Raw genomic sequence first — 288,358 nt, 5'->3', positions numbered from 1 at the left:
TCCCCTGTGCTCCTACTATCTACACAGTTTTCAATTCAAGTCAGAACTTGGCATTTATTACAAAAAATGAACACATAAAAAGTTACATGTATTATATGTGGAATCTAAAGAAAAGAATAAGTGAATGAACTAATCAGAAACAGTTTTGGAAAAATGGAGGAAAAACTGAGGGTTGCTAGATGGGCAGGGGGGTGGGGATAAGGGGAAGGTGAGAGGTTTTGGGAACGTACAGAGGGATAGTGGATGGGGTGAGGGGGGTTCACACAGTGTGAGGGATATAAATGATAAATGTCTAAGTTTTGCTTTGTCTTGTGCACCTGAAACTAATTAATAAAAAAAAAAAAAAAAAAAAAAAAAAAAAAGTTACATGTAACAAAGAACTAATGCCTTTGATGCAGCATTTGGGTCTCTTTTTCCCTTTCTCTTTGGGAGGTTGGGTAGCCCTATGTGGTTGCAGATATGAAGGGTAATGCTCCTGCCTTGTGATAGCATTATTTGCTGAGTGAGTAGGTTTCATGTCACCTTTGCTAAGAAGTCCACGATTTTGTGGCTTTCTGCAGAGCCCCAGGAAAACAGCTGAAAAGTGAAAATAAGTTAGTCAAGTATTTTATGTAACTGGGAATCCAGTATCTTTCACTGAATAAAGAATTTGTTTTTGTATCAGCGTAGTTCAGCATGAATGGAGTAAAAATCCACCCAAACATCAGTGATGATTTTTCATTGATTTTTATGTGGTTATACCGTGTTTCCCTGAAAATAAAACCTAGCTGGACAGTCAGCTCTAATGCGTCTTTTGGAGCAAAAATTAATATAAGACTCGATATTATATTATATTATATTATATTATATTATATTATATTATATTATATTATATTACAGATCCGGTCTTATTTTATTATAATTTTTGCTCCAAAAGATGCATTCGAGCTGATTGTCTGGGTGGGTCTTGTTTTCGGGGAAACACAGTACCTACCCCATCTGTCGTGTGTGTCATTGGTGTATTATATATGCAACAGAATCGACCTAATGACATTATCTCTTACAAATGCCCTTGAAATCTAAACTAGAAAGAATGATTGAACACCTGATCAACAAAGATTGTGATGATTTAAAGAGACTTGGGCAAAACTGAGTTTGCCCCCATCTATTTTTTTTTTTTTTTTTTTTTTGAATGGCTTCCTAGAAGAAGCTTGTCTAGGGTATGTGAGCGAAACTACGCTAAATTGCAGAAAGCTAATTTCATTTCTATGATGGATACGCTTGGGACTATGTTGGGGAAAGAGCAATTTTTTGAACATCCTGATTCATAACTGCCAAACATTGATGTGTGTGCACAATAAACAAGAAGACCCTTTTCTTCTCTCAGCTGAAAGTGCCAACTGAGCAAAGGTTTCCTGGGACATTTTAATGACTAGGTTATAGGCGTGAAAACAAAAATATATGAACAACTCAGTGGCTTCCCTTCTTGCAAGAGACTTCCATGGAGAGTCAAAAGTAGTCATTTATGTGATATTTTGCTAAGTTGTCTGCTAAGCCTTTTTGGAACTTTTCTACTAGTATCCCCTGCTTTCTGTGCTTTTCATAGTCTTTTCAGAAGAAGAATTTAAAATGTTTCTTTTATGGCCCTTGCATCAGTCTGGTTTATACATCCAGATTCTTTATTCAAATGTATCTTCTCAAATGTGGATTGAGAGAGCTGCAAATCTCAGGTCCTATAGCAGCTCCCCAGATATCAGGAATTCAGGTCAGTTGTGCTTTCTCAAATGCATTCTGAACTAAAAGAAACAAAAACAGAAACAAAAAACAGGGAGGGGGTCAATGCGTGGTGGGAAGGTACACATACAACAATGAAAATGTGAGTTATTTCCACATAACCATAATGTGTGTTTTTCGGAGACAGTACATCTACTCTGGTTGGTTATGAGCACAGTCTCAGAGAAGAGATTCCCTGGATTCAAATTCAAATCCAGGCTGGCTGCCCACTAACTGTGCAGCCTTGGGCAAGTTATCTACCCATTCTGAGTCTCATCTGTCAAACGGAGATAGTAATAGTAGTCAAGAGAATTAAATGAATTAAAATGACTGCAAAGCACCTAGAACAATCTTGGGACCTAGGGTATATGCAATCAGGGGGTTCATAGTTTGCAGAGAATTTAAAAACTACAATAATCTGAAATTATTATCACTATGCATTGGCAATTCTAAACATTGTTTGGGATAAAATACTCTTCCCTGAGAAAACAATTGCGGTCTAAAAACAGTTCTAAACAAATGCTGTGGTTACTGTTGAATTTTAACAGTACCATACAGATGTAAGCTTCAAATTAGTACATTTTATTACCAATTCTTTCTTAAACAGCTTATTTTACATGGTAATTATACAGTCAGCCAATTATATGTGTTGATTCTGGACATACGCAGTACTCATCTCTAGAAGAAGATCATTAAGGTACAGAACTGGTGAAGCTTACTGAGGTCACAGTATTGCATTTATACAGTGGATTGGTGGGGGGTGTTAATTGTAAAGCTAAAAATGCAGAACTAGAATTTAATTTATGTATAAATCATTCTCTGAAACTCACAGAATTTATTCTTTTGTATTTCCCCCATACTTTAATGTAATTAAAAAGTATTAATCTGCTTCTTGTTTCCTTTTTGGAATTTTACTGTTGTTTTTGTTATTATTGTTATTGATAGCATGATTATACACACACAGTTCAATAAAAAGTGTTTAATGTCTATGTTTCTTTTCTGACCATCAGTATTACTTGTTTTATGTCAAGACTATACTGAAAATAATTGTATCATATGGTGAGTTGTTAAAAAATGAGTCGCTTATAGTGTCAAAATCCACCAGGTAGTCAGTCCACTGCCTGGAACACACTAAGCTTTCAATAAATGCTAGTTACTATTATGATTAATGGTAATAGTGTACAGCACTGCATGGCGATATCCAGGAGAGACTTGTTCACAAGAGCCCAGGGTAGGTATCAGAAATATGTCACTATCCCTCTTCTTATCAATGCCTCACCTTTGGTTCAAACTCCCCACCAGATACCATTCAGCACGCCATGTTTGTGAAGTTCTTTATCATAAGCCATGAGCTCCACCAAGAAGCAGCCCTGCGAAGGAAGGTCAACTTGGTGGTTCCCATTGTAGAGATAAGGAAACAGAATTCTACAAGGAGAAGGTCAGCAGCCTGCCAGGTATCAGTTGAGTGACCCAGAAACAGACTTCAGCTTCCTGGTACAAATTATTTCTGCACATTTGGCATCTATTACCTTCAGAACACATCACCAACCCAAATTTACAATTGAGGAAACAGAGGCACAACATGATTAATAAATTTAAGCTGAAGTAAAAGAAACAGTAGAGCAACAAAGAACAGTATTAATTATTGGGCTGAAACTTCCTTGACGATATTAACAATAATAATTTAGTGCAGACTTGCACTAATTGCCTCTCGGCTGTTACCTCATTTTTGTCCTCATAACAAGTCTACAGGATGAGTTGTAATAGTAGTAACTCCGTTTTACATAAGAGGAAAGACAGCCTACTAAGAAGTGTAGGAACTAAGATTTAAACCCTAGTTTGTTCAGTTGCAATCACTGCCTTTTAAGTACCACACCCTAATATGAGAGAGCTACTTAGGCTATGAAAGCTAATTTGTTTAGCGTGGATTCCCATATTTTTAATAGGCTAGCACATTGTGCCTCTAAGCCATGTATCTTCACGAAATGCAGAGAAATAAACCAGCATTTGATACACACCCACTCTGTTCTGGGGACTGTGCTGCCTATCTCATTCACTTTTGAGGATGTGTGTCTGTAGACTTCTTTTGTCCTGTCCATTCTCCAGTTGTGAGGCAACTTCTGTCATAACCATCCCATAAACTCTAAATCCCATAAAGTCCAAATATTTGTATTTAATGTTGTTTTAATTCAAACTCATTTTTGCATTATCTTTTCTTCTTGATGACACTTTCCTGCCTTCTGGTTACCTGCTCAAATCCAGGACATATCAATTATGGCTCTTATAATACACAAAAAACATTGTTATAGGCATGAAGATTACAAAAGGGGACAGTAAAAACAATCACTATTTACAAACCTAGTGTTTTATTCATGTTGGAATATGCAACACACAGCAATGTTATTTATCACATCTCAAAATATGTAAGTTACTTTTTTAATTATCTGTTCTTTTAAGTTTTTTAAAGAATGAACACATGCTCACTTTAAATTTTCCAAATTTTTAAACTTCAGTGCAGCACAGAGAATATGAGAAATCCGCCAAAATTTTACAAACTCAAACAACCAGTGCCATAGATTGGTAAATACCATCCAAGATGTCCATCTCTGCATATAGAGACAGAAAGATACATAGTCAGGAAGATAGGTAGACAAATAGGCATAGAGACAGACAAATAGGGATAAAGACAGAAAGATAGCTAGCCAGACAGAGAGAAGTAGATGATTTTAGAAAAATTATGTCATATTATTTTTGACATTTTAATTGGCTTAATTATTTTTACTTTAACCAAAGAAAAAGATGGTGAAGTAAAATTTGAGAAATTGCTAAAATTTAGATAATATTTTTCCACTGCAAGAAGTGATAATATCTAAACAACTCTTCTAAAAGTTAAAATAAAATTAATATTAGAATATTTTTGAGACTATAAATATTAGTTTTGTAATAATTTTGACTTTGGACACTAACTCCTTGTCGTGCAGGTGACCCTGCTCCCTGCGCCATTTGTCCTGCAGGGGGGCCTGCAGGGTCTCTGGTCAGGCTCCCCACATAAGAACGCAGGATATGGTGAGGCCAAAAAGGAACACCCACGGAGCCATAGATAGGGGAGTCATACCACTATGGTCTCACTGGAGGCTGGGCCCACCGGATGTGCGACCTGCCGACAGCCTTTCCGCCAACCGACCGACGACTCTCCTCCACTCTCCTCTACTCTCTTCGGCTCTCCTTGGCAATCCTCCGCAATCCTCCGTAGCCGCAGCAGTTATACTAGCGGCCAATCGGCTAACCGGCCACAGCCAACGGCCAATCAGCCACAGCTGACCACCATCTACTACCCGAGCCAGCACCTTTCCACGTGAGGCTGAGAGTCTATAAATTACTCTCTGGGGCTCTGTCCCCACACTCCACCCCTACAGGGTCTCGCCTCACAATCTACGCGACAAGCGTCTTCTGCGAAGGTCCCTGTGCCGTATTAGCCTACTGACACCTATGGACAAAAAGAAACGGTTGTCTTAGGAACCAACAATGGCAAATCCCTTCCATCTGGGAGGATACATGCTAGCTTTTTGTCCTGGGAAAGGAGGGTCACTGCCACTGGCACCTTTCCCGGTTTGTGGTACCAGACCTTTATGGCAGTACTTGGGGTCCCTTGCATAGTTTCAACATGTAACAGAACAGGGGACCCCATAATAGGCCATAGTGAGAGCACATAGTTTCCTCGCAAAATCATCCCGGTATCGGGACCTCTGTATACTACAGTCACTTGCGGTGGCCACTCAGCCACCACCCCTGGCGTCACTTGCAAATCATGAGTCAAACCTGCCCCCCATGGGGCTATCAGGCCCAACCATCGACAGTGGGGGCTTTTGACCTGCCAGGGCCAAGTCCACTACATAGTAATATGTCCCCAGGCGGACAGTCAGACGACCCATTAAATCATGAATTGAAGGCACTGCAGTGTGCAAGGGTGACGTCACTTTGTTTAACTCCCTATAGTCCACAGTCATTCGCCAGGTCCCATCTGGCTTCTTGACAGGCCATACTGGGGAGTTAAAGGGACTGTGCATTGGCCTCACAATATGTGCCTTGTCCAATTCCAATATTGTACGACCAATCTCCTCCTGTCCTCCTGGCAGGCGGTACTGTTGCACTGTAACCACGCGCCAGGGCTGTGGCAAAACTTGAGGAGGGTGGTGAGCATGCCCGCGTGTCACCGCTTTCACCACCCGGATCCGGAGACGGAACTCTCCTACCGACGTCTGTAAGCTGAGGCCATGTAGCATGTCCACCCCTAGAATATACTCCAGAACGGGGGAGACATAAACCTTGTAGGTACGAGGAGGAAGCCTTCCTATACCTAGTGGTAAGGAAATGGCTTTCACAGTCACAGTTTTTCCCCCGTAGCCATCAATGCAGATTGCTGGTCCAGGGAACAGTTCTGGGTTCCCATAAACGAGACTGCAGTCTGCGCCAGTGTCAACTAGAGCCAAAACCCTCTGTACATTCGAAGGGGACCAATGTATGGACAGTTTCATGTGGGGCCTCCGGTCCCTACTCGTCCCCTCTGACCGGGTACCTTGGCCCCACCCCTAATCAAGCTGAAAGGATTGGCCTCAAGCAGCTGCATGAAGTCCTGGAGGGACACGGGTCGCGCTTTCCCAGACTCCTCCTTTATGCTTCTCCGGAATTGTTGTTCCGGACGCAACTGTTTCCAAAGTTCCAGCAGGAGTGCATTGGGTTGTCAGTCTATTTTCTTCCTATCGACCCCTGCTGCCACGAGATCACGCCACATCTGTGCGCGTGTTACTCTCTGAGGCCCGCGACCTCGCCCCTTTACCTTTGGTGTGGGCTTCCAGGTCTCAACTGTGCAGACCTCCTGTCTTAACTTCCTTTGCCTCCGGCTTTCAACATCCCCTAGGGTGGCCATGGCAGTTGTAACTTCAAGGATCTGTCACCCTACATAGGGTGTAAGAATAGCAACCAAGAATCCAAAAGCACTCGCAGGTGCAGTATCCAAAACCAGATCTCTCATGCTGGCAGTAAAAAGTTCGTCATCTGGGCCCTGCATGTTGAGGTTAAAAATAGCATGTCTCATACCCATTTCACGGATTATTTGCGTAAGTTCTGTATATGACTGCCAGTGACTCACAGTGTCTGGCAGCTCGCCAGCCTGTTCCCATACGGTGCGTACCGCAGCTGTGAGCCACGCCATTAGAGAATGGTTGCCCTGGTTGTTGACCAACCTATGGCAGTTTTGTAACCTTTGTCAAAGGGACGGATGCGCTGTCACGAAGGCTAGCTTTTCCATTTCGCCTGGGGAGCAGAGAATGCTGTCTGCTCCCTCATCCCATAAACGTAATAGCCAAGCCGAGACTGGCTCTCCAGGGCGCTGTCTGTACCGCCTCCCTAGCTCCTGCAACTCATTGGGAGTGCATGGGGTGTAGGTCATGAACTCAGTCACAGCTGGGTTGCCGGCAGCAATGTCCCCGGGGCCCAAAGGTTGCTCACGTATTACCCTTTGCTTCAAGATTGGCCGGGCCTGGGGGTTGGGAGCTACATTGTCTCTACTCGCTTCCTCCGCCTCTGCCTCAGAGTTTCCACCTTGGGGCCCCTGTTCTAACAGGCGGACCCGGGCTTCCAGCACCTCCATCTGGGATACGTGGTCCGGCACCTGGGCCATTTCATCAAGCGCACTTTCAATGTTGAGACTCAAGGCCGTGAGGAACATCCAGCCCACGCGGCCGGCTGTAGCCTTCTCCTCCTCCGGCAACCGCTCAGCCAGAGCCTGCAGGGCCCTCTCCACACTGGCCGGAGAGACATTCATGTCCTCCCACCCCTCCTTGGGGGTCCAACTCCTGAGAACAGTGGCCACTGGACACCATACACTGTGTGGGGGCCACATATCCTCCTGCCCAGAGTCAGACGCCATTCCTACCTGGTCGGAATCCTGCTCACCGTGCCAGGTGTCTGAGTGGGTGGAGGCCTCCTTGTAAGATGTCCACCACCCTCGGATCCTAAGGCCGCCGCAGATCAACAAAAGGAGGACAACGCTTTCTATGCCCAAGAAGGTGGTGTGCCAGCTGGAGGCTTGAGTCTCCCAGGCAGACCACGCCTCCCGTTCCTGGTGTCACTCCTCATGGGCCTCCCGAAGCTGGGCTCTCACACGCACAAACCGCACCACCATTCTTCGGTAGGTTTTGGCCAGCACCGTACCCTGCTCGCTGCGCCATTTGTCGTGTGGGGCGGCCTGTGGGATCTCTTGTCCCGCTCCCCACATAAGAACGCAGGATATGGAGAGGCCAAAAAGGAACACCCACGGAGCCATAGGTAGGGGAGTCATACCACTATGGTCTCACTAGAGGCTGGGCCCACCGGACACGCGACCTGCCGTCAGCCTTTCCGCAAACCGACTGACGACTCTCCTCCACTCTCCTTCACTCTCCTCGACTCTCCTCTGCTCCTCAGCAATCCTCGGCTCTCCTCGGCTCTCCTCGGCTCTCCTCCGTAGCCACAGCAGTTATACTAGTGGCCAATCGGCTCGGCTAACAGGCCACAGCCGACGGCCAATCAGCCACAGCTGACGACTATCCACCACCCGAGCCAACACCCCTCCACGTAAGGCCGAGAGCCTGTAAACTACTTTCGGGGGCTCTGTCCCCACACATAGTTATTACCACATTTTTTATTATATTCCCTATGCTTTACATTTCCATGACTATTTTATAACTACCAATTTGTATTTCTTAATCCTTTCACCTTTTTCATTCTGCCCCCAACCCTCTTTGCATTTACCACCTCAATAGGTATAGTACTCATCTGATACCATACACAGTTATTATAATATTATTGACTATATTCCTTAGCTATACCCTACATCCCCATGACTACTGTGTAACAATCAATTTGTACTTCTTATTCTCTTTTCATGTATCCCCAAACCCCTCCCATCTGGCAACCATAAAAATATTCTCTGAGGACGTCATCAAAATGGCAGCATGAGGTGAGCCTCTGTAAAGCTCCCCCTGGAATTTACAACGAATCGAACAACAATAACTCCACAAAGGACTCCCTGCACAGCAGACAGGCAAGACGAAGAGGTCCACTACTGAAGTCACCTACAGGTGGGCGAATCGCGCAAGCAGGGGAGGAGGGAAGGGAGATGTGCGGAGACAGAGCCGCGCGGGCAAAGGATGCAGACATAACTCAGTGCTCCGAGCTCACTGCATCCCGGAACTACCACAGCTGCAGAAGAAGGAAGAACTCGGACTGCTAGGGCTCCGCTTATGGCCCACAGGACTGAGGGGGCAGCATATAACACGGCTGAACCCAACGCTCACGGCAGAGACCTCGGAGAAAAGACTGAGGGAAGAAGGCTGAAAACGGCGGTTTAAGCCCTCACTGTCAAGCACAGAACGGAAACCTTAGTCACTGAAACTGGCCGCCCTCCCTACCCTCCAAGAGCTCGCCCTGCCCCCACTTGCCCGGTGCTAGAAACAGAATAGTAGCAGTGTCAGATCAAAAGAATAGAATATTTGCTGTTCTGAGCTCTTTGGGCCACAGGCACAAATTCGCAGCCCAACTAGTTCCGGCAAAGGGGAGGGAGCTGTGGAAGCAGGAACGGTTGTGGTGGTGGTCGCTGCCATTGCTCTGGGCCGCCTCTCACAACTCACCCCGCCCCTGACCCCACCTATCTGGGCGGATCCCTGCAGGAGTAAACAGAACTGCTGAAACACATGGGCTCTGAATCTGGAGCTGGAAGAGCTTTGGAACATCAAAAGCTCTCCGCATCCCCACTGGGACACTGCGCCCTGTGACCTAGATGAACTATTAACAGAGGAGAAGCCCGTCTCCCAGGGAATCCCGCCCATTGTGTGAGAAGCTGGAATAGTGCAGAGAAAACATAGCACTAGCCTGTGGGAGAAGAAAAATAGGCTGCAGTTGGAGAAAAAATGAAACATTCTACCAACAAGTACTGGCAAATAAAAGAAAGACCGCTTTCTATCAATCTGTTGCAGAAGCCACTCATGTAGATGTCTAGGAAGAGAAATGGTAAATCAGTACTTGCCATGAATAACCAAGGCAACAAGATAACTCAGAAAGAAAGTGAAAAGTCTCCAGAAAAGGCACTTGAAGATACAGAAACATGTGACTTAAATGACAGAGAATTCAAGATTGCAGTTCTGAAAAAAATCAACGAGATGCAAGAAAACACAAATAGGCAGTTAAATGAACTCAGAAACACAATCAAAGAACAGCATGAGCATTTTATGAAAGAGATTGAAATTTTAAAAAGGAACCAAATAGAATTTCTGGAGATTAAGAACTCAATAGAACAAACTAAGAACGAAATAACCAGCTTAGGTAGTAGAGTTGACCAGATGGAGGAAAGAATCAGTGACATCGAAGATAGAAACCTGGAAATGACACAGATGGAAGAAGAAAGAGACTTGAGACTTAAAAGAAATGAAAGAACTCTACAAGAACTTTCTGACTCCATCAAAAAGAGCAATATAACAATAATGGGCATACCAGAAGGAGAAGAAAGAGAGAAGGGAATGGAGAATATACTCAAACGAATTGTTGATGAGAACTTCCCAAACTTGTGGACAGAACTGGACCCTCGAATCCAAGAAGCAAATAGAACACCTAAATACCTCAATCCCAACAGGCCTTCTCCAAGGCACATTGTATTGAAGCTGTCTAAAATCAATGACAAAGAAAGACTCCTCAAGGCAGCCAGGGAAAAGAAGACGGTAACTTACAAAGGAAAGCCCATTAGATTATCATCAGATTTTTCAGCAGAAACTCTACAAGCCAGAAGGGAGTGGAACCAAATATTCAAACTATTGAAAGAGAGAAATTATGAGCCAAGAATAATATATACAACAAAGATATCCTTTAGATATGAAGGAGGAATAAAGACCTTTCCAGACATACAGAAGCTGAGGGAATTTTCTAATACACGACCTGCACTACAAGAAATGCTAAAGGAGGTTATTCGACCACCATCAACACGGAAAATCTGTGGCAACCAAAACATAAAAAGGGGGAAAGTAAAGCACTGAACCAGAATATGGGAACGGAGAAAGTAAGCGTGCTGCACAAAATGGAATACTCTAAATATCAAACTTTCTTTTACGTAAACTTAAGGGTAACCACTCAAAAACAATCCAGAACTGAAATATATACTGTAATAAAAGAAGAAACAGAAGGAAACATCATAGAACACCACCACACAGAAATAATAGACAACAACAAAAAGGCAGAGAAACAATGGAGACACAGCCTTACCAGAAAACTAAAGATAGAATGACAGGAAATCCTCACATATCAATAATCACTCTAACTGTAAATAGACTGAACTCACCAATAAAAAGGCACATAGTAGCAGATTGGATCAAAAAACTAAACCCAGCCATATGCTGTCTCCAAGAGACACATCTCAGCTACAAGGACAAGCATAGACTCAAAGTGAAAGGGTGGAAATTGACACTCCAAGCAAATGGTACCCAGAGAAAATCAAGTGTAGCCATAATGATACCAGATGAAACAGACTTCAAGGTGAAAAAGAAAACAAGAGACAAAGATGGACATTTCATAATGGTGAAGGGGACTAAAGAACAAGAAGACATAAGAGTCATCAATATTTATGCCCCCAATCATGGAGCACCGAAATATACCAAGCAACTACTAACAAAACTAAAGGGAGAAATTGACCAAAACACAATTGTACTAGGGGACTTAAATACATCATTGACAGCTATGGATAGATCATCCAAACAGAAAATAAATAACGAAATAGCAATCCTAAATGACACATTAGATGAAATGGACATCATTGACATTTACAGAGCACTTCATCCTAAAACATCAGATTGTACATTCTTTTCTAGTGTACATGGAACGTTCTCAAGTATAGACCATATATTGGGACGTAAAATCAGCCTCAGCCAATTTTAGAAGTTTGAAATCATACCAAGCATATTCTCTGATCACAAGGCCTTGAAATTAGATATCAGCTGCAAAAAGAAAGCAGGAAAAAACACAAATACATGAAGATTAAACAACATACTTTTAAAGAATGACTGGGTCAAAGAAGAAGTTAGAGGAGAGATCAAAAGATACATAGAAACAAATGACAATGAAAATACATCCTACCAAAATTTTTGGGATGCAGCGAAAGCAGTTTTAAGAGGGAAATTTATCTCATTGCAGGCCTATCTCCAGAAACAAGAAAACTCCCAAATAAATAACCTCATGTTACACCTTAAAGAACTAGAAAAAGAAGAACAAGTAAAATCCAAGGTCAGCAGAAGAAAGGAAATAACAAAAATTAGAGCAGAACTAAATGAAATAGAGAACAAAAAGATAATAGAAAAAATTAATGTAACAAAGAGCTGGTTCTTTGAAAAGATTAACAAAATTGACAAACCCTTGGCTAGACTTACTAAGATAAAAAGAGAGAAGACACTAATTAACAAAATCAGAAACGAAAAAGGGAAAGTTATCACGGATGCCACAGAAATACAAGGGATCATCCAAGAATACTATGAAGGACTATATGCCACCAAATTCAACAACCTAGAAGAAATGGACAAGTTCTTAGAAACATATAGCCTTCCAAGGCTGAACCATGAAGAACTGGAAAATCTAAACAGACCGATCACCAGTAACGAAATTGAATCAGTCATCCAAAACCTTCCCAAAAGCAAAAGTACAAGACCAGATGGCTTCACTAGTGAATTCTACCAAACCTTCAAAGAGGATCTAATACCAATCCTGCTCAAACTCTTCCAAAAAATTGAAGAAGAGACAGTACTCCCTAACTCCTTTTATGAGGCCAACATTACCCTGCTACCAAAACCTGGTAAGGACAGCACAAAAAAAGAAAACTACAGACCAATATCTCTGATGAATACCGATGCAAAAATCCTAAATAAAATTCTAGCAAATCGAATACAGCAATGCCTTAAAAAGGTTATTCGTCACGACCAAGTGGGGTTCATCCCCTGGGCACAAGGATGGTTCAACATCCGCAAATCCATCAATGTGCTACATCACATAAACTAAACAAAGGACAAAAATCATATGATTATATCAATTGATGCAGAAAAAGCATTTGACAAGATACAACATCCATTTATTATTAAAACACTTAATAAAATAGGTATAGAAGGAAAATACCTTAACATATATGACAAGCCATCTGCTAATCTCATAATTAATGGAGAAAAACTGAAGCCCTTTGCTCTATGTTCAGGAACACGACAGGCTGTCCCCTATCACCTCTGCTTTTCAACATAGTGTTGGAAGTCCTTGCCAGAGCAATCAGGCAAGAGAAAAAAACAAAAGGCATCCAAATTGGGAATGAAGAAGTTAAATTATCACTCTTTGCAGATGACATGATGCTATATATAGAAAACCCTAAAGACTCCAACAAAAAGCTATTAGAAACAATCAACGAATACCGTAAAGTTGCTGGCTACAAAATCAACGTACAAAAGTCCATTGCTTTCCTATATACTAACAATGAAATCTCAGAAAAAGAAATACAAAAAACAATTCCTTTTGCAATTGCAGCAAAAAGAATAAAACACTTAGGAATAAACTTAACCAAGGATGTGAAAGGCCTATATGCTGAAAACTATATGACATTTTTTAAAGAAATTGAAGAAGAAACAAAGAAATGGAAAGACATTCTGTGCTCATGAATTGGAAGAATCAACATAGTTAAAATGGCCATATTACCCAAAGCAATATACAGATTTAATGCAATCCACATCAAAATCCCAAGGGCATTTTTTAAAGAAATAGAACAAAAACTCATCAGATTTGTATGGAACCACAAAAGACCCCGAAGAGCCAAAGCAATCTTTTTTTTTTTTTTTTAATTAAATTTATTGGGGTGACAATTGTTAGTAAAATTACATAGATTTCAGGTGTACAATTCTGTATTACATCATCTATAAATCCACAAAGCAATCTTAAGAAAAACGAACAAAAATTGAGGTATCACACTTCCTGACTTTAGCTTGTACTACAGGGCTACAATAATCAAAACAGCATGGTATTGGCAGAAAAACAGACACATAGACCAATGGAATAGAATTGAGAACCCAGAAATAAAACCACTTAAATATGGACAGATAATTTTTGACAAAGAAGCTAAAAACATACAATGGAGGAAAGACAGCCTCTTCAATAAACGGTGCTGGGAGAATTGGATAGCCACGTGCAAAAGAATGAAACTGGACTGCTATTTGTCACCATGTACCAAAATCAATTCAAAATGAGTCAAAGACTTAAGCATAAGACCTGACACAATATACTGCATAGAAGAAAACATAGGTACTAAACTTATGGACGTTGGGTTCAAAGAGCATTTTATGAATTTGACTCCAAAGGCAATGGAAGTAAAAGCTAAAATAAACGAATGGGACTATATGAAACTTAAAAGCTTCTGCACAGCAAAAGAAACCACCGTCAAAATAAAGAGGCCACCAACTGAATGGGAGAAGATTTTTGCAAACAGTGCCTCTGATAAGGGGCTAATATCCAAAATATACAAGGAACTCATGCAACTCAACAACAAAAAAACAAATAACCCGATTGAAAAATGGGCAGAGGACCTGGAGAGACATTTCTCCAAAGAGGACATACAAATGGCAAATAGACATTTGAAAAAATGCTCAACATCTCTAATCATCAGAGAAATGCAAATCAAAACCACAATGAGATATCACCTCACCCCAGTCAGAATGGCTATCATCAACAAGACAAATAGTAACAAGTGTTGGAGAGGCTGTGGAGAAAAAGGAACCCTCATACACTGTTGGTGGGAATGCAGACTGGTGCAACCATTATGGAAGGCAGTGTGGAGGTTCCTCAAAAAATTACAAATAGAATTACCATATGACCCAGCAATCTCTCTCCTGGGTATCTACCCAAAAAATCTGAAAACATTTATCCATAAAGACACGTGTGCTCCAATGTTCATTGCAGCTTTGTTTACGTTGGCCAAGACATGGAAACAACCAAAATGTTCTTCGATAGATGAATGGATAAAGAAGTTGTGGTGTATATACACAATGGAATACTATTCGGTGGTAAGAAAAGATGATATAGGAATATTTGTGACAACATGGATGGATCTTGAGAGTGTAATGCTGAGCGAAATAAGTCAGACAGAAAAAGCAGAGAACCATGTGATTTCACTGATATGTGGTATATAAACCAAAAACAACAAAAGAACAAGACAAACAAATGAGAAAGAGAAACTCATAGACACAGACAATAGTTTAGTGGTTACCAAAGGGTAAGGGGGGGGAGATGAGAGTAAGGGGGATCAACTATATGGTGTTGGAAGGAGAACTGACTCTGGATGGTGAACACACAATGGGATTTATAGATGATGTAATACAGAATTGTACACCTGAAATCTATGTAATTTTACTAACAATTGTCACCCCAATAAATTTAAAAAAAAGAAAAAAAATGTTCCTTGTATCTATGAGTTTGTTCTGTTTTGTCTGTTTGTTTATTTTGTTCTTTAGAGTCCACTTATAAGTGAAATTATATGCCATTTGTCTTTCGCTGTCTCATTTATTATACTCAGCACAACACCCTCTGGATCCATCTATGTTATTACATATGGCAAGATTTCGTTCTTTTTTATGGCTGAGTAATATTCCATTGTGTATATATTGTGTATGTATATATTCCATACATTGTATGTGTATATATTCCATTGTATATATTTTATCTTCTTTATCCACTCATCCATTCAGGGACACACAGGTTGCCTTCATATCTTGGCTATTGTAAATAATGCTGCAATGAACATATGAACAAGCAAGTTCCCTCAAAGTAGCATTTTGTTTTTCTTTGAATAAATACCCAGAAGAGGGATTACTACGTGCTTCTTTGTCTCTTTTTATAGTCTTTGTTCTAAAGTCTATTTTGTCTGGAATACGTATTGCGACCACAGCTTTTTGTGTCCACTTTCATGAAATATATTTTTCCATCCCTTTACTTTTACTCTGTATGTTTATTTGATCTGAAGTGAGTCTCCTATAGGCAGCATATGTAAGGGTCTTGCTTTCTTATCCATTCAGCCACCCTACATTTTTATTGGAGTGTTTAATCTATTTAAATTAAAAGCAATTGTTGATAGGTATGTAGTTATTGCCATTTTATTTTTCATATTTTTTTTTCATACTAAAGAATTCCCTCTAAGATTCCTTTTAATGCTGGTTTGGTGATGATGAACTCCTTTAGCTTTTTCTTGTCTGGGATGCTCTTTATCTGTCCTTCGATTTTAAATGATAGCCTTGCTGGGTAGAGTAGTCTTGGTTGTAGGTCCTCACTTTTCATTACTTTGAATATTTCCTGCTATCCCTTCTGGTCTGCAAAGTTTCTGTTGAGAAATCAGCTGACAGTCTTATAGGAGCTCCCTTGTAGGTAACTAACCGCTTTTCTCTTGCTGCTTTTAAGATTCTCTCTTTGTCTTTAACCTTTGACATTTTAATTATGATGTGTCTTGGTGGGGGCCTCTTTGGAACTCTGCACTTCCTGGGCTTGCATATCTATTTCCTTCATGAGGTTAGGAAAGTTTTCCATCATTATTTCTTCAAATAGGTTTTCAGTTCCTTGCTCTCTCTCTTCTCATTCTGGTTACCCCTATAATGTTAATGTTGTTATGCTTGATGTTGTCCTAGAGAGGTCCTTTAAAGTCTCATTAATTTTTAGGATTCTTTCTTCTCTTTGCTGTTCTGATTTGTTGTTGTCTGCTACCTTATCTTCTAAGGACTGATTCAGTCCTCTGTTTCATCTAATTTACTTTTGATTCCCTGTAATGTATTCTTCATTTCTGTTATTGTATTTTTTATTTCTGACTGGTTCTTCTTTATGTTTTCTATTTCTATTTTTATGTTTCCTATCTCTTTGTTGAAGGTTTCCCTGAGATCATTGAGCATCCTTATAACCAGTGTTTGGACCCTTTTTCTGGTAGATTGCTTGTCTCCATTTTGTTTACTTATTTTTCTGGAGCTTTGTTTTTTATTTGTCTTTTATTTGAGAAATGTTTCTTTGTCTCCTCATTTTGGCTGCCTCTCTGAGTTTGTTTCTATGTATTAGGTAGGGCTGCTATGTCTCCTGGTCCTAGTACAATGGCCTTACACAGTAGGTGTGCTGTGGGGCTCAGTCATGGCTCCTAGTCACCTAAACCATGCACTTCGGGTGTGCTCTTTGTGTGGGTGGTGCCCTCCTCTTGTCATTGAGCCTTGGTTGCTGTTTGCATGTCAATGAGAGGGACTGACCCTCCAGCTCATTGGTTGTGAGGGCTGGCTGTGACTACATTGGAGGAGCCGTGGTACAGGGGCTGACCCTAGAGCAAGATCTGCCTCAGCAGGACTCTGATGCCTGCCCAATCCATTCTGTGGGTGTGTTGTTGTTGGAGGTGGCTGGGTTATGCTCTAGCTTATTTCAAAGCTGGCTTCTGGGTGTGCCAGCCCCAGGGCTACCTAGGAGAGGACCCACTGTAGTTCAAGTTCAGCCATAGCCTGTACCCCACCCAGGGCCATCCGGCAGGAGCCACAAAGCAATCCACAGATGGCTGCTGCTTCTGCTATGCTTGGAAGTGCCTTGAGAAGCTAAGGCATGAACCATGGCTGGCTGCCACTAGTGCCAGGCTTAGGGCTACTCAACCAAATGTATGGGACGTGCTCAAGCCAGACACCTCCTCTCTGGGTCCCACAAACATTTGAGAGACCCTAAGAAAGTCTGCAGTGGTTTGTATGAAAAAGCCACCAGAAGTGGTCTGGGTGTGCCTGAAAGTTGGGTGAGGCAGGATTTCAGAATCACCAGGGTGTGTCAAACAAGTGGTATCAGCCAGCTTGATAAAGATTCCGATATGGCAGTTGCCAGCGTTTGCATGTTGGGAAGGGGGAGGGCTTAACAAAGAAACAATGGCTTCTGCCAGCTCCTCTCTCTGGGAGAGCTTCCCCTCCAGCCCTCATCCTGAAGCCAGGCAACTCAGTTCCTCTCCCTCCCCACTCCCAATGACCCTGTCACCTCTCTAGCTGCTGCCTCTGCTCTGGTGCTCAAAGCCAATGATTCCGTAGATAAGTAAGTCAGTGCACAGGCCTTATAAGGGGAGCACCTGGGACTGCAGCAGCCCTTTCTCTCACTCAGATTCAATCTCGGCTGGTTTTCACAACCAGAAATTATGGGGACTTCTCTCCCTGGCACTGGAACCTTGGGCTGGAGAGCCTGGTGTGGCACTTGCTCCCTTCAAGGGGTGGGGACTTTCACAGCTGAGACAGCCCTCCTGATTTTTAATGGTCACACGTGGGATAGGTCCAGCTCATTCCGCATCTTTATCCCTCCTACCAGTCTTGAGGTGGATTCTCCTGTATGTCTTTAGTTGTAAGCCTTCAGTTCAGCAAGATTTCAGGCAATTCTCAATGATGGTTGTTTTGTAGTTTAGTTGTAATTTTGATGTGGTCATGAGAAAAAGTAAGCACAGTGTTTACCTACTCCTCCATCTTGACCAGAACCCTCGAGTGTTTTTCTTAGCCCTTAATTGCTGTTTTTAATAAGTCCTTCTATAACATGAATTCACTTGTGGGAAATGTTCTACTCTATGGATTATGCCTTCTTGCAAACTGGACTCTCCATCCCTCTTTTTGGCCTGTTCTGCAGACATGTTGGTTGCCCACCCATTTGGAATTATTCTCCATTATGAGAGGATAGTAAGCAAGGAGAAGAGCACTGCCCTGCATTGTCTTCCATTTCCTGCCTCTGAATCTCCTGCAAGGACATGATGCTTTGAGCTCCTACACTCTTTCTGCAATCATGAGGGAAAGGCTGAGAGAATTTCAGGGATGTTTACCCAGAGCCCTGATGTCAATGAGCCCTAAACCAAGCCAAGAGTCTACCTACCTCCAGACTTGTTATGTGAGGGGAGAAAAATCCCTGTTTGTTTAAGGCATCCCCACACAAATGTTCTGATAGTTGCAGCTGGAAATAGCCTAGTAGACAGAGTGTGTGATAGCTCTTATTTTGTTGTTGTTCAAGTTTATTTGCATAATTGTTTTGCCACTGTCCATTTTGCTCATGCTTGAAGTGAATGGTTCTAGCCAGACATTTTGCTTCCTCTTACCTAATATAGTTAAATTGTCACTGACAATTCCCCACTTTTATTTCAATCCTGGGCATCCTCCCCATTGAATTACAATTTAAAAGCTGAGGATAACAGGCATTCTACATTTCTGCAGAGATTTTATTCTAAATTAAATGGGAAGTCATAGGAGAGCTTCAGGATGGAAGAGATATGCTAAAATTTGCACATTTCAAGAATTCCTCTGTTTGTTGTGCATTGGGAGCAAGCACAGAAAGAGAAAACCCACTAAGCAGCTCCTGAAGTAGTTCCGAGTACTAAAAAAGATATCAGTGGTTTGGATCGGGGGGAAACAGTGTAAGTGATAGGAGGTGTGGATTGGACATTGAGTGTTTGGGAAACTAAGAAAGCAAAGACAAGACTTAGGTTTGGAGTCTGAGCACATACATGAGTGGAGATTACACTTAGTAAAAATGAACCTTGAGGAAGAAGGAAGATTGGACATGAGATGGGTGGAGTGGGAAAGCAAGAGTTCTCTTAAGCACAAGTGAGAGAGAGGTATGACATGAAGAACTCACTATGGAGAAATCTCTTCTTTTCTTTGAATTAGGCTTTGTTCCAATCTGGATTCTTCATCTTTCTCGTGCTTTTGCATGTTGAAGAGACACTGTTGTTGCCAACACATTGGGCATCTTCCTTTCTCTTTTTCCTTACTAGCAGAACTCAAACTTTATTCTAGTCATAAGAGGCACTGACTGGTCTATGTAAGAAATAGGAGGGAGGTCATGAAGGCATGACAGGAAGGACCACACTTCATTTCTTACTTTGTGCCAAGGAGTGGTCTTATGTAGAAATTTGTTCATTCAATATTAAGCCTGCAAAAACCTAGTGAAGTTGTCATCTCACTTTACCCTCAATTCATAGACAAGGAAATCAGTGTTCAAAGAAGTTAAGAAAGCAACCCTTTGTTACATGGACCCAAAATGCAAGTTAGTCTCATCTCACTCTAGAGTCTGTATTGTTCTAGCACACATCACTCACTCCCCTAGGACCCTACCAAGCCCCTGGGAATGCTTCTGTTAAGTTATCTGAACCAGTGTCTAATTTACCCATATGCATGACCCTCAACGATGTCCCAGCCCTGTAGCAAAAATATCCCTGCTGTGTACTTGCTGTATTTTTCTCTGGGACAAGTCTCTTTAGGAATGGTATTGGGCAATGACATTCTCCCCTTCATTATAAAGACTTGTAAGACTCACCCCCACTTTCTCTTCTCTCAGCTCTGCCCACAATAGTCCAGAGCAGGGACACAAATATTAAAAGAAAGCATCGGTTTTCAGAGATAGACTCTGGAGAAGAGACCAATGAAAAGATACAATAGAAAAACAGGTCTTGAAATTTGATGTAAAATGTTCATTACTATGAATGGGAAAGAAGCTGCCCTCAACCAAGGGCAAAAAGCACCAACCAGCTCAAAGAAAGCCTATAGGTATAGACTTTTAGCAAACCCTAAGCACTCTGAAATGCCTTTGTTTGAACGAGTCTTCTTGTTACAGTAATGAGAAATATGTTGCCTTAATGACTCAATGCAAAATTTTATGGTAAAATTAAATTTTGAATGAATGCTATGATAAATCAGATATTAGAAATCCATTTCCTAAAAGTTTACAATAGTGACTTGTCAGTGTACTACGTGAGTTTAATAAGATCATTTCAGATTTTGTGTGTAGTGCTGAACTATTTCAATCTAATTATGGTAAAATTGTGTATGCATTAAGGTTTCTTACTAATGCAAAATACTATTAAAATTATTTTCATTGACATTCTCCTAACAAACTGGTTTAGAAACCGCATTTACATTTGAGCTGAGAGTTGCTTTTAGAAGTGATAATGTGTCAGTGGGAATGAATGCCACCTCCCAATCTTTTTCTTTTTTTTTTTCTTCAGTTTTGTTACATGTTAATAGGTTTTTTGAGGTATCATTTTTTTAGGTCTTGTCAGCAACATCACACAAAAGGTACTGAGTATTCCACAAGGTACAGACTGCTGCTAAGCACCTTAGAAAATTTACAGCACCTGGAGAAAATGTGGTTCTTATGCCTTTAGTAGCTTACAGTCTGAGGAGCTGACAACTCAGTCTAAGAGTGAATGAACAATAAAGTAATTTAAGACAAATTCCTCATCCCCTAGAGCTAATGTGGATTGAGTTGTTTTGGAATTAATCTAATCAAGATGAGAGATAAGACCAAATTTGGTTGAGAACTCTTTCAGGCTTAGGTTGTTTTTAACATCCATCTTAGTAAACAGAATTGACCTAATAGACAACTGTAAACAAAGAATAGATATCTTGAAGTACAAGCGCTAAAACAACTTAATCGTGGCTACTTATTTGAATATGCAAACATATTGAAAGGTATGACTAGGGTTATTACACAAGTTTAAAAATAGGCCAAGTAGTGGCACTACATTCCCCTCATGCTAGTATTGGTCATTTAAAATAGTGAATATTAAATATGTAGGCTCTACATCTAACCCACAGAAAGCCCACCCCAGACCTTAATGGTCTGTGAATCAAACACCCACTTTGTATGTACTATGGAAGTTTTATTTATGCCCAATTAAGTCAAAAGTAATGTAAATAGTCAAATTATAATAAGCTACTGACCTGCATATTTCCATATGGGTGAATGTTGATATTTCTAAATAGGAAATACATGGCAATCTTATCTACCTATGTTAAAAAAATAGAATATCTTCAGATTTTGCATACTCATCGCTATAAAAAGTATGCAGGTTTTCAGGTTTCACAATCTGTTGTCTGCAGTATCTCATTAGCTTCTGACTCAAAATTATTTTTAGATTACATGATTTAGAAGACATTATAAACCCATCTAGAAATTTGTAATTATTCTGAGATGGTTCCATGTTAATCCTAGAATCACTATTGGAAAGAATAACAATGTGATGTAGAAGAGCAAATCAGCATGACAAAAAGTATGCTCACTTTCAGAAAAACAATCTGGTCACCTGGAAAAATCATAGCTACAACCTGGGAACACTCCCGTGTGGACACTGATCTGGCCAAGGCATACTAAGGAAAATTATGAGATCAGGGTGAATTTAGGCCATCTCTGAGGAGCAGCCTATAAATTTCCGGATGGACCTTCTTGGACAATGTAAAAATCCAACCCATCTCAAAGCAGTTTCATGCTATCCTACTTACGTCGGCCCCAAGTTTGACATTAACTCAGAAAAACAAAAGAGCATATTGGAGCAGAAGTGAACAAATGTGTAAACTCTGGCACATTCTTATTGCTATATTAAGTTTAAAGATGAGCACATCCTACCCACAACAGTGTTGTTCCAGGAAGCAGGCACAGTGGTAAACTAGAAAAGAGACTATTAATTGCACAATCAATAGAAAAGTAAAAACATGTTTCAAAACCTACAATAAGCCTGTATCCAAAGGAGTCTTACATGTCAATGATGTGCTGGACTTTGAATTCTGTGCTACAGCTTTGCAATGGACTCACTCTGGCCTGCCGGCCTGGGCACAGCTTACTTCCTGCCTGTTGAAGGGTGATGTGCTACACAGCTATGATGGCTTCTCGTGAGTGGTAACATTCACAGAAGGTCCAGGTTATTCATGGAAGGGTTGTTCCTTGTGCAAAGTTTGATTCAGATGAAGATAAAGTAGTTTCTTGGTCAATAATTGCAATTTCTTTCTTTTAAAGTCAGTGGCTTTCTTGTATAGTTCTATTTCAATTAGCCCATGTTTAAATTTATCCACCTCCATGAAAGCAAAACACTTGGTACTGGTAAACCTTTTATTAGGCTTGTAGTGTTTGAATTCAAGTACGATAGCTGCAGCTTTGATTAATTTCTCAACATGCTTCTGGAGCTCAATATCCACATGAAAATGAACATGTATTCTTATTTTCTTGAAGCCATAGGAGTATCTTGCAAAGGAGTTAAATCTATGCCATTCAGATCCTTTATATTAACTATGATATAGAGATCAGCGCATTACCCAGCACCTTTCAAGCTGTTTTTTCTCAATTCTGATAGTGAGTAACGTTGTTCCTGGTTCTGATGGCAACCTTGGTTATAAAGTACCGGGAACTGTAGCAGGAAAGGAATCAAGAGACCTTGCTCCAGTATCACCCTCTTCTTCATCTTCTTCAAATTCCAAATTCTCTGCTTCACCAGGTGCTAAAATTCTTCTTAAGGGGACAGACTGAATATTAAATGGGAATTCTTTATAATATGTAAGAATATTCTTTAGGATTGGTTCCAGCTTCTTCAGGTCTTCTAGCTTAAATTCTGCTTGGGACTGTGGGGACTGTAAAGCTGCACTTTGTAATTCCAAGCATGTTGCAATTTTGCCCATGGTTTTCTTTTGTTCTTCTATGAATTCAGAATTATTGTGTTGAGCTCGGGCCTCTTTTTATAGATCGTTTGCTAACATTCGATACTTGTCTATCATCTCCACCAGCTGGACTCCACCAAGAGTTGAAGTCATCACCTCTCTTAAAACTGGTGCCTCAGCAATGCAGCAGACTCTGAGTCACCTCCAACATGGCCGGTCCTCACTTAGTCTCCTCCCACCTCTAACCCAGTGAGGCCAAGCTCTAGGGTGCCATCCTCCCTGGGCCTGCCCCCAACATTAACAGGACCAGGAGGAACCACTAAGGCCACCACTGCCACCAACCAAGGAGGCCACCTCCCATTCTTGATGGGGCTGCTATGAGGACTGAAGGAAACACTACAACAGATAAAGGACACAACTGAGAGCCTGACACATATCAAGCACTTTAAAAAGGTTAACTCTTACTATTTTTGCCATTATCAACCTCCATTTATAATTATATCATCTGTGGCAACAATAATACAGGTAAAGAGGAGCATTTTTTGGGATTCAAATTTTGCAGCTATTTCTTGATCACAGGTCAACATCTGGCAGCCAATGACAAACGAAAATACTGGAAGTGACTTCCAGATGCTGCCCTTCCTCTGGGCTGAGTTACTGGAGTATGTCTTAGTCTAGCCATTGTAAAGCTCAATGATTGGTGAGGACAGAGTTAGAGGTGAGGAATGCTTAGATACTACCAAGGTAAAACTCAGTAACACCACGATGATGAAATTTAGGTTCACAGCCACTGGACACCTAGGAAATCCATAAGAAATGACCATTAGGGTCAGGGCAGCAGTGGTGATTCTTCCACAAAGAGGATTCACAGGGCACACTGATTATTCACTGACTAACCCAGTTATTAATTATACACATATTTGTTAAATGTTTCCTTTGTGCTAAGAGCCATCCCAGGTCCTAGAGATACTGCAGTGAATAAGAAAAAACAAGACCTCTCTACCCTGGCATCTTATCCTCTTGGGGGAAAGCAGATAATCAAGAAAACAAGCAATCAAACCAGAAAGCTTCAGATGGTGATTACTCTTATGAAGAAAACAAATGAGAAAAATGTGATATGTAGTGAGTAACAGAGCAGGTGCACAGTAGGCTAACTGCCGATGGGTGGTGAGAAGATGGCACTTGAGCTGGGAGCCAGAGCCTACAGAATCAGGATTACTTACTAATTGTTATACAGTCCCATTCCCATGGCTCCTAAGTCACTTCCCTCCAATCATCAGGACTAGAAGTGAGGGACACAAATGAGGAAAGAATGGAATTAATTTTTAAATATAAGTTGACATCATCAGACAAAATCCAGATGGAAAGGAGATACAGGAATGAGCACAGGATGAGTGGAAAGTCCCCAGGGAAGTTTAAGTACTGGAAAAATAAGAAGACTGTTAGAGAAAATCATCTGTAATTATAAGAACTTTTTGATGGAGTTCCTTTTAGGCTACCCAAATGTCAGTTATACAAGTTCATGACTATGCTGGCTCTAAGGTGGTCCCCAATGACCCTACCTCCTGGTATTCATCTCCCCTTGGGCAGGACCTGTGACTTGTTTCTGATCAATAGATGAGTGATAAGCTGTCACTGCCATTAACTACATTGCAAGAATGGTAGACACTCTCCTCACTGGCTTTGGTGAAGCAAGGGACCTGCAAAATCCTCCAGCCAACAACCAGCTAGAAACGGAGGCCCTCAGCTCAATAGGTTGCAAGGAACCAAATTCTGCCAACAACATCATGAGTTTAGAAGGGATCGTTCCCTGGCTGAGCCTTGAGATAAGACCACAACCCCAACCAGTACCTTGAATTCAGCCTTGTGAAATATCCTAAACAATCAGATCAAGCTGTACCTGGACCCACAATGACCACAGACATTGTGAGATAATAAATGCATGTGATGTTAAGCCACCAAGTTTGTGATAATTTATTATGCAGCAATAGAAAACTAATACAATGACATTAATGAAGGTTGGCAGGACTACTAAATTGTTTGGAGAACAAAGGAGAACACTGCTTGGGAATGAAGAAGTCAGGTATACAATCAGCCCCTCAGTGTTCCACAAAACAGTTAACACATTTTATGTGACAGGTAAGACCTAAGCACAAGAAAACTGAGTTAAGACTTGTCCTCTGTGCTAAAGGAACTTGGCCAAAAAGAGGGCAGAGAAACCGAGATGAAAGGGAGGAACACTAATGGTTATAAACAGGAAGTGGTCTGGATTAATTTAGGAGATGTAGAGTCATGGCTGCAGCTGGATTTTATTTTACTTATTAAAAAATTAAACAAGCTTGATTATAATAAAAGAATACATACAGTATGACTTAAAAAAAAACAAAGTAATACAAAAGAGTATAAAATAAAAGGTAAATTCTCCCTCTTCTCCTCTCAAATCCCCAGTTCCATACCTAAAAATGTACCAGTCATTATAATTTCTTATCTGTCCTTTAAGAAATTGTCTGCAAGTGTAAAATGCACATGTATACTTTTTTATACAAATTGGATTAAATTATACATACTGTTCTGTCCATTGCTTTTTTTCAAGCCTATATCTTGGTGATCTCTCAATGTCTGCACATTCCAATTACCTTGTCCTTTTACATGGTTACATAATATTCCTTTGTATAAATATACCTTAGTTTATGTAAGGATTCCCCTGTTGATTAGCCTAGAAGTTGTTTCCATGTTTCTGGTGTCACAATAAGTGCAATATATAAATATTTGTTCGCTTCTATAACAGTAAAATAAATAACTAGAAGTGAAATTGTGGGATAGAATGTGCTGCCAATCTATTCTTTTATTCTCACACTCAATCTAAATAGCTGTACTTTATCCACCCTTTGATCAATGCTACATATTAAGAAATTTTAAAATCTTTGTCAATTTAATAGGTAAAAATGGTATCTAATTTTCTTTGGATTGCATACACCTGAATTTTTAACACTCCTTGCAGGTTGAATCTGCTTAAAGGATAAAGGGTCATGGATAGAGGTTAGACATTAGGAATGACACCCTTAGGGTTGGGGAGGAAAAAGAGTCATTGTCATGTAAAAACATTTACTATGGGGCATCATACCCAAAAACCCACAGGTGGTCATTATCTTGGCAGCCACTTATCAAAGTTTAGAACCTTCTATTTTCCCCCTCTAAATTGCCACATAGTTTGCCTAGGGTAAAATTAGGGCATTATAAGAGAAGTAATACCTTGCCTCAGGCACAATTAAAATATATATTGAGTACTTAATGGATATCAGAAATGACTTGTGACATGACTGTCCTTCTACAGAAATCTTCAGGAAAGTAGAGTTTAAGTTTCTGGGGTAATTGTTACCTTATGTATGGTCCATGCTTGGCGGTTAAAAGAGTCCAAACGCTTTCTCTCTATTTTGTAGTTCTTTAAAGCTAGAGAAAAGTACTTAACAGGACCCTTCCTGTAAACCAAGAGATGTCATCAAGAGAATACACTTCACAGATTTATACAAGAAGAAGAAGAAAACAATGAAATTCTTAGTTAGCATGTATTAATATTCTGTTTCAACTGTGTTCAACAGCTTTGCAGTACCTATGAGCTCCCCAGGCTGAGGGCTCCCTGCAACAGCAAACACAGCAAAAGTAAAGGGGTTACTCAGGTTGCTCCATCTTGGAAGAGACTTTGCCAAAGACTGGATTCTTTTTTAAGTCTATTTTTGCAGTGAAAGGAAGCCACAGGCATCTGAACACTGGTTCCCAAACCCAACACCTAATTTCTGCCAGGACATGAAGAGCACCTTCTGAAACTGCACCTCAGGAATTTGGGTGGGTTCAAATTGAGATTGGAGCGTTTGGGTCACTTTGTGTTTGTTTCCTACCAAGTTCTCCTTCATCCTGGTATTTCTTTCCTCTCAGGGACGCTGTGAACTCACCACACTTACTCCCGATCATCCCAAAACACAAATCCAGATTCATTTTTTAAAGACTAATGACTGAGGGCCTGTCCCGTATTTTTGTTTTTCCCCAGCTATAGTCTACCTATGCCAACAAAAATGAGTGTATTCATTTATTTTTAAAAACCTCCTACGAATCTTCAGTGACTCTTTGAGCATAAAATATTCATACATTGACTCTAAATTACAGCTGGGAGCATAACTACTCAACAAGTACTTTTAGTTCAGATTCATTTTAGGTTCAGACAAGCAGGGGAAGGGAACACAGGAAACACAAAGTATCCTTTGAAGACCAAAATCCTGAATGAAGAAATGGATGGGAAAATCCTGCCATTTCAAACCAACCCCAACGCCTATGCCACAGGTTCAGTTATTTAGGGTAGAGGAGCCACCTTTGGCAACTATAGAAGGTGGCCACAGGCCCAGAACAACTGAGTTGAGGAGCTTCTCGGGCAATAAATTGATTTAGAGAAGTAAGGTAAGTCAGTTAAATATGATTGTGTCCCAGCTGCATCTAATTTTATCACAATCATTCAGCACTTGAAGGAGAGCTACTCTAAGCATCTATTCCAGACAGCTAGAAAGTTGATTTTACTATGAATTTGGATGCTGGGGACGGAGGGGCTGGGGTGGGGGCGGGGGGTAGGAAGGACCTAGACACTCAAAACCCACTTCTTGATTTCCATGAAGTGCTAACTGGCAGGTCTGGTTTCAAATTATTTTGCAAATGCAAATCCCAATCCCAAAAGTTTAAGGATTTTTTCTTTTCAGTATTCCTTATAGGTGTTGTAATCCTGGTGTAGATATTTTTAGAAGAAAAATGTTTCTTTGCTCTAAGCCACCCAGACTTTTCAAATGGAGACATTTTGCAAATTGGAAATGAGCATTTTTCATTTGATGATGGTTTGAGGGAAATTTACCAGCATTTGTGAGGTCTGCTGAGCTGTGAGGTCTTTGAAGGGTGCAAACATAAAATTACTGAAAGTGATTCTTTTTGCTAATGAGGTTCTACTTTTCTAACATTTCAGCAACTAAGCCCTTGCTGGGAAAGGCCACCCCCAAGCTCACACCAAAATGAGCTTCAGTGATCACATCCCTGGAGGTCCCAAGGGAGGGAAACTTTCGAGTTAGTTGGATTCAAAGGTATAGTATGGTCGTCAAGGCCCTGAGTTCATTCTGTTTTTTTCTCATCTTTCTCTGTGTGGTCAGCTTCATATAAGGCTGCAAATAGCTCCCAGCATCTCTCACGACCGCAAGCTTCTTCCACCACATCCAGGAGGGAGAGTAGACATCTCTTCTCAGAAGAGCAAAGCACGTTTTTACCCAGATATCTGTCGTGCGGGGAGGCCTGCGGGGTCTCTGGTCCCACTCCCCACATAAGAACGCAGGACATGGTGAGGCCAAAAAGGAACACCCATGGAGCCATAGGTGGGGGAGTCATACCACTATATTCTCTCTGGCAGCACTATACTCTCACTGGAGGCTGGATCCACACTGTCCGCAAACCACCATCCACGCTTGCCAGCCCAGCCGCCATCTTCTTGCTAACCCCCATTCTTCTCTCTGCTAGCGTAGCCACAGCAGCCACACCAGTGGCCAATGGCTCACCGGCCACAGCCGACAGCCAACCAGCCACAGCCATGGCCATGCAACCACAGTCGATGGCCATTCACTACACGAGCCAGCACCCGTCCACGTGAGGCTGAGAGCCTGGAAACTACTATCCGGGGCTCTGTCCCCACAATATCCCCAGCACATGTTCACTGAGTCTCATATGGAGTGCAGAGCCCATCCCTGAACTGGTGCCTGTGTCCAGGGAGTGAAGTTGAGCCAACTAGCTCAAGCCTGAGCCCCAAGACACTTGCCACAGCCAGAGGAAAGCATTAGCACCCCCCAAATACAAGGACCACATAGAAGGTATGGATACCTAAGATACAGAGTTACCAAGAACTGACTAGGAAAAGAGGAAATAGATGTTGTAAGCCAGCTTATGTAGAAAAGAGAGGCCTGAGTAGTCACAGAGTGGCCAGGACTCCTAATAGTCCTGGGGTCCTCCCAAAGCTGAGCAGGTCCCTGAGTGGCCAGCTGACTTCTGGAGCTGCTGGCAAGGTTTTGACCATATTAGAAAGAGACCTTCCTGAAGTCTCCCCATTTCCCCTTTGAACCAACTGTAGAACTGTCTCTGCTACCCTATCTCTAGCTTACACCAAAGATATCTCCAGGAGCCAGGGATGGGTTGATGCTGGAAGGTCGTGGTTCATGGGTCCCTGCCACATGGCCCTCTCCATAGACCAGCTAACTACATGGCATCTTACTTCTTCAATCCAGCCAGGGAGAGACTCTAATCTCAGTGAGGGCCCAGGCCATCTTTAAGAGCTCACCGGATGAAGTCAGGCTCAGCTGGGATCATCTCCCTTTGATTAAGGTCACATCAACTAATTTGGGACCTTAATGACAACTACATAATCCTATCCCCTCGCTATATTCTTTTGACTGAAGCAAGTCACAGGTCCCATTCTGGAGGGGATGCTGTAGGGCATGAATACCAGCAGGTGGGAGTAATAGAGAAGATCTTAGAATTCGGCCTCCCTCAGGCTGCACTTTTCTCTCTCCATCTATCCCTTCCCCAAATAATGTGAACCTGCTGAAGTTTCCACATGCACTACCGGCATCATATACCAAATTGGAGATGCGCTGCCTTACATCCATGAAAATGAGAATCTAGATCTATAATTTTCGAGTATTTGCATTCCACCCTGTGGACTCTTACAGTGTGCTTGCATACCTATGTTGTAAGGACAGCAGTACCAATTGGAAATTTTGGCCATGTTCCTCTTCTTAAAACACATGCCTGAACCAGTGGAAGTAAAGTTATGAAGTTACCCAATGACATCCCTTCTTCGTGTTTCTAACTGTTCACCAGAAGTCACTCTTACAGAGTTGGATCAATTGGCATTGTGATAGGAGCTAAATATAGCCCAATAGGCAACTTTTGAGTGGCTCAAGTCGAATTCACTGTATGACATTAAGGAATGGGGTGTTATGTGGGATGGTTGGAAAAATGAAATAGGGTGAACAAAGCTTTTGAAATATTTATACCCCAAGTACAGTACTATTAGCAATCAACATAGTCCGTAGGCCTATGCATTTCTGATTATGTGACCCACAGCTGAAAAACAGAAATAATCTTGAAATTCCCAGAGAGTTCTGGTGGTCTAAACACCACGGAGAGATAGAATAACTAAATAGGGCCCTCATTGCTGCTCTTTCTCCCCCAAAGCTCTGTACTGTTGGCCTGGACGGCCCCAGGAGAAAGCAGGCACTGCCACAGTGGGTGCCTCTTTCCCACAGTGGTTCTGGAGTGAAGGTCAGGGCAGAGCCTTCTTTGAATGGACACCAGAGGCAGAGTTGAGCTGGAAAATTTGAACAGGTATACCCGTCCAAGTGCATAAAGGAAAATCAGCAATTTTTAAATTTAGGCAACAAAAACTTAGAAAAGTTTCAGAGAAATTGAAGACAGCTAAGAGATGAATGAATGCCTGGAGGTCTTGTGTTAAGGGGCCAATATGACATATATGTAAGAGGCTACCATGGGAGGACACCATGTCAAAGGTTTTACCCCAGCCAGTCCTTGATATCTCAGTTTTTGTTCCTCATAAAGGACATTCACTTCTCAGGCACCAGAAGACCCAAAACATAATCTCTGTATAGTGGAACTTTAGCCAGTAGGATGATGAACTATTTCAGTGCATATTCCTTTAGCCCATCACTACACACGACCATGCCGATGCTGATAACAATCAGCAGGATGGTTGTCACTCACGTTTTTACTTCCTCCACTGACCCACAAATTTCCTATGAACAATGACACTCTCTATCTTGGTTTTTAAGTGCTGCTATCTGAACCTGGTTTCTATTATAAATATGCTAATGACTTGCACTCAGCAGAACCAATAAGGTTCATCCCAGCTTCAGAAAAGGCAGAGATCTCCCGCTTTTCAAACTTCCAAATTTGGCACATTGCAGGATGCCAAGCCATGTAAAATTATTTTATTTACCTCTAGAAAAAAAAAAAAAAAAGCAAGTTGCCGAATCCTGAGCATCTTCTCTTCTCAGGCTCCGTCTTGCCCTCTTCTCAGTGTCTTTGTGCCTGGAATCTTGCAATGTCCATTTATTTTCCTGTTTCTAGTGCATCACTCTGAAGCCTGGATGTTTCTATCGGGTTAAACTACCACTTTAAACATGTAACTTCTCACCTTAAAAATCTTCAATTACTCCTCATTCCCCATTGAATAAAATCTAGGATTTGGGGGCCTGGCATTTAGGCCCAGCACACTCTAACCAGAGTCTGACCTTCCTGTCCCATTTCCCTATGCCCTGCTCATATTTCCACCCTACAGTCTAATCACTATTTCCAGACCATGTCTTGACCTCTTTGCCTCCACATTATTGCTCACACCATTCCTCTCTAATGCGATATTCTCCCATCTCTCCCATCAAATACCAGCTTAAATGCCACCTCCTGTTCTTACCCCTCTGAACCACTACAGCAATTTTATGCTTCTCACCTGGCTTCCAAAATTGTCATGTAATGGGGGAATTTACATGCGTGCACAGCCCTTATGACAAGGACTGGGTCACCCATCATAACCACCACAGCATCTGTCATGCCCCATACACAGAAGGCACTCAGTAAGTATCTCTTGGATAGATGAGCAAGAACAATTTATAGTTCTAAGTCATCTCTAACTTATTCATCATTTACTATAAAAGGAAGATTTGCATATACATCTAATATATATATATATATATATATATATATATATATATATATATATATTCATATGCTGCATAACAATGTTTTGGCCAAAGATGGACCACATATATTATGTGTTCCCATAAGATTATAACGGAGCTGAAAATTTCCTATTGCCTTAGCCATCTTAACATTGTCATAGTGCAAGGCATTACTTACATGTTTGTGGTGATGATGGTGCAAACAAACCTACTATGCTGCCAATCACATAAAAGTATAGCACATACAATTATATACAGTACATAATACTTGATAATGATAATAAATGACTTTGTTACTGGTTTATGTATTCACTATACTATTTTTTTTATCATTACTTTTAAGTGTACTCTTTCTATTTATTAAAAATAAAGTTTGCTGTAAAATGGTATGCCATGTTATGCAAGCAGCCTTATACTTGTGTTTACCAAGTCTCTAGATTGTATCATTTTCTCTTGTGCTTGATTTAATCTTGTGTTTTGTATAGTAACATGCTGTACAGGTCTGTAGCCTAAGAACAATAGGCCATACCATATATCCTAGGTGTGTGCTATATCACCTAGGCTATATCATCTAGGTTTCTATAAGTGCACTGTATGATGTTCACACAATGATGAAACACCTAATGGTGCATTTCTCAGAATGCATCGCCATGGTTAATCAGCACATGACTATATTTGTATATATAGGCATATTTCGGAGATATTTAGGGTTTGGTTCCAGACCACTGCAATAGAGTGTGTCATAATCTTTTTGCTGGTAGAGGATCTTGCCCTTAATTTGCAAAAAAAAAGGAACATTGTGAGGTGTCATAAAGTGAAGTGCAGTAAAATGAGGTAAGTCTGTATGTTACATTTATATTTACTAAAATCTATATGCATATATTTGTCATTTTTTCTCAATAGATGGTAGCAAGACTGAATACATAAAATAAAGATTAAGAAGTCTAGGCAAGCTTGAAACTATGTATAAAGCAATGGCCAATTTTAAAAGAAAATGAAATATCATTGTTAGATAAAATATGTATGTATAAGGCACAGTCTAGAAGAAAAAATATATAAATTAAAGGTTTTGTGTTGGAGTGCTATTTAGTTTATTGCTAAATCAATTAAACAATACTGTAGCCGGAGTGGCATTATACAGTACTGTTCCCATGTACCAAGAAAAAAGTGTTTTTTAAATTCGTATAAGTGAACTCAACTTTGAGGTCCCTCCAACCTACATTCCTTCTAAAGACAGTTGGGTGGGGGATGGAGGCTGAGCAAGCCTGCTAATGAAAAGTCACACAGTCTCCTTTATTTAAGGAGCCTCTGTCAGCTAATTATCACACTTATTCGAAAGCTACCTTCTCACCAGAACAGTTTATCCCTCTCTTTCTGCTTCTTCAAGAAGCCTCCAGTTTCAAGAAATGCTTAATATCCTCAGGTGTTGGGGGAAATCCCTGGTCCCATACCAGAACTCCTCTAGTTCTGACTAATCCCCAGTCGGGGGAGTACATTCTCCTCTTACTCGGTTTAGACATTAGCCCTAGGTGTCACTGTGAAGTGCTGGTCCTGCCTGATTCTTCCGGGGGGTCTGTGGAGTTCCCTGTGATGGAGTGCCTGCAAAACATGTACCTGCAACAGAGCTGGGGGCATCACACACAAGGCCGACTCTCACCATCAGGGGCTTCAGATCATCTGAGTCCCAGCCATGTTCACCTTCAGTCCTCTCTTGAACTCCCCACCAAACAGACTTGGCCCCGGGGGGGGTCCCTTCACCCCTCACCCTGAAACCTACAGCAGGCAAGATGGATCTTATCCCTCAGCAACTGTGCATACCTGCCTCCGGGAATGCCTGGCTCACTTTCCTCTTACCAGGGGCAGGGAAAGAAGACAGAACACCAGGTCAGGACCCTCCACCCCAACCCCACTTCCTTCCTTGCTGTTTTACAGCCGCTCTCTCATGTTGGAAAAAGGAGCATGCAGCCAGATGTCTTTACAGTCTCAGGAAACACCTTCTAGATGTTTTCAATCCCTCTGACCCTCTCAGGAACCAGGGTGCTTTTTCCTCCCACTTGCTGTTTGCTGGGCAATGGTTTTACATCGCATTCTGCAACCTTCCTTTATCACAACTTATGGTAAAGCTTTAGGATCAGAATCTGTCCTCATTCTTGACATGTAAATGAAGATTTGGAGTTTAAAATATGTTTTTCTCTTTCCCCAAAACTTGCCTTTCAAAGTTACTTCCTTGCTATGTACTTAAGAAAGAGAACTTTGAGTCTCAAAGCTGGTTAAGGGCAATTTTATTCTTGAATTTTGATTCTCAAAGACTGGTCCTCAGCATGGTGGATTGACATTGCCTGGGAGCTTGTTGAAATGCAGAATCTCATACCTCCATAGACCTTCTGAATCAGAATCTGCCATTGAATGAGACCCCACTCCCAGCCCAGGTAACTCTTGTGCAGAAAGTTTAAGTAACATTGGTTTAGAAACAATTCTTCAATCCTTCCTTCGCAGATTCACTTTCATAGTGGACGGGTTGAAAGAGAATGTGATTTACAAAAGGACCAAGAAGGCACTGGTTTAATATTTTCAAAAATAAGCGTTTACTCCTAGTCATCATTAATAGGTGTTTACTTTTGTGTTGGGGGGGTGGGGAAGTTGGGAAGAACCAAACCCTTTCCATGCACTGAGAAACTGTAAGTGGTTTATGGAAGGAGTTCTCAGAGCTTTTCAGCTTGTACCCCACTATGTCTTGCACCCCTGAGCACCAGGTTGTGGGGCAAGGCCTTTATCCTCCTACAATATCATATTACCTTCACAATCTCTAATTATGTGTGTGTCCTCACCCTGTTTTAAACATTAAGATCCTGAGGCTTCGTGAAATTAATAACTCACTCAGGGTCGCGCAGCTCGCAAGAGACATGGCTGGGGGCAAAGCTCAGTCATTCCAGTCTATTGGGAATGTCTTTCCCAAGCTGTGGAAAGGAGAGTGCCAGTAAAAAGCTTGTTTCTCTTGTTTTAGAAATAACCACGAAAAGAATAGAAATGCTTGCCTTAAGTCAGAGAAATTGGGTTTCCTCTGTAACCTTCTGCAGGAGAATAGGATGTACCTCCAAGATAACAGCAAACATTAGGATTTCCCCCCACCCTACAATGACGAGAAAGAGGAAGAAGAGAAGGGAGAGGGGAAATAACTAGTTAGTTACCCAGTTTTATATGAGGAAGCATTAACTACCCTCAAAATACATACATCCTTGCCCCCTTTACTGCTCCTGGAGCAGGCACCTGACTGACCAGGTAGGCAGCATGGGAGATGCAAGGCAAGGCCTGCAGCTGCCTTGGGTAAAGTCACTTCTCAGAGCTCCTTAAAGGGAGTTTATGGGGTACCACAAAGCCTGTGTTGTAAGTCAGACCACTTCCAAATTCAGTGACAATCCAGTTAGCTGTTTCCTCAACTCGCAATAGCCATTATATGGAGAAATCTTACCATATATTTATAGTTCATGATTAATACCTCTAGTGGACTTACTGTGAGCCATCACCAGGTACATGACAGTCATGAGCTCCACAATGCTTAGAAGGAATAACCATTATCTTCTTTGAGAAATGAGAAACTGAGCCTTAGGGAGGCTAAGTAGTCTAACCAAGTGTACCCAGCACATAAGTGGCAGAATCAGAGACTCAGGTCAAGGTCTTGATTCTGAAGCTCATGCTCTTTACCACTACCACATCTGTCAATTTATTTCCTCAATAAATAAAAACCTTTGGTCTAGACCACCTGTAACTGGATGATAAGCTACAGGGTGGAGCAATCACTGGCAGAGCCCTGAAGAAAAAGAACACCCAACAGGGGGCTGAGGGACCTGTAGTGACAGAAAGGCAGGAATCCCCAGACATCAAAAGTGGTGACTAACAGAGAAGGTCCCGCCCACCATGTTGACACAGTTGCAAAGAAAAGGTGGTGCTGATGAGTAAGGCTAAAGCAAACCTGAGGTTTTTCCCAGCCCCCTTTCCAGCTCCTTTTCAATACAACCCTTTGAGAAACAGTGGTTTCAATATACCCTAGTGGTGTACCTTCACCTTTTCTTGTAAAATTCTAAATAAACTCAACCATAGCTATTCCAGGTACTGGGGATATGCTGCAGTTTTAGCGTAGACCATGGAACATTTTAATGTAGAATTTCCTACCAAATCTGATAGCCAAAGTTTCCCTTCCCAGTCCATTTTCCGACAAGAAAAAGAAGTGACCTATGCAATTGCCTACATAAAAACCAAGAAAGGGATCATTGGCAGTGGGAGAGACAACCAAGATGGCACAGTAGGTAAATGCTGTATTTACCTTCTCTCACAACCACATCAAAATGACAACTAATCTACAAAACAGCCATTATTGAGACTTGCCTAAAATCAAGCTGAATTGAAGCCTTTTAACTAAGGACTTGCAGAAGCCACCTCCAGAATGTTAGGAAAGTCAGAGAACATGGAATGCTCTGGTCCCACATCCACATGTGACCATTAACGATCAGGAGGGCTATTTTGGCTGTGGGTGTTCCTCCCCATCCCCTAAAGGAGCGAGAGATTCCAGCCCCACCCAAGCCCAGGGCTCCCGTGCCAGGGAGAGAAGTCCCCATAATTTTTGGTTGTGATAACCAGCAGAGATTATGACTGAATGAGACTGTGTACAGCTGCACTCACAGGTGCTCCTCTTAAAGGGACTGCACACAGACTTACCCACCAACAGAATCACTCGCTCTAAGCTCCAGTGCTGAGGAAGCAGATGGAAAGGCAGCAGAGACAAATGGTGGGGAATTGAATTGTCTGGCTTGGAATGGAGGCTGGAAAGATGGCTTTCTCCTGGGCAGGGGAGCTGGCAGAGGGCATTGATTTTTGCTGAGCCCTCCCCCTTGCCAGCATGAGAACACAGGTGGCCACTATTTCTGAGTCTCCCTGTTCGTTTTGCCATGCCCTGGCGATTTGAGAACTGGCCCTGCCCAACTTTCAGGCACACCCAGGTCGCTTTCAGTGACTTTTTTGTGCAGACTGCATGCCTTGGCTCAAGTTGCAGACTTTTCTAGAGTCTCTCAAAAGTGTACAGAACCCAGACAAGCAGCATCTGGCTTGAGCATGTCCTGTACATCTGGCTGAGCAGCCCTAAGCCGGCACTAGTGGTAGCTGCCTTTAGTTAGAGGCTTAGCCTCTCAAGGTGCTTCCAAGCACAGCATGGGCAGCAGCCATCTGTGGATTCTTTTCTGGCTCCAGCTGGGTAGCCCCAGGTGGGGCACAGGCTATGGCTGAAGTAGACCTACAGCAGATCCCCTCCAAGGCAGTCCTGGGGCTGGCACCCCCAGCGGCCAACTTCAAAATGAGCAGGAGCACCACCCAGCCACCTCCAAATATGATGATACACCCAAGGGGCAGATTGGGCAGACAGTAGAGTCCTGCTGAAGCAGATCCTGCTCCATAGGATCAGCCCCTGCACAACAACTCTTCCACTATAGTCAAGGCCAGTCCTCGCAACCAGTGAGCCTAAGGGTCATTCCCTCCCATTGATGTGCAATTATCTACCGAGGCTCAGCTACAAGAGGAGGGCACACACGACCCACACAAGGGACACACCTGAAGTCCATGGCTCAGGTGACCAGAAAGACTGCGCCACTGAACCCTACAGCATACTTACTACATAAGGCCACTCTACTAAGACCAGAAGACACAGCAGCCTTACCTAATACATAGAAACAAACACAGGGAGGCAGCCAAAATGGGGAGACAAAGAAACATCCCAAATAAAAGAACAGAACAAAGCTCCAGAAAAAGAACTAAGTGAAACAGATGAGCAATCTATCACACGCAGAGTTCCAAACACTGGTTATAAGAGTGCTCAATGATCTCAGGGAGAACTTCAACAGAGAGATTGGAAGCATCCAAATGGAGATGGAAACCATAAAAAAGAACCAGTCAGAAATAAAGGATACAATAATGGAAATGAAGAATATATTACAGGGAATCAACAGTAGATTAGATGAAGCAGAGGATCCAAACAGCAATGTAGAAGACAAGGTAACAGAAAACATCCAACCAGAACAGCAAACAGAAAAAAGAATCCAAAAAACTGAGGTGAGTTTAAGTTGCCTCCAGGACCATATCAAGCATACCAACATTCCCATTAAAGGGGTACCAGAAGAAGAAGCAAAAGAGCAAGGAATTGAAAACCTATTTTAAGAAATAGGGCCAGAAAACTTCCCTAACCTGGTGAAGGAAATGGACATACAAACCCAGGAAGCACAGAGAGTCCCAAGCAAGATAAACCCAAAGAGGCCAACACCAAGACACATCATAATTAAAACACCAAAGGTTAAATAGAAAGAGAGAATCTTAAAAGCAGCAAGAGACAAGCAGTTAATTACCTACAAGGGAGCCCCCTTAAGACTGTCAGCTGATTTCTCAGCAGAACCTTTGCAGGCAAGAAGGGAATGGCAAGAAATATTCCAAGTGATGAAAAGCAATGAAATACAACCAAAATTGCTCTACCCAGTAGAGCTGTCATTTAGAATTGAAGGACCAATAAGGAGCTTCCCAGACAAGAAAACCTGAAGGAGTTTATCACCAAAAAACCAGTATTACAAGGAATCTTAGAGGGACTTCTTTAAGATGGGAGGGAGGCTAAGGATAGGTGAAAGGGGAAGGGGTTTAGAAGTACAAATTTGTTGTTATACAGTAGTCGTGGGGATGTAGGATATAGCATAAGGAATATAGTCAATAATATTGTAATAACTAGGTATGCTGCCAGATAAGTAGTAGATCTATCAGGGTGATAGATGGGAATGGGGGGTTGGGGGCAGGGTGAAAATGTGAAGGCATTAAGAAATACAAATTGATAGTTAATAGTTTGGGGAATATAATCAACAATGTTGTAAAAATCATGTAAGGTGCCAGATGTGCACTGGACTTATCAGGGGCATCACATCATAAACTGTGTAGTTGCCTGACCAATGAGCTAGACACCTGAAGAGCTGAAATAGAAAATACTGAATGTCAACTGTAACTAAATATATAGGTATATATAATCACTGGATGTGGAGTACAACATAGTCGATGGTATTGTAACAGCTATATAAGATGTGAGAGGGGTAGTACCTTGGGGGTGGGTTATCACTTTATGAGGGGTTTAAATAGCTAACTATTATGATGCTTTGTACACCTGAAATTAATTGAAAGAAACAAAACAAAATAAGAAAAGAATACTTCTGGGTTTTCAAATTCTAGGAAAGAGGGTGTTCCACGATAAAGAGATTAAGAGAAGGAACCAACCTCACCACCCACCTCTCAACAACTGCACACACACACACACTCTCTCCACAATTTGGTGTACCCTGCTGACCATTCAACTCATTCCTTCCTGCCTTCCCATGTCCAGCCAAAATGGAGGCCTCCATTCTGATACATTATGATTGGCTGCCGCTGAACACTGGTATCCAATCAGCATACTCAGAGAACACAGACCCTGCAGCAGACCTCAGCCATTGGGATGAATACCAATTCTCTGCAAAGACCCCTGAAGAATTCATTATGTGCTTTGTTCTGAATACTACTTTAAACATGCAAATCCCTTCAGCACTGCTGTACTGGTGATTGAATAAATATGAATCAAAAGCTCAGCCCTTTCTTTTTATGCTCAGATCATAAAGTATGTACTGTCTCAAGTTTGTGTGTGTGTAATTTTTTTAACCAGAGGAAGTTAAGGCTTTACTGTTATTCGGTACTCTCCAAAAAGAGATTAGGAAATGGGAAGTAGTCCTTCAGATGTTATCTAGACTCAAAAAATAAAATAATTAATGTCTAGAATATAGAACTCAATTATAGGAAAGACAATTGGGACAGTGATAAAAATAAGGAGAGCGTGGAATTTACAGATAAATTCTGAAGGGTCTTGTGACTGGTTTAAGGTCCCATTGACCTCATGTGGTTCTAATCAAAGGCTTCCTGTTAAAAGTAAATCTGAGACTCAGGGAGTGAGAGTTCTTACAAGGACTGGAGAAATTCCATCAGCTCTTTGTAGAAATGGCCCTGAAAATGTGATGTCCCTCCTCACACATGGTGGGAATTATCACAGTCCTGGTTTTTGCACAAAAGTGCTTAGGGTTAAATTATAAGAGCTTTCCTCTGTGATCTATACCCTATTTGAGCCCCCAGTGTATTGTACTATCTGGCCTCCAGGGTTTAGGGAGCAGCTAGAGAGTCAGCCTTTACTATGAGGATTTTCCATGATGATCTAATTTTATCATGACTCCCCTTTCACTACAAGTGAATCATCTCATCAGGAAGCCAGGCAACCGTTTACCTTCTATTTAATAGGGGACAAAGTTCATCATTACTTAATACTTCAAGTGACTCTTTCACACTGACTGTTGGAAATGCTCAGTTTTAGAGGTTTCTGCTCAAACTGGTCATTTCCACCTGCCTTCCTTCAAATACTGAAAAGGCCTTGTGGTTCAGTGAGCAATGCAGCAGAAACAGAAGGACCCTAAATCTTATTAACCATCTGGTTGACATTGACCTCACTGTCCCTAGACATTTTTCCTAAAAGGTGGGGAAACAACACTACTAAATTCTGACGCATTTTCCTCAGTAGCTCATCTACTAGTTATAGATGTAGTTGGCAAAATATAACTTCTGGTGAATGTGAATGATTCAAATTTGGAAGGCTGATTCTATCTTGAAGATGCCGGAGGGGACCCATAGCCTTTCCATACTTGGGAATGCAATTCTGGGGTCCAGGGAATGTGATAACCATTAATGTCATTATACATTTATTTGTCTCTTTCCTCTACATCACTCATTTGAGAACTAAAGCAAAGTCACATTTAAAGCTCACAACCATTATGAGGCACCTATCGTCATTATCCTTGTTTTATGATTAAGGGGCAAAGCCTCTAAGCTCTTGCTATTAGGAAATGGAGACAACTAGAACTTAAACAAACGATGTCAAAGCCTTGAATATATCTCCTAAGCCCAAACTCCATCTTCCAGCATCTGTATCTTTGCGTTTTCTGGCAGCAGAGTTCTATTCTTCCCATACAGAACTAGAAGTGCCTAGAGAAGATTCTCCAGCAGCAGCTGTCAATCAAGATTGACCGGAGTTGGTGGATAACTGTCATGCAGGGAGTCACGTGGGGTCTCTTCTGGGGTCTCTAGTCCTGCTCCCCACATAAGAACACAGGATATGGTGAGGCCGAAAAGGAACACCCACGGAGCCATAGGTAAAAGAGTCATACCACTATAGTCTCACTGGAGGCTGGATTCACACGACATGCGACCTGCTGTCCGCTTTTCTGCCAACCGACCGACTCTCCTCGACTCTCCTCCGCTTGCAGTCTCAGCCACCATCTTCTTGCTAGTCCCCATTTGCTGCTAGCATAGCCACAGCAGTTATGTTAGTGGCCAATGGCTCACTGGTTACAGATGACAGCCAACTAGTCACAGCTGATAGCCATCCAATCACAGTTGATGGCCATTTACTACTTGAGCCAGCACCTTTCCACATGAGGCTGAGAGCCTGGAAAATACACTCCTGGCTCTGTCCCCACAATAACATACCTCAGCTCCCTCCTCACTTGGTAGGAATATCTCTGAGGTGCAAATTCTACTCTCCCTCCCAGAGGCCCCAGCAGAGTAAGTCTCAGTTGCCCACAACAATAAGTAGCTCAATAACCTGTCCTTTGGTGGCTGCCTTCCCTTCCTGGACTCACTTCCCAACTCTTTTCAGTGTTTCCTGGGCCAAATACCCTGCCTGCATTCAAATCCTTGGATCTATTTCTGAGGGAGCCAAAACTAAGACACAGACATTTGGACCTGCATAGTTTCATATTTTCATTTCACCTGACACTTCCCTATCTGTATCAGTTTGAAGTTTTCTGGGGAGACCACCTGTCATGCAGGGTGTCAGGTGGGGTCTCTGGTCCCGCTCCCCACATAAGAACACAGGATATGGTGAGGTCAAAAAGGAACACCCACGGAGCCATAGATAGGGGAGTCATACCACTATAGTCTCGCTGGCGGCAGAGTGGGAGATACAGGAAGCAGGAGCCACACTGTCCGCAACCTGCCGTCCACTTCTCTGTCAACCAACCTCACTTGCCAGCTGCAATCCACCATGCTAACTGCAATCCACTCTTGCTAGTTCAGCCACCATTTTCTTGCTAGCCCCCATTTGCTGCTAGCATAGCCACGGCAGTTATTTTAGTGGCCAATGGCTCACTGGTTACAGCTGATGGCCAATTAGCCACAGCAGATGGCCATCCAATCACAGTTGATGGCCATTTACTACCTGAGCCAGCACCTTTCCACATGAGGCCGAGAGCCTGGAAACTGCACTCCTGGCTCTGTCCCATACCACCAGAGGCCAGAGGTAGATTTCTCCTTTCAGAACTAGGCTATCTCCATTACTGCATAGTGGAAACCAGAGAATGTTGGCTCTAGATAAACAGCCCTGCCCCTACCTGGATCAATGCTAGTGTCTCAGCAGGGTTCCCTGAAGGTAGCATTTAAGTTGGAGTTGAGCATGTGTCATGTTTATGAAGAATCAATGGGGTCAATGTCTGGAAGAGGGGAGATAAAAATGGGGAGAGAAAGTGGAAATGCACAGAGGGAGAAGTTGAGCTTCCATGAAGCCCCGAAGCAGCCTTGGGAACCCCACAGGGAACTCTGTCCCAGTGCAACCCTCAGCTTTGTCTAGAGTTGGGCTGAAATGGCCAAGCCTTTGTACACTCTCATCCATTGGTATTGGTTGTGGGCCACGCAGGAAGGGTTGTGATCTCTGGAGCCAAGGTGTGGTTACACTGAAGGGCTGACAGCTGAGGGCTGCGTGTGACAGGTACTCCCAGCAACCAGCCTAAAAGCTCTTCCTGGGTCCAAACTCACTTTCCTCCACACCAGTGAGAGAACAACCATTCCAAACCCTCTGGGGCTCCCCAGTCTCAGGAAAAGAAACCAAACTCCTTAGCCTTCAGCTCCTCTAGCAACTGTTCCTACTCCCACCAGCTGGCTGCCTTTCCCAGGATACCCCTTCCCCAGCCTCAATGCTGAGTTAGGCCTGTGCTATTCGATACACTCACACCGTTTGAAAACACCCACAAAGACAGACAGGCTCATGCCCCTGCACTGGTTTTTCCCTCCACCAGAGGAGCCTTTGGTCCCTTTCAGTCCAACTAACATTTCCTCTTCCTCCAGGGTTTGACTTAAATGTCGACTCCTCTGACAAGAGGAACCTGACCCTTCCATCCAAAGAAGAACAAGCATATCACTGCTATCTTGGGGTGCAAGACCTGCTGCATCAGTAACACAATGCATTGTGTTTATTTCTGATTGGCTCCCAACCCTGTGAATGCCTTGAAGATATCCATGAGCCACGAACCCATGGTTCATGGCGACTCAGTAAATGTTTGTTGAATGCATATTGGCTGAGTTGCTCCAGGAACATGGATAACTGTGCCTTTAAATGAGAGCTCTGACCAGGATTAATTTACAACCACAGTCACAATGGTGGCAGGAATTGAAAAGAATGAGGGCCACATCAGGAGTTTGAGGATCTCAGAATTCCTAATTCCTGAGGTTGTAAGCAAGGGAAAATCAGGTCCCATCACTGCTATCACTGGCTGCAACCCAAAAGGAAGAGGCTCAGAGTAAGGAGAGGCTAGACTCAGACTAGCCTCTTGACTACAACTATTAGTATTTTAATTGGTTGATGCTCTTGGAAATATTTTAGCATAACTTTATTGCATAAACAACATGTGAATATATTGTCTTTGCAGAAAAATTAGAACATTAAAGATAAGGGTAAAGTTTCCTTTAACATACCTCACCTCAGTGTACTCCCTTTCTTCCCCAGAGATAACCATTACAGGGTATGGTGTGGATCTTTCCAGACCCACCATGCCCTAGAGAAACACAGTCATGTCCATACACAGACAGGCACAAAAATATTTATTGCACTACTCTGTATAATAGCAAAATTTGCAATCCTCCTGTAACATATAATGTTGGTATACCACCCAGCTTCTCCCTATTTCAGTTTTGTCATTTGATGTGGGATTTTCAGTGAGCTTTTGCACCCACTGCTCTATCAGAGCCTGCCCTTGGGCTCCAGAAGCCACTTGGTATGCTTCTGCAGAGAGTTCCAAGTGGGAATGTATGACCTATAACAGGGAAGGCACAGAACTGAGGACTCACTTAAATCAGACCCCTGTGGGGTCAGGTTGCAGCTCCTCTCTATGGGGCTTTGCCTGAGATGTACCTTGCTTGGACCTTCCACCTACCCTCACTCCCTTAGTGACTTTTCCTGGGACCACTAACTTAGTAAATTAATGTACATGATCCTCCCACCTCCTGAAGTCTCTGCTTTTGGGGAACTCACCTGAGACAATGATAATAGTAAATTGGCAAAAGAACAGTGGAATACACATATCGCACAACAATGAAAAATAAGGTGATTCTGTATGTGTCAACATAGGGAGATCCCCAAAGCAAATTAAAATATGATATGGATATATGTGCTAAAATATCATTGAAGGAAAAGCATACCACTGAATAATGATATTGGAAAATTAAAAAATGTATACTCCTCTCCAACTACCCCCCAGGCATGCCTGCTCTGCTCCTGGCTCCTGCTGTCTTTTGGCAGCCTGCCTTCTGTTTTTCCAAGCAATGAGCAAAGTAGCTGCTGATGATGGGGACTTCTGCTTTCACTTACCAACTAACCAGGTCCCATGGGAAAGGATTTTTCCATCACTAAGAGCAAGGTTTTTATTTTTTTTTATGGAACAGGTGGCTACATTGGTCTGCTTAAGAGTATGAAACCTTCAAGTTACCTAAAGTAAATCCAAATGGACGTCTGAGCATTTGTTTGTTTGTTTGTTTGTTTGTTTGTTTTATGGGTGAAACTTGGGAAATGTTCCACCCCAGAACAGGTCTCCCAAGCCGGTCTGAAGCAGCCAGTGGGCAAACAGTGGCAGGCTAGTTCTGGCAGCTGAGGGTCCTTCTGTAAAGATGGATGAAGGAGGCTTCTGCCAGATTTGGGTCACCTGGAGAACACCACTTGGGTGGAAGATGGCTTTATGCATGGCAGAGAAAGGGATTGTAGAGACTGTTAAGAGAACAGACAGGAAATCAGAAAGAGGAATGGTGAGCAGCATATTACTGGAAAGGGTAAAGAGGGGAGTTGCAAAAACATTTGGAAGCTGAGGCTTTCTGAACTAACTGACTTCAGGAACAGGACAGGAAAAAAAGGGGGGATGATTTTAGCATGTAGTAAAGGGTTTAAAAAAGAATTGGAAGCAGGAAGATGTTGGGGATTATTGTCATCACATAAAATGAAATGCTGAATTTAGCCTTCAAAGGGAAGAAAACCCATGGAGTTAAAGCCCAAGGTGTAGCTCTTGGCTAAGAAGAGTCACAAGTGTGTAGAACACATTTGCTAATCCTGGAGCAGTCCTTAGCCCAGAGCTCAGCACAGTTCTTATATCATCCAGAGAGACGCGAATGATCTGTTCCAATCAATATGTGGTGTCATTTTGATCAGGTTATTTGTCTTTTAAGAGGGTTATTTTTGGTTAGAGTTGAAAAGACAAATTGTAATGCATCTCTCTGTGTCAAGTGTTGAGATCTTCCTCCAGTGTAATGCTGAGAAACTGCACAGGCTGCAGGGGAGGAAGAGCAATACTGATCAGCTGTTCTCAACATGCCGGGCACAGTGCTGAGCCATCATCACAAGCTCATCTGGTCCATGACGGTGGCTCCCTGCTATTATCCCATTTAACAGTTGAGAAAACTGAAGCTGTATTGCAGGGAGAGATAATGAGCCCTCAGTCACCAGTGTACCCCATCTTGCAGGCTTTTTAGGTGAGAACCCAGAATAAGGAATGTATTTTCCTTCCTGATGCAGATACACACACATTTGTAATGGACATGGAGGTTTTTCAAAACTACACATGCCTTTGCTACACATGCACTGACTCTATTCTATTCCTTTCTTTTATTTAATGACATTTTCAATGAAGTAAATTGCTGCCACAACATATTAATGAGATATCAATTGAAGTTTGGAAAGCACTCACCTAGGATTTGTTGTGATCTGATTTTATCTCTCTAAAACCAGTCCTCACAGGTAAACTATGAGTTTTGAAATCAAAGTCACATAGCATCTATCCTCTGTTCTTCCATCTACCTTTCCTTTGTTCTTTCCTTCCTTCCATCTATCCAATAAATACCTTTTAGCATGCAGAAGTTGAACCAATTTTATGATCCGGGTTCCCCATTACAGGAATTGATGCTATCTCATCAATCCCTAGCTCCCTAAATGGAAAAACTCAAATCATCCAACCTCGCAAAGAATCAGTAAATGGCAGATACACAGCATAGCAACACTCAACAGAGCAATTATAGATGGTTCCAGAACTAACATCTTTGGGCATAAACCAGCTCCCCCCACCAAAAAAAAAAAAAAAGAAATAAAAAAGAAAAAATCTTCCTGCAGATATTCAGTCACAAAGATAAAGAAAACAGTGGGGAGAAAAAGGTAAGTGAAGCAGTCAGTCACTGTAGCATTCTGAGATGTCAGGGTTGGAGGTCTCATGCAGCATAAAAAATGGATGGGGAAATGAAGAAAACTGAAACCACACCATCCCCATAACACCCTCACTTCTAGCTTCTGAATTTGTTCTGAGTCCTGCTAACTGTGACCACAGGCTGTTTAAAATTACACCGTTTGCCTTATTTAATTTTCTTCTGCAGTCATAAATATTAATTAAGCTCAACCAGAAAGAGGCTGCATTTCAATCCATTGACTTCCTGAGGATCATAAGCAATTAAAACCCATCGCAGTTTAAGTACTAGCTGGTTCTTTGAGTCTGCCTGTGACATCTACTTTTTTTATTTTTAAAATTAGGTTCAGATTTATTAAATCTTAGTCGTTTCTTTTTCCCACCTAACTTTTCCTGGCCTGTGGGTATTCCCAATTTGATTTTCTTCTTGTAAATATAATCTATGCTCCTCCAGTGGAGTTGTTCATTTTCGCTAAAACAAGATGCAAAAAAGGGTATGTTTTGATTAATAAGGGCAAGAAATGTTTGTGTGAAGCCTGTCAGCTATTCAGTGGCAAAGATCATGCTTTTCAATGTTTGTTTATTTACTGTTATTTAATGACAAAACATTAGATACAATTGTAAAATATGAGGAATACATAAAGTGGAAAGTGAAAGTCTCCTGACCCCTCCCAGTCCCAGCTTCTGGGGTTTTCACTGAACAGTTTTATGTGTGACCTTCAGATCTTTTCTATGCATAGGCAAACAAAATCAGGGTTTATTTGTATAAAAATTAGGTCAAATTATCCATTTCTGCAACCCTTCATCATATTTAACCTTCATCATGAAACAGATATATTTTCTATATAATATCATACAGATTTAGCTCATTCTTTATAATAGCTGTACAATATTCCACAATAAAATTGGGTTATTGTTTATTTAATCATATTCTTCTACATTTAGAATATTGAGCATGTTGTAGACAAACTATACACACACACACACACACACACACACACACACACAATACCAACAACTAAAAACTACCAATGAGCGTTTTCTTTTCTCTCATGTTTCTCATGTCTTCCCCATCTCACTAAAGGAATGTCTATTGGGAAGGAAGAGAATATTATAAGGTACAAACAGGTCAAGGTTTGGGTCAGAGAGCCTTGGCTAGGATTGAAGGGCTGGGTGACCTGAGGCAGGCCCTCAATATCTTTCACTCCCCTTCCGGAGGTGACAAAGTGAGCTCCCACAAGGGAAAGGCCTACTTGAAGCATCTCGTTTGAGGCAGATGCTAGCCCCTTCCACAACATCGCTTCATTCTTGAAAAATCCAAGTCATTTTGGAGACAGGGAATTCAAGTAGTGGACATAAAGAAAATCTTCTGTATTTCTAAATCCAACATATTAGAAGAGAGAAAAGAATGAAAGAAACAGGGAAGTAAAGATAAGACTTTCGTTTCCAGTTTCCATGTAACCATACAGATTGGGGAGTGGGTCTCAAGTCTGAGACACAGAACTCCCAGCAGGAACAGATGTTCCTCTTCATTACCATCTACTTAGAACTTTATTTTGAAGACTTAGAGGAATGAATTTAACCAGGTTTCACTCTTAAAGGGAAGAGCTAAATTTAGGATTTTGAAAGGTGTAGATCTATTATGTAGACTAATCTGGAGAATACTATGCAGCATTTACCATTTTTCATATGATATAAAACAATACATCCAAAGTCAGCAGCACCTATTTCAATCCTTTAGTCTGACAGAAGGAATTTATGGGAAGATTTAGTAGCTAGTGTGAAAGGAACAACTGCAAAATAAGTTTGTACTTTATATATCCAGTTCCACCTAAGGATCTCAAAGCAGCTTAATATAATCTCTTCAAGAGCTTTCTTATGCCAAATCCATACTGCTTTAACATCAAACATAGATTAAGTACTTGGTCCAAAATTTGTATTGTGTTTATATTAATTCTCATAAATTTGCTTTTATAAATATGGTAGAAATAAGGATTGGCCCACAGGAAAAAAAACATGTTCCCTCCCTTTTAGCAGTTCTTTCCTGGAAGAAAGGAGCATTGTTCAGAACGACTGCCTTATTTAAATTCCCACAAAGCAAAGATGGTCTTAGCACATATTGCAAATAGAATAAGTATTAAGGAAACATCCAGAATTTTTAAATTTTCCTCACCTTTGAGACTCAAATTTTAATTCCTAAATGTTTCCTGTTCTGTGTGTTGGAAGACATCTAGGTGACAAAGCAAGGGAAATAGTGTGTTTCTTAATACGGGGGTTAATTTGGGAGTTGTCTGTGGGTTCAGTTTTCATTACTGGGGGTCATGTTCTTTTTCTCATGCGTTGGCAGGCAGTGTTGGCAGGCAGTGCCAGTTCAGCATCAGGTCAAATTCTGTGGAAGAAAATACCCCATTCCCATGCCAAGAGGCCCAGGTCTTTTCTAGGAGGAGGACATGCAAACCCTATTCGAAATTCAATAAAGAGAAATCTCCTTGTCACTATCTCTCTCTCTCTCTCTTTTTTCATCTTTCTATTTTTCTTCTTTAAAATGTATATTGGGATCCAGAGGTTGGGGGATGTTTAGGACAGGGTCAGTCCTGTCTCTTTTCTTTTTCAGGGTGAGCCCAGTGACAGAAATTCGAAGCAAGGCAGGATAAACCTGGGTTCCTTGGGGCCTCTTCCTTAAGGAGAAAAGTTAAAGGACCTCAGTGGGCCTTAGATGGTTCAGTGTGATTGAAGTTGAAATTTTGGTTAGTCTGTTCTTCCATGCTTGAAAAATAAGTTTCCGTGTTGCAAACTGATAATTGCTACAAGTCCCCTTTCCTCCTCAGTCAACCAGGGATGCCCCTTTTTGGGGAAAACTGGGCCCAGAAAAGGAGGTGTAGGAGGTGTTGGGGGAGCTAACAATGAGCAGGGAGGGAGGGGTCTCTGTTTAGAGCACAGTTACCCCACTACCTTGGCTTCAGGCTGCAGATGGGTTCTGAGGCCTGTGGTCTGAAAGATGAATCCTGGTGGTGGTGAGGGTCAGTGTGGCTAGGGGTAAGTGGGAGGGGAGAACTGACAGACGGTGAGATGGACTTAACACTGCTCATTTTATCAAGTCACATCTCAACATCTACCTCAGGACAGACTGCAAGATGAGTGAGAGAAACAAACAAGCCTTTAAGGGCCAGGCTATTCCACCTCTGGTCAGAAACAGGCAGCAGCAGAGTCCCCAGGAAGCTTGTCAGAATGCAAACTTCCAAGTGCCTCCCCAGACCTGCTGAATTTGAATCTGCATTTTAACAAGATCCCCAGGGGATTCCTATGCACATAAAGACTTGAGGGGTGGTCCCAGACCTGGTTAATTACCCCAGTCCCAGTGGGTCATTGTTGCTGTAATATGCTATCCCTCCCTGTAAAATGAAGCTACCTGCTTTTCAGGAAACTCCAGGATCCTTCCTCTGGAATTACTTTTAGAAGTAAAATTGACAAAGAGTGAATCTAGAAGCATATATTATGAACACTTGAGGGCTGAGTGCTCCGTGTGTGCCAACTATGGTGTTCCCACACACCCAGAACAGGGTCCTCAAGCCAGCACCCACAACCAGCAGGAGCACTTCCCTGCCTCCCTCTTCCTTCTTTCCAAAGCTAGAACCCCTAGTACCCGTTTGATGAAAGACTGATACTGTAGAGAGATTACAAACTGCGGTGGAACTGAACGCGCCTACCACAGTGCTCCTCTGTGGCTGCACTCTGGCCAGACCTATCCTGCTGATGTCACGCTGACTCCTTCAAAGGACTGAGTCCTTGGTTTTCCTATCAATCCTGGGTCAACACAGGCAGAACACGTCTTGGGCTTAGTCCATCCCTGCCGGCAGATAAACTATCTCTGAAGGGTAAAATGGAGATTCCCTTTGGGATGGCATTTTGGCACTTGGAAATTTCTGGATCATGGTTGAAAGGAGACTTAAAAATATAGGGAAAACAGTTTCTGCTAGAACCTGTAGCAGAAGGAAGGAAACAGAAGGAAATGATCTCTCTAAGCACATGGCTTTACCTACCTTGTTCAGGGCTGTACCTCCACCACCTGGAATATAGTAAGTACTCATTAAAATATTTGCTGAATGGACAAAAATATATATAAACTCATCTTCATTGTCGTTGCTTAATGTTAGAGTAAGTTATATATTATTATTTTATTTACACAGAGCCTCACCCCGCCCCCAACATCACTTTGAGATGGAAACAAGAAGCAAAGAACTACTTCATTAAGTATAAGACTCAAAATCCAAGCCTGGGTAAATTCTTTGTGATCTCCACATCTGTCAGATGCTTCATCCTTTCATACTTATTGAAACTAAGAAGTCCGTAGGGACTGCTTACTTGGATGTTTGTTTATCCAAGTAAGTAAGCAGTGGCTCACAGATCTAATGGGGCTGTTTCAAAATTATCTCCCTGTGTAAGGCAAAGGGTTCCTAAGAAGGAATGCTGGTGGCCTGATTCTACAGGTCTGTGACTGACTCTACTGCTCCTCTTTTAGATGAAGTTTACTGCTTGCCTTCTTTGGAGGAATTTCCTCCAAGAATAATATCCAAATGTATTAAATAGTTCTAAGGGGAACAAATGCAGATGCATCTAATTTAGGCATCCCTGAAAGGGCAGTTTGTTCTCACACTGACACCTTATTATTGCTACTGAAAGTTGCTGTTTCTTTATTTTTATCTCTTCCAATTATTTTAATTACCTGCTGTAATTGTCCCACATACCAGAAATGTGCTTAAAAACTCAAGAATTGTGGACAGCATGTCAAGTGTATATCAGAAATATTTGTCAAACCCTGGACCTGAGTGGACAGAGCAGAGCACTGCCCTCCCCACAGACCCACACAGATGGGAGAGGAGTCAACCCAACCATGAGAAAGTCTATAAAAGATGAACAGTCCATATCTACACCCAACCTTCCAAACAGCTATCTAATTCTGTGTGTACAGAGAAAGATCTGAGTGCCAAATTCCTCCTGACAGTATCCTGAGGACAGAGTCTCCCTTTTCCCCCTGCACCATGTTAGGAAATCACCATTTGTGGCTGGAATAAATATCACTCCCTTTCCTCCCTCAAGAAAGAGCACAGTCCACCTTCTGACACAGGTAAGAAAAAACACTGTTTTTCAAAAGTCATACCCTTGATCTGTTGAATGGTGGCTTCCGTTATCTCCTTTCAAGTTTGAGAATGAATATCTGTACAAGTTATTTTGCTAAAGTTTCCATGACATCGGGTCTAATATTCTTATTACATATTTCCCCATTAAATAATAAAAAATGTAATAAAATAATAATGATATAAATTGATACCACTATACTGTGGGGGGGAAACGTAGCTTGAAGATATAATTCTACCACCCGAACACAATCAGGGTTATTAGCATTGTATTGATTTTATTTTATCATTTATTATTACTTATTTTCCATATTTTCCTGTGACTCTTGCCCAGGAAAGGTAGATTGTACGCAAGTGCATTGTGTATTACACTTACAATGTTGTATCTTGCTTTGCCCCCACTTTTGTCAGCACTTTCCAGTGTTTTTTCAGAAGACTGTGACATGCTGAATCTTTCCTGCTGCAGTCTTTCCCATAAATCTCCTTTGATAAGACACGCCCTCTCGATAAATAACTAGTGTTTTAGCCATCCAAGAACTATGAAAGCCAGCAAAAGAGTATCTGAAGGTATGCTCAGTGCCAAATAGACTACTTTTAATACCCTTATTTTTTCAAATGGAATTCAAAAATAACAACCCACCCACAGAAAGTGAAATGTTGATTATAACCTTCGATACAAGTATATGTCTTTTCTTTATTGAAACTTGGGATTCACCCTGAAAATTCCACCCTTTGAATAGGAAGGTGTGGGCCTCTGATTTCTGCCAACCCAAACGTGTATTTGAAATCGGAATGTGTATTTTCACAAGACCTTTGCCAAGTCACCTCTGCCTTAACCTCACCTGCAGACCTGCCTGATCACGCCCTGAAGCAAGGCCTGTCCTAGAGTTGTACTCTCTGAAGGGCTTCAGGAATTGGAATATTGATCAGCCAAATGCAGCTCCCCCCACCTTGGGTATTTGATGGGTTATTGCTTAGGGAAGTTGAGTTCTGTTTATTGATGTCCCCTTCCCGGCACTAGTTTCATATGACCGAGGGCTCTGGGAGGTAGGAGTTTTGCTAGGGGATGCTGGATCGTAGCGTCCTCTTCCCACGAAGAATAGAGGAGGCCTAGATTTGAGTCCAGGTCAAATCCACTGGGGCAGCATCCAGAATCAAAACAGCGCGCTAACCCCAAGCATAGTCGTCGGTTATAAGGTGGCTTTAGAAGGAATCGGAGCAGCACCCAACGAAAAGAAAGAGAAGGGGGACATAGGCCAAGGAAAGCTTTGTGGTCCTCAGTCCTAGGTGGGTTTAAACTAAAGAGGGATCCGGAAAAATATCAGTTTTCAGCCCGAGTTACCCGCGAACTTTTTCCTGGAGAGAAGCTCCAGGAGCAATTTACAGCATTCCAGCCTGAGGCTGTCGTGCCAGGCGCTCTGAATAAACGTTTAGAAACCGAAGATGCCCAGAAGGACCAGGAGTGTGTAGGGAGGTAGCGCCTCCAAAAACCTCCGCACTGGGGAAGGAAAGTGAACACGAAACTAGGTGAACGTCCCTGTTTCCTTCACAGCCCCTGGTGCCCCGGTGCCCGCTGCTCGCCTTCACTCCCGGGGTCGGCGCGCAGGAAACGTCCGGGACTTCAGGCTGTGTCACACGAAGCCCAACCGTAACCGAGCCCTCCGCACCTCCGGGGGGGGGGGGGGGGGGAAGAAGGCCGATTTGCGTTTGTCCAGAACTTCCGGGACTCCCAAAAAAATGCCAAGCCCCCTGGAGGCAATTTCGGGGAGATTCGGAGAGGCCGGGAGGAGGTGCCGGGGTTGCCGGGTGAGGAGCGCGAGGGGAAATGAGGGCTCGGGTGGGTCTCAACGGCCACGCTGCCGACAGGGGGCGCCCTGTCACTGCGGAAGCTGCTGCGGAGCGCTCCTGGCTTCCAGCGGATGACAGCCACCTAAAGGTATGGGAACTTGCGCGAGGTCCGCTCTTTAGGAAGGTAGCGTCTCTTCCTCCCGCGGACCTCCTCTCCCGGCCCCGCTCTTCTTTTTGTTCAAGGAATGATTTCTAGAATCGTATTTTGACCAGGAGCTAAAAGAGAAAGGGGAATGGACACACACACACACATGCACACACCACATTCTTTTGAGTTTTCAATTCCAAGCACCAGAAAGCTGTTTTGTCGTTGTTTCGCGGAGTTTGTTTATTTGTTTGGCGTTTTTTTCTCTACTACATGTGAAAAGCACCCTGTGGGGAGGAGGAAGAGGATTGATGATGTGTTGTGAGTGTGTGTAGGTGTGCGCGCGCGCTCGCCTTTCTGCTCTAGGCCTGCGCAGAAAGGTTTGAAAAACAGGCAACTCAGCTTTTGAGCGCCAGTGCTCGCCCTTCTTTCCCAAGCCCTTCGGACCCTGTGATAGATGCTGGTCCCTTTGACTTCTCTGTGCACACCTACACGTATACATACACCCCACGACACACTTCCCGGATGCACGGGTTCGGCCTGCCCCTCCTAGGAGCTCTCGGCGCTACGCAGGTCTTCGGGGCAAGGCAGACCTTGGCGAATCCTGCCCTAGCACTTGCTCAGCGGGTTCATTAATACCTTCAGTATGGTCAAACCATCCGCCGCGTTTCAGCGCAACGGGCGCGGCCAGCGGCTGCATCTTTGATTCAAAGCGATGCAGGGCCTGAGAGACCTGGGGCAGAGGGAAGGGGTGGGAGTCCCTTACATCTACTGCTCCTTCTTGCTTGCCTTCTAGCCTGAACCTCACCCAATTCTTGTGTTCCTATTGCTCAGCTCCCGGCCTGCCATCTCACCTGTCTTCTGCCACCGTTGCACACAACTCTGGAGAACTGGGCCAGGTGTCCACGATTTCCTAGTTTTTCTCTATCTCTGAGGTGGAAGGCGCAGGGCTGGATCCCCACTGCGGAGCTGGGTTTTTAAATCCCAGAGAGGGTGTCCACATCCAAACACCTGTAATACCACCCCCTCCCAAATCTAGGTTCCCTGGGGTCTTGGAGCTGGCTCAAGACAGATGATAATTTGAACCCAGAAGCTGGAGCGAAAATGTAAAGGAAGTATATGGTTGCTGGGGTTTCTAATTCTTATAAAACAGCCCCTCAGGAAAGCACAGAGGACAGAGACCCTCCTGAAGTGATTCCATGTGCCCTGTATTGATTCCTTCATTCTCTCTCCTCCCGCCTCACCCCCCACCTCCTGCCCTGTTTGTTTTAGTTACGAAATGCTGTGAGCACCTTGGAGCTTGGTTTTGACTGAAAATTAACCTTGAAACACGCCGTCCTGAATGTCAGAGACAAATTGCAGTCTCCCAACCGTCGGCTGCAGCTGGCGGGGCCGCATACGCCCTGCGCGGGGTGCGGGACAGCGCCCCTGTCCGTCACCGGAGGCCGGGCTCCCAGAAGGCTCCCAGAAGGCAAAAAGCCTGGGCGGCCGGACCAGGCGCGCCCCGCGCCTTCCGGAGCCGCTGCGGGGCTTAACTGTAACAGCCAGGGGCCTCCCAGGAGCAGCGGCGGGAGAGTTAAAGGTGTGTACAGTTTTTCTAAATACGACAGCGCTTTGCAAATTGGCTCTGTCACCGTCTTGTTGTTTTGACAAGGAATGAGCACTGAGAGTGACGAAACTGGAATAAATAAATGCGGCTTTTATGAAGTTCTGCAGAGGGAACGGGGCGCCAAGGCCCGACGAGCCCCTGGACGGGTGCACCAGGCGCCCAGTGCTATGGGACAGGGCGGGGGTCAGAGCCCTAAGCAGCTCCCGGGGTGTCTTCCTCTCAGGGCCCTCCTCCCATGGGCGCTCCCAGTGGACGCTGAAGGAAAGAGGGCTGTACCCGGGATCCCGCGCGCCCACTCTGTAGGTTCGCGAGTCCCGGCACCGCACGCGGGAGCGGTGGGAGCCGAAGGGCAGGTGCGCGGCTCCGGCCGCTGCTCTCTCTCACCTAGGTGTGAGCTGATTATTCAAATGGGCTGCCCGGGGTCTGGGGATTGGAGGCCCGCGCCCGCGCGCCGCGCTATATCACCAGCCGCTCACGTCACTGCGGCACTTGTCCGCTCGCGGTCCACACCTCTTCCTCCTCCTACTAGTCCTCCTCCTCCTTCTCCACTTTCTCTCCACCTCCCCACCCCCCACTTGCCCCCGCGCCGCGAGCTTCCCGCCGCCTCCGGGCAGCTCGGCACTGCCATCCTCGGCCTCCAGCGGGTAGCCCGCGAGCGCGGTGGCATCGGGAGACCGGCGCTGCGGGCACCTGGGCTCCGGTCTGGGCCACCTCCAATTTTCGGCCCCCTCCTCCCGCGACTCACCCCTCCCGCCCACTTCCAACTACCGCCTCGGGCCAGCCCGGGGAGAGAGAGGGAGTGGAGCCGAGAGAGAGGGAGCGCGAGAGAGGGAGGGAGGGGACGGTGCCTTAGCTGACTTTTTTTTTTTAAGAGGGTGGGGGTGGGGGTGATTGCTGGTCGTTTGTTGTGGCTGTTAAATTTTAAACTGCCATGCACTCGGCTTCCAGTATGCTGGGAGCGGTGAAGATGGAAGGGCACGAGCCGTCTGACTGGAGCAGCTACTATGCCGAACCGGAGGTAGGCACTAGCCTTTTCCGGGGGGACGTGGGGTGGCGGTATTCGCTCTTTCCCCAACCTCGTGTTCTATCCCTGCCCGCATCGTCCCTCAACCTCCAGCCGCTCTCGGCAGCCGCGTTTTCCACCCTCCTTTGACTCAAATGGGTCTCTTTTTTATACGACACACTGTTAGCCTTGAGATAATATTAACTTTGTGATCAAATATTGACTTGCGGCGCCTCCAAATCCTCTTCGTGGCCGAGCCACGCACTATCCTAACAGAGTTATGTTTGGCAGCGCGCGGCTGGGGAGGGGTGGGAGGTCGGCGGCGAGGGGGTGGGTAGTTGTAGAGAAGAAGGTGGACAGGAGTTGGGGACTGAGGTAGAGGCAGAGAGTCAAAGACTAGCGGACAAAGAGAAAGTTTGTGACTGCAAAACCCAGCCGCGTGTACGTAGTTCAGTTTGCGGTCCCCTCCCTATCTCTCCATTCAGTGTCTCTGGCTGGCCTCAGACTCAGAGCATGCACTGGGTTTCGGTTCCCCCGGAGCCAAAGATGGGGTCCCGGAAGAAAAACTGAATAGAGAGGACCCTGGGACAGTCTTCTCTTGAGGCCGCCCGGAGCGGCCTTGCGTGGGGTCCCACAGGTTGCTCGCTAAGGTCGAGGTGGTGTCTGGGGCCGCGGGGCCAACCTGGTATGCTGGCGGGAGAGTTTGGGGAGACTCTGGGGAGGGCAGATGCATTTGGGGTGCCTGGCTTGTGGGTGCTCCAGGGACTCCTGTTTTAGAATATGAGCCAGGCGCAGAAGGGCTAGGTACCAGCCATACGCACAGAGCAGCAGCCTGCTCGCCACCTCCCCAAAGGGCGATCATGGCACACTCTAGGTGAAAAGGGGTCGGTGTCTGGGGCTGGGGGCCAGGTGAGGGAAGGACTCCCCAAAGGTCTGCCCGGAGGCGGGGGCCTGGGATGACCCGGTGGGTGGGAGGTCAGGACGCCCTTAAGCCGTGGTGTTAACGATGTGCGCCTCCGTCCCCGGGCTCTGTCCGCAGGGCTACTCCTCCGTGAGCAACATGAACGCCGGCCTGGGGATGAACGGCATGAACACTTACATGAGCATGTCGGCGGCTGCCATGGGCAGCGGCTCGGGTAACATGAGCGCCGGCTCCATGAACATGTCGTCGTACGTTGGCGCGGGCATGAGCCCGTCCCTGGCTGGCATGTCCCCCGGGGCAGGCGCCATGGCGAGTATGGGCAGCTCGGCCGGGGCGGCTGGTGTGGCGGGCATGGGGCCGCACCTGAGTCCGAGCCTGAGCCCGCTCGGGGGGCAGGCGCCGGGGGCCATGGGCGGCTTGGCCCCCTATGCCAACATGAACTCCATGAGCCCCATGTACGGGCAGGCGGGCCTGAGCCGCGCCCGTGACCCTAAGACGTACCGGCGCAGCTACACGCACGCCAAGCCACCCTACTCATACATCTCGCTCATCACCATGGCCATCCAGCAGAGCCCCAACAAGATGCTGACTCTGAGCGAGATCTACCAGTGGATCATGGACCTCTTCCCCTTCTACCGGCAGAACCAGCAGCGCTGGCAGAACTCTATCCGCCATTCGCTATCCTTCAACGACTGCTTCCTCAAGGTGCCCCGCTCTCCCGACAAGCCCGGCAAGGGCTCCTTCTGGACCCTGCACCCCGACTCGGGCAACATGTTCGAGAACGGCTGCTACTTGCGCCGCCAGAAGCGCTTCAAGTGTGAGAAGCAGCTGGCTCTGAAGGAAGCTGCGGGCGCTACAGGCGGTGGAAAGAAAGTGGCCGCCGGGGCTCAGGGCTCGCAGGGTCAGCTCGGGGAGGGCTCCGGGCCGGCCTCTGAGACTCCGACGGGCACCGAGTCACCCCATTCAAGCGCCTCTCCGTGCCAGGAGCACAAGCGAGGAGGGCTGGGGGAGCTGAAGGGGACGCCAGCCTCAGCGCTGAGTCCCCCGGAGCCGGCGCCCTCGCCTGGGCAGCAGCAGCAGGCCGCAGCCCACCTGCTGGGCCCTCCCCATCACCCGGGCCTGCCGCCCGAGGCCCACCTTAAGCCGGAGCACCACTACGCCTTCAACCACCCCTTCTCCATCAACAACCTCATGTCCTCGGAGCAGCAGCACCACCATAGCCACCCCCATCACCAGCCCCACAAAATGGACCTCAAGGCCTACGAACAGGTGATGCACTATCCCGGCTATGGTTCCCCTATGCCTGGAAGTCTGGCCATGGGCCCAGTCACGAACAAAGCGGGCCTGGACGCCTCACCCCTGGCCGCGGACACCTCCTACTACCAGGGGGTGTACTCCCGGCCCATTATGAACTCCTCTTAAGACAGCTGCAGCCTGGCTAGCCCTGGACAAGGACAAGAGAGGAAGTGGGGGGAGACTTTGAGGTAGGGGTGTTGGAGAGATGCAAGGAAGAAGAAATCCATTACATCCTCACCGGAGGACAGCAGTCTCCCCTTACTCTCTGTAGCTCTTCCCTCCCAAACAGATGGGCCACACTGATATGTATCATTCTATATAAGGAGGGAAGGCGGGGGGGAGATAAACAGTAAAATAGAAAAAAGAGAAAAAAAGCCCCCGGTTTCCACTACTGTAGACGCCTGCTTCTACATCTGGGAATGTAGCATCTGGGAATTCTGATTTTGTTGTTCTCCATTGCTGTGTTGCAGGAAAGTCTTACTTTATAAAACAAAACAAAGAAACAAACAAATCCAACAAACTTTTGTGACTCAGTATAAAACCATGTAGTTTTAACAGAGAATCAGAGAGTTGTATTATTGTATAAAAAGAAAAAAAATTATGTAAGGGTCTGTTGTGAATGACCAAGAAAAAAAATGCATTCTCATTCTTAACACGGTGAAATCCAGGTCTCGGGTCTGATTAATTTATGGTTTCTGTGTGCTTTATTTATGGCTTATAAATGTGTGTTCTGGATGCAAGGACCAGAGTTCCACAAATCTATATTAAAGTGTTATTGGCGGTTTTATTCCTTGAATCTTCAAGATGTTTTTTTTTTTTTTTCCTTTGCCTGACTTAAAAAAATAAACATGTCTGAAAATTATTTAAAAATGGAGGAAGGGAGGGAGATCCTGGCTGGTTGCAGGGTTTTATTTTATTTGAGGGGGTACTTTTTTTCTTTTTTTAACCAACATTTTATTGACATTTTCAGGCATATTGAAGTTGAACTGGTTTTACAGAAAACACACATGTATCCATTGCCCAGATCCTACAATTACCATTTCACTGTACTTGTTATATTGCATATCTGTGCATCTATCTATACCTCCATTGGTCAGTTCATCTTATATTTTAAGTGCATTTCAAAGTAAATTTCTGACATCAGTACACTTCCCCCTAAACACTTCAGCAAGCCCATCATTAAATAGAACTCAATATTGTTTATAGTTACTTTTTGGATTTTGAGTTTATCTTTATACACAATGAAACAGAGATCCCAGGTTGACCATTCCATGGGTTTGATGCAGATTTATCTTTCAAGCCAGGAGCAAACCACGTATCTTAATTTTCCACCTGGGCTACATGAAGGTACAATGTCATTGACATCTCTTGGGCCCTAGGGCAACCTCTGTAGAGAGCCCTGGATTTTATGTCTTGCTGTATTTCCCATCTTAGCCCCCCTGCAAGTCAGTGAGCCCAGATTGAATTTGCAAATTCCTGGGGCAGCACTTGGCCTTTTCATCACTTCCTCTCTGTGGCATCCCTTTAACCTCCTGTGGAATTGAAATTCTGCCTGGATCTTACAGCCTCAGGCCTCTGTCTATATTTGGTGACCCTATCCCAGCCTCCTCCTTCACTTAGGTGCTCTGTACAACCTTGGTAGACCTAGCTGCAGGCCAAGAGTACTGAGGTGTCTGGGACCACCCCTTGGGACACCCGGTCTGGAGAAAGAAAAGACTTTTTCATGGAATTGGTTATAAGGACATCGCTAAGGGTGATGTTCCAAATCTTCTCTTTAAGGCATATTTTGGGTGAGGCGAGGTAAAGAGTTGTCTTGCGCGGCTTGCCAAGTGACCGTAGCCAGTGGAAAGATCCTAGGGTCTGTAATTTGCTTCCTCCCTTACGTTCCCCCACCAACGCTGACGTCCTAAAGCAGGGAGCGTCCTATTAACCCCAGTTGGCAAGCCGGTATTGCTGGGCCGATGGGGATGAGGGGTATATTGTGAGCCTTAAGGGAAAACCCAAAAGTATAAAACCCAGAATAAATTCTGACAACTGTGCTGTCTTTCCTCACAGACAGCCTAGCCGCACTAAATCGGCGGCCAACAACCCTGGAAACGCTGGAAGCGAAGGCCGGCCAGGGTGCGTAAACGGGCCCCGGCTTTGGCTTTGCCGGGGGCATTTGCGGGTCTGCAAGATGGCTGGGGGAGGTCAGCAGCCAGTGTCGTCGCGGGCCCCCCAGATTTTGGGCCATCCCGTGCACACCTAGCTTGCAGAGGGTAAGAACTCTCCGCAGGCCTCGGAGGCCAGGACTTTTTGCCTCTGGTTTCTAAAGCCCAGGCTCTGTCTCTGGGACTAATCTTTGGGCTTCCAGACCATCCAGACCTGGAGTGTCCCAGCTTCGCCCCAACCCTGGAGACCTCCTCTCGGTGCGTCTTCTGCCACCTTACGCGGTTTCTACCCCCTCAAACCCCGGCCTCCCCATGCGTTGAAGGGGGGTGTGCCTTCGCCTACGCCATCCCCTCCTCCTCTAAATCCTTTTTGAACACGCCACATTGTCCCGAATAACACAAGGAAGAGAAATTGGGGCGGAGGGGGTGGGGAGGGTGGAGAGTATCCGGAGGCAGCATCCAGCTATCAGGACTGTCTCCGCCTGGCAAGGACACACACGTCGTGAGCCCGGCCTGAAATGTGTTTCATTATCACATAAAAGGCTCCTGTGGCGAAGGAGCCGAGAGGCAGGGCCGGGGGCCGAGTGGGGGACAATAGAGGCTGAAAGCGCTGCCCTAACCTGATATGTTTCGTATCACACGCCCATTGTGCGAGGGTCGTTTTAAACTACTTAGCGCGCCCCCCTTCGCTGATCCCAGCGGATAAGATATAGCTCTTTCCGAATGTCGGGGAGTGGGCGCTTTCGGAGGTTTCTGCGCTTCTTGTGTCTTTCACATACCCCTACTCTCTCCCCCTCCCACAGCCCGGGTTCCAAGTTTACCAACTCACAGATCGCCCTCCGCCCGCTTTCCCCAACCCTAAGTATTGTAGGGTGCAGCGTTTCTTTTTTTTTTTTTTTTCTTCCTCTCTTTTTTCTTCCTTCTCCCCGCGCCATCCGCGCGCCAGTTTAAGCAACCATGATCTGTGAATAAACAAAGTCAGTAAACAACCGAAAAAAACATTCTAGATCCGAATTCCAGGAGGGTAAACTTCCCAGGCCACGTCACACTTCGGCAAATTTGCACAGATATTATATTGCCTCCCCCCCTCCTTTATTATTCTTTTTTTTTTCCAGGATCCCATTGTACTTAACCGAATTTTATAACGCTGATCGATATCTTGGTAAAATATTCATTTTTAAACTAGCGGGCAGTGAAATCTTTGCTTTGTGTGCTAAAGTCAACAGTCGCTGGGTTTGAGCTCAAATAAATGCAGGGATGCCTGGGCTCGGAGCAGTCGGCCGCCTCCCTCTGTGCGCTGGACGCTCGGCGGTCCGCTCGCGGGGCCTGAACACAGCAGGTAGGGAGCGCGCCCACTCTGGGGCCGCGCGGGGAGCCCCTCGGCCCTGTCCGCCCCCACTCGGGTCAGCGCGCCTCCTTTCTCCCAGGTAGTCCTCCTTTCTGAGGCCCTCGACGTCTGGGGGTGGGGGAGTGGCGGAGGAGGGAGTGAGACGCCAAATCAGTGAAGACCCGGGGGTTTGGAAGGTGGTCTACCCCCCCCACTCCCTCCCCGGAGTATTTCTAAGAATGCATAGTTTGGGAGGATGAGAGGTCGAAGAGTTACAAACTGGGAATAAATCTTGGCTCTAAACACAGTTTGTTGGGGCCCCGGAGCTAAGGGAAGCCACGGCCGGCCCCTGCAGCCACTAAGGGTTGGAGATTGGATCCCGGGGCCGCGCGTTTCCCAAGGACAGTGGGGAGGTGGGGGTTGGAGGAACGACCTTGGTCTCAGAGTCAGGGGTGGGGTTCAGCGGGAAATGGCTTACGGGTAGCCGGTGATTGCCGAGGCTGAGGCCCGAGAGTGACAACGCCCTCCCTCGACGTGCACGGGTTCGAGTCCCGCCTCGGCATTTCCCTGGAAGCCCTCGGGCCCAGGCGGCCGCTGGGGTCCGCGCCACGCGGAAGCAGGGGAGGGGCAGCGCCTCTCCGAGAAGAGAGTGGACTTTTCGTTCTGGGACAAGAAGCGGCTGGTGGTCTTTACGCACAGTCATGCATGGCTGCAGGCGCGTTTGGGAGCCTCGGGGGTTACGGGCCGGGTCCAGCAGGGAAAAGGCAGAAAACTGAGGCGGCGCCACTTATCACCCCACTCTCACCGCGTGTTGTCAGGTAGGGGCGCACTGCAATGCCTGAGGATGCGAGTTTGGAGGATCGAACAGAAGCGAACGCATCTTTCTCGGAAGGCGCGGGCTCCGAGTATTAATGGTTCTGTTGCTGCCAATTCAAACGGCAGGACCCTCGGTTTTCGAGGGCAGGGTACAGAAAAAATGTCTTTCTTCTGGGGTCTACCAGGTACCTCCGCCCCCTCAAATCTGCATCTCCCCGGGGGGTTTTGCTTTAAACTTCTGGGTACCCGGCCTGTGGCCCAGCCCGTCTCGATTACTCTGGGTACTTCACCAGGCGGTGACACTCTAGGTACTCGGTCCGTTGAAATTGCCCGCCACCCCACAGGAAAGCTCTTCCAGTCTGCGCCAGAGTCCCAAAATCTCAAACCCAAACAGGCAGAAATCGGTCCCGGTGATTGGCAGGATCAGTTATGTGGGCACCTCTGTGTGGAGGGAACCTGGGCCCCCTCCCCTCCTTCTCTGGTCCCCCGGGCCATACGTCTTTGTCCACTGTCCTGGAGGCCGGCTGGGGAACGCGCCCGCCGCTCTCTAAGCGCGGGCCCGGCTCGCGTGGCTGGTTATCTCCCCTGAACAAGATGGAACGCCTGCAGGACACATGGCCACGCTAATCGTTTTTAAATAATTAATGCCTCCCCGTTCCGCTGGTAATGCAGGGTCTAGAATCCGTCAATTACTTGTCATTAGACGTGTGTCGCCCCACGGCCTTCCCTTGGGCCTTTGACGGCGCCAGGTCAACTAGCCCAGCGCACTGCACGGCCGAATGAAAAGGTGCCGGGCCTCTGAGAACCCAGTGCGAAGTAGCCACGGCCCTTGATTAAGTGTGAAATTTGAAAGAAAGCCCCTCGCTGAAAAGATGAATCTCTCAAATGGCCAATTTAAATGCCTGATCTTTATCTCCCGCCTTCTCCTGGCTTTATAAAGAGAAACTGGACCTCAGTGCTTTGGGGGCCTTTTAATGTGGGTGTGGGGTGGGGAGAAATGAGAGATAAGGCTTAATAGAGCAGAGCGGGAGGTGTTTGCTCACGAAGGTACCTGGAGTTACCTCGGGGTAACTGGTTTGATCAGGGGCAGCATCAGTCTAATAACCGGGGTTGAAGGTTCTCCCGGCTTGAGACAGGGAGAGGGGTCGCTAAGACACTATCTTCTGGAATGTGTAAGCCAGAACTGTCTGGGAAAAGCAGGAGGGCGTTTTCTGGCCGTGAATCTTCAATCCCCAAGAGGTGACAGGAAAGGGAACATTGTATCTGGCGTTGCAGAACAGTTTGTGCTAGCTATTGCCCGCAGATTTGTAGGGCAACAAGTCCTGCTACACAGAAGAGACACTCCTCCACCACACACACACTTTAGGGCTAACAGTCCCAATCTGCTGTCCCCTGCTGTAGCAGAAGAGCAAGATTTCAGACCCTAAATACCTTTGTTAGATCAGGGACACCCTGGACACCAGTCCTGACTGTAGCACTGTGGCAACCCAGGGCAGCCAAGGGTTGGTGGAGTGAAATAAAAAAATAAAAATAAAAATAAATAAATAAATAAAACAAGAAAAAATCTTTCAAAAGTTTGCAACTCGATATAATTACACTTCTGCTGCTTTCTTCCCCCGTCAAATGTTCTTTTTAAAGTAAATAAATATCTGAGGATCTCAAAAACTTCCATCCCCCCTTTTCAGTGAAAACAATGTGCAGAATCTACAACACTCCTTGACAGCAAAGACATCTATCTCCCCTCCCAGTTTTGCAGTGGACTTCAGATCACAGGTTTCTTATAACCTCTACTCTCAGGACTGGCTTTCATCTGAGAAGAGGAGACAAGAAGACATACAGGATGGATAAAAAGATTGTGAGACAGTGGGATAAACTGTTTTAAAAATGAATGCAGAGATGCTGACTTGTACCTGCCTGTGTATATGGCAGAGCCTGGGCTACTCTTTAAGCCTATGGCTTCAGACTCTTCAGACTCCTTTCTAGAGCAAGACACAATGATTGAGATTTTTTGAAAAATTCCTTTTTGATGGATTGGATATGGGCAGGATGTTACATGCACCTCCAGAGATGCAAACAAAAATTACATGGAATAGATGCGTGTCCCCAGTGGCGCCCAGTGGGGTCCCAGCTCTTGGAGGTCTTCTTCTCCCTTTGACAAAGCTCCCAGGCAGCGCCCTACCCCTGAGCGCCTCAGGAGTTGCCTCAGAAGCCTAAATCCTGGGGCATCTTCCCCCTTCTGTTCACAGCCTTCCTGCCCACTCTCTCATCCTTTTTCTCCTTTTTTCTTTAAAACAATCATGTGTGTCCCCCCTCACCTCCTCCTGCCATTGTATTTATTGATGACCTAACACACTCACACCAAAAGCCACACACAGAAAACCAACAACGTGGGATGGGAGGAGAGACCAATTATGATTGAGGCTAACAAGCGGGAACACCCAAGTTGAAGCTGGCTGTCTCCTGGGAGACTGATGGAGGCTTATTTTACAAGCTGTCATTCCACCCGCGGTCCCTATTGCCAGACTAGAGGTGATTCCTATTCTCCTCCCTCTGCCCCTGAGTCCTCGGGGCTTATTCCAGATTCTTTGTATAGGACTTTGCCACCAAAGTCCCTCTCATGCACAGGTAGAGAGGACAGGGTTGTCTTACAAATACATCTTCACAATAGAATGCTTAATTTTCACATTAGTGGCTATTCCTCAGAGCTCTGAGCTCACTGCCAACAAGACATGGACTGGTCAAATGTCACTGTCACACATGCTTCCCCTCCCTGCCAGGTTTCCATTAAAAGGCATTGACTTACCCATTGCATCTCTCTCTCTCTCTCTCTCTCTCTCTCTCTCTCTCTCTCTCTCTCTCTTCCCTTCCCTTCCCTTCCCTTCCCTTCCCTTCCCTTCCCTTCCCTTCCCTTCCCTTTCTCCTTCCCCTCAAAAGCAGGTGGGATGTTTTCCTATTAGATAACACAGCGGATAGCTGGGAATACTGAAAGAAATAACAAATTAAATTGTATTTATTCATTCATGCAAAACTGGAGGTCTCACGTTTTCATTTGGGCAAGTGCCTGGGGTTTACTCTCTCCTGAAGCTAACTGGAGGCAGCAATAGTCCCTGCGATGTGAAGACACCATGGTACCAATGCCATATTTTTAAAAACTTAAACACCTCAAGTTAACTGAGATGGAACATACACACATGAGGGAAACATACTGGCATATTATGCACATTAAAACTTTGGAGTGAGAATTATTTGCCATGTTTTAGTTCTACTAGTTTAAGCAGTTTCACTTCTGCTCACTAAAATGATTGAGACTAGACTTTTATAGGCAAATCAGCTTTTGCTTTGTTTAATTTATTTGAAAAGAATAAAACACAGGTTTCAAGAATAAACAGAAATGTTTTTGGACCAGGGTTAATAATGACCCCAGCAAATCAAAATAGGATTTCACGTGTGTCAGTTTCAACTCGCTATTTCATTAGAAATGTGATCTCAATTCATTATTCCTTCTGTTTTTGGAAAGCAGACTTAATTTTGTTGGGAAGTTCTTGCTCATATAAAGAAAAGCATATAGTTCCTAATTTGAAGACATGACTGTTAAAAGCACATTGCTCGAAAGTACAAAACATCATCTTGGGAAGTGTTTAGAGGAGAGGGCTTGTAGGAGCTAAGGCATGAAGTGTGTGGCTGAAGAAATGGGGAGGGTAGATAATGATTATATGACATTTTCTGTGAAGGAAGAGGGTGAAGTGTTAGCCAGAGCAGAACCTGGGTCATAGGGAACTCTGTAGGAAGGCAAGAGGTGTCTTTAGCAAAGAAATCAGGAGATCACCATGTATACATTCTGGTATAACATATACAACCCTATACTCGAGTTTTCTGCTTGCCGTACATTTTAAAACCCAATCTAAGAAACTTAAAATAAAAGGGACCAATTTCACTATGTATTTTTCATTTAGTCTGCAATTCTGAGCTACAGTTTGTTATTTACACGTAGAAAGAAGTTCTAACTTCAATAACTTCCTGGTTGAGAAAATTCACCCTGTACCCAGAAAAGTGAGTCTATTTCTTGGCAAAACTTTTGTCCTTCATTTTATCATCTTAGTGTTTCTTCTCTCTTTCCCTCTCTCTCTTTTCTTTACCACACTGTGTTCAATCCAACCACCATAGAATGGGGCTCCCTGTGCACCATGCAAGGTATCTCATGAAAATGGCCTCATTTAAATTTCCTCATGTCCCCCAGGTAGATGTCAGAATTTATGGGGGATGGGCCTGGGGCAGAGAGAAATTAGGGAAACAGCTCCATTTTCAGAGCTCAGCATTGAATTCAAGTCTTTCAGCTCTTATGTTCTTCCACCATCTCTGGTTTCATATGATCCTGAGCACAGATTCAAATGCACTAGGAAGCCTTCCTTCATCAGAATGCCCAGGTTTCTATGGGAGCTGCTGCTGGTAAAGAGTAAAGCCATGTTAGGAGAAGGCTGGAAAGACACAGGACTATCTCAAGAGGACAGAGGCTTGGGTTCTCCTTCAAAGGATGACAGAGGTCCCACCTACTGTCCTCGAAGGGAGTAGGGTGGGTTACATCTGGAATCAGGCTGGATTCTTATTTTCTCTTTTGCAGCAACACAGTTAGAATTCCCATGTGACCATGGTTCCTTAAAGCAGGCCAGAGGTTCAGTCAGGCCTGGGCCACTCTTCCCCATTGAGGCTCTGGGGGCCAGCTGGCCAGTGCTGGAAGGAGACAGCTCTTGCATTGTGATTAGAAAGAGAAAATGCCAGAGAAGAGAAAAATGTCAGGGGCAGAAACAAAGGCCTGACCTATGGGCTTAAAACAATCCACACAGCCAAATTACTTCTTGAGAGGCAGGCTGTCAGCTTTATTCCTTACTGGGGATTCTGAAGCAGGCTCAGGAATGTCTTGAGAGACTCTTGCCTCTGAATTCCCCCTCACCCACACCTGGTGGCCTGACAGCACAGGTGACAGCACAGCTGGAACACACCACCCACAGCTGGGCTCCAGTGCAATGTTGCCCCAACCCCAGCTGCAAGAACAGCAAGACCCCAACCCCCACAGCACAGCATGCCTCCCTCCCACATTATATAAATGCAGATTTGTATAAACACTTGCCTCAGAGGTTTGCCCCTGAATAGGAGGCTGATCCAGGTGGACTGTCCTGCTTCCATCACAGAGGGAGGATGTGCCCCAGCACTCAGTTGGCCTGCATTCTGGGAGAATAGCTCCACCCAAGCTGAGTGCTCTCCACTGAGCTGCACATGGGTGTGCAAGCCAAAGATGGCTGACACCTGCTTGCACCAGGCGCTGGGGATGTGGTGCTGACTAAGCTCTGGTCCTCCTGACAGTAGGGACTCAAGCTGGATGTGGAGAGCTCCTTTTCAACATATTACAACCTACATTCCCAAGACTGTGTGTTTTCAGTGGTGTGGGATTTTCTTCAGATTTAGCATCTTCCATTTTGGGATTTTAGGGGAGGCTCTGGACAACTGGATTCTAAGGCCAGCTCCACACCCAATGATGTCTACAGCATGTGGGATGGCCAACTCTTGGAAGTTCTAGATTAAATGAAACTCCCTACTCACTGGATAATTGAAGTGTTAGACTAAGGTGGGGAGAATGCATTGAGAATGACACAGTTACTGAAATCCAGATTAGGCGCTGAGCCTTCTAAAGACTGCAAGACAAGGGGAGAATGCAATCTTAGGACTGTTTATGGGGGCAAAAGCGGGCGTGGGGGATGGTATCAATCTATATTTTGTCCACTCTCTATTTTAATTACCACTCCCCTCCCACCAGCAGAGTTTGCCAATTAAAGGCCAATCTCTCTTGATTTCTTTGCTTTAAAAGGACATTTCGATTCACCCAGGCAGACAATTAAATCCCCCTCTCACCTCTCCCTTCCTAGAGCTCACCAACAAGATGCCTCTCTATCTCTTGGCAGCATTGAGCAGTGGGAAGGATTTGATCTCAGGTGCTAACCTGCAGTTATCAGAATGCCAGACTCATTTAGGGAGCTCAACTCTGGAACCCTAGGCGATCCTTTCATTGATTGTGGAAAGTGCTGTTTTGATTTTGCCTTTGCTCAGTAAACAACTAAAAGTAACTGAGGGATTTCTTCCTTGCATTCAGCGGACTCAGTCTCTCCTCTCTTCTCTTCTGTCTTCTCTCTCTGTCTCTCTGTCTCTCTCTCTCTGTCTCTGTCTGTCTCTCTCTGTCTCTCTCTCTGTCTCTCTCTCTGTCTCTCTCTCTCTGTCTCTCTCTCTCTCTCTCTCTCACACACACACACACACACACACACACACACACACACACACACACACACACACTCCTTCCCTTCTTCATGCTCCTAGTAATCAGAAGAAACAACATTTTTTATAATACTCTAAGCTAACCCCCCACCCCCAGCAGTTGAGTCTTTTAGAGGGTGGTTCACCTTGTAAGGACTCAAGTCTCTCAAAGGACATGGCCTTCCAAGTTTCCAAAATCCGTAGGGAAAGCTCCTGAGAAAGGGTTGTCCCATTGGGCCCCCTACCCTGCCACCTTTGAAAGTTTCCACCTGGCTAAAATACTTGCCACGGATTTCTCTTGCTTCCCTTCCCCCACCCCGGCCGTCGCCGAGTTCCCTGTTGGTCTTTAACAAGCCAGTTGCAGCTCAGACGCAGCTGAACAAAGTTGGGGGTGGGGGCGGATTCGCGGTCTGCAATTCAGGGGCGCTTGCTTCTGCACCTGGCCGCCTGGTCCTGGATACAGATCTCTTTGGAGGTAAAAGCTAATTAAATTGGTAAACTTACTGTGATGATCAAATTCTCAAGGTTCTTGGCAAGATCTCCATTTACTCTTCAGTTACGAATAGAAAAAGAGAAAGATGTTTCCTATTGTCCACAATTTGCAATTCTCTGAATAGACCCACTTGTTTTATTTGGACCCCTTCATTTAGCGCTATTTCTAGGAATAGGTTTGCTCTGAAGGGATAGTGTGGAACGTGGTGCACACTCTGTCACCTATTTGAGTAAAAAGAAAGACATAATTGCCAGTCACCCACAATAAAAAAGATTAGTACAAATCCTAAACAATGATAATTTAAAATTCAATAATTCTTTTAAAAAGAGTTGATAAAGAACAGTTTTCCTGAAGGTGTTCAACACAATCCGGTTGCAAGGAGTGTTTTCAAAAAATTGAGGAACTTCCTTTTTTCAAAGTTGGTACTATTTCAAATGGAATTCTTTTCTTGTTTACTTAAATGCCTTTCACATGATAAAAAAAAGTTTTTTTCAAAGTAGACCACCTCAACTTAAAATACAGTTCTCTAACATCAGCCAGCCTCAAGCAAAAAGCTTTTAAAAGTCTCACAAATCTAATTTCTGGATCTGTTCTTTCCAAGACACCAAAAGACTAATATCTTTTAATTTTTAAAAATCACTATCTTATTCACAAGCTATCCAGTGGGAAAAAAATCCTAAAATATAAAACGTTGTGATTTGTAAATTCTTAGGATTTAAAATAGAAATACCTTGCACAGTATCAAGTGTTCCACAGTAATGAACGTTAAGCAAATAATTTTTTTAAGAAGTAAAGGATAGTTCCTAAAATTAGATTGCTATTATATTATGTTAGGTACCCCTGGACAAACCAATAAAGTATGTCATTTCTTTGCTCCTTACCTTTTCTAGCACATTTTTGTGAAGTGTAATATCCGTTTGGGGTTTTGATATATGTATTATGAGCCATCTATCTGCATATTTGATGAGACTCAAATATTTCTTCGCACTATGTATATATAGTCTATAGCATGTCCTGAGGAATCGAAAGAATGACAGATGGCTGTCCAGGCGATTTGGAGCCTTTGGTGTAGCTGTTCACGTGCAGTTCACAGCATCCTAGCTCAGTTGTTACTGACAGTGCTATCTTGCTAATGTCAGCTTTAATATGACTAAAGCTAATTACCTAATTTTCTTATTTTCTCTAAATTTTATGTTTGATAAAATAGCTCAGTGGTGCTAATTAATCCTCTCCTCACAGAGACTATTTCTTTTTATTTCTCAATGTTTGTCTTTCTAGCTATGAAATTCACCTGAAAAACATTTCTGGGGGAAGCGAATATATTATGGTATCAGTTTTGGATTGTTTGAAGCATTTAATAAATGTAAAAAAAATGTCTCTGGGGTAAATAGCATAGATTCTATATAGACTAGGAATTTGTTTTCTTTACCTCCTTTTTTGTGCAGTGTTTGTGCAGGTCTCCCAACACCTGGGGAGTAGTGTAGATATTTTGTAATAGTTCAACACCGCTGGACCCTAGGCAAAGCCATGCTAAGTTCTGAAAAATAACTCAGGAGAAGCCCGCAGTTATTACTGGGACGCAGGGTGTAACCTCCCATGGCACTCTGAGACAAGCAACATTCTGTGTGGTGCAAGGCGCAAAAAACACGACCTAACAGTGTTTACATGTGTATTCAGCCATGAAATTGAATGTTATCAAAGTTGAAAAAATGCAAATCAAATTAAAACCAGGGAAAATTGTCTTTGGAATTACAGTGGCCTCAAGCCTCCAAGTGTTTGCTTAAACTGAAGCATTTAGAAAATGAAAAACCTCTAAATTGCTCCTCTGTTTCCCACCCTAGATAGGAAATTTGTTCTTTAATTCTACTAGAAATGTATTGAGGCTCAGGCATCAAGCATTCGCCCTAGGCATCAATCACGTTGGAATATAACTTAAAAAAAATTAAATGTCTCCTTTTACGTAAATTTTAACAAAGTCGGGCCTGGTTCTGAAACCGAACGGCACCCGCCTTCCTCACTCCGAAATGAGCCCCTAGTTGCTAGATACGAGTGGCGAGGGACCCTCTTCCGCAGCCCCACCAAAGCCACCCAAACGGCACGCTCCGGGCGGCCGGCGGTGCTCGGGGTCTCGGCCGCCCCCGCTCGCGCCGGGTGGCCCACGCAGTCCCGGCCGCTCGGCCGCTGGGTCCGCGAAGCAGGCGACCCAGCCCAGGAGCCTCCTCGCACGTCTGCCCGGCTTCCCCACGTCGCAGCTACGCGAAACACGAAAAGGTGGCGGGATGCCAGTGGTGGGGGGGCTTTGCTTCGCCCGCCGCAATGCTCACTAGGCTAACACAGCACTTTCCAGGGTCTTGGTGGAGGAAGCCGAAAAGGGAAACTAACAGATGTATATGAGAGAGAGAGAGAGAGAGAGAGAGAGGCAGACCAGGGGTCATCTTGCCTTTTTCCAAGTTCTCAAGTCCGAAACAGACCGGATGGGGCCAATCCCACCCGCATTCACCTGGGAGATCCAAACTTTATTCCCCTCCCCTTTCCTCGGTCTCCCTCCTGCCGCAGAGAAAACAGGCACGCCACCGATTCCCCTGCAGGTGCCTTGGGCGGCCACGTTGGGTGATGGTCTTCGCGACTCCGCGGGGCGGCGGCAGGACGAACAGGTGGGCCAGGGCCGCGGCGTTCTGCGCGGACCAAGCCTGCGGTCAAGGGTGGGAGCAGGACCCCGCTGGGGTGGGCGCAGGACCCAGGCAGCCACGCCCACCAGTCTCAACTGAGACTGTGGGAGACGCCTGGACGCCATCAGGAGCTGGGAGGTGCTGGAGTGGCCTTGGAACAACTTCCATCGCATTCGGTGACCTCAGGATTTTGGTTTCACTCCGCAGCCTGCCTTTCCTCCAGTTCTAACACTCATGCACCCTACCAGAACCCAAGAGCCTGTTGTCAGGCCTCAGATCACCAAGGGTAGCCTAGCTTTTTCTTCACTTTGGAGGAGAGACAGTTGGTGGCCTCAGCGGCACTGCGTCCTCCCTCCTGGCCTCTTCCTCTGCCCTCGTAGATTTAAGGGGCAGCCCCTGTTCCAGAAACGCAATAACTCTGGTCTAGCCAACCCTGATAGAAATGTGGTGGGGTGTAGCGGAAGCCGATTTTTATTTGAAACCTGCTCCTATATTTCCTTTCCAGGAATCCCTGGAATAAGACCAGTTCAATGATGGCTGAGAAAACAGACCCATGTTTCCCAGCGTTTTTAACCTGCTTATAAGTGGTGGTCGCGTTTTGGAGATTCAGGACCCTATTTCCAAGGAGAGTTGTGGGGGACATGTTAGTTATTTTCAAAACTAAACAAAGGAAACAGCAGCCAATTAAAATGAAATATTTTTATTTGGCTCGAACGTTTTTCAGTGATTTGCCCCCGGGGATTCACAATTTTCCCAAGCCTGTTAATGGGTGACAATGAATGAGTTCCTCATGTAATTCAATTTTCTTGACATACTAAATAGAGCTACATTGTAAACCTTAGATCTACTCTTACTGATAGGATCTCCTTGTTTTGTCATTTGCACCATAAAGCCCCCCAAAAGGGACACTGTATTGTGACCTCTACTCTTGAATTATTCAAGAACTTAATGACATTTTCCATTTTAAAAAGGGAACTAATTGCCATTGATGTAAAGCATGTGACCTTCTCTGGGTGCCCAGTATGAGAATGTAACCATCTGTGTGCGATACAGGAGCTGCAGAACTAGGCCAAAAATAGGAGAAAGATGTAAACATAAATGAGCTCAAAACGGACACTGGAATCAAGAACAGTTATTTAACTCCACCCCAAGCTATGTCTTATATTTCCACCAAGTTCTCTTACCTGACCTAAAATTGTTGTAAAATCTCACATCAACTCAGGCCTGTGTTTCAGACATGACATGACTTTAAGCTAGGGACAGGAATATTTAAAGATTTGAATTCCGGTATCCTTTCATTAATATGAAAGAACTCTGTGCAATGTCAAGCAAAATGTCTAATAATCTGCTCCCCTTTTCTGTTTTTTTTTTTGTTTGTTTTGTTTTTTAAATTTAATTTCTTACTCAATAGGAAAAGGAAACTCACACCGTAAAGAAATTGTACCTTAGCATTTGCTTTTTGAATCAGTCTTGAGTTTCCAGGAAAGCTGGCATTGAAATTCTTCAGTACCAGAATTCTCACTCTTCAAATTACTTGAAAATGGATGGTTATCTTTCCTCAAAATAAAAAGACTGCTAGTGTATTTCCTACTGTCCTTTCTCTCTTTCTCTAGCTCCTGGAGGAAAGCAAAAGCAGACAAAAAAATAGGCTTCTAGCAATGTTCTTTGCTTGCTCAAATTCACAGATCAGCGTACAAAGATGTTCTGATGCTTTTCCTGATTTATGTGAGTAAGTCCACGGCCAATATTAATAATTTAAAAAGTGTGAGTGAATTAGGAAGTAAAACACTTTCCCGTGTTGGGCTGCGGATACTTCTTTTGAACTTTTAAGTGATGTTGCCACAAAGGATCGGCATTTCTGCAGTTCCTTTTAAAAAGACACTCTCAGTAATCACACCCTGGCTTCTTTGAGAACTATCCTTTCTGTGAATTCATATCTTTATCTTGTAGAATTTCTGGAAAAGAATATAAAGTACATCTGAACACCTAACTTGATTCTAATAACTCTTACATTCAACACATTTGACACAATTGCTGCTGTTGCAGCCTGGAGTCATGTGCAAACAGAATTCTTGAAACTCCATCTGTGGAAGTGTATTAAATGCTATTTTGAAGGAGATTATCATAAAACCGTTACTACCCAAGTTGTATAATAGGGCAACTGTTTTCATATTTCTTTAAAAGAAACTTGCTTCCCTCTTTGGTATTATGTGGTCTTTGTGTATAGTAACATGGCAAAAAAAATGGATAAGGGTACATAGTTCTTATTGGTGAATAATAAGGACATATTTAAGAAATATATATGAAAACATTTTCAAGTCTAGAAAAGTTAGGACATGTACGAAATGAGTGGTGATCCACCTTCTTTCCTGTTTCCTGTGATAAAAGCAACACTTTATGCAGCAAATGTTAACTTAGTTTTAGAGATTTTTCTTCATTTAGTTCTCCACATTTTAAAACGTTTTAAACAACTTGATGTGGACTATAAAACAAAGAAGAAATTGTATGTCTCTCATAGCGTGTGTATACTGTCTCTAGCATTCTGTAGTTTATAATCCAGTAATTTTTTCTGTGGTGACAACGCATTCAAAATGAAAATTTCATTCACCTTTCACACTGTCACAAAGTATTAGTTACAATTATTTTTATTTTCATCTTGAAAAACAACTCTCTTGATCTAGGACCACTTGAAGATTTTAAATACTGTGGAAAGTTTGTGGCATTTTTAGGGCACAGGAAAGCCCTCTCCTGGCCCTGTTTCTAGCTCTCACCCTCTTCTGAGTGGATTTCTGTGTTGACAATTCGGAGAGCCAAGAGGAGGGATTTTATCATCACTGAGTTCAAGTGGATGGTTCTAGAGGAGTGTGCAAGAGGTTGTGATTTAGGGTTATATTTCATCCTGTTCCCATTCCCAACTTCCCTCAAAACAAACAAACAAACAAACCCACCCACCAACTTTGAAAAGCATTCCCATTTGGCCTTTATAAAGGGTAAATCTAATACCTCTACCACAGGGGACAGGGATGACATTTCAGTTCTTCATCTATAAAATGGGTTTCTTATTTCTCCATTAAACCTGGTGTGAAGGGACATTCTGGGGCTTTGTGGTTGAGTCTCTTATATTGGTGGAGATCAAGAGTGCTCTGCACTTTGGTTACTTATTTATTTTTCACTTTGGTTATTTTTAAAGATGCTGTGCACACACTAGAAGGGAAGAATGAGGTAATGATTGTGGGAAAAATAAGTTAGCTTACTATACCTAGACAGGTAAGTATTATCAGGCCCGCTTGCCCTATTCATATACAATTTCCCAGGTTCTTGTAGATGTTCAACAACTGCAGTATGCCAGCCACCTGAGATCTTGTCTAGGCCAGCCAAGAGGACCAATCAGTGCATATTTGCACCCTCATTCCTGAATTGGTTTATACCCCTCATCTCCTTTAAAGATTTTTAACTGCTGGTATTCTTTTTTAAATGTCAGAGCTAGCAAAAGTTGATGATAGCTTTCCATCTTGTTCTATTTATCTGAATGTATGCACTGACATGTATTTACTGGACTTCGGACTGTCCATTTTTCTCCACCTGGAAAATGACATCAAGATAAGCTCATCTCTGATTAAAAAAAAACTTCTTCTGTTTAATAAATATATATTTTATAACTACGGATTGCAATCTGACTCTGTCAGTATTCTGCTTATCCATGGAGCATTGTCCCTGACTAAGAAGATAGTTAACATGTCACTTAGCAGTAACATTTTCCAGCATAAGCAAATGTGTCTGTGGAAGTAGAAACACCCTGTTCTGGTGTGTTGTATTTCTTTATGGAGCTCAGGGGTACAACACTCTTAAAGGATTTTCTGTATGATGGATGAAGTTCATGTGTTATTATACTGGATCTCTAGTGTGCACAGTAAGTGGATGGTGGGGTAATTAAAATATACCTTGAGTTCACCAAGGCTCAACACTCTAGGCATGAAAGTATACGGACTTTTCAAAACATGTCATCAGGTTTTAATTCACTTTTCAAACAAAATTCTAACGACTGCCTAACTCTCCTTGACTGCGTTCTTACGTTTTATCTAGATTTGCTTATTCACAGCTACTGGAACAAAAAACTGAGATGGAGGGAGAACATTTGTTTTCCTAAGAGTCCCATGTAACAGAAAGTGCCTGAGTATCTCTCCATGCTGAACTTTAACCATCACAAGAGTATCCCCAAAAGGCCATAGCCCTGCTGTCAGATTGTTCCTGGATGCTCTCCTCATAGTTTTCCATGAGGAATATGACACAAAATAGACTGTTAACAGAGAGGTTAAGGTCCAGATCCAGATGGATGCTGTGCATGAAAACAGAGCTCTCAGGATAAGGGAAGAGGTCACATGAAAATAAAGATTTGCAGACTTGTACCAAACCCCCACATCAACAACCATTAGAATTTATCAAAACAAAGATATTAAAATATTAAAGTATTGATCTGTCCCATTGGATAAATTAAAGTTGTGATTGTCAAGTTGCCCAAGTAGACATTTGACTTTTCCTGAAGGTACTAAAGCTTGCTATGCATAAATGATGAGTGGATAATTTTTATAATCCCTGGCCTAAAAGTGAGCAACTATTCTAAGACATCATTACTTTTCAATGACCAGAAAAAGTCCAAAAACTCAAAGTATTGTTTGGGACAAAAGATGGTCTAGTACCTACACCTTGTCGGCCTTTCTTTGCTGGCCCATAAAGTATGGGAAATGAGCCACTGCCTCACAGAAAGGAGAATAGTGGCCAGACCATAAATAAGCTAGGTGGGTACACTTTCCCCAAGGAGCCCTGAACCTGACTGGGGCATGTGAACAGCCCAGGACACACCCACCACTGCTTCTGCCATCTGCCCCCCAGGGCATACATATGCAGTGCTGACAGTGCCACATTCCAAAAGGAAGGGGTCACCAGGACTGGGGCATGGCCAGTGTAGAGAGACTTGAATTGTTCCTAGTACTATTTCTAATTGTTGGGGTGAGGAAGGGCATAAAAGGGATGGAACTCAACTTGTTTAAAATAAAAACTGTCAATCCCAAGGAACGCACTCCACCTCTCTTCCCCTTTTGAAGACTGAGTGTCCTTCACAAGCTGGCCATTTGCTGCAGGATGGGGTGGGGGTGGTGGTTTTCTAACATAATGTGATTTTTCAGTGTGCTTTTTCTCTGTGGAGAGGCTTCAGAAGGCCCTTGAAGTCCTCAGCCTTAAATACATGTTACTAGGGAAAGTTGGTTTTTTTTGTTTGTTTATTTGTTTTTTTTTTGTTTTTTTTTTTTTGTAGGTGGGAAGTTTGGTTGGGAGAAACATTGACCCAGACTGACTCTGGGTAAACTAGGGCAAAAGACCTGATATCATCTGCAGGGTATTTATTAACCACTGCTCATTTGTGGGATCAATATTTCCAGCAAAGGAGTTAACACTCAAGATACACCACTATGCCTTGTTTTTTTTCCTTGACACACTATTTTATAAATGCATGTGCTGGAGAAGAAAAGGCAGTATGAAGGACTGTGTCTTTTATCTCCGGGATATGCAAAGCACATTTATTTTCAGCTTTTATCTCTGGAATTGTATGTTGATCCCATACATATAGATTGATTTTGTTCAGGTAGATAATGAAAAGTCAAGTGGAAAATTACACAATGGCACTCACGATCCTGGTCTTATATCGGTATATAAATTGGTTTATTATTTCATTCTATTAAAGAGGAGCTTTTTTTTTTTGGTACTAGGAAAACTTCAAAATGCATCATGTTCTCAGCCTTACTGAATTTTCTTTTGGGGGAGGAAGTGGAGAGGGGAGTAGTAGAAGGAGGCAATTTCTTTTGCTCCTTTTGCTAATTGTATTGGCAAAATGAGCTTTCACAGGGTAGTGTCGTTGCAGCTTTCTGTCCCCCCAGCCCACTTCAGGCTCACACATGCAGTTTCTGTAACTCCGGGACCTTTCTGAGCCACAACAGAGATGTCCATCATACACATCCCATTATATAGGTGGTTATTTTTTTCATCCAAGGCAATTCTAAATTTTATCACAATGGCTGAAAGAGGTAACCCCCCCCCGCCCCCCCCCAGCACCAAGAGGCCTGGGGTGAGAGGTTGGCAGACAGATAAAGGCCACCAGCAAAGGACAGCTTGATGCGAGAATCCTGGAGGAAGCGTTATTAATAAACATCTTCTGGACATTTGGTAGCCCGTGGAGCTTGCTCCAGCTTAAAGCAATTAATTCAGGACACCGACATCAACTCTCCAGGTCTTTGACAGCTTGGAGCCGAAATAAAAATGCTAGTTCTCCCGGGAAGAGAAGAGGCTGGCTAGCTCTTTTCTGGACTGTTTGCTTATAGGCCCAGAGAGCAACCTTCCTTGCAGAATGAAATGCAAGGGCACAAACAATGTACCAGGGAGAGAATAGAAGATGGGAATGAACAGTTTGAACTATTTGCTCAGCAGAAGGGTACCACAATGCTGGGGCAGTGGTTTTCCCAGGCATCCACTGTCTCTTCCTTGGGCTCTTTTGTTGTTCCCTGTCTCCTTTGGCCAGATAAGAGCACAGCTGCAGCACTGCAGCTAAGTAAGTCTGTACTTATCCTCCTAAATCTCGGGGTGCCTTTACTGTAATGGGTTAGGCTGGGCTTTGTTTTATTTTAAAAGGCGATGGTAAGGGAAAGAATGGAAGAATGGAGGAGTTGGGGTGGGGGAAGATAGGACAGACATTGCCTGTGTCTGATTCCTGATTTTTTTCCTTTTTCCCCTTAAATCCAGGCTGTGATCAGACACAATTTTTGTGGCACATTTAAATGGAAGGGTTTCTACTAGTAGCCAAGCCAAAATGTTGCCTTTTGGGGACAGGCAGGGAAGAAGGTGTGTGTGTAGTGCAGGAAAGGGGTAGGGGGTTGACGCGGAAGTTTGGGTTTAAATAATCAGGATTTTCTGGCAGCTGAAAAGAGGGAAAAGTTTTGAATTGGCAATTTAAAAACTGTGTTCAGTGACGATTTGTCACTTTTGAAAATCGTTTTGGACTCTTCTTTTCCACATTTATTTTCAGAATCCTAATAAATAGAGGTTGCTGGAATAAGAAAAAAGGATGAACTGGAGATAGGACATAAAATGTACTTTTGTAACTGCCATAATTCACACCTCTAATTGGAGTAAATGTCACCGAAAACATAATCAAGATGTTCTTTCACATTTACTCTTTCAAAGTCAGAACTTATTTTAGATGCCATGAGAGAAAGTAGATGTGATAATAATATAAAAATAAGCACAAAGTGTGGTTTACATCAAGTTCATTTTAAAATCAAAATTCAACACAGGTTCTCACAGTCAGGTGTTCCCACTCAGCGGGTTTTGCCACCAATGTTGGTTTTGGGAGTCAGGCTACAATGCTTAATTCTATTGTAGTAAGGTTTATTTAGCCTGAATGGTTTTATAAGGTGAAAAGGTAAAAAGTTTAACACCAAAGAAAATTAATTGTTTAATACTATGATTGCATTAAACAGTCAGAGATCAGAAGCCCACCTGCGGGAAATACAACTCAATGCTGTTGTTGTTTCCACACTGACAAAACTCGCAGAAAAAAATCCTTCTGTTTATTTTTCCTTTTGGTTGGTCAGAAGGAAAGGCCATGAAGCCAAAGGCTTCCCATTGAGACACTGCTCTGCAAAGAACTGACCTCACCAGCCGCTGCCTGGGAGATGAGAGCACCTGTAGGTCTTTGCTCTGCGCTCTGTGCTCTGTACTCTGAGCTGGGGTGACGGCCACACGCCTGCCCCCACGGAGGGGACAGGGGCCTCCCTGCCAGGAAACACCCATCCAACATGCCCACAGTGGGCTCAAGACATCCTATAAAATGTTTGTGTGGTCATTGTACAGTAAAGCTGCTACCGTGTTTTCCCGAAAATAAGACCTAGTGGGACAATCAGTTCTAATGCGTCTTTTGGAGCAAAAATTAATATAAGACCTGGCATTATATTACATTATAAATTATATTATATTATATAAAACCCTATCTTCTATTATAGTAAAATAAGACGGAGTCTTATATTAATTTTTGCTGCAAAAGACCCATTAGAGCTGATTGTCCAGCTAGGTCTTATTTTGGGGGAAACATAGTAAGCAGTTTTAATGGCAGTGAGTATTAAATTAAGTTAAAAGGGTGTGTTTGTGTGTGTGTGTGTGTATGTGTGTGTGTGTGTGTGAGAGAGAGGGAGAGAGAGAGAAAGAGAGAGAGAGAGAGAATTTTGGCTTGTATGTGATGCAGGGAGAAGGTATGGAATATGGGGGAAGTGTTCTATGTAGACATTTGCAAGTTTTTGATGGCACAATGGAAAAAAAAAGATCGTATAAAATATATCATTTTTGCTGTGATTTTGTATAAACATGGATGGATGGATGATAACCTCTTTTTCTATAAGGATTATAATAAAACTACCAAGTACAAGTTGGTATGCATTTCCTTTGCAAACACAAATTTAAAAATTTTGTATTTAATAGAGAAATATCATCACATAATAAAGGGCAAGCACACTTTTTTTTTTTTTTTCTGATTAGGTGCTTAGACTAAAATGTATTCCATCTTCATGAAAACTGAGGCCAAGTTGAGGAAATTATAGTTTGCCTGAGCAAATGTGTTTCTTTTTTCTCTCTAACTCTTGACATAAAGAAAAATTTGTCCAGGAAAATTTTTCCAGCGTGGCATTTTAAGAGTGATTTGAAAATCATTGTGGATAACTCAGAAAAATTACTTTCTTCCTTTTGAAATCATGGATTTCCACAAGAGTGGAAATGGTTTTTGTATTGCCAATTTCTGCAAAGAATCCACATGCAACTGGTATGCAATACAAAGTTGCACGTGTTGGGAGGCTTCCAAAGGGCAAATTCACAAATAGTGAATCGAGTTTGAAAGACTGTGGTCAGAAGCAAGGAGCAAGTGATAGTGATCTTATATGAGACTGGCTTGGACATCATACCAGCTGCCATGGGGTTTGATTAATGAGGCATTAAGGAGATCGAGTGATACTTACAGCTAGTTACTTATGGTGCTAATTTCAAAACACTTTGCAATAGACAAAGAGACTCTGCTCATAATGCAAAGTAATTTATGATGTGTTCCTGCTGGATGCATTTAGTGAAGCAAATATAGTTATTCAGAATTTAAATTAAGGTTGACACTAATGCAAACAGAGCCCAAGAACCACTGCCCAATAATTTGATGAGGACACAGGTTTTAATCAAGCCTCTTCCACTAAAATAGCAATTTAAATCCCCATCGTTTAAACTGGATAAAATGCTTAAGCCATGAAGGTTGGGGGAAAATAGAAATTTACTAGAAACGAAAAAAGAAACACAATATGTCTGGGGAAATGGTGACTATACTTTGACCCAACAAAAGAAAATTCATGTTGGTTTAAATATCAGGTTGATTTCTAGGCCAGATTCCAGAAATTTAGGGGCATTTGTCACATATCTTTTTTGTTGTTGTGAAGTGATGGTTCAACACATTCTGGTAATACTGATCTCAGAATAAAAACAATCCTGGTAATAAAATTATAGATTCTAAGATGATTCAGAGGCCCCAGAAGTATTTATTTTATTTATTAAAAGGAGAAATATTACCTCATCCAACTGATTTCTATTTGAACTGAAAATTTCCAAATTGCTTGGGGGCGGCGGGGGTGGGACAGATGTGGTGAACCATCCTCAGGGTTAGCTTTTCCAGGAGGTACACACACTCATACATGGCTTTTCTGGGGTTTGCTAGTTTATTTCCCTTAAGGAAAATCAGTGAGGGAGGGGTGAGGTGGGGGTCAGCTCAGGCATTAACATTAATTAAAATGCCAGCAGCCCAGGTTTCAGGGCCTGGGAGGCCTGTGCATGGAAAACAAAACAAAATAAAACAAAACACAATGACAACGTATCCTGGAAGGAAAAACAAGTGAAGATTGGCATCTCTTAGGGCCTCCTGACTTTACTGTTGGCCAAGGAGTAGGAAGGTGAGGGAATCCTAAATTCTCTGAATTGTGATCTGACTGCCCCAGATCACATTCATGATGTAGGGGAAAGGAATTTGTAAAAGAGGTGTGTTTTTAATACCTATTCTGAAAAAAGGGCCAAAACCAATTTTTAAAAAAAGCATTAAATATAAAGTGCTCTGAAAGTGCTCCTAGCAGTGACATTCATGATCACCCTGCACTACGGAGCTTAGTCAAGAGCAAAACATAAGGGGGAACTGGAGAGTCTTACATTTTGGGGATGAATGACTGAGTGTTTTTCTTGATTCCCAGCACCACTGCAGGGTGACATGTCTTATAGGCATAGAAACTGAACCCAGTGTAGTCAAATCATTTTCCTAGAGTCCCACGGACAGTAAAGGCAGGGTCAGCCTGCTCCGATTCCAGAGTCCATGTTCTCTGTCCTCTTAGGAAAGAGCCCTGGCCCTTCTTTCCGTGTAGCACTCTTCCCTGTGGTTCAGTGGACAGTAAGCCGCTCCAAGTATATTACCTGTGGGGACAGAGCCAGGAGTGCAGTTTCCAGGCTCTCGGCCTCACGTGGAAAGGTGCTCACTCGGGTAGTAAATGGCCATCAACTGTGATTGAATGGCCATCAGCTGTGGCTAGTTGGCCGTAAGCTGTAACCAGTGAGCCATTGGCCACTAATATAACTGCCGTGGCTAAGCTAGCAGAAAATGGGGGCTAGCAAGAAGATGGTGGCTGTCAAGTGCCGATTGCAGTTAGGATGGCGGATTGCAGATTGTGTGGATCCTGCTTTCTGTGTCTCCGGCCCAGCCGCCAGTGAGAATATAATGGTATGACTCCCCTCCTATCTATGGCTCCATGGGTGTTCCTTTTTGGCCTCACCATATCCTGTGTTCTTATGTGGGGAGCAGGACCAGAGACCCCGCAGGCCGCCCCGCATGACATTACCTGAGGGAAACCAAAGGCTCAAGTAAGTCTCCAAGTATGTCTAAGAGGGTAAGAGATATTTGACACCCCCACCTGTCAGAGTTAGAGATAATTAACTGAAAATACATCTGGGAATCACAACTGCAAGAACAGTGATTCCAAAAATACTGAGTCCGTATTATTCTGTGTATTCAAAAAGGACAAATTCTTTGGCATCCTAAGGCCAGGCTTTATGGTTAGAGAGAAGAGCTGGGTGGGGCAAACTTGGAGATGATTTGGGAGGTGCCTCAGAGCTTGTGTGGCTAAGACCTACACACAGGACATGCAATGGAGCCCTTAGGCTCTTCCTCTCTGCTAGAGGAGGAGCAGTGGAGAGTGGGCTGGGGATCGTGGGATGGGAGGAGAGAAGCGTGCAGGGCAGACTTGCATGTCAGTGTCTTTCAGAATGATGTGAGGAAGGCAAACAACTTTTGAGGTGATGATTTTGGGGGCCCCTCGTGTTTGGGGATGTTTTGGGCTCCTCTTTGGCCTTGTTTCCCAGACTCTTCACCTCACCTTTGATGTCTGCTGTGACCGTGGAGAACCATCCCTGAGAGCTATGAAACACCTGGCATTGATATAAAATGCCAATTTCTGCCTGTAGGAAGAACTACCCTGCATATATTGGACAGAGTGTGGCAAAGTCATTGCTCATGACAGTTCTTAAGCCCTGGGAGACAGGGGTACATGCTGCTCCGCTGGAGACAGTTCTGATAAACGTTGCACTCAGTTCTTCATGGGACCCTGGTGGGCTGGAGCTCTTGTTGCCCGTGGCTGTCACCACCCAGTCCAGTGATGCTTCCTTGAGTTGGCTTTTCCTCCTCCCTGCCTCATCTTCCCCAGTCCCCCATTCCTGTTTCCTGAGGTCCCCTTCCTATAATTCACACACACACACACACACACACACACACACACACACACACAACTTCCTGTTTCCAGTTGAGAAAGTTGTCCACCCATCTCCCTGTGCTTGCTTGTTCTGTCCATCGCTCCATGTTTGACGAGCAACATGGGAGAACCATTTAGCTATTCTGTTCATTTTATCATTTTAATAATTATTCTAGAGACCTCATGCTTCTGAGATCGCTTGTCATGCACTCTCAAAAGCACTCTTTCCTTCTCTGATACACTGATGTAGAATTGACTCGAGGGTTGCAGTTTTATCCTCGCCGCTCACTAATATGGGTAAAAGGTGTGGAAATGCCAACTTATCTCTTTTGGCCTCAGTCCCTCTCTCTGTCAGAGAATAAAACAACAATTTCACACACCATTTTAAAGAAAAGCTTACTTCTCAAAGTTTCCTGAAAATGAACGACGTCAGTGACGGTGATGTGCTCTGGACTCATCCTTATAGAAACCTAGGGCGGACAGAATAGGGTGTGAGCAAAGCCCATGAGTGGTCCGCAGTCAGCTCTTCAAATTCACTGAGAAATCCTCACATTCTTTTCCTGCTCTGTGAAAGAAATCCGAACCTGTTTCTCTTGCCATACCTCTAGGTTTGGAATCTCAGTACAAATCCCAACATCAACAAGGTTGTTATGGTTTTTTATGATTATCTTAAGAATGTGTCTCAAGTGAGGCTCAAGTACTGCTAGGGGAAGGTGCTGGGATCCCAACCTGCTAGGCCGCTGCTCTCAGCTCAGCACACATCACCCACTTTTCTTCCTTCCTGTCTCCTGCATTGCCAATGCCTCTTTCAGACACACAAATCCTGCATTCTTACAAGACCATAATCTTTGCCATGTAACTCTGGGCCCAGGGACCTCCACTGATTTCCTCTTAAATGGAGAAGGGATGACTAAGTCCTTCTCATCACCTTTAAAGCGTTCCCTGTTCACAGGAAAAGTTGATTTCTTCCACACTAGACTACCAGGTCCTCTTGGACAGAGCCCATGGCCCTCAACAACAGGCAGGCCACTGACAGGGTCTGGTTTTTGGCAGAAGACTTTTTCCAAGTACTAGCAATCTGACAGGGTCATCCCAATTGACACCTTAGTCTATGTGCCCCTGTGGTATGTCTCTTGTCAAATGCCATCCTCTGTGGTTGGGTCTCTTTTCAGGGAGGTACCTGGGAGAAGGGAGACCCTTGGCCTGTACCAATATGGGTAGGAATGGGTTGGCATATAATTTTTTGGGGAAGGTATACTGATAAATAGGTTTAGTGACTGGCTTGGGGTATTCTCCACTGAAATCCTAGACTAACCCGCTGAGATTTATATGGCTTTATTCTGGTGTAATTCTTCTAATAAGCATTTTGGGGCCAGTTCCTGGATTGAGTGGTTTCTTTCAGACCTTTATTTCTAGGTTTCCCCATCTTCTCTTCCCTGCCTTCTTTCTCACCTCCAGGGTCCAGGTCTGGGCTTGTAGGTGTCTCCTGCCTCTTTTGTTAGTCCTCAAGCTTCCAGGCCCCCAGGCTCTGCCATGCACAGAATATTAATCACATTGACCATATAGGAGGACTCACAACTTTAACATATTCTACAGAATTCTTTATATGTACAGGGGTGTTGGCAGCTCCCCAGTGTATTAGTCAACCAATTCATTACACAGGAAATGAAGCATTTGGCTGTTTTTCAGACAAAGAGGTTAATATTTTATCCCTTAAAATGCTGCTTGGCACATGGCTCAGCTTTTCAGAGGGTCTCCTTGTTATTGGCAGTTTTCTAAGAGATATCTAGAGATGGAAAGGGTGGATTCTAATGGCTTAAGGAAAATTCTAGGGTTATTTGAGCACACCAGTGTGGGGACAGAGTCAGGAGTGTAGTTTCCAGACTCTTGGCCTCACGTGGAAAGGTGCTGGCTCAGGTAGTAAATGGCCATCAACTGTGATTGGATGGCCATCAGCTGTGGCTATTTGGCCGTCAGCTGTAACCAGTGAGCCATTGGCCACTAATATTACTGCCATGGCTACACTAGCAGAAAAATGGGGGCTAGCAAGAAGATGGTGGCTGAGCTAGCAAGAGTGGATTGCAGTTAGCATGGCGGATTGCAGCTAACAAGTGAGGTTGGTTGGCAGAGAGAAGTGGACGGCAGGTTGTGGATAGTGTGGCTCCTGCTTCCTGTGTCTCCCACCCAGCCGCCAGTGAGACTATAGTGGTATGACTCCCCTATCCATGGCTCTGTGAGTGTTCCTTTTTGGCCTCACCATATCCTGCATTCTTGTGTGGGGAGCGGGAGCAGAGATCTTGCATGACACCCTGCATGACAACCAGTTATCTGCAAAGTTAGAGCGATACCAGCTGGGATGTCCATTGGCCTAAACCAGCAGGACATTTTACATGTTCTAGTGAAATTTCCAATTCACATTCTTTTGTTACTTGAGAGTCAGTTGGTGAAGGTATTGTTAATAGCTCACCTCTCCTTTCCTTTAATTATTTACCAAATCTTGTTAATTCTTATTTCATAATATCACATTTATTTTCCATTTTATCTGTCAGTATAGATGCTTCATGACAAGGAAAATATTTATGGCAAGGAGAATCTCTTTATGACAAGGAATATCAGCTTCCAGCACCACCTGTGTTGCTAGCAGTAGTTGGTTTTTAGAGGTCTGTGTAAACGTCCACACAGGGTAGCACTTTGCACAAGTTGCTTTCCCTGCAATAATCATTCTTTTTAGTAGGTATTCCATACCTATTATTTCAATGTCAGTGACAGACCACATTCTGAATATGGCTTTCATTTAAAAAAAAAATCAATTATAGTTTGTCATGGATATGAACACTTTATTTATTTATTTATTTATTTATTTATTTATTTATTTATTTATTATTAAATTTATTGGGGTGACAATTGTTAGTAAAATTACATCGATTTCAAGTGTACAGTTCTGTATTACATCATCTATAAATCCCATTGTGTGTTCATCACCCAGAGTCAGTTCTCCTTCCATCACCATATATTTGATCCCTCTTACCTTCATCTCCCACCCCCCACCCCCAACCCCCCTTTACCGTCTGGTAACCACTAAACTATTGTCTGTGTCTATGAGTTTCTGTTTCTCATTTGTTTGTCTTGTTCTTTTGTTGTTTTTGGTTTATATAAACACATAATTTTAAAATTTAAGAACAATTAATGTTTTATATGTATTGACCTACTATATATAGAATCTTGAATTTTCTGCTAATCAAAATAGATTAGATTTTCTGTAAGAAAGTAAGAACTTATATTTTCCTGCCAACATAGTGAAAGGTATTGGAAATTCACAATTGGTGGATGGGATAGTTGGCCTCTGAACCCACACATCAATCTGAATTTCACAAAAAGAGAGACACCAGACATTTGCACCTTCTGATGTGATACAATAAGAATCACACAGCACTTTTTGACGAAAATCAAACATGAACGTTATCATGGATCTAAGTCTTAGCTGATAGGAAGTACAGAGGATGGAGGAATCTGTTTAATGGCACCACGTGTGTGGTATTAGTAAAATCCAGATGGTAAGAAATAGGACACACAACCTTGTTCTTTCAACAAATAATCATCAAGGGGGAAAGAAAAAGAAAGAAAGAGGGAGAGCTTATAGATTAAAAAAGACGGAAACATATGCCATGTGTGGACTTTGTTTGGATCTTGATTTCAATAAAGCACCCTCCCCCAATAGTATGAGATTATTGGGGAAATTTAAACACTTATGGGTTATTCAGGAATCACTGTTAACTTTCTAGATATAGCAATGGCATGTGGCTATACTTTATGAAATCTGTATCTTTTAGAATAGCATTCAAAGAATTATTTAAAGAAGGTGATTTAACTTCTAGAATTAACTGTCAGATGAACCAGCTAGGAGACAAAGTGGGTGGAGTAAAGGTGAATCAGTATAGGCCATAGGTTGGTAACTGTGGGAGCTGAGTGATGTGATTTACTATTCTCTCCAATGTGTTTGAAAATTTCCTAAGTACAAAGTGAAAAAAATCACGGGTCACATTCATTAACATATTTCCCCCAAATCTCTTAGTGGTTTAATACTAGAGATAGATGGGAGCCACATGTTCTTCTAGACTCTCCTCAATTTCCCTCCTATTGGTGACTGCTTACCTTGTTAAAGAAATCCTCTCTAGGAGATGCTGCAACTGCCTTGCTACTTAGTTTCTTCCCAACTCCCCGCTGTTTTGTTGTTGTTGTTGTTGTTGTTTTTTGCTTAACACAGCACTTGCAAAGGTTGAACTCTGAGTCACAAACACAATGGCCATCTCTCTATGACCATGGCAGCGGTAGATGCCATGCATCACCCTTTCCTTCTTGAAAGTTTCATTTCCTCGGCTTTCATGATGAGGCAGCTACTGATTTTTCTGATGTTTTAATCATGTCCTTAACTAACCACCATCCTCCTGCTAGCCATCCACAGAAGCCACTCTGTGGGTTCAGAGTTCAGCTCTCTGCTCTTTCTTTCTCTTAACTATTCCATCTGAAAGGCTTCATCTGCTCTAATTACAGCCATCACTTTTATGTCCACTCAGCATCTAGCCTTACCTCCCTCTTGAGCTTTTTCATTTCACCTCTTCAAGACATCCCTACTTGGAGGTTCTGCCATTACCTCATACCCAGTGTTTCTACAAAATGCATTCCTTCCCTCACTCTTCCCTGCCATATTTCCTGAGGTACCATATTCACTGTCAGCTCTTCTTTCAAAATGTTTCATCTCAAGTTGATCTCCTTTTCTATCCTCATCTCCAACACTCATGTTCAGGCCCTTCTGTCTCACCTTCTTGCTGGGTTTCCCAGTATCTTTTGTTCTGTGGACTGGCATCTGGAAAGTATTCCTGAGCCTCTCTGTTCCTGTACTCACACCTCCAAGTCCATCAGACAATTCTTATTTCATGCAAGATGATATTCTCACCTTATTTTTCTACCATCTTCTATCTGATCTCAAACTACTGTTTCAGTCTAACTTCTCACCACACAAAATCTACACTGACAACATCTTTTCCCAAAGTTCTGAACCTTTCCAATTCCTTCCTCCTGGGGTGAGATAAGTCCTACCTATGTTTCAAGACCCAGCTTACTGGCAGTCACAGATGGTGCCTCCATCATTAGTTTGTCTTACCTGACCTTCGCTTGGCGCATGGTGGAAAGATGCATCTAAGCAGGCTAGTCCTCTAAGTTGTGTGGCCTTAAACCATTGTTCAACCTCTCTTGTCCGTTTTAAAATGAAAATAAACCCAACTCAGATGCCCACTCTGGCTGGATAAAGCTGGGCACTGTGGTGTGTTTTTGGAACCCATAACAATTAACTCATTATTTTCACCCATAGTCCACCCTCCACCTTGGATGAGAATATAAACATTATAAGATTGAGAGTGTCTCATTTACCTCCAGGCTGTTAGTCTTTAGCACAGTGTTGTGAACTGACAGTTTTCAATAAGGATTATTGAGTAAATTAATAATTTGTGATATTCCTTCCACCCAGTTCTAAACCCAACCCTGCTCCTCTCAGTGACAGGTACAGAGATGCCTGCATGCCTGAGCACATGTTAGCAGATTTTCTGGGAGGTGCCTACTTTCAAACACTGTCATTTTTTTCCCCAAAAAGTGTACTTGTCAGATTGTGTATTTGCATTTCTTGGTTAAAAAAAAAAAAAAAATCACTGACTGGGGCACAATTTTGGTTTGCATGGACGGGGATTTCTAGATGATGTTCCCTATTGGTCTAGGCAACTTGGAGTGGGTAATGAGACCCACAGGGAGAACAAGGGTGGGTGGGTGGGTGGTGTTGGGACAATGTGTAACTATTACTATAATAACCCAGTCTGAGTCCTCAACCCCCTACTTCTCCAACACATCTCACGTAAGCTCCTTTTTTGCTTTTCAAATATGCTCTGGAAGATAATTTCTAAACATATATTTTTAAGATTTTAATTTTTTATTTATGTATAGTTGGTATATAATATTAGTTATATTAGTTTCAGGTGTACAATATAGATTTGACATTTTTATAGCTTACAATGTGATCGCCCCACTAATTGTAGTAATCAATCATCTGTCACCATGCATGCAAACTTATCACAGTAAGGATGAGATTTGAAATACAGAATCCTCCATAGTCTGCTTTTTAGAGTTAATATACTTTGCACATTTTTTCGTGTCTGACAATGAATATACACATATGGGATCCTTTTAATTGGTACATAAACATAATTTTTGTACGTTCTAAACATTAAAATTGAATGAAAAATGTTATTATTCCAACACTTTTTTATTTATCAAACATGTTTGGTCACTTTCCCTGTGTCAGCAACTCCTCTATGAACTGGGGGTGCAAGTGTAAACATTATTTTATTCCTTGAAGAGTTCCTGACTCAGTAGAGGGCAGGTAAGCCCACAGCTCCTCTTTTTTCCACATTCTGTTGGGTCATGTGTAATCAATGGGTAAGAACAACATCTTTGGAAACAAAATGTATTAGTTTCCTAGAGTAGCTGTGACAAAGTACCTCAAACTCAATAGCTTAAAGTAGCATCACTTTACAACTCTGAAGGCTAGAAGTCTAACATGAAGATGTCGGCACGTTTGATTCCTTCTGAGGCCTGTGAGAGAATCTATTCCATACCTTTTTCCTAGCTGCTGGTGATTTCTGCCAATCTTTGGCTTGTAGATGCATCACTCCAGTCTTCACATGTTTTTTTCTTTGTGTCTCTATCCCTTCACATTGCCTTTCCTGTGTGTGTCTGTCTGTGTCCAAATTTCCCCTGTCGATAAGGACACCAGTCATACTAGATTAGGCCCACCTTAATGATCTCATTTTTAATAGATTATCTTTGTAAAGACCCTATTTCTAAATAAGGTCACATTCTGAGGTACTAGTGCATAGGACTTAAACGCATCTTTTTTTTGGGGGGGTGGGGGGTGGGGAGAGCACAATTCAACCATAATATAGAAGAAAGAATTAAAAAAACAAAAAAAAAACAAAAAACAACTGATTTCAAGTTCTGCACCAGGCTGTTATCCTTGAACATTTTTAAAAAACCTCCAAACCTATTTCATAAAGTATAAAATCAGGATATCAACATCTTCCTTCAAGGTTATTGTAATGATCAACTTAGCTAAAAAGATGCTGCTCTTAGCAACTTGCTCGGCACAAAGTATGTGTTCAATAAAAATCAACTACTCTTGTTATAATAGCTACATGACATACATAATATATATATCAGTTCAGTTTTATATTTTAACTTAGTTTTTTCTTTATTAAAATGTGGCTGAGGAGATAGGATGATTTATTTGGAACAAAATTAAAATATATACATTATATATATATATATATATATTATTAACAAGGCATAGAGTGGGCATAGACAGGAACTAGATTGGGAGTTTCAATAAATTTCTCCATTTTTCTTATATCTATCTATCTATCTATCTATCTATCTATCTATCTATCTATCATCTATCTGACTGCCTGTGTGTCTGTCTACATGACTGTCTGTTCATGTCCCTCGAGGCAAGTCAATTTGTTGGGTGATGGAGAAGCCTAGATGGAGATACCATATTTTCTCACCTCCTAGAGTTTATAGTCTGGAGGGGAGGTGTAAATATACAAGCAATAGTTTTAATTATAATATGGAATGTGCTAGAATAGAGGGATGAAAAGTTGCCTGAGAGAACAAAGAGAGGCATTTAGCTTAAGTTGGAAGCTTTAGAAAGACTGCTTTTGAATTTTAAAGAGTAAGACTCAGCCAGATGAGAGAGATGTGGTGGCACTATCCCTGACCTGGATGCATGAGTTGACACCACCAGTGCTGGAATCCTAAGCAATTCAATAGCACCAACAACAGTCATAGTAGTTGACATTTATTGAACACTTACTATGTTTCAGGCATTATGCTGAATTCTTTACATGTTGTTTTCAATTGCAAAAACCTCTGAGGAATCCTCATTCTTATTTTACAAAAGAGGAAGCTGGGCGTGAATAGCCTACATGCCTTGCCTAAGGTTACCCGGCTGAGCCCATCTTTTAAGCACCTCTTGAACTGAGTGTCAAGCTTGAGGAAAGATCTCAGAAAGATAGGACCAGAGCTGTCAGTAGGGACTTGATATTAGGGTAAAGGGTTAGGTTAGGCATTGTGGGGTGTCAGTGACAGGTGTTCAACTGGGAATAATGAGTTCAACTGTGCAATCTAGATGCTTCTGTGAGGAGGATGGACTATAGGGACAAGTATGGAGCTGAAGAAATGAGACAGGAGCCTTCTCAAGTTGTCCTGAGGACTTCCTGAGGTTCTCGGTCATGGGTCTCCTCCAGAGACAGTCTGCAAGAAGTGTGACCAGACGTCTCTGGGGACAGCTATAGGATGAACAGGCAAGTGCAATGGGAGCCCTAACATGTGAATCTTATTTGATCCAAATAAAAATACATGATTTATTAAATGCCTACCAGGACTGGAGTGGCGGAGGGCAAGAGCTTTCTAATTTTTGCACCATTTAATCCTCCCAAGAATTCTCTTCATCCTTAACAGGCAAGAAAGCTGAAGGCTCCACAGAGTTGAGATCCCTGTCAGGGGCCTGGTGGTTTAAGTGGAAAAGCCTCATTTCCAGCTTAGGTCAGCTTTACCTCAAGATCATACTGACAAAGCATGTGCCCTCGACCCACCTGCTCTTTAGTCCAGTGAGTGAAGACTGAAGCACAAGTATGGCCCAGCAAGCCTAGGGACTGCATGCAGGGTAATTTTGCTGCATAACACCTCAACCCCAGGATTCCATGGGGTTAAGAATGAGGTGGTGGGTGGTGGGAGATGCATAGGGTTCTTCTTGTTTGCCAACTGTCAAGACCAATAACAAATTTCAACCGTAATAAATTTCTGTTATTTTATAGATTTTGACCTACCAGTGCAGCTTTGCTAATGATCTGACCTAACAGTTTTAACAAAACTTCCAAGAGACTTTCACAACCTATTTTATAGAAGCTTTTCTTAAACCCTTGAAATCCTAGTTGTCTCAGAGGGAGATTCCAGATGAATGAGCAAAGTGAAATGAAAGAATCAGGGATGAGCATCTAAATTGTTGGGGCATTAGAGGTAGTTTTGAAAGATGAGGAGTTTTCAAGGCAAAGGAAATGAGGGGAAGCTATTCCAGGCAGAGGAGAACCTGTATGCTGTCTCCTACTCCTGAATTTCCTGCTTACTCTTACTGAATCCAGTGGGAAGTGAGACTGCTTCATCTGTCTTGCCACCTGCTGTGTCCACCAAGTCAAGAGCAGTGCCTGGCACAGAGGAGACACTCAATAAATACTTGTGATGTTGAACAAACGGCATCCCCACGCCCAGCAGTGACTGTAGGAAGAGTCATTTTTACTCTCTTTGTTTTCACACTGTCAGTCTGTTGCTATATCCATTTTTTTCTGTTTCTGCTCCCATCCCTCTAGCAAGATTCATGTTGTTGAAACCAGGGTAGTGGTTCCATAAGTAATCTCTCCACTTCATGTAGGCACTCACTCCATTTATCCTATGAGGTCAGACAACTAGGTTTGCGAACTCATCCCAGAAAAAGTGCTACATACCTCATTGCTGAACATCACTATGGTCACCTTCAAAGTACTCCCTTTGGGAAGATATGTACTGACGCCAGGGCCTAGTCCACCCTTCAAAGCAATGTTGGAACTCTTTTTCTGGAATGGCCACCAGAGATATTGTTGTATTACCCTTGATGTCCTGGATGTCATCAAAATGTCTTCCTTTCAATATTTCCTTTATCTTTGGATAAAGAAAAGAAGTCATTGGGGGGCCAGCTCAGGTGAGTAGGGAGGGTGTTCCAATACAGTTATTTGTTTACTGGCTAAAAACTCCCTCACAGACAGTGCCCTGTGAGCTGGTGCATTGTCATGATGCAAGAGCCATGAATTGTTGGTGAAAAGTTCAGGTCATCTAACTTTTTCATGCAGCCTTTTCAGCACTTCCAAATAGTAAACTTGGTTAACTATACGTCCAGTTGGTACAAATTCATAATGAATAATCCCTGTGATATCAAAAAAAGGTTAGCAACATCGTTGCAACAAGTTCACAAACTTAATTGTTTTCTCTCATATTTCTTTCAATTGAAAATTCCATCATATGGAGGATGTATCCTTGGCTTAATATTATCTCTGCCAGAAAACAAAATCCCACTGTGGTAAAAATACGCATCCTCAGTCATATTTCACACTGCATTCACACACACACACACACACACACACACACACACACACACACACACACACACACACGATAGCTCCTATGCAAACAACTAAGTTCAGTATCTATTAGCCTGTCTCCATTGGTCCAATTTCCATTTCTACTAGGATAAGCCTTTTAAGGGATTGCTATTTCATTTTGATACCCCGAAATGCCTGATACATGGTAGGAGCTCAATGAATGACACTTCAGTGGATAAATAATAAATAGCAAGAAAAATAACTAGCATTTTTAAGCACATACAAAACACCAGGCATTGAGCTAGGTGTTCGACATAAATTATCTTATTCTAATTGCTCACAATAAAACTATGAGATAGGGAGTTTTCTTATCTATATTTTGTGGATATGGAAACAACAAATCAGAGAGGTTAAGCAAGTCTCTTAAAGTTCCACAGCTAGAGTGATAAAGGATTGGGATTTTAACACATTGCGTACGGATCACAAGAATCTTCACGAGGGATTTAAACCCTGCCATACGCAACGTGTTAAACCAATTCGGCTGATGTCAAAGTTTGAGTTTTAACCCGAGGCTGATTTCCAAAGAAAAAAGACTCTTTATTGCTCCTCAGAAATGATGTTCAGTCCCTCACTTCCCTTGTCTTCCTGCCCCCACACCTAGGACAAACCCACCAAGATCATTCTCGTTCTTTCTTTTTTAAAAATCACACAAAAACTTAACAGCAATTCAAGCATAGCTTGTCTAGAATGGAAAACAGTAGGATTAGTATCTCCTTTGACCTGGATACCAGAATTTCAACCTATTTTAATAGCTGAGGCACACTGTCAATGTGTCTAACTTAACTCTAGGTCTTTCTCACAAAAACTAAGCCAGGCTGCATCAGTCTTGTATTTATTGTACTTCTTTCAGTTGTAGACTCTATCGTTTATAAACAACCTCATGTCATATATAAAATAAACTCAAAATGGACCATAGGCCTAAATGTGAAATTATAAATGTTCTGAAAGAAAACAGGCAGAAAATCTTTGTTCAGTGTATTGGATCACACAAATATTTCTTAAATCTGACACCAAAAACACAGCACATGAAAGAAAAAAATTGACAAATTGGACTTCACCAAAATTAAAATCTATTCTCAAAATGATACGGTTAAGAAAGTGAAAAAATAAGCCATAGACTGGGGGACAATATTTGTAAAACACATATCAGATAAAAAAAACTTAACCAGAATATGTGCAAAGCTTTAAATTCAATAAAAAGAAAACAAATAATCCAATAAAAAATTTGAACAGACACTTCACCACAGAAGATACATGGACAAATTATCGTATGAAAAGATATTCCAAATCATTTGTCACTAGGGAAATGTAAATTTAAACCACCATGAGATACCAATATGCCCATGCTAAAATTTCTTGAAAACTTCTGGCAATACCAAGATGCGGAACTCTTATATGCTGCTGGGAGTGCAAACTGGTATGGCAACTTTGGAAAACAGTTGGTCGGTTCTCTAAAATGTTAAACATATACTTGCCATATGACCCAGAAATCGTACTGCTAACTATTTACCCAGAAGAAATGAAAACATGTGTTCACACAAAAACCTGGACATGAATTTTTTTAATGGCTTTACTCATTATAGCCCAGAACTGAAAACAACACAAATGTCCTTTAAATGCTGGATGGGTGAATATTGCATGGAACATACCTGCAATGGAATATTATTCAGCAATAGGAAGGAATAGACTGTTAATATCTGTGACAACATGGATTAATTTCAAATGCATTCACTAGGCGAAAGAAGCTAGACACAGAAAAGCCACATAAATGTAATTCCATTTATATGACATTCTGGAAAAGGCAGAACTATAAGGATAGAAAACAAATCAGTGATTGCCAGGGGCTGGGGGCGAAGGGTTTGACTACAAAGGAAATTTTTTTTGGGTGGAACTGTTCTGTACCTTGATTTTGGTGTTGGTTACAAACCTCCTGGAACTGTACAATAAGAAGCGCATACTTTAGTGTAGGTAAATTATACCTTGATAAAAAGAAAATGTATTCCTATAGAGTGCAACCAATGGTGGAGGGAAAATCAGGTAACAATTATTGAACTTTTATCAACATACAGATAGATTTTCTATTTACAACTACTTTGCCTATCAATAGCCAATTGTCTTTGACATAGACTTTAGGCGGCATCTAAAGTTCAGAAATAATAAAAGTAGAACCAAGGAAATACACAAGGTAATACTGTGATGATTAGCATAGACTTTAATTGTGTAAAGGTCCAGTTTATTATATCTTTTCTGACCTTAAGACTGTGTATTAGTCACCCCTTTCTAATCAGTATATCTGAAGTGGGACAAGTATCTCTTTAATTTCTTCACGCAAGAAGAATGTGAAAAATATTAGACAAGACAGTGCCCATGTTAAGAGAACAGAAACATCCATCTATGTGGACACTTTCCAGCCAACATTCTCCTGGAATTTTCCAATTGATGGAGAATATATGCAGAGTCTGGGCTTCCATTTCCCAAAGCTTAGCACCAGATGTAGGACCTCCCTCGGTCTATGACCAAGCTTGGCAATGAACTTTGCCCGTGCGTGTGTTCTGGCTTGGGCTTTCCCTGCCTGAAGCGGAGAACCAGCAACTTCCCTACAATATAAGTCAAAAACACAGTTGCTGCACTCAGGACATATTTGTCTGGATCCATTCCATCAAGGAAGCATTCACACCTAATTTTCCTTCTTAGAAACTGAAATTCCACAGACTTGTACTTGGAAAATAGTTTTCAAGGAATTACACCTTCAAAGGCCTCTTTCTTTTAAGGGCTTTACAGAAGTAACTGACATTTGTGATTAAAATCAACATCAGCAATGAGGGGAGATGGACATAGTGCAATCAAAGTGATGCCCTGGGCAGGACATGCATCATTGATGGGTACCCGGCTGGGGATGCACAACCTGAATCTAATCATGAGGAAACAGGGAAAACAAAAATAAGGAAATGTATTCTTCAAAACTGCGAACATCATAAATACAAAGAAAGGTTGTAAGAAATGTTCTGGATTAAAGGAGATCACAGAGACTTGGCAACATGTGCTGAGGGGGGGATAATGCTAAACAGTACATTAATGGCTCAAATTAATGATAAAATCAGAATACTGATGGTAGATTAGAAAAAATATTGTCGATGTTAAATTTTCTGAGGTTGACAACTGTACTATAGTTACGTAAAAAATATCCCTATTCCTCGAAAATACATATTGAAATATTTAAGAATAAATAGGGAATATTTAGGAGTAAAGAGCCATGATGTATACAACTGACTCTCAAATGATTCAGGAAAGAAATATTAATTCTTGAAATTATTATCAGTATTATTATTAAATTACCGTTTTTGAAATTATTATTGTCAAAATAATTCCCAAATAAAAAGCTTTCAAAGATGTAGTCCAGTAAGCTTGTCTCATTTTACACATACACTTAACACTGTGAGCATTGTTTAATTACAGAATGTGTGGGAGGGAGAATGAAAAATGTACTTTTCCAAGCCCTGCACAAACCCTTTATAGACTGGATTCTTATGAAAATGTCAGTTCTAAATATCATTGACAGATGTGTTTCCCAGGCTTTTTATTGGGATATACATCATGTGCACTTTCTCCTTTAGACAATGTCGTATGTGATGTGGTGAGCCCCCTGAAGATGCCCGCCTGCCAATCATTTCCAACAAAACAATCTCCATTTTCCCCAAGATCCTCCAAAGGACTGAATATTTTCTGCAGTTATCTCAACACTTTTCCTTTTCTACTGTTTCACTTGGCCAAGACCTTTTTGGATACAGTCAGTGAAACTGTTGGTTAAAACCTCAGCACCTAGGCAGTCCCATGACTTCATTCTTCTCTTCCTATAGTCATTTTAGTTCTCATCACTACTTGGGGTGGAGGGAGGTGCATAGATTATAAGGAAGAAGAAGAAATTAACCCTAGTGTCTTTTTTTCATCATCCTGATAGATGTGCTATTAATACAGGAAGAGGAATACATTGGGTTCAAAGTTTGGAAATATCAGTAAAATTGTAGCAGTCACCAAATTTCAGAGGATTAACATACTAAAAGTTTACTTGTCACACTCACAAAGGTCAATATGAATTGGATGGAGCTCCTCCAAGTGATGATTCACAGATCCAGGCTCCTTGACTTTTGCGTTATTTTCATCTTCAACATGTGTTCTGCACAGTTGCTACTGCATGAGAAAAAAGAGTGGGTGGTGCATGGAAATTAATGTGTAGGTCCAGAAGGGGCTTACATCTCTTTTGTCCACATCATACAATTGACAATCAATTCTAGATATCAACATTCCTCCACTGAGAGGTGGGGCCTGCATTCCTCCCCTTGAGTCTGGGTGGATATTTTCAGTAGTATAACCTGGTGGAAGTGACACGGCATGACTTCTAAGGCTGGGTTATAACACGCAATGTAGGCTTGGCTTGGCTCACTCCATCTTTGTCTCTGAATGCGCACCTTGGGACTCTAGCCACCATATTGTGAGGAAGCACAGGTCACATGGAGAGGCCACATATATACGTTCCAGCTGAGAGCCCCAAATAGTTCTCCAGCCAACAGCCAGGGTCAACTGCTAGACCTGTAAGTGAATGAGCCCTCAGTCTTCTACAGGAGATTCTAGACATGATGGATCAGAAACAAGCCATAGAAATAATAAATTATTATGATTATTGTTTTAAGGCCCCATGTTTGGCCGTAACTTATTACACAGTAGTAGATAGCTAATACAGTGAGCACCTTCCTAGTCTCTGCCACAGTTCTCCAAACTCTCTACATGAAGTTACTTATTGGGATTCTCAGACTACCAGCTTGGAGAAAGAACACTACAACCACTGTCACCACTGCCATCATCATCAGTCATTGTGGGTCTCAGCAAAAAATGTAGATGGCACACTAAAAAGGGAAAATTATAGACATTTTGTAAAGGCGGTTATTACAGCAGGGTTAAGGGAACTTATTAACAGCACACCCTGAGACTGGCAACAATGGGGAGGCCACTAACATCCTGGTCCTGAAATAGCAAGGTGAGGGGGGGACTCGTTATGAGAATCTAACTATAGAGGAGGGATCAGCTGAAAGGGATTGTGACTTTCAGAATGCAACCACTGTCAAACTGAGGTCCAGCAAAGAGAGCTGGGAAAATACCCAAACTGTCTCTCCTCTCACTCTCTGATTTCTCACTGATATATTCCTTATTGGCTGAACCCAACAGGAACCAAAGTGCAAGGGAGCCTGGCTGACACAGTCCACAGGGGTCAGCCTCCCAAAGAAAGAGCAGGATGAGAAAGGTGGAGAGTAGGTCTGGAGGGGGAAATGTGAATATTCTGCACGTTCACCATCATCACCATCACCACCTCCATCATTACCACCATCATCATCTTCATCATCATCATCTTCATATACCTCAAATGTACATACTACTTCTGGACTTACAAAATGATTTCTTGTTCTTTCTCTTATATCATCGTCAAAGCATCTAGCAGAGAGCTTGATACATAATTAGCGCTTAGTTCAATTCTACAAACATTATAGAATGTCCACTCTATTCAAGGATCTGGGCTAGAAAAAAAAGTGGGTACAGAGAGTAAAATTCCAAGTATCATCAGAAAGATGCAAAGTGTTAGAAAGTCTTGATCATAAAAGACTCATGGAGGTGGTGGTGCCTTGGGTGATGGGCAGATCTCACAGGTGTACTTGGAAGGGAGAGAGCTTCCATATCCTGGTAACTACATGAAGGAAAGTTTTGAAGGTTAGGAAATAGCCTGTCATGGGAACAGGAAATATTTCCATTTTGCTGGAGCATAGAAATTACAGAGTTAATATGTAAGCTCTGAAGTTGAAAAAGTAGAGTGTTTATATTGTATTAAGTCTTGAAAGCCAAGATGTGTTTGTACTCAGCACATGAGGTACAGGGGAATCACCAATGGTTTTTGAGCACAGGAAGAAAATATTCGAACTGCTCTTCAGGAATACCAAGTTGACAGCAATGCATACACACTTGTATGATAAATAAAAGAGTAACGAACCATCTGTGTCAGACTGTGGGCTAAAGGCCAACCACAGCTTCCAAAAGGGCTGACCCTTGAACTAAGACCTGAAGGAATCAGCCAACCTGAAGTCAAGCAGCGGGAGGACATAAAATGTGATCCACACTGAGGAGTCAGTTTCCTAGAGCACAGTGGCAAAGAGCATGGGTTTTGGAGCTAGACAGATCTGATTTTGAAAATTCTGGGCAAGTAACTTACCTCTTTGAACTCCTCTGGCTTCACTTGTGAGGCATTAATAATTTCTGCATCCGAGGTAGATGTAAGGATGACAGGAGACATTTGCTTAGCCCCTGGTGAGCACACAGTGGTTTCAACTGTTTTTCTAATTATCCTCATAACTCAAGCAATCCAGTAAGTCTGGAGCAGAGTGTGAAGCAGGGGATGGTAGAGGAGGCTTGAGAGGCAGTGGGAACAGAAGATAAATGGGCTGGGTTGCATGCTAAGGAAGGTAGATGTTATCGCTAAGGCAATGGTTAGCCAGGGAAGGGTCTTAAGCAATGAGCACAGATTTTAGAAAAAGCACTTTGGCTCCAAACAGGACAAGTTGCAGGAGGTCTGACTGGAGGCAGGAAGAGTAGTTAGGAGACTTACAGAAATCCAGGCAAGAAATGAAGCCTGCAGGAACTGAGGCCATGGCAGAGGGGGTAGAGTACAGGGTAGAGTGGGCTGCATTCAAGAGGTAGAACTAAAGACTTCTTTGGCTGTTAGAGGTGAGTGAGAGGTGGAGGTACAGATGACTTCCAGGCATCCGACTTGGTTGAAATGGGATAAGATGGATGGAACAGGTTTGTAATAAAAGAAAATGAGTTTACATTCATCTTGAAGTAACTGCGGTCCATCGAGTGGTTAAAGTCCTGTGGGCAGTTTATATTCAGGTCTAGAGCCTAAATGAAGGGTCTTCCCCAGAGGAGCATACACTGTGGATGTCAACAGATGGGTAGACATAACCTTCAGTGAGGAAAGACTTGTTGTGCGACAGCCAAACAGCCTGGGTTTACATGACTTCTCTGATTGACTCATCTTGGGCAGGTTACTTAAGCACTCTGAGCCTCAGTTTCTTTATCTGTATAGAACAAAACATGTTATCTCATGTAATACAACACATCCAAGTGGCTAGTGTCCTCACTTTACAGCTGAGCAAACTGAGGCTCAGAGAGGTTGAAAGACTTGCTCAAGGTCACACAGCTGGTAAGAATGGAATCATCTCAGATTGACTTGGGCTTAAACTCTAAATCCAATAGGTGAAGGTAGCGGGGAGGAGAAATGGGCTCAGATTAGAAAGAACATTTTAGCAATTACAAACATGGTGATGGACTAAACCATATCACAGAATAAGGAGGCCCATCATGGGGATATTGGAGCACAGCCTGGATGAATAGTCTTCAGGAGGAACAACGACTCTGTATCATGTATGTATGTTTATTTATGTGCTGGTATCTCTCACTGGAGGATGAGTTTCTTGATGTTTTATTAATTTTTTTAAATTGGGAATGTTGGGGAACAGCGTGTTTCTCCAACTACAGACATCTACCTTTAACAACTGGTCCCAAGATGGAACAGAAGCATAAATACAGGATGGTTGACACTGAGCCAGTCAAATTCTCAGGCTCTGTTTTGTGGGGCAAGCTGGCAAGTAGCTTAGATTCCAAGGGGCTGGGACATGCTTGCAGTTATCCCCAAGAACCCTGAGTGAAATAAAGTGATGTCACCTGGGGATGCTGGGAAGGAAGTGAAAAACCCTTACTTACCTGGCTGGACAAGGCAAGGCAAGAGAGCCGTTGAGAATCCTTGCAGAAATGCTTCGAAAATGAAGGGTCAGCAAACAGCAAGACATGTCGTGTATCATATAATTCAGTGCTCAAAGCAAACCAGCCAAATTTGTGTGATGATCCTGTCTTCATACAGAATCACTGAAATTCAGAGAGGGTCGGCATCAAGTGTAGGATCACATAGCTAGGAAATGGGGATCATGGAATTAACCAAAACTTCCAGGGTTAGACAAAGAAAAGAGAGCTTCTCAGGTCATAAAATTTCTTAAAATTGTCCTTTTCTTCTTAGAGATAACAACACCAGAAAGAAGACACTGATGCAGAATTCAGGCAGTCTTTTCAGAGCTGGAGATCTCATTTGAAAGAGAAGAAAGATTTTGTCTGTTGGCTTGTGTTCCTTGATTTCAGATGCAGGACTAATAACACCACAGTACCTCAGGATGTGATTGGAATTACTTTCAGAAGTTAGAGCAGTGTTTGGAATCAAAATGTCAAATGGTGGTGAAGGTTATACGTGTGTGGTACATGCAAGTGTGCACAACTGTTACATTAGTCTTCTCAAAGGATGCTGTGGGGAACTTCCTGTTTGGAAAGCATTGTGCAGCAGGCTCCTCATGGGAGCAGGATTCCAGTTCTGGAGTTGGCAGGCACCTCTCTGGGTAGCTCTCCAAGCATTAGATCTGGAGAATGACCTCAAGTCCCTGGGGAGTGCTTTGTTCTTCACTCCCTGCCCTCACTGGCCTTTGTTCTTGGTAGAGCTAATTTGTCTCAGTGGTTAATTAGCAGGCCCCAAAGTTAAGGAGAACAATGACAGAAGCACTGGTGGTTCCCTCCACCTGGTTTCTCATTTTTAGGAGGTGGATAATGAGGGCTGGGAGTCTTTCATTCACATCCCCCTCTTCCAAGCTGTTTCCTTAGTCACATCATGTGCTAAATTCTGTCTCTTCCTAAACTCAACTCTTGGCACTGTGACATCCTTAGTAAGTCCATGGGTAACCACCAGGACCCATTTGTGAGAAAGCTGAATTGTTGTTTCTTTTTTCCTTGGAAGTACACTCCCTCTCTCTGCAAGGATGGAGAAGGCAAGGGGACCACCAGGGTCTACCAGATACCCCATGATAACATATTTGATCTCATGTTCTTAAAATCTCATGTGGTGCTATCCTGGCTTGCCCAAGCTCAGAAACAGGCTTGTATGTTGTCAGGTTTTCAAACTTTGTGCTACACTTACACAAATCATCAATCTGTAAAAAGGTCCATTGTAATCTCTACAGATTGGGTCCATGGCTCCTTTCCCAACCCTGCCTCTAAAGGTCACCCAGGCCTATTCATTTGTGGACTCTTGATCACGGGAAAGGCTCCCAGAAATATTTTATTTTAAGTATCTTATTTTTTGCCTTGGGGTTCAGAAAGGCCAAGAAATTAATTTGAGCTCACTGGGGGGTAAATAGTACCCTTATCCCCTCTAATTTCTAGCAGGACACCAGTTAGCTTTGGCTAACTGACACCTACAGATATGCTAAATGGATGCAAGGACCAAAGCAAAGACAGGTGGGAGTGAATCTGTCCATTATCCACTCACCTCCCATTCTTCCCCCACCTCAAATCTCTAGTGTTTATCTGGAAGCTAGTTTCTCCTTAGTTCATTCCCATTGAGTGACTAGAGACAATGCACCCCACTCTTACAAGGCCATAAACAATACAGGTTAACAGGTCACAGAGATTGTTGGGATCCCCAATTTGCCACTCAAAAGCTACAGGACAATTGGTTCAGTCCTGTGACCTCTTTGTGCTTCAGTTCTTCATTTGTAAAAGGGGAAAATAGAACTTAATTCACAAGATTGTTCTGAGGATTAAATGAGTTACTACTATGTATAATCTTAAAATTATGAATTATCATTATTTTTGCCTTTCATAAAAAGAGATAGGTAGTAGTATAATTCTAAGGACATTACTCTCAGGAGTAAAATAGTGAAGTAGTAGCTTTCTGGATCTTCATGGTCTAAAATAATCTCAAAGTATTTTGCATTAGAGTGTTTTCTATGTGTTTCGGTTCTTTCAGGTGATAATTAGCTGACATTGACTAATCAATTGTAGTAGAAATTTTTAATAAAAAGTAAGAATAACCAACTGTTAAATAGAAAATTACAATATAAAAATGCATCTTTTTATGTGACATCCAGTCTCTAAGAAGACCCCCAGTAGCCCCTCCCCTCCTGGTATTCATGGCCTTGTATAATCTCCCCGCCTTGAGTAATGTGCTTCTGACAAATAGAGTATGGACACAGTGAGGGAATGGCTCTTCCATGATTAAGTTACAAATGATTGTGACTCCTTGTTAGCTGTCTCTCCCTCTTCTTGCTTTGATGGAGCAAGCTGCATGTTGGAGAGACCCACATGGTAAGGAACTGAAGGTGTGCCCTCTGACCAACAGCCAGAGAGGAACGGAATCCAACCAACAACCACATATGTGAGCTTAGAAGTTTCCAGTCAAACTTTCAGATGAGACCCCAGTCCAGGCCAATATCTCATTTGCAGTCTTATAAAGGACCTAGCTAAGCTGAGAATCTAGCTAAGCCAGGCCTGGTTTCCTATGAACAGAAACTATGAAATAATAAATAATAAATGTGTGTTGATTAAGCCACTAAGTTTTAGGGTAATTCATTATATAATAAGAGGTAACTAATAGCATACACTAGATTATCTGATTTCATCCTTGCATCATTCCTCAGAGAGATTAAGGAATTACTGTCAGATTACACAGCTAGGAAGTCGTAAAAGATCTGGCACTTGAACCCTTTCACAGCTGCTTCTCAGAAAAGGCTACAGAACTAGGGCCCCAGAATATCTCTTAAGATTTCCTTTATGCATTTTAGCTTCAGTTTTCTAGAACAACTCCCCTGCTTCCATTGTCTGATGTAGGAGAGGAGCTAATGATCACTGATCACGAATTCTGCCAGGGACACCCAATTCTCCTAGCTTGGTAAGGTTGGTGTCATTGTACCCAATGTACTGGGTTTCCTAAGGTGGGTTTTGTAGGCACCAATCCCTCCAGGTGTTCTGTGAAGAGCATTCCATGGCTGAATATGTCTGGGAAATATTATACTCCTCTATTGGAAACTCACTCTCCATGTGAGTCCATTAAAGGTGCAGAGGAGTTGCAGCAGAGAAACCTGCTTAATATTTTCTAACATCATATACCCTAGTTCCATTAGACCACAAAAACTCATCATCTCACAACTCATATCTCAAGGAATGTTCCACAAAATACATTTTTGGGAATGCTGGCTTGCAGGCAATTTTAACACTTGTAATGTTTTTCAAGCATACTTCTCAAAAACTTTTAAATTACAGAATAATATTTTCAATTTTTACACATGAAAAAACAGAGTCAGGGAGTCATGAAATCATCGTCAAATAGTGTTTGTCCTGGGATGATGGCTGATCTCTGCAATATTTATGTTTAACTCCTCCCCTCTCCCCCCTTTTGTACTTTTCTTAAGATCACAAAAATATTTAAATATTAAAAAAAAAATTCTCCTGTGACTTGGCTGCACCATGTCATGTTCTCTTCCTATTTTTCAGACCACACCTCATCCTCATCCCTCTTTTCTGACTCTATCATCTGTCTTTTCTCTGAATGTCTGCATTTCTGTTGTTCTCCATTCTGCCCCCTTCAGCACATCTCCCTGGTGGTTACCTCACTCACAGAGCTTCAACTTAGCCCAGAATAGTGGGATGTTCAAGTACAGCCTCTTTCCCAGAAGATGCCCTTAGACTCAGATCCTTATGTAGAGTTCTCTAATAGGCCTCCTGATAATTCTCCAGTAGGCACTCTCAGTGCCTCAGGTTCAAACTAAATTAATCACCTCCTTCCATATCTGTCTTTAAGCCTTCCCTTTCTCTTGTGTGCCCTTTTTAAATTGGGTGATATCAAGTCCAGGAACCTGGGAGACATCTGAATTCCTCTCTCCTGATCAGTTACATTCAAGTCTTAACAATCCCACATCCCTCACCTGCTCCTTTGTTGGCCTTCTGTGAATACTACCTTCTCATCACCACCCACCCTTCCAGTTGCTTCCTTACATGGGTATCTTTCATACACAAATCTGATCCTACAGGCTCTGTTTGGCACCTTAGGAGGGGATCCCCATTATCTCCAAAATCAAGTCCATGTTCTTCAAATTGTGTGTGAGAAAGTCCTTCATTGTCTCCAGGCCATTCTGCCCAGGGGAACTGGCTCTGTTTAAAATCTCTCTTCCTTCAGCATGGACTCACCTTATACTCCTGGCCACTCATGTACTTAATTCATTTTTCAAAATTCTCTTTCACAAATGATCAAATGCTGACAAGTAAAACATTCAGCTTTGTAGTACAATTTAGGGGATAATATACAACACATATCAAAATTTTTTATAAATGTTCCTACCTTTTTATTCTGTAAATCCACCTCTGAGAATTCAAGCTTGGGAAAAAAATATAATATATGAAACATGCTTTAGACCTACAGATGTCCATCACAATGTTATTTATAATAAAGAATGTTCTCAGAAATAGGATAATGGTCAAGTTGATTATTGAATATCTACTAGAAGGAATACATTAATGTGATAAATATAAAAATGATGTAGCAACTTTGTACCTGTTATGAATTTAAGTGACAGGAACATAGGGGAAGCAAATTGTTATATGTCTTTTTGTTGCAACTGCTAAATATGTGGAGGACAGGTGAAGAAAAAGCACCCAAAATATCACTGGTTTAGGGCTCTGAGATTATAGAAAGATACTCTTTTTTGATTAAGAAAAAAATTGTAGTTTATGTTGTTTTTATAATGAAAAAGAAATATTTTTTATTTAATGTCATTTGTGGATTTTGAAATAAATGAAAGAAGACTTTTATTCTCTGAATCCTTAATCTGACAATGCTGGAAAGTCCTCATTGGAGAAACAAACTTCCAAAACATCTGGAAAGATTCCCTAGCCTCCCTGTCCAAAGGTAATGCCTAATGATATCCATCACTGCATGACAGACAGCCTTGGGGTGGGTGTGGGAAGTTAGGAATGCAGTTTCTGGAGTCAGACTGCCTATGATTGCTTCTCTGTGCCTCAGTTTCCTTCTTTATAAAATGCATGTGATAGTTGAACCCATGTCATAGAGCTGTTGTAGAGATTAAATGAGTTAATTTACGGAAAGTCCATAGAACAGTGCTTGACAAGGTGTGAGGCCCAACAAACATTTATTATTATTATTGTATGGCCTGTGCCTCTGTGAATTCCTTGAGGGCCAGAATGTATCTTATCCATATTTACCATTTTAGCTCTTTATATATGGAAGGTCTTCAAGAAATATTTTTTGCTGACTCATTGAGCTAAGTGCCCTGGAAAGAATCTAGCATTCTCTGAAACAAAATGGGCACCTAGGACCCTTACTCAGGAGGGCTGGGGCCAGAGCTGAAACTCTGGCAACCCAGATACAGCCCAGGGACAGATTATTTCCAAGTCTGCGACCTTGAGAGAGTGCACAGCACACTGCTGCTCTTGAATTCTGACCTCTCAGCCTCGCCTAGCCCTGGCTGGGAAACCAGGAACTTTAGATGTGATCTTCTGAGATGTGAACCTGACTCTCACTACCGAAGAACAAAGGGCAATTCTGCCTCTTTTGTGAGAGGCAGTTGAAGTGGAAGCAAAGGGCTGGTTCACCAATGGCTGGCCTGATCACTGGCTTGATCTCTGAAATAAATGTCCTGCCTGTACCCCGTATCCTTGTTAGCAACATCCCAGCCTTTGCCTGGCAGTCTCCAGCTCTTCCTGATGCATTTCTGGGGGATCATGTTGATTTTGGGGGTCATTTTGGAACACTTCATTACCTAACTCCATGGCTGTGGTCTCCAACAAAAATTTCATGTTCTGAGAAAACAGGCTCTGTGAACCCATCTTCAAAGTCTGGTAACATGGGCTCCTGGCAGAAATACTGGATGAAACAACGGACTTGAACCATAGTTAAGTAGGACTGCCCAGCAAGCTCTCCTTAACTTGGCAACTATTGCCTTCAAAGTCATAGCTGCCCCCACAGTTGAACAATGCATTTAGTAACCCAACGAGGTCTTTCAAAGCACGGTCTTTGCCAGCAGGTCTTGCCAGCAGTACCAAGTAGAGGGCCCTGGGTATAAAAACCTCTATTTAGTTTTTTCAAAATTAAAGAATTACACTAAATGAAAATAATAATTTGTTTTAATTTTTAAAAATAAATGTCATATAACTACATCAGAGGGAAAGTTTGCATAAAAGAAAGTGTTGCTGTAATCCTAGCACCATTATCAAATTATCACAATCTTTTAGCTGCCTCTACTTCGAGTCTTTCTGATTTCCTTTTCCTTTTGATTTAACATTGTTTTAATAAGTATATGAAAATTTGCCTCTCTGTTGCTTGTTTTACTTAGCATTATAATAGGCATAAAGTTGCTATATCCTTTTTTACCTAGTGTTTTAATTCTTGTAGAGCATTCCCTCAGAGTAATGTGCCTTAGAAAATTCAAACATTTTTTTTGGAGAGGAGAATGATGTGCTGTTATAAATAAGACTGTAATGAATATCCTAGACTATAACATACTTTACTGGGTCAGAATTTATGACTTTTTTGCTTTGTTTTGTATTTTGATAATGCTGCCATTTCCCCCCTAAAAAATGAAGACTATAATTTCACTGCAGTGTAAGGCTGAAGTTTTCAGTTAAGGTAATTTTTAAAAATGTCCCAACAATTTATTATGGAACATTTCAAATGTACAGAAAAGCTGAAAGAATTTTATAATGGACACCCACATACTGATTCAGGGTAACTTTTAGGCACAAGTGTATGTCTTTGAAGATGCTGAGCAGAAATTAACCAGTAGGTAGAGAAATGTGTCATCTGCCAGGTAGTGCTCCTTGGACATAATAATCATGGCAATTTATTATTATAATATGTTATAAGTTGTAGTATTTTTGAAAATGCTTTCAGGTCTATTTTCTTGTTGAATTCTGAATACTCTCAAGGTATATCCAAAGCAAATGTTATCAGGTATTACTTCTGTATTCATGGGTGAGGAAACACATAGTCAGAGAGGCTGGTGGGCTGCCTAGCATCACATAGCAAGAGAAGTCTCACTGCAATTCCAGTGCTGAGCTCTCAGCTGATCCACACTTCTACAGAAATGACTCCCTTTAATTAATTAACAAATCAATTAACTGCAGATTTTCTACAGCCCATTTAGCTCTCTGATTCTGCTTGTCTATGACTTTGGACCTCTTCAGGATATTTCAGTAGGGGCATGTGTCATCGGTAGTCCAGTCACCATAAATGTTATCGTGAGGATTAAAAGCCAGCTACAAAGGGAGTTCAAAGCTCCACATAATCCCGACACTTTTCTAAGGACAATTTATTTTTGCGTGTAAAAGTAGGGCTAATTTGGACAACAGTTAGACCCAAAAAGTGGTTGTACATATGTGCTGAGTTGTCTCCCTTAGAGAAGAATCCAGGAAGAACCTGGAAGGTTTGGGAGGTAGGAGGTTCATTATGGAAAAGTAATCACCAACGCCAGTCTCTCCAAGACTTGTGCCAGGGACTCGCAAAGACAAAAGACCTTGCCTTCAACAATAATGGTGGTTTCTCCGGAAGAGCTCAGATTTCAATGCTTCAGATTTCAATTTCCTACCTTGGGGATGTAATGGTCAGTGCTCAAGAGTGCCACCAAAGGTGGGGTCTCTGCCCTCATCTGACATGGCAAAGTGTCCTGAGATCTAGAGCAGGAGGAATTGTCATCAAATTTCACAGGTTACACTTCCCCAACTTGCTTTTCTTTATTCCTCCATAAGAGCAAGCCAAATGTTTCCATTCCTGCTCTAATACCACATTTAACCTGCACTGATCCCACTGCCAACACAGGTATCATTATTCTGTTTTATGGATGAAGAAACTGAGCGTGAGAAATATTAAGTGGCATGGCCATCTCAGAAGAGAGCACCTCATCTCAGAAGCTATCTAGCCAGGGCTGGATCCCACTCATTTTAACTCTGAAGTCCTATCTTTTTTCACCCGTCCATGGGTCCCACTTTGCACATGTAAGGAAAGATTGTGCTTATATAGTTCAGCACTTCTCCAGCCTTGTTGTCATGTTGGACTCTGGGGTCACTCTTATTTTACATGGACAGAACTGTCTTGGTCATAGCAAACTTTTGCTCGTGTGGAAACACATACCAGGAGTCAGAGCCAGAAGGTATAGCAGGCATGGGAGCCCATGGAGATGGCTGCACTCAGGGCATGAGGTTTGGGAGATGGCCTTATATAACTGGTTAGCTTTTTCTACAGAAAAATGCCCTCTGCCTTCTGCATATTCCACAGTAGCCAACCTTAGGGTATTTTTCTGTTTGTTTTTTGGTGTGTTTTTTTTCAACTTCCAGAAGAGCAGCTGTTCAACATAAAGAATAAAGAATGAGTGTTGGAAAACCATTAGGGAGACCTTTTTTAATGGGACCATCTGCTTGTACTTGCCCTTTGGAAAAATCAATGAATTTGATTTTTACACAGTCAGTTCCTTAAGCCTGAAAATATTCATTGTAGTACCATAGGCGAACAAAGTCCATCCGTCTAGTCCTCATTGATTTCTCTGAAGTTGGCCAGATGTTGTCACTATTTCACCATAACAGGCCTGGAAAAATTCTGTGATGGGAATAGCACCTAGAAGCTTGCATGAACCAGCAGTGGATGGCTGCACATGGAACAGTATTCCAAGCAGAGGATTTTGTTTTGTTTAAGACAACATGACTCTTCTCAGAAATAAACACAAATTCTATAACAAAACCCAGGGAGCCAGTAGAAATCCAGTGGAGACACCTTTATAATTTGGAACTTCATAACTTGTAACTTAACATTTTTGTCTCAAGATTAATGATGAAAAGCTCCCCATATGTGATAGGTTATGAAAATACACTGCTGAGTCAGCCTCCTTACAGGGCTTGTGGGCAGGGAAGTGCAGTCACTTCTGATGGATTAGAGAAAAGTGAACCTGGGATACTGGAGACTGGGTAGAATTTTGTCCAAAGCATGTGTCTTTGAGGCCCACAAATTCCAGCAGCTCCCCAGAGAGTCAGGGGCAATTTTACCCTTCATGGAGAAGGGCTTAGGCCTCCCAAGTGCCAGTCTATCTTCTTCACACTGTGACTTGCTAACCTCTTCCTTCAGCCAGTATTTTCAACTTTATTTCACTGCATCATTATTTCTGTGTCCTAGACATGCCAATGGGACATCAACATTATTTTGATGGGAATTTCATTTCATCATAAGGATTATAGGCAAATTACATAATAACTTCCTGTTCACCAAGGAATCTCTGGCAGAGGGGAATAAAACCAGATAACCCAGAGAACAGAGGAGGGCACCAACTTTTATTGCACTCCTCCTCAATCCAGGTGCTTTACATAGATTATCTCAGATAAATTCATCCTAGGCAACAGCCCCCTGAGGATTGTCATTCAAGAAACAAAGAAAGGATAACTTAAGGAGGTCGAAAAAGTTACCCACAATCTCAGAACCAGAGCTTAAAAGCAGAAAGACACGTGACCAAAGTCTGGAATTTCTACTGACAAAGCACCAGCTTTAAAGGCAGAATACCTACAACTTCTAGACCAACTCCTGGGCCTCAGAACAACAGGGGAAGTAGTGATAGCAGCCACCTACTATCTTGGGGTCAGAAAGAGGTCCACATGAAAGCCCTAAATGAACCAAATCCACAACAACTCAAGGCCAGTCTTCCTTCTCCAGAATGCAGCTCACTCTTACACAGAGAGAAAGGATGGTCTGACAGTGCATACAATCAGAACCTTGCCTTCTATCCAGGTCTGCAGCTTGAAGTTCCCACTTTGAATGATCCAAGTCCTCACCTAGCTATCAAGGTATGTGGGTCTGGCTTGTCACCTTCAGCCTGTACCAGGGAATGACCAGATGGCATTCAGGCTGATTCTGTGCCTCTGGCTACCTAATCTGCCCAGGTATAAGAGTAAACAGAGAGCTTGGGGACACCATATGTCCCTGACTCATCATGCTTGCCAGAATCACCATCATTCTACATGGCATATGCTTTCCTGGGCCAAGGTGGTTTGGAGGAAATGTGTCTTAAAATTGAAGGCAGAATGATGAAAACATAAAGACACCTGTTAGTCATATCCAGATGTGTTTATTTTAAAAACGTGCTTTGTTTTACAGTGTTCAACTTTGTTTAGTTCTTCCAGTGTCTAGCCCAGTGCTTGCCATTGCAGGGCCTCAGGGACGTGAATTCAATGGAAGTATTGGATTCCTAACCCATTTTCTTTGGTTACTAGTCTGGAATTTCACTCTAAATTGAAAATGAAGCCAACCCTAGTTTAGTTTAAAGGACCTCCTGTTGAGATTGGGACATGGCATTTCCATAGAATGCCCATTTCTTTTAAGCCCTTAAGAGCCCCCCACCCCCGCCCCGACCCCAACACACACACACATGGAAAACCTAAAGGAGGACATTGGAGGTGAAGGTCTTAGAGTTAACTGCTCGGAGGCTGAGAAAATTGGAATGCTTCTGAGGATAGGCACTTAGCCTTCATTAGAAAGATAATGTCTCATGAAGCTTCCATCACCTCTGTGTCTTAGTCAACCAGAGAAACTGGAGTATGGGTTGGTCAAGGCTAGAGTCTTAAGTGCAAGTTATGGATGCACAGAGCTGGAGGAGTTAGACCTGTCCAATTCATTTGTTTCCCACATATAGGGGGATGAAGTAACCCACCCAGGGTCACATGATTGAAGAAGTCCGAGTGGATCTAGAGCTCAAATTCTCTCCATGGTGCTTTTTTTGGAAGACAGTATCCAGTACGGCCTCTAGTGTTTGAGTCATTCTGAGCCATGTGCTCTGGGACCCCAGAGGTGGATGTCTGCCTTTCATACTGTAGGCCTTCAGGCCATCGCCTACACACTGTAACCAGACCAATAGGAAGGTTAAGAATTTTCTAGAACTATGATAACAGTGAAAGTCATTCTAAACTAAATCTTTAATACTATTGAGAGTTTCTCAGCATTCATGGCAGTTTCTTATTCCCTATCCCATCTGATCCTGGAAAAATTGTGAGATGAGTCTAATTGCCACTTCACAAATGAGGAAGTTGAGATTTTGAAATGCCAAATGACCCATCCAGGGGTCCACTGTTAGATGGACAGAGATGGAATTTGAACTTGATAATAGTTCCAAGGCTCTACTCATAATCTTTAGAAGATAGTTCTTAGTCATATGCAATCTTTTGGACACAGAATGGGAATTTAATGTGTATGTTTAAAATACTGTGAAAGCTCCTGATCCAGGGCAGTCTGGGGTTGAACAGATAGGTGGGGTTGAACAGAGAATGCTCAAAGGAAAATATAGAAGAGAGCTAATTTCTACTCAGTACTCCATTTCCAAGCCTCCTCCTATCTGACTGGTCTCTGCCACAAAGAACATAGGAGTTTCCCAACTTTCTTTGTTCTTTGTTTTTTGTTTTTGTTTTTCCTATAATAAAACCTGTAACTTTTCTTTTAAAGCTAAAATTCCAACTGAAATTTAGGAATGCTCATTACACTAGTCCATGATAGAATTTATTGTTTATTCTTTAGAAACCTGGACTTAATCACTTGAACACATACTTGTTTAATAAAGTGAAGTTGCCTTTAAGAAATGAAATCTTAGAAAAATATGCCTCTCAGAAGAGGAAGGAATAAAATCCCATGGGTTCTAGTCCAGTACAGTGGAATTTTATCAAGGATGGAGAGTTGGCACACAAGTTCAATTCAGCCTCACATGAGTTGCTTCTGCTGGAGAGAGGCAGACAGGATACACACTAGTAACTCTTACAAATGAAGGTGTCTTACAAGGGATATTTGGTAAAGAAACACCTTTGAAAAGGTTTATGCTAATGTGAACCAAATGTTGGAGTCCCCTAAAGCACTGTCTCCTGCCTGCCTTGCAACTTCATATTTGCATTTACTGTGGCTATATTGGCATTTCCACATGCAGATCCATCTCAACAGGCACCATTTAGGTGATGTTGTCAGTGTTCCACATGTATCCCCTTGGTATTTGCCTTTCCATTCACATAGACATGGCACCCAGAGCTTCCTCCTGGGGCCACCTTCCTTTCTGCCTGAAGGCTTTCTCAGACCGCCTGCCTCAGAGGAAGGCAGGAACCAATGGCTCCCTGAGAATCTGTGAATAAATACCCAGCAGCCTAGGTGGAGCAATTCTGATGCATACTCTTTGCTTCTCCCAGAGGGCCCTGCAGGGATGACAACAACCCCAACCCAAAACAGTAACCCAGTGCAATTCTATGTTTATGCCTTCCCTTTGGTCTTGCTTCCCCACTTCCCCACAATTTTTTCAGGAGGTCTCCTTCCAAATATACTACTTACAAATGAATCCTTTCAGAGTCAGCTTTTGGGGGGACCCTAATTAAGATACATCTCAAAGTTTGCATGCTTGAAACATGTTTCTCGCCCTCTGCTTTTCCCATCTCACTTAATGACAATACCCCAACTGTACCCCAATACTCCCAAAACAGAAACCAAGTGATTGTTTTTATTTTCTTTTTTCTATATTTGAAAGCCCGTCTTTCAATTGGTCACCAATTCCTATGCATTAAACCTCCGAAAATCTTTCCGATCAGTCCTTCCTTTACACAAAATTCTCTCTAGTTAAAATACTCAACAAAACCTTGGGCAAATTTAAAGCTTCCCAACTCCTCTATATATTTTAAATTTATCCTATCTCCCATCAATTCTTCATAGAGTTATATGACATTCTTCAAAAACATAAATTTGACCATGTACTGTCCTGCCCAGAAACTTCTGATCACTCACCACTGCCTGCAGAAGGCCCAAGCTCCTTAGCTTTGCACACATCCTCATGAGTAGACCTCTGTTCTGATTCTCTCTTCTCATGTTGGGCTTCCTCCTACAAGTCACCCACTATCCACACTCCACTTGCAAGTCCCCAAATAACCCACCTTCTTTGTCAACATTGGGCTTTGCACATGCTATTTCTTGACCTTAGAATGCCTTTTTAGTTCTTTTAGTCTGATGAATATTTTATACATCCCCAAATAACCTAATTGAAGCCTCAGTTGCCTGCCCCTGACAGACAAGTTAGAGCAGTAAGTCTCTGTCCTTTCACACAGGTACTATCTCACATGCATGTATCTTTTTGCCACTTTGCTGTGGGCTCCAAGTTCAGGAAGCATTTTGGATTTCTGTATTTCCTGCGTATTCTGCTTGGAACAAAAAGTGGGTGCTCAATAGTTGCATCCTTCCAGGTGCTTAGGTCAAAAACTGGGTGTCATCATTGACTCTTCTCTTTCTTTTACACCTTATGTATTCAATGCATCAGGACCTCCTGTTAGTGCAACCTCAAAAGTACATCTAGAATCCTGACATTCCTACCACCCCCGTTATTACCAATGTGTTCTGACATCACCTTGCTCCTGTATGATTGCAGTAGCTTCCTCACTGGCTCCTTGTTTTCACCCTTGCTTATCTACAGTGTATTTTCAACAAAGCAGGCAGTTATCCTCTAAAAATGTAAGGTGATTTAAGCCACATCCACCTCCATACTCACGAATGACATCCTCATCTCACTGAGATTAAAGTAAAAATTCCTACATGCTCAGCCCCATTACCCCACTGAGACTACTGCCTCCCCCTCCCCCAACCTCCTCATCTGCTCCAATCCTACCAGCCTCTGGTCCATCTGGAATGCTCTCCTTCAGCATGGTTAACATCCTTACCTCCTCCATGTTGTTGCTCCAACATCACTTCCTTTTTCCTGCCCTTCTTCTGCCTCTCCCCTCTCTCCTCATTCCAGTTCAAGCGGTTGTTTCTCAGTCTAGTTGTGTGGGACACAGCTCCCTGGCCCATGCTGGTATTTTAAGCCTTGTGCTCCCCCTGGCTGAGGCAGTTGGTTGCTGGTCTGCAGGCTGCCGGCCGCTCATGCTGACTGCCGGCCACTCAGGCAGCACACGGTAGCCTGCAGCAGCACACGGTAGCCCGTGGCAGCACACAGCAGCTCACACCAACCTCCGGTTGCTCACGGCAGCCCAGCTCCAGGGAGAGCTGTTGTTCACAATCTTAGCTGTAGAGGGCACAGCTCACTGGTCCATGTGGGAATCGAACTGGTGATCTTGGAGTTAGGAGAATGGGGCTCCAACCACCTGAGCGACCATGCCAGCCCCAATATAACTTTCTTAATGAAAACACAAAGTTTACAATGGTAGTTCATTTGCCCATACCTCCCTCATTCCTTTCTTCTCTCTTTATTTTCATAGCACCCATTGGCTTTGAGCATGCACTAAAATTTATTTCTTATTTTTATTGCTCACTGACTATCTCTGCTCACAAAAAGATAACCTTGGGGTGGCCGGATGGCTCAGTTGGTTAGAGCACGAGCTCTCAACAACAAGGTTGCCGGTTTAATTCCCATGTGGGATGGTGGGCTGCGGCCCCTGCAACTAAAGATTGAAAACGGCGACAGGACTTAGAGCTGAGCTGCGCCCCCCACCACTAGATTGAAGGACAACTACTTGGAGCTTATGGGCCCTGGAGAAACACACTGTTCCCCAATATTCCACACACACACACACAAAAGTAACCTCACCATACATGTATGTATCACCATAGCAGGGAGCTGGTGAATGCTAGGAGCAGTCTCTAGCACACAGAATGTGGTCAGTACCTTTTCCCAAGTGAATAAGTCAATGCAATGGATACAATTTCTTTGAAATTACTTGAGTATCACCTTAGGTGTCTAAGAAGACTTTGCAAATGACATGTCTTAGAAACATGGTACCTTGTTAAAATGCTCTTTTAATTGAACAAATAATATTTGCTAATAATATTAACAAATAATATTTGATAAGTACAGAGTGAATTATACATTTGAACTTATAATTTATCTTTAAAAAGAAAGGCAAAATTAATTTTAATATTTTATTTAATCTAATATATCCAAATATTTTGTCAGTGTGTAATCAATATAAAAATATTAATGAGATTTTTACTTGTTTTGTATATTAAATCATCAAAATCTATGTGTATTTTACATACAGCACATCTCAGTTTGGACCAGCACCATTTGAAGTGTTTAATAGCCACAACCTTTCAAGTGCTTAATAGCTATTTAATATTTTTGGACAAGGGCTGATGGTGGGTAACTGAAACTGCAGAAAGTGAAACTGCGGAAAATGGGGGACTACTGTATTTGATTACAGTATTGGGACCCTCTTAAGTATATTTGGAACAACTTGGATACATGAATCTACTCTTTCAATTTTAAAATGAAATCTAAATGCAAATCAGGTGTATCTGATATGAATTTAGTATTTATATTGAGATGCATACCAAGTATAAAATTCACCCCAGATTTCTATTACTTAATACAGAAGAGAAGAATGTAAAATAGCTCATTAAATTTTTTATATTGATTATATGTTGAAATTATGCCATTTTGGATACACTGGTTTAAATAAAATATATAATTAAAATTAATTTCACCTGCATATTTTTACTTTGTTAATATATTTTTCCAGAAAAATATTAAACTATATATGTGGCTTCTATTATATTTCTGTTGGACAGCACTGATTTAATAGCTATGTATCAAATATACACCTACAGAGAGTATTCATTTTAAATTCTCACAGAACAAAGGAAGCTTCAATAACTACCAAATAATCCACATATACAGATTGTACTCTGATCATAATGCAGTAAAATATGAAATCAGTAACAACAACAAGAAAGCTTTAAACATCTCTCTGGACAATAAAAATTTAGATATAACATACGTGACATAGTCGTTGAGATTTAGAGGAAATTTTAAAGATATTACAAAATATTTAGAAATGAACAAGAATCAGTGTCACATGTCAACTTTTGTTGCATGTAGCTAAACTAAAGTAGCACTTAAAGTTTTGCATAATTTTGAATACACTAATAGTAAACAAGGCATATTGAAAACCAAAGACCTAAGGGCATAACTAAAGATGTTAGGAAAAAAGAGAGAAGGAAAATAGAATAAAACCAAAGCAATCAGAACAAAAAATATAAGGTGAGAAATCAGTGAAACAGCCCAATCTCCACTAAAATTGGATTCTTTGAAAAATGAGATGACAAAGGTGGGCATGGAATTCTATACACCCACACACTTTAAAACTAGATTAAATGGACAATGGCACAAAGAAAAACAGCAATCCTTGACTGGAGGAATCAAAAGAAAGAAGTTGACATGAATCAAAGAAAGCACTTCCACTCCCCAAAACATGCCTGTCAGCAGAGATGGTATCACATCCTTCAGGTATCTGCCAGTGGCCCACACTGCATATGAAACGCATTCAGGTGGGTGCCTACTCTAGTGAGTGGTTTGGAAGCCAGAACACAGACAGAGGATTAAGGGGAAATCATAATATAAGTGGCCTTGTGTGGGCCTTGTGTGAACATGGTATGTCATGGCCTGAGTGTTATTATTTCAATTATTTATGTTTGAGGAGATGTACAAAATTCCTTTCAATGTTATAAGGAATTTTGGGGTGAGCTTCCCATTTCATGCATTTGTCCTTCTTTTTTGAATTCCAAAAATATGGTAACATAAAATTTAGCATGTCACTTCTCACGGGTTTCCCCGGTTCTGCAATTTCTTTTTTTTTGCTTTTTTTCTTTTTTTTAATGTTCTGCAATTTCTAAATGGAAAGGTCTTTAGAAATGAAATGTTTTTTAATTCCCCAGGATATATTTTCAGTGCTTAGCTGTTCACTAAATCAGTAGTGCTTAGCTGCTATTGAGTGATTCCACATGACAACACCTGATACTAAGTACAGACACTGAGGCCTAGGACAGGGAAAGAAAAAGAGGGAGATGATAGAGCTAGAGCTAGAGCTAGAGCTAGAGCTAGAGCTAGAGCTAGAGCTAGAGCTAGAGATAGGTCGATCGATAGAGAGAGCGAGAGAGCGAGAGAGCGAGAGAGCGAGAGCGAGAGCGAGAGCGAGAGCGAGAGCGAGAGAGAGAGAGAGAGAGAGAGAGAGACTGAGGGGCGATAAACTTTCTTGGCTTCTTTGCTTCTGTAGATGTAGTCAAAAAGGCTAATTTTAAAGCTTATCTTCTGGGCACAATATCTTAATTTTATAGCTGGAAATGATCTAAATTATGCCGAGGAGGCTGCCTAAACTATTAATAAATACAGCACCTGTTCAGTGAGCTGGGGTGAGCCACGCACCACCTATAAAAGAAGATAAGGATACCTGAACTGGTGGAAATACCCAATTGATCAAGGCATCACTTTTTTCTAACATGTCCAGCTAATGGCCATACTCCTTATGTTGGGCCTGTAGGCACAACCACAGGGCCAGCTCCATCTGCATCAGCCACATACCCTCTCCTTTGTCTGCAAACAGCGGAGAGGAGCAGCAGGTTGGAGCCTCAGCCACACCAGCTGATGGCCAGGTGCATTGCCATTGGTTGCAGGGACCAGGTTGAGCTCAATTTGCTTCTGTACATAAAGATAAGAAGCCAAGGGCCCCTTCCGAAAGCAAACACGTTTAATTTGCACCACCACCTCCCCATGATTCACCAAATGGAATTTACGATGGTGTTAACCCTTTTCCACAAAAGTAGCAAATGAATCAGTCCTAATAGGAAACATAAATCAACAGCAGACGCACTTCGAAGCCCACAGGGAAGATTTTACTAAGAAGGCCACCGCCCTTCAGAGTGTCCCCCAGAAGTAAGAGTACAGAGTGGCCCAGATCTTTTGAGGAGAAACAACTCCAAACATGAGCAAAACAAGTCTTTGCATGTGCCAAGTCCTGAGAAGTAGTGGGAATTCAGACAAAACTTCAGGAATGCTTTGCAGGGCAGCTGTGGTGCATTCAAAGCAGAGAAATGGCCTTAATCTTTGCAAAACCAACAAAGATAAGCAATAGCTTTAGCTGGGTTGAAATTAGCCAACGCGCTGCTACACAATGTCCTGTGACTATTATGCAGGCTCTGACCGCTGAATGGCACTGCTCAAGTATGCTGGCAATGTTTAACAAACCATCTGTCTTATACCTGTTCCCACTGAACAGGAGCCTTTGTCTGAACCCTGGCCCCATTCAGCATGTCTGCTGTCTGCTCACCAGCCAGTGAAATCTCCTCACTGCATTGTATCAATTTCACAAGTCTCTTGATTATGGTTTGTCCTTCGAGGAGTGGATGCTGCAGGAGACCAGTTTTAAAAGGAGGATATGGATCTTGTCTCTGTCCATCTATCACCTTACATATCATGATGTGTGAAAAAGTCTTCCTTGCTTATTTGATTTTTCCTTGATTTTTCTTCTTTTAAGAGGAATTTCAATATTCATTCAGATGTCACCGTTGCTGATTTTATTTTCTATCTTGGTTAATTGTTCTTAAATTAAAAAACTCTCTCTCTGATACATTTTTTTATTGCTCGGTAAAGGATTTTTTTCTGCTTAAATATCACACTTTCAGGAGTTTACTGGTTATATTACATAAGTGTTAGACTGAACCATTTGAACTTAATGTTTTCATAGGTCTATGAAATAGTCAGATATTGGAATTTTCATATGGTTCTACATATATATTTTCTTGTAAAACTGCCAACTTGATTTTAGAGTACAGGTGTGAGATGATAACTAAACTGATTCATGGTTTTCATTTTGTAAAAAAAAAAAAAAAAATTATAAAGCAAAATTCACTTTTCAGAATTGATTTCTCCTGCTCTGCCTTGTCCTACTCAGAAGTAAAATGTCCCCATTTTCTTTTTCCAGATGTCATGATATCCATATAATTACAGTTATCTCAGGCACATGTTCACAATGGCAACCCCGGGAATCCTCTTTGCAGTTGTCCTTGAAAGTCACCGTTCAAGCCCTTACACCAGCAGAGGGGACACTGAGGTTTGGCCACCAGTCAACACCCAGCTGTGTTATCTCCAGCCCTCACTTGGACTCTCAGGACCAGAGATTCTTATCTCTCAAAGGGACTGGATTTAATAAGAGACAACCACTGGGTTAGATACATGGGCACTCCAAAATTAAAGTAGAAAGTTGAAAACATCTCTGTGTTTAGAGACCTTGGAACATATGTGTCTATTTCCATGTCTTAGTGCCAGGTTAGATGGTCCATCTTTGTTTCTCCATTCTCACAGGCACGTCCTAAGCACAGGTTTTTAGAACAGACAGACCAAAGTAAAGGAATTCAAATACTCATATTGTCTTTCCAGATAAAATTTGGAAAGCAAAACAGTTACTTTAAAAAAAAACAGCACAACAAATTTTGTCCTTAAATCTAAAATTTCAATGAAGCCAGGAAGGGAAGCAAAGATGAGGGGTGGGGGACCTCTTCAGATTTTAACTCTCAGTCTCTAGGCAAAGGGAAACAATTGTGGGAGTGTTCTTGCCACATTGGTGGTCCTTGTTGGACACTCAAGGAAAGAGGAATTCCTTCATATTTTTAACCTCATTCTTCAATTTCAATTTTAGTACGAGTTCTGACAATTAGGTTCGCGAACTCATTCTAGAGAAAATGCTACATACCTTATTGCTGAATATCACTACGCTCACCTTTGAAGTACTCCCCTTGGGAAGCTATGGGCTGACACCACCACCTACTCCACCCTTCAAATCAATTTTGGAACTCTTTTTCTGGAATGGTCATCAGAGCTGTCATCATATTACCCTTGGTATCCTGAATGCCATCAAAATGTCTTCCTTTCAATATTTCTTTTATCTTTGAGTAAAGACAGAAGTCATTGGGGGCCAGATAGGTGAGTAGGGTGGGTGTTCCAACACAGTTATTTGTTTACTGGTTAAAAACTCCCTCACAGATAGTACCATTGTGAGCTGGTGCATTGTCGTGATTCAAGAGCCATGAATTTTTGGCAAAAAGTTCAGGTCATCGGACTTTTCATGCAGCGTTTTCAGCACTTCCAAATAGTAAACTTGGTTAACTGTTTGTCCAGTTGGTACAAATTCATAATGAATAATCCCTCTGATATCAAAAAAGGTTAGCAACATTATTGCAACAAGTTCGCGAGCATAATTGTCTGACCTCATATATATTATATGTTTTGTAAGGTGACCTAATGTTAAATGTATATTGTATTAATACATTTTACTACAATAATATATTGTTCACTAAACAATAATAAATATTTATATAATATATAATTAGTAATACAATTATATATAAATAATTATATATATATTTAATTCATGAATATATTCTTTCATCTGACATCTGGACTCTTTCTACCTCTTGCTATGGTGAACAATGCTGCTATGGACATGTGTGTACATGTATTTATCTGAGTCCTTGTTTTCAGTTCTTTTGGGTATATACCTTGGAATGGAATTGCTGAGTCATATGGTAATTCTACATTAAATTTTTTTAGGGACTGCCAAACTGCCCCCCACAGCAGCTGCACCATTTTACTTTCCTACCAGCCATGTACAAGTTCCAATTTCTCCACATCCTCCTCAATGTTTATATTCCTTTTTTCTAAAACATTTATGGCCCTCCCAGTGGGTGTGAAGTGGTATCTCATTGTGGTTTTGATTTGCACATTCCAGGAGTGGTTTTTGTTCATAGGACTTTGGGAATGAATGTCAAGGATAAGAGTATGCACTCTCCGTTGTTTGTCAGGAATGATCGGTGGGCCCCTCCATAGGCTCTCCTGGCACCTCCTGAAAGCCACCATATGGCTGCAAGTTATGATATTCAATAGAGTTCTCCTTCCAAAGGACATCTTTGGCACCACGAGGAGGAGTGCCAGGCATGTACCTGACAGTAAGGGGAGTAGAAAAGAGGTCTTAACTCCAGGCAAAAAGGGAGTGAGGTCCTAGAGTCCAGAAAGTTAAGAAAGCCAGCCTTTGGGAAGTCAGGGAAAGAGCACATTTCCAGGTAAATTACCCCATAGTGGACCACAGTTCTGAGGCCTTAATTAAACTGGAGAGCATAAAAGTGTGTTCTGAGTTCCCAGCCAAGGGGGGCATCCTGATGCAAGAGCAGGCAGGAAGACATGGAACACAGCAAGATCTTGGGTACAGGGGAGCAATTGGGAAGTTTAGGGTCAAGACAGGGATCTTGGGGTCCAAAATACATGGACAGGTTTACCAAGAAACATATCTGGGAGTAATCCCTCCTTATGAGCCTGCAACTATCTCCTTTGCCTTGGGTTTGAATGGTGGTTCTCATCTGGTAAGAATCATCTGGGGAGCTTTGGAAACTCCCAATGACCAGGCTAATGAAATCAGATTTCACTGTTCGTGGGACCCAGGGTCAGTATCTTAATGTTCCCCAAGTGATTCCAATGGGCATCCAAGGATGAGAAAAGTAGAATTTTAGGTTTCAAAAAGTAGATTTAAAAAGTAGACTATATTAGATTGTTGTTTTTATTAGAAAAGAAATAAGGGCACACTGTAGAAGTTTGGATGGAATAAAGATGTCAACAAAAGATGCCACCTGTAGACTTGTGGCCTTATTGCTGCTGTAGATGGTACAGTCTGAGACCAATTTGGGGCTCCATTCTTGGAAGGGTGGACGAGGGCTGGGCTGTACTGCTGAGGACATACAGGATGTGATGTATTTTCTGTGTCCCCAGTGCTGTGGCGGGCACTGTGAGGGCTGCACTCAATAAATGTGTGTAGGATGAGTGAATGGAAGCAGGAAGGCATGAATTCATGAAAAGCATCCCAAGACATGCTCCCTGCCCTCTAGGAACTTACAAAGGGTCAGTTGAATAGACATTACAATGACAATAATCAGATAGCAATAATACTTCCTGCACCAGTGGCTCTGTGTGTCTGTGCACGCAGCCTTGCAGCCAGGGAAACCAGAGGAGCGTTTCTGAAAACTCTGTTTGGTAGCTATGGCTTCTCTTATCTTTATTAATGCCCTGTAAGGTACTGACTCACTGCCCTGTCTTGATAAAACAAGTAAATAGGAGCAGAGCAAAACCCCACAAGGCAGGTTGCCAGTAGTACCCAGAGCCCACCTGGGTGGTCACAAAGAGGTCAGTGAGAATGGAGAAAACCCTGCCTCTCAAATGGGGGTTATTCTGTTGATTGCTTCTTTGCTTGTTTGATTAAAGTTTCCCAAGTTCTCTAGCCTGCAGATAAATTAATTAAGTTGATATGCCAAGAGCTCCTTACCAATTAGCGCTTCCTCCTCTGAAATGGTAGATGTATGAAAAGAACACTTACAGGTCATGGGAGAGGTGGGGGCTTGTTTTGTTGTCAACTATCTATATGACCTTAGGAAAGTTCCATAACTTCTCTGACCTGCAGAGCAGGCAGCAGTTTTTGTTCTGCTTTCTTTGCCTGGTGGTTGTAAAAATTCAGCAAGCTAGAATTACTGATCCGAAAGGTACCTTTTACTCCTTAGGTATTTTTAACCTCCTGTTGCTTGTAGGGCTGGGGGTTCACAGGTCCCTCAGTCACAAAGCAATCCACAAGCCGGATGTACTGACTCCACCTGGGCTGTGGTAAATACCCCTGACCGCTTTCACGTGCTGGGGGAAGCAGGCAACCACCAGTAGCCAGTAGGCACTAGATTTCTGCAAGGACACCAAAGAACTGTTTATACACGCAGCTTTATTAGCCACTGCTGCTATTTTAATTTCTCTTCTTTTTCCCTTTGTCACTCCCAGGTACCCTCATCTCCTGTTCAGAATAAAAATGGCCCTTTCCCTCATGGCCCATTTGATTTTTTTAAAAAATTGTTTGTTTTGTTCTTTAAATCCAGATCAGAATTTGTTTGGGAGGACTTAGAGGCTGGTGAGTTATTGATGAAACTGGGATGAGGACCTTGACCCCTGCCTGTCAGCGTAGGTCCCTTCCATGGAAGAGCACTGCTGAACTGTTTACTCTGAGTCAGTGGAGGGGCTGTTACCATGTGCTGTAGAGACCTGGTGTTGGGCTGACAGGAGTCAGATCATGACCAGCTTGTCTATATGTCATTTGAAGAGCTGGTGTCTCAATTAGCTTTGAATTTTTTATTATTATTATTTTAAGATTTTATTTATTTTTGGTTAGCTATACCATAGAATGTACTTTAATTTGAGAAATGAATTTGAAATCCCAACTTGTTTCTGAGCTTCTTGAGGGGAGAGAAGCAGTGGATTAAAATATAATTTTTATTGGACCCAAAAACAGGAGATACTACACCTCTCTTAGCTCTGCTGATAAATTAGTCTGTGACCTAGTAATTCTTCTCTTTGGGCCTCATTTTCCTCTTCTGTAGAATGGTGAGGTTGGACTGTTCCTGTATTCTCAAACTTAAGAAAAAGAAAAAGAAATGCTCCTATTTTCAAATATATTGTTATGCACAGACCTCAATCTATACAACCCCAAAAGGAGATATTTTATTAGTTTAATAACTTGCTAATATACTTGTTCTTAGTTTGTATTTATAACATTTACTCATAAAATCAAAGAGAATAAATAATATGATTATTTTATGGTTAACATATAAATATACAGCTTTTAGTATATAAAAATTTAAATTGGGGGTCTTAGATGACAATTCAAATCATATCAACTTCATCAAACTTTTTTTTTATCAAAGGAGCAACAATTTTATTAAACTGACAATTAACTTCTCAATAGAAAATATGGAAACCAGAAATCAGTGGAATGACAAATTTGCTAAAAAACAATAACTGCAAACAGAATTCTATACTCAGCATTTCCCCCAAAACAACTCTTTACAAATGAAGGTAAAGACATTTTCAAACACAATAAATTTAACAGCAGATTCCTATAAAATGAAACAAGTATATTTTTCATAAGAAGGGAAATGATACAGAAGCAGCTCAGGGATACAGGAAAGAATGAATAGTAATTTAAAAAAGATAAATATATGGTTAATTATATTAGCAGTGATGACATAAAATAATTTTGGAGATTAAAATAAATGTTAAAATACATGGCAATAATAGTATATAAGTTGGTGCAGAAGTTAATACAGAGTTCTAGATCCTCGTATTATCCTGAAAGAACTTATAAATACCAAGTAAATTAGACTTTGCTGTATCATCTATAGATAACCACTAAAAAAAAAAAAAAAAAAAAAAGTATATAACTACTAAGCTAACTGAGGGGGAAAGTGTAATAATAAAGCAAAAAAGAAGACAAGGATACAACTTATCAAATTGTATACTTCAAATACGTGCAGTTTATTGTACGTCAGTTATTCTTCAGAACAGGTGTTAAAAATACTAGGATGTTCATTGAATCTGCCTCTGAATAACTGACTGACTGAGGTCTCAAGTGACTTACTGGTACACCCAGTCAACCCATAGCTTCTACTGGGAACTCTTCTACCGAGTCACCAGCTATCTTCTTGCACAACCCCATCTATGCCTCAGCTTCAGCACAGCTAGAATGAACACACCATTTCCTTCCTATTTCAAAGGGCCATTCGAGATAATAATTAGGAAGTGAGATGTCAGTGCAAAATAATAACCACTTTTTAAAAAAATCAATATGTGAATACTTGATTTCACAGCTCTTGACTATTTTTGACAAAATAAACTTTGACAAAAATCTTCCTTTCCATCTCGGGCTGCTGACAAAAGAGCCTAAGAAAGAGAGAGGGTTTATACACAGATACAGCATGTATTAATTACATACCATAGCAAAACACCATACAGATGAATTTCTAAAAGCCCATTTTAATTTATATCTCTCTACCCTTCATTGGCTGGAGTAACTGAGCGAACTGAACTCATTTTTCTTTCATTCCCATACTATGCTAATTTCAGTCTCTGTAAGTTTTCACTCATGACATTCTGGAGGCAAAGAATGCCTGGCTTATATACTCCCAACAAAGCCTAAGCACTGGCAGGCACAATGCCAAGCCCTGGAGATTCAATGACAAGTAAATCAAAATTGACCTGGACCCCAATCTCCTGAAGCCTCAGTAGAAATTCCACCCTTTCAAGGCTCAGTGAAGGTCACACCTTCACAAAGACTTTCGACACTAATCTATCTGCAAATCTTTCCCTTTTCTGAACTATTTGCACCTACAGTTTGTACGATGCATGCCACATGATACGTTATTTTGTAGCATTCTATAATTGTTCCAACAATTTGTCCTTTTTAGTTTTTACCCCCGGTGCAGTGTGTATTCAATTAATCATAATTTCCATCACTGGTTGTACAAGAGCCCTCTCTTGTTTATTACATTTTATCCCTATATTACACCCCCATTCTTCTCTCCATCCTAAGCAATCATTATAATATATCTAATGCTTATCTTTTCATTGTATGTCAGTAAACAATTTTTAACACCAATTTTATTGGTTGTACAATCTGAAAAAGTTTCGATTTGCAGCATTGAGCAGTTGTAAGAGATACTTACTGTCTGCAATCTCAGTCTTCCTCAGTGACAAGGGAAGGACCATAAAATCTGCTGCCAAACTGTCTTCAAGTGGTGGGGTCTCCAGCATGCTCCATCTCAATGGAGTGTGCATGCTATTTACAACTCCAGTTTCAAAATTATTTCTAGAATATAAAAATAAGAATGTAGAAAAAAGAAGCCAAGCAAAGGTTTTCTGTCCCCTAATACACATCCCAGGAACGCAAACTAAATAGGAAATTATTAAACTCGAGCTGTCCTCAGCAGCTGTTCTGGATAGCAAACATCTGGACGGAAATGTGAAAACATTTTGACATTGCTACTTTATCTTTACATTAACTGTGAAGTATTAAGACAATGAACTCTTGGTTTCTTTTTTAATCCTATGTTCATTAGGATTATGTAATGCAGCCCTGTAGATCCATTTCTGATAGAAGACCACTAGAGTCTGCAAAAAGCAATTGCAGAAATGATTCCATTCTCCATCCCTTTCCTCTGGACCCTCACTCTTCTCGCTTATGCTACCAGGAAAAGAAAACTTTTAATTAAATGGTTTGATTGGTCATCTCACCCAAGATACCCAGAACTTTATGCCTGGCCCCCAGAGCGCTAGGCTCAGTGCTGTTGCCGCTTCCTTGCTCCCTACAATGCCTCCTTGATAGCACTCTGTTTTCTGTCACTTGGAACAGAGGGCATCATATGTTTTTGAGACTCCGAATGGTGTTGCTGGCTTCCTCAGAAAGAGATATTCTCTCTATTTGTCAAGGGGCAGGACAGGGGCTGGAGGGGATTAGTGGGCAGCTCTACCTCTGCAGTGCAAATGATGCACGTGTGGAGCCCAGCGGTCCAGACTCTTGTACACTGGCCTGGCAGGAGTTGGGCTCTGGAAGACAGGGGTGTGTGGTGTGGCAGTGATTGTGTTTACACATGTACGAGGTTGGACAATTAGGTTCACAAACTCATCCTAGAAAAAGTGCTGCATAGCTCATTGCTGAATATCACTACAGTCACCTTTGAAATACTCCCGTTGGGAAGCTATGGGCTGACACCAGCACCTAGTCCACCTTTCAAATCAATTTTGGAACTCTTTCTGGAATGGCCATCAGAGCTGTCGTCATATTACCCTTGATGTCCTGAATGTCATCAAAATGTCTTCCTTTCAATATTTCCTTTATCTTCGGGTAAAGAAAGAAGTCATTGGGGCCAGATCAGGTGAGTAGGGAGGGTGTTTCAATACAGTTGTTTGTTTACTGGCTAAAAACTCGCTCACAGACAGTGCCGTGTGAGCTGGTGCATTGTCGTGATGCAAGAGCCATGCATTGTTGGCGAAAAGTTCAGGTCGTCTAACTTTTTCACGCAGCCTTTTTAGTTCTTCCAAATAGTAAACTTGGTTAACTGTTTGTCCAGTTGGTACAAATTCATAATGAAGAATCCCTCTGATATCAAAAAGGTTTGCAACATTGTTGAAACACGTTCACAGATTTAATTGTCAGACCTTGTATAGCTGGCTCTGCAACACTGTGGTACCACATCATATGTGCATGCAACACCCATGCATCCCACTCCTTAGGTTGAGAGCGAGAGAGCAGGTCCTGCTTCTGCTCAGCTGCCATCCCACTGGGCGAGAGGGGCTTCTTGCAAACTTTGCTGCTCTCTTGTGTTCAAATCATATTTGTTTCTCCTACCCATGAGCATCTTGTTGTGCCAACTGTTCAGATTCCTGTGTTTTGGACAAATGAATACAGGAACTTCAGCTAATACTTCACCAGCTGCTTTTGTGAAGAGATAACCATTTTTCTGATGCTGGAAGAGAAATGGGAAGGGTTGCACATACGAAGACACTATTTAGTCATCTTTCACTGTAATTTCAGAGATTTTTCAGGGGTTACTTTTAACCATAGTTGTGCTCTATCTGTCTACTTTAGAATTCACAAGCTGCGACTCTATTGTATTCAGAACAGAAACAAGGCAATGTCTGCAGTGGCCTCAGGAGGATCATTAGCATGTTCAATACTATGTGCTGCCTTGGTGGTGAGTTAAGTCTCCTTACCGGGATTATGAAAACTTTTTTAGTTTGTTTAATGGAGATGGTTTAGTTTCATCTAGGATGCAGCTGGAAATAAAACACTGCTTTATCGTGTGCGCACACACACATGTACACACATGTAAGACATATAAATCAGTAACACACATATATGAACCAGGAAAGAAAAGGAGATTGGGTACCTGGACATGAAACTGGCTAATTAAAAGACGCTCTCCAGATACCAGAAGTTTTCCAGACTACCCTATTTCTAAATTTCTGCTTATTGAAAAACAGCAGGCAATATGGGGTGTGGGGAGGTGATTTCAAACACTTGTTTGCTTAATATTATTTGTAATGATATAAAATATCAGTGTTTAGGGCAGCATTGTCCAATAGAAGTTTTTGTGATGACAGAAATGTTCTACATCTGCCCTGTCCAGTGTGATAGCCACTAGCCACTGTGGCTTCTGTGATAACATAGGTCTGGAGACCTGAGCTCCAGTAAAACCTGCAGTGGGGTTTTATAATCATCGATATCTAAAATATCTTACCGTTTCACTGAAGCTGAATTCTCACACAGTCTCTCACTCACACTAGGACTCTGACTTATGCTCGTATTCCTACGTTACTTTGAATCTGGAACTTCCACTTCCCTAGCTTGGGCCTGCGCTCCCAGCACCTCTGCTTTTCCTGACTCTGCAGGGAGAGATGTTCTATAAATTTCTGAGGACTGAACCTCTGCTTCCAAGGAAATTCCGAATTCCAAATGACACTTTGAATCTCGAGATTTTCCAAGTATAGTTTAGTGCTTGGGGATGAAACAACTGTGGTATTACTTCTATCAATCAATGGTTGTTGGCATCAATTCAGTGCCAATAGAAACCCCCTATTTGGGGGTTTCTATTCAGTGCAAACAGCTTGATTGTGATACAGCTCAATTATGATACAGATGGCTATGGACGAAGAGCATGGCTGTGTGGCAGCCCTTGGGTTAGACTCCTCTCCAGTTAGATAACACTGCTCCACTCCACTCCAGTCCATTCCGTCTGCTCTGCTCAGCTGACATCTTTGGTGTTTCAGCTCCAGTGGAGAAACAGTCTCAGGGAAAGGGAAAGTGGGTTCCCGGAACCAGAGGGGTGCTAACTTACACAGAGAAGTCCCTGTCTCTGGTCCTTGATTTGTCTGTCCTCATGCAAATGAAAACTCCAAATCCTCACAGTTTGATTGGTCTAGAAAGCACTGTCCTGATTGGTTGGAATGGAGCCAGTCTGATTGATTGGTGAAGATGCTAATGGAGATACAGCTGCACAACTCTGACTGGATGGGGAAAGTCTCAGTCCTATTGAGAATTCTAAGAACTCCTTTATGAGGTTTGGCTCAGCCAACAGGAACACAGCACAGGCAGGCAGGCAGTTCAGCGCAGGCTTCTCCCCAAAGCATGACTTGCATGACAGGCCCCTGTTTAGAAATGGCTACTAGGCTGTTTTTAAATGTAAGCCTAGTTAGCTACCAGGGGCCATGCTTGGTAGCTTCGGCATAATAAATAATCAAACCTGTAGAGAATGTTTATAAGTTTTTTTGAGCCAAACTGATAACATAGGCTAGGTAGCAAGATCTCAAATGTTCCAGGGAATAACAGTTTTGCAGGTTCTTTTATGCATTTGAAATTAAGGAGGTGACATAAGGGAGAGTACAGGAGGGTGGGAGAAAGCAAAGTGGTTATTGGATTTGAGGATTATGTGCTTTCTTAAGGGTAGTATGCCTTCGAGCAGTATTACTTCTGGCATCTCAAAGGTGTGTTAACCTAGATGCAGAAGAACAATGGACAAGACTTGCTTAAAAACCTTTCATTAAAGAAGCTATAGGCCTGGAGCATGAATACCCACCATGACCTGCACAGTTAGGAATTTATGATTTATTGAAGCACTCCTTTTTCTTCCACAGTAGGATCTTCTTTCTCTATATCAACACTTCTGAGCAAATCTGGCCTCCTAAAATAGACCTGGTCTTGTAAGGAATACAAATCGTCCCTGGACAGAGCCCTGGGCCCTGGGGACCAAGTCTGAACTCTTGGCATGACCCATACATCCCATGCCTTGTGGTCCTTGCCGTCTAAATTTGTCTCATCTCCCTCCATTCGCCTGTATGAGCTGGGCAAAAGAAACTCTTGTTTCCCCAAACACTCCGTGCCCCTTTTCACATTCTGTGCCTTCACTGGTGTCACCCCATCTAAGCCTGGGGCTCCCCTTGTTGCCTCAGTGCCTCCTCTTCCTTCAGAAGTTTGTTTACTCCCCCATCTGGCATTTACTCTCAGCATCGTTCACACTGCCCTGAGAGGGGCAACATGTGGCTTTATCCAACAGGCCACTTTTGGGTTTCTCTCTCTCTCCAGCCATCACACTAAGCAGACACAGGACAAATGTTGGTTGTTAAATTCAATAACTGCCTTAGTTTTCTGCTACCTTTGAGTAGAACTTTCTTCACTCTGCCCCCTCTCCCACCCCACTGCATAACAAAGTAAAAGAATGACTTCTTTTTTTTTCTGGGGCAAACTTAAAAAATCTTGCTCAGCCTGCCCCCTATAAAAGGCTTACCTTCCCTGCTGGTAGGAGATATTTTAATTCCTTCTTGTTTGCTGATTTTTGCTCCTTAATCCCCTCAGCGCAGGTCTCTCCCCTACGCCAGGTAATATCACCCAGCAGTGTTGGATCCCATCTGTCACCTGACACCTGACTTTACAGCCAAGAAAGGTTAGGCACAGCCACCCAAACCCTGGCATAGCTTCTAGCAACACTTCAAGAGAGTAGACCCACCTCTCCTCTTACTAATCCACCCCCTTACTTCCCAGGAGAGGTGTCTTCTTGATCATTTGACATTGCAACTCCTCTTTCTTCGTTTCCCGTGGGCCATCTCTTTTCCCAACACTTCACATTTAGAATGAATTTATGGTAATTATCATATTAGAATTTTTCAACATCGTTTGACATTTATAGAGACCTGCATGAGTGTCAAAAATCATTAGCGGCTGCGAGGAGTGACTGATTTGGGTTTCCGCCACCAGTTCTGTTTTATCATGGTTGATCACCCTAAAGGTTTCAGAAAACAAGGTGATATGTCTCTGCTGATCTCGTGAAAGGATTCCTGCAGTTTGAAAAATGTAGTGACAATTCAAGATAAAGCTTCCTATTATAAAAATGGCCCAGCAGAATAAAATTTCTTTGTACCCATGGTCTCCTTTGGTGTTCTTTACTCTTTTCCTATTTCATGGTTCCAGGAAGCCTGAGGTAAGAGTGCTTCAGAAATTTTGCATTGGACAGGAAGCATGGTTATAACGAATGTTAATGGAGAAGAGGTTTATAGTAAGAATTGGACTTTTTATACTTCTGGGAGTCAGTGGGGGATTGAAAATGTGAAACTGGGAATTGGAAGATGAGAGAAGTGTTACTAGCCAGTCAATTTGAGAAGACAAGCACAAGGCCCACATAAGAGGAACCATGATGGAAGAGTTTAGGGAAAGATATGTAAAAAGACATTTTGTTTGTATCTCTACCACTCTGGATGTTCAATTCAGTTCTTGATCAGCATGCTGAGAGTCTGGAAGATGAGCTGGACACAAAGTAGAGGAGAATCAGGACAAGCCAAACTTCATAGGGCACTTGTACCTCTGTCCATTATTGTATCCAACCCCTTGGCAATCTTCTGAAAGTAATAATCATTGCTTTGCTTCTGGAGCCCAAACCTTATGCAAATTCCTCTAACCCAGAACAACATAGGGGAGAGAATTCTGGAAAACATAATTTTTAGGCAAACCATGTTGACATAATACATACCAACACACATATGTCGAACCAGGAGAATTGCTTACCCCAAACAGCAGAGTTGGGGTGGAGGACAGGGCTATTGCTGAGAAAAGCCGTAGGAAAAGGTGAGAACGTGGTGCAGAGCACCAGCTGGGCATGCAGCAAAGCATGACAGAAACAGGACGGAGTCTGGGTCTCATAGAACAGTGTAAATCCAGGGCCATGAGAGTGTGTCCTTACCTTGGATGAGTAGAGCACATTAAGGGCATTTGACGAGAGTGTTAGCTTGAAGGCAAGTGCCTTGAGCTGACCACAGGGAGTTTCTATTGGACAAATCAATGCTTTCTTGGGATGTGGCTATAGAAGGATTCCCCTGGGAATGTCAGATCCCCAAATATCCTATTTCTCTATCCCCTCACTTTGTGCCCTTGGTTTACACATCTGAACCATAGACAACTACCTCCGAACTTGTTATGTAGATTAAATAAAACATATAGATGGCATTAGTGGTGGCTATTATAAGTATGCCTCTTATTTTTAGGTAGTTAAAGAGAAAAGGTTGGTGACTTTGACAAGACACTGGTCACTGACAAAGCTGGAACTCAAAGCCATGTGACCTGATTCAAAGTCCAGTGCTTTGTCCATTTCACTAGGTAAAAGGCAATTGTTGTGTTCTGTCTGTTTTATCCCCAAGCAACAATACAGTCACTCCATTTGTAAAGCATGATTTTAGAGTTGGTTTCCCAAATTTGAGAATGGATTATTGTGATCTTGTCCATATATATATATATATATATATATATATATATTTTTTTTTTTCTTTTTTTTTTTTTTCTCCATACTAACCCTTTACAAATTGGCCAATGATATATAGCATCCATGCAAGTGAAAGAAAGCTTCCTTGGACTGAGTGAGCTGTCAAGCCTAGGTCTATAGCCCAAACTCCTTGGCTGATTGACTGTAAGAGGGGAGCATCAAGGCCCAGGGCCAGACTGCGGTGGATAGTGATGGAGAGAAGCAACAAGGACTCCAAATAGGGACTAGAAAGGAAGGCTTGTTCATGGTGCAGGAGGAAAATAGTGGCCGTTTCAAGGATGGTATAAGAAGACTAATGGATTTGGGGCCTCTCCACATCATCTCTCCACATCTTCTCAGCCTCTTTGTATTCCTCCTTTTCTGAAAATTCCCTGTCTGGGTATCCTGTGCCCTCTTGCTTTACTGACATCTCTGATCACAGAGGAAACACTTTCATGCCAAGGTCTTATAAACAGGCAGAGTTTTTGTGGGTAGAAAAGACAACTATAGGTATAGGACAAAGATGTTATAATACACTGAGGTGATTCAAGTTTCCTAGAATATCTCTTGGTTTCTTTAAGTGTCAAGGATGACTTTTTGAGGCACCAGGACCACCATGTGGAGGGGAAGGCAGAGGCTCCCCATGCTGAGTTAGCTGGGATTTCATGAAGGTCACTGTTTAGCTGCAGGAGGCTAAAGAACTTGGTCAAAAATACATCTTCAGCTTTACTTTCTCTGGTGTTCTCATGGGGGATTTTTTGGCAAGGCAAGAAGCTGGGATGGACACTGAGGAAGGGGATCAGGTCTGAGGGCAGTTTCAGATGCATGCTGTTGTTTGCAGAGGAAATGTGTTCTTAGAAGCAAGTAGCCCATTGGACAGCTGTTTGGGGGTCCTTGATATATAAAAAGGGGGGGGGAAGCTTTGCCTGCGAAAATAGCATTGGCAAAACATCTGCTGAGCACACAAAGGGCTCCTGGTCCCTGGTAGAGGTGGGGAACAAGTAGGTTTGCACACAAGATCTGAAGCAGATGTGTTCTAAGCAGCTTGTGTTGTCTCTTGTCTCTACTCACACCATGCACATTCTAAACGAGGACAAGGAGGCCACACGAGAAAGGCAGCTGCTGCAATCAAGAGGATGTGGTGCCCATTAGATTACCCAAGCATAGCACCCATGACCTCACTGTAAAGATGAACAAGGTTATGAAGCATCTTCACTGGGAGCTTCCTGCAGCTGAAGACACAAATATGGCAAGAGGAGCAGCCAGGGGCCCCTATGTGCAGGCAGGTGTTTCTTAGACATCCTCAGCATTTCATTACTAGAGCTATCTGCTTGTGAAGTCATCACTCATGCTACTCAGCATGTTTGTGTGACCGACAGCCATCAATTCCCCTTTGGTGTAGAGGAACTTCCACTGTGTCATCACTGGGACACTCAATCAGTCAATGGAAGAGCAACCTCTCTTCTTTAGAACAGATGAGAAAAATAACTGAAACAGTTTCCAGTGCTTGTGGAGAGATTTTCACTTTACAACACATGTTCACATCCATTACCCCATTTTACTGAATCCTCAGAACACCCCTATTTAGTTGCCATCATTACCACCAGGGGAACAGAGAAGAAGAGATGAGCTCACGTGTGGTGTGGCCAAGAGGACTAGCCTCAGATTTAGAGCTCCACTCAACCTACATAGCAGCTATGATGCTGAGCAGTGCTTATATCTGTGAATCTCAGTTCCCTTATCTGTTGAATGGAGGTAATAATCACAGCAATATCATAGAGTTTTTGTTAGCTTTAAGAATTAAGTGTAAAGTTTATAGAGTAGTGCTTGGCACCAATAAAAGCTCAATAAATATTATCAGTTTTTACTCTCAGTATCTCCTCCATGCTTCCCTAGCCATCTTCCCAAGGTCACTGAAGTATCCAATGCATCCCTTCTCCCCTTCTCACTTGTGTGAACCTCTGTCTAAGGCACTCTTAGTTCTGGCCTTTCTCCATGATTGCTTGCTGCAGCCTGCCGCCTTTGAACGTTACTCTTATAACATCTCTGGCAACAAACTGACCAGCATCACCTCCATGATACTGGACCTGGATCCTTTTGTCCCTCCTGTCCCTTTCTGCCTTGTCCATAGTAGATGTCACCTCAGGCAATGTGTTCACACCAACAACTTACAGAACCAGAGAATTAAGTTGTTGGGTAATTTACCAATGGGGCTAAACAGTGAGAAACTTTAAGGCCATTACGTGAAACCTGGTTTTAGAATGAGCTTAAATCTTGGCAGTTCATTCAAGACAATAGTGTATTAGTCAGCTTGGGCTGTTACAGAAAAGTACCGTAGACCAGGTGGCTTAAATAACAGATGTGTATTTCTCACAGTTCTGTAGCCTGTGAAGTCCAAGATCAAGGTGTTGGGAGATTCTGTGTCTGGTGAGAGCTCTCTTCCTGGTTTGTGGTATCTTTACATGGCAGAGAGACAAAGAGGCAGGGCAGAGAGAGCAAGCAAGTTCTTTGATCTCTTCTTATATGGGCATTAATCACACCATTGGGGCCCTACCCGCATAACCTTATCTAAACCTAATTATCTCCCAAAGGCCCCACTTTTAAATATTATCACCTTGGGGGGAAGAGTTTCAACATATGAATTTGAATAGAACATAAATAAATATTTAGTTCATAATAAATGAAGATGGTTGTATTTATTTAATTTATTTTTTAATATTATTTTATTTTTCAATTGTAGTTCCCATGTATTACAATATTATATTAGTTTCAGGTGTACAACACAGTGATTAGATATTTATATAACTTATGAAGTAGTCACCCTGGTAAATCTAGTACCCATCTGACACTATATACAGTTATTACAATATTATTGACTATATCCCTTATCCCTTATAGCCCCATGAGTATTTTGTAACTACCAATTTGTACTTCTTAATCCCTTCCATTTTCCACATATCCCTCAACACCCTCCCATGGCAACCACCAAATCGTTCTCTATATCTATGAGTTTGTTTCTCTGTTTTGTTTGTTCATTTATTTTGTTCTTTAGATTCCACATATAAGTGAAAACATACGACATTTGTCTTTGTCTGACCTGCTCCCCTCAGTACAATACTCTCTAGGTCCATCCATGTTGTTGCAGATCTCACAATTTCATTCTTTTTTTATGGCTGACTAATATTCCATTGTATATATGTACCACCTCTTCTTCAGCTATTCATCCATTGATGGACACCCAGGTTCCCTCCATGTCTTAGCTGTTGTAAATAACGCTGCAATGAACATATGGATGCACATGTCTCCTCGCAGTAGTGTTTTGGGTTTCTTCAGATAAATATGCAGAAGTGGGATTACTGGGTTCTTCTCTGTCTCTTGTTATAGTTTTTGTTTTAGTTTATTTTGTCTGTTATAAGTATTGCTCCCCCTGCTTTGTTTGTTGTTGTTGTTGTTTGTTTCTTTCCATTTTCATGAAATATATTTTTTTCCATTCCTTTACTCTCAGTCTGTTTGTGTCTTTTGATCTGAAGTGAGTTTCTTGTAGGCAGCATATATAAGGATTTTCTTTCTTATCCACTCAGCTACCTGATATCTTTTGATTAGCACATTTAATCAATTTACATTTGAAGTAATTATTGATAGATACATAGTTATTGCTATTTTATTATTCATATTTTTTACCTTTTTTTCCTTCATCTTCTTAGAGAAGTCTCATTAACATTTCTTGTAATACTGGGTTGGTGTTGATGAACTCCTTTAGCTTTTTCTTGTCTGGGAAGCTCTGTATCTACCCTTTGAGTCTAAATGATAGCTTTGCTGGGTAGATTAGTCTTTGTCATGGGTCTGTGTTTTACATCACTTTGAATACTTCATGCCGATCTTGTCTGGCCTGCAAAGTTTCTGTTGAGAAACCAGCTGACAGTCTTCTGGGAGCTCTTTTGTAGGTAACTAACTGCTTATCTTTTGCTGTTTTTATGACCCTCTGTCATGCAGGGTGTCAGGCGGTGTCTCATCTCCTGCTGCCCACATAAAAATGCAGGATATGGTGAGGCAAAAAAAAAAAAAAAAAAAAAAAAAAAATCCATGGAGCCATAGATAGGGGAGTCATACCACTGTATTCTCACTGGCGGCTGAGTTGGAGACACAGGAATCAGGAGCCACATGATATGCAATCTGCTGGCCACTTCTCTGCCAACCAACCAACCCCACTTGCTAGCTGCAATCCACCATGCTAACTGCAATCTGCTCTTGCTAGCTCAGCCACCATCTTCTTGCTAGGTCCCCATTTTTCTGCTAGCGTAGCCACAGCAGTTATATCAGTGGCCAATGGCTCACTGGTTACAGCTGACGGCCAACTAGCCACAGCTGATGGCCATTCAATCACAGTTGATAGCCATTTACTACCCGAGTAAGCACCTTTCTAGGTGAGGGCGAGAGCCTGGAAACTTCACTCCTGGCTCTGTCCCCACACCCTCTCTTTGTCTTTAAACTTTAGTATTTTAATTATGGTGTGTCTTGGTATGGGCCTCTTTGGGTTCTTATTTGGGACTCTCTGCACTTCTTGGGCTTATAGGTCTATTTCCTTCACTGGGTTAGGGAAGTTTTCAGCTAGTATTTCTTCAAATAGTTTCTAAATTTCTTGCTCTCTATTTCCTCTTTCTGGTACTCCTAAGATGCGAATGTTGGTGTGCTTGATATTGTCCCAGAAGCCCCTTAAACTATCCTCACTGTGTGTGTGTGTGGGGGGCTCCTTTTTGTTTTTGCTGTTCTGACTAGGTGTTTTTTGCTACCTTATCTTCCAAATCGGTTATTTGATCATCTGCTTCATCTAATCTACTGTTGATTCCCTCTAATCCATTCTTTATTTCAGTTATTGTATTCTTCATTTTTGACTGTTCCTTTTTTTAATGTTTTCTATCTCCATTTTTATGTTTCCTATCTTTTTGTTGAAGTTCTCACTGAGATCATTGAGCATACTTATAACAAATGTTTTAAACTCTGTATATGTTAGATTGCTTGTCTCCATCTTGTTTAGTTCTTTTTCTGGAGCTTTGTTCTGTTCTTTCATTTGGAACATGTTTCTTTGTGTCGCCATTTTGGCTGCCTCCTGTGTTTGTTTCTATGTATGATGTAGAGCTGCTATGTCTCTCAGTTTTAGTAAAGTGGCCTTATATAGTAGGTGTGCTGTGAGGCCCAGTGGCACAGTCTCTCTGGTCACCTGAGTCGGGTGCTCCAGGTGTGTCGCTTGCATGGATTGTGTGTTCCCTCCTGTTGTAGTTGAGGTTTCATTGCTATTTTCACATCAATGGAAGGGATTAACCCTCAGGCTGATTAGTTGTGATGTCTGGCCTGGAGTACCGTGGGGAGCTATTGTGCAGGGGTTGACTGTACAGAACAGGATTTGCTTTAGCAGGACGTTAGTGCCTGCCCAGTCTGCTCTTTGGGAGTGTTGTCTGTGGAGGTGGTTGGGTGGTGATCTGGTTTGATCCGAAGCTGGCTAACAGATATGTTGATTTTGGGGCCTCCTGGGAGGGGCTCTGTTTCAGGTCAAGGTTTGCAGTTGCCTGTGCCCTGCCCAAGACCACTTGGTATAAGCTACAAAGTGATCTAGTGATGTTTGCCACTTGTGCTGGGCTTGGACATGCCTGGCAGAGGTTAAACTGTGAACCAAGGCCAGCTGCCCCTAATGAAAGAGGTTTGGGGCATGCTGAGGACAAATGCTTCTTGTTTGGTATTTGTGAACCTTTTAGAGATTCTAGGAAAGTCTGCAGCATGAGCCAAGACAGGCCTTTGTGTGGAAAAACCCCTAGAAGTGATTTGGGTGGACCCACTAGTTGGGAGGGGTGGGATCTCAGGGAATCATCAGGGAGGGCAAATGATGTTAACCAGGTCAATGAGACTAAGATATGGTGCCTGCCTGTGTCTGCATGCTGTGGGTGGGGGTAAGGAGGTTAGGGCTCAACAAAGGAACAATTACTTCTGTTTGGGAGAAAGCTGCCCCTCCAGCCCTCACCTTGAATGCAGACAATTCAGTTCTTCCCCATATGTCATTGAGCTACTATCTCAGTGCTAGAGCTACTATTTTGAGCTACTATCTCAGTGCTGGAGCCAGAGTGAGTGAATCCACCAGGGAGTAAGTCCATGTATGGGCCTTTTAAGAGGAACACCTGTGTCTCCAGAAGCCTTCCCTCTCACTCAGCCACAATCTTCACTGGCTTTCAGAGACAAGAGTTGTGAGGACTTCTCTTCCCAGCACTGGAACTCTGGGCTTGGGAGCCTGCTGGGTCTAGGATCCCTCGCTCCTCACCAGAGACCACCACAGTCCAGATATCCCTCCCAATTTTTAACTGCCACACATCGGTGTGGGAACAGCCTGATCTGCATCTCTGCCCCTCTTAGCAGTCTTGATGTGGCCTCGTTTGTATATCCTTAGTTATAGGACTCCTGCTCAGGTAGACTTCAGGTGATTCTTTCTTTTTTTTTTTTTTTTTTTTTTTTTTTTTTAAGATTTTATTGGGGAAGGGGAACAGGACTTTATTAGGGAACAATGTGTATACTTCCAGGATTTTTTCCATGTCAAGTTGTTGAACTTTCAATCGTAGTTGTAGAGGGCGCAGCTGAGCTCCAGGTCCAGTTGCCATTGTTAGTTGCTGGGGTGCAGCCCACCATCTCTTGAGAGAGTCCAACCGGAACCTTGTGTTTGAGAGGATGCACTCCAACCAACTGAGCCACATGGGAGCTTAATGGCAGCTCAGCTCAAGGTGCCATGTTCAATCTTAGTTTCAGGGAACGGAATCCACCATGCCTTGCAGGATTCAAAGGGTTGAACCAGCAACCTTGTGGTTAAGAGCCCACTGGCCCATGTGGGAATCGAACCAGCAGCCTTCGGCATTAGGAACGTGGAGCTCCAACTGCCTGAGTCACTGGGCCAGCCCCAACTTCAGGTGATTCTTAATGATGGTTTTCGGTAGTTTAGTCGTAATTTTGATGTGGTCATGGGAGGTGATGAGCACAGTGTTTATATAATCCACCATCTTGACCGGAAGCCAAATGAAGATTGTTTTAATTTAAGGTATGGAACAGTCCATGAGCTTTCTCCACTAAGCATTCTCATCACCGGAGGCAGAGAGAAGCACACTCTACTTGTCCAGAAATTATGGAATAACCTCTCTACTTTAACTGGCTTTCCATGATTGAGATTTAGGGAATAACCCAGCACATTTTAAATAAATGCAAACTTGGTTGTGGTACAAACCAAACAGTGCCATTTAATTATGTCCTTCCAAAGTAATTGTGAAATTCTCCCCTCACTCATGTGAAAGGCTCCAAAGAGTCTTGTGTAGAAGAAGAGTGTTTTTGCCATTATGGCTCAGGGATTGTGATCACTAAGCAAGGAGAGTAGGGTGAGGAATGCGAAAGGTGCAAACTTACTTTTAATGAAATTTTCCCCCTAGGATTATGTAATAAAAAGTTTCAAATGCAAAGAAAGTTTGAACGAATTGTTCAGTGAACACAAACATGTGCACCATCCAGATTCTGTAATTGTTAACAGTTCCCTTTAGTTATTTTCTCACACATCCTTCTACCCATCCATCATTGTTTTTGATACATTTCAAAGTAAGTTGTACACATCTTGGCATTTCACTCCTAGCCATATTAGCATGCATTTTATTATGACTAAAGTTCAATATTCGTTTGCAGTTTTTTTCAAGTAAAAATTTACGTATACTGAAATGTACTAACCTTGCATTTACCATTCACTGAATTTTGATAAATGTAGACATCTGTGTAAGCCAAGTCTCTGGTAAGATTTCTATCACCCCAGAAATGTCCCTCTTGTACCTTCTTTATCTTGTTTTGCCTCCCTTCCCAAGGCTACTGCTGTTCTTTACATTTTTACCATAGGTTAGCTTTTCCTGTTGTAGAACGTCATATAAATGGAATCATACAGTATGAAGGCTTTTGAGCCTGATTTCTGTCACGTTTTTGAGATTCATCCATGTTACTACATGTAATTAGCAGTTCATTCTTTTTCATTGCCGAATAGTATTCCATTGTACGGCTGTACCACAGTTTCTCTATTCACCTGCTGATGAACACTTGGGCTATTTTATGTGTGGTGTTATGAATGGGTTAATGGTTTTAGGTTTATCATAAGGGTCCATTACAGGTAAACTTTCAAAGTTAAATGTGGCATGAAATTATTCAGAATATGTGTTTTATGTTTGAAACATTACGCTAGGGCTGAAAAACACTGTCTGGTCCAAGGCCATGCCCCCTTTCCAAGGGCATCTCATCTTAACAATGAGGTAAAGACCCCGCCTCCTTGCCCCAAGTGGGAAAAACTCTGAAGACCAACCCAGATCCAGAATTTCCCATGGGGACAGCTACAGCTTTATTTGGACTCCCTCTACCCAATCTGCACCCTTCCTTTCCCTCTCCCAAGTGTAGATCTCACTCTCTAATAAATATCCTGTTAGTTTCCATTTCAGTGTCTGCTTCTCACAGGAGCAAAACCTGTGTATTCAAATTTATACTTAAAAATCCCATCAGAAGGGGCCACACTGGAGACTTAGCATGTTCCTTTCAGTGGGTCCAAAGGACTAGTATTAACTTTAGTCAGGGTAGATAATAGGTATTCAGTTGAATTGGAGCACCAGGTTGCATTTAGGGGCCATTGTGTAGACAAACACACTTCCAAAACCCAGGGGTGAGATACTTACATCCTGAGAGGCACACAGGCCTAGGGAGGGTAATAAGGAAAATGCAGGTCCCCATTCACTTCATTGGGGGCGAGGGTGCTGTCTGTGGGGCAGAACGGCAGGGTCAGTTCCTGCAATTTTGACATCCTCTCCCTCCTTCCTGTCCTGAGCACATCACTGAATTTGCTGCAATTCCATGCTACTCCACACGAAGAACAACTTTTCTCGACTCTTATCTTGTGCTCTAGGTTGGTCCAGAGAGGACATAGGGAAGAAAATACCATCCTGTGAGAAACAGACCTAGAGAGAACCAGTTTCAAAAGCCTTAGGTTATTAGACTCAGATATGGGACATCTTAAATGCCTGTGTTTCCCAGATGGATATATTTCACATTTTCATTTAAAAAAAAACTAGGATCGTGTTCAATACAATCAGGATAATCTCCCCTCCTTCTGCAAAGCTGTCATTGTTACTGTATCTTTGAATATCATTTGAAACTGAGAAATATGATGGGATACGACATATAAAACTGAGGATAGTGGGGGAACAGGAGGTGGAGGCAGAGATTCTCAAAGTGGAGTGTCCCGGAGCAGGCCCATGAGTGGTTCTTACACTTCAGCATGCCTCAGGATCTCCCAGTGAGTTTGACAAAACACAGATTCCTGGCCCCACTGCAAGAGTTTCGGAAAGAGTAGGTCTTGGGAACAGTGTGAAAAATTCTATTTCTAGTAAGTTCCTAGGTGATGTTGCTGCTGCTGGTCCAGGGTCCACACTTTGAGAATCGTTGATATAAGGCAAGGGTCATGGCCTCACTGAATGGAATGTATAAAAATGACTTTTTGCAAAGAGAAAAACATCAGGATTTTAAACCTCCTAAGTATATGAACACATAAACGTGCTTACTTCACTTCCTTGTTCTTCATTCCAATGTGACCACAGCCAACCCAAATGAGCTCCCCAAGCTACTGGGAAGATGAGCTCCAACAAGAAGCCATGTGGCCCACATGGGCACATGCACACCCTTTGCAATGGAATCTCCCAGAGCTGACTATGGATTTCTTACATGTTTAACATAAACCCATTGGAAACTTGCGGCCTCTAGGTCTTTTGAAGCGTGTCTCTCCACGGTAGAGTATGCTTGTACTGCAAACAGAAGGTGCAAAGAAGAACTGTGGTTGATCTAAGAATAACTTTATTATCTTATTACCCAATGGTTAGAAGTTTCCATGATTAGAGCTCTGCTTATAAGCTATGTTGACCTCAATTGGTCCCAAGTATAAGCCTCCTTTCCCTTCCCTCCACTGTTGCCTCCACTGTTGCCTCAGTGAAGTCTGTTGTGGCTAATGCTGTACATGCCTTGCCCATATCCCCTTGGCCCATTAAGGGTCACTTGCAGACAGTTCCCCCATATATCAGATGTTTCCTCTGTGCAAAGGTATTCTTGGAACAGAAGAATGTGTTCCCCAGTGGGTGGGGTGGTCAAAGTGCTGGAGAGTTTACATCCCCCAGGAAGAACTGGTGAACAATGAAAGACAGGAGTTGATGTTTAAATAACCCCTATTCCCCTCCCCTTAGTTGGACAACCCTGGAGTGGGTTCTGTGCAGTTTTTCAGTGGGCGCTCTATGGGGTTAAGCTCCAGTCATTCACAGTGGTGTGTGATCATTAACACACCCTTTATTGTCTGTCCTCTCTTCCCTGTCTCACTTCACCTTTCCCTCACCCTGTTACCTGTGATCACATTAAAAAAAATCTGCACTCAAATTCTTGACTTGGGGTCTACATTAAGGGGTGTCTTAAACTAAGACTTCTGTTGTCTCCCCAGGAAATGACACTACATACAACACAGATCCATCTTTCTCTCTTGATTTAATCCATTTAAACACTTCCAGGAGAATGCCAATATCAATTAATATCAATGCATCATTATCAATATATCAATTTAACCCCCATTATCTGCCCCAAATGGCCATTTAATTTCTGGTTAAATCTTAAGGAGTCATTCAGATAATTTTGCCCTGAAAAATAACAGAATATTTTCTGTTAGTCCTTTGCATGCATTGAAATATATTTGATTGAATGTGTGCTTAAGCCAACAACTTTGCCCCCTTTGAAAGCCAAAGATCATATTCTAGAACAACTGCCCATGGCAAAGGAACAAAAACGGATTTTTTTTAATAGTAGAGTCAGCTCTAGCCTTATACACACATCTATGGTTTGTGAACCTGTGATGAGGTGGACAATGTAGGGCATACACTTGGTTTTGCTCCCTGCATGAAGAGCATTTTAAAAAGTAAAGGCTGATCATACCACATACCCTACTCATTATGTTAAAACTGATAACGTTATTTGAATTGGATGCTGTCCACATTCTAACATTCAGGCATTCTGAAATCACCAGCTTTTCCTCCCTGTGAAGAGTCTTCATACCTGGAGCAAAGCTCTGCCAGGATGTAAGGACTTAGGCATTTCATGCTGTGGCATTTAAATGCAGCATACATTTTCTTCTGGTGCTGTATTTTATTTGTGGCGCGTGTCTTATCTCTTGAGCTGCTTCTCAGTGGTGGGAGCCATATTGTCTCCATTTTTATTCCCTCCAGAGCTAAGTGTTCTATAGTACACAGTAGGTGAACAGTAAACTTAAGAGAGGTTAAGCAACATCCTTAAGAATAAAACCAGGCTGCTCGGGGTGGCCAGTTAACTCAGTTGGTTAGAGCGTGGTGCCGATGGCAGCAAGGTTGCCAGTTCGATCCCCGCATGAGCCACTCTGAGCTGTGCCCTCCTTAAAAAAACAAAACAAAACAAAACAACAACAACAACAAAACTAGGCTGCAGGTCACAGGATACAATAACAAGCAGCTAGACTGTCCTAAAACACTGGTCACACAATCTAATCCTTCTGGGATTCTAATAATTTGTCTGTTGTTACAGTTTCAAGACAATGAAGCAAATTAGTCATCTTTCACTTCCTCATCTGTTAAAAATAGATGGCAATAAAATTTGTCATCATCCAGTATGCCCTAGATGTTGTAAAGATCAATTAGATAAAATCTTTAAAGGCATTTTGACTCTGGCCAAGGGGAGATATAGGACCACCTGGTAGTGCCATGTTTTGAGTTTAATGTCTTTACTGACAATGTCTTCATACACAATCAGCAAGCAGTCAGCAAAATTTTCACGTGCTCAGTTCCTAGAAAAAAACTCTGCTCTTTAATGGCTAAAAAGTTTAAAATTTCTGTCATTTTGTAAATCAGCCTTCAAATATGTACTTTTTATTTGCTTGTTTTCAACTATTCTTAAAAGACAATGGGACAGTCATGGTTTATATCTCAACAGCCAGCTTATGCCAAGGGGCTGGCAGGAACATGGCTGCACAAACCCAAAGAACATTTTCAGCAAGCTGGAGGTAAAAACATGGATTTAGGGGCTTTGGATATCTTGTTCATTGGAGGGAAGCAGCTTCACAGAGTCAGATAAAAGGACAGGTAGCAAGGTGGTTTTCATGTGGTTCCCATTTACCCTAACTCCAGTCTGTTGACATGCGGGTTACTTACTGTAAAGTCTGTTAAGGTGGGGTTTTCCATTAAAAAAAAAAAATCTGCCAGAGACACCTGCGTTTTAGTTGCTGAGAAGGAAAAATCAGAAGACACCCATGGTAAATTTCTAAGCTAAGTTTTGAGAAGATAATACCACATTGCTGCAATACCAAAGTAGTCCATCCTTGGTCCACATTAAAACAAACAAAAAATACATATTCAGTTTACCTTTTGTTTTTTTTTCCTGGTTGGGGAAAAAGTGACACATGGGGAAGGGAGAGGCAGGGCTTTCCTAATTACTCATCTCCCAGACTTGCTGCGTTGGATTCAGGCAGAAAATACGCAGAGACAACCAGGACTCCAGCTGGGTGGGTATTCAATAACAGGCCCCAGAGGGGCTGGGGCACAACCTGGGGCGAGGGGGTGTGTTCAGGGAACAGGATACAGGTGGAGGGCAGTGTCCAGGTCCAAATCAGGCTTTTCGAGCCAGTGAGCTCATTAGTACCTGGCTGTGACTGCAGCCGCCTGATGGCAAATACGGGCTATCAAAGCCCTGTCAGCACTCCTGAATGGGACAAAGAAAAGGCGCATTAATGATTAACTCTGCTAAAAGCTCCGGCTTTTGTATTCCCATGGTGCCTAGCCTATCTGGCTGCCATGTGACCGGCCCTGGCCATTTTCTCGCAGATTGGGGAAAGCTAGTGAGCAAACACAGGTGGTTCGGGAGTCAGCCCTGCTGTCAGGGACAACCGCGGCCAGCACCAGCTATGCCTGGCAAAATTAGCTGCTCTGTTTGTCTCCAGTTTTGCTTCCTGGTGCTCTTACTTTCTAAATCGCATGTCACTTTACACTCATTTTTAATTGCTCACAAGAGATGCGGAAAAGGGGGAAAAGCACCCACCCCACGCAAAAATAGGAAAGGGAGACGCAGCATCGTGTTTTGAACCATACCATAACGTGTGGTGACCAAACAATGAAACCAGGGTAAAGTGATTAAAACCTCTCAGGTCTTTAACTCCCAGGAAGAGCAAATTTATTCTTATCAGAGGGATGATTTTAGTGATCCTGACCAGCAAGTCATAGACTGCCAGAGTGGACCCTGCTGGGCACCCTATGCCCTGGGGCCTGGGATGACTTGGCTGTTTGCAATCTGTCATAGCACTAGTACCCACCTTTCAAGTAGTGCAAGGAGAGAGTCACCTTGCAGAGTCTTGGTTTAGAGTCAAGTTCCCTCTAGTGGCATTATTTGTTTAAAAGCATTTCTTCCTTGGCCTACATCAGACAGACTTTCTTTTTCCTGTTCAAATATTTATATGTGTGTATTATTGCATGCTGCTCCCAATCACACCAGCAACCATAAAGCACAGATTATCAGCACGAGATGATAAAGGACCTTTGAGTCAACACCAGAAATGAACAGAAAATGAAATAACATTATAAAAAGAAGACAGCATAAATGTCTACAAAGAATATGTCAGTTTGCAGATATGAAAGCAATTAGCTGCAATAGGAAAGACATTTTATCCAAACTAACAGTACTGCTGAAACGATTACCAGTGTTTAATACTTAAATATAGCATTCTGCTGGATTCCTACTTAAAGGGAAAAACAAAACAAAACAGAACAAAACAAAACAAAACACCAAACTTACTACCCTGTGAGGTCTTTCTACCAGAATGCAGTTCATAGTTGGCAAATGTCCATCTACTCAAACAGCTGTGGTGTGTGGGGTGCTGCTTTCCTCATCCAGTTTATGCTGACCACAGAATAAACGGGAGCAGCCTCCAGCCCCAAATGCCCTAACCAGGTTACTGTACCATATTTCCACAAAAATAAGACCTGGTTTTATGTTAATTTTTGCTCCCAAAGACACATTAGGGCATATTTTCAGGGGATGTCTTATTTTTTCATGTACAACAATCTACATTTATTCAAATACAGTCATGTTATCTTCTTCTGGAACATTGTCATAATGTACTAAATGCGTCCGTCTGGCTGACGATCTTAACTGGGGTTTACTTTCAAGGTAGGTCTTATTTTCGGAGAAACATGGTAATTTATTGGTGTGTTTGTTGGGGGCTTGTGGGAGTGTTTATTCTGCACACTTCCACTTCATTCCTCAGCTTTGAGTTCTTTTAGATGAAGATGGTATGGTTACAGGCCTCAGTTGCAGGGGAGACTTGGTTACCTCTGAATATAGGCACCCAGTGTGGACTACAATGACACCAAACAATTTTAGTGGAAAATTAATTATTTTTCAGCTGAAAAATAATTGGTTTTCTCTTAAAAAATGCTTACAGCCAGGTAGCTTCACTGTTGCCTAAATTACTTAAAACATAAGAATCATGGTTAAATAAAAACACTTTAGTAGCCAAACCAGAAATAAATGATTATGAGGAGCACAATTGTGAAAGTGGCACAGAGGAACATTCTTATGGGATTGAAATGAAAAATCAGCTAATGGTATATTTGCAAAGGCGTTTCTTCCCCTGTATGTTATTTAACAATATAAAAAGATTAAATTGCATTCTTTAAACTCTAAAGTTAAGAGTATGGATAAAGTATCCTATAGTACCCACTGATAAAATGCAATTGTGGCTTAAATAATAATTACTGATTAATTTTTATCAGAAAACTACTCTTTCATGTGTCTATTGAAGTTTTCAAGTTATTTATTTTTTTAGAAATTCAGTGCATAAATATGGTACACAGTTCAAAGAAACATAAAGAAAATACATAGAAATAATAATAGCCTTTTTATGATGCTTATTATGTGCCAGACATTATTCTAAGCACTTTTCATATATTTACTCATATGATCCTTACAATGAACCATAAGATATATGCTGTTATTACCCTCAATTTACAGAGAGGTTAGCTTGCCCAAGGACAGACAGCCAGTTACAGGGTTGGGATTAAACTCCAGACACTCTAATACCCCAAGAAAAAAAAAAGTTAGTTTCCCTCCCATCGCTGTGTCTCAATCCTCGAGTGTTCACCAGGATATTTTTCTAGGGAATAATATATGCATGTATAGGTGTGTACAGGTAACCCCCATATAACGCGGCCGTTAGGTTCCTAAATGCTGTGTTATGCGAATCCATGTTATACGAAACAAAGAACTAGTACAAAAAAGGAGGTTAGTTTACAAAAATTAAAAAATCATACTAGTATATTTTTATAATTAAGAGAAATATCTTTATTAAAGCAATTTTCACCAAAAGTATACATATTAATATGTATGTATTAAATAATGTTTTCTTCATCATCACTATTAAGCACCATTAACCGAGGGCATTTTCTTTTTGACAAAATATCGTCATCCTCTGAACTTAATACTCCACAAACAAAATGGATTTAAAATCCTAATAAATTCTAAAATTCTGCAGTCAAATCTGATACGATATCCAAGCTCGAATGAAAAATTTCAAATGAGATATCCTTTGCTCTTAAAAGCTCTTATTACGTTCCATATTGTTCGGGGACTTCCCTAATTTTGAATGAGCTATTTTTTGCTCTTAAAAGCTCTTATTATGCTCCGTGTTGTTTGTGTTGTTCGGGGATTTCTCTAATTCTCAAATCATGTTAGAGTGAAACCATTTTCTAGAATGCCATGTTGTACAAGGGTTTCCCCTAATTCTCAAACCGTGTTATAACAAAACTGTGTCATAGAAGTGCTGTGTTATATGGGAGTTACTTGTACATATACATGTCATTTTAAAATACAAATGATGGACAATTAGGGTTCAAATCAACTAGGAAGTTTCTGAGAGACTGTAATATGCCTCAGAATCATCCTGCTAGGAGTGAGAAGCTGGGTATTGATTCACTAAATCCCTTCCATGTTTAACTTCTATGATGTTAGCACATCAGAGCTTCCAGAGTGCCCCAAATGCACTGAAACACACTACTGTGCTGGAAAATTCCTTCAGGGAGAGAGAAGGTGGAAGCTTCGTGCATATTCTGATCCTTCGGCATGTGACTCCTGGGGTGGGCCAAGAGGATATGGGAGAGGCACTGACTGGGTATGCTACAAGCTCCTAAATCATTTGAACACCAATAGAAGGGCTTAGTCTTTCAAAGTGACTGTCCTGAAGGATTCTGCAAAGACTTAAATAGATGTCTTCTGCTTAGTTTTTCTAAAAAACAAAAGGCTCTCTTTTATTTTTATACCCTGTAGTCCAGGCAACCTTGGAACAAATATGGTCCTGCAGTGGAGGAGTAACTAGTATATCAATGGCAAGATGCCTATATTTCCAGGCTTGATTGCTGATTGGGTATATGGGATACTCATGGACAATGAGCTTCTCAGGTCAAGTTTTGGGTTATTTCATGTGTCTTCACATACCAGGACCTGCTATAGTAGAAACTTTGTAAGTCTGTCCAGTGAATGAGTCAGTGAATTTGTGAATGAATGAAGGTTTGAATGAACAAATAAATAACAGGTGACTCATCAGTATTGGGGAGAAAAGAACAAGAGAAACATGAGGAATTTAGAAGAGAGTGGAAATCCAAGACTGAGTAGGATGACACCTTCACCTGCATACTTTACTAGACATTTCATGATTCTAAGGGAGGCTATATTTAGAAGGCAGAACTTAGTAGCATATAACAGAAATTGAATTTTTCCTTCTTGCCACTCTAATTATACAAAAATTTATAAATAATTACAAAAAAGTACAGACATTAATTTCTTGCTTCAGCAGTTAAAACAAGTATTGATCTGCATATTTAGAGAAAACCAAACTGTAAGGAAGATATGAAATCTCAGGTCACAGGCTGAAACCCATCTACATATAAACCTTTATTTTGCCTTCAAATATTGAATGATTTGGCAAAGATGCAAAATTTTCAGTGTTTATCTATATTCAAAAAGGATAAAGATCTCAAATCAATAATCTAAAGAATAGCAAACTAAATCTAAAGCAATTAGAATGGTGGAAAAATTAGGATTATAGTGGAGATAAATGTAATAGATCAACAAAATCAATAAACCTTCAGCTAGCGTGACCAACAAAAAGAGAGAACTGAATGCCACCATCGACCCATAGGCTCTTATCAACATCTACCCTACAACAGCAGAATACATGTTATTTTCAACCTGCCATGGGACATAAACCAATTATGACCATCTTCTGAGCCGCAAAACAAATCTCAAAAACTGTATAAGAATTGATATCATACAGAGTGTGTTCTCTGGCCACAATGGAATGTAGATGTCAATAACAAAATAATAATAGGAAAATCTCCAAACACTCGGAAACTAAACAACACACTCCTAAATAATACGTGGATCAAAGAGGAAGTCTCAAGTAAAAAAATTTTGAACTGAATAAAAATTAAAATAACATGTCAATGTTTGTGGTAGAGAGCTAAAGCAGTACTGAGAGGAAAATTTATAGCATTAAACTTTCATATTATAAAAGAGTTAGTCTCAAATCAATAATATGAGCTCCCACCCCAAAAACCTAGAAAAAGAAGAGAAAACAAGTCCAAAGCGAGCAGAAGGAAGGAAGGAACAAATAATCAATGAAATTTGAAACAGAAAACAGTAGAGAAAATCTATGAAACAAAGAGCTGATTCACCGAAGAGATCATAAAACTGATAAACTTCTAGCAAGACTGACAAATGAAAGAAAAGATACAAATTATTAACACCAGGAATGAAACAGATGATGGCATTGTAGACCATGCAGACAGCAAAAGGATAATAAAGAAATCAGTATAAACAACTTGACATATATAAATTTGATAATTTAAATGAAATGGAAAAATTTCTTGAAAAACACAAACTACCACAATTCACTCAATAGGAAATAGATAATTTGAATAGCCTTATAACTATGAAGGAAATTAAATTTGTAACTTAATAATTCCCTCCAAAGAAACCTTTAGTCACAGATGGTTTCACTGGAGAGTGCTACCAAAAATGTACATAAATAAATATTAAAGAAGAATTCACACCAATTCTACATACAGTCTCTTCTAGAAAATAGAAGAGAGGAAACACTTTTTAATTCAATAATATGAAGCTAGTATTACCTGATACGATAACCAGATAAACATTTCAAAAAGAAAACAATGGACCAAAATCCCTCATGAATATAGACTAAAAAAATCCTTAACAAAATATTAGCAACTAGAATATAGTAATATATAAAAATAATTATATACCATGACCAAATGGGATTTATTCCAGGGATGGAAGGCTGTTAATGATTTATAAAGTCAATCGGTATAACTCATCATATTAACAGGCTAAAGAAGAAAAACCACATGATCATATAAATCTACCCAGAAAAAAAAAAAAGTTGACAAAATTCAACACCCATTCATCATAAACTCTCAGAAAAATAAAAATAGAGGAGCACATCCTCACTTGATAAAGACCATTTACAGAAATCTATATCTAACATTATACTTAATGGTGAAATACTGAATGCTTTCCATTAAGATTGGAAATGAGATAAGGACATCCATTTTCTTTGCTCTTATTCAACATAATGCTAAAACTTCTAGCATGTGCAATAAGGTAATAAAAGTAAATAAAAGGCTTATAGATCAGAAAGAAAGAAATAAAACTGTCTCTATTTGCAGATGGCATGATTATCTACATTGAAAAGCTCAAGGAATCTACAAAAATTCACCTAGAACAAATTTGCAGGACAGAAGATAACCACACAAAAATTAATTGTATTTTTATGTACATGGGCAGCAAAATTAAAATATCATACCATTTAAAATTGTTCAAAAAAAGAAAAATGCTTAGGTATGAATCTAACAAAACATTACACGATTTGTATGCTGACAACTATGTAATGCTGATGAAAGAAATTGATGAATATCTAAATAAATACAGACTACACATTCATGGATTGGAAGACCCAACATGGTAAAGATGTCAGTTATCTCCAAATTCACATACAGTTTTAATAACATTTCTACCAAAATATCAGCAAGATTTTTTATAGATATCAGCAAAATTTTTCTAAAATTTATATGAAAGGCAAAGGGACTAAAAATAGCTTAAACAATTTTGAAAAAGAAGAATAAAGTAGAAGGAATCAGTTTATTAGATTTGAAGAATTATTTGTAGCCACAAAATCAAGACTGTGTGGAACTGGCAGAGAGATGGATGCATAGATCATTGGACAGAATAGAAAACCTAAACATAAACCCACAAAAGTATGCCCAAAAGATTTTTGACAAAGTTGCAAAAGTTATTCAGTGGAAGAAATATATAGCTTTTTCAACAAATGGTACTGAAATAATTGGAATTCATAGGCAAAATATGAACCTTGACCTATTTCCAACCTTAGACAAAAATTAACTCAAAATGGATTATGTATGAGCTTAAATGTAAATGTAAAACTATAAAACTTTTGGAAGAAAACATAAGATAAAATCTTAGGGATTTAGGATGAGGCAAAGACGTCTTTACTTGGCATGCAAAACATGATCCATAAAAGAAAAAAATTTATAAATTGGACTTATCAAAATTAAAAACTTTTGTTTTGTGAAAGACCCTGTTAAGAGGGTGAAATGACAAGCTACAGACTGGGATAAACAACTTCAAACTACTTATCCAAAGACTAGTATATAGAATATGTAAAGAATCTGAAAACTCAATAGTTAAAAAAAAAAAAAAAATCCTATTAAAAAATGGGTATTTCACTGAAGAAGATATACAGATTGCTAATAAGCACATGAAAACTAATTAGGAATTAGGGAAATCATTAACCATTAGGGAAATGCAAATTAAAACCAGTGAGGAATAGTGACAATACCAAATACTGGCCAGCATGCAGAGAAACTGAATCACTGTTAGGTTTCTGGTGGAAAGGTAAAATGCTACAGTCACTCTGGAAAACAATTCAGCAGTTTCTTTAAAAACTAAACATGCTAATACCATATGACCCAGCAATTACACTCCTGGACATTTATCTCAGAAGAATGAAGACTTATGTTCACACAAAAATTTATGCACAGATGTTTACGGCAGCTTTATTCATAACAGCCAAAACCCAAAACAAAACAACCCAGATGTCCTTTATGAGTGAATTTTTAAATAAAGTGAGGTACATCCATATGTTGGAACACTACTTAGCAATAAAAAGGAGCAAAACAGTGATACATGCAATAACCTGGATGAAGTCCAGAGAATTGTGCTGAAGGGAAAAAATTCAATTTCCAAACATTACATAATGTGTGATTCCATTTATAAAACATTCTTGAAATGACAAAATTATAGACATGGAGAATAGATGAATGGTTGCCAGGGGTTAAGGAGCCAGCAAGAAAGGAAAGATAGGTTTTGCTATTAAAAACTACATGAAGGATCTTTATGACGGAGATGTTTTATATCTTGACTCTATTAATGTCAATATCCTGGCTGTGATATTGTACAATAATTTTACAAGGTGTTACCATTTGCTAAAGGGTACGTGGAATCTCTGTATTATTTCTTACAACTGTGTATAAATCTATAATTATCTCATTATCTCAAAATAAAAGTTTAAAAAAAGCCTTTTCCAAGTTTTCAAAAAGAAGGATGACTCTCAAAGTTTTTAGTTTCTAAAAAACCTTTAAAAAAATTTTAAGTTATTATCTGCAGAAATATATGAAGAAACAACTGCAGCCAATGATCCCAATGTCACCACTGGCTCTCCTTGGACTCATGGGTGCAGCCCCAATGTCTTTCTTCCCATTAGCTCCCTTAAATGACAGACAGACTGCCAAGGTTCTCTCCAGAATCAAAATAGATAGCAAATAAGAAACTGTTAAATTTATTGTCACAATAATTTGTTTTAAAAACAATAGGTTAGGGTAGTCACAATATGGAACTAACCATGAATATTGAACTAACACTTCAGACTATGTTTAACTAATAAAAATACTCTCCTCAGGATGCATATGATTTTAAAATATAGATAATTTAATTTACCAGTTATATAGACTCTAAAGCCACATTATTAGTTATAGGAATGGTTATCAACAAAACCAAAAGATCAGAGAAAGAGTTGGTGGTAAATCAATCCATATTAATCCATTTATTCATAACTTGTACCCCACCCACTTTTAGATAGGAAATGAGACATTCTCAAATATTAAAATACTCATGGACCACAGTTATTCATTAATCTCTTTTATAAATCGTAAATCAAGCCAATATTGCTGATTTTTCTCTAGCCCTGTCTATTCATCATTGACAAAAGTAGAAAAAGCAAAAAACAAACAAACAAAAGTAAAATTTCAAGAAATGCAAGGTTTATTTGCAACCTACTTTCCAGGCCATGAATAATGTAGACATTTTTAGTAGGGATTCTGCACTGAAGCAATACCACTTTCTAGAGCCCTTATGCATCCTACCGTCAGTCTGTAGCAACCATTTTGCTCCTTGATTGTCTCCCGTAGGAAGAGCATCGCTAATACTTAAACCAACTCTGGAGTATGGTTACAGGCCTCTCCTTGTCAGAGGGGCTCCCACACCTTCTTGAAGCTCACAGTGCTTCATAGTCGTAGGAGTACGTGGCATCTCTTGAGCTTCACAAAAGTTTGCATTCCCAAGGGGAGACTGTTCCCTCTGTGAAAGTATACGGAGGGAAGTGATACGGTGTTAATCAATACACCCAGTGATAAATGTTTATCTTGAGCAGAAAGCAAATAAAGGCAGGTTAGCCAACCCTTTATTGCCTGCAGTGTGGTCAGAGCCACCGTCAGCAGCTGGAGTCATTTCCAGGTCATGTGGCTTAAAAGTTTAACAATCACTTTTTTTTTTTTTTTTTCTTTTCTAAATGCAGAGGACCAATATTAGAAAACCTGTTTTTGTTAAGGTAAGCTCCTAAATACCCACTTGCATATGGGGTGGAGGGGAGTGGGATTTGATGCTAGTGCAAGAGTCAAGGAAAGCCCTCCTGTCTATACCTTTTGGGACCCCCCTCAGCAGTGACTCTCAAACTTATAGTATTCCTCTTAAGGGCTGGTTAAAACATAGATTATTAAGTCTGGCTCTCAGAGTTTCTGATTCAGTAGGTCTGCGTGGGGCCCCAGAATTTCCATTTCTGCCAAGTTTCCAGCTGATGCTGATGTTCCTTCATGTGAAGGGACACTACTTTGAGAACCACTGCTCTAACCTGCTATTCTCAAGTTTCCCAGTTGAGTAGATTTTACATCAGTGGTTTAGTTGATGTTCTCGGAATGAGCACATTAAACCTCCATGTTTTTATGAGCTGAGAAGAAATGCTGGGTGTCATGAGGGGGACCCTGCTCGCTGCGCCATTTGTCGTGCGGGGTGTCACGTGGGGTCTCTGCTCCCGCTCCCCATACAAGAACGCAGGATATGGTGAGGCCAAAAAGGAACACCCACGGAGCCATAGGTAGGGGAGTCATACCACTATATTCTCTCTGGCGGCACTATACTCTCACTGGAGGCTGGATCCACACTGTCCGCAAACCGCCATCCACGCTTGCCAGCCCAGCCGCCATCTTCTTGCTAGCCCCCATTCTTCTCTCTCTTCCCTCTCTCCTAGCATAGCCACAGCAGTTATATTAGTGGCCAATGGCTCACTGGTTACAGCTGACGGCCAACTAGCCACAGCTGATGGTCATGCAATCACAGTTGGCCATTTACTACCTGAGCCAGCACCTGTCTATGTGAGGCCGAGAGCCTGGAAACTACTTTCTGGGGCTCTGCCCACACACTCCACCCCTACAGGCTCTCGCCTCACAATCTACGCGACAAGCGTCTTCCGCGAGGGGACCTGTGCGAGGAGCCTGGGGGTGAATGCAATATCCTGGACATAGCCAGGCTCTCTGGGCACAGCCAGGGTTTCTCAGGGCACCACCAGTGCTTCTGGGCACGGCCAGACTTCCTGGACTTCTTAGGGTACCACCTGTCTTCCCGGACACAGCCAGGGTTTCTCAGGGCACCACCAGTACTTCTGGGCACGGCCAGACTTCCTGGACTTCTTAGGGTACCACCTGTCTTCCCGGACACAGCCAGGGTTTCTCAGGGCACCACCAGTGCTTCTGGGCACGGCCAGACTTCCTGGACTTCTTAGGGTACCACTAGTTTCCCCGGGCACAGCTAGGATTTCTCAGGGCACTGCCACTCTCTGTGGGCACAGCCACACTTCCTGGACACAGCCAGGGCTCTCAGGGCATTGCCACTCTCTCTGGGAACAGCCCGACTTCCTGGGCACAGCCAGGGTATCTCAGGGCTTAGCCAGACTTCCTGGATCAGCCAGGGCTCTCAGGGCACTGCCACTCTCTGTGGGCACAGCCACACTTCCTGGGCTCGACCAGGGCTCTCAGGGCACTGCCACTCTCTCTGTGCCTCTCAGGGTACCCTGCTGGAACAACAGCGACTCACAATCAAGGTGCTTACATATTCTCAATGGCGGCCAGTCAAGAGACAAAAGCAAATATCCCCCAGTTCCACTAACAACAGTTCCCAAACAAACAGTCAAGCAGTCCATTAAATTAGGGATGGAAGGCAATTCCCCATAGTCCATAGTCATTCACCAGGGCTGTCCTGGGGGTGAGGGATGACTTTGACCTCACCCTCATCTCCCACGGAGGACTCAGCAAGCGTTACCTCCTGGGACTGTAAGTCCCGCATCCGGGCTGCCTGAGCAGGAACTTCCCGGCCCACAGGGCTGCAACGACCTTCGCTTTCTCTGGCCTGTGCTGGTTGGGGAACCGTCCACATCTTTCCACCTCTCCACGGGGCTCCATCTCTCCAGCAGCTGCATGGCTTTTCCTGTGCTGGTGGGAGAACCGTCCACGTCCTCCCACCCCTCCACGGGGGTCCAGCTCTCCGGCAGCTGCTCCTCCTGGTCTTCCTCAGACTGGGTGTTCACACGCACAAACTGCTCCACCGTCCTTTGGAGAGCTTTGGGCGGCACCATACCCTGCTCGCTGCGCCATTTGTCATGAGGGGGACCCTGCTCGCTGCGCCATTTGTCGTGCGGGGTGTCACGCGGGGTCTCAGCTCCCGCTCCCCATACAAGAACGCAGGATATGGTGAGGCCAAAAAGGAACACCCACGGAGCCATAGGTAGGGGAGTCATACCACTATATTCTCTCTGGCGGCACTATACTCTCACTGGAGGCTGGATCCACACTGTCCGCAAACCGCCATCCACGCTTGCCAGCCTAGCCGCCATCTTCTTGCTAGCCCCCATTCTTCTCTCTCTTCCCTCTCTCCTAGCATAGCCACAGCAGTTATATTAGTGGCCAATGGCTCACTGGTTACAGCTGACGGCCAACTAGCCACAGCTGATGGTCATGCAATCACAGTTGGCCATTTACTACCTGAGCCAGCACCTGTCTATGTGAAGCCGAGAGCCTGGAAACTACTTTCTGGGGCTCTGCCCCCACACTGGGACTGGAGGAAAAGGTGAAATAATGATCCAGCACTTTGCAGCAACTGGAGTAGGCGAGCAAGGTCAGAAATTTAATTCTGGCAGAGTGGCCATGAACTAGAGGAAAAGGCTGGCCACCACCAGAAATATGAGGTCCCAATGTAGTGAGGCTGTTTTGAATATTTCTTTTGAGGATCCCCTGAACTTTGCAAGGTTAATAAGAAAGTCAAAACATGTCCTTGACCATTTGGGCAAGTAAATTCTACATTAGCCTGGGGTAAACAGGAAGTGGGCAGGAAGGCATTGAAAAACTGGTGGTTTAAACAAATTAGCTTATTTCGTTTAATAACCCTGAGAAGCCGGGGTGTTATTTTCATCTTAGAGAGGAGGAAATTGGCTCAGTCAGCATCACAGTGTCTGGATATGACAGAACAGAGATAGGACTCAGGTAGTCAGATTCCCACTCTCCTTGTTATAGTATATTCTCCCTAAAGATTATAATGACCACATGAGCATCTGCTCCCACAAAGAGGGTTCCTGGAGTAAGCAGAAGGACTCCCAAGATGGGAAAGGAAGGCTGAGCAGAGCCAATCTCTATCAGAAACAGAGAGATGTTTACTGACTGACATGGCAGGCTGAGAACCACTAAGACAGTTGACAAGTACGAGAGATCTGACTGAAGAGTGATCCAGTATGGATTTCAGCTGGTCATTTATTTTGTTCCTCTCCCCCAGGAGCAGCCTCTGAGATGGAGACTAGTGTACACAGGTTTACTGTGAAGTGCTTTTGAAGGGGTAGGTGGGGTAGGCACAGCGGGGTGACTAGCTCTAAGGTAGGCTCAAGGAAGCCTCAGACAACTCCTGGGAGTTCTGAAGGTGGGACAACTCTTCAGTGCTGACTCAGGGTGGGGCGAGAAGGCAGGGCTTTTATGTCTCCACAAGCGTAAGTCATTGGATGTGAGCAGGCTTTCTGCCCTTAAAGCAATAAAATTATCCTTTACAGAATCTGGTCCTGCTAGAAAGACCTGATGTTACCACAGGTTGATTTCACAGTTCCAAAAGGACTTTGTTCAACATTACAATTAAATTGACTTCAGATTTAATTCTCACCCTGGAATAAGCAAGATGAGGGCTAAAAGAAACAGGAATACTCCTTATTGAAATTAGCCATATTGACATCTTACAAATTACCATAAATGCTTGTGGCAGAGGATTTTTATTCTTTGAGATCCATTCACCCATTGTCCACAGAAATATATATCCAGTTTTCATTCAGTAGGGTTCTTGGCTACCCACATAAAAGACTACATTTCCCAGCCTCCCCTGGGGCTAGGTATTGCCATGTGACCAAGGTCAGGCCAATAAAATAGAGTAGAAGTATTGTGTGTCTGCTTGCTTTGAGGCTCCTTCCTTCAAAAACAATGAATCCAGCCTCCTGCCTGAAAAGTGAATATGGTTTGCCATCTTGGATCATGAAGGCTAGGGTTATAACTTATAAATAGTTGATTAGTGAGCTGTAAGGAATTTATGGAACAGAATCTGGATTTTATGTCTGAGAGAAACTTCTTTTTTGTTTCAGTCATCCATTGTGGATTCTGTTTCTTGCAGTCAAACCTAGTTCTAAGTAATACAAATACATAAATGTTTGACAGTTTTGAACAATTATTTTTGTGTTTGTTTATTTTTGGGCTTGGGAATGGCTTATTCCAAACACACAACATATACACACACACAATTACAAGAGAAGTCAGTGATTCTTAATTACCATTTAGACAACCCATTTCTTCTTTCAGACTTTTTGATGATTACTTTTTTACTATGTATAGCATAAAATTCAGAAACAACAATCTGTCACCATTTATACATTAATTTCATTGAAATAAATGATACTATGAGCAAAGTACATCTCTGCAGTGCATGCAAACATACGAGTGCTAGTCTACAAGAGGTTATTAACTGCGTTTTCTGTCTGGAGCCCATAAAGGATCTTGTTCTCTCTAATAGTAAAGATCCAAGGTGTCATGCAGGGTGTCAGGCGGAGTCTCTGGTCCCGCGCCCCACATAAGAACGTAGCATAGGGTGAGGCCAAAAAGGAACACTCACTGAGCCATAGATAGGTGAGTCACGCCACCATACTCTCGCTGGTGGCTGAGTTGGAGACACAGGAAGCAGGAGCCACACTGTCCGCAACCCGCCATCCTAACTGCAATCCGTGCTTACTAGCTAAGCCACCGTCTTCTTGCTAGCCCCCATTTTCTGCTAGCGTAGCCATGGCAGTTATATTAGTGGCCAATGGCTCACTGGTTACAGCTGATGGCCATCCAATCACAGCTGATGGCCATTTACTACCTGAGCCAGCACCATTCCACGTGAGGCCAAGAGCCTGGAAACTGCACTCCTGGCTCTGTCCCCACACTCCACTCCTACAGGGTCTCGCCTCACAAGATGCATGACAAGTGTCTTCTGCAAGGAGACCTGTGCGAGGAGCCTGGAGGTGAATGCAATATCCTGGACACAGCCAGCCTCTCTGGGCACAGCCAGGGTTTCTCAGGGCACCACTAGTCCTTCTGGGCACAGTCAGACTTCCTGGGCTTCTTAGGGTACCACCAGCCTCCCCAGGCACAGCCAAGGCCTCTCAGGGCACTGCCACTCTCTCTGGGCACAGCCAGACTTCCTGGGCTCAGCCAGTGTTTCTCAGGGTACCACCAGTCTTTCTGGGCACAGCCAGGGTTCTTAGGGTACCGTGCTCTTTCTGGGCACAGCCAGACTTCTTGGGTTTCTTAGGGTACCATCAGTCTCCCCTGGCACAGCCAGACTTCCTCACATTCTCTATGGAGGCTGGTTGTGGGGACAGAGACCCAGAAAGCAGTTTCCAGGCTCTAGGCCTCACATAGAAAGGTGCTGGCTCAAGTAGTAAATGGCCATCACATGTGATTGGATGGTCATCAGCTGTGGCTAGTTGGCCATCAGCTGTAACCAGTGAACTATTGGCCACTAATATAACTGCTGTGGCTATGCTAACAGTAAGAGAAAAAAAGATGGGGGCTAGCAAGAAGATGGTGGCTGAGCCTGCAAGCGGCGCACTGAGGGTTGAGAATTGTGTGGCTCCTGTTTCCTGTTTCTTCAACCCAGCCACCAGAGAGAATATAGTGGTATGACTCCCCTACCTATGTCTCCGTGGGTGTTCCTTTTTGGCCTCACCATGTCCTGCGTTCTTGTGTGGGGAGCGGGAGCAGAGACCCTGCAGGCCTCCTTGCATGACAAATGGTGCAGCGAGCAGGGTCCCCCGCACGACACTGGTCACAAAAACAAACATTGACCAATTCCACTACATGGTGGTACGTTCCCAAGCAAACAGTCAAGCAGTCCATTAAATTGGGGATGGAAGGCAATTCCCCATAGTCCATAGTCATTCGCCAGGGCTGTCCTGGGGGTGAGGGATGACCTTGACCTCACCCTCATCTCCCACAGAGAACTCAGCAAGTGTTTCCTCCTGGGACTACAAGTCCCGCATCTGGGCGCCTCAGCAAGCACTTCCCAGCCCACTGGGCCGCAACAACCTTCACTTTCTCTGGCCTATGCTGGTTGGGGAACCGTCCACGTCTTCCCACCCCTCCACGGGGGTCCAGCTCTCCAGCAGCTGCTTCTCCTGGTCTTCCTGAGACTGAGTGTTCATACGCAAAAACTGCTCCACTGCCCTTCGGAAAGCTTTGGCCCGGCACCACACCCTGCTCTGCTCGCTGCGCCATGTGTCATGCAGGGCGGCACGTGGGGTCTCTGGTCCCATTCCCCACATAAGAATTCAGGATAGGGTGAGGCCAAAATGGAACACTCACGGAGCCATAGATAGGGGAGTGATACCACTATATTCTTGCTGGCGGCTGAGTTGGAGACACAGGAAGCAGGAGCCACACTGTCCGCAACCTGCCATCCTAACTGCAATGCATGCTTGCCAGCCACCATTTGCTTGCTAGCCCCCATTTTCTGCTAGCGTAGCCATGGCAATTATATTAGTGGCCAATGGCTCACTGGTTACAGCTGACGGCCAACTAGCCACAGCTGATGGCCATCCAATCACAGTTGATGGCCATTTACTACCTGAGCCAGCACCTTTCCACGTGAGGCTGAGAGCCTGGAAACGGCACTCCTGGCGCTGTCCCCACACAAGGTCACACTGAAACATCACATTTGCAGTGAATAAGAAGGCCTGATGTTTGAAGGCCTTTAATCCTGAAAAGACGACACTTCTTCCTAGTCGTCCATGTGTGCAAATGCACTGACATAATTACAGTCTGTATGAGTATGAAAGTTCTAAGGGGGATTATCATGGCCTAAAAGCCATTTGAAAAATCACTGAGATCCAGGCAGAAACTTGTATTTGATCTTAATAATTTTATCAAAGACATTATAATTAGTCCTTTGTTATTACAAGTCAAGTGTCAGAAGGAAAGGAATAAAGTACGTGCCATGATGCTGATTGTTGATTCTCAATGGTAACACAATTTAAGTTTTAATATTTGTGTCAACAATCCTGGTGCATAGAAAGTATACTTGCAAAAGAAAAATTCTGAAAAAAAATCCCGTAAATCTTAGATTTTAAGAAAATGTGTATGAATGTGAAAATGGACAGAATGGAAGAGAAATTTAGAATCTTTGCTTTGGAACTTGCTAGGTTAGGTTCACCTTATCTCTTACTAGTGAAAGTGGATGCTGCTGACACTCCACTCAGAGCACCTCAGCTACCTTGTTAGTCTCCTCTCTCCCAGCCTTGGTGCTTCTGCTTTCAAAAGCCCACACCTGTGACTCTTCTTTGGCAGTCAGTCTTTGAGCAGGAGCTACTTTGCCTGTAAAACAGAATGAGCCAGAAGTGTCTGGAAGTTTTATATACCTTTAGTGGCCCATAGCCAGCCAACTAAGGGTGTGAGAGAATGAAGTCCACTACCTGTCAGGGGAAATGGAAGGGTGACTTACACCCAACAGTGCCCTTGTCTGATCAGGATGAAGGCACCCTCTCTGGAACTTTTCCTGGAATCTCATCCTTGTTGTCTCCTTGCCCTTTCTCATCCTGCTCCCCAGACTCACTTACAGGTTTCTCCTGGGAGCATTTGCTTAATAAATTGCTTGCTCATGATTCCTTGTGTCAGGGTTGGTTTCTGGGGAATCTGACCTGAGGCAGTTGTTGTGTGATGTTAGTCAAGTTACTTCTCTTTCTCTGTTTCCTCCTCTGCAAATTGCAGGCAATAATTGTCCTCACTTCATGCAGGTGTTGTGAGGTTTAAACAAGATTATGTGTGTAGCACTTAGTCAGCATCTGGCATGCATTTGGAGCACCATCAATGTTATCCCAAAGGGGTGCTGGCAGGGGAAGGTGTGCTACCCATTCTGTTCAGCCCCTTTTCTCTTTAAAGCACATATGGCAACTTGCGAAATCTGCTCGACTGCGTTTTGCTCATGTCTCTCACTGGATTGCAAACAAACTCTTCACAGCAGAGACCACACCTGGAGTGACCAACTCCCCTTAAACCTGAACTGTCCTGAGTTTAACACTGAAAATTCTGCACCTTGGGAAACCCCTGTTTTGGGCAAATCAGTATGGTGTTGTCCCACACCTCTCTTATTTATAATTGTACCCTACCATCTAAGTACACTGACTAGTATATAGTAGATGCTAAATAAACAATTTATGAATGACATGTTGATGAAATATTGAGGAATGAGTACTGTGGGGGCAGAGCCCCAGAAAGCAGTTTCCAGGCTCTCGGCCTCACATAGACAGGTGCTGGCTCAGGTAGTAAATGGCCATCAACTGTGATTGTATGGCCATCAGCTGTGGCTAGTTGGCCGTCAGCTGTAACCAGTGAGCCATTGGCCACTAATATAACTGCTGTGGCTACTCTAGCAGAGAGAGGGAGAGAGAGAGGAAGAACGGGGGCTAGCAAGAAGATGGCGGCTGGGCTGGCAAGTGTGGATGGCGGTTTACGGACAGTGTGGATCCAGCCTCCAGTGAGAGTATAGTGCCGCCAGAGAGAATATAGTGGTATGACTCCCCTACCTATGGCTCCATGGGTGTTCCTTTTTGGCCTCGCCATATCCTGCGTTCTTGTATGGGGAGTGGGAGCAGAGACCCCGCAGGCCTCCCCGCATGACAAGTACACATGACATTTTATTACACCCGTTTTGGTTTGTTTTCTTTAGGAAAGTGTTTGTGGGGGCTCAATGAAATCACAAGGGTCCTTAAAAGTGGAAGAGGGAGGCAGAAAAGGAGAGTTAAGAAGAAAACATGACTACAGAAGATGGGCACAGAGGAAGGATTCAGCCACACCCTTCCCACCCCTCCATTGCTGGCTTTGAAGATGGACGAACAGCGAGCGCCATGAGCCAAGGAGCATAGGCTTCCTCTAGAAGCTGGAATGGGCAAGAAAATAGGTTCTCCTAAGGAAATGCACCCCCACCCCCAGAGCCTCCAGAATGGAGAACAACTCTGCTATATCTCAATGTTAGCCTGTGAGACTGTGGGGACAGAGCCCCAGAAAGCAATTTCCAGGCTCTTGGCGTCACATCGACAGGTGTTGGCTCAGTTAGTAAATGGCTATCAACTGTGATTGGATGGCCATCAGCTGTGGCTAGTTGGCCGTCAGCTGTAACCAGTGAGCCACTAGCCACTAATATAACTGCTGTGGCTACGCTAGCAGAAAAATGGGGGCTAGCAAGAAGATGGTGGCTGGGCTGGCAAGCGCAGATTGCAGTTAGGATGGCTGGTTGCGGATAGTGTGGACCAGCCTCCAGTGAGAGTATAGTGCCGCCAGCGAGAATATACTAGTATGACTCCCTACCTATGGCTTCGCGGGTGTTCCTCTTTGGCCTCACCATATCCTGCGTTCTCTTGTGGGGAGTGGGAGCAGAGACCCTGCAGGCCTCCCTGCATGACAAATGGTGCAGCGAGCAGGGTCTCCCGCATAACAGAGACCCATACTGGACCTCTAACTTACAGAAACATCGGAAAAGAAATTTGTGTTTTAATCCACTAAGTGTGTGGTTATTTGTTGCAGTAGCATTAGGTCTGTAAAACAAATACAGACCTCTTTCAGAATCTGCTGAAAATTGCACATACTTGCAAAGGAAAAAAAATGCATTCAATTTTAGGAGTTCCCAGGTGATGGACTCCAGGTGAAGAATTTTAACTCTGATGTCAAGTGCTATGTTCCAGATGGAAAACAAGACACAGCGAACTCCAAGAAAGACTAAACATTGCTGAACTCAGAACTTGTGATTACTGCACATGCACTGCAGTTTTGAAAAGCAAGAGTCTGGAGTAAATGCCACATGTCATGTGTTGGGACACCATGGTCCAGCATCAGTATTGGTCAGCAGGGAGGGACCAGTTGTATAACCTCCAGTTTTTCTCATATGTAAATTTTGGGGCAGGTCTTTTCAGTTCAGAATTTCAAGTTCTAACTGTGAGAAAAACACTTCTGGGCACTGTAGGGCTAGTAAAGACGGAAAAGATAGGGTTTTCTCATGGTCTGATGCTCCATTAGTAACCAGAGCAGCAGGGACACAGGCAAGGGGAAACCTGACTCAGACAGAGGGATCTGAGAAATCTTGAATAAGGTCATGTGTATTGTAGGTACAGGCCACATTTGGAGCAGAGGCCAAGAGTAGGAAAGAAATAAAAATCTGAATAATATTCTATGAATATGTAAATAATATCCTGTGAACGAGACCACTGTTTCATAAATGAATGCAACAAAATGTAAGTACAAATTCAAGTAGATGATACACTTTTTTTTATTTTTTAAGATTTTTTATTGGGGAAAGGGAACAGGACTTTATTGGGGAACAGTGTGTACTTCCAAGCCTTTTTTCCAAGTCAAGTTGTTGTCCTTTCAGTTTTAGTTGTGGAGGGTGCAGCTCAGCTCCAGGTCCAGTTGCCGTTTTCTGGTTGCAGGGGGCACAGTCCCCCATCCTTTGCGGGAGTCGAACCAGCAACCTTGTGGTTGAGAGGATGCCCTGCAACCAACTGAGCCATCTGGGAGCTCAGCGGCAGGTCAGCTCAAGGTGCCGTGTTCAATCTTAGTTCCAGGGAGCAGAGTCCATCATCTCTTGTGGGATTCGAGGAGTAGACCAGGCAACCTTGTGGTTGAGAGCTCACTGGCCCATTTGGAAATCGATGTTAGGAGCACAGAGCTCAAACCGCCTGAGCTACCGGACCGACCCTAGATGATACACTTTCAATGCTAGTGTGTTTTGAATGCTCACTTACTGTGTATGTGGTCCTCTATGAAACATGGATTTCCTCCCTGCACTGGCTTCAGAGCATCAGATCCTATTGCCTCCATGTCACATTGTAATTTTGACTGCAGATGCTTTGACCCATTTCTCTCATCTGTCTTTTCTGCTTGATTTTAAAGTGTTTCAAACAAATGAAGAGCACTGGAAGTTTGAATCTTTTTAAGAAGTATCACAGTCTCCTTGTAAAATTTACAAAGGTTGTTTTGAATAATACCCTTTGGAATAGAGCATAGTCCCCTAAAGTTATTGATTTGAATCAATTAATACCGATTGCAAAAGTTCTCCCTGTTTATGTAAAACCAGAACAAATGATTACATTTTTGAAATACAAGTAAAATAAGCAAAACTACTTTGTAAATTAACTAGTAGTTTCACAAATGCTAACTGTGATTAGTATTCACGATTAAATGAAAGCAGATTACAAAAAAAAACCTACTGTAATTTTTAATGTTAAGTTTGCTTTAATTTCTCAGTTTCTTCAGCAAATATTTTTACACACTGACATGCAGGGTGTCATGCGGGGTCTCAGCTCCCGCTCTCCACATAAGAACGCAGGATATGGTGAGACCAAAAAGGAACACCCACTGAGCCATAGATGGGGGAGTCATACCACTATATTCTCACTGGAAGCTGGGTTTGAGACACGAAAGCAGGAGCCACACTATCTGCAACCTGCCATCCACTTCTCTGCCAACCAACCTCACTTGCTAGCTGCAATCCACCATGCTAAATGCAATCTGCTCTTGCTAGCTCAGCCACCATCTTCTTGCTAGCCCCCCCATTTGTTGCTAGCATAGCCACGGCAGTTATATTAGCGGCCAATGGATCACTGGTTACAGCTGACGGCCAACTAGCTACAGCTGATGACCATCCAATCACAGTTGATGGCCATTTACTACCTGAGTGAACACCTTTCCACGTCAGGGTGAGAGCCTGGAAACTGTACTCCTTGCTCTGTCCCCACATACACCTAAACATTTTTCTAAAACTTCCTACCAGACATAGGTGGTCCCCTATATTTTCTATTCATGTTTCCTCCTTGGGCAGATTTTGAATAGTCTTTAGTGGTTTTCTGTCAGCCAATGTGGCAACATTTTTCCTAGGTGTCCCTAGCATGAAGTCTGCATATAGCTCCTGCTTATGAGGCTTAATGTGCGTCCTTACCAAGGGAGAGGATCTGTCCCAGCTATTCCAGCCCCTTGTTCTTCAGGTACAGACCTAGCCAGGCACACTCTGAAAGACAAGGTCAAGTAGAGTCCCAAGAGCGGGTCTGGCACAACTTAGAGTAATGAAACACAGGTGAGGTTTGCACTGTGCCTGTATGAGCTTATTATCATAGCTATTTCTGTGCCCAAGATGAAGATTCATATGCAGATAACAATGTACTAAGGGAAGGTGAGGAAGTGGGAGAAGTAAGGCAGGAGGCGAGGAAACCAAGCAGGTGTATGATTTCAAAGGTTGGGCCTGACTCTGCAGGAACTCTGGAGAACTAACGTGCACCTCAGAATTTTCCCATCCAGGGCGGCCCGATGGCTCAGTTGGTTAGAGCATGAGCTCTTAACAACAGGGTTGCTCATTCGATTCCCACATGGGCCAGTGAGCTGTGCCCTCTATAACTAGACTGAAAACAAGAGCTGCCACTGAGCTGCAGGAGGGGAGGCTGGATGGCTCAGTTGGTTAGAGTGTGAGCTCTCAACAACAAGGTTGCCAGTTAAATTCCCACATGGGACGGTGGGCTGCATCCCCTGCAACTAAGATTGAAAATGGCAACTGGACTTGGAGTTGAGCTGCGCCCTTTCCAACTAGATTGAAGGATAATGACTTGGAGCTGATGGGCCCTGGAGAAACACACTATTCCCCAATATTCCCCTATTAAAAAAATTAAAAAAAAAAAAAGAATTTTTCCACCCCAAAGCAAGGTGACTGTGCTTTAATACTGTCGACCCACAGTTAAGGCCTGCACCAGGGGGATGTAAACTCCCAGGCCCTGCTGCTGAGTGCATGAGGAGGGCAAAGGGTTTCTGGTAGCCGAAGGCAGATCCCCAAAGGAGAGCCTTGATCCTGCCATTCCTCCTTGGAAATGAACACACTGGTCCTCTTCAATTTCATGTACCTTGTATTCCAGACATTGTCCTTGGGCCTGTGTATGCGGTGTCAGCTCTTGGGGATTAAAATCAATGCAGACTTCTGAATTTCTTGTCTTCTTAACTTGACTGTAAACACCAATGCAGAGTAAAATAACAAATAAGACAACTGTGTTCATCTCATCTTGGCCAATCATCCTTCTTGTAATAGCACAGTATCACAGACTCCAAATAAGGATATCTGAGCCCTTCACAAACAGAAACATCAGTAAGTTTAAACTGTAATTTAAACTGCTTGATTGGACTGTTTTGTTGCCAAGAATTCTGAGGCCATGTATGAATTCAAAGGGCAAGATGAGTGTGATTGATTACAATGTCTGCCAGTTGTAAATTCAGAGAGCAAGATGGGTGTGATCGATTAGTGATTAGCGATGTCTGCCAGGAGCTTGGGAACAGAGGATGGGCCCTTGGACCAGGTAGATTCCATCCCTGTATTCCTCTGTGATCAAACTTTTAGGGCCGAATTTACCTTATAGTCCACACCTTTAACTCAACTTGTTCGTCAAAAAGACATTTCCTTTTCCTTCCTTCCTTCCCTCCCTCCCTCCGTCCCTCCCTCCCTCCCTCCCTCCCTCCCTCCCTCCCTCCCTCCCTCCCTCCCTCCTTCTTTCTTTCTTTCTTTCTTTCTTTCTTTCTTTCTTTCTTTCTTTCTTTCTTTCTTTCTTTCTTTCTTTCTTTCTTTCTTTCTTTCTTTCTTTCTTTCCCTCTTTCCCTCTTTCTCTCCCCCTCCCATGTTTTATCTCACTTTGGTGCTTATAGGTTTTTATTCTATAAACACACTTCAGTCTTTGTGACATGGACTCATTCAGGACATGTTTACAGTACTTAATGACATCTCCCTGAGAAATAATGAGAATGCCTTTAAAGGTTGTCTTCCTTCCCTGCATGCAGAAGGACAGCTCAGCCAGGACTGTGAGATGAAAGCCGAAGGTCTGGCAGAGGGAAAATTGACTTAGTTTTTTTTCACCACATGAAATGGAGTGTCTGGAAGATCTGACCTAAATGCATGGCCTAAAATCCAATTAATTCTGAATTGTGAATTTGTGAGCACATCAAGCTGTGTGTGGAATTTCTGATGAGGCAAACATACACCTGGCTTATTTGCAAAATGTGAAGATTTTTCCACATAAATACACCTAATGGTCCATTACCAAAGTGCAGTCTTAGTCATATTGCACCTCAGCTCTAAGACCTGTAGTGGCTCCCATGATTTCCAATTGAAACTCAAGCCCTTGACCTAGCTTGTCTAGATCTCAGCAGCCACAGCCTCCCCACCCATGCTTGAATTCCCCTTCCAGGTCCTCTAATGTTGCCATCATAACAGACCTTTGAGACCCAAGACCCAACACAGATGTTCGTTTCCTGCAAGTTAGGATGTGTGTCACATGTAGGTATTCAGTCAGTTAGATGATGAGTCTTTGCCATCATAGAGTTAAGAAAATGCCAGCTCACCTTCCCTGATGGCCTAAGGAGTCCCCACTGCTGTGCATTTATTCATTCTATGTCCTCCGCCTGTTAAATTAACTACAATTTTATTGTATTAAGTTTAATTCACCTAATGTTCACTGTGCATGTGACAGTAATTTGCTTATGGTAAACAAAAATTAATCAAACATAGAACCTGCTTAAGCACCAAATAAGAAAAAGTTGGGAGGGATTAGAAATAACTATAACACAATGCCATATGTGGTGACAATCAATAGAACTATAACTAAAACACTCAGAACACATAGGAGGGAGCTAGAGGTATGTGTGTACGTGTGTGTGTGGGGGTTGGTGAGGTGTGTGTATACAAGTATGTACGAGGTCTGACAATTAGGTTTGCCAGCTTGTTAAAACGATGTTACTAACCTTTTTTTTATATCAGAGGATTATTCATTATGAATTTGTACCAACTAGACAAACAGTTCACCAAGTTTACTATTTGTAAGTGCTGAAAAGCCTGCATGAAAAAGTTAGACGACCTGAACTTTTTGCCAACAATTCATAGCTCTTGCATCACATCAATGCAGTAGTTCACATGGCACTGCCTATGAGGGATTTTTTAGCTAGTAAACAAATAACTGTATTAGAACAGCCTCCCTACTCACCTGATCAGGCCTCAATGACTTCTTTATTTACCTGAAGATAAAGGAAATATTGAAAGGAAGACATCTTGATGACATTCAGGACATCAAGGGTAATACAACGACACCTCTGATGGCCATTCCAGAAAAAGAGCTCCAAAATTGCTTTGAAGGGTGGACTAGACCCTGGCTTTGGTGCATAGCTTCCTAAGGAGAGTACTTCAAAGGTGGCTATAGTGATATTCAGCAATGAGGTATGCAGCATTTTTTCTAGGATGAGTTCACGAACTTAGTTATTTGACCTAGTATGTGTGTATATAGTGGGTGGTGTGTGTGTATGTGTTGTATGTGTATGTTTGTAGGGGTGTATGAGGTGGAGGTATGTTGTTTGTGTGGTGTCTGTGTATACTGTACTATATGTGTGTACAGGTTGAGATTGTGATGGTGGTGGTGGTACATGTAATGTGTGATATGTGTGTGTGATGTGTGTATTGTTATGTGTGTATGATATGTGTGAGGGTATGAAGTGTGTGTATATAGGGTGGTATATATGTGTGTAGTGTTGGATGTGTGTATTGTATTGAATGTGTGGGGTGTGAGGTGTGTGTGTGTGTGTATGTGTGTGTAGGGTGGTATGTGTACATGTACTGTGGTATACGTGTACATAGGTTGTAATAGAGACAGTGGTGGTATGATATGTGTGTGGTAGATAGTGTATGTATATTGTATGTGATATGTGTGTTGGGTGTATTGTGTGTGAGTGGCGTGTGTGTGGGGTGCGAGGTGTATGCGGTATTTGTGTTTGGTGGGTGGAGTAGTATGGTACATGTGTGGTGTGGTGTGTGTGTGTAGTGTGGTATATGCATGCACAAGTTTGTGGTAGTGTGTATGATGTGTGATGTGTGTGGGTATTGGTGTATGTGTGGATGTGCTTATGTGGAATGAGTGGTATGTGAGTGCATGTGTATATGTGGTATGTGTATATGTGGTGTGTGTGTGTGTGTGTTTGTGAGGTGGACGAGGATCATGGATGCTTAATGGGAGAGGTGGTGTCTGAGAAATAGGTAGGCATTCTCAGAGAACTCCTCCTCTAAGGGGTGGGAAAGACTACAAATGAGGGTAATTGTTTTGATGGTGGCCTCAAATCAGGAAGGCCAGCTATGGAAGAAAGGCATGCACCACACGGGTTCTGGGAAAAAAGAAGGTGGGATGTTGGTGAGATGAGCTGGCTCCACATCAGCAAAGGTTCAGCTGGCAGTTGGGAGTTTGGGGCTCATCTGTGGGAAGCGAAGACACCTGGGACATCTGAGAAAGTGAGTAGAGGTACTAGGGCACAGGGAGGAGAGGCAGTGGAGGACGTGAGAAGAGTGTGGAGGGACAGAGGAGATCAAAGCCCTTCATCAGGGCTGCAGGGATGGGAGAGTGGTGGTGGGGGCCAATTGAAACTACAGGCTCGTCTCCTTGGGGCTTGGTTGTGTTGGTGCCTCTCTCCACCCAGGGCTTCTTTCACTAAGCTGTTGGCAAGGAAGCCCCAAAGTTTTGGGAAGCTAACACCCCAGGGCTATCCATAAGGATCCCTTTGGAGGACTGATCTGAGGCACATGCCACACTGGTCCTCAGAGGATCCTAGGGGGTAAAGCTCCAGTTGCCTGAGCAGTAACCAGTGCAGTGTTCACACATCTTGTATTGCTTTCTCTCTTCTTCTGTCTCACTGTCTTCCTTCCCACACTCCAGCTTCTGGGATCACCTCTCAAATAATTATAGGCATCAAGTCCTTGTCTCAGGTTCGGCTTTGGGGAGGCTTCCAGTCACCTACAAATGCACAGCCTGGAAGAAGGAGAGGGAACACTTAACATCCCTGTGGGACTGCTGTTGGCCAGAGAACAGTGCCAGTGGAGGATCATGTGCTCTGTCCCACAGTGGCAGAAGGACATGTCACACAAAACTTTGCAGAATACCAGGTCAGAGCCTCAGCTGTGCACAGTGGTGGGTTCAAACCCAGGTTTTCTAACTCCAGGGTTCAAGCTGTTCAAGACCTGGGTAAATTCGACCCAGTGTTCTGAACAAACTTGTGAATATAGTCACTCATTAATACATTCTTCTACTCATTCATTTATTCAATCTAGTCAGCATTTATAAAATCTTACATAATTTTCTGCTGTGAGTCCCTTTAGCTTTTAGGCCACCCTTATATCTCTACAACTCTTCCTATAACTGTACAATTTATAAAATTTTCAATATAATATTCTAAATCACCCTATATATGACCTATGACCTTCTCTATACAACTGGTAAAAGTCTTTCTTTACACATAATTCTTTGTAAGTCCTATATAATTCTCTAACTTAACATACAATCTAAAACAACTTTTTAAATTAATCTAAGTCTGTATGTCCTTCCTTCCATATTTTCTATACAGCTGTCTATATTACTCTATAAATCTTTAACTATCTTTAAATATAATTCTTTTTTTCTCTAGATGATGACTACTTAAAAAAAGTTCTTTGTCACTTTTAAACTTCCTTATAAAGAACATTTCTGTTCACTGGTATCTTTGAGAAGCTTATGAGGCCAGGAGCACTGTCCTTCCCTAGACACATACCTGCGTGGTGTTCTGTGTGAGAGACAGCCACAGACACGCATCTCTGCCCCTCTGAGCCTCTCCAGAACATCTTTAAGGGGCCTCCAAATCCTGAGTCTATGAACATTCCTCCAATCATAGGTCTAAATTTGACAGTAGACTTGTGAATATGGCATGAACTGATGATTTCTGTGAATGTTTTCTGTTACAGGTACGTTTTCCCTTGAAGGTGATCAACTTGTCCTGGTTTCTCCAGGACTTTCTTGATTTTAGCATAAAAGTTCCACATCAAGGAACGGTCTCGGTCTCAGTCTCAGGCAAACCAGGATGCCTTGTCACTCACTTCCCTTCTAGCACACTGTTCACTGTTCTGTCCACGGTTACACACATAACACGTGGTCAAGTTATATCTATAACTGACAATCTGGTAAGGAAGATTGAACTGCTTGGCACACACATAAACACACCAACATATCCACTGTTAGGGATTGAAGAGGTTGCATTGTGTCTCCCCAAAATTCATATATAAAAATCCTAACTCCTAATATCTCAGAATGTATTCATATTTGGAAATAGGGGCTTTATAGATGCATCTAATTAACATGAGATCATACTGGAGTAGGGTGGGTCCCTAATCCAATATGACAACACACAGGAAGAACACCGTATGAACATAAAGGCAGAGATTGGGGTGATGCATTTTTAAGCCAAGGAAGGCCAAAGATCTCCAGAAAACTACCAGAAGCTAGCAGGGAGGCATGGTACAGACCATGAACTCATGGCCCTCAGAAGGAACTAACTCTGCCCACACCTTGAGCTCAGACTTCTGGCCTCCCAAACTGTGAGACATTAAATGTCTATTGCTTAAGTCACCTGGTTTGTGGTACTAGTTACAGCAGCCCTAGCAAACTAATATACCATTTTCTAAAAGTCCTTTGGTTTACATGTTGCAGAGAGTTATTCTTTGAAAATTCCCAGAAAAAAAATGCTAATTCCAAGAGTCCTGGCAGTTAAGATCTTTTCACATATTTTAAACTTTAAAATATTACCCTTTTTGTTGAAACAATCAAAGCAAAACTGTAAGTCCAACTGCCTTCTGGAGATATTCTGTGTGAGATCTTTTCATGGAGCTGGAAAAACAGATGTAAGAACAGGGGCTGGAAGCAGGAAAATGGAAAGGGAATCCAACTGAAATCAGAAACAGCAGCTCTGCTTCTTCTACATACTCTCTCTGTTTCCTAATGAACTCATGAAACATTTCTTGCTTGTTTTCTATACCCCACAAATGAGAGGACAGTTGGCTATCTCCCAGTTCCTGGGCTGACCTTGGGGCAAATGCCAGGTTGCTGCCTGGCCTTGACCAAGGCAGTGTGGAAAGGACAAAACAAAAAAAGAAGCAGAGCAAGTGGCCAGAGCACAGCTGTGAGGCTTACCTATGATGTGGCAGATTTGGTTTGTTGTTGTTGAAATCCCAAGAAAGAACCTTCATTTGCAACTGGTCAGCTCAACCGAAGTTCCTTTACCCTTCCCTGACCTAAGACCCATTCACCTGGGCCCCAGAGGTTAGCTGGCTGAAGGTCAGCTGGACCCTTAACTACTCTCTTGTGCCAGGAAAACACTTTTTTAGGGGGTGGGGCAGGGTAGGGTTCTGGTTTAAGCCTCACTGACCCTTCTCTGCCACCTCCTTCTCTATTTCTTTTTGGAGATAAAAACATTTCAGAGCTTTGCTGAATTTAGCAATAAAGACTCAACCAATAAATTCCTAACTCAAAAGATTAAAGACATTCATGCACCACGTACGAGAAGAAAAGTCTTCCTTACATCAGAGACCTGGTGTTTGTATAGCTTAACCAAACAGAGAATAATGTTTGACAGACAAGGATTGACACAGACATTTCTTGTTTTTTAAAACTAGGCTCAATTACTCAAAAAAATGTTGCCTGCTTTGCTGTTTTTAAATGCTTTTATCTCTTTCTGATTTATGGCAGTTCCCTGTATAGAAATAGATCTCTCCTTAACCACCTGAGGCATATGTATCCGTTTAAGCACAGTCCTCAGGAGCTAGGAGTCATCCATCAGCTGTACTCACTTGGAGCCAGAAGTATTCGTCATCTTTTTGCTCTGTGATCGAGTCAGTGGGTCTATTGGGTCTATTTCATCATAAATACTCCACTCTATGTGACAACCAAAGGCAGAACAAAAAAATTTGGAGGAAAATGACCAGGATCTGAATTTAGAGAAAATGGAAAGAAACTAATATTTATTAAATATCTATCTATTTGTTGACCAGCAGTGGGGGAGACATTGCTCAATTTTTTTTATTTTTTATTTTTTTTTTGTTGTTTCTTGGAAAAATTAAGTGTGACATTGGACAAATCACTGAAACGCTTTTAAAAAATCATCTGTAAAAGGTGGATGCATTTAAAAAAACTAGCTACCTCATACAACATCATTTTATGTTTATTAAGTATTGTTCTTTTTCTGTCCTATTCCCATGACTTGCATTTTGAAATATTTCTTTCAAATTCTTCAATTCAAGAATTAGAAGATGCTTTGAATTTTGTTGAACTAATGAATAAATGCATACTTCAATTTAAAAAGAAAAATGGTATGATTAATAGAGCATTGTGGTATCAGGAACAGAAATGACTTTTTTTACGTTCACTATTTTCCTTTAAAATCAGCGAATCATATATATCATTTTACATATAATTTAAATGCGTTATAAACATGCAAATCTGAAATATAATAAAATACCATGTAGATAGTAGTATGCAGGCTTTGGCTGAGAATCAAAGCAGCAAAGTGCTTTAAAGATGTTATTTATTATGTGATGTAAAAGAGATTGCAAGGTATTCTGCAGGAATCATAAGGAAAGGTGGGTGTCATCTTCTACTTGGCATAGTCCCTTTTAACCATTTTTCCAGGGGAGTGTTTTAAAGCAAGACTTGGTAAGGGAAGTAGGTTCTTGGCATGACCAAGAGTTAGGAATTTAATACTTGCTCTTGGCAAAGTTGACCAACTCCAACAGCCAAGCTGTCAACTCCACTATTGACTGCATTTTTAGGTTATGATTATCAAGTGTTCTGGAATTTTAAAATTTGAGCATCTCTTCTGCAGTTGGGGACCTCTCAAGAGCTTCTGCTCTTTGTCCACATTAGATATACAAAATTATATATAGAACACTTTCGCTTACTTCAGGAAGGAGCAGCAGCTGCAGGTCAAAGAGATGACAAGTGGATTTAGAGTGTTGACCTTTTAAAAATTTGAGAAATCAGTGTAGGAATTAGTGATGGGATCGCTCTAGTATTTGTAGATGAGCAAATAGATTGTGTTCTCCTCCTTGCAGGGCATGACAGTGGGGCTCTTGGAACACCCTGCCAGCATATTCTCCAGCTCCAACTCACTCATCTCAAGGAATCCAAAGAAATGCAGATAGTATCTGAAAGGCAAATCTTGGCAAGGTTTCATTTCTTCATTAGTTCCTGCAGAGTAGGGCTAGCGATGTGACTTGCTCTTTGCTCCTTGGGGCAGCCCTTATCTGTATAAGGTGTTACAGAAATCCTGTGTGAGGAGACAGACCACACAGGAAGCTTATCCTGGGGATTTGACATGTACCTGCTCCTCCCTGATACAGTCACCTAATCTCCTTCCTTAAAAGGAGAGGGGCTGCTTGGGAGAAGGGGTAGGAAGACTAAGCCTTCACCCCAATGTATGGACTTGGCTGAGCCCATGGAGAAGTTTTGTCAAGGGACTAAGTTTGGAGCTTGACTGACAGGCTGGTGTAGAAATTCCTTGAAGATTCCTTCAAGATCTTGACTTTCCTGTGATTGGAACTGACAAACAGATCTTGGTAGATCAAAAGTTCCACCTTTCACTATAAAGCTGAATTGGATAAGAACTTAGATATCAACCATTGATAGTGATATTTACCAGATTAGAACTTGAAACTGAGAAGATATAAAACACATTTATTAATTAATTCACATTGAAATAACAATAATAAGCCCATTAAATGCTAACATGGATAACATTTTTTAAATAAAAATAACTATAGTTTCCTAAACAAAAACACTTAAGGAGAAGAGTGACATTTTCTACCTTTTTGCAGATCTCCTTAATATCTGGCTTAATAAAAGCAACTGGATTTTCATATCTGCTCTGCATTCAATCTATTGTGTTATATTATTTGGGTTGAAGTATTTGAAAAAAGCTGCCTTTATACAGATTGTGGTTAGGAAAGGAAGGGGTGTTAAAACAGCTTTTCAGATAATTGTGGATATTCTTTTTTGATGACTCACCAAAGCCCAATAAGTGGTAATTTCTTCAAAGTTAGTTGCACTGTGACCTCCAGAAAACTTGTCATATTTTTATGCTTACAAAATTTCCTTATTAAATAAATGAGGGGTTATTCCATTGTGATTATTTTTAAAGGGTAGGGTCTGGTCAGTCTGGTGCGATGTAACATAAAGAACCCCTTGACCACTGATCCGCCCAGTATCTCCCTCTGCCACATTAAACTTGAAATCAGTTCAGTGCTTTATTGACTAAAATGAGACATGGAATCAGATGGGAAACAGTCCAAGCTTCATTAGCCTTCTCATATCATTTACTCAATAGTTTAGAAAATGTCAGAATTTGACCCAGTAACTTCACCAGTTTCTCTAATTCTGAAAAAGTTTATTGATGCTCAGTAGGGAGAGAATGAAGAATCAACTCCTTATTATGTAAAATAAAATGTTCGCTGGGTAATAATGGAGCATGTGAATAATGCTCAGAAGACAGTAAAGGTAAATATAATTATACAGTAAACACAGTGGCTTTAATATGAGCTTGCTTTGTGTGCGAGACAGCTGTTCTGAACACCTGCCTGAGACTCTCACAACAGTTTCCAGCTTTTGCCTGGACCCCACGTCACACAATGGGGCCTAGTACTATATTCCCATTCCCTTCTTTTATAATTTCTCTCCCTCCTGTCTTTGGACTATTATTTCACAACCTTCATGACTGTAGATGTGTGTACTCACCAGTGCCGTGAGTTCAATTACTAACTCTACTATCAAAATTTGTCTAAAGCAGCATCGTGAAGCTAAAGAAAAAGAAATCTATTAATGGCCTATCCATCCTGCCTCAGAACACTGATGTCTCATTTTAAACAGCCATGTGCCATAGAAAACAAGTGAACCTGGGGACACTCAGGCTCCTGTTGTCTTGATCTCACCTCTTCATCTAAATGGGAAGTTCAGTATGGCAAGATAATTTGGCAAATGACTTTGCTGGTTCTGTTCCCCACCTGTCTGTTTAGAGTGTCTGGACCCCCTTTTGACATTTAACAGAGCCCTAGCATTTCTTCTCCAATGGTCTTGAGCAATATGGCCATCAGGACATGTTTCTTTTTCCAAAGATCCCAGAAGTTACACCTTAGATTTTCATTGTGGAATATTTTTTTTTGTTCTGGTTTGTTTCCAGGAAATAAATCTGTGTTAGTATGGTTTTAGTTCCTGGGGAACATGCTGGCACTGCTCACTAGATGGACCTCCTGGTAGAGATGTCTTCTGAAAATAATTAATGAATCTCTGAATGGCTTATCCTCTTTTTACTACTATTGAACTAGTGCAGATTTGCAAGAGACACATTTACCTTAAAATGTAATGAACACAGGTCCATTTACTTTGGGTTCAGGCCAAGAAATTAATCTGCTTTGTTTGCAGGAGAAATAACTTCAAGTTCAGACAAATGAAGATCTATTTTAAGTACTTTTGTTCTTTGAATTGGAGAGATGTGACTTACTGCTGCTTTTAAACTTGGGGAAGCTACTTTGCCAATAGAAGTCCCTGGGGAAAAGAAAATATCTTCATCATGGACAGGAGCAAATGCTGAAACACAAGGCTTGACTCTTAAAGCTTGGAGTTCACTGTCCATTGCATGCTTGAGTTCATGTGTCCACTGTTGTTTAGGAAATGATCCCTATTGGTAGTTAACATACCCTCCCCAACAGATATTTCCAGGCAAAACAGCAAATGTTGAGCAATGGACACTGGCCTAAATTTGAAAGGTTGTTTTTGCTGTGCTTTTCTGAGAAGAATCAAATTGTCAATAGGACTGTCCACAGAGAGCACTAATCAATATGTCCTGTAAAAGAGGGGTGACCGCAATCAGAAAGTGAGGTCAGGGAAGATTTGAGCTGGAGAGAAGCTTCTGCCGAAGACCTGGGGGTGGTCTCAGGTCTCACTCCTTGAATTTATGGGTTATCTAGGGATGTATCATTTGACTTTGTTAATGAACAGCATTGAGCATCTTCTATGTGTTGAGGGAGCCTGTTGAAAAGACTCCTGACAAAACCTGTGTGTTGTGGAAAGGGGTTGGGGGCTGGGATATCAAGGAAAGATTCCAGAAAGATGTAACTTCTAATTTGAATCTGGAAGAATGAATGTCAGTTAGCACTTTAGGGGTTCCTGGGGTTTGGTTTCCCTAAAAGTAGACTCTGAAACAAGGATATGAGGACAGGGTGTTTATTTGGGACATGATGCTAAGAAACCCCATGAAGGGAAAGGGAAATGAGGCAGTGAAGGGAAAGGAAGGAGGCCAACAGAAGGTTTGTCAGCCTCAGATATGATGATCTGGATAACTGGGGCCCCATCCTGCTAAGGGCCTCAGAGTTGTCTCACCTGAGGAGATGGAGTTGGGGTGTCTGTCCATCAACAGCTGTCATCCAAACACTGAGATTATTCTCTGAGGTTCTCATTTTCTGGAACTCAGATCTGCCCTGCAGGTCACCCTGAGCTCTGGAGGCCTGAATGTTGCTGGCTGTTGGAATTGAAAGATGTCATAGAAGCACACACAGAAAGGGCTTCTTGCCAGCCTAGGACATGTCAGTATGTCCTGGAGGAACTCAGGGGACACATACCACAAACCATTCCTGGCAGAGGGAGCAGCCCAGAGACCATGAGCTTAAGGAACTCAGATGGCTAGCTAAGACGGCAACAACAAAGCTGAGTGAAAACTGAATTCGAGAGCAGAGCTCTCTGCCCTACAGTCTTCCTAAAGATCATTTTCCTGCTGGCAGGTTTTCTGAGCCCATAGGGAAAGCTCTGTGACTGCTTTCAGGTGAGAACTCAGTTCAGGATTTTGTCAGCATGTTTGCATCTGCCCCAGGATTTATATATACCTGTGAATCTGTGAATATATGTGTGTGTGTGTATATATATATATATATACATATATACATATATATATATATATATATATATATATATATATATATATATATATATATATATCTGTGAAAAACTGATGAGGGTTTAGATTTGGCCTAGAGTAAAACAGTACTCTAGCTTCAGACAAAGGGTTGGCATTCCTGACCACCAGGTGTTCCCACTGGCTGGATTTTCATGGGCGGAACTCCATATGCAGGCCAACCGACTGGCCTCCTGCCTGCCCCTCAAATTGTGCCTGGTAGGGATCTACCACAGGCCTATGTACCTGCTGTTCTTTCCTCTTGAACATCCTGTCCGGGGTCATTCCATGATGGCTCCTGCTTTCAGGTCTCAGCTCTGGGGCCTCTCGCTCAGAGAGGCCTCCTTCTGACTTGCTGACCTCAAAGATTCTTTGACCTTCTATTGGGTTTATTCTCTCCATAGCATCTATCACTCTCAACATGATGTATTCACGTGTTCACTTGTTTCTTTTCTGTTTCCTTCCTTTAGCAGGGGCTTTGCTTTGTTCACCATTATATCCCCAGTACTTGGAATACATTGATGAATGCATGAATGGATAAATGAAGGTGTGAATGAATGAACAAATGAATGAGGTGTTGAGCGCAATATTTGCTACAGAGATTGCTCAGTGAAGTGAAACATTTTATTCCATTGAGTTAAAAGGAGAGCCCATTGTAAAGTCCAGTACAAAAACCTCGCTCCTGATTTTGGACTTACCTTCCTGTTGATAACTGTTTCCCTTCATTTAATTTTCTTCCTGAGCTTGCAATGTGAAGATTTTCTTTTCTGTTGCTATTTTCCTTTCTTTCTCTCTCACCTTTGTTCCCGAGTGCTCAGAGATCCCTCCCTACAGTAAGCTGTCAGGAAGAGAAACACTGTGGCAGCGATGATTGATGCCAGGTGAACAACTCCCAATGATTTTTTGTGCCTATGTTTATTTAGCAGGTTTAAGTTTCATTTAATCCCCAGGAAAGGTCCTGGATGCAGACTGAGATCCACAGCCCTGAAAAGAGCCCAGAGGCTTGGCTTGCTTTTGATAAGCACTGAGACGTTGGATTCTTATTTAAACTGGTCGGGCCCACACACGGGGTCTACTCCTTTCTCCTCTAAATGATCTGGTAAAACTCCTTTACCAGACATTCACGTCATGCTGGCCCAGCGAGCTCCTCCTTGCAAACAGCCACCTGCCCACTCGAAAACAAGTAAACCCAGCAGGCCCAATATGCGCTTCTCCCCTCACCTCCCATTGGGGGTGTCTGATGGAAGCAACACAATCCGCCCCAAGGAGGTGGATGATGAAATTGGCTGCCCACACCCTTATTTAAATAACTAAATGCTCCACGCCAGGTGACAGTGTAAATCGCACAGTGGACCAAGGCCTGGCCACTGGGGCTTTGACACCTGGGCCATGTTGACGTACCTCATGGGAGTTTCCAAGAGAAGGAAGCATGTCAGCTACATGGGCAAAATATATTGATTGCTAAATGTTAACAACTAATTTGATTTTTAAAAGTCATATATAGTCTAAAAGACAGATCAGCAGGCCTCTCTACCCCCTCAGCTGGGCAAGCCTATCGTGTGACTTCTCCATGTACCGTGTTTCCCCGAAAAGAGACCTAACTGGAAAATAAGCCCTAGCATGATTTTTCAGGATGACATCCCATGAACATAAGCCCTAATGGAGCAAAAATTGCCCCTTTGGGAGCAAAAATTAATATAAGGGTCCTATTAATATAAGACCCTCTGGGAGCAAAAATTAATATAAGACCAAATATAAGTGTTATTTTTGGGGAAACACGGTAGCCTCATTTTAAATATAAATTATTGTTTTCACTTTCTTTTTGATTAAAAAAATGTTCTTGTAGAAAACTTTTATTGTAGAAAATACAGATAGATGAAAATAGAATTTTAAAAATTCTCTATAAATCTTCTCCTTAGGAGGGAATCACTCTAACCATCTTAGAGTCTGAGGCTCCAGTTTTATATTGACTATTGATGCGATGTGTCGATATACATTTCTTATTGTGAATTCTTGCTTGACTCCTGTAGAAAGTATCTGATGGGGGCATTTACAGAAGAAATTGCCTTAAGCTGTGTTAAGGGTGGATGGCAAAGTCAAGGAGAGCATGGAAGGACAGGTTAGCTTCAGAAATAAAGACAAAGGGACAGGTAAGGAAGCCTTGTGTATGAAGGGGTGAGGGCAGGGCGTGGGCAGATGGGATACATTTGATTTCACCCTGACCTGCCTGTCACTGGCATTCTGTGATCACTGACTTCCTTTTGCCTGTGATCAGGCTTCTTTTGGCCATGGAAATGCAGGACTGGTTGTTTGCAAATTAACAGTCCCTTGTGTAATAGCACAAAAGTGCCCAACTCCAACCCCCCAAAGCCAGGGAAGCATCCCCTGGCTCTTTTAAGCACTAGCAAATACCAAATTATTTTTAAAATGTTGTTAGCCTTCCATTGCTGGTACCTAAGCATACACTGCACTTGCATACTGGCTGTCATGTGGGGTGTAATGTGGGGTCTCTAGTCCCTCTCCCCACATAAGAACGCAGGACATGATGAGGCCAAATAGGAATACCCACGGAGCCATAGATAGGGGAGTCATACCATTATAGTCTCGCTGGCGGCTGGGTTGGAGACTCAGGAAGCAGGAGCCACACGATCTGCAATCTGCCATCTGCTTGTCTCTGCCAACCAACGAACCCCACTTGTTAGCTGCAATCTGCCGTGCTAACTGCAATCCGCACTTGCTAGCTCAGCCACCATCTTCTTGCTAGCCCCCATTTTGCTGCTAGCGTAGCCACGACAGTTATATTAGTGGCCAATGGCTCACTGGTTACAGCTGATGGCCAACTAGCCACAGCTGATGGCCCTCCAATCACAGTTGATGGCCATTTACTACCTGAGCCAGCACCTTTCCACGTGAGGTCGAGAGCCTGGAAACTGCTCTCTGGGGCTTTCTCCCCACACTGGCTTGGAGGGTTGCATAGGATGGGATATATTTCAGGGCAAGAAGAACTTTCAAGTCAAGTACTGTGATTGCCTACATCATATTCCCATATACTAGGAAAAGGTGTCATTTATCTCACAATCACCATCTATTAAATTCATTGGATTAAATGGAAAGTCTACTGGTTCATTCCTGCCAAATATGATGGTGTATGCAAGTTCAGAGCTGGAAATTATTGAATTTCCTTATACAATAGAATGATGAGAATGTCGACATCTAGGATTATATACAAGAGAAGCAGAAATGAACTAATCAGATGGCAGAAAGCTGGCTACCACATGAGGAATAGGATCATGAGAATCAGTGATACTAAAAGATGAATGGCTAAAATATCACTTTAATTTGCTTAGTGTTGGGCACAATATGACTACCCTCCCCCCATTAAATGCCCAGATATTCACTGACATCTAATTCATTATCAAGTGCTTTATGTCAGTGGATTTTAAAAGTGGACAATTAAGTTTGCGAACTCATCCTAGAAAAAGTGCTTATATACCTCATTGATGAATATCACTACAGTCACCTTCGAAGTACTCCCTTTGGGAAGCTATGCACTGAAGCCAGGGCCTAGTTCACCTTGCAAAGCAACTTCGGAACTCTTTTTTCTGGAATGGCCATCAGAGCTGTCATTGTATTACCCTTGATGTCCTGAATGTCATCAAAATGTCTTCCTTTCAATATTTCCTTTATCTTTGGGTAAAGAAAGAAGTCATTGGGGCCTGATCAGGTGAGTAGGGAAGGTGTTCCAATAGTTATTTGTTTACTGGCTAAAACCTCCCTCACATACAGTGCCTTGTGAGCTGGTGCATTGTCATGATACAAGAGCCATGAATTGTTGGTGAAAAGTTCAGGTCGTCTAACTTTTTCATGCAGCCTTTTCAGCACTTCCAAATAGTAAACTAGGTTAAATATTTGTCCAGTTGGTACAAATTCATAATAAATAATCCCTCTGATATAAAAAAAAAGTTAGCAACATTTTGCAACAAGTTTGTGAACTTAATTGTCAGACCTGGTAGACAAAGAGGGACATGTCACAAGATTGGGATACAATTTGGAAACAAAGAAAAAGCTTGGAGCTGGAACCTGGCGGCAGAGTTGCCCTTAAGAACATATGCCCTTCAGGAATGTATGGATGTATCAGAGGGCTTTCGATTTCCTTGGGGTATGAGATATTTAATGTGGTTTGACCTGTGTTCAAGAGACTGAGAGACACTACCTGATATTAACCTGGGTGATCACTGCAGTTCAAAGTGTAGGTAGCAACAGTGTGTACCATTCATTCCAGAGTGAGGTAATCGATTAAAAGTGAAAGGTGCTCCCTCTTGTAATTGAAGCCAATACGCATGCCTCATCCAAACTGGTGTTAATTATGCAGGTAAAGCAGAGATATGGAGAAACCTCAGCTCAGTGACTCCCCTGAGGGTCAGCTCATAAATGGTGGGGCCCAGATGAGAAGCCACATCTCTGCTGCTGAGCTCTGTGCTGCGACGAGTCAGAGAGAAACTGCAGAGAGAATATGCCAAGAAGGGCTTTTTGTTTCTGTCTGGTGATACATCTCAGAGTTGAACTAAGCTTCAGAGATTGATGGTGCAGATGCAGAGGCAGACCCAGCCTGACAAAGTGTGTGTAAAGGAAAGAGGGGACCAGGAAAGCAAAACAAAAAGCAGAATTGACTAAATCAGAATATGTATCCAAAATAAAACAGAATTAGCTGGATGATTCACTGAAACAATAGATATCTATATCCATATGTATATTTATATTTTATATTTCCACACTTCCAGAAAAGCATTTATGAAGACTAAATATAAAATACAGTGAATGAAAATGTTAAATGAAAGTTCAAATATCATGGATACTCTATCAAAAATGTAGGCTAAAATTCAAAAAGGGAAACTCTCAAAATGGATTATACAATTCTCATATGCTATAAAAAGAAGCAAGACAGTTTTTCCAAGAGTTCATCAGATATATCTAATCCAACTCTTAAAACAAATATTTGATTATGCACATCTTTATACATAGGACAGTGAAAACAACAAAGGGATCAAGTTCTCAGCAGAAGTTTTTTTTCCAAAGTGTTGATCTCTGTGAGCCTGAAGGGGTGAGGATGGACAAGGGGTGTCTGTCAGTGCGGCAGACATACAGATACACCACTCATTTCCCCTTTAAATAAGGACTCTCCCAGGTATGAGGATTGGGGTTAGCTGACAGCCTCCAGAACACCTCAGCTTTTGAACTCTTCTATGGCAGCCCCTGGCCAATGACAGAGCATGACAGAGGAACAAAGGTTTAGCAACATCTGCTTACTGTGCAATTCTTTTAAAAGGCATAGACTTGGGCAGGTCTGCATTGTGGTCTGCACTGACCCTCAACTTGCTTCCTCCCCTTCTCCTTTTACATTGTTGTTCCCTAATTAAACACTTTGCACTCTTAACTCCCTCTCAGTGTCTGCTTCCCAGAGAACCCAACCTGTCAGATTGACATTAATTTCCAATATTACTTATGAGGTATGAGTGAAAGGTGCTCTTTTCCATGACCCTAAGCTAGATTTAGAGACTTGCCTATTTATAAACTGCAGTAAGTGCCATCAGTTTCTTCTGGTCAGACAGAGTCTCTGACATTTTAGTTAGAGACTCCCTAAATGAGCCTTGATAAAACTTCTGAGAAAAAATGGCTTGGGTGCTTTTTACCTTGTTCCTTCCCTTGACCAAGCACTTTCCTTTCAATGCCTTCCAATCATAGCTAACACGTTTGGTAGCCAGTCTTTCTTTTCCTAAAATTTTTTTTTCAATTATAGTTGCCATTCAATATTATATTAGTTTTAGGTATATGTGGTTAGACATTTATAACTTATGATGTCTTCTTCTTCTTTCTTGAATATCAAACCATTATATTTTTTCACAAACTTGGCAATTTATCATTTGCTTTTGTACCCATTAGCTCGCAGATGGTCACTACAGCCTGACAAAGTAGGAAATTACTCCTAGGATGTTTAAAGGAGGAGATTCATAGAACCCAAGCAACTTGCAAGTCCTTGCTCATAGATATTTGAAGATGGGGATTTGAACCTAGTTCTTCCAACACCAAGTCCTGGACCTCAAAGTCCTTGTCCAGATATGGCTCTCGCTTTGAATACCATAAACTCTAGCTGAGGCCTGACAAGGGTGATCACACATAGCCTTTGTTATAATGCAGTGCTCTACCTCCTGAAAACTCACGTTAGCCCCCAAAGAGGGTCATCCTCATACTTAGCAATGGTTTCGATTTCCACCTTCACCTGGAGATAGTGCTGGGTGCTGTTAAGTTTGCCACATACACCTCGCTCCTGTGCGCTAACGTCTCTCACCCTGGGGCGTGCGGCCCCTACGCCACTCACTGCTGGGCATTTGACATCCTCCACAGAGCAACTACCTCTTTGCCGTAAGCATGTTTATGTCAAGATAGTATAAAAGTCAAGCCAGTGTAGTTTCTAACCTATAACCGCCAAGGAAAGACACACACTCATGTACAAAACCAAGGTTGAAATGCGTCAGGACCTGTTCTAGAATGCCTCTACACAAAAAATAGGCTGAAAAGTGCCTGGCTTTTTAACTGACACATTAAGGGCCTCCGCAAGAGCCCAGAAAGAGACGGATGCTCCTTAAGCTGACAGGCCAGGACGGCACTGCATTTAATTTAACCTGACAATGTAGTCATTACAAGCCTTCTTTAACTTGCTTCCCTAGAGGAACAAAGGAGAATTCTCCCTGGAAGAATATCAAGGAGCCAGATGGGTATACACCCCTGTCCCTGTGCCTTTCCAACTCGCATCCTAGGCGAAAGGAATAGAGATGTGCTTTCATTTCTTCATGCACAAAGATTGGAAATAAGGTGGCTGAAATGAAATGATTTTATCTTTCTCCTAAGTAGAAAATTACGAACTCCTTTACTTGAACTAAAGAAAATGCAGTGTGACTTTTAGGAATTTGTTGAAGTTACAGAAAACACACATACACATGCACATTCATACAAATACAGAGAGACTCTATTTCTTATCTTATCCCTTTCTTCCTTCACAACAATTTATTAACCAAAAAAATCAGAGTCTGTGTCGATTATATTACTAAAAATGCAGTCTTATAAACCTGTCTTGGGCCATGTGTTTTTCTCTAAGTATCCGATTTGCCTTTAACTAAGGATTTATAAGACTGTACAATGTGTGGGAATAATTGCCCCAAAGCTCCAAATATTTACTACCAGGGCAAGCTGCATGTGACAGCATCTGACACTGCCCTTGACGGTCTGGAATCCCATTCTTCTTGACAATGGGTGGAAGGAAGGAGAATTGTCGAACTGTTTACTACTTCAAGATATTTTAAAAGGTAATGAATGTACAAACAGCATGGGAAAAAAAGAGCCGTCTGTAAGGTGGCTTAGAGTTGGGATAGAAAATTCAAACAATTTTAGCCTCAAAAAGTCAACATTAGACACCCGTCTACTAAGGACCTACAAACAAACAGAGTTACTCTGTACACACATTAATGAACGCCACTCCATGTGGCTGTGACTTTCACCTTGCAGGGCCCCGAGTTCACACATGCATTTGCACAGGACCCAGCAGGTTTCAGAACCCTGAGATCTTTCAGCTTTAGGACTTTCGCACCTGGCTTGTCTGGGGCAGATGAGGGCAAGGGAGAAACTCCAATTCAGGCCAGGACTGGGGTGTACTTGGCCCTAAGGACAAGCCATTCTCAATTATGTGGACCGTTTGTCTTCCATCTCCTCACAGCTCAGCGAGACAGTGTTACAGACAGAAGCCTCTTGTGCCCACACATCCCACATCTCACATCCCATAATTAAAAGGCAGAGGGTTATCCTTTAAAAACGTAAATAATTAATAATAGAGAAGAGTTCATCCTCTTCTCCTCCTATTCACACAGGCCTCACAAGACCAGTTATTGGCTTTCCCTCCAAGCATTGAATAATGTGACTGAGAAAATAAATTCTCGTAGTTTTAATTTTTCTGTTTTGTGAGAGATGTAGCCCCCTACTACTTAAAGACTGCTCTATTTTAGTAAGCCACGTCTTTGCTTATTATAAATGAGGTTGCTTGGCTACTAATACATCTAGCTCGAAAAAGGAGACTGAGTGATTTCAGAAGATGGTCAGTTTTCCACCCCAACATTAGGAATAGTCTACACACTGGTATATCTAGTGCTTACTGGGCCTTCTATTTCCTTCCAAATAAAACCTAACAAGGGCTGCACACAAGAAAAATCGCTAAAAAAAATGTGCTTGAAAAAATTGTGCTCCCCCTCGTATTTCATGTGCTCATTGCACATACTTTGTAAAGTCTAAAACATTGTTAACTCTGAGTTTTCACATTTTTGAAAAATGAAGTCACTCTTTGCCCTCACATATCGAGGAAGTAAAACAAGAAAATAGAACAGATATTCTTCAAAAATACCCTTTTCCGAAGGAAATTGGTTATAGGATTCTTTTTAGCTCATTCCTTTAAATGTAACTATGCAAAGAGGAAAATGTTAATATTGCAATCAATAGTGTCCCACCCCTTTATAATGCTGGGTCTTAGCTCCCATTGGTTGTTATGGCTAACTGCACAAACTTAGAGTTTTATGCCACGAAGCAGAGAAGATGATTTCCTTCCCACAGAGAACAATGAGAGTATAATTATGAGCTCACAAAATGGAAGGCGCCTGCCCAGCCTTTAGAAACCACACACAGAGAGAAAAGCAGTATACGTCTTCAGACTATTTTCACAGACTCAAAAACAGAGAAAACTTGTAAAATGTGGAGAGAAAAACAAAACATAAGTCTTAGTTTTTGCAACGACAACATAAAAAAAATCAATGCTGCTAGAAGGATGCTTTATAAAGATTTTTTTTATTTTTTATTCTGGCACACATTTCCCCAGAACATTCTGAGGAAAGAAATGCCTCAAAAAAAAAAGAAAAAAGAAATAAGTCTCCTAATTGTGCTTGGCTTAATGCCTCTGGGAGCAGCAAGTCAATAGCATGCACCACGCAGGTGGCCTTGGGCTACTCCCCTCCCAGTGTCTGATAAAGCTAGACTCTTCTTCGGATCAAGGTATTAAGGTTTGGGTTATTTGTATTGATTTTATGTGCTGCTACGCTGCACCAGTCATGCTCATATCTGTGGTTCACAAATTCCTCTTTAAAATGTCACTGCAGCTTCATTTCATCTGCCGTCCATCAATACAGCAGGCAAAGGGGCTGGTTATTAACCCTGAGGGCTGTGGTCTTGTTTTATGCACCCACTGCAGATTCCCAAAGTTTCTATGCTTATCAACAATGGGGCCCTCCCCAGTGATTTGGGTGGGGAATGGTCAGTAAGGTTACACACACACACACACACACACACACACACACACAGATACACACACACACAGATACACACACACACAGACACACACACACACACACACACACACACACCACATGGGAAAACTTTCAAAGATTTTTCTGTGACATTCAGAAGGATTTTTACTCATTCTCCAGAAAACTCTTGCAAATGGATAGGCCCTCTAGTGGTTCCCAAGTGTGCCCAGAAATAATTGGTTTCATCAGACAACATTTGACATCATTTGAAATCACAGCCACTCCTACAAACAGGTGTATGCACAGGAATTTCTATACCTGAACACGGATATTATTGCCTAAACCCACACTCGCAATTCTAATTGACATAAATCTTAAAGAAACTTTGTCTTAGATGTTGATAATTTGCGGACCATAAAGATGTTTCCTGGAAGTTCTACAGTAAGCCATCTAATAATTTTAAACAGATACTTCTCTTTCTCTGAGTGGAATAAAACTAGCCTTTGCTGGAAGTCAAACAGAAATCTACACACAGGCACCGTCACCATTGTATTTATCTGTCTACGGTGATCCTTTAACAAACATGCAGTGGGGTAAAAATAAAACACATGTTTTCCCTTATTTCTCTGCAAGCGCTTACTTAAGGTTTTATTATATTTGGCCATGGGACATTCAGTAAACTTACTGATGATATCAAAGAATGATTTTACAAACAGTAAAAGTTACACTATTGACACCTCCAAATTCTGGAGTATTTACATTGTGTTAGGTGCACACTTGCTCAGGGAGATTAACAAACATTACTAGAAAGGCTGTGGCCAAATCCACCCTGGTTGTTTATAAAACCTTTACAACTCATCAGCTTCCACTAACACACTGGCACTGTTCAATTACCATCAGTTTTAGAGAGCCTTAGCAAAACATCCAGTGCCCATGTAAATAGACAAATCTGAAAACTAGCTGGTCTGTTGGCTTACATACTGTAGGTAATGTTTTCTTTTGCTCAAATTTGTTCTGGAAACTAATCACGCTCTGATAAAGCCATCTGCAAATATGAGAAAGATTGACACCCACATGTCAAAGTTTACACAGCCTGGCCAAGTGTACATATAGTACAGATGATGTAAGGGCTCTGCTGTGCATAGCTTCCCCGGGGCCATGTTGGAATGGAGCTCATGGGATAAGAATGCAGCCTCCACCATCCCTGTTAAAGCAAAACTATCTAGTTTCCTGGCCAAGCTAAAACTCTTGCAAAAGGGATGGGTGCTTTCCTCAACGTTTATCATAGAAATTTATCTTCATTCTCCTGGCAGTATCAGTATAGCACTATAAGATGATTATTACTTAGCTAATTCCAAACACAATTGCTTTTCTACAAGTCACTAAGCTTTACCATTATCCAGAAAATCATGGTAACATTGTTCACTTATTAGAAAAGATAGTGTGGGGACAGAGCCCCAGAAAGTGCAGTTTCCAGGCTCTCGGCCTCACGTAGAAAGGTGCTGGCTCAGGTAGTAAATGGCCATCAACTGTGATTGGATGGCCATCAGCTGTGGCTAGTTGGCCGTCAGCTGCAACCAGTGAGCCATTGGCCACTAATATAACTGCTGTGGCTACGCTAGCAGGAAAATGGGGGCTAGCAAGATGATGGTGGGTTGCGGACAGTGTGGATCCAGCCTCCAGTGAGACTATAGTGCTGCCAGCGAGAATATGCTAGTATGACTCCTCTATCTATGGCTCTGTGGGTGTTCCCTTTTGGCCTCACCATGTCCTGCGTTCTTATGTGGGGAGCGGGAGCAGAGACCCTGCAGGCCGCCCCGCACAACACATGCCGCAGCGAGCAGGGTCTCCCGCAGGCAGCCCCGCACGACACCTGTGTTCTTGTGCAGGGAGCGGGAGCAGAGACCCCATATGACTTCCTGCACGACAAATGGCGCAGTGAGCAGGGTACGATGCCGGCCAAGGTGTCGTGCAGGAGACCCTGCTCGCCGCACCATTTTTCAGGCGGGCGGCCTGCGGGGTCTCTGTTCCTGCTCCCCACACAAGAACGCAGGATATGGTGAGGCCGAAAAGGAACACCCATGGAGCCATAGGCAGGGGAGCCACACCACCATGGTCTCACTGGAGGCTGGGTTCACCGGCCGCGCGACCTGCCGTCCGCCTTTCCGCCAACCGAACGACCGACGACTCTCCTCCACTCTCTCGACTCTGTTCCTCTCCTCTTTCGCTCTCCTTGGCTCTGCTCGGCTCCTCGGCAATCCTCGGCAGTCCTCGGTTCTCCTCCGTAGCCACAGCAGTTATACCAGTGGCCAATCGGCTAACCGGCCACAGCCGACAGCCAATCAGCCACAGCCAAGCCAGCACCTTTCCACGTGAGGCCGAGAGCCTGTAAACTACTCCCTGGGGCTCTGTCCCCACACAAGGCTCTCCGAAGGACGGTGGAGCAGTTTGTGTGTATGAACACGCAGTCTCTGGAAGACCAGGAGGAGCAGCTGCCAGAGCGCTGGACCCCCATGGAGGGGTGGGATGACGTGGACGGTTCTCCTACCAGCACAGGCTGGAGAGAGCAAAGGACATTGCGGCCCTGTGGGCCGGGAAGTTCCTGCTCAGGCAGCCCGGATGCGGGACTTGTCCCATGAGGAAAGGCTTGCTGAGTCCTCCTTGGGAGATGAGGTTGAGGTCAGGGTCATCCCTCACCCCGAGGACAGCCCTGGCGAAATGACTATGGACTATGGGGAATTGCTTTCCATCCCTTATTTAATGGATCACTTGACTGTTTGCTTGGGAACATACCACCATGTAGTTGAACTGGCGGATGTTTGCTTTGTGTCTTGACTGGCCGCCATCAAGAATATATAAGCACCTTAACTGTGAGTCGCTGTTGTTCCAGCACGGTACCCTGAGAGGCCCAAAGAGAGTGGCAGTGCCCTGAGAGCCCTGGCTGAGCCCAGGATATTGCATTCACCTCCAGGCTCCTCACACATGGCCCCTTGCGGAAAATGCTTGTCGCGTAGATTGTGAAGCAAGAGCCTGTAGGGGTGGAGTGTGGGGACAGAGCCCCAAAAAGTGCAGTTTCCAGGCTCACGTGGAATGGTGCTGGCTCAGGTAGTAAATGGTCATCAACTGTGATTGGATGGCCATCAGCTGTGGCTAGTTGGCCGTCAGCTGTAACGAGTGAGCCATTGGCCACTAATATAACTGCTGTGGCTACTTTAGCAGGAAAATGGGGGCTAGCAAGAGGATGGTGGGTTGCGGACAGTGTGGATCCAGCCTCCAGTGAGACTATAGTGCTGCCAGCGAGAATATACTAATATGACTCCTGTCTATGGCTCTGTAGGTGTTCCTTTTTGGCCTCACCATGTCCTGCGTTCTTAAGTAGGGAGGGGGAGCAGAGACCCCGCAGGCTGCCCGGCATGACAGATGGCATTAAATTTTAATAAGAATAATGATATGAAATGGCATTTGTCTCATAGTTCACAGGTTAGCAACTTCTTACTATGCATTATCTAATTTGCATGAAGAACTTTATTCGTAGATTTGACCACCCACACTAAAAATCCAGCTGAAAACCTGAATCCAAAGCAGATGGAGTGCCTGAATGTGATTGAATGCAATGAGGAATTCATCTTTATTTTACATCAGCAGTGAACCTTTTCCATTTAGAGGTACCTGGCACAATACTCTTTTAGTAAGTTGTCCGTGTCTCCCGGCAGTAAATCCAGTGACTCTTTTGTGGTCCTGATCTCCCTCTTTGGTAACACAATGAGAAATTAACAGCCCTGGGGAAGTTCCTGTTTCTAGTGAACATAGTTTGGCTCCTGATGCTGACCTCTTATTAAGAGCTCAGAATTCATTTCTTGATTTTTTTCTAGAAATCAAACACAAAGTCCTTTGCTTATTATTTCTAGAATACAGCCTAATAAGTCTTTTAAATATATGGCAACATTTACGTCTCTCTAGCCTTCTGACAGTTCTCATGATAGTTTTTTTTTTTTTTTTAAATTATCAAAAACAGCTCTGTTATTTCATCTGCCAGTTCTTTCGTTCCCATTTCAAAGTCTGGATAATTTCTTAGCATTTCATCAATTATGGATTATGACTCTCTCTTTCATAAACCCAATTGTAAGACTATTCTTCTTGATAGATTATTAAGTTTATACCCAGTAATGGGCTTATCATTTCCTTGTTTTTCTCGATCTAAATATAGAAAAAAAGGCCTCTGGGAGCCTTTAAAATTTTTGTTTTTAAAAACATCATTATTATTTAGTCTCCTGGTATCCTTGAAGTTCTTTAATGGTAACATACTTCTGTCTTTGTCCATCTTTTGTATATTTTAATGATAAGTGTTCAACAGAAATATCTTTGTTCAGTCATAGTCAGTCATTTAAATGCCTTTATCTTTACCAATCTATAAATGCCAACATTTCCATACTAAGTCTTATAACTAAAAGCTCTTGTGTTTTACCTACTTGCAAAAATTCATGAACAATACCTATACCTAATAACTGCCCTTGCACTTTCAGATACTTATTCTATTTACCAAAAAAGGATTTAACGAACTTGTCAAGGACTTTTCAGGGACACATACCTTATATTTATGCAGGCATATTACTTTCACTCTTGCCCAATCATTTGCACTGTCTTTGATCATATAATATGATTTCCAAATCCCATAACGTCTTTTGTGCTTTTTTATACTCGTATGCATTGATATGAAATGTGTAACAATTTTATGATGATTCTTGTCAAACAGAAACCTTTTCTACGTTAGCTCATAAAATTTAATTCCCAATTTCCTCCTGCCAAGAATAAATGATCTTTGCCCCTATGTGTATAATTGGATCATGGAGTTAGGTGACAGCTTAACAGTTACCAGGTAATATTGCCTTAGGTGGTTAAAGGCAGGATGATAACTCTTGCTTCTGAGTGATAGAGAGTAAAGCAGAGAGGAAAGAACTTATATTTGTTGAATCCTATCCTGTGCCACACTGATCTAGGTGCCTTATGTTATTATTTCTTATCTCATCCATTCTCCTCTTGCCCCTAATTTATTCTCATGCCTCTCATTCCCTTGCTTAATGGTTTCCGTTTCACGGTTTCCAAAAGCTCTTTGTATAAAGACCAAACCCCCTTATCCCAGGCTTTGAGGCCTGGTGTGGTTTGGCTCATGCCAACATTGTCAACCTCGTTCTTTTCTCCATCTCTTTGTTTTCACTGCTTCATTACCACTCACTTTCTTTTTGTTGGCCAAAATGCATTGGTTCACCTGTATATTCCCAAGTTTAGCCCAATTATGGCACAGAGTAGAAGCTCAATAAATATTTCTTGGATGAATGAACAAAGAGAGGAATGTCTTTAATCCTTTTAGCAATCCTAAATTGAGGAAACAGAGGATCACATGGATTCAGTCACATGCCCAAATCTCAGCTAATAACAAGTGGAAGTTAACAATGTCTTAGCAATGCTAGGTAGGTTTCTCTAAGATCCCATGTAAGAACCATGTTAAAACCCCTTAGTAGATGAAGAAACACACACTAAGGAACTGTTCTGCAGTTCCAAATGCAATGTAGTGATAAGAGTGGAATATACCTGCCAATTGCATCCTGAAGCGATTTTCTCTCCCCTCAGATGTGTTTGCCGCCATGGTGTTCCTTTAGAGGTTTTATTTATCTGTGGATTTTCTTTCAAGGAAGGCAGCCAGAAGATGTTTTTCAGAAGCCCAGGTGAGAATTAGTAAGATGCTTTGACATGGCACCTTTCATAACATTGAAAAATGATCATTAGACTCGCTCTCAAGGATAAGGGATTTGCATTTAACTTGCGTTGTGCAAACAGGGCTTTTGTTGACTTATCAACAGGACTACGCTTGGGGTTTTGGATTGGATTCCAGAGGTTGGCACCTATGCTCTAAAAAATCTAAACAGAAGGAGAAAATAAATCACCAACTGGAACTTAAAGGTAAAGATTTATACCAAATTTAATGAACTTCCTGTTTTGCTGAGCATGAGGAAAATGTCATGTTTACCCCAATGCTCTCTGATCCTGGCAGTGGATATGCCAAGTGGGAAGGGGTGCAGAAGTGGGTCACATTCACCCAACTGGAACTCAGAAAACTCACGAGTGAGAGAGCACTCAGGAAGAACTCAGGCCCTCATGGTGCCCACCCCTTGCTACTAACCCTACTCAAGGGGAATGAATCTAAGAAGAGATGTGGGTCAAGTCATATTGTCTGACTTGGGTTCCCTGAGAAGCAGACCAAAATCAAGGATTCAAGTACAAGTAGTTTATTTAGGGGGTGATTCCAGGAAACACTGGTCAGGGAGTGGGGGAAGTGAGAGAGGGAAACATTTTGTAAAGGGCATGTCATCAAGCCAGTCACTATTGTGGGCAAAGAAACTTAATCCCACTGGGGACCTCTACCAGCCAGTATAGAAATCTGTCCCAGGGTTAACTCCATCCAAGGGCTAGAGGGCTGGGGTATTTATCCACTTCCTTTCTCAGTGAGTGGTCAAAGGCTGCTCCCAGGGCATTAATTCCTCAACAATTCCAGCCAGTAGCATCTTTGGGAAGAGCTGACTCCAGCAGCCAGACAAAGTTTTCAAGCAAAGGGATGCAGGGATCGGCAGTTGGGAGTGGAGGGGCAGTTCGGTGAATCGGTAAGGGTCTAGGTGGGTGGGACAGCAGCAGTGTCTTTGACCTGATACAAATCAAGCTACCTGCCTCTGTTACATCCTTATTTCTTCTGCAACTTCTCTTTACAATGTTTTCATGGTTTATATGTGCTGCCTGGGAGGTACAAATATCTTGACATACTTTCTATCATACAAAGTTGAAGAACTTTCTTTGACAAAATCATCAGATTTATCCAAAAATCCCTTTCAACCCACCACTGGCATTGTAAGCAGTTCTAAAACTACAAATATTGCTTCATATGACAAAGAGTGTGTATTTTCCAACTGCCTTCATAGCAACAATTGAGGAGCACCTAGATTAATATCTATATAAACAATCTACCTTCCATTGGAATTTGGAGTCTTAATTCCAAGTTCAGAATAAATTCTTTTGCAAAAAAGAAATATATAGGCAGGTACTAAAGAATTAATGAAAAATGGGACTTTTTTCTTTTTTTTTGTATACCTAAAATTAATATATTATTGTATGTCTATGTCAACTGTAACTGAAAAAAAATTATATTTGAAAAGATGCCGTAACGAAATGCCATAAAGTTGCCAACATTTATTTAACTAATTTCTTCCCGGTTAACATTTAGGTTGCTTAGAGTTTTTCACTGTTAGAGTGATTCAGTGAGCATCTTTATGTATGGATGTTTTCACATTTATCTCTTTAGGTTCAATTTCCAGAAGTGAGATTGTGCAATCAAAGTCTGACTGTAAAAAGTGGGACATTTTTAAATAACCCAATTATTTGAAAAAAATGATTAGATGATCTATCAACCTGGTGGCATTATGGAGACTTAGTTGCCACTCAGGATATTCACTGCCTTGTGGTACAAACTTGCTTCGGCTCAGATAACCTCACTCTCCTCCAATTCACTTTTTTTTTGTTTGTTTGTTTGTTTCTTGTTTCTGTTTTGTTTGTTTATTTTGTTCTTAGATTCCACATGTAAGCAAAATCTCATTGCATCTGTCTTTGTCTGATATACTCCACCCAGTACAACACCATCCATGTCTATCCATGCTGCCACAGATGGCAAGAACCCATTCCTATCCATGGCTGAGGAAAATTCCCTCCAATTTACTCTTGGTTAAATCTTGTAAGCCTTAGAATCATTTATTCCCCTTATTGACTCTTGACTGTCTTTGAAGTCAGGTTCACTGCTTTATCTTGATATCAAACCTTTCTCTTTGAACCGGGGTCAGCTTTGCCCAAACTATAATGGAGGAAGACTCTTTGCATGGGAATAACATTGGGCTAGAAATCAGGACGCTTGGGTTCTAGTCTCAGGAATATCAGTTGCTAGTTTTGGTTGCTCTTATTCTCAGTTCCACCACCTTTAAAGTGAGAGTCGGATGAGATTGCCCAAAAATGCATTATTCTGGATAATTTATTTTTAATATGTTTATTCCTATTAACTTGCTCTTTCTCTTATGTCTTTATTACTGTGACAAGAAGGCAGATTTGACCATGCTGGAGTGTTTCTGTCCACTTATTTCCTTTCTTTAGAAAATAATTCCCCCTTTTTTTTTATCTTTGCCTTGTCTCAGGAGATTGATTCAGTCTACCTTCCTGAGCATCAGCAAACTTGCAGTGACACCCTTGTAAGGAATTTGTGTCTACCTATTAATGGATCAATTGATTAGCGATAGGTTCTTACATTTCAGAAAGCAAAATGAGTAAAATGATGACTTTTTCTTTGCATCAGCCATGCTTAATAAAGACATGGCTGCTCCTTACTTAGATCTCATTTATGTTGGTAAAAGTGTACTTCACACAGAATGCACAGGATTTGTAAGGTATTAATTACAGAAAAAAAAATGTACTGGGTCCCATGAGACTCTGAGTTTAAGCAAGCAAAAAAGTTTGGGAAGTGCTATAACTAACCTATAAATCTCAGAGAAGCAAGGAAGAGCAGCTTATTTTAGGAGCAGGAAAGTCCTTTAGAAAACAAATGGGCAATTCAAGTGATTCTGGTTTATCTGATCTTAGAATAAAACATGTATAAATCATTTCATACCTAGGAGGTGTAGAACATAGGAATGTAAGTTCAGTGAATTATACAATGCCTTTCAAACATCCTTTCTAGTCATAAAAGAAAGCCACACTTTCAGTGTTTCAGTATCTGATTGACTCTCAGGGATTGTGTGACACTCTGGGTTATGTGGTATGTCAGTAAGAGTTGTAACATCCTATATTTAGTGTAGTCAGAATACACATTAGAGTGAAACAGAGTATTATATAATAAATGTTCCTTGAGTACAAAGAGGGAAAGAATATTCATTGTTGATAGATAGTAAAACTGAAATTCCTCCAGCTGAGATATAAGAGAGGAGGGATTTGATAAGGCAGATTAATTTGTGCTCCCTATCTCCATATCCATCTGTACCATCACATGTCACAATGTGTAATGGTCACAACATTGGGATTTTAATCCCTGGTTGGTATTTCCTTATCTTGCTATTGAATCACCCAAAAGTTGAAGAACAAAAATCAATATTTAGACATATTATGAAATCACTTCAGTTCTTCTTGATTGGAAGTTTATTTGGATTTGCTGAATTAATAATTTCTAAAGTTGGTATTCAACATTGTGTAAGCATGGCCTTTTGAAATATTTCTCAGAAATCTGTAGTAAATAATTATTAGAGGGAAATGACAGTTAATCTGAGCTTCATTCATCCACTTATTAGAAAAAATGAAATTGAGTAGTTCCCTAGATAGAAGTTTTGGATAAGAATTGTAAAAAACAAAATGTATCAGTCCATTAAAATTATTCTTTTAGTATCCTTAAAAAAGAATGGAAATGAATATATACCTGTATTCAATTCAGTAATATTGGTTGAATACCTGTGTGCTCAAACATCCCCAGTGCACATTCCTTGTGGATATATTTGTGTCTTCAAGCCAGTACTGAGGATGGCCTTTCTGTAAAGGAAGCCTCTTTAATCTTCTGACCCAGCAGCTTGCCTAACCCGATATTCATCATCCTAAACATCCCCAAACAGTTGTCTGTAAATTTGTCCTTACTTTTATAACCATTGATTATGAACAAAAATTCTACCCTACTCATTTTCCCATCCTCTATTTCACCTTTAATAAATCAAATTTCTTTTTCTCAAGTAGGAAATGGCAATATTGGAGCAAGTTAATAAAATTTGTTATCAGGATATGATCCAATGGTTTCGATGTTCTTATTGTGACCATTGTTGTTTTAATATGTTATTTCAACTCACCTTCTGTGGGACTAGTTCTGGGTCACATATTGAACACCATGTCAACCTGAGCCCAATCTTTAAGGAATTTACAGCTTCATTGGGAGAAAGACATTTGTTCTCCATCTTCCTTAACATTTTTATTCATTGAATGATACCCTTTTAACACTTTTATTCAGATAAAAAATCTGGGAGTCCTCATAGACTTTATTCACCTTACTGTCCTCCTCTCCCACCAACCAGTCAACATGGCTTTCTATGTTCTACCTTATTTGTTTCTCTGAAAACTGTACTCTCCACCATTCCCTTGACCTAAATTTTAGGTCTCACTATTGAGTCCCTTAGACTGCTCTTGACAAATGGATGTATTATGTAAATTCTGACATGATGTAATATGGCAGACATTGCACCATCCACAGTGCTCTGGACACACTGGTCCCTTACTCCTCCAAAATAGCAGACTTGTTCTGGTCTTGGATCTTTGCCCAGCTCTTCACTCTGGAAAGTTCTGCCCATCTCTTCCCCACCCTAGCACCATTCCATCTCCAAATACTCACATGGCCAGCAATATCTTAGTGACCCACCTGTTATCCTGTGAAGCCTTTCCTATACAGATCATCTAACTCCCCACCCCAGTCTACTAAGTGATGCTATTTATTTATTTGTAGAGATATCATTATCTGAAGTTAAGTTGTTCTTGTATTTGTTTACTTATTAATTGACTACTACCTGCTCAGTAGTGCAAATTTCTCAAAGATAGGACCCCTACTTTGTTCTCAGCTACACGTAGAATTAGATCTTGGGTAGGTTGGGAATATAAAAATATTTGTTGAATAAATCAAACTAGTAAACTTTACCAATATGATAGGGTTAAAAAAGTATCTTCAAATTTTAATTTTCTCCCTGATTATTACTGAAATTGAGCCCTTTCCATACTTTTATTGACAATCATTTTTTCCTTTTCTACACGTATCTTGTTGGCATTCTTTGCTCACTTTTCTTTCATTTTTCTGTATACATATTATTATTGAATAAAAACTTACCAAAAAACTAATAGGAACATAAAGACATTTCCTTTAAAGTAACTTTTTAAAAAAAATTTATTGGGGTGACAATTGTTAGTAAAATTACATAGATATCAGGTGTATAATTCTGTATTACATCATCTATAAGTCCCATTGTGTGTTCACTGCCCAGAGTCAGTTCTCCTTCCGTCACCAGCCTCTTCAATAAATGGTGCTGGGAGAATTGGATAACCATGTGCAAAAGAATGAAACTGGACTGCTATTTGTCACCATGTACCAAAACTAATTCAAAATGGATCAAAGACTTAAGCATAAGACCTGACACAATAAACTGCATAGAAGAAAACATAGGTATTAAACTTACGGACCTTGGGTTCAAAGAGCATTTCATGAATTTGACTCCAAAGGCAATGAAAGTAAAAGCTAAAATAAACGAATGGGACTATATGAAACTTAAAAGCTTCTGCACAGCAGAAGAAACCATCGACAAAATAAAGAGGCCACCAACTGAATGGGAGAAGATTTTTGCAAACAGTGCCTCCGATAAGGGGCTAATATCCAAAATATACAAGGAACTCATGCAACTTTTCTATTAGTTGTTTTCATTATTTTTAGTTGCTAGTCATCACTTGTGTTTACTTCTTTCTTTGCAGTTATTTATGCCTCAGATAGTTCGTTCTATATTTTGAAAATATTTTCTCCCTGCATGTCATTTGTCTTAATTTTATTTCAGGTGATACGTGTCATTATAAAGTTTCAAATGTTGATGTGGCAAAGTGTATCCATTTTCTTTCTTAAAAAATGCATAAAATATAAAAGCAACAAGAGCCTCCCACACCTCCAAATGTAAACTCTCACTTGAACACATGGATCAACATTAGAATCCATGAATGTGTCACAGTGGATATTATATGAATTTCGGGATGAAGTACACAGCACAATGTGTGAAGTATGTTTACAAAAATTTTTCTAAAGGAAAATATTTAAAGAGTTTTTTGTATTCAGTCCCCAGTCAATGGGCTGTATAGGGGATGGAGGATCAGGTGAAAGGACACCAGGAGGGTACAGTCAGGTAAATAGAGAATGTGACATTGTCTACGACCAGTGACTTCAACAAGACATTAGCATAGGAAAAAAGGGGATGTTTTCAGATGAAAAGAGATTTAAGAGATTTAACAAGTATGTACAATTAATAAACTTCTAGAAATCCTGGTTTAGCAAGTAAACTATAAAATGGCATATTTGAATAATTACAGAAACATAAAAGTAGCCTAGATATTAGATGTTATCAAGAAATATTTTTATTTTATTATTTTTTATTTATTTTTTGAGTTTTCATTTTATAATCAAAAAAGGCTTTCATTCTTTGTCAAATTGTTTTTTTTAGCTTTTAAAAAATTTATTGGGGTGAAAATTGTTAGTAAAATTACATAGATTTCAAGTGTACAATTCTGTATTACATCATCTATAAATCCCATTGTGTGTTCACCACCCAGAATCACTTCTCCTTCCGTCACCATATATTTGATCCCCCTTACCCTCATCTCCCACCCACCCCCCATTCCCCTTACTCTCTGGTAACCACTAAACTATTGTCTGTGTCTATGAGTTTTTGTTTCTCATTTGTTTGTCTTGTTCTTTTGTTGTTTTTGGTTTATATGCCACATATCAGTGAAATCATATGGTTCTCTGCTTTTTCTGTCTGACTTATTTTGTTTAGCATTATACTCTCAAGATCTATCCATGTTGTCACAAATGTTCCTATAACATCTTTTCTTACCGCCGAACAGTATTCCATTGTGTATATATACCACAACTTCTTTATCCATTCATCTATCGAAGGACATTTTGGTTGTTTCCATGTCTTGGCCACTGTAAACAAAGCTACAATGAACATTGGAGCACACTTGTCTTTATGTATAAATGTTTTCAGATTTTTTGGGTAGATACCCATTAGAAGGATTGCTGGGTCATATGGCAATTCTATTCGTAATTCTTTGAGGAACCTCCACACTGCCTTCCATAACGGCTGCACCAGTCTGCATTCCCACCAACAGTGTATGAGGGTTCCTTTTTCTCCACAGCCTCTCCAACATTTGTTACTATTTGTCTTGTTGATGATAGCCATTCTGACTGGGGTGAGGTGATATCTCATTGTGACTTTTATTTGCATTTCTCTGATGATTAGTGATGTTGAGCATTTTTTCATATGTCTATTTGCCATTTGTATGTCCTCTTTGGAGAAATGTCCCTCCAGGTCCTCTGCCCATTTTTCAATTGGGTTGTTTGTTTTTTGGTGTTGAGTTTCATGAGTTTTTTGTATATTTTGGATATTAGCCGCTTATCGGAGGCACAGTTTGCAAAATATCTTCTCCCATTCAGTTGGTGGCCTCTTTATTTTGTCGATGGTTTCTTCTGCTGTGCAGAAGCTTTTAAGTTTCATATAGTCCCATTCATTTATTTTAGCCTTTACTTCCCTTTCCTTTGGAGTCAAATTCATAAAATGCTCTTTGAACCCAAGGTCCATAAGTTTAATACCTATGTTTTCTTCTATGCAGTTTATTGTGTCAGGTCTTATGCTTAAGTCTTTGATCCATTTTGAATTAGTTTTGGTACATGGTGACAGATAGCAGTCCAGTTTCATTCTTTTGCATGTGACTATCCAATTCTTCCAGCACCATTTACTGAAGAGGCTGTCTTTCCTCCATTGTATGTTTTTAGCTTCTTTGTCAAAAATTATCTGTTCATATTTAGGTGGGTTTATTTCTGGGTTCTCAATTCTATTCCATTGGTCTGTGTCTGTTTTTCTGTCAATACCATGCTGTTTTGATTCTTGTAGCCCTGTAGTACAAGCTAAAGTGATGGAATATGATACCTCCCGTATGGTTCTTTTTTCTTAAGATTGCTTTGGCTATTTAGGGTCTTTTGTGGTTCCAAACAGATCTGATGATTTTTTCTTCTATTTTTTTAAAAAATGCCATTTGGGTTTTGATGCAGATTGCATTGAATCTGTATATTGCTTTGAGTAATATGGCCATTTTAACTATGTTGATTCTTCCAATCCATGAGCACAGAATGTCTTTCCATTTCTTTGTGTCTTCTTCAATTTCTTTTAAAAATGTCTTGTAGTTTTCAACATATAGGTCTTTCACATCCTTGGTTAAGTTTATTCCTAGGTATTCTTTTTGCTGAAATTGCAAAAGGAATTGTTTTTTGTATTTCTTTTTCTGAGTTTTCATTGTTAGTATATAGGAATGCAATGGACTTTTGTACGTTGATTTTGTAGCCAGCAACTTTACTGTATTTGTTGATTGTTACTAATGGCTTTTGGTGGAGTCTTTAGGGTTTTCTATATATAGCATCATGTCATCTGCAAAAAGTGATAATTTAACTTCTTCATTCCCAATGTGGCTGCCTTTTATTTCTTTCTCTTGCCTTATTGCTCTGGCGAGGACTTCCAACACTATGTTGAAAAGCAGAGGTGATAGGGGACAGCCCTGTCATCTTCCTGAACGTAGAGTAAAACGCTTCAGTTTTTCACCATTAACTATGAGATTGGCTGAGGGCTTGTCATATATGGCCTTTATTATGTTAAACTATTTTCCTTCTATACCTATTTTATTAAGTGTTTTAATCATAAATGGATGTTGTATTTGTCAAAAGCTTTTACTGCATCAATTGATATAATCATATGATTTTTTTTCCTTTATTTTTTTTATATGATGTATCACTTTGATGTATTTGCAGATGTTGAACCATCCTTGTGCCCCGGGAATTAACCCCACTTGTTCGTGATGAATAATCTTTTTACTACATTGTTGTATGCAATTTGCTAGAACTTTGTTTAGGAATTTTGCATCTGTAGTCATCAGAGATATTGGTCTGTAGTTTTCTTTTTTTATGTTGTTCTTACCAGGTTTGGTATCAGGGTAACGTTGGCCTCATAAAATGAGTTAGGGAGTACTGTTTCTTCTTCAATTTTTTGGAAGAGTTTGAGCAGGATTGGTATTAGATACTCTTTGAAGGTTTGGTAGAATTCACCAGTGAAGCCATCTGGTCCAGCACTTTTGCTTTTGGGAAGGTTTTGGATGACTGATTCAATTTCGTTACTGGTGATCGGTCTGTTTAGATTTTCCAGTTCTTCATGGTTCAGCCTTGGCAGGCTATATGTTTCTAAGAACTTGTCCATTTCTTCTAGGTTATTGAATTTGGTGGAATATAGTCCTTCATAGTGTTCTTGGATGATCCTTTGTATTTCTGTGGTGTCCATGATCACTTCCCCTTTTTCATTTCTGATTTTGTTAATTAGTGTCTTCTCTTTTTATCTTAGTGAGTCTAGCCAAGGGTTTATCAATTTTGTTAATCTTTTCAAAGAACCAGCTCTTTGTTACATTAATTTTTTCTATTGTCTTTTTGTTCTCTATTTCATTAGTTCTGCTCTGATTTTTGTTATTTCCTTTCTTCTGCTGACCTTGGTTTTCATTTGTTCTTCTTTTTCTAGTTCTTTAAGGTGTAACGTGAGATTATTTATTTGTGATTTTTCTTGTTTCTTGAGATAGGCCTGTAATGAGATAAATTTCCCTCTTAAAACTCCTTATGCTTCATCCCAAAAATTTTGGTAGGATGTATTTTCATTGTCATTTGTTTCTATGTATCTTTTGCTCTTTCCTCTAATTTCTTCTTTGACCCAGTCATTCTTTAAAAGTATTTTGTTAAACCTCCATGTATTTGTGTTTTTTCCTGCTTTCTTTGCAGTTGATATCCAATTTCAAAGCCTTGTGATCAGAGAATATGCTTGGTATGATTTCAGTCTTCTTAAATTTGCTGAGGCTGATTTCATGTCCCAATATATGGTCTATCCTTGAGAATGTTCCGTGTACACTAGAAAAGAATGTATGGTCTGATGTTTTAGGATGAAGTGCTCTATAAATATCAATTATGTACATTTCATCTAATGTGTCATTTAGGGCTGCTATTTCGCTATTTATTTTCTGTTTGGATGATCTATCCCAGCTGTCAATGATGTATTTAAGTCCCCTAGTATAATTGTGTTTTGGTCAATTTCTCCCTTTAGTTCTGTTAGTAGTTGCTTGGTATATTTCGGTGCTCCCTGATTGGGGGCATAGATATTGATGACTGTTATGTCTTCTTGTTGTATAGTCCCCTTTACCATTATGAAATGTCCATCTTTGTCTCTTGTTATATTTTTCTCCCTGAAGTCTGTTTCATCTGATATCATTATGGCTACACCTGAATTTCTCTGAGTACCATTTGCTTGGAGTGTCAATTTCTACCCTTTCACTTTGAGTCTGTGCTTGTCCTTGTAGCTGAGATGTGTCTCTTGGAGGCAACATATGGTTGGGTTTAGTTTTTTGATCCAATCTGCTACTCTGCGCGTTTTTATTGTTGAGTTCAGTCCATTTACATTTAGGGTGATTATTGATATGTGAGGATTTCCTGTCATTCTATCTTTAGTTTTCTGGTAAAGCTGTGTCTCCATTGTTTCTTTGCCTTTTTGTTGTTGTCTATTATAACTGTGTTGTGGTATTCTATGATGTTTCCCTCTGTTTCTTTTTTTTATTACAGTATATATTTCAGTTCTGGATTATTTTGAGTGGTTACTCTTAAGTTTATGTAAAAGAAAGTTTGATAATTAGAGTATTCCATTTTCTTCAGCACGCTTACTTTCTCCACTCTCATGTTCTGGTTCAGGCGTTTACTCTCTTCCTTTTTATGTTTTGGTTGCCACAAATTGTCCTTGTTTATGGTGATCGAATAGCCTCCTTTAGTATTTCTTGTAGTGCAGGCCATGTATTAGAAAATTCCCTCAGCTTCTGTATGTCTGGAAAGGTCTTTATTCCTCCTTCATATCTAAAGGATATCTTTGCTGTATATATTGTTCTTGGCTCATAATTTCTCTCTTTCAGTAATTTGAATATTTGTTTCCACTCCCTCCTGGCTTGTAGAGTTTCTGCTGAAAAACCTGATGATAATCTAAAGGGCTTTCCTTTGTAGGTTACCGTTTTCTTTTCCCTGGCTGCCTTGAGGAGTCTTTCTTTGTTGTTGTTTTTAGACAGCTTCAATACAATGTGCCTTGGAGAAGGCCTGTTGGGATTGAGGTAACTAGGTGTTCTATTTGCTTCTTGGATTCGAGGATCCAGTTCTGTCCACAAGTTTGGGAAGTTCTCATCAACAGTTTGTTTGAATATATCTCTGTTCCCTTCTCTCTTTCTTCTCCTTCTGGTATGCCCGTTATTATATTGCTCTTCCTGATGGAGTCAGAAAGTTCTTGTAGAGTTCTTTCATTTCTTTTAAGCCTCAAGTCTCTTTCTACCATCCGTGTTATTTTCAGGTTTCTATCTTCAATGTCACTGATTCTTTCCTCCATCTGGTCAACTCTACTGTCTAAGTTGGCTATTTCATTCTTAATTTCTTCTATTTAGTTCTTAATATCCAGAAATTCTATTTGGTTTCTTTCTTTTTTTTTTTTTAATTTCAATCTCTTTCGTAAAACGCTCATGTTGTTCTTTGATTGTGTTTCTGAGTTCATTCAATTGCCTTTCTGTGTTTTCTTGTATCTCGTTGAGTTTTTTCAGAACTGCAATCTTGCATTCTCTGTCATTTAAGTCACATATTTCCATATTTTTAAGTTCCTTTTCTGGAGACTTTTCACTTTCTTTCTGAAGTGTCTTATTGCCTTGGTTATTCATGGCAAGTACTGATTTATTATTTCTCTTCCTAGACATCTACAGGAGTGGCTTCTGCAACAGATTGATAGGAAGAAGTCTTTCTTTTGTTTTCCACTACTTGTGGGTAGAATGTTTTATTTTCTATCCGACTGCAGTCTTCTTTTCTCTCTCACAAGGTAGTGCTATGTTTTCTCTGCACTATTCCAGCTTCTCACACAATGGGGGGATTCCCTGGGATATGGGCTTCTCCTCTGTTAATAGTTCACCTGGGTCACAGGGCACAGTGTCCGTGTGGGTATATGTAGAGCTTTTGAAGTTCCAAAGCTCTTCCTGCACCAGATTCAGAGCCAGGTATGTTTCAGCAGTTCTGTTTACTCCTGCAGGGATCCGCCCAGATAGGTGGGGCCAGGGACAGGGTGAGTTCTGAGAGGTGGCCCAGAGCAATGGCGGCGACCACCACCACAGCCGGTCCTGCTTTCTCTGCTCCCTCCCCTTTGCCAGAACTAGTTGGGCTGAGAATCTGTGTCTGCTGACCACAGTTCTCAGAACTGCAAATATTCTGTTCTTTTTATCTGACAGTGCTACTGTTCCACTTCTAGCACAGGGCAGGTGGGGGCAGGGCGAGCTCTGGGAGGGTAGGGAGGGAGCTGCTAGTCTCAGTGCCTAAATCTTCCGTTCTCTGCTTGGAAGTGAGGGCTTAAACCACCATTTTCAGCCTTCTTCCCTCAGTCTTTTCTCTGAGGTCTCTGCCATGAGCGTTGGGTTCAGCCTTGTTATATGCTGTCCCCTTAGCCCTATGGGCCATAAACGGAGTCCTAGCAGTCTGACTTCTTCCCTCTCCTGCAGCTGCAGTAGTTCTAGGATGCAGCGAGCTCAGAGCACTGAGCTAGGTCTGTGTCCTGCACCCGCGGGGCTCCGTCTCCACACTTCTCCCTTCCCTCCTCTCCCACGCGCTATTTGCCCACCTTTAGGTGTATTCAGTAGTGGGCCTCTTCATCTTGCCTGTCTGCTGTGCAGGGAGTCCTTTGTGGAGTTACAGTTGTTCGATTAGTTGTAAATTCCAGGGGAGATTTACAGAGTGTCACTTCACGGTGCCATTTTGATGACATCTCTATTTTATTATTTAAAAAATATTTAGTTTATATTTTATTAAGACTCACATAGCATGGTGACTATGTCAAAAGTTTCCCTTTTGTGAGAAGTGCATTAATATGTTGGAGTGAAAATACCTGGAATTTTCCTTAAAATAACATCTCTCCCCAAATAAAAGAGTACGTGTATTGGGGTTAGAAGCAGATAAATCAAGAACAGCAGAATGCTGGTGGCATTAATTAAGGTTGCTCTAAAAAGAGATGGCAATACCCGTAGGCTTGCAGGGGAGAGATGAGGGGCAGTTTTTAGGTCCAGAGGTAGAGAGCTCTGTGAGAAGGCAGCTTGGCAGGAGCTGACCATCAAGGTGTGGGGGAAAGACCCTGACCTCACTCTCCTCCTCACTGTGGTCCACTGCTGGGTCTCCCCATGGGCAGGTCCATGCAGATGCCTGAGGGTAAAGGAGCCCTCCTTGGTCCATGAAGATCCCCTAACAGTGTGCAGAGGGAGAGACAAACAACTGGATGAAGGGTGGACCTAGCAGGCCTGGCACATTGCGATTTTGTGGAGGTTTAGAGATTTTCATAATTTATAGTTTGATTAAGAAAAAGAAATGTGCATTTTCTGCTTTTGGGTGAGAAAGATTAATACATAGTTTTTAGATCAAGTATATTAACTGCATTATTCAAATCTTTATTTGTACTTATTTCTGCATATTTGATATGTTTGATTCCAAGAAAAATGTGTTAAAATCTCTTACCTATATTTTTAAGATTATAAATTTCTTTTTATTCTTCATAGTTTTTGTTTTATATTATTTGAGCCTATAAAGTTTCATAAATAATATGTCTTCTTGATACATTTATCTTTTGATTGATAAATGTTGAAATATTGCTCTTAAAGCTTTTTGTGTGAATTCTATTTGTTTGGCATCAGCATACCTGCTTTTTTGGTTAGTATTTGTTTTGTACATTTTTTTCTGTTTTCTTTTTTTTTTTTAAAACATTTCTCTTTGTTTTAAATATGTGTCTTAAACAGGACATAGCCAGATGTTTGGTGTTGTGTTTTTTTTTAATCCAAACTGAGCATTTTGTCTTTCAACAAGTGAATCTCAACCCTTCTTATTAGTTGTGCTTACTAATTTATTTGAACATATTCATGCCATCTCACTTTTATATTTCCTTTTTACAATGCTTGTTGTGTGCATGAAGGCTCTTATTGGATTTGTCAACTTTCCTTTGTTTTACATTTTGTGCAACGTTTTGGAAATTATAAATTTTATTTCTATTCTTTAGTGATTATTTTTATAAATATTTATACTGTGCATAAATGTATTATAGTTTTATTTTTATTAATTTCTAGAATTAATTTTCCCTCCCAAATAAGAGTTAATTTTCCTTCCCTCTCCTTTCCATGACTCCTACCACAGTGAGATCATCTAGAACTGCTGACTGGTACTGTAGCCACTGGCCACAGGTGAGCACTTGAAATATGCCTAGTCTGAATGGAGAGGTGCTATAAGTGTAAAATACATGCCATATTTTAAAGACTTAGACAAAAAACATGTAAAATATCTCATCAATACCTTTTAATATTGATTACATGTTGAAGTGGTGATATTTTGGATATATTAGTTTAAATAAAATGTATTGTTAAAATTTATTTTCCTTTTTTTAATGTGGCCACTAGAAAATCTAAAATTCCAGATGTGGCCCACATTATATATATTTCTATGGGACAGAGCTACTGCAGGATTTTAATTCTGTGTTGTTATTTTTAAACAGTAAACAGATTTTTCTCCTTGTTTTATTCTCTTTCTCTCAGATGGGTTGATTCCTGGTCTAGTCCTTGAATTATAGTGCTTGTTAGGTACAGAATTATAGAAGTTGGATGTAATTGCTACACTATCTTCAGTTCATTGCTCTCTCTGTAGGCAGTCTGTTTTCCTTTCTAGGAGCTTTTATGAATTACTGTTCACTCTTTGTGTCCCCCAATTTCACTCAAAGTGTAGGTGTTTCTCTGTTTTCTTTCCTTATGTTTCATGCTCATGAAACTGAAACATCCTGGGTTTTTTTGTTTTTTGTTTTTTTTTTGGTCTTTTTTAGTTCTGGAAAAACTTCTTACACTATTTCTTTACCTACCTGTGCCTTCCACAACATCTGTTCTTTTCTTTGCATCTCCTTCTTAAAGGAATTTGCATCTTTTGATCCATTTTCCACATTAAAACTTTCTTTTATTCCTTCCATTTTTTCTTTTGTTCCTCCCTCATTCTTGCTTCTAACTCATTAATGTGTTTGTGTATGTGTGTGTGTGTGTGTGTGTGTGTGCGTGCGTGTGTGTGTGTTTGCATTTATTCCTTGATTCAGCCCATCCAGTGTGTCAAGAACTGGATTCTTATTCGAAGGATTCTATGGTTTTTTTCCATAACAGCCCCTTTTGTGTCACAGAAGCAACCTCCTCACTTGTCCTATGAGGATTTTAATTTTACTTCTTGGAAATGAACCAGATTTTAATTATAGATTCTCTCTGCTGAGTTCGGTGTCTCTCTTGTGAGAAATAAGCCCCAAACTACCATGATTCTCAAAAAATGGACTAACTGTGCCATGTCATGTTTCACAACACAAACACTAAAATTGTTTGACCCCAGCTTATTCAGGTGCATATGCTCATGATAAGATCATGGGCACATCATTTTTACTTGGAACATTACTGTGTTATTCCATCCTATTTTAACACATTAATTTGCACATATATTTGATTTTTTCCCTACCAAAGTTACTCTTTGCAACTCATCTAGTTTACAAATTGTGACCAGTTTTTGTGTAGACCACACCATGACTAATGCCAACATCCAAATCCCCATAAGTGTCTTTCCCCAACTTCACCCTTTTATACAATACTGAGACTTTTTATTAAGGTAGTACCCCAGTGTGGTAAGGTCAACACATTTCCCTGGAGGCTTTATTTTTTTTTTATTTTTTATGGGAGTTTCACATTTACCCTATTGTTTAACCTTAAATGTTAGATGAGTCTTGGTTGTATGTTTTTCTCATGTTTGAAATTCCCTACTAGCCCATGTTTTAATGAGCCATCTCTGCCCCATCTTCTTCCACTGCTAGAGAGGAGTGGGTAAGACATCCTGCTGGCCAGATTGTGGGCTAGAGCTGCCCTCAGGTTGGGGGGTGTTGGGCCCCTCCTGTGCATTGGCAGCTCCCCAGGCTTCACCCATATTTTGAGCTGAGTCCTCACTGTTCCTACCTCTGAGTGCTGGCTGCTGTGAAACACTAGAAGACCACTAAGGTTGGGACTGCTCTTACTCAGTCTCCCAAACTAGGCCCTAGGACTTGGTGGCCCTAGGACTTCCTTGACCCCCCTGTCAGCTGCCTCAGAGCTTGGAACCTGAAAATGAGCTTGGTTTCAGCTTTACAACATACATTTTCTGCCTTTGCTTTGGGTGGTTGCCCCCCATTTCATCCAGTTTTATTGGCCTTCCATCTTATTAGGATTCCTCAAATTATCAGGTCCACTGAGATTTTACATCTTGTTTCCCAATAGTGTTATAGATCTTCTAAAACACTATCTATCTTGTCATTTTTAGATTTGTGTGCACGACTTGGATGCGGGAGCTTGTTGTTTGTCAGCCATCTTGATATAACTCTAGCATTAACTGCTCTTTGATGCATGCTGTTCCCTCATCCTGAAATGCCCTTCCTTACCTTCACCACTTTGCCAATTCCTTTCATCCTCCAAAACCTATCCCAGGAGAGACTGTCTAGAAAAACTTTCCTAACCTTTCCAGGTGGATTAAGCCTTTCAACTCTGCTCTTTTGATATAACATACATATTTCTTTATTTTTATTTTTATAAAATTTGCCCAATCTTATTTTAATACATTTATTTGCACATACATTTGATTTATTTTCCCTACCAGGTTATGTGTTTCTTGAGTAAAAATATAATCTTTGTTTTCTTTGTTAGCATAGTATCTAGCTCAAAGGGGCATATTTAATATGTATTTATTGAATATAATTCTGGAGGATTTGACAATCTCTATTCTAGTCTTTCCCTCTGGAATAGGGGAGCAGCAGGCATTTTCCTGGTGGCATGAGTGGCCCCATCCTGAAGACTGCTTTTAATAATCTCACATTGTGGGAATCTGCCACTCTATTTTGAGTGTCCAGTTCAATCCTATATCCTTTCTCTACTATTCCATTCCATTCCTATTCGAAAAATACGGCAGGGATTCTTTCTTTCTTTTTCTTTCTTTCTTTCTTTCTTTCTTTCTTTCTTTCTTTCTTTCTTTCTTTCTTTCTTTCTTTCTTTCTTTCTTTCAAGGAAAGAAACCATATTGTTCTTCTTATATAATAGCTTCCTTCTGAAGGTAAAAATATCTGCTTTTTAAAACTATAAATGACATAGTTCCCCTCCTTTGTCTCTCCTTTCTGTTTCCCTCCAAATCATAGAAATATTAAGAAACAAGAAAATATCTAAAGAGAAAGCATTCTGAGTAGTATCCTGATTTGTCTTTATCTGCAATATATATGCAAGCTAGACCAACTTAATAAACAGACACAGCCCACCTGACTTCAAAAAACAAACAAATAAATATACAGGCAGACATTGATTTCCCTGTGGAAATTTTACAGGGGAGTTAAGTTATGGAGTGTACACAGACCTGAAATTGTCATGCAAACTGGGTTGGCAGGGATTTCAATGTCTATACGTGGGTTGAGTAAACTAGTTCAAATAAGGAGACCTTGGGACTTTGGCTGGATATTTGAATGAAAACAGCTAGAAAGCTTGAGATTTGAGATGTTCCTTCTTTTTCGTATTTGTATGCAGCCACTATTTGTGGCTTCTTTTGCTTTAAATAAGAGAAATTCACAGCTACTATGAAAATGATCACAGATTCAGGAAGTCTGAATCTGACTGAGGAGAGAATGTCCTGAGATGAGAATTCCAAGCAAGTTGTTCATTTGGGAGGTGGCTACAGGAAGCCCTGGGAGCTGAGCAGGAGGAAAGGCAGCCAGTGCAGGGAGTGTTCACATGCAAACTACTACAGTGGCCGCTAGAGCCTCATTCCACTGGGGACCTCTGGGGACAATGTGGAACACATGTGCCTCTGGTTATCCCACCTGAGGACTGAGAGAATTGGGGTATTTATCTGCCAACTCCTGTCAGTCACTGGCTGAGGGCTACTCCAAGCGGGTGTCAAACCCCCAGGATTCTGATCTGCTATGCCATGCACGCCGAGGGGGCTCTAGGGCCAGGGAAAGACATTAGGCAGCGTGATATGGAGGCATCCATAAAGTCAGGCCAGTGTAAAAACCCAGGATTATGGGAATGGCAGTAACAACATAGGGCTTTCTTTCACTCAGACTAACTTTTATTATTTGGAGAGTGCTAAGGAAAAAATAGTCGTTGCTTATGGATTTGTCATCCTGAAATTTTTATGCCTAGCATATGAGAAAGAGTCACCTATTTCAGCTATTCAATTTAAATCACCCATCCCTCATTCAATGAACTTTATGACTATCAAGAAAATTTTCATGAAAAATAAGCTTCTTTAGGCAGAGAGAAAGATGAGGATATTTGATCTGTGGAGAAGTGTGAGAAACTGGGAAAGTGTTGGAAGTAAAGTAGCAGGAAGTACAATGGATGCAGAGTGAGGAGCTGTTTGTGCTCCTGTTACTGTGGGGGATGGCCTTCCCAGCCTCTTCTGACCCAGAAGGTGATGGCTGCACTGCAGGCTTTGACACTCTTAGCTCTCTTCCAGCTTAGACCTCCTGTAAATTCCACACTAAAGACTGTAGCATTGGGGGAGAGGAAATCACTCAGGTTAGGCTGAAACAGAGTGGAGAAGGGCTTATTGACTAGTGTCCAAGCATGGCTTATGAGGCACCCTCCTCATTTTCAAAGCTCTCCTTTAGTGCTGTTATTAGAGTGGTTTTCATTGTTCTTATATGTTGAATGCTTCATTCGCATGTCTGTTTGGCCCTTCTGACAGTGGTCTGTATCCTCGGGGTCTAGCATACAGTGGGTACTCAGTAAATGCTTGTGTTCATTATTTTTATTTTTTAGAAACATGAAAGTGCTTTCTTTATCTTTAATTCCTGCTTCCAACTGCACTCTGCTTTATGACCCTACCCACATTTTTAATAACATCCTGGGCAGATTCCCAACTTTCTGGTCACTTAAATTTTTTTTGATTGTGATAAAATACACATAACATGATAATTATCATCTTAACCATTTTTAAGTGTACTGTTCAGTAGTGTTAAGCACATTCACATTGTTGTGCAACCAGTCTCCAGAACTTTTTCTTCTTGCAAAAATGGACCTCTGTACCCATTAAACAACAACTTTGTTTCTCCTCTTCTCCAGCACCTGGCAAGTGCCACTCTACTTTGTGTCTCTGAGTTTAACTACTCTAGGTACCTCACATAGATGGAATCATATAGTATTTGTACTTTTGTATCTGGCTTATTTCACTCAGCATTATGTCCTCAAGTTTCATCCATGTTGTAGCATGTGTCAGAATTTCCTTCCTTTTTAAGGTTGAATAATATTCTGTTGTATGTCTAGACCACATTTTGTTTATCCATTAATCCATTAATGGACACTTAGGTTGCAAATGCTTGTATTTTTAAATGAATGAAAATTAAATCTTGTCCATTAATGACCTGTTTTCAACCCACAATTAGGATATATTAAACAAATGTTGTTCTGCATATAAAAATCTTTTTTAAAATGTTTATAATTTTGCAAATTTTGAAGGAGGGATTGCCTCCATTCGAATGAAGTCAAAGAAACTAACCTTTATTGAGTGTTTACTCTGTCTCACATAGTCTGGCAAATGTTGCCACATTTGACAAATGAGAAAAGAATACTATCATAATTTGATCAGCTTCACTATTAGTGCTATTGAGGGACTGCCATGTGCCAAGCATCCTGTGAAACTGTGACCCAAACAAAACATCCCATCCAAGGACAGCACTTCACGTCACTGCCATCATTTCATTTTGATTTTGTTCCCTATTTTTTATCATAACATAGTTGACTTTCAGGACAGGCAAATGACATTTGCTGTGAAAGATTTCCAGCAGATGGCAATAAGATATCATGGTCTAATGAGGTTAGACTATTCCAACAATTCTGACAATAGAAGTAAAGTAACTCTACTTTTTAACGTAAGGAATTAATACAATAATCAAATGATCATGTTTAGCTAACATGTAAAATCACCTGTGCTTCTAAATGAGGATTCTGCAAGTAATGAACTCATAGGGGAGAACCTTTAAGTATAAAAAAGATTAAAAACTATCCTTAATGGCATAGTGCCAACATTTAATATTCTTATTGACTATTCATGTCATCTGTTGTTTATTAAGATATGAAGATGAAATTGCTGGGTCTCTAATTTAAATGGACAAGTACTGTCATTATAAGAGAATCATTATATAATAACTAATATCTGCTTATCACTAATAATCCATGAAGTAAGGATTACATAAATGAATGATAAACATTTTATATACTGCTATGAAAAATGCATCTAGTAGAAAAATAATTGATATTGAAATTTAGTGAAATATAAGTTTAGAAATTGTTTCAAAATCCTAAAAGTGCCAAGATAAAAAGTTAACCTATCTTAAAATTTATCCCAAGACATGAAAAAAAAAATTGTTTAAAAGTGATTGCAGTCAGGAAAAAATGAAAGCTATTTGAGGGGGAATATGAAAGAAAATTGTTTTATTGTTTGAATCAAGTTTTGAAGAAAAAAGAGTGTTAGAAAAAAGGAAAAGGCATTAGAGCTACTGTTTTGGGCTAATTCTAGTCCAGATCCTTCACCTGTAGATCAGGGTATATGTTTTTCTTATATTTCCATGTCATTCAATCTGATGAATTTCTAGAAAAATCAGAAGTGAAAGACCCAAAGAATTCATTAAGCCAAATGTTCTTTCTGGCGAATCAGGTAGTGGCTATGTGATCCAAATAGCCAATAAAGGAATGCTCCATTTTTGTTGAAATATCCCACCTCAGGAAGATTTATTGGCTTTCCAAAACACAGTACAGTGAGGACGTTGTCAGAAATTGTTTAAATGAAACTTATTCCAAGAGGTTAAAAAAAGAAAATTACTACAACTCAGGTTCTTTAGCATCCTCAAAGGATTTAAATATTTTGTCTATTTTGCAAATAAAGGGGGAAGGGAAAAAATAACTGAAGAATATGTACATAGGCCCAGACTGACACAAGCCAGGTGCAGTTCTGGAGCTGGGAAGACTTTTAGGGTCATCCTGAGTCCCCCAGATGATCACGCTTGTGGGCACTCAAAATCACCAATCTGAGACCTGGGCTCTGGGCAGCGGCAGCACTCTGGAAGGAGCCTCCCTGCAGCCAAAGTGATAAGTTCTACTTTGAAAAGGGATGAGGACAGCACATCACAGCATCCCCCATAGGCTGTCACCACCACACAACCTGATCTGATAGGATCTAAAATGGACCCAGAGTGGATTTAACAGAGGAATTTTTATAAAAAGAGGCTGGATTTTCATTAAAAGTAACAGAGACTAGAGAGAAAAGAAAAATGAAGCCAATGAAGGTAGTTGACAATCCATAAAAGTTTCTGTATTTAGAAGGCTACTCGAGTTTTTAATTAGACATAGGAATTATAATTTACATTTTCATTTAGTAACAGTTTTCTCCCCCCTTTTTAGGACAATTAGTTATGATTGGGCTATTTGGTTTTAAATATATGAATGATAGCAATCCTATGTAAAGTTACATAAGTTGTATTTAAATTAGTATATATGCTTCTATTACGGGAGGTGAAAACAAACAGATGATAGACTATGGCATGGGTAGTGAGGGAAATGAAAACTATATAACCCAGAAAACTCATCCTAATCCCTTAACAGCAATTCCGGGCTTTCACTGGTGAACAAATTATGTAGCACTTGGTACTTTTAGAAGACAACTTTGTGCCAAATTAATTTTATTTCACTAACTTCAAATGTGTTACACTGGGAATGAGGAGACAGATTGCTATAGTTTGGCTGGAGAGATACGTCAGTTCTTCAAGTGGAGGTTGCCAAATGACTAAAACCAATGTTCCCTCTCCTCTTTAACTCTACGTGCTTCCTGAAAGGCTTGATATGTGAAGTTTAGCTGTCAAGTTATCCTGAAAACAAGTCTAGGGGCAAATTCTCTACTTCAGACATTTATTGCCTTTTTTTTTCTGTTATTAGTGAACAGCCACAAAACAATGTCTGCCTCCTCCTCTATAGGCATTCTGTGATGTTGTGGTTCATTGTCTTTCTAGGTGCTTCCATCTCCATGCTGCATTAGGGGAGGGGGCAGCAATCAAGGCAGACATGACAGTGTCCAGGAGGTTTCCATTACCCTTAGAGTAAGCCCAGGCACCTAGAATGCCTGGACTCCAGCTCAATTTAGGTGCAACTCCTAAGAGCATAAAAGTGGGCTTAGCTAGACTTGTGGACTGCCCATGAATGGTGGGATGGAAGGGCATCTCTAAATTCCTTTTAACCCAATCCATGGATCTTGAGTACCACTGATGTCACCAATAGTATGCTACTTAGCAAAGCCTCAGGCATTGACCTAGGTGCAGATAACAAGAGAGCTCTCAGCAGCCTCCTCTGGCTGGCCTGTGGCCTTGGTGGGTAGAGCCTGGTCGGCATCCCTGAAGTATGATTTTCAGAGGAGGGCAGTGGGCTGTGCAGAGATGGGACGGACATTCCAAAGCCCCTGCATGGGATTACATTGTCCAGACTGAAGTTGAGTCGATTCTTGTAGTTTCAATAAAGTTGCTGCAAACAGTGAATGAAAGAATATTGAAGCATTGCTTTTGGGGGAAACACAGAGTTAGATTCCTGGGAGCCTCTGGTCATAATATGTTCATCAATTGATCAATATATAGCTTCATTTTATGAGTATTTCTGTTTAACTAAATAAGGAGACACATTATTTTGTATATGACTCATTAACATTACTCACAGCCAACAGCACTATATCTCAGGCCTAAAAGCTTATTTAACACAGGTATTTTCTCCATAGGCACATCCAACCTTCCTGAGCTTAGGGACACTAGGCAGCATTTCAGCACTATGCCATTTAAAACAGGGAAACCACCAACAGAAAGCACAAAATTGCCAACAACACAGCACTAAACAACTGTAAAAGGACAGTTGTGTTAGGTATGAGAACAGAAACAAGAAGGGGTCACCTTGTTCAACCTTAGCTGAATGTACACTCCAGGAAACTCAAAATTTTTGCCACACTACACTCTGCAAATGCCTATGAAAGTGCTATGAGTATTGATTTGGGATTACAAATAAATGTTAGCTAGTAGGCCAATTCACAAATATGGAATCTGTGAATAATGAGGATTGATTTTATTAAAGTAATTACAGACATCAGAGCAGTAGGGAAAGGGGGCTTAGAAACAGGTGTGAGAAGAAATAGTCAGATATAATTACTTCTTGGACAATAATAAAAAAAATCTAATAAGGAACCAGCTTAGTACAGGTGCTGTAAAATATGATTGCTAGATGACGATGGTGATCACTGAGTATTTTCTGAGAAAAACAACTTTTGAATCTCTTATTTTTCTATTACAATGTACATATTAATTAAGAAATAAAAATTTAGAAAAAAACAGGTCGATATGATGGAGACAGAGGCTATGCTCTCTGATCTCAACCCCAGAGGTAACTGTTCCTAACTGATTGGAATATTTGCTTTCAGAATGGATTTGCTTGTGTGATTAATTCATAAAACAATTGTTTTATAAAAAGGTGATGTTTCTTTATATATAATTCTTTATTCACTTAATAAAATATTTGGGATAATTTTTTATTTTAGGTTATACAGATGCATCTTATTGTTCATAGCAGATGTCTAGAATATAAAACATAGTTTATTTCAATAGCCCTCTTTGAAAGGATATTTCTGGTGTTTGGAACTTTGCTATTTCAGATAAAGCCACAATGACCATCCTTAAATGAATCTTTGCAAAATTGTGTATTTTTCTATAGAACAAATACACACATAAGTATAATTACTAGGTAAAAAGCATATGTCCATTTAAATTTTAATAGTTAATGTCTCAAAAATGTTGTACCAACTTACATCATGATAGCTAACTGGACTTGAGGCTACCTGAAAAGCATCATTTGAGAAACCTTCATTTGGAATGTAGTGAGGTGACTTATCATTTGAAGACCTGAATCTTCTTTGTTACACTTAGCTTAACAGTCCAGGAAAGCAAAAGGCCTTGCAGACATCCTTAGTGTGTTTCATAATCCGCTGTCTTCAAATTATGCTCCTCATTAAGTTCTCTCTGACTTGAGTATTCGAATCTGAGAGATAAATGTCCTCAGACACTCCAAACACCCACCTCTGCGGTCAGGATGCACAAAGTCCCTATTAGGGCTGAGTCCAGGGGATCCTGAGGACAGACCTGGGTCAGCCTACCTGACGTTGACCTGACATCTCTGTGCCTCAGCTACCTCATCTGCAAAGTGGGGATGAAAATATTATCTACCTCTTAGATTGTTGGGAGGATGAAAATGAACTTGGAATATTGGAAGTATGCAGTGCACGGCACATAGGAAGCAAAATAGATTAAAGAGTTATTACTTCTCTATACGTAGTCTCAAGTAACTAATGCAGGTTGACTTTTACAGAAAAAAAATTCTTCTATTTCTAACTAGGTTTCACCTGCCAGACCATTAAGAGTTGGCCGGAGAAGCCCTTCCTTTGATCACAGATTTGTAAGTAGCTGTAGTGAACCCAGGCTGCCCAGTGGCAATTATGTGGTGATTTGAATGTACCTTTGATTTCCATTCTTGTTTTTCTTTCACTTCTTCTCCTCTCTCCTCTTGGAAACCCCTGCCATCTACTCTGTAGTTCTTCCCTTTACCCTAAGCATTTTCTACTTCCCTACAGCTTAGAGCCTTACATCAATGGACTGGAGGAGTAGTGGTGTGTAGATGGCATCTATATCCAATGTGTGAAGTTTTAACAGGGCAATGCCTTTTTTTTTTTTTTTTTTTAGTTTCAGGTGTACAAAACAATGTAATAGAGAGTTATCATTTATATCCCTCACACAGTGATAACCCCCTCTCCCCATGTACTACCCCTCTGACATCGCATACAGCCATTGCATTTCCACTGTCTCTATTCCTAATACTCCACTTCTTGTACATATATATATATAGTTATAACTATATATAGTGTAACTATATAATATATATATATATATATATATATATATATATATATATAAACTTGTAGTTGGCATTCATTATTGTTCAGCTTCAGCTTCAGGTGTACAGTGCAGTGATCAGGCATCTACATCATCCCTGAGGTGGTCTCCCTAATGGGATAAGTGTCCATCGGGTACCCTACAAAATCTTTACAACATTATAGATTACATTCCCCAGATTGACTTTCATATCCTCATGGCAATCTTGTGGTTACCAATTGTACTTTCTAATCCCCTCACCTTCCCCCTTATCCCTCCCCCTCTCCCATGTAGCAACCCTGTTTTTCCTCTATATCTCTGAGACTGTTTCTGATTAGTTCATTCATTTAGTCTTTTCTTTAGATTCCACATAAAAGTGAGATCATATGGTATTTGTCTTTCTCTGTCTGACTTATTTCACTTAACATAATGTTCTCTAGGTCCACCCATGTTGTTGCAAATGGTAAGATTTCATTCTTCTTTATGGCTGCGTAATACTCCATCGTATAAATGTACCACAGTTTCTTAATCCAGTCATCTACCGATGGGCATTTTGGTTATTTCCATGTTTTGGCTATTGTGTATAATGCTGCAATAAACATAGGTGTGCATAAATTTTTTGAATTAGAGTTTTGGATTTCTCCGGATAGATACCTAGGAGTGGGATTGCTGTATCATTAGGTAGTTCCGTTTTCAGATTTTTGAGATACCTCCATACTGTTTTCCATAGTGGCTGCACCAATCTGCAATCCCACCAACAGTGCACAAGGGTTCACTTTTCTCCATATCTTCTCTAGCACTTGTTGTTTGTAGATTTATCGATGATAGCCATTTTGACTGGGGTGAGGTGGTATCTCTGTGATTTTTATTTGCATTTCTCTAATGATTAGTGAGGTTGAGCATTTTTTCATATGTCTGTTTGCCATCTGTATGTCCTCTTTAGAAAAATGTCTCTTCATATCCTCTGCCCATTTTTTAATTGGGTTGTTTGTTTTTTTGGAGTTGAGTTGAGTGAGTTTTTTATAAATTTTGGCTATTAACCCCTTATCAGATACATCATTGGCAAATATGTTCTCCCATTCAGTAGGATCCCTTTTTGTTTTATTGATGGTTTCCTTTGCTGTGAAAAAACTTTTTGGTTTGATGTAATCCCACATGCTTATTTTTTCTCTTACTTTCCTTGCCCGAGAGGATATATCAGTAAAAATCTTACTCTGGGTAATAGCTATAAAGTTTCTTCCTATATTTTCTTCTAGGAGTTTTATGGTTTCAGATCTTACATTTAAGTCTTTACTCCATTTTGAATTTATTCTGGTATGTGGTGTAAGGAGGTGGTCCAGCTTCATTTTTTGCATGTGTCTTAACAGGGCAATGTTGAGGTGCTGAAGACAGTGCATGGAGCTACACTCAAAGCCCCTCAATCATGAGACCCAACTCACCTGAGGTTGTTTTTTTTTTCTTTCTCTTATAATAAATCTTGCTCCTTCATAACAAAGGAAAAGCCTGTGTTCTGGGCAAGTGTTTGGAATGTTTATTTTCTAAATACAAATTACAGGGATAAATGCTTCTCTTTACCCATGCCCTCTCCTCACTTGTGCCACAGTTAAACCCCTTCTGTCTCCTTTTGTTTGGTATTCAAAGCACAAGAACGGTGGCCATGAATATCAGCTAAGAAGAGTGAAGGGATGCTCGGTGGAATATCTTAACCCCAAGAGCACCGCCTGCGACGGGGTGGTCATCCTGTTTGTTGGAATGGGGATTGGAAACCAGGGACTGAAACAGCCTGGATTTAATGGATTGAAAATATTTCACATTTGGTGTAAGCACAGGAAAATTACCATTTTCCTTAAATATCTTCTTGTCTGTTGGTCAAGTGGGGTTAAGTGGCAGAATATACTGGAAAGAGGACTTTACTGCATAGATTCAGAAGTACCTGCAGCAACCTGGCTGCATGAAACAGCATCCTGAACCCTACTGCTGCCTGAGGGAGGGACTGCTCGCTTAGCACAGCACTTTTCTCTCCAGGTTTTATAATAGTTTATGCAGATAGATAGATAGATAGATAGATAGATAGATAGATAGATAGATAGATAGATAGATAGATAGATAGATAGATAGATGATAGACAAATAGATAAGTGAAATAGAAACGTTTTAAAAGTTTAAAAACTATCTTCTTATTTATAAGACCAAGAAATCCTTTATTTCTGTAAAGTCAGAATGGACAGAGGATATCTCATTTTTCTCTTGGGAAATAGAGCTGAGAAATGTCTGTGCAGTAAACTAACTCTTGCTAGTGACACCTATCGCTAATTTTAAAGCATAGGAAGCTGATGAGAAAATTAATCAGAGAGTGTTTGGAGGGAGTTTAAAGGTTTGAGATTCTAGATACCAGACAAGCATGGTCCCCTGGGTTCCCCCTAGGATGCCTCTTCATTGGGGCTCTATAAGGGAAGTAGCCTTCCAGCGAACAAGCGCGTGCAAAACGCTGAGTTCCAGCCAGCCCCTGCCACCAAGAAGAGCCAGGGAGGTATGCACAGCTCTCATCAAAAGATGCCAATCTGGGGCTTGGCCTGACTATATCCAACTGAGATGGAAACCAGTGACCCTGTAATTGGACGACTTCCACTGTGTCCAGACCACCAGAGAGACGGGTGGGCAGCGTAAGCTTCTCTGATCTCAGTTCACAAGGGGTCAGCTTCTTACTGTGAGAACAAAGTCTGACTGAGCTGGGGTCCCAGCTGCATGGTTCTGCTGTGTAAACACAGCACAGACAACCAGAACAACCAAATGTTAGGGTCCCTGTGAGATCCATTGTTAGAATATAGACATGGTCATAGACTCCATTTTAAACTGCTCCCTACAGCTCTCTCCCTCCCTCTCTTGTATTCTCTCCCCTCCTACCTCATATGTTAGTGTCAAAACATCCTCTTACAGGAAAAATCTTTGGCTATTCTGTCATTATTATCTTCCAAGTAGGGGCTCCCACTGCACCCCAAATAAGCCAAATACTTTTAATGGGCATGACCTCAGCAGGGGTGGCCCCACTGTGGCCTATGTGGTCATTGGGGGGACATTTCCTCATTCATCCCTAGGACCAGGGCTCTTAAAATCAGATGAGAGCTGGAAGATGGGGGAACAGTCTGTCTCTTCCTCCATTTTCATCGCCAGACCCATCTTTGACTCCCTGACATTCACCTCCTCTCTGGGAGGCCCTGTTTAATAGAAATGTGGAATGCAGGTTCATAGCCCTGCTCTTAGGTGTCCAAGGATGCTCTTTGGGAATCACCGTGGCATCAATCACTGTCTGTGGCTACTTGAGACGCAGCAGTGATGGACTGGCCGGGCAAAGCCCCCTCACCACCGCCTGCCCCCATGCTGCAATTCAATTAGTCATGGTCAGAGGGAGGCATTATTATTCATACATCACCAATTGTTCGCAAAGTAAACAGAGCTGGGATGAGGTCTCTGATCCTCCCAGTGCCTTCAGCTGGGACACAAAAGAAAAAAAAACAAAAAACTCTGAGACATCAGGGTGAGACATTTGGTCTGAATTCTGATCTCCTTTGCAAGCTTCCCTGTCAGAGCTTGTTGATTTCTTTCTTTCTTTCTTTCTTTCTTTCTTTCTTTCTTTCTTTCTTTCTTTCTTTCTTTCTTTCTTTCTTTCTTTCTTTCTTTCTTTCTTTCTTTCTTCTCCTCCTCCTCCTCCTCCTCCTCCTCCTCCTCCTCCTCCTCCTCCTCCTTCTTCTTCTTCTTCTTCTTCTTCTTCTCTTTTCTCTCTCTCTCTCCCCCTCTCCCCCTCCCCCTCTTCCTCTCTCTCTCTCTCTCTCTCTCTCTCTCTCTCTCTCTCTCTCTCTCTCTCTCTCTCTCTCTCTCTCTCCAGTCCTTACAGATAAGTATTCTTTGTGTACGCACACAAACCTTGCAGGGCTATTTTATTCCTTTATTGCCGACAATACCATAAAGTCCTTTTCCACCCTGGGCATTCCCTGGCCTCAGCCTTTATGATGGATAGTGCCTCACAAAAATTGGGAAGTGGATCCTTTAAATGGTATGAACAATCCTGTTAGAATATAACAGACCAATAACTTCCCATTTAGCAGTAAATAATCCCTGCAGAAATAAAGGGTGACATTTGTATTTTGTAAAGTGCTAACCAAATTAACCAGGCCTGGCGAGCCCCCATCTGTTTATTAGCTTTGCCGGGGAAAGTGAACCCAAGATAAATGCCAGTATTCCTTGGATAAATTTTACAGCCATGCTGAATCTGCCAAAGCACACAGGAGAAGTAAAAGCAGAGCTGTGTTCTCATTGACAGAAAAGTCAATTTTGCAGACTAGACTTAGGCAAGAAGCCGCAACTCCTCTTCCCGTTCCCAGCTCAGGTTTTGTATATTTATGATCGAGCTGTTTTCTCCAGCTGGGGAATGAGCCAATTCAGTGAGCGGAAAGTTCAATTCAATAGGCTCTCAAGGAGAACCTGCTGTCGGGAGTGACAATGCTGGCTGGAGGGTGCCAGCTGTAAGAGGCAAGAACCAGGACCCTCGCCAACTCTGCTTTGTGAGAGGGACACACCTCCTGGCTCCGATAATTCACTGATGAACTTGGGAGAATCTAGATAATCAAGGCCTGATTTTCACCTTTGCTGCATGGGACTTTGGGATGCTCACTGCATTCCAACCCTCAGCCCAGGGAGCACCTTTAACTCAGCCTTCTGGTACCTCCGATGGCCTCAGGAGGGCCTCAGAGCCACCAGGCCACGTGGTGTGCAGGAAACCTGGCTGTGAATAAGAATCCCAGGAAGCCTTTTAGCAACACAGATTCCCGGGCCCCACCCCAAACCTACTGAGTCAGAATCTCTGGGAACAAGGGTCTTATCATTTGTGATTCACAACAAATCCCTATGATATGCCACATGGCCCCCGTTAAGGAAGAACTCCAGCTGCTGAGAAGGTCACCAGTAGACAATCTTCCCTGTGTGTTTCATTGAGAGCCCAGTTCATGCCCCTGTTAGGCACAGCATCCAATGACCATGGGTCATACCTACAAAGGCCTGGCCATTTGGGACCCACTGAGTACCACTCTGAAGGGGCACTTCATTTCAGAATGCTCAATAGATTCCACTGTGGCTCTCCTCCTCAAGTTCTGCTCCCAAAGCCTCTTCTTAATAAACACCTTGCACATTGAACTCCTTCTCAGTGGGGTGCCCTATCTACACTAGCTGGGCTTGGGGAACCCACCATTCTCCCCAACACTCAACCCCCCCATAAACTCTCCATAATATTGTGTGCAAGTGGTCATTTACCCTCAATGTGGTCACGCCAGAGGTGGGGACCTATCAGCCCCTGACCCAATCCCTCTGAACAACCTTGGGTAGTAGCTTGGGTCATTTAATTTTCTTGTTTTCTGTAGAAAATTGAAGAGTTCTGGGGTTCTACTGCTGGCTCTGCTATTAAAGATGGGTTCATTGATTCAAATTACCTGGCCTCTGTTCTTCCACTGTAATAATACAGCAGTGATGGGAGGCATGAATGAAAGAACAATGATCTATCTGGTTCTATCCTCAGTGACCCACGGAAAGAAAAGAGAGGAAGAACCAGAAGGAAGGGTATGTCAAAAATTTGGTCAGCGGTCCAATATTGACTTGTGTGATGGTTTAAACATGACCCTTCTTTCTTTGAAACTCCTCCTATCAAGAGGTGGCAGGAAAATCCCCTCCCCTTGAGTAGGACTGGCCTTAATGACTCACCTCGAATGAGTAGGTTGGGGCCGGAGTGATGCTGTGTACTATCCAGGGCTACTTGAAAAACTGATACAGCTTCCAACTGTGCTCTTTCTCAGGACACACACCTGGAAGCCCAGAGCCCCCTGAGTGAACACCATAAGGGATGACCACATAGAGATAGAGATAAAGACAGCTATTTGAGTCTTTCCATGTCCTGACTCAAGTCCTAGTTGCCTTCTGATTGTTACTACATGAGATATGCCGAATGAGAACTGCCCAGCTGAGACCAATCAAGGTGCACAACCATGCAAGATAATAACAATAAATGATTCCTGTGGTTTTACAGTAAGTTACACTGAAGTAGAAAACTTTGAGTGAATAGAGATCTTCAAGCAGAGACTCATCCTCATTCATGACACTGATACTAACCTGACGAATATAAACCATTTAGAAGAATGTCAAATGAGTTTTAAAACCACACAAAATGAAGCCCAGTGGAGTTTGAGATTTCCCTCTCAGGCCCCAGTGAAGACCAGCAAGCATCTCAGGAACAGGGACCAGGCCTTTGTCCACACACACTCCTGATGACCTGCCTCATCTGCTGCAGGAGATTCAAGTGCTACAACCACATGCAGGTGGCTTCTTGGTGGCCAACATGATGGCACATCCATGTGCTCAACACATGCATCTATTCAGTAGGGACACCAATGGAGACCTGCTGGAGCCTGCTTTCAACATTTTATACATAGTCCTCTGAATTTAGTTTAGTTCTTAGTCATCGTTGGAAATAGCAATTTCCAACTGTGGTCAGAGGCTGCTGCATATAAGCACCGAAAATGTTTACTAACACGGTGTCTTAGACTGTCCAGCCTGCTGTAACAGAATGCTACAGACTGGGCAGCTTAAACAATAGTTCTGGAGGCTGGAAGTCCAAGATCAGGGTGCTGGCATGGTTGGGTTCTGAGGGCAACCTCCTTCTTGCTGTCTCCTTCGAATGGAAGAAAACTCTGGTATCCATTGTTCTTACAAGGACACTAATTCTATCATGAGTGCCCACCCTTAAAGTACTATCACGTTGTGGACTAGTGCTTCAACATAAGGATTTATGTAGGCACTAACATTCAGTCCATAACACACACCAAAAGCATAATTATAAAATTTTTATGGAAGTCGTCCTGAAGCATTATTAAAACATAATCCAGATTTGAGATATTATGTTTAAAAAGGCAGAGATGTGATTAAGCATTTAAAATTATGTCATGTGGGAAACCCTGTTCGCTAAGCCATTTGTCGTGCGAGGTGGCCTGTGCGGTTTTTCCCAATCGACCCCTGCTGCCACGAGATCACGCCACATCTGTGCGCGTGTTACTCTCTGAGGCCCGCGACCTCGCCCCTTTACTTTTGATTTGGGCTTCCAGGTCTCAACTGCGCGGACCTCCTGTCTTAACTTCCTTTGCCTCCGACTTTCACCATCCCCTAGGGTGGCCATGGCAGTTGTAACTTCATGGATATGTCGCACCACATAGAGTGTAAGAATGGCAACCAAGGATCCAAGAGCACTCACAGGTGCAGTATCCAAAACCAGATCTCTCATGCTGGCTATAAAACGCTCGTCATCCGGCCCCCGCATATTAGGGTTGAAAATGACATGTCTCATACCCATTTCATGGATGATTTGCGTAAGTTCCGTATATGACTGCCAGTGACTCACAGTGTCTGGCAGCTCGCCAGCCTGTCCCCATACTGTGCGTACCGCAGCAGTGAGCCACTCCATTAGAGAATGGTTGCCCTGGTCGTGGGACAACCTATGACAGTTCTGTAACCTTTGTCACAGGGACGGATGCGCTGTCAAGAAGGTTAGCTTTTCCATCTCGCCTGGGGAGCAGAGAATGTTGTCTGCTCCCTCATCCCATAAACGTAGTAGCCAAGCCGAGACTGGCTCTTCAGGGTGCTGTCAGTACCGCCTCCCCAGCTCCTGCAACTCAGTGGGAGTGTATGGGGTGTAGGTCGTGAACTCAGTCACAGCTGGGTTGCCGGCAGCAACGCCCCCGGGGCCCAAAGGTTGCTCACGTTTTACCCTTTGCTTCAGGATTGACAGGGCCTGGGGGTTGGGAGCTACATTGTCTCCACTTGCTTCCTCCGCCTCTGCCTCAGAGTCTCCACTGTGGGGCCCCTCTTCTAACAGGTGGAACAGAGCTTCCAGCGCCTCCAACCAGAACATCTGGTCTGGCACCTGGGCTATTTCATGAAGCGCACGTTCCATGTTGAGACTCAAGGCCGTGAGGAACATCTAGCCTATATGGCCCGCTGTAGCCTTCGCCTCTTCTGGCAACCACTCAGACAGAACCTGCAGGGTCCTCTCCACACTGACCGGAGAGCCATCCATGTCCTCCCACCCCTCCTTGGGTATCCAACTCCTGAGAATAGTGACAACTGGGCACCACACCCTGTGTGGGGGCCACCTGTCCTCCTGCCCAGAGTCAGACACCATTTCTACCTGGCTGTAATCCTGCTCGTCATGCCAGGCATCCAACTGGGTGGAGGCCTCAGTGCAAGATGTCTGCAACCCTCAGAGCCTACAGCAGCAGCAGACTACCAAAAAGCCGTTGATACCTGCTATGCCAACAAGGCGGCATGCCATCCGGAGGCTCAAGAGGACCAACAATTCACTGAGGGGGTCACGTCTCTCCCAGGCAGACTGCGCTCCCCGTCTCTAGCGCTGCTCCTCATGGGCTTCCCGAGACTGAGTTTTCACATGTACAAACTGCTCCATCACCCTTCGGAGAGTTTAGGCCGGCACCATACCCTGCTCGCTATGCCATTTGTAGTGCGGGGGACCCTGTTCGCTGCGCCATTTGTCGTGCGAGGTGGCCTGCGTGGTCTTAGCTCCTGCTCCCTACATAAGAATGCAGGATATGGCTAGGCCAAAAAGGAACACCCATGGAGCCATAGGTAAGGGAGTCATACCACAATCGTCTCGCTGGAGGCTAGAGCCACACGACCTTCAATCCGCCGTCCACTTCTCTGCCTGCCAACCAACCGACTGACTAACCAGTGCAGCCACAGCAGTTATATCAGTGGCTAATTGGCTAACTGGTTACAGCTGACGGCCAACTAGCCACAGCTGATGGCCATCTACTACCCGAGCCAGCACCTTTCCACGTGAGGCCGAGAGCCTGGAAACTGCTCTCTGGGACTCTGTCCCCACAACACTTGTCTTACTGGGGAGACCACCTCAGGGATGATGTAGATGCCTGATCACTGTACTGTATACCTACAGCTGAAGCTGAACAATAATGAATGTCAACTACAAGTTTATATATATATATATATATATATATATATTAATTGTTGTCTTTCCTGATATATATATATATATATATATATATATATATATATATATATTTACAAGAAGCATAGCACAGCATTAGGAATAGAGACAGTTGAAATGTAATGGCTCTGTGCGATGTCAGAGGGATAGTGGATGGGGGGAGGGGGGTTGTCACTGTGTGAAGGATATAAATGATAAATGTCTAACTATTACATTGTTTTGTACACCTGAAACTAATAAAAAAAAAGAAATTCTAGGCTAGATGGGTACTAGACTTATCAGGGTGATGATTTCGTAAGGTATATAAATGTCTAATCACTACACCTGTTGTACACCTGAAACTAATGTAATATTGTACGTTGTCACATGAGGTGTCATGAGGCATCTCTGATCCCGCTCTCCTCATGAGAACGCAGGATATGGTGAGGCCAAAAAGGACCACCAACGGGGCCATAGACAGGGGAGTCATACCACTATATTCTCTCTGGCGGCTGGGTTGGAGACACAGAGAGCAAACACCTGCCAGCACCCCAACAAGGGGTCTTCTGCACCCCGGGCTCACTGGTGGCCGGGTGAGACACACACAGGAAGTAGAAGCACAGGATGTGCACTCTGAGGTCCACTTCTCTGCCTGCCAACCAACCAACCAACCAACGTAGTCACGGCAGTTATATCAGTGGCTAATTGGCTAACTGGTTACAGCTGATGGCCAACCAGTCACAGCTGATGGCCATCTGCTACCCGAGCCAGCATCTTTCCACATGAGACTGAGGACTGGAAACTTCTCTCTGAGACTCTGTCCCCACATATGTCAACTATACTTGAAAATAAATTTTAAAAAACAAGAAAAAAAATAAAATGATTTCCACCCCAAATTATAACTTTTAAAATGTCAGACAGCCTGGAAGGGGGTGACTTTTCAGTTTTCTTGAAATGAGCTCTCCAGGCCACTATCTCCATAAACTCTCATTATGGAAGAATGACCACAGTTCTTGCTACCAAATTTATTGCACTCCAACAGACACTTACTAGTACTTTCTTTTTGGTGATGCTACTCCTAGGTTAAAAATGGAAAGATACTGAAACTTAAGAACTCAAGAAACATTAGGGTTTTTTGTTGTTGTTTGTTTTATACCGGTAATGCATGAATTTATTTTTTTGAAATGAATACAAAAATATCGAGAACAAATTGGAAAAGTTCCGCCTTGCTACATTTCTCACTTCACCTCCCTTCCCAGACTGAGGAGTTTCTTGCCAGTCTCCTTTCAGTGTATTTTACTACAGAAGTACATATGTACTTTAGCATAAGCATTTTTATAGTAAGAAACATTAGTTGTTGTCTTTCCTGAAGGTATAATTGAGGGAAGAGGTAGGGAGAGATCATAGAGCAAAAATTTTAAAGTAGATAGAGGCTTAGGTGTTATTTGGCCATCCCATAACAAAGGGAAACTGAGATGTGGAAATTAAGTGACTAGAGTGAGCTCACAGAGCTGATTCCTCCTAGAGCACAGCTGGAACCTTGGACTCGTGGGTCCCAGTCCACTGCTCTTCCTATTTCATGAGCCTCAGGGCTGCAGCAGTGACAGAAATGAAATGTTTTCTCTGCAGACTTATGGCAGATTGGGTGAAGAACAAAAACTTAAAGTTATAGGGATAAAGGAATGCATTAAATGGCTGTTCCTTTTTTAAGGAGTGTTATTTGTTATCTGGCTTGTGTTATCTACCCATTTTTCACCTGAGTGGCTCACACGTTCCAAGCCCACTCTTTTATCACTAGTGGTAGACATTCAGGGTGGGCTATAGGGGCTGTGCTTCCTTTCACGGAGGGAGGGAAATGGAGGCAATTCACACAAGCTTTGTGAGTATCTCTCCCTCAGTCAGTGATTAACTCATGAATGTACCTTTTAGACCAACAGTGAACTTAAGCACATTTCCTAAATTCTTCAAACAGCATAATGTTCCCAAACTCAAAGTTGACTTTGGATTTACCTGCAGGGCCCTAATTTTTTGGTTTTGTTTTGCTTAGCATTATTTATTTATTTTAGAGGTGGAGAAACGCATTCTAGAATTTTTTTCCCCCTCATTGCTGCAGGAGGGTTGTTGTGTCTCTCATTCGACTTATGGACACTTGTAACATCAGAAAAATTTAGACTTCCTCTAGTGTTGTCAGAATGAGTTAGTAAAACAGTCTAGTTGCTTTGTGCTTCTCAGTGACTTTAGCTGAAAATGGTTTGTGATCTTCAGAGAAGCAACTAGCATCTGAAGTATAAAAGAAGAGGTCTGTCATGCAGGATGTCATGTGGGGTCTCTGGCCCTGCTCCCCACATAGGAACGCAGGATATGGTGAGGCCAAAAAGGAACACCCACGGAGCCATAGGTAGGGGAGTCATACCACTATAGTGTCACTGGCGGCTGGGTTGGAGACAACAGGACGCAGGAGCCACACTGTCCGCAACCTGCTGTCCACTTGTCTCTGCCAACCAACCTCACTTGCTAGTTGCAATCCGCCTCTCTGCAATCCGTAATCCACACTCTGCCATGCCACATCATGCCAGGACACCACACCAACACGCCACACCTTGCTAGGTTAGCCACAGCAGTTATATCAGTGGCTAATGGCTAACCAGTAACAGCCAATGGCCAACTAGTCACAGCTGATGACCATCTACTACCTGAGCCAGCACCTTTCCATGTGAGGCCGAGAGCCTGGAAACAGCTTTCTGGGGCTCTGTCCCCACAAGGTCATTCTTTGGTCTGTCAGGAAGTAGGCCAATTTTTCCTGTAAAACCTAATGTGGGGATAAATGTGCAAGGACTTATAAGGGTAAAGATTTCTGTGTGTGCACATATGTGTAGATTTAGATGTTTCTATTTTTTGAAGAAAATATACAATTTATGTATGTATATGAAATGGAAAAATATTAAAAGTACATTGATTTTTCAGCTAATTCAGAAATTTATTTGTAAGTAAATTTCAAGTCAATTAAATATTAGCACTTTCCATTCCTAATGAGCAAGTATCAAACTAGTGTTCAATATGTAGTAATAAACTGATGTCAACTGAAAATGGTGCACATTCACAGTCTCCCTTTAAGTGTCCTTTAGTCACTGCTCCAGTGACTAAAATTCTGTTTGACTGGATTGTCATCATTTTTCTTTGTTCCAGAAACTTCTCACCCAAAAGCAAACCTGTTGTCAGAGATATATATCACTAAGAAGTTAACTTGTATCAGTTACCCATAGAACAGAAGAGAGATGCTGTAAAGGGGAGGGGGTACAGAAATAGGAAACATAGTAAGTAGACTGGAGGAAAAAACAGGTTTAAACATTATCAACTAAGAAAACCAGAACTACTACCCTGTGTTGACTGACTGGGGGCATGCTATTCAACCATTTTAAGCCTCAGTTCACCCAGAATACACATCTGCATTTTTAAATGACACCTATCTCAAAGGTTATTGTGATATTTAATTTGATAATGTACGTGAAATGTTAACTTAGCACCTAGACTAAGCCCAGCATTTCATAAGTGTGTATCCAGAGACACCTCTTTACACGTTTTATACATGCATGGTGTGGGGACAGAGCCAGGAGTGCATTTTCCAGGCTCTCGGCCTCATGTGAAAAGCTGCTGGCTCAGGTAGGAAATGACCATCAACTGTGATTGGATGGCCATCAGCTGTGACTAGTTGGCCATTAGCTGTAACCTGCGCGCCATTGGCCACTAGTAAAACAGCCGTGGTTATGCTAGCAGAAAATGGGGGCTAGCAAGAAGATGGTGGCTGAGCTAGCAAGAACAGATTGCAGCTAGCAAGTGAGATTGGTTGGCAGGGAAGCAGACAGCAGGTTGCAGATAGTGTGGCTCCTGCTTCCTGTGCCTCCAACCCAGCCACCAGCAAGAATATAGTGGTATGACTCCCCTATCTATGGCTCCATGAGTGTTCCTTTTTGGCCTCACCATGTCCTGCGTTCTTATGTGGGGAGCGGGACCAGAGCCCCGCCTGACACCCACGTGACACATGGGTGTACACCTGGATGTAAGTATGCATGCACGGATATGTGCACATACATATGCACAAGGGTGCCTATATGTGCACACATGTGAATATCATGTATGCATGCCTAAATATATGTATAGGACGCAGCAACACAAAGCTGTAAGGTATTTGAGTTTAAGGAGAGCCTTAGAGATCCAGGAGAAGAGAGCTTTCAACACTTCTTAGTTTACCCATGGCTGGTCCTGTCATCAGAAAATGTATAACCTAAATCATATGGATGTTAATGTGCAAAAGGTAATTGAATAAGAGCACGTTGACTTTCGTTTTAAAGTGCAGGTAAGAGTAACTAATGAACTGGCACTTCTCTTAAGAAGGAGATGTGGAAATTCATTTATTCAATGAATAAATACATTTGAGGTGCCTAGCATATGCTGGGCACTAGGAAACACAGTCAAATCAGTTAAATTCTGGCCCCACCTCAGGGAGCACACCTTATCCTGGGGAAACAGAGAGGTGTAGATAAAGAGCTACCCCACCTTTAATACATGCTATCATAGAAACCAGGTGTGCCCCAGTAGCAGGAAGGAGAGAGTGGCCTGGCATGGTCAGGCAGGGCCTCTAAAGGTGTGATATTTAGGCTGAAACTTGACGGATGAGAATGCCTCAGCCACACAGATGGAAATCAAGGCACAAGGAAGAACAACATGTAGGCTTGACAAATCACGTGGTGTTGAGACATGGCAGTGATTTGGTTAGAGGAGTATGTAGAGGAAAGGTGGTGTGGTGATTAGTGCCCTGGCCAAGAAAGGATTCCTTACACCGGGTAATGTAAAGAGCTTAAAAGTTTTTCTTAGAAGAGCTAAAGGATCTCCCAAGCAGAAGTAGCCAATGGTAAGATCAGCTGTGCATGTCAGAAAAGTAACTAGTGGTGGTGTGAGAATGAAATGGAGTGGATTGTTAGGAAATGGAATCACTTTACAGTATAGGGGAGGGGTTGAACAATGATCCAAAAGGGTGAGGAAGGAAGAGCACATTGAGAATCTTTTGGGACATAATTGTTAGAGTTTGTTGATGAGGGAGAGAAATCATCAAAGCACTCATGTTTCCAACCCGGGCAATTTGTCAGTCGTGGTACAAAAACTGGGAAAATTAGCACTGGGTTGAAACAGTGTGGTCATCAGACAAGGGTGAAGATCATGGATTTAACTCAAACATTGACTTAGAGGCACATGATATGTTCCGATAGGAACACTCAAATTTATTGACATCATCTCTATGAACAGGGTAAGCATTAAAATAAGTCAAGAATCCATTAGAAAACCTGGAGCTGAATTTTAATGATTGTAAACCTGTGGAATAAGAACAGAATTTTGAAACATTCACTTACAAATGACATTTGGGCATGTGTGCATACAGACACACACACACACACACACACACACATACACACACACGTAGATGCACTTATATTTTATATATTTGGTCTCTTGTTTTTCTTGATTAGCCTTCAGGTGTAGCAGTTCCCCTTTCTGATGTTGAATTCCGGGATTTGTATGTGCACATATGTGTGTGGGAGTGTGCTTGTGTGTGAGGGAGTTTACACCAGTTTGCAGCCCACTGAACCCCGTCCTCTAGAGGTATGTTGTTTTTTTACATGTCTATGCTTCAGAAGTTCATAATTTGAGGCTCTAAGAGTATGATACACAAACTTTTACAACTTTCTCTGAAATCGGAGCTATATTTGGTGCCATATTTTATAAGCATGAATGTATTTATACTGTCTCTGAGAAGGTTCATCAAAGCTTTTTTAACTTCTCAAAGGAACTATGAAAAAAAAAGAGTTTTAAGAATACAGTCTTAAGTCACTTTGTTCAATTCACCCTTCAACGTGAATGGGAGAAATCAGAGTCCCATTTGGGGTGGAGATACTTACTATGTTAACCAGAAGGACCCCATTTGTTAATCCTGAGAGATTTGATTTGGACTGGACTTTTCATTTCATGTCATATGCTGACTTTAATAAACTCAAATATGACTGATTATTGCTTCTGATAATTGCTAATGTTACTTATTATGGTAAATGGTGGAAATAACTCTATAATAAGGTTCAAATAGATTTTATTTTAATTCTTATTTCAACACATTCATAGACTAGAATCTGCCCTTATTCATGTTTTTTTTCCTCTTAGTGTTGGAGAAGTAGTAGGATTTTCCAACCTAATGATTTAGAATTTGCCTGACAAAATTAATGACCTAGTGTCAAGTGCAATTGGATAACTTCATAAAATTGTGTTTGGTCTCTGTTTTAGTCAGTCAGTGTCCTGGCAGGCATACCCAACTATGTATTAATATAAAGTGTGGGGAGGGTGGTGTTGGGAATCTACAGGATGGTGGAGTACCCCAGGGCCAGCCACAGGGGGAGCTGTTACCGACCATGGACCTGATGTGGCAAGGGAAAGAAGTAGTTACCAGATCCCTGAGAGGTACCACCCACTGATAGGAGCTGGGGCCTGCAGCAGTAGAATACAGACAACCCGTGGTGACTCACTGGTGAGAAAGCTGGGGAGATTACCTACCCAATCTCACCCTTTCCTACCTTCCAATCTCCTGCTGGTGATTTCTATGAGCTGAGCCCAGCTAGAGGCCAGAAGGGAAAAGAGTAGATGATGTAGTCTGTAAGGACCAGGCTCCCAAGCAGAGTAGCGTAAAGAAGGGTGGGTGTTGCATCTGGAAGACAAAAGGAAAATATCCAGCATAACATTTTTCTTAAGAGAGCTAGTTGTATAAATTTGGGTATGAAAATTGGAGCCTGAAGGATTTTTCACCTGTTCTTTCATAAGTTGTGTTTACTGTTAGCCATTCATCAACATTTTTGGGTCCTCCAGGAAGCAGATGCCAAGAAGAAGTTAAAAGAGCAAGAGATTTATCGTGGTTAATGCCTATGACAAAGAAGAGAAGAAGCAGGCATTGACAGCGCGAGACTTCAGGCAATGATGTAGGTTTGACTCCTGTGAAATGAGAGGTGCGGGAAGGAGACTAAGGGAAGTCTCTCTTAGACCAACAAGGAGTTCTAGCATAAAGATTGCCCATAGAGTGGTCTCTTGTTGGGAGGAAATGGCCAAGTCCAGGTACCACTGCACAGTCACTGTCTGGGAGTCACCCCAAGGAGAACATCACAGCTGGAAAGCAATGGAAGACTAATAGAGTAAGCAGCTGGAAGTTGTCAACTAACCACATTCCTTACAGCTGGGTAACCAGTCCTTCCTCGAAGTGGGTTCTGAATGACACATTGTCCAGCTGCTACAGATACCAGAAATGTCACCATATCACTCAAGAGGAAGCCATAATACAGGGGAAGTTCCTTGATAGACAGGGAAGGGAAACATTTCCCCATCTCAGAGGGAAGGTCAGTGCAGAGAAAAGTGTCAAAGCAGGAGGAAGTGAGTGGTCAGTGACCTGTGATGTGATCTCCCCTGTCTGGATTGAAATTTTAGTTGGGGAAAAGTGTTAAGTTGAGGAAACCAAAAACTGAAAATGGTGGCTTGGAGAGCACTCAGACGGTGGCCACAGTTGAGTGACAATGGCACAACAGCCTGATTAGGCAGAAAGAAGAACTAAATTAGCCACCAGATCCTACTTGAGTTGTTGTGAAGTGTGAGAAGGATGCACAAGTCCTCTCCTGCTGCATAGAAAACATGGACAGCTGTTGCACCTGTGAGGCAGTACCACTGTGGTGGAGACAAAATACCCACTAACCTATGTTAATATCTCCACTGCAGACCAAATTGGTGGTTAAAACCAAAACTCAGGGGAATTTATGAGACTACAGAGATAGAGACACACTCAACCTGCTTAACCAGAAGGCAGGCACATGTTGGTGAGCTGCAGAAATGGTCAGTGACAAAAGACTGAGGCCAGCCAAGATCTAGAGCATCAAAGCTCCTCCTTCCTCTGCCAAGCACCCAAAGCCCAAAGCATCCACAGTCACCATCTTGGACTGGGAAGATTAGAAACTGCCATGATAGGAGCTGAACTTTGATTCAACTGAATATTTACCTGAATGTGATTGTGTTAAGGCTGAAGATACTAAGACACTCTTAAAGGTAAGAATAAGCTCTCTTTTCTTTCCCCCATCTTATTACTGTTGACTGTCAACTTCCCAGAAGACCCCAGGAAAGCATGTTGATGAAACAAAACTAAGTTTATTAGATCTACTACTGCGTGGGAGAACACCACCCTGATGCGTACTGTCTCAGAATGCAGAAATCCGAGTTTGCTCTTTTAAAGGTTTTGCAAAGTGAGGAGCAGTTTGGGACTGGGCAGAGTTTATGAACTGACAGCTTTGGATTGGTGAGCCCCACAAGATGGCGACTTGATGAGTAAGCTGCTGATTTTGATGAGTAAACCATTTTAGCTGATTCACAGTCTAATTTCTGAAGATCAATTATTCCTGGAACAAGCATGTAAGTTGTTTTTGTTTGGTCTGAACAGTGCCTAACACAGATTCAGGAAAGAGAAACTGGTGCTGTTTCAACGCCAGGAGTCGGCACAGTGCTGGCTTTAGCTTCACTACTCAAAGGGGCGGAGCATTGTGAGGGGGGATCATGTAAACTGGAAAAATAAATACGTAACGTTTCTTTTGTCTTTCTAATAATTTAAAATAATTGATACATTATTATTAACTGAAGTCCGTACTTTATTCAGTTTTTCTTCGTTTTTCCCTAATGTCTTCTTCTGTTCCAGGATCTCATCCAGGACACCACACTACATTCACTTGTCATATCTCCTTAGGTTCCTGTTGGCTGTGACAGTTTCTCAGACTTCCCTTGTTTTCGATGACCTTGACAGTTTAGAGGAGTGCCAGTCAGACATTTTGTAAAATGTCACTCATTGGGATTTGTCTAATATTTTCCTTATGGTTAGACTGGGTTATGAGTTTTGGGGAAGAAGACCACAAAAGTAAAGTGCTATTTTCATCACAGTATATCAAAGGTACATACTGTCAAAATGACACCATTATTAATGTTAATCTTGATCCACCTGGATGAGGTGGTGTTTGTCAGTTTTATCCATTGTGAAGTTATTCTTTTCTCCTCTTTCCATACCTTGCTCTTTGGAAGGCAGTCACTGTGTGCAGCTCACATGTGAGGAGTGGTGGGTTATGCTCCATAAGGTGGGAGGGCGGAATATCTACATAAAATATTGGGGATTTTTCTCCATGGGAGGTTTGTCTATTCTACCACATTTATTGATTTATTTTATTAAACTCATAGATATTTATTTAATACTTTGTTTCATAGTCTAATACTATTTTATTTATTTTATTGCTCAAAATTTTCCAGCTTTGATCAATAGGAGTTCTTTCATTTGGCTCCTGTGTCCCTTTGATATTCCTCCTTTATTGTGTGCTTCTTCTCCTCCTCCTCCTCCTCCTCCTCCTAGCATTTTCTTGTTTCTAGGCACTATAAATTGCATAGGATCACCTTGTATATTCTCTGCCCCACTCCTAGAATCAGCCACTTCTTCAAGGAACGCTGGTTCCTTTGACTGGAGAAAGGTATTACAAGCCAAGATTTGGGTGCTAAGTGTACTCATTGCTACTAGAGTATTGTTGCTTCTGGAGGCATTTCTTCTTTATATCTGAGCACTACATTTCTGACCCTTTTACTTATGACTCTGCTTCTATCCCTCCCATGACGTGTCACTTGGAAAGTCATAGAAGCTAGCCATGAAGAGAGTGACCTGAAAATTTGGTCACTCACAATGAAGATATTCTATAAGACAGGAATGGTTTAACTGAAGGAGTTTTCTGTGTACTACAGGCCTCCATGTGTTGTATATGGAAAAATACAGAGGAATTTTTACTTTTTCATTGCTAATTCTGAGATTTGAACATGGTAAATTAGAAATCTGGGAGACAAGGCCCCCTCTTGACATGATGGATGACTGCTTACAACACTGTGATGAATAGGTCTGTAAACCAAATACATCAATATCTGATGGAAGTGAGAAGGACAACCCTTGTTACCTTCAATGATGTTAAACCCTTTTCTCTCAGGCATCATGTTACACCAGGCTCCATAGTTACAATTTGATCCCAAGACAAAGAAATAAAGTTCAATGATTGAAGGCAATTCGTTACCATTAAATTAAGATGTGACAAATTTGTCTATTCTTCACTGACAATATTTTGCTTCTTCTGAAAAACCAAGATTAAAGTGAAAGAAAAAGAAAGGAAAATAAAGAATAAGATTTTAATAATTTTTTATTTCAATTCTCTGGTTGTTTCTATCTGTTTTTTCATTGAGATATTCTCCATAATTATTTTGAATCTAACAGGATACTGTGTCATGAAAAAGTAAAAAAAAAAAAAAAAAAAAAGCAAAGCAACAAAATAACTTCAGTAAAGACATCTAAGTTTGACCTGAAAGTTTTGGTTTTAACTAAAGGAAGTGGGATTGGATGAGATATTATATATAAAGAAAAAAATGCATGTAATTGAAATACCTTGTGTTATCAAGTTCTAATATTTTATGACTTTACCAACTAGTGTATATTCACCCTGGGTCTTTGAGAGCCTACCATATGAGGAGCTTTGAGAGCAAAGAAAGCCCAGGTAACTTCTTATATGTATTGTCATGTAACCTGTTTCACGAGCCATGGTTGATTGGGTAAGGACTTAGCCATGATGTAGTGACACACAACTGGATCCTGACACTGATCTAGGGGTACAATGGTGAGTGAGCTGGTGGATAAGTTGATCTGGTATGAAAATCTGGGAAAATAGTGGACTTCTATCCCAGACTGTGACTAATCAACTAATCATTCCTTTCTTCCAGGAAATTAGATAGGACCTCTCGGAGTGGCTGTAGGATTGCCAGAGCTCCTCTAATATCCCGAACTATGGTAAAAAGTGTTTTTGGTCTCCATGAAGCTTGACTTTGTAGCTGCTCAGATAGTTTCTTGCGTTTTCTAATTTCCTGGAAAGTTCTTATGATAAAATTTCTCATCTGTGGTTACCTGAGCCTGCCTTGGCTCTTTGCAGCTTAGAAGAATCTAACAGAATAATAACACATTAAAAGGACCCAAGAGTATGTATTGCCAGTTCCTTGAGAGCAGGCATCAAATCTTACTTTTATATCCTAAGTGGGTACATTCAGCTAATGCTCAATATATGATTAGTGAAAGGGTGAATGAATTAACAAGGCCCCAAAAGATTATGATTAAGGATGCTTCTGAGAACAGAAACAACTATAATTGCTTGACCATGTGTTAATACTAAAACTAGTTATTCGTTCTTGTCTGTATATTAAATAATACTGAGACCAAGCGAAAGTGGCTATGCTGCTTGTTCAAAGGATCCCTGTTTCTGGAAGTTGAGACCATAAACCAACTAAACACTTTAGTTAAAAACTAAGAGCTTCCTTAGCAAGACTTCAAAATCCTTGCCTTGCTGTGCCCACTAATTTAAAACTGTAATATCATAAATTCTGCCCAGCTGCAGCCAGTTCTCCATCTGGCAAGAACCACCTTAAAAAGTATTATCAGCCTGGGTCCTAAAGGTGCTATTGATATCCTACCTTAATTTTCTTTTTAAGTCACTAAGACCCATCAAGATGATGTTCTCTCTTACTAAGAAGTGATAAATTTGTTTACTCTTCAATGACTACTTTTTGTTTCCTTTACAAAGGGCCTTTATAAACATAGTTTTGCTTGATAAGTAGGTTTTTCTGGTGGCCTTTGGGGGAAATGCAACACAACCAATTTTTAGGCTCTTTTCCTTTTATTTTTTTAAAACATGATTCACATTTCTTTGAGTGCACAAAAATCTACTAAGCACAGAGAAGTATAGATATCAGTGCTTTCCTTAGAGAACTTGAAGCATGAAGCAAATAAGCCACATTTTTATTACTTTGTCTAAGGAAGAAAATCATTGGACTTGAAGTTATTTCAAAAATCTTTCCAACTCTAGGATTTTGATTTCAGTAAATCTATGGAAATGCTCACTAAATTCTATTTTGAATAAATGTCTTAGTTGCTTGCTACTGTATTTGATGCAAAAGGATTCTAACATTGCCTGGACTGGGAAAGAGAAAGTGGCTTATGTTACTTGGCAATGTTAAGGCCCTATGGTCCATTAAACACTGAGTTTAGTTTCTCAAACATACACAAAAACACACAGCTCTGGACTTGCAGTAAAGTATTTGTCATGAGAGTCATTTTAGCTCAAATGGCTCTAAAAAATGGCTGTCAATTCCAGACGTTTCCAACTGGATGGGACAACAGCCACCACATGTCATACAATACACCCACACAATGTAAACATACCATTTACATCCACAACTGAGATATTTATGGCATTTTCCATGGTTGCCATGTCAACCCATGGAGCAACCAGGCCATTAAAACATGCTGTCAGCAGGCCAAGACAGTAACACTGCAAAAAAATTCCAGTTGCTGACATGAAACATTACATTTATCATTTCAAGACTCTTTTTTCCAGCTGCTTCTTGCTTTACGTTCTTCACAGCTTTTGAACTGGTCTTTTAGGGTACAAAGAGAATATGAACGAGCTGTTTAAACCGCAGTATAAATCCTAGCCAATTATAGATCAATTTTATTCTCATAGAACTTATTTTCTTCAGGTGATAATCTTGAGGTCACATGCCAAGAGAGGAAGGGACATGTTGAGAATTGACATTGATGTAACTGGTCAATTTTTAACTTGCTAACTTAGATTCATTGCTTCATTTCTCCCCTCTGCATGAAATTGTTTTCAGCAAACTCTTAGATTTTGAAGGTATTCACTTTGATTTCTTCTGAACTCAGTTAGACAGTCTCTTGTTGAAATTATTTTCCAAGATCATACAGAAAGTCTAATCAATGGAAATGGAATGAGCTCTCCAATAAGTAACAACACGACCAAGAGTATATTTTTCTGGGAAATCCTGACTTTACATGATCATATTAATTTTAGAAATATTGCTACATTAAATGTCTAACTACCTGTAATTTAAATTTTCTACCATTGGGAGACTTCTCACGTAAATTCACAAGTCAGAAAAAGGCTTTCTATGACAATAACTGCTAGGAATGTTAGATAAAAAGTAAGGTAACTGTGATATTTCAGTGTAAATGATGATTCTGTTTTCCGACCAAGGATTCTTTTGCATAAATAGAACAACAATGATGTAAAGATTCCTCTATTTTGCTTCATACTCCCTCCTCTTTGTTCTGTCTCCACTTCCCATTTGCCACTTCTAAGCACATTAAACTTGCAGGATTTTGATGTGACTTCTGGCATTTTAGCTGCTCATGTGTACACTGTTCTCTCTTCATTCTTTCTAGAGAACAATCCCGAGTAAGTACACTCAGTGAGAGTTTTCAGAGGAAAACAAGCCTGGACATGAATCTTCTCTAACTAGTCACCAGAATAGCTCTCCACTCCTCACTCACCTCTGTAAGATCCACAGCCCTTGAAAGGTATACCATCCCTCAGTTATTGTTCTGGAAAAGAGAGACAGAGCGTAACCAGGGAATGTCTAAAGGAGCCAGGGAGCAGATACCTGAACAAAGGCAAGAGCCTGGAGGGGAAATTGAGATCTCAGCCACCTAAAAGCTCACAGTGGAGCAGGAGAGGCAGATCTTTACAGAATGGTATCCTGGGCATCAGGGCTGGGGACAACATGAGCTGGGTCTTCCAGGATGGGTTGGCAGTTTGTGACAGTTGTATATGGGGGAGAAGTGACTTACATGGTCAAGACTTGATTAAGTGACCAGAGGCAAAAACAAAACAAAACAAAACAAACAAACAAAAACAAAAAACAAAACACTGATGTAGTCCCAGAAATAAAAATTAGGTCAAGTGCTTTTAAAGTAGGGTAAAGAAATTACAAGAAAAGGACAGGCTGTGGAGGGCTATGGGTGCCTAGGTGAGGGGACTGCATTGGTAAATGTTTTGAGTAGACGGAGATGCAGTCAGACGTGTGCTCTTAAGTGATGTTATGAGGTGGATCTAATGAGGAGGCGAACAAAACCTCAAAATCATTAGTTTATTTGAATAATTGGATTTAGGAGACAGAGAAGATAACAAGAGGATTCAAAAACAGAGTATTCAAAAAACGGTGATTGGAAGTCTGAATGTGTTAGGGTGTGGTGGATATTCCTTTCCCAGATATTTTGAAGGTAAAAAATGATACATTTAGAATGAATAAACAGTAATATTCACACAAAAAATAGTATACAACAGTGAGAAAGAGTAAGATATACAGAAACACAAAAGATATGAGCGACTTATGATAAGGTTGAATAAACAGAACCAGGCATAGAAGAGTAAATATGGTGTGAGTCAATTTATTTAGAGTTCAAAAATTAATCTATGCTGCTGGACAGACAGTGGGGACCCTTGGAGGATGAAGTGACTGGAAAGGAGCTTAGCCTGGCCTTCCAAGGTCTGGAAGTGTTCTATTACTTGATCTGGGTGCTGTTTAAAGGATGTGCTAGGTTTGTGAAAATTCACAGGGTAGTAAATTTATGATATGTTCACTTTTATTTATGTTAATCTTTGGTAAAACTTTCACAAAATGGCACACCTTGTTTTGGAGATACCAATTTAAGGAGGGAAATTATCTAATAGGTAGTCTTTACAACTTGACTCTGGAGTAATCAAGGTCATGTTTCCTGGATTCCAGGAAAATTAGGAATTGTGATTCAGCAAATTAAGTCATTGCATCACGTAATGAAACCTGACATGTCCCAGCCCCAGTCCTCCCCACCCCTCAGCCAAAGACTTGGAAGGCCAGATCAACACCCACAGGCCTGGACTTAGTCAGGTGCCACTAGCAACACCAAGAAACAAACAACCGAGTCATTGTCTCATCAATTTAAAGGAAACAGAAGAATGAAAATTGATAAGAACAGGACAGGAGGGCTATCTCTTAGCAGCTTCAGAATAAAACCAGTGGCGCTCACTTGCTGCCAAGTCTTAGGTAGAAATCCATCATTTCTCACCTGCTCTGGTGGTCAGCCTCACTGCGGTGATTAGCAGAGAAAACTGTAATGATTAACTGGCCTTGTACATACAATGCTAACCCAAAGACACAGACTTCTTATCATCTAGGAACTCAGTACTTAAAAGTATTAAAGTCATGCCCCAGTTTTAGACAAGGAAGTATACAGCTATCAATGTTTCAAAATCTGGATTTACTGTTAATTTTTGTATTTCACTACAACCTTTCTCAACTTCTCCCCACCTGGAGGAAAAGCAAGTTTTGAACTAAAAAAAAGAGAAAAAAAAAGGCCCCAAATTGTTCCCAGATGAACTCCTAAGAAGCATTTCTTAACTAGCAGTTTCCATAAATGCATTTAATAGACTGTTTGCAGATTATTAACTCCTTGAAAAGGGAGAAGTGACAAAGAACGAAAGTAGTGTAAAAAATATAGGTACCCAGAAAAAAATGTGACCCAGATTCAAAAACGCTCTTGTTATCTACATTACTTCAATAACACATATATATGGCTGCAATAAAAATTATGGATTACAAATAACACTTTCAACTTCTCATCAGTAATGGTTTAAGCAGACAACTTTGCTTACCTACTTTGATAAAGAATGCACTGCATTTATATAGAACTTGATGCTACTTGAAGCTTTCACAGATATGAACTCTTCCCCTTGCCCCTGCTTTCCATTTCAAGCGTTCATTCATTAGCAAATATTGTTGAGCACATTCTAGGTGCCAGACCCTGATATTGTTGTTGGGGACATGAATGATGATACATCAGGTCTGATCCAGTCCCACTGAAACTGACAGTCTTGCTGTAACCTAGTACAGAGTTTCCTTCCCTCTGGCACTGGCTTTTGTAAATGCCTCCTAACTCCCCCCACCTACAGGACTCTGGCTATTAGTGTAATGGCCTTAAAGATCAGATCTGATTATTTTACACTATCCCCTTTGTTTCCTCTGATTCCATTCCACAGAATAATAAACCCAAACAATGCAAACATGCCAATTATCCCCCACCAAACAAAAACAAAAGAAAACAAACCTTTAGTGAGATAAAGGGAAAGTACTTAGGATAAAAAAGGCACTCAGAATCCTTCCAAGTCTGACTCCAGATTTCCTTCCCATGATCTCACCTGGTCTTAGTGTCCTCTCTAGGCTCTTCATTACCTCTCTATGTCAAAGTAGTTTCCTTATTTTGCTTTTATTTTGCTTTTATTTAAGGTGTACAAGGAGATGTGATCAACAAATACGGTGAATGCTGCTGCTGAATGTCATCCAATGAAAAGTCAGGGATCTTCAATACCAGAAGCGGTGCGATGAACCTTAGTAAGTGTGTGACAAGTTGCAACTTGTTCGGTGCAGTAAGTTGGACGTGAACTACAGTTGAGAGAAGGTGTGTTTTAAAGTGTGCCATAAATCATCTTCCATCATGACAATACTCCGTGTCACACATTGCTTCTGGTACAGCAATTTCTGTCAAATACAAGCATTATAGTATGTCTTCATCCATCTTGTTCACTGGTTCTGGCACCATGTGACTTCTGGCTCTTCCCCAAAGTCAAAATGCCCATGAAAGGTAGATGTTTTGAATCGATTCAGGACATCGAGGCAGCCACAACGGTACAACTAAAGACACGAAAGAGGACTTCCAGAACTGCTTCAGAAGTGGCAAAAATGATGGCGTAAGAGTGTTTGAAGTGAGAGGGAGTATTTTGAGGGGGATTAATGGCAATGTGTCTTTTACTGTAATATATATATATTTTTTAAATTTAAACATTCACCCTAGTTTTTGATCACACCTCATCTTTTGCCTGGGATGCCCTTTCCTCCGTTTCTGTCTATAAAAATTTTTTCCCATTCTTGGAACCCGAAGTTCAAATGTTACCTCTTTTGTGATACCTGTAGATAATGGTGTACTACTAGCATCTCTTTCCAAATCCATGTTCAATGATATAATGTTGGTAGCTTGAAATAAGCCCTGATGAGACTATTTACACCATGGAAATTGGCAAATGCTACAAATCAGAGCTTGATTTATTATTGTTTTGTTATTTATCTTGACTTAAGAAAGTGGTAGGGAAAATGTTAATACAGCAGGTTGAACTTGAAAGTGTGCTGATTTTGCAGCCATTATATTATGAAAGTATGTACATTTGAGGAAATATTCTTCCAGTATTTGAAAATTATTCTCCAATTCAGCATAGAAGCTATTCACACCATTGATTAAAAAAAAAGTGAAATTCCAACACATTTTCATTGTTTCCCTTTCATTTTACTAGTTAACATCAACAAAAATATCAACCAACATTCACGTTGGAACTATACTCATTCATCATTGAGGTGAACAACTTCTTTGCTGAATCTGATAGAATCGAGAATTGATTTGTAGTCTGATTTTCAAAAATTATAGTTGAATCACAACCATAAGTTGGCCATGAATACAAAAGTCCAGCAAAAATCAACAAAAGCATTCTGTTTGACTCCATTGGTTATATTGAATTTAAAATAAAGAGTATTTTATTAATGTTTGTAAATTGTGTGCTTGCCATTCATTTTGTCAGTGAAATCTATAAGTAAATAAACACACACACACACACACACACACACACACACACTCAGACACACACACACTTTTTTCCAGAGGGCCATTTGTTAGACATTTACCAGAACACCACTACCTGTGAGTAAATGCCCAGGGAGGAAGGAGGATGAGGAGGAGGCGGGAGCAACTGATTAGCCTAACTGCTCACCTGCTCCTCTGCCCATACATGTGGCTTCCCTTTGGGCTGTTGTAAGGTAAAAGGGGGTAAAGCATATGTAGCTGTTGGTGCACCAGCCCTGGCACAAAGCAATAATAACAACAATAAGCACTCCAAGAATAAAGATGGCAAATGTCTGTTGAGTGTGTACTATATACCAGAGGTATTCTGAACTCTCTATTTATTATTCTCCATGGCAATCTTGTTTAGTGGGCTCTGTATTACTCCTGTTTTGCAGATGAAGAAACTGAGGCATAAAACATTAAGAAATCTGGCCAGGGCTACACAGTTTGGGATATTTGGTAAGCTACTACTGAAGGATTAGATAACACTAAAATATGATTTTAAGATGTGATTCTCTTCTTTCTCTCCTTTTTCCTCCACTAATTTGTCTTTCTTCTTTCTTTTATACTCTCTTACTTCCCATCTTGTTGTGTTTCTGTTCCCTCACTTCAGCTTCAGCCCCCTGAAAGAAAAGAGAGAGGAAACATCTAACAATATTCTTCTTTTTTCTCTTTCTTTTCTTCTCCCTTTGAGGTTTTATTGACTTTTAAAGAAATTATTTTGATTTACCTTCAAGATTATAGAAGCATTATAATAATAGTACAAAGAAATACTATGCACCCTTTGTTCAGGTTACATATTTGTTTCTATTTTGTCCTATTTGCTCTATCATCCCTCTTCTCCTCTCTCTACCTATTGTGTGCCAGACATCGAGTGGATGCTGGCACCTGTCCAGGCCAAATAGTCCACTATAACATCAGCTTATCTTCAATTCCTTTCTGAACTCTTATGTATGAACAGGGTAAGATCTTCCTTTTCTAATTATGATGTTCCTTATTGTCTGTTCCCAGCAGAGCACAATTAGCCACAAGTTTTACTGGTTGGCTTCAGTGTGACACTGCTTCCCACAGAGCCTCATGGAACACACCTTAGATAGGTACGCACTATGTTAACCAAAACCCTTGGGTCCAACTGTGTTTCAACATCCAGCAATTCAAGCTTTTAGAAAAGTAAGATGGGGAATATTGCATGTATTTAATAACATCCCAAGTGAGGTCTGGGGGAGCAATTCCATAACCAAACACAAATATTTCTGCAGCAAATTCACATATTCCCAGTTCAGTTCACATCAGTTTTAGCCACCATTTGAGTTTTGGTACCAAAATTTCAGTATCCAGAGCTTCTTGCTTTTTGGAATTGCACATAAAAGGTGTGGGGCTGTACATTTTTGTATGGTAAGGGATGGGTGCTAGATACATACTTTAGTGATGAGCAACTGTATAGCATCTATATTGCATGGAAAACTTAATGGATCAGTTTTGTTTTAACAATATTAAAAATTATAATCTCAATAGCATTTAAAACACTAAGATGTTGACAACATTCTGTTAAATATCGCCCCCCTCAAAAAAAAAAAAAAAACCCAGAGTAGAATTTAAGTCTTAAAGATAATAAGCAAAGACTAATGCTTTCTTTATCAACAAGAAAGGCATCTTCAAAATCACAGGGCCTTGAGGATTCAGTTGCAATGAGGGTAGTAACCTCATAACCACTGGAAACACAGACTTGTAATAAAATTCTGTATTAAAGAATTGACAGGTCCTTACAACATACTGGTTCACTTAATAGTAATATGATCTATTTTATAATAGTGCACTGGTTATTACTTAAAATTACCAGCTTTGCAAATGTACTATGTTCTTATGTTTACTAAATAGGGTAGAATGAATAGTCCCCATTCAGCAGTCTCTACTCTGAGACCTCTTTTCTCTGATACTTCTATTTTGTTGTATTTTCTATCCGATTCTATCTAATATGAGATTGGACACTATCTTGAACTCTTCTCAAATGATTTCTTGTGTATTATTCATTTGGTACACCTGCCAGAATTTTGTTTCTTAACCTAAGAGTTTGTACTAAACACATATTTGAGGCTGACTACAGTTGATTTAAATGAAAGGTTGCAAATTTGAGTTGGGGTGGACCTTAATATTTATCTTGGATATGTACAAGTTTTGTGATAAATTTCTTGTGACATAATTTATTCTCAGTATCAATTTATTGGGGTTGATTAACATTGTGCCCATTTTAAGGAATGAGAAAATGAGAGTTTGAACAAATTGCCATAGTCATAAATCAAATCAGAGTCCATTAGCAAGTGATACTGTGTTTTAAAGGTTCCAATTTAAGTAATGAATTGCGCAATACATGGAAGATGGTATTTGGGATCTGACTCACTGTACGGAGGGACCAGGAACTGCAGATTTTCTGGAGGATCACTGTTTTCCCAATGAAGGCAGCAACCCCCCTTTCATGGAAAAGATGCCTCCGGGTGGATGCTGCCCTTAAAACATGAGGCTGCAGCTCAAAGACGGAGTGCATCTTGGAATCAGGAGCTTTTGAAGCTTGATTGGTGGCACCAGATGCAGGGCAGTAGGCAACCATGCTGCTGCCTTGTTTTTTTTGTGTGTTTTTCTAAAATTTTTTAAACGATGTGCTGACCCTCTGAGCAATAATGGCAATAGCTACAGCTGCCTACCTGCGACCAGACAGCTGGTCTGACGTGAATTACTGATGGAAAGTACTGTGACTTCAACTAATAACAGAGGAGGCTTCAGGTTTGTGGGCGAGACCCTGGCAGGCAGGCAACACCACCAGGCTATGTGGAGAAGAGGTGAGACTGAGCAGTTCCAGACAGCAGAGGAGCTGTACTGACCTAGAGGCCCATGGGACGACTGCCAATATGTACCCCAAAGGCGGCACATTCCAAGGACTAAACCAGCAGAGGAAAGGCCAAGTGCTGGTGCAATATAGCTGCAAACTAGAATGATTCCATTTTTAAAGCACTGCTTTCCAGCTCAGACATAAAATTATATTTAAGCTTTCTGCCTCTGTGCAATCAAAAGAAGCCAACTGAAAGAAATGTGCACTTCAAGGTTGTAAATCTGAAACTTCCTAATCCCCGAAAGTCCACACTGGACTTCTTGCCTCCATGGAAACAACAAAGCATTCAGCCAACTGATTGGCCTCCAATGAATTTTAGATAAGACAGCTTGGAAGGGAATGGATGTGATTTTAATGCAGAAGAAAGCGCTGGAAGGGAGGTCCACTTGGTTCATATTTGAATAAAGCAAACAAGGCAGACGAAAGGCTGACAGCTGTAAATGACATTGTCAGTACAAAAATTATCAGCCAGTTTACAATCTGTTTGCTTATGTTGAACAAACAGACTGTGTGTGGCATCCTTTGGCCTTGTGAATGGCAGAAATACTTGCAGCTTCAGAAAAGCTATCTGCTCTCCTGCAGCCCAGCCACAATTAGATCGCCATTTGACAGCCACACTGAAAAGGAAACTGTGTCCTCTGCCTTTTCCCCCACACACCCCCTTGCCTCTTTGCTTTCTCTTTTCCTCTCTTTATTTTTCTTCATCTTCTTCATAAGACAAGCACTGAAGTTGGGCAGAGACACTTGTCTTGTTGTATCGATGACGTGAATTTAGTTAGTTCTGTTGCTGGATCAAGCCGTTTACTCATGTGTCTGACATTCCAAGTGGGAGATCTTAGGTAACCTAGCAAAGCTTAGTGCCAACAGTCTTCATTTTTCATTCCTTACAGGAAGCAGAAGCCGGGAGCCCCCTAAAGAATGACACTTTTTTCTTCTTTGTGCAGCCCGGTTCAGAGACCTTTTGCTTTGAACTTGCTAGCATTGCATTTAGTGCTGAAACAAAACAACACAAGAAGGGCTATGCAACAGGCACCAAAACCCTATTCCCTCTCTGAACAAGGCTCAAACCTCCCAAGTTTCAGGAGGGACTAACAGCCCAGTGGGCCCTAACTCAGCTTGGGGGCTGGGCCCAAGTCTTTAATTCAGCCCCCAGGCTGAAAGCAATGAGTTGTGTGGTCTCATTGCTTAATCCCCCTCTGTGTTCTGCAAACTTATAACACAGAAATAGCTTCTTTTGTTCAGAAATAATGGAGAGCAAACACAGGTAGTAATTTTAACCCTCACCATCTCAGAAGCTCACTCTTATTTAACTGCTGCATCAGGGAGATTTAAGCATTTGGTAGTGGCTTTTCATGGTCCTGGAGGCTATTTGGATATTTTTGGGTTCTTACCTGTGAGATTCCTGCTTGGAGTAAGTAACATACCGTCCTGCCCTGGGGGCCTATTCACTTTTGTAGAACTACACACTGGAAATAGAATAACCTCATAGGAAGACACTACTTGCCTATAAAAACCAGGGTTTTTGGTTTTCATTTTCCACTTTGTGTATTTTCATTATTTATTCTATCTCTTTTTTGCTAGAGTTAGCCAAGAAGTATTCAATTTGCAGAGAGGATCAAGTCTTTCCTTTATGCTTTCTTTCTTCTTTCTTTAATATAAAGAATCAATTTAGAGGTACTTGGTTTATTTGACGGGAGTAAAAAATACTGATGATAGGTGAGTGTGGTGTGTTTGCAGTAGATAACGAGGGGCAGAACAGGTGCACACAAAGCTGGAAGACTGGGGTAATTACTGTTAAGCACTGAAGCATCAAAACACCTCTTGTATGGAAAGTTCATCCAATTACCACTAACCTAGAGAGGAGAGTTATGTTTCCGCTGTGCTTTTCATTTTAATCTAAATTGCTGTTTCTTTTTCTCTGATATGGCCATCAGTCATAAAGAGTTGACCATCATTAAAACTGTTTGATTTGGAACCCTGTAGTGTTTGGCTAAGAGGGTAAATGCAAATTTGATGAAAGAATGAGGATAAATTTACATATCAGCCTCAGTTCACATGGAGAGAGTAAACATTCTGTTTATCTCAAGTGTCACTTTATGATTTCAGTAGAATATAAAACTGACCTTGTCCTAGTCATTGCAAAAGGCCTAAATGAAATATGCAGTTGTCTAAATACAATTTACTCAAGTAGAACTTCTGGGCAAACCCTGCGGAACTCAGCAAACAGGGCTGCAGAGAACATCGCTGGGAAAGCATTTTGTTCTAATAAACTCCAAAATGAAATTCTGGAATAAGGGGTTGGTGAATGAGGAAGAAAAAAAAATCCTACTTCACAAATATTAGTCAGTCACCATGAATTAAAACATCCTACGTAGCTAGTTGTTGTAATCTATAGTTATCTAAAAATTGAAAAGCAAAAAAATATTAAAAACCAGTGTTTACACTTTAATGTAGAGTGTGCTTTTATTGAGCTTTTGTTTTATCATTTGGGGACAAGAGTATCATCATTTGTTTGATTTCTAGAAACTATAATTGATTGGAGGAACTTTAACACTCCATAGGTAGTTCACCCTACAGGAGAATAATTCCTTTTGGCTGTTTGAATCAACCACATTTGCATTTTCCACAATATTTTTAATTAGTTTTTTTCTCAAGCTAAGTCAACACTCATCAGTGTGTGAAGGAACATTAGACTTTTGTTCATAACAAAGGCTTTTGAGTGTACAGAAAACTATTTGGAGATAATTGCAGGCATCTGTATTGATATTTTACTTCTACTTTCTCATACCCAAAGGTCATTATAGGTGCAGGTGGTTGGCTCAGTAGGTTAGAGCGTGAGCTCTGGGCAACGGGGTTGCCGGTTCGATTCCCACATGGGCCAGTGAGCTGTGCCCTCTGCAACTAGAATGAAGTCAATGAGCTGCCACTCAGCTCCCGGGTGGCCAGATGACTCAGTTGGTTGGAGCGCGTCCTCTCAACCACAAGGTTGCCAGTTCGATTCCCACAAGGGATGGTGGGCTCTGCCCCCCGCAACCAACAATGGCAACTGGACCTGGAGCTGAGCTGCACTCTCCACAACTAAGATTGAAAGGACAACAACTCGACTTGGAAAAAGTCCTGGAAGGACACACTGTTCCCCAATAAAGAAGTCCTGATCCCCTTCCCCAATAAAATCTTTTTTTTTTTTTTTTTAAAAAAAAGGTCATTATGGAAAATGAAGGAGCAAAAGGAGATTACCTTATGGAAGAAAGTTGATAGCATAATATATAATAAAGTAATGGGCATTTTATATATATATTTCAAATTTGAGTTATTCTGGAAATTTTGCCCACTGTAAAGCAGGAAAATATACTGAGTAAAATAAAACATAGGTGAAAAATATTTGGCAGATATAAATAGTTTTAATTAGAAAATCAAAGAATATTCTCATATTTATGCATTTACTTTTATAAGCCACAAAATAATTATTTAAAAAATATTTCCACATAGAATACACAAAGTTTAATAGGGGAACACATAGGAACTTCATATCTGAATACAGTGTGCATCTTAATTACAAATAATTAAGCATATTTAGCAACTTCTTTGGTCAGGATTAAGCTGAGGTTTTTGGGTGCTGGATGGATGGGAGTTTTGAGCAACTAATATGAACAAGGAGAAAGCACCTCATTACTACCAGAACTGTGGTTGGGTTTTCCAAATAGTGTTTGAAAGGAGACTGACATATTATTTACACCAAAGGAAAATAAGAAAAAAAGAAGTGCATGTTTGCGTGTGTTTGTGTGTGTGTGTGTGTGTGTGTGTTTGAGGAGAGGATAGTATATATTTGAGGAAATAAGATGGTTCAGACTCTCTCCTGTAATGTCTTGTGTTCACATATATATGCACCTAGAGTATTGCATACAGCATTGCTACTGGTCTGAAGTGGTTGTAAAACACTAAAAAAAAAAAAAAAAAAAAAAAAAAAAAATAGAGGCTTATGGTTGAGTAAATGATCCCATACACAATAAGCCCATTCTTTCCCACACTCCCAAGATGTCCAAATCTGAGTTACAGAGCTTCCAGAAAGCAAAAAGTCCGTCGCACATAAAGTATTGATACTTATGATCTACAAAAAAAAGCTAAGAAAGGAAGAAATAATCACCAAAGCACAGGGATCTGAGTACCCAAATGATGATATGGGCATGGCGGGGGGTCACATGTGCAAGCTGTGGACCGTCTCTGACCTAGGATGCACCTCAAAGGGCATCACTTACTCAAGGATGAAAATCACCCCCTACCTGTCTTCCTATGAACCTTATTAGATGATCACATAGCACTGAAAGTGATAGCTAGAAAGGTGGGAACAACCCAAATATTCACCAGCTGATTAATGGATAAGCAAATGTGGCATATCCATACAAGGTATATTATCACTTGGCAGAAAAAAAAAAAAAAAAAGAATGAATATCTGGTACATGACAAATTTTGAAAACAGTGTTACGTGAAAGAAGCCAGTCACAAAAGACCACATATTGTGTGATTTCATTTGTATGAAATGTCCAGAATAGGCAAATCTAGTGATTGCCTTGGGCTTGGATTGGGAAGTAGGAATGAGGAATGATGAGTACAGTTTTCTTTTCTGGGGTAATTATAATTTCTAAAATTAGGCTGTGATGATGGTTGCCCAAGTCTATGAATATACTAAAACTACCATACTGTACATTTCAAATGGGTAAATTTTAATGTATATGAATTATATCTCAATAAAGCTGTTAAAAAAAGAAAAAAGCTGACAACCATGATTATTACAGAGTCAAGGATGAGCTTTCAAAGAGAATTGTGTAAACATCAAAGCAGATTATTACTGTCACAGACTGTTTCTACCCCATAAAGGAGTGAGAGTCAGACTCAAAGCTGAACTTAAATGTGTTGAATATTTGTGGGCTAACTATGATGACCCAGGAATGATGGGCCATGGGGGAGAACAAGAGGCCTTGTGGAACTCATAATCTAGAAAGAGAGAGGCAAATAGAGAGGGTACCAAAAAAATTTTAAGAAAGGAAAAAACTGACTCTGGGTGATGAACACACAATGGGATTTATAGATGATGTAATACAGAATTGTACACCTGAAATCTATGTAATTTTACTAACAATTGTCACCCCAATAAATTTAAGTAAAACAAAACAAAACAAAAAACAAAAAAAAATTGTAATAATGTATACCAATAACAAAAGATGAATACAAGTCATGTGTATACATGTTTTTGGCACCCTTGGTATATATAATATACAAACACCTAACAAGCTTCTTGACTGCATGAAAAATAGTGAGTCTTGAATGCAACTCTGAGTGAGTTTACCACTCTGAGAATTGGAGGTCTCATCAAAGGGTATGGCCAAGTCCAGATACCTCAGTTCAGAAGGCGCACACTTAGAAGAATATGGTTGGTCAAGACTTGGGAAGAGCTACCAATCATATAAAATACAGAGATGTTGAGAAAATATGAACACTTCACCAAGGCAGGAACAGATGCATGTGTGGCAGTTACTGTCTAGCCTCCTCACACCCTTGCTATAATCCTCACTTAATCCTCAGAATCCTAAAAGGAAGATGATAAGCAATGATAGTATTCCCATTTTACAGATGAGGAAACTAAGGGATACAGAGATTAAGGAATTTTTATAAGGTCAATTAGTAAATAACAAAACTACCCTGATATACCATGTTTTCCCAAAAATAAGACCTAGCCGGACCATCAGCTCTAATGCATCTTTTGGAGCAAAAATTAATATAAGACTTGGTCTTATTTTAATATTAGACTTGGTCTTTAATATCATATATAATATATATCATATTTTAATATAATATAATATGACTTGCATCTTTAATATAATATAATAATATAATACCAGGTCTTATATTAATTTTTGCTCCAAAGGATGCATTAGAACTGATGGTTTGGCCAGGTCTTATTTTCGGGGAAACACAGTAGCTCTGTTGATCATCCAGCCTTATGCCCTTAACCACTACACTCTTCTGCTTTCTTGTTCCAAATAGTTCCAAAGTATGTAAAATTTACCAATAAATAGAAGCTTCAAGAGGCAGCAAGTTCATTTTCTGTAGTTAATAAAGAAGAACAGAGGGATACTTTCAGACACAGTATGTTCTCAGTCACTATAGTATGTCCACACTGGGATTAAAAAACCATTTGTTGGAAACATAGATGATATAAGACATTGGGATCAAATGATCTTTATTTGTTCTTTCAACCTAGTTATTCTGATGTGGAGTCTATGGGATATATGAAAAGAACCTAAGCCCCTGCATAGGGTTGTGCAGGTTGGGCACTGCACAACTCAAGGGAGGAGGACACATTTTACATTCACATACATCATAGATTCGAATATTTATTATAACATTTTTCCTGAAGATGTTAGAACAGAGGTTTAGCTATTTCTTATATGCCCTAAGTTTCCATTTGGGTCTTCAGGTGCTGACCATACTTGATTGAGAAAGGTAATTGTAAAGGAGAGGGATGGAGGGGCATGGAGTCAGAAACAACAAGACAAGTTAGGGGATTATGGCAATTGCTTCAGTGATAGAAGGTGAGGGACTGGTGATGGAGAAGGGGAAATGGTGGGGATTGGAAAACGATTTCAAATTTATATTCATTCGGGACAGAGGGAGCTAGATACCTGGACTTAGGAGTTACGTATGTAAGAGGATAGTAAGTTCACATGAGAAAGACCAAGGAAGAAAAAAAGGCAACTATTGCAACAGAACCCTGAGCAATATGCAAATTTCAGTAGCTGGTAAGGAAAGTGAGAGAGAATTTTCGGCAGCTAGTGGATAATTGGCAGAAAGCCTGTTTCAGAGAGGAAATGTAGCTGGAAGATGAAGAAGTTGATGAACCTCACAACTGTTGATAGTTGTTGACATTTATGGGACCGCTCTCAGTGGATTATTGATGGAGAATGGGACAGAAGCCAGACTGATAGGTTCTGGAGTAATGGCTGCTCAGAAAGTAGACATAGTGAGTATAGAAGGGTGGCATTGAAGAGAAGACATGTGGAGCTGTAGTTTGAGAGGGAAGGAGGTCAGAGGAAGTTTATTTTGGGGGGAGGGAGGATTGGGAAGACATTTTGACGCACTAGATGATAAATCCTTGGTAGACAAGAATCGTACTTTACATATCCCTGTAATCGATAACATAAATTTTGTGCTGGATATTGTTCGAATGATCATGTTGCATAACTCGTAGTACAGGCACATACTAAAACAAAACATCTTTTTTTGAAAAAAAAAAAAAATCTATGTTTCTGGTCTTCAATGACTTGGAAGGGTGGCCCTGCTTTTGCAATATTGAGAACACACACTGTAGCACGTCTCTATAAGAGAAAGGGGGAAGAAAGTTTATAAGCAATTCATAGGCATGGAACAAGCTGGTTTCATGGTCCAGCTTTACTTTCAGTGAGTCTTACCTCTCTCACATGAACCCTGTGGCAGATAAACATAGAAGCTCAGAGTAGCTTGGAGACCAGTAGGCCAAGGTAGGCCCTGGAACAACCTCCTGTACCTCAAACTCTTCCTCCTTCTGTCTCTGAAGCATCCAGTAAGCTATGGCCATAACTGCTCATCATGCATCAAAGCTCTTAACCTGGCTCAGAGTAATTAGTAAAACAACAACAACAACAACAAAAATGCAGCTAGAACTATTTTATTATCCCATTGTATCATTATTATTAAGCTCTAAAGAGAAGTATTGTAAAAATAAAAAGCACGGCATGTTATAACTTAGAAAAAAATCATGACATTGAAGCATGCCATATTATAAAAGCATGATTTTTTTTAAAAGCATGATATTTTAAAGCATGATGTCTTATAACTTAATTATTATTCTCTGATTTCCAAAGTATCATATGTTTATTAAAGTGAACAACAGTGGAATTATAAATGATTTTTATGATCTTCTTTACAATTTTCAACACTTAAAAGTAACAAGTTGTTGTCCTTATGTGTTTTGTGTATTTTATTTACATATGCACATATAATTATTATTTATGTAATTAAGTCCATCACTCAATGTGTTGGATAAATGAATGAATGCATATACTCTTTGGTAAATTTTCCCTTAGAAATTCATTGCAAATTGTTCCCGCAGTTCAATGTGCTTGTCTACTACATGGTTTTTATTATCTTCATGTTATTCCAGTCCCGTGCACATACACCACGATTTGTTTAGACTTTTTCAGTATTGGATATTTAGATTGTGTCCTTTTTTTACAATTATAACGAATGCAACAGTGAACATGTCTTCTCCAACCTCTTATTATAATCCTTAGGATAATTGATATCCTAATATTATATATCCTACTTCATAGAGAAAGCATTTCTTTAAGTGACTTAAAACAATACAACTCTATTATCTCACAGTTCTGGAGGTCAGAGGCCTAAAATCAAGGTGTCAGCAGCGCTGTGTTCTTTCTGGAGGCGCTAGGAAAGGAGCTGTTTCCATGCCTTTTCCAGTTTCTATAGGCCTGCATTCTGTGGCTTGTGGCCTTTTCCTCCATCTTCAAATCTTTCTTTTTCATCTTTACATCTTCTCTAACTCTCCTGCCTCACTCTTGTAAAGACCCTAGTGATTACATTGGGCCCATCTGACTAATCCAGGATAATAGAGAATGCGTTTTTAAGGCTCTTGTATTCATTGTAAAATTACCACTTAGCATGGTTTTTCCAGTTTACATTTGCACGAGCTAATATGAATGCTTGTTTTTTAGCACTTTTACTAAGTGCTGAGCATATTTGTTAAAAAGTAAAACGTTGGCCAACTTAATGAATAAATGTTGAATTTATGCATGTATTTTATATGATAAATTTGTTGAAAGTATTGAAATTTGATTACAAATGAGGTAACAATTTATTTCATATATTTATTACTTATTTCTAGGTCTTCTTCAGTGAGTTGTCTGTTTATACATCTTTTGCCAACTTTCCTACTGATCTATTGATGTGTTTATCTTTTCTTCTTTATTTATAAAATATTTTTATATAGTGAAGTTATTAGTTTTTTTGTCTACTATGTATATTGTGTTGTCCATGTGTATAGGTGTGTGAATTTTGAAATTTGATATTTTATGTCATCAAATATAGCACTTATTTACTTGGTGGTATCTTTGTTTGCTATCATATTTATATAACACTTCCTGTTCTGAAATCATCTATTTGTCTCTCCCCCTGGTTTTTTACTGTAATTCTATTACATGTTAATGCTTATCTTTTAACTTTTAAAAAACCACAATTCACCTAGAATGGATGTGGATGTATGTATATTATATAGTGCTCTAATTTTCACTCTTTCCCCAAAGGTTTAACTAATTGTCTCGTTAGCTTTTATTCTTTGCTGTTTTGTTTTTTATTACTTTGAAAGCTATTCTTAGCACATCCTAAATTGTTATCTGTGCTGGACTTCCTGGGTTGCTATTCTTTTCTATTAACCTGTCTATTCTTATACTGACATTATACTGTTGTAATGATGTATCAGCTCTACCCAACAGTAATCTTCAGAGAAGAATGGCGGGACTGTAGCAGTGCACTTGATATGTCCTGGAAGCAAGGCCTCAGAACTAAACATCAAATGACCCACGTTTTGATGCCGACATTGCTACCAGTTTGCTGAGTAATATAGAGTCCCTTAAAAATTTAAATATATTTCTTAATTTTAAAATGTATATATAACATATATATGTATATGGATATACATATATATGTGTATATATATATATATATATATATATATATATATATATATACACACACATATCTAAAACTGAGATTATAACACCTCTTTTGCCAATCTCATAACTTTCCCAGGATCAAATGAGTGAGATTATATCAAAGCAATTAAAATCCCTCTCAAATGTTGTTAATAAAATAAATTTTCTTTCCTATACCAGAGTAAGGAAGATCTCAGATTTTGCAGCACTGTTTTTAAAAATGAGTATTCCTGGCTGGAAATAGGAGAGAGGAGGAGTTATAGGTTTAGTTTGCAACACTAATAATTTAGAAGAGTCATCATTAGAGCTAACCTATTTTTCAAAGAAAGACAGGCTTCAGAAAAAAATTCAAAGCATATTTAGTTATTTTTTTGCTCTCAAGAGGAAAAGTCTATTCCAAGGCAAATCATACTTAAGGCATGCAGTGTATCTGGCATAGTCATGATGGAGATTCAGCTGCTACTGGTTCAGTAGGTGCACTAGCTTCGGAGCTATTTAAGGAGAAAGGCTATGTCTACCAAAACTACTTTACGGGAAGTAGCTGCCATAAAAAGTTGTCTAAATGAGTACTTATCCGTGTTTCTATTTGGATGAAAACTTCGCTGGCATTGGGCAGGAGGGCAAAAGCTCCCAAGGGTGGAGTGCACCAGTGCAGGGCCAGAGCTGGGTCCGGGTCAGAGCTCTGCGAAACTTGTTCTCACTTTGCCTGAACTTCCTGCTAGCCTTGGTTTCAGTCTTCTCATTTGAAAACATGGGTGTTATCTCTCTGGTCTTTCCAATCCTGTGATTTGGTAACAGTCAGTGTCCAATTCCCTGATGTCATGTGGAAGCATTGCTCACTGTATCTGCTCACCCTGAGTTTGGGAATCACACCACATGAAAAGAAAACCAGGTCAAATGGACACAATTTATTGAGTTTCGGAAGTTGGGTGAGAACTCCATGTCGGCAGAGGCCATGCGGTGTTATCTTTTTCCTCCAGCATCTAGCACTGCTAACCAAGCACCCAGTGGATGTTGACTGAAAGAATGAAAGGATGGAATTGAATAGATGGGAAAGCACACAGGTGGTCTGCCACCTGGAGAAGAACCTGAAAGATGTTTACCTTCCAGGAAGTAGCAGAATCTTCATTCTGGACCTCAGTCTACTCCACTACAGTTTTAAGTCTTCCATCCCACCCAGGATAAAAGGGGACAGACAGGACTCCTCCCACATGCAGGCCTCTGGCTGGGCTGTTTGTCCATACAAACACCCCCTCCTTGTTTATTCTGCCAGCAGCATATGCCCTCCTGGGAGGCAGCACTTCAAGACCAACACCTCCTCTATAGGGCAGTCCCCGAGCTGATGATGTGCAGCTCCTCCCCACTCCCAACACCCTGAGACTTTTCCCTTGAATCAGGATGGTGTTGCCGCCCTGGGAGCTGGAGGCATTGTCTCTCTACCTCAGCTTGGCGGAAACAGTCAGTTTAGACAGGTGGCTGAGCTTTGTACCCACTGACACAGGTTTCCTTCTTCTCTGGCTTAGAAGTCCCATCCTCCCTGCAGCTGGTCTCTGGCCAGGAAGGGGGTGGGGCAACAGAGGGTGAGGCAGAGCAGAAGGGCCTTTTCATTAGAGTTGCCTTTTGATGGAACAGGATTATTCTGCCTTCACTTAAGAAATGGAGTCCAGAAGATTGGGGGTAGGCGCACTGATCAAACATTCCCAAGGTGGGCCCAGACCTCCAGCAGCCAACACAGGCGCTCCTCAGCCAGGGAAATCCAGAGCCCATAAGAAACCAGGGTGGAATGACCATGGTGCTGGCTTCTAGCAACACAGCCAGTTGTTTGCTCTGACTGCCCTGCACATCACATGTTAAAGGGACCTGTGCTCCATCTTATCCTTAAGACTTAGCTTTCTAGGTATGTACAGCATGCACGTGGGACTTGAAGTCAGGCTCACCATGGCATCTGAATGCAGGAGTTCTGAAAGGATGAACAGTTTACATTGGCAGAAGTTTTGGATGTCAACTAAAGAAGGGGTCATTACATGTAAAATATAGTTATTTCCTTCAAGTTAGAATTTTATGTGGGTAGCAGATTCCAGGAAAAACAGCACACTTATTTCCTAACCCAATGATGGAGTCATTTATTGTGGGCTCTTTACATCTGATAGAGATGTCTCCTGAGGTAGTCATACATCCCAAAATTTGAAAAATCCACTATAGCAAATGATGTCTCCAATTCATCATAATCAAATACCACATAACTCAAAAGGTAAGATGATTTGCATCAATTGTTTAATAATTTTGGAACCAGAAACTCCTGTGTCCTTGTCCAGGTTCATGAGGTCAACAATCCACCTCTGGGAAATTTCAGAATGGGCACCCAGAAGATTATACTAAAGGCCAGGCAGGCAGGATTATTAGGTACACAGCTGGCTTGATTCAGCAGCCTGGGTGTTTGTTTCTGTACCTAGTCTCTTGATTTGTCCTATTCAAATTTGTCCCCCTGCAAAATGAACAATTATTAATGCATGGTCACCTGTAAATGTTAAATCTGAAAATATCAGGCCAAACATTTAAAATTTTTCTATAAATCATAGGCCTCTTCCTGTGTTATCCCCATTTCTCCTGGAAAGGAGAGAGGATCAGGATGACCATTTTGCATACTCAGAAGTAGAGGCACAGGGAACTCAGGCATACACATGCGTATAAGCTCATTTGATAGAATCAATGAAAGAACCATATCACAAATCCCTGAGAGAGTAAAAGGGGGGAAAAAGCTCCTGAACCTTTTCAGCCATAAATAAATTCTTATGCAAACATATTTCAAAATGTGAGCAAGAGTGTACACCCATTTGAATGAGGTTTTATTTTCACATGTAGGACTCAGTGACAGGGGAAGATGAAACCATCTTCCATAGAAATGGGGTCATGTAGATTATGGCCCCTGGAAGATTTATTTAAAAAGAAATAATTCCTACTTCTCATTCATAGGAAAACTGGAATACCCTCAAGAAAATTTCAACTTTTAAATATCATACACGGTGTGATTTATTTTATGGATAGACTGCATTTGTGGTTTTATAGAAATGACATGCATTTGATCTAACAAAGCTAACAGGTTGAATTTTCTTTTTTCCAATTCAATTTTTTCACATTTATTGTTTTGCTAGCATAATTGTCTTTCAACCGTGTCATGGACTGAGACCATGAATTGATGAATATTGTCTTGCTTACTTTTTTTTTCATTTTTTTTATTAGTTTCAGGTGCACAAGACAAAGTAATACTTAGATGTTTATCTTTTATATCCCTCACACTGTGTGAACCCCCCTCCCCCCATCCACTATCCCTCTGAAATCGCACAGAGCCATTACATTTCCACTGTCTCTATTCCTGATGCTGTACTCCGCTTCTTGTAAGTGCATACATACACAAACACACACACACACACACACACATATGTATACACATACATACAAACTTGTAGTTGACATTCATTATTGTTCAGCTTCAGGTGTACAGTGCAGAGATCAGGCATGCACATCACCCCTGAGGTGGTCTCCCAAATGAGACAAGTGTCCATTGGATACCCTACGAAATCTTTACAACATTATTAATTACATTCCCCCAAATTAATTTTCAAAACCCCGTGGCCATCTTGTGGTTACTGACTGCTTTCTAATCCCCTCACCTTCCCCCTTATCTCTACCTCCCTCCCATCTAGCAACCCTCAGTTTTTCCTCTATGTCTCCAAAACTGTTTCTGATTAGTTCATTCATTTATTCTTTTCTTTAGATTCCACATATAAGTGAGATCATGTGGTATTTGTCTTTCTCTTTCTGACTTATTTCACTTTACATAATGTTCTCTAGGTCCACCCATGTTGTTGCAAATGGTAAGATTTCTTTCTTCTTTATAGCTGAGTAATATTCCATTGTATAAATGGACCACAGTTTCTTAATCCAATCATCTACCGATGGACATTTTGGTTGTTTCCATGTCTTGGCTATTGTGTATAGTGCTGCAATAAACATAGGAGTGCATAAAGATTTAGAATTGGAGTTTTGGATTTCTCCGGATAGATACCTAGGAGTGGGATTGCTGGATCATAAGGTAATTCCATTTTCAGATTTTTGAGATACCTCCATACTGTTTTCCATAGTGGCTGCACCAATCTGCAATTCCACCAACTGTGCACAAGGGTTCCCTTTTCTCCACATCCGCGCCAGCACTTGTTTGTTGATTTATTGATGATAGCCATCTTGACTGGGGTGAGGTGGTATCTCATTGTGGTCTTTATTTGCATTTCTCTAATGATTAGTGAGTTTGAGCATTTTTTTATATGTCTGTTTGCCATCTGTATGTCCTTTTTAGAAAAATGTCTCTTCATGTCCTCTGCCCATTTTTTAATTGGGTTGTTTGTTTTTTGGAGTTGAGTGAGTTTTTTATAAATTTGTGATATTAACCCCTTATCAAATATATCATTGACAAATATCTTTTCCCTTTCAGTAGGGTCCCTTTATGTTTTATTGATGGTTTTCTTTGCTGTGAAAAAAACTTTTTAGTTTGATGTAATCCCACATGTTTATTTTTTCTCTTACTTCCCTTGCGTGAGGGGATATATCAATAAAAGTCTTACTCCGGGTAATGTCTGTGAAGTTTCGTCCTATATTTTCTTCTAGGAATTTTATAGTTTCGGATCTTACATTTAAGTCTTTAAGCTATTTTGAATTTATTTTTGTATATGGTGTAAGGAGGTGGTCCAGCTTCATTTTTTTGCATGTGTCTGTCCAGGTTTCCCAGCAGAATTTATTGAATAAACTGTCTTTACCCCACTGTACATTTTTGCTTCCCTTGTTGTAGATTAAATGGCCATATAGGCATGGATTTATTTCTGGACTCTCTATTCTGTTCCATTGATCTATCTGTCTGTTTTTTTGCCAGTACCATGCTGTTTTGATTACTATAGCCTTGTAGTATAATTTGATGTCAGGTATTGTTATACCTCCCACTTTGTTCTTATTTCTCAAGATTGCTGAGGCTAACTGGGGTCTTTTATGGTCCCATATAAATTTTAGGATTATATGTTCTATTTCTGTGAAAAATGTCATTGGTAGTTTGATAGGAATTGCGTTGAATATGTATATTGCCTTAGGCAGTATGAACATTTTAACTGTATTAATTCTTCCTATCCATGAACATGGTATGTGTTTCCATCTATTTGTATCTTCTTTCATTTCTTTCTTCAGTGTCTTATAATTTTCTGAGTACAGATCTTTTACTACTTTGGTTAAATTTATTCCCAAGTATTGTATAGTCTTTGAAGCAATTGTAAATGGGATTGCTTTTTTAATTTCTCCTTCTGATGTTTTATTATTGGTATATACAAATGCAACTGATTTCTGAATATTAATTTTGTATCCTGCTACTTTACTAAATTCATCTATCAGCTCTAATAGTTTCTTGGTGGAGTCTTTAGGGTTCTCTATATATAGTATCATGTCATCTGCATATAATGACAATTTTACTTCCTCCTTACTGATTTTGAAGCCTTTTATTTCTTTTTCTTGTCTGATTGCTGTGGCTAGAACTTCCAGCACTATGTTGAATAGAAGTGGAGAAAGTGGGCAAACTTGCCTTGTTCCTGATCTTAAGGGAAATGGTTTTAGCTTTTCCCCATTGAGTATGATGTTAGCTGTGGGTTTGTCATATATGGTCTTTATTATGTTGAGATATGATCCCTCTATTCCCACTTTCTTAAGGGTTTTTATCATAAATGGCTGCTGGATTTTATCAAATGCTTTTTCTGCATCTATTGATACGATCATGTGATTTTTATTTTTCATTTTGTTAATGTGGTGTATCACATTAATTGATTTGCGGATGTTGAACCACCCTTGCATACCAGGGATGAATCCCACTTGATCATGGTGTATGATCTTTTTAATGTATTGCTGAATTCTGTTCGCTAATATTTTTTTTTTCTGAAATTTTCTCAAAAACAATTTTTTTTTTAATTTATGGAAGGCAGTGTGGATGTTCGCTAATATTTTGTTGAGGATTTTTGCATCTATGTTCATTAGAGATATTGGCCTGTAGCTTTCTTTTTTTCTTTTTTTCTTTTTTTTTTTTTTGTGGTGTCTTTTTCTGATTTTGGGATCAGGGTGATAGTGGCTTTGTAAAAAGTGTTTGGGAGCCTTCCCTCCTTCTAGATTTTTTGGAAGAGCTTGAGGAGAATAGGTGATAAATCTTTTTTGAACGTTTTGTAAGATTCACCTGTAAAGCCATTTGGTCCTGGGCTTTTGTTTGTTGGGAGATTGTTGATTACTGATTCAATTTCCCTGGTGGTAATCAGTCTATTCAGGTTTTCTGTTTCTTCTTGAGTTAGCCTTGGAAGGTTGTACTCCTCTAGAAAATTGTCCATGTCTTCCAGATTGTCAAATTTGTTGGCATATAGTTGCTCATAGTAGTTTCTTAGTTTTTTTTTTTTGTTTTTTTTTGGTATTTCTGCGGTGTCTGTTGTCACTTCTCCTCTTTCATATCTGATTTTATTAATTTGGGTCCTCTCTCTGTCTTTTTTTAATGACTCTGGCTAAAGTTTTGTCGATCTTGTTTATCTTCTCTAAGAACCAACTTTTGGATTCATTGATCTTTTGTATTGTTTTTCTGATTTCTATTTCATTTATTTCCATTCTGATCTTTATTGTCTCCTTCCTTGTACTCCCTTTGGGCTTATTTTGCTCTTCTTTTTCCAGATCCCTTAAGTGTGAAGATAAACTGTTGATTAGTGATTTTTCTCATTTCTTTATGTATTCCTGCAATGCTATGAATTTCCCTCTAAGGACTGCTTTCATATAGATTTTGTGTCATCATGTTCTCATTTTCATTTGTCTCGAGATATCTTTTGATTTCTTCCTTGATCTCATGGTTGACCAATTCATTATTTAGTAAAATGTTATTCAGCCTCCATGAATTGGTGTGTCTTCCAGTTTTTTTCCTGTAGTTCAGTTCTAATTTCATAGCACTGTGGTCAGAGAAGACAATTGGTATGATTTCAATTTTCTTAAATTTATCAAGACTTGTTTTGTGGCCTAATATATGATCTATCTTGGAAAATGTTCCATGTGCGCTTGAGAAGAACGTGTATTCTGCAGATTTGGGGTAAAATGCTCTGAAAATATCGATTAAATCCAAGTGGTCCGATGTGTCATTTAAGGCTATTGTTTCCATATTGATTTTCTGTCTGGAAGACCTGTCCCTTGTTGTCAGAGGTGTGTTGAAGTCCCCTGCTATGATAGTGTTACTGTTGATCTCTGTCTTTATGTCAGTCAATATCTGTTTTATATATTTAGGTGCTCCTATGTTGGGTGCATAGATGTTTACTAGGGTTATGTCCTCTTGTCGGATAGATCCCTTTATTATTATATATTGCCCATCTTTGTCTTTTAATGTATTCTTCATTTTAAAGTCTGTTTTGTCAGATATAAGTATTGTAACTCCAGCTTTTTTCTCATTTCCATTTGCATGAAATATCTTACTCCATCCCTTCACTTTCAGCCTGTGTGTTTCTTTTGATCTGAGGTGAGTCTCTCATATACAGCATATAGAAAGGTCTTGCTTTCTTATCCACTCAGCCACCCTATGTCTCTTGATTGGAGCATTTAAACCATTTACATTTAAAGTGATTATTGATAGGCACATAGTTATTGCCATTTTTAAATTTGTAGTTAGATTGTTTTCATCTTTCTTCTATTTACAGAAGTCCTTTTAGTATTTTCTTGCAATGCTGGCTTGGTGGTAATAAATTCCTTTAGCTTACTCTTTTCTGGGAAGCTCTTTATCTCTCCATCAATTTAAATGATAGCCTTGCTGGGTAAAGCAATCTAGGTTGTAGGCCTAGATTGTAGGCTTTTTCTATCACTTTGATTATCTCCTGCCACTGCCTCCTGGCCTTCAATGTTTCTGTAGAAAAGTCATTTGATAGTTTTATGGGAGTTCCCTTGTATGTAACCCTCTGTCTTTCTCTTGCTGCTTTTAGGATTCTCTCTTTGTCTTTCACCTTTGCCATTTTAACTATAATGTGTCTTGGTGTGGACCTGTTTGGGTTTATCCTCGTTGGAACCTTCTGCACTTCCTGGGCTTGTGTGTTGGTTTCCTTCATCAGGTTAGGGAAGTTTTCGGACATTATTACCTCAAATATGTTCTCAATCCCTTGCTTCCTCTCTTGTGCTTGATGTTATCCCAGAGGTCTCTTAAACCATCTTCATTGTTTTTTATTATTTTTTCTTTCTGTTGTTCTGTTTGGGTGATCTCTGCTAACTTGTCTTCTAAGTCGCTGATTTGATCCTCTGCTTCATCTAACCTGCTGTTAATTCCTTCAAGTGAGTTCTTTATTTCGGTAATTGTGTTATTTAGTTCTAACTGGTTGTTCATTATGATTTCTACATCCTTCTTGATGTCATCTCTAAGCTCCTTAAACATTCTTATCATCAGTGTTCTGAACTCTGTCTCTGATAGGTTGGTTACCTCTGTTTCATTTGGTTCCACTTCTGGAGGTTTCTTCTGTTCTTTTATTTGGGACATGTTTCTTTGTTTCCCCATTCTGGCTGACTCTCTGTGTTTGCTTCGATGTATTAGGTAGATCCCCTAGAGTTCTTATTTCTTGCTGGATTATCTTTTGTAGTATGTGTCCTTTATATTTGATTTGCACTACTTCGTTCTTCTCCTCTGCGTGTGCTCCAAAGGTGACACTTGTGTTGTGTATATTGTCCTGTTAAAGAAGATCTTTAATTACTTTTCACTTGTGAGTAGGTTGGGTTTACTCCTAGGCTGACTAGTTGACAAGTTGAATTTTTATGTTGGCATTTTTCTTCCATGATAAACCAGGCAGTTTCTTACTCACTTAAATCCTTTCTGAAACAACATTTTGAATGCAGCTTGGGGAAGGACCATATTTTAAAATTTCCTGAAATGTCTAACGTTCTTTTCATTTTACTCTTGTATTTTTGTGTAGGTGGTCCTATCTTACATCTGGATGTATTGGAACATATTATTATTTTATGTTAAACACAAGCAGAATTTAAATATACCTTAGTAAATGAAATATTTATAATTGAACATTGTTATGCAATGAACCATTAGGCTTCTTTAACATAGTCAGAGTTTCAGAAAGTTTCATGTCATAAATTTCTTTATAGCTCCTTAAAATCAAGAAACATTGCTTTTCTTGATTCTTTTCTATTTACACTAGTAATGTGATAATTCACAAATATAGGTTAGATGTCATCTCTGTTAGCATTTTGACATATAAATATAAATAAACACCTACACATCTTTACAAATTTAGGATTTTATTGTATGTAGACTTTTTGTTTTCTCCTTTGTTCCCTTAATACTATATTGTGAGCATTTCCTCATGGCATTATATATATATTTTAAAAATATGTCCTTTTGTTCTTACAAATATAAATTTTATAGTTTGCGCCATATGTGATATGTTACTATATTTTATAATATATGTACAACAGTGTCTAATCAAGTTGTTGAAAATAGGGTAAATTTCATGAAATCAGTCAATTTTGTGGGGAAAAATATCATATATTTAATATGGTATTGAATTAAAAACCAAATAATTTGATCAACCGTTTGGCTTTCAACTGCAGTTGTAATATATACTTGCAGCATGTCTGGTAGCCATCAGGACCCTTTCTCTACCAAGTGTCAATTGATCACCACATTTCATTTTAAGCATAGTTCCCATCAAAGAGGTAAGGACTGAGATAAGCCTTAGTCGGTTATGCTTTGGAACATTCTGACTGAATTTTTCATGAGCTTCATTCAGGGTATGAAATTTTAGGATGTGATGAAAAGGAAGACCCAAGATGAAAAGCAAATAAATCGCTCCTTGATGGGCCAGAGGGATCAAGGTATTTTTCTGAAGAAACTGTTATTTTATAGTTTCAAACTAGTTTTGTTTTCCTAAGTAATTAATTCCATCCTGGTTATCCTGTTACAGGTGTAGTTCTACACCTGAGTTCTACCTGAGTCTTTCAGGCTTTTTCTCCCTTGATTTGGCCAACTGGTTACTCGTGCCTTTAAAATATCTCCTACCAAAATGATTCTTGTATATTTTAGGATGCAGGAATATGGAATTTAAATGAGGGCTTAAGCATTATTTAGTAGGTAGAACTCTGATACAAGGCCCAGAAACCTTGCTGCTTCTTACTCTAATGTTTTGCAGGGTCTTGGAGCTTCAAGGATACCCAGCATCATGAAAGATGATCACGAATATTTAAGAGGAGAATGAAGAGGGATAGGAAAACAGACTCTGGATTCGTATTTAAATTTCAACTATGAAGTTTTAGCCTTGCCAATCTCTCAATTTATTTTCTCTGATATTGAAAATTTCCCTTTAGTTTCATTGAACCTAGACCATAATTTGTTATTTGTCACACATTGACCTGTAGCTTCTTTTTTAGGGTAGAGTGTTACAAATTTCCCCCTCATTTAGAAGATTTGGGGTTGCATTTACTTTCTGCTCATAAGTAGGCCAGTGGTGCTGATGCAGCAAGAACTAAAAGGGAGTTAGTTTCATATAACAGGTATAAACATAAAGGAGGGTGGGACAAGATCTGTTAAAAATGAATGAAGTAAAAAGTTTCGCTCTTTCTGACCTGAGAACACATTTTCCCTTGAAGCAACTCCTATGAAAATACATTGTCAGTGAGTCAAGCCTCCCATTTCTCTTTTTCTTCTCTCAATCTTAGATTGGGCAGCTCAGGTATATGCCAAGTATCTGCTTCAGCACAAGCCTCCTACGTGTTGTCAGAGAAGCCCATTGTTATCCAACCCAAGTTCATGATTCAACAGATGCATGACGTGTGGTCTCCTAGGAAACAGCTACCAGGCATCTGAACAATTCACTGCTGACTAACCACATTTCTAGCCACCAAATGCTTCCCTTAAATGAATGGTCATCTTACTCCAAGAGTAGAAGTGTTGGCTTGAGTTCTAGGGCTAATGATGGAATGAAATACTCAACCAGGTTGATCCCTCCCAAGAAGATTTAGGTATTCATTCTGGAACACAGGTTGGTTTAGGTTACTGTGTGGAAGCAGGTAAAAAATGTCTGCAGCAGCACAATAACTGTTTGCTGGCGTTTTGCCATTGGTGATTTCTTCATAACCTACTCAAGTGTAAAGAAGTAACCATAGAGCAAGACTTTTCCAGAATCCATGCTTGCATCCATCCATTAGCTAACATCTAATTATGTTATCAAGTGTTATATATAAGACTTGTACCAAGCATGATGATACAGAGGTGAATAAGATCTGATCCTGAAGAACTTAGTCTAGCAGGAAGAATGGCTTTCTAATCTAGTAAGTGTCTTACAGTAGTAAATGTCACATAGAAAGAGTATGAAAAAAAGGATGTCGAAGAAGAAAGATTAGGTAAGAGAAAAGAATAGAATAAGCTTTCACAGAGGGCGTGGGACATGTGGAGTTGGGTCTTGAAGGATGAGTAGGAGTTTGTCTGGCAGAGAAGGGGTAAAGTCCATTTTTAGTTTAGAGGACTACATCCTCTTTTGTTTCTCTCTTTGGGACTACTTTTCCACTGTGAATGATTTATAGTCAGGAGGTTTTGATCCCTAAGCAACTTAAGGATACAGGTAAATTTAGTTATAGACATTGCTTTGTCATAAAATAACCTTGTTACAGTCTTCACAGCAGTTCCACTTTTTCACGTCGATGTTCCAAGTGAAACTAGCCCTTTCTGCAGCTGCTTAAAATGTCAGTAGGTCTCCTAGTTTCTGCTCCAATTTGTTACTTCATTGACTAATAGGAGTTTACCCCTTAGTGATACATATTTTTCTTTTCAGGACTTTGCTAACTTGCCTGTCAGTGACAGCTGTCATGCTCTTTGTAGCCATTTAATGCAGTATAGCAACCTATACTCAACTATCGTTTATTATATACCTAACCAACTTCCACTTTCTCTGGGCAGCTTCAGTCACTACAACCCTACTCCTACCCTATCGCCACCTCCCTTTGGGCAAGTCTTACCTAGCTGAACCTTCCTGGTCACCCATCTTGACTTAAATTAGCATTTCAAAATGTAGCTTTTTTTCATGTTGGGAAATGGGGGTTGTTGTCTGAAGCCAACGCCAGAGGGAGAAAGGGGTTGTTTTCCATATTTGTACCAGTTACACAAAAGTAATTCTACTCTCATTCTTACAACTTATCTATGAACATTATTATTTTTTTAATACATCAGTATAATTACGGGGAGTAGCAGAGATAAAAATCACATGTGTGTGGCTCTTTCTTTCTTTCTTTCTTTCTTTCTTTCTTTCTTTCTTTCTTTCTTTCTTTCTTTCTTTCTTTCTTTCTTTCTTTCTTCTTTCTTTCTTGGCTCTGCTCATTTGTACCCCTACCAGAGGGTGCCCAGAAGGGAAAAGCAATCAATTCACTATGGTTTGCAGTGGCGATAAATGCTACCCAAAGTTCAAGTTCAAATCTTTTGAACTCTTTGGGAGTTGGAGTCATGATTGATCCTTGTGTCTGATCATCATGGAAAACTAAGAGTCAATTGGACACATTATTGTGGTGTTGTGGGAAATGACTGTCTTGTGGTTACAACAGAATGTATATAATTCGATCTCTTCCTTCAAATAAAGGTCACTTGGCTACAGACAACCTCCCTGCTTATCTTAGGGAGCCCCTCACTCTCTCTGGCTCTCATTGTGAGCCTTTGGAGTCTTCTTGCCCTTCAGAGTAGTTATCCCCACACAGAGACATTGACTATGTCTTTCTCTATGAGTCATCTGCAATTCAAATCCAGACCAAACTCTGAGATTGAAAAAATTACAAAGTAAATCTAAATTTACTATTTGACAAGAGGTAAAAGTGCAAAAGATAAAATTGGTTTAGGGCAGCCCATCATGAGGGACGTGAGGCATTCTACTCTGTCCCTCTCACTTAGGGTCTCTCGGTCCTATCATCTTGAGAAGTATGACACTGTAGATATATTTCTCTGCTCTCGCCTCCAACTCCAACTCTGCTCATGCATCCAACTTCAAAGGATGCATGTCCTCTCTTAAAACCCATTGGGGATCTTCAGAGGGGCAAATTCCAGAACATTTTTTCCTCTTATAACCGTGACCTGCTTGTATTCTAATTCCAAGTCTGAGACTCTTCAGTCAAGCAAATTGTTGTCATTTAACATGTATAACAGCTAGCAGCAGATAGGGAGGTTGGTAACAAACATTCAAATGTCACTCTTATATGAGAATCAGTTCAAATATGTACTTGAAACATTCTGACCATGCCAAGAGTGTATAGAGCTGAGAAACCTTATAAATGATTAAAATCTATGACTTTACTACTTTATGTTAATTCACAAATTCTAATTTTAAAGACAGTTAAATAGAAACATTTAAGTAACTGTCAGTTGTCAATGGTTTGAAAGGAAGGGCCATCTGTACAGATCGTGGAAAGCCACACTTGGTTTGAGATTTTATTTTGGTTGGTTCATGTAGAAGCAGGTTCATGTAGAAGCAGGGTGTGAAAATATACAGGGATTTTTCAATGGACTGGAAAACTCACTTTGACCAGATATTTTTATGATCAAGAGATGGATGCATGATTTGCTCTAGTGACCAATACCAAGACAATATTTGAAATGGGGACTGTTCTGCAATACCCATGAGTCTCAACTTGGGTACATGTCAAATGTAATTCCCAGACACATTTCCAGTGTTTGAAGTGGTTGAGATCCTTAGAGTGTGAAGTTTCTACCTCTGTGGTAGTTCCATAGTCAAATTTTAATTGAAAAAGTAGAACAAGGAAATGAAGTGATTATTTAGGTAACTCCCAAGGGAATGCATTTTGAATGCTGTCTGGCTAACTGTCTCAGAAGTCAGCTTTGCTTTATTGCGGTAGGTTTTACCAGAGACAAAAAAAAGGAGAGCGTGCTAGAAAGGACTGAAAAGCACACATGTCTTTGGGAAAACAAATCTCAAAATTCAAAAGGTTATATTCTTCTTGATTTGCTACTGAAATATCTTTCATATTTTGCATTTTATTTTAATGCAAACTGATACCTTGCTGAGATTACCAAAACCTAGATAAAGTCCTAATTCCTTTTGGTCACATGGAGAAACAAAAATCTTCGACTAGACCTGATGTATAATTAGGAAGAAGACAGAACCCTCTGAACGCTAAATGCAACGTTTATTTTTAAATGTCTCAAGATTAAGACCTCACCAGCAAGTTTTTATTGCTGAGCTACAACCCTATGTTAAAAATGGGGTTTATAATGGAAATACTGAGGCACCACCTTAATTATCAGATGCTACCAGGCACAAGTATAATGAAGGAATTTTCCTATTTTTGCACAATGAATACTAATTGAAGTGGGAGAAAAGGGAACTTGTATGGCTGCACTGCAGTAAAATGGTGCCATCTAAAGGAGAGGAGAGCAAAACCACATGGGTGGCATTTATACAAGGAACAAGCAGGTTGGCCTTTTTTCTAGTCCCTGGATAGCTGGGCTTCTGCACTTGGATTTTTAACTGAAAAAAATAAAATTGCATTTTCCTACGTTACTTTCATAGCTGCTTATGAAGTAGAGGTAGGGATGGGGCAGATGCTATCAGTTTTTCTGAAATCCCCCTTCATATAGTGAACTTCTCATCTGACAGATTACAGAGACGTGACACTGACCCTGTATGCCAGAGCACGTGGGAAAGCAGGGAGGAAGGGAGAAAGAGAGAAGGGGAAGAACAGAGAAGGGAAAAGATGGGTGGTGGGTTGGGGAGGATGAAGATAAAAAGAGGAAAAAAAAAGGACAGAGAGAAGAAAAGAGGCATGGAAATGATATTTTGTGCCAGATATTTTGCTTTCAGATATGCAGTAGAAAATTTAGCATTCAGTTTTTACAGGCAGTCTCATTTGCATACATAAGGAGAATGAAACATGTAAAATAAACCACCCCAAATTGGTACAGTTGGTAGGGACAAAACAAGTCTCTCTGCTTCTAGGACTACGGTGTCTCTACAAGAATAAGGTCATGAATGGATTAGTGTGGTGGTGTATGCATTTATGTGACCATTCTCATATGGAAGACAAGAATCAATTGGAAGACTTAATAGTATCTTTTTCCCTTCCCAGTTAAACGCCTATTAAATAGACTTGGAGAAACAAAACACCTGCACACACACTGTTCCAGTTAAAATTCTCTTTTCACTCGCTTTCTTACCTTTAAAGTGTGATTTCCTAGTACATTGAAAACTCACGTGAGGATAGCAAGACTGAGAAAACTCCACTGGGTTTTTAACTTAAATTGAAAAACTGACTCAGTAAAATGAGGCCTTTTTCATAAACCAGAGAACACTTGGCCCTTGCTGCTCTGTTTCATGGAAATATAGGGGAAACAAATACCACTTGGTGACCAAGTGGTATTAATAGAAAGATACAATGAATTGAACTGTTGTCTATACCCTGGAGATCTCCAGTATTGGAGGGGGTGGTTTGAGGCTAAATATAGCATTTCCAATGTGGCTGAGAATACCCAAATATGGCAGACCACACAGAACACTTCTGAATAGAGGGCATTTTTATACAAACAGAACAGGGGCCACTAAATAATTCTAGTCTTTTAAGCAACCAAATTGAGGCACCACAGAAGCTCAGGTGGAGGAATGCACTATTGCTTTGCTAAATGGTCTGAAATGCTGATTTGCTCATTTCCCAGCCAGTTCAGTTGCTTTGTCTAGACACAGCCAGCCTGCACGGAACTTGGGTTTTCACCACAATCAGCTACAACAGGGACAGGAGTCAGTGACTGGGGCAAAACTACTTGCCCTTCACAGAGGTCAGAGCAAGTGGGCCCAGCTGGAATGTCTCCTATGAGTTTAGTAAAAGGGAAAAAAGATATAGCTTTTCAGCTTCTTACAGATCCAAGATGGAAATGATTCAAGTCAAAAGCAAAAGGGTCTCTTTTGAAAATGTATATTGAAGTGCCACAGACTCTTAACAGCCCTGACCCCCCGCCCCGCCTCGTTCCCCCTCCAACACCCAGCAAGGAGAAAAAGTGAATTGGAGCCTTTTCTTTTAAATTACAGGCAACAAGAGTGAGATTTCTATTTTTCCAACTGATTTTTCAGGGGAATTTTTGGCTTTAAAAGTTCACCTCTATTCATATTAGTCATAGATGATCCACTAACTTTATGTTATACAAATACATCAGACAGGAAAGAGAATGATTACAGAGTCAGGAATACATTTTTTTCTTTTTAATTGTAGAGAAAGCAGGAGACTGTGGGATTTGAAGGCACATGCGAGGTAAGGAGCCCCCACCTTGTCTCTTTTAGGGAGGTTGATATTATTTAGGCCAGAATGTCTCAAAATTTTTCTTTGAAAAAGTATTTTGCAGTAAGTAAATCTGGGAGATGTTGGTTTAAACAAAGCTAAACAGGTTACTTTACTACAGGACTTTTCAGAGTCTTTAATCTGCTAAAGTGCCTGTGACAGTCTAGGCGGGGTTGTGAGTAAGGGCTGCCTTTGCAACATTTAGCACACAGCACCACAGGGTCTAAGTCCTAGGAAGACTTGATGAGGTCAAAATACTGACCGTGGCCACATAGGGACCCCAGGAGCTGTTGATGGGAGTAAACCTCCCCAAAATACTCAACTAAAATGCTTTTTGTTGGAAGTATTAATAACATAATAGAGAGCATGGGACACACACTGACACAAGTGAAAACTGAGAAGCATCTATTCTCCCAGAATGAGCAGAGAGAGATCAGCCTGCCACAACCTGGGAATGGGTGGCAAACCAATATTTTGAGTTCTTTTTAAACTTCACAGTAACTCCTTTACAACTATTTTAAGGTTTAAACATTAGAGACTTCAAGACATAAAGTTTTCCAACACTTGCTTTGTGGAGAGGACAGTGAGCAAAGAATGTCAGGTGACCTGGGTACACAGGAGACCTGGGATTCCCTGGGGCATGGCGTGGGAAGTTCTCATCCCAAGATGTCTATGAAATCATATGTGCTTATCTATAGCCTGGGTAAATGATATGCGTATCTCTTGTGCTAATACGCACTACTTTGTTTCAAACATATATAAATGCTGCTGTGATTGATGAAATACAATTAATGTAAACACTTTTGCTGAATTTACAGCAGTCTCTTTTTAAGTATTTTCTCAAGACTAGTGCTACCATTACGTGTAGGTCTTCAAACTTTTTAAATGTTTGAATAAGCAGTAAAATCACGTGGTTCAAAACCAGGAAAATGTAAAAAAATATGGAATAAAAATACCTTTCTCCCATCCCTGCCTAACCATCTGCTAAGACCCCACACCTCTGATTGGATAATCATTGTTCCTAGTTTCTTATGTAAACTTCCAGTTTTTTCCCAGCACACACAACAGAACATTCAAATGTAGAGTTTTATTTCCCCCTTCAATATAAAATGGATAGTATACTTTACCTGCTATCCTTATTTTTTTTCAAGCTTTGTACAACTACACTGCTGTGTTCTCCATTGAAATCAACTTCTTCCCTCTCACACAGTCCCTAATGTCAGAAGCTCCCTGAACCTCACACCATTAATAGAGTAACTGGTCTTATGTCCCACACCCCACTTGTTCTGCCTCCCCTCCTTTATCAATGCCTACAGAATGCTTCTGGTGATGCATGGGAGAAAAGATCCAGCATTTCTTTGTGAGTGTCACTCCCATCTGCCTCCAAGGGTAGGCTACCTCCTTTTCTTTGGTAGAATGACAAGATATCCTATTATCCTGAATCTCAGTACCTACAGAGGGGCCCACCTCTTCATTTTTAATTCCATTAGGACAGAGGGTCACCAATGGAGTCAGAATTAATTCTCTAAACTGGTCCAAATGAGTTGGATTAAAATATTACACTGAGAATCCATGACGTGGACTCTAAGTCAACATGTCTGATGCACTGGACTTGTCATGGCCCCATCTGGAAGGCATTCTCTGGATGATTTTAAATGAACAGGAAACCATTCCACCTACAATGTATTTAGGTTGGCCCTGGTTGATGGATAATTCAAACAGCATTGCTTCCAAATTCTGTTCATCATCAAATTCTAGGGGCTGCAGAGATTTAAAAAAGTACAGATTCTCGGGTTCTGCTCAGATTCATGCGATCATGCCCCTCAGAATTCCTCAAGGTCATCACAAGGATGCTTATTTCTAAGCTCCTCCAATGATTTGAATGATACTTCAAAAAAGAAGTACCAAGGTGCGTCTCACAGCCTTTGTGGATGCCATAATCAAGAGGCAGTGCATGGTGAAGAGCCCTTTTCCAAATATATGTACAGTTTGGTTGTATACCCTTTTAATAAAACTTTGAATAAAAGAATGTTTATTTCTAATTTTATTTGTTTTATAAATGGTGGATGTATTAGAGGCAAGGAATCACCTAGCATTGGAGGAGAATGAAATCAAAATAATAGAGGGGCATAGGATTCCTTAACCAAATGAAAATATTTCAATTTTCGCTAAGAGTCGATGAATGTAACAGAGAAAGTGATTGACTTGAGCTGGGTGAAATGTGATGAAATTAAAAAGAAAATTAAAATTTAGATGAACCCTATGATCAGTCATACTGCTCTGCTGGGTACATACAAGGTGCCCCTCTATATGACTTGTTCTTCAAATCATTTGATAACCTTGGAACTTGGTGTGATGTCAGGCCATCAAATAGAGACTCAATGGGGGTCAGGGTCAGGAGGAAATTATAATGGAAGGGTGTGAAAGAAGCCAAGGTCTTTAGCAGAAGGACGTGAGAATGAAGTAAGTCACAGAAAGACAAATATTGTATGATGTCACTTATTTGTGGAATCTTAAAAACCAAGCTCTATGTAGGGAACAGACTGGTGGTTGCCAGAGCAGGCAAGGGAAATAGGTGAAAGTGGTCCAAAGGTACAAACCTCAAACCTCTTATAAGATAAGTCCTGGGATGTAACGCACAGCAGGATGACTATAATTAACAATACTGTATTGTATATTTGAAATTTGCTAAGAGAGTATATCTTTTTTTTAAATTAAGTTTTATTGGGGTGACAATTATTAATTAAATTATGTAGGTTTCAGGTATACAATTCTGTAATACGTCGTCTATGTATCAAATTGTGTGTTCACCACCCAGAGTCAGTTCTCCTTTTATCACCACATATTCGATCCTGTTTACCCTCATCTGCCACCCTCCCCCCGTCCCCCTTATTCTTGAATAACCACTGAACTATTGTTTGTGTCTATGAGTTTTTGTTGCTTCATTTGTTTGTCTTGTTCCTTTATTGTTTTCAGTTTTATATATCACATATCAGTGAAATCATATGGTTCTCTACTTTTTCTGTCTGACCTATATCACTTAGCATGATAATCTCAAGATCCATCCATGTTGTCACAAATGGCACTATTTCATTTTTTCTTATGGCTGAATAGTATTCCATTGTGTATATATACCACATCTTTATCCAGTTATCTATCAAAAGACACTGGTTGTTTCCCTGTCTTGGCCACTGTAAATAAAGCTGCAATGAACATCAGAGCACATATATCTTTACGGATAAATGTTTTCAGATTTTTGGGGGTAAATACCTAGGAGAGGGGTTGCTGGGTCATATGGTAATTCTATTCGTAATTTTTTGAGGAACCTCCACACTGCCTTCCATAGCGGCTGCACCAATCTGCATTCCCAGCCACAGTGTATGAGGGCTCCTTTTTCTCCATAGACTCTCCAACAGTTGTTACTATTTGTCTTGTTGATGATAGCCGTTCTGACTGGGGTGAGGTGATAGCTCATTGTGATTTTTATTTGCATTTCTCTGATAATTAGTGATGTTGAACATTTTTCCAAATGTTTATTAGCCATTTGTATGTCCTCTTTGGAGAAATGTCTATTCAGGTCCTCTGCTCATTTTTTAATTGAATTGCTTATGTTTTTTTGCTATCTCTCACCATGTACCAAAATTAACACAAAATGGATCAAAGATCTAAACATAAACCTGACACAATAAACTGCATAGAAGAAAACATAGGTCCTAAACTTATGTACCTTGGGTTCAAAGAGAGTTTTATGAATTTTACTTCAAAGGCAAGGGAAGTTATAGCTAAAATAAATGAATGGGACTATATCAGACTAAAAAGCTTCTGCATAGCAAAAGAAACCATAGACAAAATAGTCAACCAACCGAATGGGAGAAGGTTTTTGCAAACACCTCCAATAAGGGGCTAATATCCAAAATATATAAGGAGCTCATATAATTCAATAACAACAACAAAAGAGAGTAGATCTTAAAAATTCTCATCACAAGGAAAAGAATTTATAACAATGTGGGGACGAATGTTAACTAAACTTATTGTGGTAATTATTTCACAATATATACATATATCAAATCATTATTTTGTACACCTTAAACTAATACAATGTTATAGCTCAGTAAAACTAAGGGGAAAAGAACACATGGTCAAAAATGGGGCATGAAAAGATCTGAATGTGTGTCATGAGTGTGTCAAAAGCTGTGGGAAACATAGACCTGTATCTCACCAAAAATACAGAAACAAAGGGCAGAGTAGTTGGGGCAGCTGACATCATTCTCATCCAGGACTATTTTCAGTGTATTAAGTGTAGGTAGGTTAATTGCAAAAATGGACCAGTTCTCCACAACTTCCTGTATTTATATCCTCTGCAATGTGACTTTGCAGCTCTTCCCATCAAGATGTGGAATCTATTTCTCTTTCCCTTGAATCAAAGCTGGCCATGTGACTCCCTTTGGCCTATAGAATGTGGCAAAACTTTCAGAGGGCCAGAGCTGAACTTAGACCTTAAGACACTGCACATTGTGTCTTGCTCTTTGGGGATCCACTTACTGCCATGGACACATACATACCTGGGCTTTCCTGCTGGATGATTAGCAGCCATGTGGAAAAAGCCAAGTCAGCCCAGAATCCCTGCAAGGAATACCTGTGACATCAAGAGACTTCAAAGGAACAAACAGCAAAATGGGGAAACCCAGAAAATGTGAAGGCAAGAGTGGATATTTTTCAAAAAGATTGTGGCTGATTGTGTTGGCTGCTGTTGAGAGCTCAAAAATGGTGAAGACAGAAAAATGTCCATTGGATTTAGTGTCATGGAGATTGTCGGTGACTTTGAGAAGACCTGTTTCATTCTTATTGGTGTGAGGAGGACAGGAGCAATGCTGGAGCTATTTCTTTCTTTTTATTTAAAAAAATAGTTATTTGTTTTTTCAATTAGAGTTGACATTCAATATTATTTTATATTAGCTTCAGGTGTACAGCATAGTGGTTAGCTATTTCAAGAGTGGAGTGAGAAGGTTAGGACCACGAACATAGTCTTTTAAGGAGGCTGTTTTATGTTTCTTTGATGAAACAAGGTAAGGTGTAATGGTACCGTACTGTGCTGAGAATCATCATTAGAGAGGAAGACAATGTTGATGTAAGGAACAGTTGTATGACCAAGGGACAGAACCCTTAAAAGACAAGAGTTTGGGACGCCAGCAGACAGATACCCAAACTCAGACTCATTCACTGACTAATTGTAAAGGATTATACTTCAAAGTGCTTTGTGATCTATACAGAGAAATGTGACCTTATTATTATTTTTGTTTCTGTTAACCCTTTATTCCTAAACAATGTACATCTTTAGCAATGATTCATAAAACTAAGCATGTGGAAACTAACTTTATGGTAACTAACCTGGCAGACACCACCATAATCATATGATCAAAGTTAACATCACTAAGTAATAGGACCAACCAGCATATGTGCCTCTTGATATGATACACTGAGAAAGACAGAACATAAATTCTGCAATTATTCCTGGCAAAAATGCATCAATTGAAGAATCTAGTTATGAGGAAATCTCAGACAGCCCCCAAAGGAAGGACATTTTACAAAATAACTGGGTTGCCTCTTCAAAAGTGTCAAGGTCATAAAAAAGTATGTAGATTAACAACTATTCCAGATTAAAGGAGACTAAAGACCATGACAATTAAATGCAACAAGTGAGACTAGATTGTCTCTTAGACCAGTTTATTTATTTATTTATTTTTATATAAAGGATACTTTTGGGATAATTTGCAACATGTGGATAAGGTCTCTAAAGCAGATAATTATACCAGTTTTAATTTTCTGAACTTAATCATTGCAGTATAATTCTGTAAGAAAATGTCTTTCATAACAGAAAATGCATTCTCAAGTGTTTAGGGGTGGTGAGGCGTTATGGCTATATTTTATTCTCCAGGGAGTTAGGGGAAAAAAATACATATGGCAGAATTCTAAGATAATCCCCAACATTTACACACCCTGGTGTACATAGCCTGTATAATCACCTCCTCTTAAGTATTGACAGAACCTGTGAATGTGGTGGGATAGCCCTCCCATTATTAGATTATTACCGGTTGACTCTGAGTTAATCAAAACAGATTATCCTGCATGGGCCTGACCTAATCATGCAAACCGTTTAACTAAATGTGTATCAGAGATGCTCTCCTACTGCAGAACAAACTGACATGCCATGGGAAGGGCCTCATGATAGGAAATGACAGGAGGCCTCATAAGCTAAACATGCTTCCTGGCTGATATCTAGCAGAAATCAGGGACAGATCTCAGTCTTTACAGCCACAAGGAACTACCTTCTGCCAACAATGAGCAAGGCTGGAAGAGGACCCTGAATCTAAGATAAGATCTCAGCCCAGGCCAACAGCTTGATTTAAGCTTGGCAGGACCCTGAGCAGAGGACCCAGTAGACCTGAACTCTTGACCCCTGGAAACTGTGAGGTAACAAATGTTTATTGTTTTAAGTTGCTAAATTTGTGGTAAGTTGTTACATAGCAATAAAAAACTAATATGAGATCTGATGCAAATAAGTCAAAATATTAACAAGTGGTGAATCTAGAGAACAATTTATAGAAGTACTCTGTATATTTTTGCAACTTTTCTATAAATAAATTTGAAACTATTTCAAAATAAAATGTTATCTTAGATATAACACATATAGAGCTTATTGTGTGCCAGGTACCATTTAAAGTATTTAAAAATAGATTAATATATTCAATTTTCATTAAACAACAAACAACCTCTTCCCCCATGACTTAGGTATTAGTTTGATTGTTGTTTTTCTGATAAGGAAACTGAGACATGAAGAGTTCAGGTGACATGGTTGAGGTCACCTAGCTAGTAAATGGCAGAGGTGAAATTTGCATCCAGCTTCAGAATTCATACTCCTAAGCCCTGTGCCATAGTAACTCAGTAACTGAAGAAACAAAATACCGATTAAATTGCCAGGTGACAAGGTGAATGTGATTGAGCATAATCCTTCAGTGCCCTGATGTCCATGGGGAATCATTTTTGCTTTACCCTCTGTTGGTTATTTACCATGCAAGTGTTTGGAGTCATGGTATGAATAGCACATCAGAACAACTCACAACATTAGAATTTGAACAATAGTACTTTGGCTGCTTGATGATTTTAATTATTATCAAATGTATTCATACACCAAAACTTGTTTTATCCTCCCAAATATCTAAAACCTTTTATATTATATGAAGCTAACACATTTTAAACAGAGGAGAAATATGACTGGAAGGGAGAACAAGTTGCACATTTATGTGGAACTAGGAATGAAGGAAGAACATAAAAATGAAAGCATAAAGTTTAATATACTTAACAAAAAAAAGTCAGTCAAAAATGTACTTCCAAACTTCTTGCCGGATTTTTATTCATTTCTCATGTTCCAGGACTTGGATAAGGTGAAGGCACCCAAACTCCATTGTGAAATCAAGTGTCCTCGCAATCCATCTGACCTCAGAGAGGCAAACAGTGAGTAATTCAAAATATTTTTGAATGAAAGTGTCGGTTTAAGATCCTCAGCATAAAACATACCTACAAAGCCTATTTGCAAAGTAAATTTACTCTGGATTCTTGATACCTATGAAAGTTTTTTCTATTATATTTATTTAAAATTACAGCAGTTTACATTAGAAACAAGCTCAAACAATTAAGGTAAAAGATAAATAACTGCATACAGTTTAATTTTACAAAATACAAGCACACACCTTTCATTGTTCCATTATTTGAGTATTAAGTGACACATAATTGCACAAGGCATTTTCAAACATCTTAAAGACTCTAAAATTACCGAGCTGACTTTGGTGAAATAGTCTGTATTTTCCTCCATTTTTACACAAATAATTGATCACACAGATTACATTTAAATTGGAATTGGATATGTCCCTTGCAGAGTTCATTTCTCCTTTGAAGTTAAAGACTGGAGACTTATGATGGCTCATGGAGATTACTCAGGCCCTGCGGGAAATTGGAATAGAGGCTCCAATTTCCGTAATTTAGGTCATTTTGGTCGAGAAGGACATTACAATCCCCTCGGACCATGGTGACATCACAGCAAGTGTTACCTAAGACAATCCAATTCTAACCAGCCTGGGGTATTTCTAACAGTGCCCTTTTCACTCTCAGATATGTCTCCATTTGAGAGATGGTACAGATGGGGGAATAGAGGCCTAGGAGTGTAGGCTCAGACTGTGACACAGACTTCCACAACAGAGACCTGTTGTGTGCTCCTGGAAATTCAGGAGCTGCCTGCAGAAGGCTGCCCTTCCATCGTAGAGAAGCAAAGGGAGAGTCCTCTTCACCTTGGTCATAGAACGAAAAAGTGTTCATTACCACAATTACTCACCAAACCTGAGGAAAAGACAGAAGGAAACATTTTTACTGTATTTCTTTGAAATAAAAAGTGACACCTGTTTTTCCAATATATTGGAAAACGTAGATGGAGAAAAAGGAAACCAATTCAAATATAATCCCCTTCCCTAGAAACAGTAACAGTTACAAACTGTAAGGTCACATAGGATTTGCAGGAAGTGATTCTAATTCTCGGTGGTAGGAGAGTATTTTCACAGTGTGTTCAACTTTCAGAAACCCGATCCAGTGACTCAGAATTAGTTCTGAAACATTATCCCTAGTTCAATTTATTTTAATCATAATTATAACCTGTTAAAATTACAGGGGAAGAAGGGGAAAAGGATGGAGGAAGAAACATGGGATAAAGTGTCATGGTTAAATGTTGCAAGTGGAGGATGGACTGAGGTCTCTTTTCATGTAGTATCAGAACTCCTGGCCCAGCAGGGCCAGGCTGCACAGAAAGACCCATTGTCAGATACCACAGGGGTGAGCATGGAGCCTTCTGCATGAACAGCTCTGCCCAGTTTGCTAAACCTAACCTGGGCTGGGAAAAAAAAGTATCTGATTTCACCATTGTTCCTCCAGCACCCAGCATGACGCCAGGCATGTAATAAGCAGTCTGTATATTTTTATTGAATGAGTTAATAAGGCAGGTTTTCTCAATTTCTGTTGTTGCTGCTGTAGGGCTCATTTTAGTTCAAGTTAAACTACAGAACAAAGTATTCCAAGGTGTTTTGAAAATTATTATTTTCCTCCTATAAATGTGTATGAATATCTATTTTCTTTGCTGGACACTGGGGACACAGGAGCGAATAGGAAAGGGCTGCTAGTCTTGAGACTCCTAGAGGCACATAAATAACCAGACATTGAGAAACAACATGGTAGACTTGACCAACTTCATGTGACACACTTGGTTTTAAATCTCCACTCTGCACTCACTGGTTTTGTGAACTTGGTCAAGCTATTATTATTATTAATGATATCCACCCCCCCTCAGTAGAGTGAATGATGTTTAAGTCATAGCTTGTTTGATGATTAAATATTTTAATGCAAAGGACCTGGAAGACTGCCTGACATATGGGAATCCTTCAACGAGCAGCAACTGCTGCTATTATTTAACCACTGTGCAAGCTTGGGCAGATGAAACTTGCTGAGTCTGTTTACATAACTTAAAAATAGGTATAGTTATATAATGTTTCATAGTGGTTTTTATACTGCAAGTAATTTTTATTGTTTACATGACGTTATGAGGTTATGAAGCATATGTTCTAATGATAGTGCCATTTCAAAGGCCAAGTTGGGGTGTCCACTGCGATAATCAGAATCCAGGACGCACAAAGGGCAGAAGCTCTGGGTGTGGACACAGAATTACTGGGCCAACATCTGTAGTAGACAATCAGTCCTGGCACCTGGCCAGAGCCCGTTGGATCCCTTTTACCGGATCTGTGCTCCCATTCCCCAACTGCTGCATGATTTGCTGCTAAGGATTCATCTGCAATCTTCAGAGATTGCCCATTGACACTGGTATGTCCTTGAAAATACAGAGAGATGACTCCCACCCTACCCCCATGGCAAAAACAAAAACAAAAAACCCACTTCTGAAGTGCAGTTTACAATCCAGAGCTCCCAGGTGGGTCAAGCAGATGCTGGGACTTCTCCTAAAAGTCCACCCTAGCTTGACTCCCTTCCCTTCTTTGTCCTACTCCCTCACCCAACCCTTGCCAGTTTCTCTTGGAGCACATCCTTGATAAATACACTTACCAGGACCCTTGGCTTAGGATCTTCTGCTGAGAGAACCTGAACTAAGACTGCACCTGGATGGTGCTGGTTATGTAAAAGATCCCAAAACGATTCAGGGTGCTTGGATGTTCACCAATAATTTCAAATCCCAGATGCATTTTCTGAGAAGTGGGGCTGCACCAAAAGCCCAGGGTCCTCAAGGCCAGCCCACTCTTAATTCTCCTCCCAAAGCCACAAGCACTTGCTTTATGCTAAAGACTATAGGCCCAGGAGGACTTCAAATGCCTTATTTATGCCTTATAGCCACAGCCCTTCTCAGAGCCTGTCCCAGAGCTCTTGGACATAAATTTGTACTGAATGAATGCAAAAAATGCTGCAAGTGCTTTGCTGTTTCTGGCTCAGTATACCTTCAAAATAAGTTGAGAAGTGGGCATTATGATCTCCATGCTGCTGATGCAGAAACTCAGACTTAGAGAGATGAAGTTACTCACCCAGGGTCACACAGCCAGCCAGTATAGAGCTGAGACTTAAGGTCAGTCTGATTAGAAGCATGTTACTTTAGCTTCGATTGTGTCCCTGCCACATGGCCCCAGCTCCCTGACCAAAGGACTATTAAACACACAGATACCTCCATCCTGTTCTAGACTCACTAATAAAATCTCCGATAATGGAGTCTGGAAATATCAAGTCATCTTTCTGCTCACCAACATTTAAGAATCAGGAAGAAAATGAGGGAATGTAGCATGACATCTCACCAAAAGCTCTTCTAACCAGCTTAATGTCAATGTGCTACAAGAGTGTAATGACAGGTGGGCCTCCAGGGAATCTGAGGTTGAGGGTTTTCTTTGGTGCTCTTGCTAATAATTCCTTTTTGTCCATTAAAGTGTGGCCCTTTAATTTTTTTCCTTCCCCCCTCTCTCTTTTGCTTTTATTAATCACCGCCTTCTGTATTGAGATGATTGTTTCCAGTGGATAGGCCTGCTACTGACTTATAGCCATGTGGGTAGAGGAATGGCCTACTGTCACCTCCCCAGGAAAGCATACAGAAAACCTGTCCACCAAGAAAGCTAAGTTTATTCACTTGCAATGTCTC

The 288,358-nt window shown here is 41.3% G+C and overlaps 1 protein-coding gene, 1 long non-coding RNA gene and 1 pseudogene across 8 annotated transcripts; 2 read left to right on the top strand and 1 right to left on the bottom strand.

The window, feature by feature from the left end:
* Positions 1-22,511: 22,511 nt before the first annotated feature.
* Positions 22,512-23,451, bottom strand: LOC109435511 (axin interactor, dorsalization-associated protein pseudogene; annotated as a pseudogene).
* Positions 23,452-54,991: 31,540 nt separating this feature from the next.
* On the top strand, positions 54,992-59,269 carry FOXA2 (forkhead box A2). Of its 2 annotated transcripts, XM_019713454.3 has the most exons (3): positions 54,992-55,234; positions 56,210-56,279; positions 57,304-59,269. In XM_019713454.3, exons 2-3 carry the CDS (start codon positions 56,211-56,213, stop codon positions 58,606-58,608), a joined length of 1,374 nt encoding a protein of 457 aa, XP_019569013.1. In that variant the 5' UTR covers positions 54,992-55,234; position 56,210; the 3' UTR covers positions 58,609-59,269. The 2 variants fall into 2 exon arrangements, with proteins under 2 accessions (XP_019569013.1, XP_019569012.1); XM_019713453.2 differs by lacking the exon at positions 54,992-55,234 and having other exon boundaries at positions 56,063-56,279.
* An 892-nt stretch (positions 59,270-60,161) lies between these two features.
* On the top strand, positions 60,162-248,042 carry LOC148756056 (uncharacterized). 6 transcript variants are annotated; one of them, XR_016018238.1, is made up of 7 exons: positions 60,162-61,971; positions 196,380-196,479; positions 210,644-210,690; positions 220,948-221,007; positions 241,371-241,437; positions 243,880-244,014; positions 246,759-248,042. It is a non-coding gene; the product is annotated as an uncharacterized LOC148756056 (long non-coding RNA). The 6 variants fall into 6 exon arrangements; XR_016018239.1 differs by lacking the exon at positions 60,162-61,971 and adding an exon at positions 196,146-196,244; XR_016018242.1 differs by lacking the exon at positions 196,380-196,479.
* Positions 248,043-288,358: the final 40,316 nt, after the last annotated feature.

Source organism: Rhinolophus sinicus, chromosome 13 (genome assembly GCF_057876585.1).
Source record: "Rhinolophus sinicus isolate RSI-liver-muscle chromosome 13, RSI-T2T, whole genome shotgun sequence".
NCBI classification, from domain to species: Eukaryota; Metazoa; Chordata; class Mammalia; order Chiroptera; family Rhinolophidae; genus Rhinolophus; species Rhinolophus sinicus.
This window is presented reverse-complemented; position numbering and strand designations above follow the sequence as displayed.

Excerpts from the sequence above, each read along its gene's own strand:
- FOXA2 (XM_019713453.2), top strand. The coding sequence starts at position 56,193 with ATGCACTCGGCTTCCAGTATGCTGGGAGCGGTGAAGATGGAAGGGCAC. Across the intron at positions 56,280-57,303 it reads GCTACTATGCCGAACCGGAG|GGCTACTCCTCCGTGAGCAA; the intron begins GTAGGCACTAGC and ends CTCTGTCCGCAG.